General features: G+C 42.1%; 2 protein-coding genes across 3 annotated transcripts; both read left to right on the top strand.

Annotated features, from left to right (window-relative positions):
- The first annotated feature begins 50,143 nt into the window (after positions 1–50,143).
- cntn1a (contactin 1a) lies at positions 50,144–89,938 on the top strand. Its single transcript, XM_085778141.1, has 23 exons — positions 50,144–50,258; positions 53,166–53,204; positions 62,575–62,701; positions 63,550–63,728; positions 64,088–64,183; positions 66,414–66,620; positions 68,558–68,657; positions 69,633–69,808; positions 70,115–70,239; positions 70,736–70,853; positions 71,719–71,866; positions 72,805–72,932; positions 73,638–73,810; positions 75,556–75,679; positions 78,969–79,130; positions 79,433–79,582; positions 80,183–80,253; positions 81,917–82,151; positions 83,248–83,351; positions 84,153–84,342; positions 84,459–84,571; positions 85,436–85,592; positions 87,632–89,938. The coding sequence occupies exons 1-23, from the start codon at positions 50,201–50,203 to the stop codon at positions 87,703–87,705; spliced, it is 3,054 nt and encodes a 1,017-aa protein (XP_085634267.1). The 5' UTR covers positions 50,144–50,200; the 3' UTR covers positions 87,706–89,938.
- Positions 89,939–94,240: 4,302 nt separating this feature from the next.
- On the top strand, positions 94,241–248,828 carry LOC146985272 (PDZ domain-containing RING finger protein 4-like). 2 transcript variants are annotated; one of them, XM_085778139.1, is made up of 9 exons: positions 94,241–94,822; positions 95,791–95,889; positions 221,764–222,017; positions 224,705–224,807; positions 238,603–238,701; positions 242,444–242,506; positions 244,694–244,795; positions 246,242–246,370; positions 247,334–248,828. In XM_085778139.1, exons 1-9 carry the CDS (start codon positions 94,397–94,399, stop codon positions 248,810–248,812), a joined length of 2,754 nt encoding a protein of 917 aa, XP_085634265.1. In that variant the 5' UTR covers positions 94,241–94,396; the 3' UTR covers positions 248,813–248,828. The 2 variants fall into 2 exon arrangements, with proteins under 2 accessions (XP_085634265.1, XP_085634266.1); XM_085778140.1 differs by lacking the exons at positions 94,241–94,822; positions 95,791–95,889 and adding an exon at positions 186,143–186,665.
- The last annotated feature ends 15,757 nt before the right edge of the window (positions 248,829–264,585 follow it).

The following is a 264,585-nucleotide window of genomic DNA, read 5'->3' as shown; positions in this document are numbered from 1 at the left end:
TGGGGAAGGATTGGACATGATTCGTTAAGTTATAAAACATACAATTACACACGCTCTAAATATGATTACGTTACCCAGACTGAGCATGGTTACATGATTGCACACTGACTACATTATGTACTGGCCATAGACATTCACACATAATAACTACATAACTACACTATTGCACACGTACCGGCCATAAACATACTGTACACCTGCACACACAAAGACTATGTGACTACATTATTGCACACGCACCGACCATAGACATACAGCTGGACCCAAACTAAGCATGATTACAGGTGCTCACAAGTTTGTTTGGTGTGTGTGTATGTATCTGCATTGGTACTGGACCAATACCACCTGCTGCACATGCCTGAGTGATATACAGCTGATGTAAACTGTGCCAATTATCCTCCAGAACCTCTGAAAATGAGAAGAGCATCTTAAAATGGATATCCAAATGATCACCAAACGTACACCTACCCCCAAATTCCAGTGAGCAGTGACAGCAGCAGGCTGGGAATGTGGGCTGTGTGAATATGGATGCATTCACCTGCCTCAGTATCTTTAGTGCGAAGCAGCTATAGAAAGACCTTATGGAACACAACAGTTGGGCTCCATCTTTATTTTGGCGTTCACTTGTGGCACTTCCACTTCCATTACAGTCATATTGTCAGGGTAATAGCGAGAGAGCAGCCCGCCATCTGGTGCATTATCACACAGCAATGGTGTCATGAAGTGAGAAAGTCTGGTATCTGCTGTCTTGGAAATGCTCTCTCTCTCTCCCCCTGGCAAGAACTCATCCTTCTGTTCTTTCAGGTACACTGATTCCTTCTCCAGTGTAAACTTCGGTGGGGTTTATTTTTCAGAATATTTTGCAGTTTATAACAGCAGTGGGGAAAGAAAGATTTCTGATTCACATATTTCTGATTTGGAGGTTAATTTTTCTTTTTTCCCCATAATGAAGCCAAGAGACGTTTTGAAGGATGAGGGCTCTGCAGCTAGCTGGAATAATGTCTACATTACTTCAACCAAAACAAATGACTCTCACTCTCTGCAGCAATGAGCTCAAAGACCTGATGACCTTCAGCTACTGGACGATGATTCATCAGTTTGTTTTTGACAGATTACCTTCTTGACTTTACTGCCACCTAGTGATAAGAGGCAATTACACCGCTGATTGAAATAAGCAACAGGCTTTTTTTTTTCTTTTATAAAAAACACATTAAATCTGAAATGCAAAGAACATGATTCAAACTGTCAATAAAATTCATCAATATTTTTTAAAGAATGTATGAAAATATGCTTTATTAGATACTATATTCTATTCAAATCACAATATGCTCAATTGACTTACATTGCAGCCAACTGTTTATATTAAGCCTATGAATTGTTTGGCCTTCTGTTGACATCCCCTGTCCTCTAATACAAAGGCTTCCTCTAAGAGGCTTAGCTATTCAGTTTCATGGCAACAGAATCACATTATTTGTCAGTTGATTGGTGATCATTGCCACCAAACAAGCAGCTGCCCCATTACCCCTCAGTCACCCATCCACCCACCTTTGAGGCTCACTGCTCTCTGACCCCCCCCCTCCCACCACCACTCCCCTAATTCCTCATCCAATCCTCAGCGGAGTCATTCTGTGTCAGCTGTACGTCTGCCACAGCATCCATTATCCATCCCCATTGCCTCTGTCTCCAGCTCCTTGATTTACTGCTGGGCGGAAAGCCTGCTTTGAATTGATCTACAGCTGGTTTTTATGTCTACCTGCAGTCTGCTTTCAATGGATAAAAAGATCATTACATGGTCTCTTTGCCATGTCCTGTTCCTAAACAACCCGGCGGCTTTAAAGCACATCATTTGTATCCCACATGCGCAAAAGTGAGGGATGTGATCTTTCAGTATTTACTGAAGCTTCCCAATAAGACATGATGCAGAATAAAGAATATCAAAGGCAGCAGGTATTACAAAAAAACACCATCATTTACTTTCTGGTATTTTTTTTTAAGTGTGTGCTGAGCTTCAGGGCGTCTGTTCTTTAGATGTAAGTGGCAGAGCCTTTGTGCCTTTATGTAAATCTGCCCTTTTCTGATGCTCAGAGAGCTGGGGAGGATAATTGTGTATGATTACTCTGTGACATTTCCATATGGCTGACGAACGGTTTGCCAACATGCACGCAGAATCACGCACTCACACACACTCACACACATACACGTATCTGTCAAAAGCCAAGCTGTTGGGAGCCTGAATGGTAGGTTTGGTTTATTTGAAAACACCACAGTGGGGGAATCACCTCTTCACCAGTTGTTCTTATCAACCCAAGAAGGCCTTTGGAGATGGAGGGGTGGGGGTGGGGGTGGGGGTGGGGGGGGATCACTGCTCTCCACTCCTCTTGGATGGATGCAATATAAAGTGAGACAGCTTTGTCCTATCGATCTGACACTCTACAGTACCAAACCACCTCCCCCCTTTTTTTTTATCATGATACCACCAGGATTATACCCCTCTCCACACCTAAATACATATTCCCCATGCACCCCCTATCCCACCCCACCCCCACGCCCTTGAGCCCCCATGTGTATTTGAGCTGCATGGGTGGTGCATGGTGGGGGGGGGGGGTTACCTTTGCATGAGCCCCAATGGAGATCACTGGGGCTAAATCACATTTACCCTCCTTCCTTCCTTCCCCCCACTCCTCCTCCTCCTCCTCCTCAATCTCCCTCCTTCTCTGCAGATAGATGAAGGCAGATAGATGACAGTCGCCTATTCTTTCCTCCAGACAGCAGTGTGTTTGCCGTTCCTCTTATCCACCCCAGAGACCGGCCTCGTAACAGTGTTATTCACCAGTGGGATCTATCTCTATTTGCACTGCCATGTTGTACGAGGAACAAAAGTGTTTGTCTGCGGGTTGAATACACCTAGATCTCAGATAAACCGTACACAAAATAATATCCTTTTTGAGGCCTGTATCATGCTGCTCTATTAAGATGTCATGAATTCACTCACTGTTACTGAAATTCCTTTGGCCTTGCTTTTTTCTGACGAGTGACATATTTTTCCAAAACATCACCCTGGGGGGTAGAGATAATGTTTTCTCGTATATTAACAACAACAGTTTGCATCTCAGAGGAAACAATACTTTATGATGAAAAGTCAGAGTAATAACAACAGCGTAGAGGAACAAAAGCAGTAAAACTCAACTTGATATAAAGCAATAACCTTCATGTGAAGTCAGCTTCTGATCACATTCAAAAGAACTTCTTTGATATGTTCTTCCAAATTCATCCAAGGGGGCTAAGTCCTTCAATTAATTCTACCCTGCTCTTTCTCAGAGATTCCTGCATTATTTATGGGGCGCCGCCACAGCAGATTATTATTTGCTGTGTGGTGTTTACATCCAAGATTTAAATCTAATCCCAGGGGATTGAGACGGTCTCATGTTTGGATCGACACATGGCCAAGGCGTTGTAATTAGTAGAGGTGCCCTTTTGATATCTGACTGATGAAACACTGGCCGACAGTTAATGTGCAGACTGTAGACACAGCCAGTTCTCATCTACTCCTTGTGGTGTCTAGTCATTCAGACTGACTTAGATCAACCCTGTGAGATATCAGTCTGAAACTTTGGCTGCAAAAAAAAGAAGAAAAGAAAGGGGGGGAAAAGGAGAAAATCTTGTTTCTTAAGAAGAAATGCCACCCTGGTGATTTTGTTCTTCTTTAGCTAATTACAGATTGGCAATACCACTGATTATACAGTGTAAAATAAATTGATGTCAATAAGCCATCTGGGAATACAGCTTTGTAGCTTTATCAGATTTTGCCCCTTAACAGAAACATTGTGACATCCCTCATGACAAAACACAAGTTGACATAACAAACAAACAAACAAACAAAACAAAAACAAGAATTAAGAAAAAAGTTAAAGCAGAAGTAAGTGGTCCGGTCGTTTTCGCTAATGCTGCGTTCCAGGCAGGCTTTTGAAATCGTAAATTACAGCTTCAAGTCACAACTTCCGACTTTGTAGCGTTCCAGGCAACCCACTCGTGTTTTTCCGACCTGTTTTACCGGTGAAAGTCACTATAATGGCCACTCATAACTTCCGACCGGTGAACTCGTACCAGATCGAACTGGTACCACTTCACGGTCGGAAAAATACGAGTTTCCTTGAACGCACCATAACAGTCCTCGTCGCTACGTCGCCACATTCACGGCGTTCCTTGGCTGCACACACAGCCCTGCATGCCGTTCTCTCTCCTCATTGGATAAAAACTGTAGGATACGATAAATGTTTTCTCCTCGGCTCAGAGCAGAGCAGAGTGACTGAGAGACCCGTGTTTCAGTCCAAACACTCTATGTAAGTGATTGCTGTCGGAAGATATAACTATTTAAGACTTATATTAACACAAATATATCACTTACTTCTGCTTTAAATATCTGTCTAGAATGAAATAATGACAGACAGCAGCTCACTATGACTACATGTTAAAGCAGATATCATCGGCACGGCCGTTTCGGCTAATGCTGTGTTCAAGGCAGGCTTTTGAAACCGTAAGTTACAGCTTCAAGTCACAACTACGACTTGGTAGCGTTCCAGGTAACCCGTAGCTCGTGTTTTTACCGTCCTGTTGTCTGTGAAAGTTCCCTATAACGGCCACTCGTAACTTCCGACCCGTGAACTCGTACCAGATCGAACTGGTATGACTTCACAGGAAGGAAAAACACAAAGTACGAGTTTCCTTGAACGCACCATGAGTTAGCAGCCCCCGCCCTTGTCAGGCATCAATTGGTCCTCGTGCTACGTCACCACATTCACGCGCATCCCTTGGCTGCACACACAGCCCTTCATGCCGTTCTCTCCCCTCATTGGATAACACTTGTATCCCACAAGGAAAATTTTCTCCTCGGGTTACAGCAGAGCAGAGTGACGGAGAGACTCGTGTTTAGGCTGAAATACTTCATGTAAGTGATTGCTGACGGAAAATAGGACTATTTAGGACTTATATTAACAAAAACATTCCACTGATATCTGCTTTAACTTCCATTTCTGCTACTAAAATGCTGTTTTAGAAAGTGATCAGTGAGCCTATCTAGTATGAGAAAAGTCTGCAGTTCTTTATCTCTATATCATTGGTCGTTGGAGGTATTTTAGTGCAAACACTAGTTTTCAGTCCGAACCGCCTGCCATGTCACTGCATGTTAATAACAAAAGCTTTACTAATAATATACTCACTCTAAAAAGCCCTCTATAGAATACATTTTTAGCATCTACATACAGTATGCTAAAAATTAAACGCTTTATTTCTTAATGTGGCCTTCACAGCTGCGCTGCAGTTAGTTAATTATCTCATTTACTGTTACTATGGTTTCTTTTGTGTAGGCTACATGCTAATCACACTCATTTCACTATAATACACAGTGCTCAAAGTTGGCTACAGGCATGAGACGCTTTTCTATGACTTATGGACAACTGTAACTATTTCCTCTGTTCCAGGCCAACAGTTGTACAGTTGGACAGTTTAGTTTTAGAACTTGCACTTCAGTGATTTATTTTGTAAAAAAAAAAAAAAAAAAATTCAAGAGATCTGACAGTGAACTCAACAAGCACGTGTCATGGTGTCCTGCCCAGAGCACATCTGATTGGTTACATTTTTGTTAGGTCCTAAACATCACAGTCCTCTAGGGTGCAACAATAGTACACTGTGATTGACACATTCTGTTGATTCAAAACGCACTGAGTCTCTCTGTTCGTGTGTGTGTGTGTGTGTGTGTGTGTGTGTGTGTGTGTGAGAGAGAGAAAGAGAGAGAGAGAGAGAGAGAGAGCAGCTAACGTTAACTGATATGCTTTACATAACTGATCTGAAGAGCATTCAAATAACTGCTGAATCAGTCATAGAAAGATGCAATAATAACCTCCACCAGTGACATACCCCAGATGTAAAACCACTGTGTTGAAATGTCCTCTGACTAAAGTAATTCAATTAGCCTAAATATCTCTAACAAAATACATGTTGAAAGAGGAATAGAAGATGGTAGGCCTATAGTGATAATATATGACAGCGAGTGCCAGCACTTTCCCACCTATAAGCCCTGATTATACCAGCCTAATGAAAGTAGTGTATTTGCCATAATGGAAGCCAACTCTACTTCCCTGCTGTCAGAGCAGCCAGGAAACAAGAGTGGTTGGGTGCTGCTGGCTGATCAATAGGGGAAATTATCATTCACTGAACCAGTGACATCTGCCCTTATAGGGCCAGTCAAAAGCTGAAGCAAGAAGGTGAGTGCTTGTTGAGGAGCAAATGGGCTCTTTGCACAGCTCCACTACTTCCTGAACTTAATGCTGCTCCTTTGTTTCCTGCCTTTCATTATTGGACAAGCTGATTAATCCAGGCGTGCCTGAGTAGTCACAATGGTCAGACACACCTGGATTAATCCGTTTGTCCAGTAATGTAAGACAGGAAACAAAGGAGCAGCATTAAGTTCAGGAAGTAGTGGAGCTGTGCAAAGAGCCCATTGGGACTGATGACTAGCCTAATTGAAGGTGTGTAGGCACTGGGCAGGTCTGATTGAGTTGAGACTGAAAAACATACAGTACTGCATCAACTGCAGGTGAGGAAAGATCAAGAATGACTGAAGCGCTCAGAAGAAATGGAGGTTGTCATGGCCCTGAGCCTGCCGCCATTAGTGGCTCGGTTTTCAGTCGTTTTGGACTTTGTTTTCTTCAGTTCCTGTTTTATTTTGTAGTTCTGTTCTTGTGCATTTGGTTCAGTGTTACTTCGTGTCTTCCCTCCTCACTCTCCTTGCACACCTGTCCTGTGTTTCACCTCGTCAGCCCTGCCCTGCTCCTCGTATGTCTCCACCAATCAGGTTTCTTTGCCCTCCTGTCTCCTCACCTGTTGCTTGTTGCTTTGATTAGTTCTGTTGTAGTCTTGTGTGTCTTTCAGTTCTTTGTCGGATTATTGTTTGCTGTCATTGTGTTCTGTTCCTGCCTGTGTTTAGTCATTAAAACTTCAGTTTGCAAGTATCTGCCTATGTACGCTCCTGCATTTGGGTCCACCTGCTCCTCACATCCTGACAGAGGTAAATTAAAATTAAAAAAGAACTTAAAGGGACAACGAGGAGTTTTGGAAAAGCGAAGCGTTTTCACACTACATTTATGAGCCTCCGCACGCACTGTGAAATTCTTTGACCGGCGCAAGACAGACTCATGTTTTCATTCATCAAGAATTAAAGCCAGAGGTTCGAAGACGATCACATACCGTCGTAGTTCCGACCATAAACGGCAATTCGGCTGCGTTATTCTCATGACTCGCCACAAAACCGAAAGTAAAGAAACGCTGGTCGGCTCGACCAGCATTTCCGCCACCACTAATAATAACAAAATAACGATAGAGACAAAACGATTTATTTATCGAAAATAGACCCATTAACAAGTGTGGGTAGCGTAGATTCATCCACATTAACGTGAGACTTTTTTATAACCAAATAGAAACTCCTCGTTGTCCCTTTAAATTAAAGACAATCAAGTAGGCTACTTTAAATGGGCTACATTTACTAGGGTTACATTTTTATATTAAAATGTAATACAGTAAGTATTGTCCCTAAGAGAAATGTTGCTCAGCAGCTCTGAGTAGGTGTTTAGGTTCCTTTTCATGAAAGTACATTTACTGTAAGTTGAGTTTCAGCAGCTCTTATCATGACCAGGGCGTTTCCAGCAGCAGAGCTCTGATAGAGTGAAGACTCCCTGCCCAACAACATAAAGCAGACAAACTTAGAGATAGCAGAGTAAGAGTTTAACCACAGCTGAATTGAAAAGTGATGGACAGACAGAGGACTGTTGCCAACTTGTATTGACACTGTGTAAGTTAGTTTGTTTTTATGTTGTTTTTTTGTGCTAATGTTTTAAATAAGTATAAAGTTAGCAATCAATACTATTTCAGTTGCCTGCAGTGATTTATGAGTTGCATAATGTGTTCAAAGTTAGCAGCTTATAGTAGTTACTACAGGCTACACCAGCCTATATAGTGGACTTATAGCATCTCGCAATGCTTCATGGGAAGAAGCCAACCAAAGGTCACTAAGTAATACCATTGTGCTAAAAGAAAGAAAGGAGAAAATGAAAGAGTGGTAGGCTATGTAAAAGTAGTTTTTCATTTAATCAATGAGCTCAGAATATAGTCCTTCTGGATAGTCAGAGGGGAGTGCTACTGTTAGTGAGTGAATGTTTTCAGACACAACCAGTGTAACCTATTTAACAGATTTACATCATTCATATGAGGTAATATGAATGGCACGAACTCCCCATGAAATTACAGGCAGCCTCTGAATAGACATGTAAACAACAGAGAGAAGCTCTGTTTCATGAGAATAATGAAGGAAGGAGTCAACTAACATAATCAACCCTTTTGAGACAGTGGGGGGTATTGTATTAGCAAGGGGATTATTAATCCACATTATAGCTCACTGCCCTAACATCAAAAGCATAAACAGAGCTCAGGGTATCTGCCAGATGTTTTTTTTTTTTAGCATGTTGACATACGAGTATGTATACCGGTAATGTCCCTGGAGGCATACAGATAGGACTATACATGCAATAGATCATCAGTGGTCAGTAATAAATAACAAAAGAAAAGGACAGAAATGGAGAGAAGAAAAATACAAAGGAGGTAGAAGATAAGTAAATACCCCCACACCCACCCAGACACCCTCGGTTCACTAATCTGTCCCCAGTAGCCTACACCAGAAGCAATTCTTTGCAAAGATAAGACCACAGGAATAGCCTATAGAAATAATGACAGAATTATGAGTGCTTTTGTTTCTTATTGCAGTATTTGAAGTAGCCCATTTTAGACCTTATTGATACAGTATGATTGAACTAGTAAATCTGGTCATTACATAATGAAATGACTTTTTTTTTTTTTATAATATAACTTAAATAGATTAGGTAGAGTAAATTATCAAAATTGGGTTAAATTCTTTATATAGGAAAAATGAAATATTGTAGGATAACCATTAACTTTTTTTTTAATGTTTGTCAGGTGCTTGGGGTGGGGGTGGGGGGGATCCGGACATCGCTGTGGGAGCCTGCTCCATGGAACAAGCAGGTCTAGCGCCCCCCTAAGCTGACAATCGTAACCCTTCATCCAGTCTGCGGGGACAGGACCGCGGCTCTGTCAGTTCCTTCCCCCGCTCTGGAGCGCCCGGCAATGCGGTGCTGAGCAGGTGTAAGCATCGTGAAGGACACACGGACAGACGCGTTCGCCCGCCACGGAAGGTAAGGACACGGGGAGCGCTGGGCGGACACACTGAAAACTATGTTTTTTTCCTTCTTCTTATTTTATTTCCAAGGAAGCCGGGCGCTGCATTTTGACAGCTAGGAAATCAGTGTTGTTTACACCAGGCTGAGTGGGATGTGCGGATGGAGAGGAGCTCGTGCAGCCCTCCGCAATGCAGAATTGTTAAGGATTTGGTAGGAAGAAACTGCATTTTGCATTTTTTGTCTCGTAATGACAGATGCAAGGAGATAGGCTACTGTGTGTGCAATGCATGACTTATCGTGGCGTGGTGGGGAAGATGCTGTTCCATGATCTGCAGCACATCCTGGCATGCACTCATCACCTCCCCTTTAAAATATTACTGCACAGAGTAGATGGAATGATTTTGTGATGTCTCAACCCTACGTTGCACATCTGCTTGAAGTATGTGTGAGTATTGCATTCGGCATTAATTAGACCACGCCAGAGGCCGTAGCCTAATAGCGCCACATAGACACACATACACACACCGATGATTCAAACTGCCGCCTGCCTTAAAGCCAAGATTAGGAAGCACCCGACGACTGTAAACACTTTGATCTGGGGTGGGACTAAACGGCTCGTCCTGGTGTTGGTGCTGCGGTTGATTGAGGCGTATGGTTCGGCTCTGTCATCTTTGCTGGCAGATTGAGCCGTAGTGCTTAGTAATGGCTCACCGCTGGGTTATTCTATCAGGATGTGTCAGGTGCTGGAGAAGGTGTCATGGGCGCGTCCTGACACACCAGATCAGGCTTCATTGAAGAGAAACTGTTGATGCCACTTTCAAGCCTCCCAGGGAGATTTCCGGGGGAATCTTCATTTTGTCAATTCGTGATGTAGAATTTTTTTTTTTTTTTTTTTTTTTCTTGGTTGATTTATGAAACAGAGTAAAGGTTGGGTTGATGGTGCAAGTCAAAAAATATAAAAGATCTCAGACAAAGTGCAAAAATATGACACAGGTATTCTAAATGTATAGAGATTTAGTAATAGGGAATTGATAACAGATCAAGCTTAATTTATAACTGCAGTGGCTCACAGTAAATGAGATTTTGTGAAATTTGTCTACAGCTAAAAAGGCATGTGTGTATGTGTGTATATACTCTATCACACAGTGGGTTTCCTGTAGTGGTGCTACTGTAGGCTATATGGAGTGCTTGGCTCTCAGAATATCAATCAAGCCACCAAAACTTTCAACTTCGGCCTAATGAGCTTGTAATAGTGATTCATGATGTGATCAGCACCACCTAACTACACAGGAAATTACATCTCATGGGCCTCTTTGTTTGCTATTTACAATTCCAGAGTTGTTTTGCTCTTGTGAGGAGCAGAGCTTTTTTTTCTTTTTCTTTTTTTTTTTAGAAGGATTGCTGGTCTCAGATTAACACATAATGTCAGTTTGTGAATAATATTTTGTTCCTTTAAGAACTTACTATAAGACTGGTGCTCCTCACACCTGTTACTTCCTATTATTTTTCATCTACCACATGAAGTATTTGTATTTTAAGATGGTCAGTACATGTTTATGCCTCTGGAGACTTTACACTTAACTTGACATGATCTTTTATCTTAGCTTTTTTCTTTTTTTGTAGGTTTTTGATACCCAGTGCCATGTGTCAGATTCCTCACTGTGTTTATCTTGACTGAATCAGAGCCATAAATGGGGCACAAAATGTCAGTGGGATTCCACTGCCGCCTGTCAGGTGGAGCACTTTATGAATCTTGTAAGCCTGACTGCTGTTAATGCATCCAGTGCTGGCCTGTGCACACCCCGAGGACAGACCCTCTCCTTCATGCTAGGTGAATGAATTTACCCTGCTCAGAAGTAGGCTAACCTACTGCATGTAGAGCAGAATCTCGCGTTTAATACGTCTGAATTTAGAGTTTTGAATCTTGTAATATGATGTCCCTTGCCAACATGCTGGCTGAAGCTTTTACATAACGCAGCAGTCTGTAAGATGTAGCTTTACAGTGATGCAATGTGAGGCTACAGCCCCAATTAGTGTCGCACTCAAATGACTCAACATAACCTTACCTGTGCTGTGTCTGGAGCTTCAGTCGCAGACTTCAGTCACTCAGTTATTGAAGAATTGAGGGAGACAGAGTGACCTCACCTGAGGCGACTTTAGATCCTCTCTCCAGCCCTTGCATCTTGACTTCAGTCAGCATGTAACTTTTGAACACGAGAATAGGGTGACAGTGATTGGTCTTTCACATCTGGGGTATGAATTTTTACTGTAGATCTGCTCGGTGCATGAGGAATTTTTGAAAATATATTTAGCAAGACAATGAATTATCCATTTCCTCATCCCCTTGAAACACTACTGTCTTAATTAAAGCAGCTTGCCTTTGGTGCTCAAAGCAGAATCTTGGATGTTTGCCGTCTAAGATTAAGGTAATTTTGGAGTTGTTTTAGGAGATAAGATTTGGTTCCAGATGTCCTTCTAAACAAGGAGGGACACATTCTTGGGCAAGTAGTAGCTGAACAGAGGAGGATAGATTTTGCGTGAGATTTTGAAAAGACTCTAAACTGATTGGCAGCGTTGGCTTCAGGTCTCAGCGGGGCGAGTTTGTTAGACGCTGTTTTGTGCTGTCACACTGAATGCAGTGTCGGTCACGCCGGAGGGGATACGTCCTGTAGACTTGTTTCATTGTTACAGTGAATGCACTAGAAGAGGATATAGCAAGACTAGACAACCTATCCTCAACCTGCCTTTTATTGCTGCACTTGCCTTCACAGTGAGTGTGCCCAAGTCCTGCTGACAAAACATGCGATGCTCTTCCTTGAGATTGCTCAGCAATTTCCACACCGGTGATCAATAGCGAGATCCACTAATGGTACGACAGTGAGGCAGAGACATGACGTCTTCTGTGTTTGCCTGGAGACAGACCACTCCTCTGTTCATGCTTGAGGAGGAGAAAGGGCCTCAGTCCCCATCTGCCGTCCCTGGCTATCCCAATACAGTTTGCACCAGGCCCGCCATTGATTCTCCCTCTGTGCACTGCTCTCTGCCCTCGCTGCGCGCACGTGACCCAGAGCTCCTACAGGGAGAGACGGAGCTAACTGGAGAAATTCTACAGCCACAGTGAACTGTTGTATCCTACATGTTGATGCTCATGTAATTTGTGCAGTGTTAAACTTCACACTGACACTAATGTAAATGTAGTTTTTGTTGAAAATATTATTCAGACATATACCATTTAAATACCTGGGTTTCTGGCATTAGTCTCAGAACTGAAGAAGCCTCTTGGATGAGGGGTGAAATGTCTTCAAGCAAGAAAAGAAGTCCAGTTGCTTTTTACTACAACTCCACAAGAATATTATTCAGACAGTTTTCTTCATATCATTCTGTAAACAATGCAGGAAAGTAACCATTTGAAGATGTCAACTAGCACGTTAGGAAACTGATGCGTATTTTTCTGGATTATTGCTGTTCAATGGATGAAAAATCTAAATCTTTAGTTGCAACATTGATGGAGGTGCCAGCCTTTGCTAGCTGCATCCTGTAAGCATCTTACATTGTTTTATACAGGTAGCAATTCTTCTAAAATCATTCACTTTGCTTTAATGAGGTTTTGTCTGGGCTGATATTGTGGCTATTTGAAACTAATGATCTTGAATCATTGCTCTCACCACCTCAGGAGGCTTGTTACTTTCAATTCCAGATCCCATATGAATAATCATTAAGCCACACTGAGTGTTTTTATGGCTTTCGCTTTAATGCAAGTGTGTCAGTGTGACTCATCCAGCTCTTCTGCAGTCTGAAATGTCTACCTGCCATGTCTATGGCACAGTAACCTGCATAAAAAGGTCTTTTGTTGATCTCCACAAATGCTGCACGTAGCTGAAGTTAAAAAATAGATTTGATATCAACTGCTGGCCTTTTAGTCTATTTATAGCATTAAAGTGGCTAGAGAAAAATCCTTTATACTTTACTGACAAGGTACAAAAAAGTGTGGAAGAAAAGACTCTGTTCAAGATAAAACCTAAAAGCACCTTAGAACATTTAATCTGGTCCCCTTTTCTTTATCAGGGTGATTTTGTGGGTCGATAAAGCGTTGAGCATCCTCAATGACTCATGTGGTTCCTCCAGTTTGTCTATCTGTCCAAGTGATGTCTCATTCAGAATCTGATTACTGCGTTTCCATTAAGATAATTTGGACTGGACAAGCAGGTAGTGTTCGGAAATTGCCTCATATCTCCCAGTGTCATTCATGGGGGAAATTGAATGACTTTGATCAATGTCACGACAGTGTTATCACGCAGTGGGTGAATGTTTTCAGGTTAAGTGTCATTGGCTTGTTGGCGCAATGGAGGATCAGTTCCTCAAAACAACACTAATACTTTAGAGGTCACTGCAGAGCTGGTTAGATGACAAACTCCTTTTGTTTCAACTCTTATTTTGAAACAACATATCTTATTTTGAAACACTTGGATTCAGGCCATCTGCACTTCAAAGATATTGAGCAGATCATTTTCTACTTTATTTAGGAAGAGTTAAATTCTGTAACTAGGTTACATCTGACAAGATTTCCTGTCTTTTCTCTGATTCGTCGCTCAGTTTGCTCTGAGATAATTTTAGAATTTACAATCAGAGAAAATCTTCTGGGATTTATGGACTCAATTAGAAGGAGATTATGAATGTGTGCCCTTCGCCTCTTAATTTCTGTTAACACCATTATCAGCCAATTTTAATTTTTCATGATAATATTTGATTTTCTTCATTACAGTGTCACCACAGGAAATTGTTTGTTTGCTTATTACCAGGACAAACCTCATCCAGCTTTACGAGCATACATTCATTCAGGAGTTATTTGCTCATCAAATGGCTAATTGCATTTTAGTTGTTGTTAGCCAGTACTAAAGAGGTTTGCATTTAATGATGATGAGAAGTAAAAGTGGCAGGACTGCAAGGTTAACAAGTTCAGATGACATTTTACCCTAATTAAGTAGTCACTTTAAAGCATCTTAATGTGAATGGGTCTTAATTAAAGTACTCCTCAAAGTGTCAGATTACCTCTTGTGAATTTGTTTTTTACATTTCACTGAGCAGAAATGCTGTGTTACACACAGTGGACCGATTTCTCACATGGGAGTCTTGAGCCATCTGTTTTTGCACCTTCGTAGGTGCAGTCACATACATTGTTTACAGGGCTTTTGAGAAGCTGGGCAGCCACACAGCACCACACGCTATTTTGGTCCTGTAAGACATCACTTTCAGTTTCCTGCAATCTGAAAATCAGTGGAGTGTGTCTGGTTTATTCCCTGGGATTTCAGACAGAACACTGCAGAACTTCTTCACAAGTAAAACCCTCATCTTTTGATAGTTTTCATGTTGTTCCAAAGCATGCTCTAAAGTCCAGGTTGTAATGAATGAGAGGTTGTTTGTAAAGCGGACACTTCTAACATGGTCAGATGTTGAATAAAGGAAACATTAGAACAGAAATAATCACCATTTACAACCACATGCCCTCTGACATATAGCTATTTATTCCATAATCTACACATAAAGATTGTATTACCACCATATCCTTCACCATTGATATTCCCAGTAATGAGCTACATTGTTTTGGATTTAATCCCGTTTAATCTGTGTTCATCATGGGGGTGGGAACGCTTCCTGTAGTTTCAACCGTTTGAGCTGTTATCTTACAGTGCTGGGGATAAAGAACAAGCCCGATGGCACCGGGAACTATCCAATTAGGTATTAAAGCGTCCTCCTCACTGGGGCAGAGCCACTCTTGGGGCCTTTGAGCAAGGCCTGTTGCTATGGTGCTGGGAGCATGTGGAAGACGAAAATACAACTTCATCTACATGCTAGTTCACCCCACATGCCTCCCATGCATCACCACGTTCCTGTTCATACACTCACCGTTCATGGTGACTGTATTATTGTTGTTTTCATTATATGTTGCCTCGGTGATGATGATTGATGCATGCTGTATGCAGCTGACCGCCCAGCCCTGTTTCAGAGATGCTAAGCTAAAGAGCGTGCTAAACTGGAGTTCTAAACTCTCCACCGGACGTGTGTTGAAATACTGAAAGACAGTGGGATCAAAGGGGATTCTTACACTAATCAAAAACGTCCTTGGTGAGAGGCACTAGTTCTTTAGCTGCCTGACCCCTCGCCCTCTGTGGGAGGGACTGCATGTATGAGAAGTGTAGATAGTGAATTGCAGGCTAATCGCGGAGAGAGCCCAAAGGCGAAGGCCTCCTGGCACGTGAAGTGAATACTGAAGAAGCCAAGCCCTTGGGAAGCCTCATTATACATTTAGGGGCGTCCTGTTTTCCCTTTCTCTGGACAGCTGGACAGCTAAATTGTTTGTGGATCAATAGTTTAGCTTCCTACTGGCTCCACAGAGTGAGTGAAGTGCATTTAAACCCAAGAAATCCCATTACGCTTGGCAAAGATGGGAAGCATAGCACTAGAGGCCTCAGCAAGTGCTATTGCTATGCCCATTATTCATCCTGGCTGTTTACCTGCAGTGCTTCTACTGAGACCACCCATAGCCATGTTGCACTTATGTTATCAAATTATTTTTGATTTCCATTTTCTTTGCCACACAGTTTCTTCCATAAATACAGCATGATACCCCATGATTCCCATTTGATGGTAGTTTTTTGAAGATAATGTTTGAAGAACCATATTTTTTTAAATCACTCTTTGGATGCCGCCATTTCCGGAGCATTACTTTTCCCCTGAGAGATCTCAACTGACAGGATCGATTTGAAAGTTTTAAGGTTGTGTTGTGCTTCCCCTACAGACCGGCTCATTGTATATTAACCTTGCTTATTACGACCACAGCCTGGCTGCAGCCTGTCTGCATGCATTCACTCCTTTATTTAGAATGCCTGTTTTTCAGTCCAGCTCGTTGGCTACGTAACAGGCAGAGAGAGAGAAAAGGGCTAGAGGGAGATGGAAGGGGGTTCGGGGGTATTCTGAGAAACACAGAGGAACAAAACATTTGGAGCTCTCCCTTCATTCCTTAGATCAGTGTAACCAGAAATAAAAGCTGTGGCTGGTGCAGGCTCTGGGCTGTGGGCCGCCGCTGTCCTCTCCTGGCTCTCTTGTTGCGCTGCCTTGTGTGTTAGTGTTTTGCTGGTCAGCCTCCGAGCTGCCGGGCCCTCTGCTGCATCCCTGCATGAAGAGCCCATTGATGTGGGCAACATTAGCATTCGATGTGGGCGAGCACGACAAACAGGTTGGTTTTCCGTTTCACACTAACAAACCTGTTCTCTCTGGATCCTCTCAAAGGGTCTCAAATCAACCCTCTTGTTGCATAGCTAATGAAGGTGGATAAAAGAGGTCAAAGAATGCTTATGTAGCCCTCTTCAGTCCAGGCAGTGTACTCTTTGTACAAAGCCTCGTCCTGCCAACTGACGTGTCAGGCCAGCACTTTTCAGCTGGTGTGACACTGTCACATCTGGCCCGCAAACTCACGAGGTGATGTAACCACCTGCGTCATGTTTTCTGTGAGTTTTCTGTAAGTGTTGGCGAGACAATGCACCAGCACTAATAGCTTCCGACAAACTACCCTAAGACGTCCCCGGACTAAAGTTGTTCTTTTCAGTTGCTGTATCATTATTAAGATCTGAATCCAGCATTCAGAGTGATTCTGGCTGACTTATTCATGAGACTTGTGTGCTAATTATGCTCCGGATTCGTTTCCTTGGCATAGTTTTGTAGCTGCAGGAGCTTCTGTTGCAATCTGCTAATTCATGATGCTGACATTATTCTCACAGTTTAACTTAGCAACAGCAAATTGCCCCCAAGAAGAAGCGGCTAATATTACCCCACGGAAAACAACACATGTGATCTTGGTGTTCTCCATCTCTGTGACTTTAATTATCATGAGTCAGAGTATTAGCTCAGCAGGTTATGTTGATGCCAAGGGAATGAGACAAGGGGGGGAGAAGAGGAAGGAAAGGGGGAGCAGAGGAAGCCAGCTTCCCTAATATTAAAAATGTTTATTTTACCATTGCACATTTCAGCCTAACTGTAGAGTAATACACATGAGCAGTAAACAGGCGCATAATGAAGATGTAAGCAAAGATACCGGCATTGAAATTCTCTTTACTGGCTGTCTAGACTGCGCGAGATGCCGCCGACATTCACAACAAATTCACCACCCGCCTGAAAATTTCTCTCATCATTCCGTGGAGAAAAATAAGCCATGCATGCATATTAATAGAGTATTTCTTCACAGTTCAGTAGGGCATGGTGGTGGACAGCCTCCATACTGTATGTGTGGGCCTTGAGGTGAAATGTGTCAGTAGTATAGCGGTCAGTGTCCCCGGATGGATTATTCATGAGGAAGGTGTAACGGCAGTGAGCAGAGGAAAGGGCATCCAGAGGTGAATCTGACTGGGAGACGGAGCATTGAACCCTTTTTGTTTCCTGAGCTCTTGTCACCCCTCCTCCCCCTTTTTAGCAATACCCTGACTCTTATCTGCAACACACAGTTCCACTCATGCTACACACACAGGGCCACAGTGTGTGGAGGACAGACGGAGTGAAGGGCACAGCGTCACAGTCAGGCAAGTACACACATACCACCCCCTAAACACACTCACAAACCCACACTCATATGCACAATGGCTAGAAAGAGGAGGGGTTGTACTTGTCTTAATTCCCCTGCAACACAGGACGACCAGACAAAGCAAAACACTGGTCCTCTATACATGACTGAAGGGGGATGGAAACAACTGGGTTCATAGAGACTGCTGGAGTATATAATGTGATTCACATTGACCCATGACCAACCAGATTAGGATTGGACTCGTGTACAATGAAATGAAAAGGTTGCAAAAAAGCATTACTGCATCAAATGTATGAAATATCAGACTAAATAATTGATGAATCACATTTTCCACAAGAAATTGACAAAAAATGTAAAAATAAATGTGACTTGGGCCAGAGAGATGGTTATTTTAACATAGCATTATCTTATCTTAACTTGTTCTGACTCTCTGGATCTGTGCAAAATAACCAGAGGAGCCTATATAGCCACAAATGGACTTCAACAATATACTTTGCTTTCCAAAACTCCTCGTTGTCCCTTTAACAAACTGTTTTCATACTACATTTACCATGAGCCTCCGCGTGCACTGTGAAATTCTTGGACCGGCGCAAGACGGACATCTTGCCAAGAATGTTTTCATTCATCAAGAATTAAAGTCGGAGGTTGGAAGACGATCACATACCGTCGTAGTTCCGACCATAAACGGCGATTCGGCGGCGTTATTCTCATGACCCGCCGGGCAACCGAAAGTAAAGAAACGCTGGTCGGCTCGCCCAGCATTTCCACCATTAATTAAAATAATAATAATAATAATAATAATAATACATTTTATTTATAAGCGCTTTTCCAGAAGCTCAAAGACACTTTACATACAATAAATTCAGTTAAGAACACAAGACATATAAATTCAGTTAAAAGCAGCAAAGACAGTATAAAACATAGAAAACAATATAAAAAAAACACAAAAATTATGCATTAAAAGCTGATTTAAAAAGGTGTGTTTTTAACATGGTCTTAGATGTTGGGAGGTGAGTGCAGGTGCGGATGGGTTTGGGGAGTGAGTTCCAGAGGGAGGGGGCAGTGATGGAGAAGGCTCTGTCCCCCCAGGTTCGGTGCTTGGTTCGTGTGGGTAGTGACAGGATGTTTCCTTCGGATGAGCGGAGGTCGCGGGAGGGGGTGTGGTGATGGAGCAGGTCTGTGAGGTAGGGGGGGGCAGGTTATTAAGTGCTTTGTGTGTGAGGAGGATGATTTTGAACTGTATGCGGTGAGTGATGGGCAGCCAGTGCAGGTCACGGAGGACGGGGGTGATGTGATCTCTGGAGCGGGTGTGGGTGAGCAGGCATGCGGCTGAGTTCTGGATGTATTGCAGTTTATTGAGGAGTTTGGATGGTGAACCATAGAGGATGCTGTTGCAATAGTCCAGTCTGGATGTGATGAATGCATGGATGAGGGTTTCTGCAGCAGAGAAGGTGAGTGAGGGGCGGAGACGGGCGATGTTCTTGAGGTGGAAGAAGGCGGTCCTGGTGATGTGGCTGATGTGGAGGTCAAACCTTAGCTTACTGTCGAAGATGATTCCTAGGTTGCAGGTGTGGGATGAGGGAGACAAAGTGCAGTTATCAAAGGTGAGGGAGAAGTTGTGGCTGGCTTTATCTATCTAATAACAAAATAACGATAAAGACAAAACAATATATTTATCGAAAATGGAGCCATTAACAAGTGTGGGTAGCGTAGTTTCATCCACATTAATGTGAGACTTTTTTTTATAACCAAATACAAACTCCTCGTTGTCCCTTAATAATATGGAGATTGCAGTAACATCAGCCATACAGTAATTCTCAGCCAGAAATCAAAGAGCGGTCATGCCCGTCTCTATGATCATGTCTGGAGCCATCTCAGCTGATTTGGACGCTCTTCTGTCTGTCCTTTGATTTTCTCAACAACCACTCATCTTATCAACTTAAACATGGGGTGTGTAGCTATATCCATATAGCACAGCAGAATAAATGCAGTAAAGCACTCAAGCAGAATACTGGAAGTCACTTACCATGGCAATGGTAGATGCTTTGAAGCCTCAAGTGATTCGGGGCCAGCCCTCTTCTAATTTCTAGCAAGGAAGCCAATAAGCCATTCTCTCAAAGTGTCAAAGTGAACATTTCAAAGCAAAACTGAAATCATCTGAAATGTCAGCATTAATTTAATAACATATGTCTTTTTGTCATGTCTTTCAATCCTGAGATTTGATAAATAAACCTGACAGAATGTAGGTGAAAGTGTCCCATGAGTACTGTTAGGGCAGTCGAGCAAAAGCTTCTATTTGAAGCATAACATAGGAAAAGCAGCTTAACCTAGTTTGGCTTTCTGGCTGCTTCTGGAGGGAAGGTGAGCCTGATTGGAAATGCTGTTACCCTTGTAGCTGCATGGATTGTCATCTGAGCTTTGTCCTGAACAGCAGTCGGGCTGTGTGCAAACAGCTGCAAAACAATGAAGAGATCATTCCCTTATGTAAAGTGATAATGTTGTGATGTGAGTTTATCTATCCTTGTATTTAGCCTGGAAGCCCCCATTCAAATACTGAAGACAGAACAACAATCAGTTTCACATAAAAAATAAAGTTCACATTAAACACATACACACAGCGATAAAATAACAAATAACAAAAAAGAGGCATACTGGTCAAATAAAATTACGGGTGTTTTGTATAACAACACGCTTCCTTCAGGGCAGTTTGTAAAAGATCTTCAGAAGTATTAAAAGAAGGAAGTGCCTCTGAGGTAACACTGTTTTTCAGTTCATTCCCTGCTCAGGGTGCATAAAAAGTGAGCAGTTTTACCAAGCTCTGAGTGCACCCTGGGGATATTTACCAGGAGCTGAGTTTAACATCTAGAGCTGTGGTTGCTGGAGATAGAACGCTTAAAGTATTAGCAGTAAATAGCAACATGTGCATTTTTTTTCTCCGCAGTAGAGAGGAGTGTGTGAACATGCACTAGGGTGTCATGATCTGGAGAAGGAGCATGATCATAAATGTCTAAAACAAACAATATTAATAAGCGACATACCTATATTAGATAGATAGATAGATAGATAGATAGATAGATAGATAGATAGATAGATAGATAGATAGATAGATGGAAATTCTTCTGCCAGGATGCTCCAAAGGGGAATGTGCAAGGGAGATAAATAGGATACAAAGGGGAAGTATATGATAAAATGTATCCTACAATGTCTAAAACAATAGAATATATGCTACAAGTATTTAACCTAGACACAGGTTAAAAAGTGTGCTACTTAATTTAAGTGCAATACATAATTTAAAATGATATAATAATAGTGCAAAATACCAAGGGTCCAAAACATAAGTCCATGCCTTTACTTGAAAAGTTTACCACCTTCTCTGTGTAAACAGTGTCACAGCTCTTGTCAATCAGATTTATTTGTCTTTTTAATGTTGTTATACACTGAGTGGAGGATGAGTGATGTCACTTTTGTTTTTGAGGAGAGACATCACAGTGGCTCATACAGTAGTTGCAGAATCACTCTGGTTGCTGGTGGTCTGGCAGGGCGATCTGAGCTCTCATGCATTTCCCTATGTTGTTTAAGTGGGCACCTGTTCTGTGTTATGAGCCATGATCACATGGTGTGACTTGGCCAAGAGGCACCAGATGACTCAGGTCTTTGCCCAGGCTGTTCTCATTGTCAGTCGGCACACACACTGCTTTCCAACGGCCCATCTGACTGTGGCCATGTGCTCTGCAGTAAACACAGGTGACGTGAACACACAGTTCCGGACATGAACGTATATATGGTGGAGGGCCTCGTCCAGGTGACGATTTCATCATTATAAAAGAGGTCAAATAAAGGAGGAACAGCAAATTGGATAATGTGCTCATGTGGATTAATATATCAGAAAATGTAAGCGTGTCCCAGCTGTCATATTCAGGTTTCTGGCTATTTGAATAGTCCACACTGAGTGTTTTAAACAATATAGCTGCTTCTCAAGGAAGGACTGTTTGAATGCCAAATAACAGGGCAATATTATTTTATACTAAAATGTGCCCATTGAGAGAGAGTGTGTAGCCTGCAGTGGCACCAATGGTAGAGGAAGACGTCCTGATGGTAGGCATGAATATGCATGGTGCTGCTTAAAGCACTGGCACAGACTAATACAGTATGGCAGTCAATGAATTCACAGAGCCGGCTTTGTCTCGTCTACTTTCAAGTCTGGAGGAGGTGTCTGTCTGAGCCTCTCGTTTGAACTGTTCAACCCTCAAGTGTCACTATAGAAATCTCAGAAGGACCAATCTCTAATCTTGCTCTGGAAAATTTTATAAATGTAATATAATATGAGGAGCTGTAGTTTGTTGTTAATTACTGTATATTTTCTCTCTCACAACTCCATTACTTATTGATCAGTAAGAGCATGGGATGTTTACATTCTTGCCTTACTTGGAATTATGACATTTCATTTGGGATTCATTGGGTTTGAGTTAATCTAATGAATCATTAAGTATGAAGTTACCAATGTAAACAACTCAGCATGTGTAGATCATTAAAAAGGCCTGTTAATCTGTTCTCCAGACCTCTTTTTCTTCGGTCCACACATACTCCAGACAGGCTGCACTGTTCAGTAGCAGGGGGATTGTTTCCCCCCCCTCGTGTTTCCTAGAATAATCTGTCATCCATCCACATCTGCCTCAGAGAGAAATGTGGAAATATCAGAAGTAAACAAACACAGTATATGCGGGGCTCGCTGTCAATTTCTTAAGCTACAAGCTGCACAACGCTGCCCTTGGCAATAGGGCTGCTGTTGCATCAAAGCTGCAGCAGCGTTGGGAGTTAACAGCCACCAAATCAAATTATCATTCCCAAAGCTTCAGCACATCCAGTCCCTGCATTACTCTGCTGCGTCCGTCTGCATTTCCCCTGCCTCTGTTTTCCTCTGCAGCCCATATGTACAGTAGCTCTGTGGCTTGACGGGATGTGAGGAAAGCCACAGGTTTTCTAAGGAAATTGGCCTGGACTGACTTTACAGAGAAAAATAATAAAATAAAAAAAACATGTGGGATGAGAGAAAATAGAGATAAATAGAATCAGACACATTTTTCTTGACTAAACAGTGCAACCGTCCTACAACACCCCGATTGGCGGGAAACCTGACACATACTTTAATCTCAGCCATCATGTGGGGATTTTCTGTATTCTTTAGTGACGTTTGTGTCATTGCAGTGAATAAACAAGATAAATAAAAACTATGTAAACAGAGAGCCTCTTACAATGGTGAAGTGAGGCAAGGGCTGATGGTAAATGTCCAGGGTGATTTCCTGCTCAGTGAAGGTGAAGGAGAAGGAGAAGCATACTGGCACGAGAACAGGGGAAAACATCTATTATTACAGAAGCTAAAGAGGTTAAATGATGAGTCTGGTGTCGCACTCGAGTTTATTTATTTATTTATCTTATTTAGTTTATTGGTATATCCCTATAGCCAAAAATAAATTGACTAGACAAACTGCACTGGCTGGGTGTTTCTTAATTATCAGCTACATGGAGATGTACTGTAGCCTATTTTGGAGTCGAGGCTGTATTTACAGACTTGGTGCCATAAATACTCACAATAGTGCATCGGCTTCACAGCTGGAAAAAAATAATGATTGCCAAAAACAACTGTGTCCCTGCTTGAAGAAACAATTTTGCATTTTTTGTTTTAAAGTATATATTTGTGACCAGCCTCTAAAATGTATTTTCTCAGTGGGAAGGCGTGATCCTGGGGCTCAGAGCCACAAACAGACTAGTCAGAGAAAAAACACTGTTGGTTCTGGTCTTTGCTAACAAAAAGAAAAATACAGAGGAACATCAGAGTTATCCTTTAAGTGTGACAAGTCAACAACTCTGGGAGCAAAGCCACTTCTGTAATCATCCTAATTACGGTGTCGATTGATTGCTGCTGGGATACCAAGGTATCAGTCGTGTTGACAAATCAATACTGTGCAACTGATCCAACATCTCTGACCAGGAGTTACCTGAGCTGTAATAACAGACTTTGATTAATCTCCTGATGGGTTTTACTCCATTGCTCTGTATTGAAATACAGGAGAGAATTGATTAATAAATGTGGATGAGTGACTGGTGTCTCACTCACATCCACGAAACAGATGCTGCTGTATCTGCAGGGAAAAGCATCCTGTTGGAGTGTGACTGACACTGACTTACATTGTGTCCCAGTGGTCATTATATCCTCATGTGCTGGGAATGTACACTTTCTCTGCCATTTTACAATCACTGTAACTGCTGGTGAAACAGACCACTTCAGTGTTGAGGCAGGGGAACGCTGGGCTCTTCAGCCGACATGCACTTATGGTGTAGTGCACATATATACTACTTATTAGCCCACCCCCACCCACGCACTCAGACTCTAAAGGTACATTGTGTAAGTTCTCCTGTTATCTAATCACGAAAATCGATTATTTCGTTCAAAACTACGTTTTTCATTAATCAGTAATCCCCCCATCAACAAACTGAAGTGTTCCTTTCAGCTCTGAATGAGCCGTTCATATCATTCATATCTCCATGGAGCGGGTAAGCTCGGTGCTGCTGCCATGTGGTGTCGCCATGTTTTTACGTTCAGTGGCAGCGTGACGGTAGGAAACCACGGAAACTCAGCGGAGACACCGGAGCTGTCGGCTCAGGTCGAGGTGGCGTCTGTGAAAAGTCACCGCGGTAACGCAGTGAGGACTGTGAGCAGTCGGAAAAACGGCCGTCGGTAACAAACCAGATGTCATTTTAGTCACAGAAGTCGGTAGAAAGCCGGTAAAACGTGGATCAGGTCAACAATACGACATCGCCATGACAACATATTGTCACGTGTATTGTTTTGCCTCGTGCTGACGGACCACTTGTTTACATAGAGGCTTGTTTATGCCGTTACGTGCAGCGGCTGTCGTCCGTCTGCCATCTAACCGATTTCACGGAATGCAGCATGAAAAATACGACTGAGTTGCTTGCGATATACAACCGCACCGCTAGATGGGAGTAATTCTTACACAATGTACCTTTAAGAAGTTGCCGGGTTTCCCTGAAAAATGCTGAAATTAAACAGTGTGGAGGAGGGGGTTGTTTGAGGACCGAGGTAAATCACACAGATCTGTGTCTGCTAATAGTCCAGACTCCTCCACTCAAATCTCCTCACCTGCAGTTTGTTCAACAGTCGTCTGAGCAGACATGGGTAATGACGACAGAACAGCCCACTGGTGGTGAGATGTTGTTTGGAGCGACTAAAATGAGTGAGTGGGCAGTTTGCTGCTGATGGACGCTGTTCTCTGTGAGTAATGCTTTGACATTCAGTATTGATTAACAGGGCAGCTTGATGTTTGGTGTTCAGTTCCCCACTCTGGGAGGAAGATCCTGTCCGTTTGTATTTGCTCATTATTATTATTTTTTTACCAGGGAGACTCACAGAGGGAACGAGTGTGTCAAAACTCCAGGACAGTGGGAGATATAAACATGGGACCCGAGTCCTGTGCTGTGACCTTGTTTGCTAATTAAGTGTCAGACCTATTTTTCCACTCCAGAAAAAAAAGCTCTTATCTTAGGGCTTAGATTGCCAGAAGGCGATGGGAACACTCATATTGCTACCACTGGCTTGCTCCTCGGGGTCTTTGTCTTTGTGTGTGGGTGTCTATGTGAATAAAAGACATCTATCATTAGATGCTACTGCATGGGTAGCCCTTTCTTATGAATACTGCATAAAGCTGTGAACACAGATGTAACAACACAGTGTAATACTGCAAATATGTCACTGTTGCTGTCACAAGTATTGGCTTCAGTAATCACACAGGCCCAAGACTCAGTGCACAGTCAGTGAACATTTGTCACATGGAAAATTACTCATAGAAGATTCAGGAAATACACTTTTTTACAACAATATTTTGGTATAGGATTCAATATCACTTGCGATTTAGTAATGGCAATAATTAGTCCCTAAAAGTTGACTTTTGCAAGTCTTGTACAGTAAGATGCTGTTTGAAAATATTTTTTATTGCTACATAGGCAACATTAGCAATAAGTCATTTTCTCACCAGTCTAGAAGAAATGCTGTTAGTTCAGCATCAAAGTTCATTCTGTTACGCACCAGATACTCCAGTGGAAAACAACTCCAATGTTAATTCTTGATTTGCTTCATTTGGCTCTGTTCAGGACACCCCCTCACCCACTAATTACAGAATCAGCCATTCTGTAGTGCTGTTGGAAATTTCAAATTCAAATGTATTGTGATTTTATTACTCTACTTCTCTGACCCTCCAGCAGCTCGTCCCCTCCTCTGCCTGAGCAGCAGGATTTTACAATTTGGCATCAAAATGCCTGTCGGGATATTTGAAAACACTGCAAATTAGTTAGAATTGACGTAAACAAAGTAAAGATTGCACTCTAGACGCGGATTAGAGGATGCATAATACATGAAAGATGCGTAAAACATGTCTTCTTGTAAGAAAACATGTATTTTAATCTAATTTCTACAGTACATGCGACAGAGATGATAGTTCTGGATGTCTGGTGCAGAGTGAGTAAATGAGTGAACCTTCTAACTTATTACTACTTCTCTTCTTCTGATGTTACCATGCTAAGCAGCGAGCTCATCACTTCCTGCAATATTACTTTGCAAAAGTGAGTCAGAGGTTGTTGTCTAATCTTTTGTCTTACAAAAGCTGAAGCTCTTGCCAGGAGACCATTATCACAACAACAACCACCCATTCCCGGCAAGAAACTCTCCGGCAAAGGAAATGAACATATAGGCCCTTTAATGGACACATTTCATTTAAATTAGATTTAGATTTTAAATTATTTGAGGTTACCTGAGTGTTCTAGAACAATGAAATGAAGAAGTTGGCCAATCCATTGGTTAGTTAACAAATCAGTTAGTTGACAAAGAAATTAGTCAATAAAGTTTTAATCTGAAACCCTGATAATTGTCATTTTAATGCAATAATGTCTCCACTTTACCTCTTCTTGCTTCTCAGTATTATATTAGTTTGCTAATGAGCTGATCTTTCATTTCCTATCTGGTGATTACATCTATAAATGGTTTCTCTGTGTTGATTATATCACCCACGCTGGGGATTGTGTCCAGATAACCCATTACTCACATAGTCTAACTATTGGAGAGATGGACTAAGAGATTATAGCGTTATTTGCCGTTGCCTTCATATCATATTCAAGGTTCGACATACTGGCCTGTAAAGTTGTTCTCTTGACATATTTCCTCTTGTCTCTTTGCATTTAGTTGCCCACTTTACATTGTATGTGTTTTGCTCAGCAAGCATGAAAATTGCCCTATTTAATGACTTCCTCCCATGCTTCTCAAGATGCATCGCCTCTTGAAGCGCTGAGAAAAACCCTCATTGAGCCTTCATCTAGACGCTCCTGCTGAAGCTCCATAGAAGGTGCTGCTCCAAGTGAACAACAGATTTCACTTTGTGTGTCCCTATTGTAGCTGGTATATTGTTATGTGCTAGAGCTGCAGGGCATAAGTGACTGTTTCTCCAATCCCCAAAAAGAGCAGCATTGTGCATGCAACATATATCAGTCCCTTGAATGCCAGTGTTGACCTATATGTGAAGGCCGAGGTCGAAGGAGGGGCCGACTAGCCGGAGCATAGGGCAGATATCTAGTCTAATGAGGCTTAATGTAGCGGCCAGTGACACGACATGCGTCAGACTGTGGCTCTCACAGATACAGCCAAGAGGAGGACGGGATTTATGCTGCACTTTGGCGAGTTCTTCAAACTGAAGCAGCTGTGTCTGTGTGTTTTCACTGTATTTATTGTTGTGTCATGCGGGCCACTGTCTTCAGGATGAAAATATCACGCATGAATCCCTTCACACATCCATGCACACATTTAATGGAGACTCTGAATCCTCTCTGACACAACAGGGAATATCTCTTTCCTACTCCCCCCTCTCCCTGCTCAATCTTGCTCCTGGCCTCTGTTATTTCACACATAGATGCCTTTTAAATAGACGTCCAGATTGGATAATTCCCAATTCTAAATTGGTGGATCCATTGGCTAATTGGATTCGTAGACATGCGATGTTGGACAGGACAGACAGGGGAAGACAGCAGAAGATGGACGGCCTCCCTGAAGGGGGAAGGGATGGAAGGATGCAGAAAATTCAGTGTGACTCTAAACCTTATTACCTATGCCTTGATGACTCCTCTGATGCAGGAATCAATAAGGTCTGATTGGCTCCAGGGGCACAGGGCCCATACAGGAAGCGGATATCTCCAAACTATCCATTATGGATGAGAGGTGGAGAGTACGGATGGATGAAAGAGGAAGAGAAAGAAAGGAAGACAAGGCCAGAGGAAAGAGATAAGAGGGTTGAAAAAAAAACAGGAGGGAGGGATGAGAAGAAGGGGAAGAAAAAGATGATTCAGAAGATGAGTGGTGGAGTGGAGGAGGAAGAAGTGAAGGTGAAGATAACAGCGGGGCAGTGCGACTTGTAGCTGTTTCTGTTTTGTCTTGTTTTGTTTTTTCGTAGCTCCGCTGGCTCCTGTTGTTCTCTGCATGTGGTTGTAATCTTAATTTCCATCCGTCTATTAGAATTAAATAGTCTGCTTCTTTCCCTCCCACAGTTTGTACTCATGCATGCAATTTGCAAGCGGCCTTGTTTGCATCTTCGCCTTCTTCTTCTTCTCCGTCTCCTTCTTTCCTTCTTCTTTTTCTACTTCTTCAGCAGCATCCCTCCCACGTCTTCCTCCCCACTGTGGCTGCCATGCTTTCTGCCCATTGCCTTCATCACTCTGTAAAATGCACATATGCAACCCCAACCCCCTCCCCTCTCTCTCTCTCTTTCTTTCTCACTCCCTCCTTCACTCTCTTTCCTCCTCCTCCACTGTGCTGTGATGTGAGGTCACAGCTGGGGAGCCCTATGATTTGACAGCTAAGTGTTTGTGTGTTTGTCATGGAGGGGGGCCTCTGTGTCAGTGGGTGTCTGTGGCAGAAGGGGGCAGGATGCCATGACAGTGGTTGCTAACCAGCGCTAGCAGACTTTTTTTCCTGGGGCGTCCTGTTGGAGAAAGATATACAGCTGGCCTCGGCGCTGCCAACTCAACGCCAACGGGACTTTGGCTGCAGGCGCGCGGGGGAACAGAGGTGGGTGGGGCGGGCTCACTGTTTAGCTTGTGCTGATGTGCGGGAGGTGCCAGAGCAGAGGGGAGAGTTTGGAAGTTTGCTTGCATGTGTGCATGTTTGTGTGTTTGTGTGTTTGTGTGTTTTCCAGCACAGCTCAACTCTGCTGGCTGTGGGATTCTGTCCTCCGCAGAGGGAATAGCTCATTATCTGCCTCTCAGAATGAAGCATCCTACCTCAACACTGCAGTGCTGCACACTGGAAGGATGAGCCTACTGAAGCAATGTGTGTGTGTGTGTATATGTGTGTGTGGTATTGACCACATCCCTCTGTTTGTTTAAAGAAAAAGAGGTGATTGGGATTACAGTACTGCCCTACAAAGGCAAAGTGCAGTATCTGTAAAAATGCCAGACTGAGAAAAACATCTTTTTGTGTTTTTTATTGTCAGGTTTAAGCATCAAATTATGAATAACTACCAAGTCTATAATTGATTAGATAAAGGTGGACTGAATTAAATGTATTTTGTAGTTTTGACAATTTTGACCGTTTTATGGCAGATACTGCACTTTGGTCTGGTATTAGCTACAGATACGGCAGTTTGCCTTGGTTTTACTCCAATGGAATTATACGAAGGGAGGGAGTACAGTTCTTTGCAGATACGGCACTTTGCCTTGGTTTCACAGTGCTTTTTTGGATGGACAGGAAAATCAAAAGCCCAATAACTCAATAATTTTAGCAGCACCAATATCTAATTCTACCAGATTGAAGAGAATATGCCACACTTTTGATTGGTCAAAAAGAACATTTTTGAAAAAAATGCAGATACTGCACTTTGCCTTTGTGGTGTCTCTTGCGGTATTTCCTCTTTGTGTGTGTGCATCTTGCAAGTGTTTTTCTTGTCATGTTTATACTTTACTTACTTGAGGCGGTTGCTCTTGCAATTTCAAGGCTGTCATCCATTCAGTAGTCATTGGTTATTTTCACTTTTTTGGTGTAATAAGTTTATCACGTGTGATTTATTTATATCAACACTCAGCTCTGAGGCATTTGTCCCAAACACTCAGTATAGCCTATCGGCATAAATTGTCTGCCTTCATCATCGCATATGCTGTGATAATGTTTTGCCCTATATGTGCATTGTTCATCCATGTATGTTGTGTTTATGAGGCCTTAAGTATGTGAGCGATGCTGGAAACGTAGCTTGTGGTGAGTGTTTTTCCAGCTCAGAAGCAGCTTGACAACTGTAACACCATATGATGCGAGTCACTATGACCTTTATGTAATGACTTCCTATGCATAATTTTCTGTCAGTGGGCTTGTACAATCAACAGCAGCGTGACACGTTTCTCCTAAACCTCACAACTCAGGATCTTTCTCTCTCTCTCTCTGCTGTCATATGAAAACTAACTCTGCATATGCATACATTTTTTCATTAGAGCACTGAGTTGGATGATTTATTCTCAAACAGTCATGCAAACTGAATATTGACCAACTTACTACTGCCCCAAAGCAGAGAACTCAATGATAACCTAAGGTGAAATAACTTTGACTCGTGGGTCCATTAGTGACCCTCAGAACCCATTTTCACCATCAGCACTTGTTTGAGGAATCGGTTTCTACGATGTAACACAAAATCTTCTGACAAGGTTTGACCAGTTTTGGTTGTTTCAAATGAGATATTGAAGAAAAAAAAACACTGACACTTACCACTCTGCACCGATAAGGAATTGGCTTACTTTTGGTTAGTATTTTGGGAATGTTTGCTTATCTGTCCAGGCCAGTGTTGACCAGATCTGATCAAAACACAGATGCAGTTGTGGTGAAGCAGATTTTTCACTGGTAAATGTTGAACAAGTCATAACTGAGGATTAGTTTTAACTTTCACTTTGATCGTTGCTTATTTTGTCAACATCCTTCTCATCTTCTCTAGAAAGCCGAGGTTTCAGTTGGTTAAATAGATGTTGACACACATGGATCACAGCTGGTAAAATGTATTTGTGCTTGAGTGTTATTTTCTCTCCCTCCCATTAATTAATCCAGTTGCACCATACTCATTCTCATACTCATTCACTAGCTGACACACTTAAAAAACACACACACACTTGCAACAAGAGCTGACTGCCTTTCAAGGTTCTCTCATTCTCCCAAATCTCCCAGCACTTCTCATATTAACATGCACACAAAAGCTCTTTTGGGAACTTTGGGTCCAATTGGGTTCCTCTCCTCTGTCACGAGTTGGGTGGCTCATCCTGCCTACATTCTCTTTGAGCAGCTCACTGAGCAGCAATAAAAGACTTCTGGAGAAAGGATCAGATCTGGGCAATCAGGGGCAATTTACTTTGGCTGAAAATCAAGTCTTTGAGGGACTCGCTGTGCCTGTCCTTCTATCCATCAACCATAAACGGCAGCAGTAAAGCCTGGTTAGCATCATGCAAGTTGATTTATTCATGTGGCACACATGAATAAATTCTGATTCACTGACCTGTGTCTTAACCTATAGTAGCCTACATGACAGTTCACTACTTATTGAGAAGGACACACTTGGCCATCTACACATTCAGTTCAATTCAGTTCAATTCAGTTTCATTCAGCTTTCCTTCCCAACTCACCCTCAATTTAAACAAAAAACAAAAAACAAAAATCAGCTGATATGTGGGCTGTCACTGCAGTGTTTTCTGAGCCTGGATTAGTAGTTGGTGGTTAAACCCTCTGTTCTCTGACTCATCCAGTGACACATAAAATCGTACGTCAGATGTCTTTGAAGAGCCTCACATGTAGGAACACCAGCACAAATAACTGAGTGGCACTGTGTCATCTGGGAACCTGAAGCAGCAACCTCATCAGATCATTGTGACCCATAATATGCTGCTGCTATTACTCCACCACAGATAAGCTGCATTCAGGGGACAGGTGTGCAAGAAGCGCTCAATAATGAATATTTAACCCTGACAGAAAGAACACATGTTCAACTTGTAAAGCAACAGACTGATCTGAGTTCAGAGTTTACATAACTGTCGATAAATATCATTGAAATCATTAGTGAGAATACGACCAAGATGTTTGATGTCTGTGTGGAGGAATATAACACTATAGTGAAACACTTTGAGGAAAACTCATTCCCAAACCATTTGACACTTAAAGGACAATTCCGGGCAAATTCAACTCAGGGCTGTATTTTCCTAACATTTTAGGTCTAAAAGAAGGAATCTGAAGATTTTCAGTTTAATTGCTCCTGTTTTGCGGTAGTTGTGTCTGTCCCCGCATCGCCACGGCAGCGGATGTAAGTTCTGCTGCTTAGGCTGTTTACAGCCCTCAAAGCCGCAATTTTTTTCCACAGACAGCGTCAGATGGCTACTCAAACATGCACCGAGAAGTTTATTTACTTCAAGCAAGCCGACATGTTTGTAAAACTAGATCTAATTCGAAGTCTCCCGGAGTCTCGCACGAGACCCAAGTTGACGCTTGGTGTGTTCACCTGCAGTCGGAAAGCTCCCGTTTGTGTCATAAACACAGGAATATCAACTCTTTACTTGCTTCAAGTAAAAAAAACTTAGCGGCGCATGTTTGAGTTGCCATCTGACGCTGTCTGTGGAAAAAAATGTACACTTCAAGCAAGTCAAGAGTTGATATTCCTGTGTTTATGACACAAACGGTAGCTCCGACTGTGCGTAAACACACCGAGCGTGGCAACTTGGGTCTTGTGCGAGACTCCGGGAGACTTTGAATTAGATCTAGTTTTACAAACATGTCGGCTTGCTTGAAGTAAATAAACTTCTCGGTGCATATTTGAGTCGCCATCTGACGCTGTCTGGAAAAAAATTGCGGCTTTGAGGGATGTAAACAGCCTAAGCAGCGGAACTTGCATCCGCTCCCATTCATCGCTGCCGTGGCAATGCGGGGACAGACACAACTACCACAAAACAGGAGCAATTAAAATGAAAATCTTCAGATTCCTTCTTTTAGACCTAAAATTTTAGGAAAATACAGCCCTGAGTTGAATTTGCCTGGAATTGTCCTTTAACCTTACATCAGGTTTAGTGTCATGGTGTCTGCTGCCGTGAAAACACACCTTCAGTCACTGCTACAGCCCAGCACTGTATAGACTAAAAATGACAAGGTCATCGTGTCATGTCTTTATTATCAGCACAGCCGTAAGAAATATACATGAACAGTGAGTTCTACACCTTGACATACAACATTGTTGATCTAAAATGCAGCAGATACAATGTTGCCCCATCCAGTCTTCCACATTTTAGTGATGGTTAGATGAAACCTCTTAAAGCACGTGAACTGGTTCATGAAAGAAGTTAAAGGAGTCATCACCCGGAAATCGCATTTTTCCTTGTTAAAACATGTATACTGGTGTTGGACCTCAGTGGAAACTTGCCTGAAAACCTGGGATTTGAAAGTAGCTGAGTTTTTTCGTTTGGGCTCTTTATTTAAGCCAGAGTAGCTCATGAGGCTGCACACCACAACATTACAAGATTTTGATTCTGCGCCTACGGTGACGTCACCGTGGCGCCTGCTTTCATAAACACACCTCTCTTCCACCACCCCGACTTCTGCCGCGCCGCCATTACGGGTTGTTTTATTTCCCACTGTAGCGCTGTTATTTCGTCACTTTATTAAGTTTTAATAATTTTTCATGCGAGAAAGTAAGGGTTTAGATCCCCAATGTGCGGTTAGTTTATCCAAATGACGGCTGTTTAGAAGTTTTCTCCGCGTTGGGAGAAGTTAGGTGCAGCCAGGTGCAGCCAGCTGCAGCCAGCACCAGAGGAGCGGAGGAGGAGTGACTCCTCAACCCGCCTGCAGCGCTCGTTTACCTGGCCGAACGACATCGTCATGCCGCCGAAAGAAACTATCGTTAATTTATTAAGTTTTAATATTTTTTCATGCGAGAAAGTAAGGGTTTAGATCCCCAATGTGCGGTTAGTTTATCCGAATGACGGCTGTGTAGAAGTTTGCTCCGCGTTGGGAGAAGTGAGGTGCAGCCAGCTGCAGTGAGCACCAGAGGAGAGGAGGAGGAGTGACTCCTCAACCCGCCTGCAGTGCTCGTTTAGCCGGCCGATAACAACGTTGTCGTGCCGCCGGAGGAAAGGGTCGTTAATTTATTAAGTTTTAATATTTGTTCATGCGAGAAAGTAAGGGTTTAGATCCCCAATGTGCGGTTAGTTTATCCAAATGACGGCTTAGAAGTTTGCTTCGCGTTGGGAGAAGTGCAGCCCCAGCGAGGCAGAGGAGCGGAGAGTGACTCGTCAGCAACCCGCCTGCAGCTGCTCGTTAACCGGTCAAACTACGTTGTCATGCCCGCGGAGGAAACGATCGTTAATTAACTTACCCGCAGGTTTGTAGAGGTTTACCGCCGACTGGTTAAATTCTTTTTAGGAGATAAATGTTGGTCTCATTGATGAAATCTAACAATTGTGGCAGTCGTATTCGTTTGTTTGAATGAAAAGTGAAGCTTCACACAGAGCAACAGCAGCTTTGCCCCGGGGCTCTGTAGCCTACGTACAGAAATCACCACATTTGCATCAATAAATACATGTTTTACAATGAACCAATACAATTTTGTTTTATTTTATGAAGTTATAACATGGTTACAGTACACGACAGAGCAGCATGCAGTTTCCAATACAGCCTGCATGTAGCCCACAGGGCCAGCCACGGCTCTGTCCTCCCTGCGTCCAATCAACGCGCGCCTCATTACATATTAATACAATGAACATCCGGACTAGTCAAAACCTCGCGCCTACTCTCACGAGAGAAAGTTGCCATATGAAAAAGTGTCAGAACAAGCTCTATGTTCCAATTTAAAAAAAAAAAAAAATGTTTCCAATAAGTTTTAAGAACTGATTCAAAGCAATTTAAGGGGGATTGGATACATAAAAAACCAGGTGATGACTCCTTTAAGAAAAGATGAATTCCTTGATGCTTCATTTAAACAGAGCGACATCTACCAGCCACAGTGTAAAACAGGCAAATACAGATGTTTTTATACTATCTATACAGTCAGAATACTGGATTTGTAATATGTCACACTACTACAGTATCTACGAGAGAAGTAAAAATCAAGTGCAAGCTCCCAACCAGTCAACAACAATCAGCACTACAAACCCCAAACTATGAAATATAATTTCTCTGAGGTCAGGGAGTCGGGAAGGAAGGCTTCACATATCAGTTATGTCATACATCTAAAGTGATGATGATGAACACTTGGTATGTTCTTGAAAGCAGAGCAGTGTTTGACACACACTCCGAAGACTTAATTTCTCACTGCTACTTTGGGGCATCTCTAGCAAACAATAGAAATCATTTTCAAGATTAATTCTGCTCAAGGCCTTAGATGCATTGATAAAACCCCCTAAAATACCAGTTTAAAAGCAAAAAACCCAAGAGAGTGCTTGCGGGAATACAACAGTCAACTGAGTGTTAGAAGGGAAGAACAAGTGATGTAATGAAAGTAGTAGACCCCCGATTCTCTGTCGAAAGTCTGTTTGAGGGTATGAAATGCTTCATAAGAGCTATAAACAGTGTCATTGAATATGCATTTCTGTTCTTCCTTTCATGCATCCAGTCTGCTCATTATGTTGCTGACATGCAACACCACATCAAATGTGATCACAGGGAGCAGAAACCAGGGCACAGCAGATTTCAGACAGCTAAAAGACTTCTAGCACGTGTTGCCACAGAAAACTCAAGTCACAATGAATGTTGTTTTAAACAGTTGGAGCAAAGGAGTGGGTAGAGTTTGATGATTAACTCATTTGCACAATTAGACGCATGATCAATCAGCTGCTGATCAGAATTTGCAGACAGATCCTCTAAATAGATAATCGGTGGAGGGAATGGTGGGTGGTTTTTAATTTCACTGCTTATGATTACAAATTAAAGCCAGTTTAATATATTGAAAAAAGCCCAGATGGCAATGGATATAGGTCCTCATGCATATCAGAATTTTCCTGTTTATGCTTTCGGTGCATTTTTATAAAACATGCTGTTGTTAGAAGAGAGTAGTTGTGTTTTTTTAATTATTTATTCATTCTATAATGTCGCTCACGTTCTGTAAGCTGGGAGTTGTTGACTTTCCAGTAGTAAAGCAAACCGTATCCATCTGCTACCCCCGTCTGGTAGACATCCAACAACTCCATCTTGCAGAAACAAACGCCAACAGTCACCTGTAAATGCTCACGCTGTTTTTTTATCTGTCTCGGTCAGAGTGATGTTGTTGTGAAACAGCACAAAGTCTTATTCAACCATTCTCAATGTCCTGTAGCTCCGGTAACACAGGCAGAAGGAGGAGGGGAAACGATCCTCCTTTATTCCTGTATGTGGTGGGATTGTGCTGAGTCACATGTATTGGAGAAATCGCTCTGGAAGAGGAAAAAGCCGGAGCTGAATCCGGCCAGACTCGAGCGTTCCTGCTCTCTGTGGCCTGCTCCTCATGCTGTATGCTTCTGAGAGATTTGCGGCGGTTTTGATTAGCGAGCAAACTCATGGATTATGAATAGCAGCCGAGTGTCTGTGAAAAGGAAGGAATAGTCCCTCTTGCCTCCTTCTTTTAGCGTTCTGTGTGTTTGATGTAAATGGAAGCCATTAGTCTGGATTTTGATTCTCGAGTATCATCTGTCGCTCTCTTGACCTGATCTATTTGCTTTAATGATTTGAAGGTTAAGTGAAGGCGTTTGTGAATTCCAGATTTTACTGAGCACATTCAGTACGAATGCAGTCACACTCGACACCACTTGCTCTCCTCGGTCCTTACACAACCGTTTACTTTCTGTAAACACTTATGTAAGCTGAGTGACCCACAAAGTTAATGATACTGAAAGCCTCAGATAAGACTAGTGGATTTTCTTTTTTCTGTTTTTTTTTACTTCCCCAGTCTTTTCTGTGTCATTCCAGACACAATTTAAAACCTTAAGAGTGAATCAAGATCAATTAGGATGCCTTTCTTTTCTTTAAAGCATCAGCGAGACATAAATTGCCCACGAAGATAGATGGTAGGAGAGTATCTGACCTCTGCATGCTTAAACACCATGAAATCCAATAAGTCTAATCAATGTATTGTCCTGTGTTGTGTAGTCTGGGCACAGAGCCTTTTTTTGTTTCTTTTTAGCCTGATCACACAATTAATCATGGTGTCAGATCTGGCTGGGTGGAGTCCAGGCACCCAGACTCTATACCAAATGCTGCTGTACGTGACCATGCAGACCTAGATCATCCTGCAACTCATAAAACATCTGTTGTGTGGGCATTACAAGGCTCTAACTCTCCTAAATGTGTTGTAGTGTCTCCTCTACTAAAACGCTGCAACACTTGCTCAGCATTTTCTCAGTTAATAGAACCCAGAGGCACTTTATGTGAGTTTGTATAATGGTGGCTCCCTCCTGTCCACACAACAGAGCACACACACTTTCACATATAATAATATCTTCCTTTTGCAGTGTGCCTATAGCTCCACTAGAAAGATCCAGGGTCCAGTGTCCTCTTTTCCTGGCTCTTGAATCTGTTCTTTACCTCTCCATGTTCTTTCCTATCCAAAAAGCGGTACTTAGCGGACCCTCATGTCTAAGAAAAAACTCTACTTTCAGTGTCAGGAGCGATTATAGCTGACCAAGAGCGGCTTTTCAAAGGTTGATTTTCCACCAGTCCTTCTATCCATGAGCTGTACTGCTTTTCTGTGCAGGGTCATGTGGGGTGGAGTTAATCCCAGATGACATAGGATGAGGGCAGGGTAAAGCCTGGACAGGTCACCAGACTCTCACAGAGCAGACATCTAGACCAACGACCTCACAGGCTCACATTCACACCTGATTTAGAACTGGCAGTGAAGCTGTTGGGCCTGGCTCTGGACTTGGGAGGGAGTTGGAGAACATGCAAACTCCACAAAGGGATCAAACACAAGAGCTTCTTGCTTTGAGGTGACGGTGCTAACCACTGCATCACCATGACACCTAAAGTTGATTTTATTATTGATATATTACAATTCAAATGATATTAAGAATATACGCTGCCCATCCAAAAATTCACACACTCTAATATTTCATTAGACTGCCTGTAGCTTTGATTACAGCATGCATTTGCTGTGGCATCGTTTCAATTAGCTTCTGCAATGTCACAACATTTATTTCCGTCCAGAGTTGCATTAAATTTTCAGAGATTCTGGGGTGAAGGTCTGGACTCTGGTCACATTGATCATGTTTCTTCCTTGAAGATGATGGTTCCCTACAATCCTTCCAGTTTTTAATAATGTGTTGGACAGTTGTTAATATTTTACTAGTCTCAGCAATCTCCTTTATTTGCTTGATGCCAATAATGTGACCCTTCTGAAACAGATGAACATCTTCTCCACGACCACAGGATGTGTCTTCAGACATGGTTGTTTAAGAAATGAGACTGCATCAGTTAGGGTTAAATCAGTTGTTGCCAGCTGAAACATAATCATCCATGCAGTATTATTATCCAATGGGAGGCTCTTACCTATTAGCTCCAAGTGGTGACTTTTCTTTTGGATGGGCAGTGTATTTGTCAATATTCATTTGAAAAGTGAGTTGAAGATGTGCACGTGGGACATTCTCTCTCGCTCTTTGGTGGATAAACAACGTAATAGAGAAACTGTACCTCAAACACTTCACAGGGCTGATGGTCACAGTCTCTGTCTTTTGACTAGATACAGATACACTGATGTAAATAGGGGCTTTGAGTTCTAAGTTGAAAAAATAAATATTTTGTGTTTCTAAACTGGACATAATTTACAATAGAAGCCTGATATCCTCCTTAGATAGCATTGTTGTAATGTCTTCTTTCGTTAATTAGTGATTGCACAGTGACAGGATAGATTATTCAATTTTTTTTTTACTAATTATGGGCAGATGGTGACTTCAACAACAGGACGCTTTCTGATATTCAGAAAGCACACAAAAAAGTAAGTAGACTTAATCCTACTTCTGTTCAAGGAGAGGAGATAAATAAGAGCTCAACTATTGCGGGCTTTTAAGATAAATAGAGTAGGAGATGAGACTACTGTAGAAAAGATGTAGGAAAATGAGCTGGAGAATGTGCTTAGCACCGGCAGAATTCTATCACTTAAGTGAGCAATCCATATCACAGCAACCGTCCTTCATATCTTATCGGCTCCTCATTGGTCTCCTACAGAGTGTGTTTTCTGCTTCTCAGCAATGAGCTTCTTCTGCAGGAGGAAACAGATTTGACTGCGACAGTAGTGGGGATGATCATGACAGTGCTGATGATGCGTCTGGCCCACCGCCAGGCTAATGATGGGGGTAAAGTCGGCTGGATGGAGGATGGTGTTGAAGTTTAGGGTGCAAGGGGAGGGGAGGGGGTGAATGGAAATGTGTCTGTGTATGTGTTTTCAATTTATATTTTCTGAGGTGGAGTGTTTCTGTATGTGTGTGTGTGGGTGTGCGCGGGACAGGGGGCTTAAAAGATTAAACCCCAGCCTCGCCACAGTGACGGGAGAAGACCCCTCGGTGGAGCGCTCTCACTGCGGGGAGGCTTCTTCAGTGGCGTCCCATTTGCATGGCTCCCTGTCCTGTTCAGGGAATTAGTCTTTTCTTTCCCCCGTCCTCCTCCTCTCTCCTCCTTTTCCACCTTGGGAGAGATTGCTTCAATCCAGCAGCACTGCTCATTGCCGAGGCAGACAATGGAGAGGAGTATTTAGGACACTTGGCAGGGTGTGCATGTTGGAGGGGATGGGGACACGGGCTGCTAAGTAGCTCATCTTGTCACATAGCCACTGGCATGATAGCTCTCCACAGCAAGGTAAGCACAGAGCAGAGTCACAGCACACACTCCATGCCCTGATTGTTTCCCTTTGTGTCTTCGGTTTGTGTGGTGACGGTTTATTAGGTAACTGCCCCCACTTCTTTACCATAATGCAATTAAGCAGGATATTTGTGGCTTATTTTATGATTACATATAAACATTCCCTTTGTTAATATGTGGCCTAATGTTGGATTCACACCCCCTAATCCAATAAGGGGATGAATAATAGATTAATCTTGCCATTGTTTGCCATGTATTGTAGGTAGCCATTGCGGAATAAACGCACTTTATTCCCACTCTTCCCATAAGGCTTTTCTTTGTGCAGTGTGAAAGTTCTGATTGTTTCCCTCACTATCCTTCAGGATGCACTAATTGCTTTATATGGACTCTTCTGCCTTATCTGTATAGCTGTGCCATCGGCATAGAAGCAGCACTCTGTCACATAGTAATTACAGTTATTATTTACAGCAGAGTGTATTGCTGTAAGTGAATGGAGTCCAAGATATGCATCCTGTGAAGCACATCACTGCTCTGCTGTAGAAACCTCTCAGCCAATATCTTTATTGCACAGATGTAGCATGAAGTAATCACGCTGAATGCTCTTTTCTTTATAGAGAGCGTGTCTCCTCTGACCTTTGACTGTACCGAACAATTTATCACACACAATGTAGCATGCTCTCCATACTGGGAAGTGCATATAGATCTAGATGTGTCATGGTTGTTGTGGTTAGCGTAAGAACATTAGAAACTGCAAATACATTTTATATCGTTAGTGTTTTATGTTAATAACAATGGTTACATCCAAGTGCATAAAGGGATAGTTCACCCAAAATTCAAATTTCACTCATTATCTACTCACCCTCATGTCGACTAAGAGCTGTGAGAGTCCTCCGTGCCTTCTCTGAGTTACGGGGTGGGGGGGTCCGCGCAGCAGTATTTGTTCATATAATGGTTGTGAATGGATACCACTTTTCTTCGTCCAAAAAGACACACCAAAAAACATCCAAATACCTCCATAGTGCTCGTCTGTAATGTCCCTCTTGTATTGAAGCCCCGACATGAGAAATTGTTCCGCTGGTCAGTGCAAATCACGCAAGATTTGCACTGACACTGGGAGCTTCCGCTACAAACAAGCTTAAAACAGACTTATTAATTTTTTTTCGGAACAATTTCTCATGTCGGGGCTTCAATACAAGAGGGACATTACAGACGAGCACTATGGAGGTATTTGGATGTTTTTTGGTGTGTCTTTTTGGACGAAGAAAAGTGGTATCCATTTACAACCATTATATGGACCCCCCTGTAACTCAGAGAATAGACGGAGGACTCTGAAAATTCTCACAGCTCTTAGTCGACATGAGGGTGAGTAGATAATGAGTGAAATTTGAATTTTGGGTGAACTATCCCTTTAAGAGGGCACTCTTCTCTTATTCATAGAGATGTATGTGTTTGATAGCATTAATCTTATTTAATTATCTTAACAAAGCTGAGACCATCTTCATGTCACATTCCTGCCAATTCCCGTTCATCTGATTTTTTGCTTCAATATGATTTTTTTGGGCTCCTATGCACCGTATTGAACCATATTTGGTTTAGCTTGCAGTACCATGTGAACACTTAACACATCCTGCAGGTGAGGTGAGGTGAGGAGCAGATGACTGAAGAAGCCTGTCTCCTTTGTATGTTTACAGGTTATAACCCGTTACAGAAAAATGGAAAATCACAGGCTGAAATTATCTCTGCAGAAGCTTAAAGGCTGTACTTACTCATGATAGCAAAATTATCAGCTGTCATTGCCTGTTCTTGGGTTGTCACTCACGGTTCAGCAAGCACATTAGATGTCAGCTTCCTTGTGAAGAAAGTGTGAAATCAAAGACAAAAATTGTTTTAAATAATTAGTTTGCTATTGCACCTCTGCATCAGTTTCTAGACATGATGAGTGGAAGGTAATGTCATACAGCCGTCCAGATTCACTTTTCATGGATTGAATGACTGGTGTCATTGATATTCAGGTCAGCTGAGGTTACTGAGCCTGTGCGGCCCTGGGGGGCATTGTGTTGACTGCAGGGGTCGGGATAAATAGCTTACATTAGCATGGTGGCGTCTATTGGATGAGAGACAGAGAAACAGAGAGAGAGAGAGAAGGAGGGAGGGAGGGGGATTGACACAGTGAACGCGCCATGACTGGATCCTCTGCTGCTGGATTACATCATGAATAGTACTTCATACCGAGTCTGTCTGCTGTCTGGGTTCAGGAGCTACTGAGATGTTGTTACCAGGGAGGGACCAAAAATAACTGCACTTGAAAGCAATCTGTGCGCTACATCGCCCCCAACAAGTGATAACCTGAAATATTAATGCATCACAAACTTGAAATCAAACGATGAATGCAGTTCTACTGAAATTTGCCAAAAAATCTTATGTCTTGCACAGGCTTTTTGTTTAAATGAAAGAAGTGGGAAATAAATTGAGACTGCAGAAGAAATTGCACTCTCTCACAGTGAAAAAGTTTTTTTTCTATAAAGTGCTCAAGTGAACCAGTTCCTGCTTAGCAACAGGGGGCTTGTGCAGCACAAGGTGTAGAGAGCATCTTCTCCTGCTCGTGTTGTGTGTGTCTTGGGATTACTGCTTTATCTGCTGTGTAATGTCTCAAACCTGTGGAATAATTACCTCTATCAGTTTGTTCTTCACCCTCCATTAATAATATCCTCAAATCACACTTAAAAGCCCACCTCTTTTTCTTGGCATTTGATCCGGCATAGTACTAATACTCCATAGTCCCTCAATTTTATTGTATTATACCCACTGTTCTATTATTATTCTGTTGTTATTGTTGTTCTTGTTTTTGCACATAATTGTTAAGCATTGTTAAGCACAAATGGCAGCATTTGTTGTTTTTAAATGTGCTCTAAAATTAAAGCTGGCTTGACTTGACTAATAAGCTTGAATAGCCCATGTCTCCTTTTATTTAACTGAATCATTCTGGTGGTCCTCTGGGAGATGTAAACCTGTGTATCTGCAGCTACACTGCAGTCTTATTTTCCAGCACCTCTGTCAGAGCTGATGCTGAAGAGACACACCGGGCTGTCTACGGCTCCTTTCAAAACCCAAATCAATGATTTGATCATAAATAATTCAGAAGTTAGACCAAGAGTATACCACCACTGCTCTGTGGTGAAATAACACTGATTCAGCATAAAACTGGATCACAGGCTCGCATGTCATCCTGATTTATGTAAAATACAATATGTAGTCATATCAGCTGTCTGATCTCAGCAGATGTGAAGAGGCTTGTGCTGCTTCTATTTCCTGCTTTTCATTTAAGAGAGAATCATGTCAAACTACATTTCTGAAGTGAGCGTTTGAGAGCAAACCTCGTACACCGCTGAGCAGACTCTGTTAGAAAGTAACATGTTAGAAAACTAGAGAAAGTATATGCGACACGGTGGCTGATATCAACTCCTAAAAATAGACCTTGGCAGCAATGTGTCTGGTAAACTGGCTTCAAATGTGCTTACTGTCTGAATTCCTGTTGGAAATATTAAGAGATCAAACCCCCCCCCCCAGCTAGTGGAAGTTGTGTTTTGCTGGAGAGCTGTGAGGCATGTTGTTTGTATACAGTAGTTTCATGCATGTGAATCAGAGGGACAGCAACTCTCAGCAGGCCTTTGGATAACTAACGCTAAAGGGATTGAAGAGTAATGCCCCTTAAACCAGACTAAGTCACTGTGTGCCTCCTACGGATGATGTCAGACGCAATGTCTCACTGTTTCATCTTGATTTAATCTGGATCGATATCCCTCTCCCCGTCTTGCTTGTTTTTCTCACATCACTATTAGGTGGTGTCACTAAATCTTATCTGCTATATCACCCAATGAGTGATTCAGGGTGGAGTTGTCATCAGATTCTTTATTGACACTGGATACCACATCTCATGTCTTGGTCCAAGTGGTGACTCACCAGTAGAGGTGAGACGAGGTGAGATAAATATAGGAAAATAAAAAGAAGAGTTTTGGGGAGATTTAAGAAATACACCATTAAATATGAAGGTCTAGGCAGCTGCAGCAGAGCCGACAGTCAGATGAACTCTCCCCAAAGGTAACAAGATCTGATCTGTCAATATATTTACCAACCATACTGTTATGAGAGTAATATCTATCTTCTCATCTTACTCTTGGGAAGACAGCAAATAAGCATCTCTCCTACAATACAGTAGATCACAATATGTCCACGTATTGAAAATGAGTTGTTTCTACCACTATTACAGAAATAATCCCAACAGAAATTAAATGTGGTAATTGTTATCTTAATTCAGAAAATAAAACAGTTCATGACATTTCATAATGCTACTTTACAAACAGTCAATGATTAAAGATTATTATATAGCCAAGGTCCGCTGTTAACTACAGGTGAGACAGTATTTCACATAAAATGAGAAACCAGCAGCACTCAGGTTGATACTAACATTTATTTTCATTATTGATTATTCTATTTTATCATTGATTCTTCTTTTCACACCCCTGCTCCATTAGCAACCATGGCCAGAGGCATTTTGATTTCAGCTTCTCTCTCCGCCTGTCCCATTACCATCCAACGCAATATCTCAGTAACGTCTTTCGGTTCTTGGACTTGGGTTAAAGGGCGAGGTCACTGTGGTCTTACAAATACATTTGTGGCCTCTTGAATGTGGTATCCCAGGACCACCACGAGGGAATTACTTCTGATATTGCTCAAATATTAACTCCAACTCTGATTGGATTTTGGTCGTCAAAGTCAAAGGTCAAGGTCACAGTGATGTCACGTTCTCGAGAACATGATACACCAGCAACGCCCAGAGGGAATTTCATTATCTGGCACAAACGTCCACTTGGACTTAAGGATGAACTGATTAGAATTTTGTGGTTAGAGGTCAAAGGTCAAGATCATAACCTTTTTCACATTTTCACACAGCTGCCTCACTGGATAGAATGAAGTGATGACATTTTCCACAAACGGCACAAACGTCCACTTGGACTTAAAGGGATAGTTCACCCAAAATTGAAATTGCACTCATTATCTCCTCCCCCTCATGTCGACTAAGGGCTGGGAGAAGTTTCAGAGTCCTCCGTGGCTTCTCTGAGTTACAGGGGGTCTCGGCGTAGCAGTGCATGTCAATATAACGGTTGCAAATGGATACCAACTGTCTTCGTAACAAAAAGACACACCAAAAAACATCCAAATACCTCCATGCTGCTCGTATGTAATGTCCGTCTTGTATTGAAGCCCCGAAATGCGAAATTGTCCCGAAAAAAATTAAATAAGTCTATATTTCAAGCTTGTTTGTAGCGGAAGCTTCTCGAAGCTCCTCTTCCCGGTTCGTCAAATTTGGACAAACTGGGTCTGTCCTCTTCCCAGTTCGTCCAAATTTGACGAACCGGGAAGAGGAGCTTCCGCTACAAACAAGCTTGAAAAACAGACTTATTTGATTTTTTTTAATTTTTCAATCTTGGGTGAACTATCGCTTTAAGGTTGAACTGATTAGAATTTTGTGGTTAGAGGTTAAAGGTCAAGATCATAACATCACCAAACACATTTCTAGCACATTTTCATACAGTTGCCTCACTGGATAAAATGAAGTGATGACATTTTCCTTCACTCTGACATCACATGTTCTGCAAAAAAACACCTGTGGACTTAACTGTAAGGCAGGAAGTGGGAGACTGTGAGTAACCGTGCTGCAGTGATTCTTGTCTTGATTGAGCAATTGTTCTGTGGGAGGATGGTTAAACCCCCTCCCTGTGCTGGAGAGGTTTACTGTAAGTTGCTTGTTTTGTTCCAGCAGCAGTCCAAAATCTAAAGCTATTCACTGAATGGTAGAAAACAGAGGGAGGCAGGAAATCTTCACAGTAACTGGAGGCAGATGTTTGGCATTTACTCAATAAATGACTGGAAGCAACACATTGATTATCAAGACAGATGTAGATAGATTTTCAGACGATCAACTAATCAATAGTGGACTTATTGTTTCAGCTATAACAACACCGCCTGTCTTTAAATATCTTCCTTGAATTCAAACAAAGACGCTGCAGTAGCTGTCACCGTGTTGAAGCAGTGCTCATCTTTCCTTCTCTAACTGATTAAGACCAATCCAGTGTTAACCCCTTCTTGGCTTCCCCCTCGCAGGATTACAGCAAATCTGTTGCTAATGACTGATTGTGGGGCTGCTGATTGTGTTTGTGTGCGTAAAGGGCGATGATGGTGGTGGTGGTACAGTAGGGGGTGGGGTTGTTAGAGCAACGTCTTGTTTTGAAGCTTGCCACGACTCTGACCCCTCCTCCACCCCACCGGCTCCTCTCCTCCCCCCACATTGATGGATCTGCCCCGGCTGATTGGGGAGGACATTTCTGCAAAGTTCCCCCCTCCTTGATTATGCAGCTCGCATCAGGCCGAGCAAGGAAAAGGAGGGGTTTTCACTCACTTTCACTCAGCACATTATGCCCTAAGGGGGGATACACGGACGGGGTCATGATAAAAAGCGCAGATGACAGTATTGGTCATCAGAGTGCAGCGCTAAAAACCTCAAATCTGCCCCCAGCAGCCTCCCCTCCGCTCGCTGTAATATGATTTCTGATTTCAGAGTAATGAGGTTGAGAATTCTAAGGGGAGTAACAGGAGAAAGAAAGAGATTGAAATTCAGCCTGCAAAGCAAAGCAGGAAGGAGAGGGTGAAAAAAAAAAACATAGACAAGAAAAACCACCAAAATCAGACCACAAGCAGTAATAGCCGTGGCAACGTTCAGGGTGTGATTTATGGGGGAGAAGAAATGGCCTTATTGGAGCGCTGTCACGTCCGGGCCTTGTGATTTACTGTGATGACTGGAGCGCTCTCATCACGTGCATTTCAGGCTGCTTAGATAGGACAGGAGAGGCAGGAGGCCCCATTAATACTGATTATAAGAGCATGCTGCCTTTCTGTGTGGTGCCGCTCTGATGGGTTTTTACAGTATATCAATTCAATGACACTTCTTAATGGGATAGATGGTATTGGTTCTTTTCACAATGTGCTGTGACGCTGTAATGAGGCTCCTTGTCGGCTCCCCCCTAATCTCCTAAGTGCATCTAATAAGATCATTTATGATTTATGAGTTCTACAGAAGTTATACTCGGAGTCAAATGTAGCTGTAGAGAGTGACGTGGAGAGACTGAGAGGGGCAGAGTTTTACTTTTAATAAACTTACTTTTTTCATCTCTTTGTCTGAAGACAGCGAGAGATGAATGTCTTTAATAGACGAGCACAGCACCCTAGGTCTCCGTTCCACAGCAGCAGTGTTGTTCCAGATTAAAATGAGTGTTTGCATAGTTTCATTGCTGGTCACAAAAGGCCCCCCGCAGCACACAAACTGCTCCTCTTGAAAGGTGTTGCTAGGATACAGGCCAGCGTGAAAATGAAATCTCCTCTGCACTGCACTTCTCTGCAGCTGTACAGTTTGGACATTATGTCTGACGTATTGTGCGTGTGGTACCGTATAGCTGTACAGTATGTCTGCCCTGTTTTTTTCTTAATCCGGCTTTGTCTGGCTGGCTGGCGCTGTTTGAATGTTTAGTGGTAAACGTGATTTTTTTGTGTTTGAGTCGGGCAAAGCCGAAATATTATGCTATCGTCTATCATCCATTCAGGCTCCATTTGTCTGGAGACCTGTGAGATCTCAATCCTGCTGTCGCACCTCTGAGTCTCTGCCAGCTGACACCTCCGGCTGTGCACAAAGAATCAATAGCATCTGCCTCATGTTCAATTATACTCTAATCAACACACCAGGCCAGCACAACCTGGGAACGAATGGACAGGTTTGCTTCAGCATGAGGTGTTTGGATTTGTTTGTGAGTTTAACAGTGTGCTGGTGAACATGCACTGAAAGATTGACTCATTCTGACGAAAATATCATGCAAATGAGAACAGCTTCTTCTTTTTTTTCTTTTTCAACTCGATGTTGATGATGTTGTTGCTAAGAATTTGCACACTTGGATTGTTACCTGGCTGCAACATGACATATTCCCCATATAATTTTCTCTCAGGCTGTCTTTGGCCTAATACTTTAATTAAATGATTAACTGGGGAATAAATTAGATTTTGAAAATCACTCAAAAGTCCTTGGTCCATCTACAAGACCTTCATCTGGCCACATTAATATTCTGTCACAGTCTTGGTGGCAAAAAATGTTTCAGAATCTCTGCTATTATAGAGTAAACTGAAATTCTAACAGTTTTCTTCCAGACTTGTCTCAGTCGGAGGATCTTTGTCTCTGTGATGCTCTCTGTTCTGTTAAACAGACTTCTCTGAACACATGAAAGATTTTCAGCCTGATCTAATTCGGAATATCAATTAAAATATTCTCCACTATTCTGGAGAAGCGAGCTTTGTGCCCTCTTCTTCTCCTTCTCTCTGTCAGCACAGTGTGTGTCCACACTCCGGCAGCTGGTGCTTTTCATATTGTGTTACTGGGCGTGAGGCTGATAGCCAGTGTGGCCCTGACGATTCCTGGTGTGGCGTTAACATCATGGGAGCAGTGAGTGAGCAGCGCGATCGCCTGCTCAACCAAACCAATGCTCCGGATTTCTTCTGGCAACTGTCCAAATGTCAATCATCAGGTGGCCACCAATCAAGGAGCTTGTGCCCGGGAGGCTGACAGGAAGCAGAGACATGGCTAAGTTGCTGCACTGCTGTGCTTTTGTGGTCCTTGTGTAGGCAGGGATTGGTTGGTTGTGTGCAGTGATGCAGTTGATCAGTTTCCACATGATGTGCACAGAAAAGCTTCTATATTCATTCCATCCACATTGTTTAAGCCTATGTATGAATGTATGTATGCATGTATAAAGCAAATATTCTGCTTGAGTGTGATTAAAGTGAGTTTATGAACAATACATATTGATTTGTTAGATTTAAAGCAGCAGTAAACAGAATATTTGTGTTAATTTAAGTCTTAAATAGATATATCTTCCGACAGCAATCACTTACATAGAGTGTTTGGTCTGAAACACGGGTCTGTCAGTCACTCTGCTCTGCTGTAAGCTGAGGAGAAAACTTTCCTTGTATCCTACAACCTTTATCCAATGAGGAGAGAGAACGGCATAAAGGGCTGTGTGTGCAGCCAAGGGATGTGCGTGAATGTGGTGACGTAGGGACGAGGACCAATAGATCCATGAAGAGGGCGGGGACTGCTAACTCCATCGGCTGACAAGAAGTTAGCCAAAACGACTGGATCGCTTACTTCTGCTTTAACAGTCACTTTTTGCATTTAGTTTAGTAACATCACTCTGTTTCTGCTACAGAAAAGAGCAGTAAGAGTTATTCATAAGGGAGTCAACAGAGAACCCTCAAATAGATTTTTTATTCCTGCAGGTTTATTGAAAGTGGCCGATCTAATACTGTAGATCTTCAGACCTTAATGTATAATGCAAAGAACAGATCATTACCAGAACATTTACAGAGCTTGTCCAAGCTGGAGGAAGAGGACAACAGACTGAAGCTTGATTTTAAACATACATTTGCAAGGATACACTTAAAGGTGTACAGAAATGGCCGTTTGTCCTGTTTGTCGCGCCGAGTTGTCACAAGTTGCCGCACGAGTTTACCCGAGTAAGGAAAACAAATTTGATTGGTCGTTATTGAGCGGGCGGGATATTCAAAGCTTGGGGTGAGACCGAGCTCCGTGTGTGTGTTCGTGTCTCAGACGTTTTGATTGACAGATGACAGATCCAATATCAGTGGCTGATGAATCGTGCGCAGATGTATAATCAGTGCGCCTGCATTATCCAATGCGAAAAAAACATACCACACTTTCATCCTAGATTTAATCAAAAATATAATTTTGCACAACGTTTGGGCTACATCGTCTGATAGATGAGTTATTACACTAATTTTATGACCCAGGAGTGGAATCAAATTCAATTTTCTTATCTGTACAGCCTTAAAACAAATGTGTATTTCTGTTGCAGGTGTACAACTTTTTAGTTCCTTGCTTTGTGAATGCCAATGTTTTATAAGTATATCTCATTTTAAGAAAATGTTTAAAAAAGAAAAATAAGCGCCTATAAAAAAAGAAGGGGAAAAAGAAACAATAGATACACTGTAGACGAGCTTTGCTTGTTTGTTTACTTGTTATTATTACATGTTTCATCATCTTGAATTCTTTGAAATATTGGTGTTGATAGTAGGAGCCAATGCAATTATAACAATAGAAAGGGGCAGGTAGTTTTTCTTCATCCTGCTCCTTTTCATTTATGGTGACTTTAGTGTGCATTATGTAAATATGTGCAACCATGTGAAATATGTTAAACCATGAATGGAATAAAACAAAATTAAACGAAAAGTTTATATATTGTCTATGCATTTTTTTCCTGTCATGTGACAATCTCTTCCTCTTTTCTTATGTGTCTTTCAGGAAATCCAGGCTAATGTCCTGCTAATGTTCCATCAGCTGAGCTTCTAGCTGTAACCCCACCAGGTGGTTCTTACTTGAACATCATGCTGCACCACACGTTGCTCCTCCTCCATCTCCTGGTCCTCTCGCTCTCCCCTGCAGGTCAGTAACACATCGGCTAAATGAATCCACAGAATGTGTGAAGAGAGATTCTGAGGAGCTGTATCACCACTGATGGATGAATAGAAAGCGTTGCATGTCTTTACACGCAGCCTTTTTAATGTGACCGTCAAGCTACTCAGATATCACTGTCGAATGTTTTTATGACCGCACAAGTCATTTCATTTCTCAGTTCAGTGCTTGAAATAAACACATGTAAATCATAAAATTTGCACTCATTTGGCATCTGTGCCACATAAAGTGTGGTAATCGTTTCAGCAGTGGGAGCACTTTGCTCGCCGAGAATTTGCTTCTCAAACATTGGCAGTGAACAGCACTGAGAAATCAAAAGGACGCTGCTCATTTAGCTTGACTCTGTTTTATTTCTATGCCCTTTATCTTCATCAAATGCAACCTTTCAAAAACCCCAGTCTCAAAGATAAACAGTCTGTCTGCGACGTGGCTGCAAAACAGCAACTAAATAGACTGAGGCATTTTCCTCCAACAAGGCAAAAAAAAACAAAAAAACAGGAGGCACACGACTTGCACAGTAACACATTCATCAAAACTGGATTGCAAATGGACTCATGAATGGGAAATGATAAAGACAAGGTGTCAACAAGCTGTTAATGACTAGCTTTCAAAAATATACAACTGTGTATATATATAACGATAGTGCAAATGATGTGTGCCTCAAGGGAAACTACAAATCTGTTTTTATTGACTTCAGTAATGATGTGTTTTAATGTCAGGAGTAAACACAGATGAACTAAATGAACTTGATGAAAGATATAAGGTACAAGTAATCATCATAGATCATACATTATCATGGGACATGCATATTAGGAGGATAATAACCAAAATTGGAAACATTCTTTCAATGATTAGGAGATGCTCTAAATGTCTAACAACACAAATTACTAGTCACATATGGATTATTGTACAGTTGTCTGGTCCAATACCTCACTAGCCAACATCAGAAAACTGCAACTTATACAAAACAAAGCAGCACGTGTTGTACTTCAGGTCGAATATTTGTCAAATGTATGCCAGTCTCGGTTGGCTGGATGTAAAGCACAGATTGTCATATTTGTTGATGGTATTTCTTAGAAATATTATAACAACTAAAATGCCATATATATTTTTTTTTTCATAGAAAACTATCTTTTAGTTCAGACATACATAATTACTCAACTTGACATGCTGCTGGAGGTTATTTTATTTTACCCAGGGCACTTTCTCAATGTACAGTATTAGCTATGAAGGAGTGGAATGCCCTTCCGAATTATGTTATACAACAAAGAAATGTGGTTAGTTTTAAAATGAAACTAAGAGATTATTATTATTTCGATCGTAATTTTGACCATTAGTATACTGTATCTGTAAATTGGGTCTTGGCATCCTTGTTGTGTAGTGATTCAATGTAGGAGCTGGTAATGTATGTTAGGTGTTCGTCTTGGATGTTTTGTTTGTATGTGTATGTATTAAGTATGTGTTCTTCTGTATGTATTTTTGTTTTTATGTATTAAGTATGTGTTGTGTGTTGTTATGAAGATGAAAAGACCCCAGGAAGAATAGCTGCTGTGTGGCAAAAGCTAATGGGGATCTTAATAAACAAAAGAAAACAAAAAGCTGAGGCCAGTTGTAAAAGGAAGAGCTACAAAGATTACATGGGTTGGGCAATTGTGCGCCTGGAGGTCCTCAAGTTTGCAGGTTTTCTTTTCTTTTTTGTGCTCCTGCTGTGCAATCATCTGTGTTGGAAACAAGGGAATGTGGACAGAAAACAGCCGGCCTGAAAATGGCCTGTCTAAAAAAGATACAACCTCCTCTGCTCCCGTACCTGGGGCTTTTCTCACTTGTTTCAGGCTGGATTTCACATGAACCAAAAAAAAGAGGGCTGGGATTGGGAATTTTGGCTTCACATCACATCCTACTCAGACAGGCATTGAGATGGAGGAGATTTATCTTTTTCTTTTCCCTCTTTTTGTTATATGGGAAAGTCCTTGTAGCATTGCAGTTGAGTTCACCAAAAGTTTTGGCAGCACTACAGCGAAAGCTTAGAATATCCTGTTGAAAATGCTCCCGCATACAGAGACAGAATAGGAATAGGGAGATAAACATACATCAACACCCCGCACACGGCTGCACAGTTCACACACACACACACACGCTCTGTGGTTTACAGAGTTCAGCCACACAGGGCTGAACTGTGCCGCTGCTCTATCTAAACAGACAGCAGCCAACCAGCAGACTCAGGTTGTTATTGTGCGTAGAGAACATTGGCTTGACATTTTTGTTTAGCCCCAACTAGAATAAAGTTTGATGGCAAATATGACATTAATATTATGACAGCAGAGCAAAACTCATGCACACAACACCCTGCAACTAAAGGATAGAGTGTACAGTGTGTGATTTGTATGGTTCAGACAGCTCAATGGTAATTCTCAGACAGATAGTATTTAACAAAGTTGTGCATATATGTGTGTAGTGTGTATATATTATGCACATATTTTATACACAAACATAGTTATTCAGATTAACAGTCATTAATCATTGGAGATAACTCTGTTCTCCCCTAAATGCACCATAAATTATTACATCCTCAAGGCCATTCACAAAAGTGTAGTATTTTATTAGAAGGACAAGATGTAGTAGATTTCACAGAGATGGCCATCAGCCAAAGGTAGTCTTTCATTCCAAAAAACTGGCTTTCCAGCCATTCATCACATTCTCAGCAGCAAAAAGGGGATCCTATCAAACACCCTCACCCTGCTGAAGAGACTTTGATGATGGGGTGTAATAGGTTTTGATCAATTTTCTTGTTGTATCCTGTGAGGAGTAAGAGAAATGTACCTGTAGTCGAGAACAGAGGAAGTAACTGAAATGCTGACATAATGTCCTCTGTTACAGATGCATCATTTCACAGGGAGGAACCAGACTTTTACAGAGGTAAGAAACTTCCACCTTACATTCATACACTTTTAAATATCCATCACAGTTAATATAGTTTTTTTGTGTTTGTTTTATACTATCGATATTCATACAATATGAAGTGTTCGATTGGTGGTAAGGTTTCAAGCTTGATGCTGACCAGGATGTTATAGCACACAGTGTTAGTAAGTAAAGGTCAATGGGTCGACAACCTACCGGTATATATTTTTATGAACACATTCATTCTCTTGAAGCACCCTTTAGGAATTCATAGTTCGTTCAAACCGAGACCACAAAATGTGAAAAACAGGATTGCAGTAAAATTCTCTCAGTAAAAGACTGTGTTTGATTTATAGTCTCTATAGCAGAGAAACAAGCTGCACCTATTCACAGGCAGGTTGATGAGGCTGTGGCCTTGGAGTTCAGAGGTGGAAGCAATGATTCATAGTTGAGGCTACACCACTACTGTAGGTCTAGGTGCATTTTGGAAGAATAAGGCCAGTGCGGGTTTTGGTTGCTTATTGCATTTTTGTGTTAAAATTAGAGCTGTCAAAGTCAACGCAATAATGATATGTTGATGCAAATTCCATATAAAACACCTTGTCCTGTTATATTAGCCTTTGGCCCCACTCACACTTTGCCAGCGTTATTGTGAAATCTGTGACCTATCAGATTTTGTGACCACAGAGCCTGCTGCACATTTTCAACATCTGCTTGGTCGACAGTGGACCAGAATAAGATTGTGTGTGTGTGTGTGTGTGTGTGTGTGTGTGTGTGTGTGTGTGTGAGAGAGAGAGAATGGCACAAACTACTCCCAGTCAGGTTGTCATGTTGGTGGTGCATGAAAAGTGACCTGGAACTGTCTCCATCCTGTTTGTTAATTCAGTCCCGGTGGATGAAGGCAGCTGTCTGGAGGACGATGGAAGGAAGTTACAGACTTAAGTTGGTTTGATATCAGAGGACTGTCAGCAGTCAGTCAGTCTGTCTGCTGTATGGATGAGGATGTTCATGGTTTTCTTCTGTTTGTTTCACAGTAAAATTGACTCTGATTATTTCAGTGTCCACCTTGGCTTAATGAATGAATGAATGAGCTGCAGTTGCGAACTAAACCATCTCTGCTAACATTTACCACTCAGATGACGCTGTCATTGTATGGCCTTGGCAAGTAATTATTCATACAGTAGTTGACAGAGTAAAGGTATCCCCTCCCAAATGCATGTATACAATTTCTCTTTCAGGTATAGTACTGTATGTTTTGTTTTTTGTTAAGTATATTTTTTGGGCTTTTTTTGCCTTTTAATTGATAGCACAGTTGAGGGAGAGACAGGTAACGGGGGAGAGGGAGAACAATTCTTGCATGTGACCTTTAACCAGCAAAACATGTGTTGTGTGTTTCATTTGTTCCGGGAAAAAGTCTCTTGTGCAACTTTGCTGTTTATTTATGGAAATCACTATAGGATACAGATTCTCCAGTAAGATTCACCACAAAGCCTTACAGTCCAGGAGAGGGGGCGTCAGCGGATGTTGGAACTATTTTCTGAGAGGGGGGGCCAGATTTTTGAGGGTTGGGTTATTAAAGATCTGATCCAAGTTATTTTATAATAGCATACTGTGTGTATATATATATATAAAAAAATATCCGACAGCGCAGTGAGGAGAACAGCATGTGAGGAAGATGAAGATGAACTAATGAACGATGAGCTTGGTCGCAAATGTGTAAAAATAAACTGAGGGATTTAGAAATAAAGGCCTCCCTCAAATAAAGGCTGTACGTCACACTGAGCTGTCAGATGCAGCCTGACTCCACTATGCCAGATGCCAGGCTGCTGTATGGAGCCAGGCAGGCTGCAGATCATATCAAAAGCATAGCCTACATTTATCTCATATAATGCATAGATCTAAGTCAGACAAACTGAGTTTAAATCAGATTCTTTTTTTTTTTTTTTAAAGCACCCTGCATGCCTAGTTACGACGTCCGTGGGCGTCTGTTGCACAACTTCCTTGTGTCATCTGTTGCATCATTCAAGACAACATGACATTGTGAAATACTCACACAAAAACGCCCTTTTAAATAAAACACAATCCACTTTGCAGGTTCAACAAATGAACAATGCAGTAAAGCTGAAAAATATAGAGATAATATGATATTAAAAGCTTCATGTTCTCCATTATTTAAGCCTTTCTACTCTGACAGTAAACTCAATTGCTGAACTACAATGACAACCAAAGAAAAGAAAGTATATCAGCTCCAGTTGCCCATCTCTGCCCATTCCGGCCCCTGAGGTGGTGAAACTACAATAGTATCCGCTTGTCAAGATTTGTTAAGGGACATGAAGTGACAGACGGCTCCTCCTTTTCCCATGGTCCACAATAGGACAAATGAAAATCTATCTGGAGGTCATGTTTCTCTCCACTGTTGCTATTTCTGGATTTCTGCTACTTGGAAATGTACATTAATGGGGGCAGACCAAGACAGTGCACTGTACTGGGAGAGATGGTCATTAAACCCAGAATTGCGGTTGCTATGCTTCATTGTGGGGTTGATGAGGGAAAATAATGCCCTAAATGGCTGTATGATTGAATCATACACTGAGTCCGTCTCTGTGTGTGTGTGTGTGTCTGTCTGTTCAATGGTAACACAATCCACTCACCACAATCTCTAAAGCTCATTAATTAACGAGTTCTGTCTCTTTCTAAAGATCTGTACTGTATCTGTAGTGTATAAACAACAAGTTGGGGGTTTTACAGTGGGGTTTGTGCCAAACTATTCTTTGGCGGGGCATCACTTTAAGGTTGCCAGGCGACCAGCTGAGACTCAAGGAGATCTTTGTGCCAGGCCAAGTAGTAGTCCAAAAATAGTCCATATTGATCTTTTCATCTAACCACTGGCAAGAACGTGAATAAACGTATCTCCCAAAATGTCCCACTGTTCCTTTTAAGTCAAGTGTCTTGGCGGCAAAAGGGGAATGAAATGCTCCAAGCTCCAGCTCACATCCAATTGGACATTTGCATTATCTCCATAATGTTTGTCCCATGGAGGCAGCTGTCAGCAAGGGGTAAATGGCTAAAGAAGAGTGCTTGCTGATTTGTTGCCTGGGAACAAGCTGCATCCAGACTGAATTGTTGGTGGAAGCAACAGGAATCCTTTTTATTTTATTCATATTTTTATTGTTTCTTCTTTTTTTCCCCTGTTTCATTCACTTTTCTTCTCCTGGGAGCTTCAGTAATGGATGATTTTGACACATTTCCTGCACACCCATGTGGAGTGATACCTCCTGGACATGTTGACATAATCTCGGCTTGTCTCCAGGAATACCACAGCAGCATGTGGCTGATTGTTTGTGATGATGCACACATCCACTAGACTTCAGTGTTGAAGGTCACTCGACGCTGAAACGCGTAAGACTGTGCTGCTCAGGCTTTATAATGTTGAACTCTTTGTCAAACTTGAACACAGATGAAGGCACCGTCATCGGAGGAGGCAGAGTCAATACCACGCTCCTCAAAGGTCAGAACATTGTGTAGGCTGCCTTCCAGCTGGGACACACTGCAGAATCCCTCTTTCTTCTCACAAGCACACACAGCTTATCATTCAGCCCATAGCAATGTTAATATCCATCACCAGTCTGCTCTGACATGCCACCCACTATCTGTCTTTTTAGTACCAGTCAGTCCTGTAGCCTTTAATGCCTGTGAAATGTTTTTAGTTTTCACTGGATTAAACAAGTAAGGAAATGTCAATAGACACCACTTCTCTCAGCTGTTAGAACACATGCTTTACGTAGCACAGAAGTGAATAATGCTGCAGAAGAAATTTCTTTGAACATTTCTGATGTTTTTGAGGTGGTGAAACTTAAATTTGGTTGAATCGGACAATTCAACATCCTTCAGTTCAGGTCATAGTTTCCACTTTAAAACTATTTTACACTCTTGTATAGTGTATTTGGGTTCATGGACGTGTTAAAGGGGAATTGCCGTTTTTTACAATCTGGACCTTATTTCTAGCATAAAATACGATCATTTACTCACCCAGTCATTACAAGTCGTTCCGACGAAATTAGATCCAGCCGAGAGCCGCGTATATCCATATAATGCGAGTCTATCCGACAGCAGCAGAATGCAGCCTCTAAATAACACATTATCTACCACAAAACATGTTAATTTCACCAGTATTTTGTCATGATACACTAGTGCTATTCCCCTCTGAGTCCGGGGTTAGCTGTTATCAACATCCGGGGTCTGTAGGTTGACCTACTGACCTCTGACCTGGATGATGTCATCTCTGAGCACCGCACGGCTTGTTGCTACTGCTAATGCTATGGTTCGTTTCTGTGTGTTTCTGACTTGTCAGAACAAAATGAGCAGCTGGATGAAGTTCAGCTTCCACATGCTTCCTCTCCGCAACCTGGACTCACTAAAGCTCCAGCTAGTTGCGCAAAAAATGGACGCGAATGCTGAAGCGGAATCATTATTATCAGAATGAGCCGGGCAGTGGTCGGAGATGACATCATCCAGGTCAGAGGTCAGTAGGTCAACCTACAGACCACGGATGTTGATAACAGCTAACCCCGGACTCAGAGGGGAATAGCACTAGCGTATCATAGCAAAATATTGGTGAAATGAACGAGTTTCACGGCGGATAATGTGTTATTTAGAGGCTGCATTCCGCTGCCATGTCGACTCGCATTATATGGAGATACGCAGCTCTCGGCTGGAACAACTTGTACACCAAAGTTATCTGGGTGAGTAAATGATAGTATTTTATGCTAGAAATAAAGTCCAGATTATAAAAAATGGCAATTCCCCTTTAAGGTAAAAAAGCTTCTTGTGTTTTTGGGTACATACCCATGATCATCATGCCATCTATAAATGTCTTGTCCCCCACACCTCTTGCACTCATGCAGCCCCTCCTCATGTTTCACAGTTGCCACTGTGCAGTCTCTGTGGTAGTCCTGGCCAGGTCATCGCCTAACATGCTGAACCCCATCTGGTTTCGTCTGACCAAACAATGTGCTGCCAATATTTGTCATTCCTCTTTTCATGTTCTTTGGCGATTCTTGCAGTTTAGTTCTGCTTTGTGAGCGATGGCATCTTGGATGCTTTGCATTGAGGGCGACTTTGTGTAATGTCCTAATGTTGCACTCAGTTTTTTTGTACATGGACTGTGAAGAGAAGACCTCATAAATCCTGTTTGAAAAGCTCTGCTTCAGCCACCGTTTCAGAGAATAATTCAGTTTAATAGTCCTTATGATAACTGGCACCACACTGAGCATGTACTGACATACACAGCCCATACTTCTGCAAATAACTGGTTTGCAGTAAAACATAATAATTACACATTATTTATTTAATACAGAAAATTAAAAACATTAGATTTTTTCTCACTCAAGGGACAATTTGACTGTCATCATGCCTCATTGTGTGACTCAGGGGCTTATGGGTAATTATTGCAACACTGTGCTTGGCGCCTCCAGGAAACAATATGTTATCTGTCCCACTTGGACACTCTCTTGGTCATGCAAACAAAGCATGCTGCAGATGTAGCTAAACCACACAGCTGTGTGCAAGGTTGAATTCATCACAGGATTAAGTTCCTTTGGGAGTTTGAGCAATTATGTGACTATTTAGATGTGAAACAAAAACACATACTAAAAATATTGTATTTACAAAAAGGAAACTGCAGCTTGTGAAGCAGCTGGACAATTGAAAAGAACAACATTTTACAAGAAAGGAATGACAAAGGGACAGATTGCAGTTATGTTCTCTGGTATACTGTTTCAAATTAACAAGTCGCTGTCATGTACCTAAAGTTATATTCAATACCTCAATGAATTATTGATTTCTCTGTAGAAGCTGATGGTGGAGGAGAGCACATGCTTCTATAATATCAGACTGGGTGGTATTTCAGTCTAAACTTTAACTGGCCTTAAGCTGAATGGTGTGTTTGATAATGAAGTCTGCCCTGAGGAAGATCACTTCCAGCAGGCCTTGGAGACAGATAGCCTCTAGACTATATATGTGTGTGTGTGTGTCCTTCTTCCTTTGTGTGTTTGTACATGCATATGGGAGGGGACACCTTTTACATTATTGACTATTGTGCAAATAACTACTTGCCTACTGACCAAGCAAACAGTGTACCCTCAGTCATGCACATTGTAAGCAAAAAAGAAGAAACTGCAGGAGGATTTGATTAAAAAGAGAGAACCCGAGAGACACACAAAGATTAAGAGAGATAATAAAACAGAGAGTGAAAGAGGGATGTGGAATTTAAAAGCTGCACAGAGACTGTCTGTGGTTTGGACAAAATACATCAGTCATGTTTGGAAAGAGGGTTGAAAGAGTTTATGAGAGGGTCCACTGGCAAGCTATGAGAGAGAGAGAGTGATGATTCAAGAATTAGAGAAAAACAAGAGACAAGAGTCCAGTGTAGCGGTGCTAGCAGCGCTCTGAGGCTGTCCTTGTGCACAGCAGGACTTTGAGCTAAATGCAAGTCATCCGACTAACATCCCCACAGTGACAGTACTAACATGCTGATATGCAGAAGACACAATGTTGACCATGTTCACCATCCTAACTCTACATGTTAAAGCAGAAGTAAGCGGAATATTGGTGTTAATATAAGTCTTAAATAGTTATATCTTCCGACAGCAATCACTTATAGAGTGTTTGGTCCGAAACACGGGTCTGTCAGTCACTCTGCTCTGCTGTAAGCCGAGGAGAAAACTTTCCTTGTATCCTACAACCTTTATCCAATGAGGAGAGAGAACGGCATAAAGGGGCAGTCCTCTCTGTGTGTGCAGCCAAGGGATGCGCGTGAATGTGGTGACGTAGGGACGAGGGCGGGGACTGATAACGCCATCGGCTGACAGTAAGTTAGCTAAAACGACCGGATCGCTTACTTCTGCTTTAACCTGCTAACGTTTGCTAAGTAGCTCTAAACACAAAGTAGAGCAGATGCTGATGGGAAGGTCTTTGATGGTACTTGTTGCATTCATACTCTCCTCTTCCTGTAGGAAAAATGACAAACAATCTTAATCCTATTTTTTACTTAGGCAAGGCATCTTTATTTATATAGCGCATTTCATACCAAGGCAACTCAATGTGCTTTACATAAAGACAAAACATTAAAAAAAAGAAGCATAAGACAGAATAAAAACAAACAAAACACTAAAAACAGAGTTAAAAGCAAAGCAAGCACTTATTACAATATCATATCATTATATCAACACAAATTCATGGCAACCCCTCCAACAGGCTACTTGTTGAGACATTTCACCAGAACCCATTGGCATTGTGTTTATCTCTTATTCATGGTGACGCTTGAAAAAAGGGTCAGGGAATCATCCTCAATGTCTGTACGTAGTTTCTTGGCAATCCATCAGATAGCTGTTTAACTATTCCAGTCTCAGGTGAATCGCCATTGTCTGAACAACTAGTTAGGTTAAAGAGGTATGAGAACCTTAGAGGAGAAGAGTGTCTGAAAGGACTGCATGTAGGTTAGAAAGATGAAGAGGGGACAAAGGAAAACCAGAGAGTGAGAAAGTGAGAGGAGACAGAGGGAATGTTCCGGGCATGTGTGTGTCTGCAGGCAGTGGGCCTTATGTGGTCCACTTTAACACTCCCTCCACCATCTGTCACATCCCACATTACAGAGAAAAGATAGGAACAGCACCAGCGCTCATCCCTCCGAGTTAAAGCAGCAGCACTGCTACAGAGCCTTAGTGACTCTCCTCCTCCTCCAGCCCACCCCACATTTATATTTCATATTTACATCTGAAGCACTTTTTGACACCCATGCAGAACAACTTAAGTCCAGCAGTAGAATAGGGTCACTATATTCCCTTTACACCCCCCTGTGTGCCTGTTTCTTTTAGTTCCTCTTTGCTCTTTTCTCCCTTGTTTCTAGAACATAGTTTCTCACTTAATTTTCCTTCCGTCAGCCCCACAATGCCTCATTTATAATATGCTTAATTCCCTTTCAGCCAGCAGTAATGCAGAGTCCTTGGGATTTGCATCAATGTCAAGCACTTGCACACGGTTGGCTGCTGGAGTGTGTGGGAGTGGGTCCTGTCTCCTAACATCTTAATTGCTGCCTCCTGGTTGGCTATACAGTTAGCATGCTACTGTGGCTATAGAGCTGCTTTTATAGTGGTGAGGATTACACAACTTTTAATTCCTTTGCTTCCTGACAGCAGAGGCAGATAGATGTGCAACCGGATCAGTTACGATAAACTTGGTAGTCACTTTTGCAGATTACTGTACACTGATGTCAAGCCCTCACACATTTAACTGCTGGAGTGTTTTTCATGTGATTCTTCCTTTTATTCTTTTAGTATTCTGCAGATTCTTTTTGCTGAATAGTAGTGTGAATACATGCTTCAAGTGGCAGGATATTGTGACTTTTGTACAGGTTTCTAAAGGTTGCTTTCGGTCTGTCAATATGACATTTTCAGAGTGAGTGAATCCTAAGCACCAATGCTGGAAGGATCGAACAGGAACAGGATGCTTCTGTTTGAAAGAGCGAGCTTCTCCCCATTGAGGTGTCAGCTGTGCTCTCTTAGAACTCAAGTGACACAGGGGAATAACACATGTGCACATGCTGTGCATGCACGCCTCACATTTGTATTCCTGCAGTCACCTACACACATTCTTGATCTGAGAGAATAATCAGCATTTGGGAACATTTTGCCTCATTGCTTATTCATAGGTTGGCATTGTGTTTATGTCTTATTCATGCCACAGCGCCTAATTTCTCTCTGTTTTTAATGTGTAATTGAGGCTAATTGTATGTTCGCTTTGACGGTGTTACAGACAGATTGAACCAAGACAGGCATCTTCATGGAGAAGAACCCACCGTCTGGATTTGCATGTGCAACTGTTTCACAGCACTGATAATGACAAAGGAATGAAAGGTCACTGGATTATGCAAAGTCAAGTTAGCATTTCCAGTTCCAGGATTTGTATTTAGCTTGTAATAATATCATATCCACTGGCAACAGATGAAAGTGTCGGCACAGCTCTGTCATAATTAGTGTGATGTTGCGATTTGGAATAAAGCAACGGGGTTGTTATTCCGCGTCAGTGCTTGAAGGAGAGTTTGGGTGCATGCAAGGATCAGATTAGTTAAAGATTTAGGACCAGGAGATGGATGTGTGTGCATTTGTGAAACCGACAAACTGTGCTGCAATGTTAATATATATCACCATGAAGTCACTATGTTTTTAGTTTGTGTTGCATCTGAACTCAGCTATTCTGTTTTTGATGTTTTTGAAACTGCCCCAGAACTGCCAGACAGGTATCAAGCTCAAACACCTTGATGTATCCTGTTTGTAAGCCTGAACCCAGCTTGTTGTTACTTACCTTGGTCTTGTTTGTTTGTTGTCTGCAGACGAAGCCGCAGGTTTTGGGCCGGTGTTTGAGGAGCAGCCAGTGGATACCATCTACCCCGAGGAGTCGCAGGAGGCCAAAATCACCCTGAACTGCCGGGCCCGAGCCAATCCACCTGCTAAATACAAGTAACATATGTTCCCCATAAACCCAGACTCATTACTGCCCACTGTGCTCTGTGTGCCTCCTATGGTTCGCCATCTCTCAGGCTGTTTTTATAGTTGCAGACCCCATAGTTTGAGGGTCTGCCTTTAAATGGCAAGGTCACAAGGATGATTACCTTGACCTTGTGTGTGTGTGTGTGTGTGTGTGTGTGTGTGTGTGTGTTTGACCATGCAGAAACACACCATGGATTTTACTGCGGTCAAACAATCTGCAGAAATAAATTTTGTTAACACAGATGTTTGTGTTTTTCTCAAACCTACAATCATTTAAATGGCAAAATATGGGAACTCCTAGAAAAACCCAATGACAAATAAGATGTTGCGGCAGCTGTGGTATAAACAGCGTGGCCATCATGTCTTCACCTCATTTTGCAGCTCGAAATTACAGCGTTTTACATGATCCATTTCAATTTAGATGTAAATGTATGTAAATGATACTGCTCAGCATCCCCCCAAATCAGTTTCACTGTCAGAGAGCCCAGAATTAGATGTCAGAGGGAAAGGAATTAGCTTTGACCACAGCTGGTATTAAGTATTTAAGAGGGTTCATCCACTGTACTGTCCGTTATGCCTTTCGAAACATGAAATTTATAATTGCCTTTATATAGAACAGCTCCCAGTTTGTGGATATTGGTAAATTCCTTCAGTATGTACAGAGGTGCATTTCAAGAAAACTTACTTGTCAGTGTCCTACTTCATAGCGCTGCATGTAAAATAATCCATTTATTAACAATTTTAATTGTTGTTTTATCACTGATACTGACTGCTTTGAGAATGCACTATTGTACTGACCCCAGTTGTTTTCCCTGTAGGTGGAAGCTGAACAACATGATGATTGATCTGGATGAAGAGGGAAGCCACTACAGCTTAGTAGGAGGCAACTTGGTCATCAAGAACCCCATCAAAACCACACATGAAGGAGACTACACCTGCATGGCCTCCAACATGTTGGGCACAATCATCAGCCGAGTGGGCTCGGTCCAGTTCGGATGTAAGTGATCCCCATCCGAGCCCCCGTTCAGGCTGCACTGCTGAGCAGTACAGTACCATGCAGCCTTAACACAGAACTGCCCTGGAGCTGTGCTTTCATGCTTATTAAGTGCACTGAAATTGCGAGGGCAGCTGGGACAAATCATAAGTGGCGTGGAAAGTGCAATTTGTCAATGGTCTAACTTCATAATGCCACTGTGGCTAATGTGCTTTTCTATTAGAGGCCACAGCTCAGTTCACAATCAAAACTCTACATGATCCCTGAAACTTTAGTTTAGACTTTCTATAATTCAGCCACAGGAGAAATGTTAATAAAAGACAGTAGATGCTGAGTTGATTTTGCTCTGTGTTTTCTCTCAGACCTCGATCTTTTCTCATCAGAGGAGAGGGAGACGGTGAAGGTCAAAGAGGGGCAGGGGGCAGTGCTGCTCTGTGCCCCCCCACCACACCATCCAGGTACAGCATGTGTTGGCTGAATGTGCATCTGCTGAAGTGCTCCACCTACCTTATCTTGTAGCATCCTGAATGAATGAAGGCTTTATTTCAAACATGTGAATGATATATCACACTTGAAGCACTGTTGATACAACACTTTGTTTGAAAAGGAATAGGAAGAAGTATTAGCTTATTAATTCCTACCCCTTCTCCACTTAGTACCAAGTTATCAGACTTCCTGTGTATCCTGTGTGTGTTTTGTTTTAACATACTCTCAACACAAACAAACAACACCACCATAGCTGCTCGTGTCAAAATAAATAACAATTATAACAAAATGTGAGAACCCTAGTGTTAGTCATATCCCTCTTCTTCCCTGTACCTTGTGAATACCATCTGTTTGTACCGCTGTTTGAATTTGCTCATGGTTGGACATTGCCTGAGCCCCATTGCTAGTCTGTTCCACAGTTTCACTCCACATAATGAAATGCAAAAGGTTTTTAAAGTTGTGCGTGCATACAGATGTTTTAGATTCGATTCCCCCCTCAGATTATATCCCCCTTCTCTCATGAAAAAACATGCTTGAATATTTACTGGTAGTAGGTTGTTTGTTGCCCTGTACATGATTGTGCTGTTTGAAAGTGTACCAGATCAGTGAGTTTCAGTATTTTTGATTTTGAAAGTAAGGGATTTGTGTGTCCTCTGTAACCAGTGTTATGAATTATCCTGAGCTCTTTTTTTTAATCATCATTACAATCATAGTCATAAACATGGGACTGATAGACAGGTGGATGGGACAGCGTTACAGAGGTTATGTGGGTTTCCTCTTAGATGCTGCAGCTCACCGCCCTGGAATTCAGGTGAACTGATTGTACATTTCCTTTAAACTAACTAACTAAATTTGTGAGGAGACTGGAATTTCTTGTTATGGCTTGTTATTGAGTTGCTCTTAAAGGTATAATATGTAGGAATTACCCCCATCTAGCGGTGCGGTTGCATATCTGAACGTATTCTTGATGTTGCGTTCACGTGAAATCGGGCAGACGTCAGACAGACAGCAGACGCTGCATGTAACAGGATAAACAAGCGTCTATGTAAACAAGTGGTCCGCCAGCACGAGGCAAAACAATACACGTGACAATATGTTGTCATGGTGATGTCGTATTGTTTACGTGACCCACGTTTTACCGTCTTTCTCTCGTGGAGTAAAATGACATCCGGTTTGTTTGCCGACGGCCGTCTGCCTGACTGCACCTGAATGCAACACCAGTGCCTCCGTCCTTCCTCACACTACAAAGTGGTGACAGTTTTAACAGGCCGAGCCCACAGCTCCGCTGAGTTTCCATGGTTACCTACGGTCACGCTGCTACTGAACGTAAAAAATGGCGATGCAACATGGCCGCCTCGATTCGGTGCGTCGCCCACTTATGTATTTGTAACGACTTGTAACAACTCATTCTATTTGTATGCGGGTGTGATTCGACTTCAGTGAAATACGTATTTATGAAAGCAATATTTGATTTTTGCTAATAAAAAGCCAAATAAGTTACATACTGGGGCTTTAATGTCCTCCAAAGTATAATAATAATGACATCACTGATTCTCAGTTTCAAGTCTTCTCTGTTTGCAACCATCCCCCATGCTGGATTTATTTCCACCTGCTGATTGATTAAAAAAAAGAAAGAATACAAAACATTTTCATCAGCCTCATATTAGTCAACCTTTGTCATCACAAAGGTTGTTTGTTTTCCTCTCTAGCACTGTTCTGTACGTGGGCTTGTTTTATTATTTTTCCTGCTTTTTCATTGCATATGCGTCGAGCGTGCTTGAGAAAACTTTTTGTATTTTGCTGTTATTTAGCCACAGCCCTCGCCCCAGAAAACTGTAAACACATTTTTAATATTCATGATAATGCAAATCTGTTAAGCACAACAGTCTGAAAGCATTGTTCACTCTCTCTCCACAGCATCAAAATTACCTCAACAAGCCAATGTGCTTACGGTCTCTCTCCATTTTGCCTCTCAGCTAAAAGAATTATAAGATTTCATCTGAAAGGTCAATAGATGCTTGAATAATAAATTTCCCTGAGCGCTAAAGAATGGTGCTATTTTTATTTTGTATGTGTGCAGATTATTCAAAGTGAGCCAGCTCACACATCTAATCCCTTCGGCTCTTTCTGGAGCTGTTGCTATGTGTCCAGAGTCTTGATTGACAGGTGGTGTTTTGTCGTGTCTCTTTCCTTTCTCTGCAGCCGAGCTGTCATTCCGATGGATCCTCAATGAATTCCCCACCTTCATCCCGCTGGACAAGAGACGCTTTGTCTCCCAGTCAAATGGCAACCTTTATATCTCCAAGGTGGACTCTTCAGACACTGGCAACTACTCCTGCATTGCATCCAGCCCGTCCATTTCCAAGAGCGTTTTCTCCAACTACATCCCCCTAGTGCCTCAGGCTGAACGTTAGTAGGCTACTTCACTTCCTACCACATATTGTACCAGTATTTCTGACCTTTCCATGTATGATGATCATGTTGAAGCAGTGGTTTGAGGTTTCTCCAGCTTTACAAACTCATTTTATGTGAGCCACAAATTAGCCTAGATTAATTGTTGCGTGATATGACAGATGACAGTGACACTTGGGCTAGAATAACATTAGCTTTGCTCTACAAATATTTGATACAGAAACAATATCCAAGCTGTAACTGTTTTATCAGCAAAATGGGGCAAGAGGATGCAACAGTATCTAGTGTCTGTTTCTTAAAGAGATGAGTTTCAAAGATAAACTGGAAGACAGGAAGTGACTCTGCCTGGTAGCACTAAAATATTACATTGATCTTTTCCTCCTATCCTCAATCATTAACAAACAATGGTGTTAAAGGGATAGTTCAACATTTTGGCAAACTGGCCCATTGCCATAGTTTTAGGAGTAGATTCGTTACCTTTAATTGTCGGTGCGAGCTATTTTTAGAATGGCGGAGCAGAGCCGCAAGCTGCTCAGAGCTACGGAGGCTCATGGGTTTCCTTCATCAAACTCATCAAATACACAATCCAACAACTCCAAAACGCTGTTGTGACCTGCACATTCACCACGCTAAGAGATAATAACGGAACGTTACAAGACAGAGTTGTTTTCGAGGTAAATGCAGAGACTGCTTGCTGAAAAACTGCCTCCGACGGGAACGCGCATCAGTGATTTTGCATGAATTTACCTCTAAAACAACTCTGTCTGGTAACGTTCCGTTATTATCTCATAGCGTAGTGAATGTGCCAGTCACAACTTGTCCACAAGAGCATTTTGGAGTTGTTGGATTGTGTATTTGATGAGTTTGATGAGGGAAACCAAGAAATCCCATTAACCTCCGTAGTGTAGCTCTGAGCAGCTCACGACTCTGCTCCACCCTTCTAAAAATAGCTTGCACCAACAAATAAAGGTAACGAATCTACTCATAAGACTATAGTGATTATGGCAATGGTCCAATTTGCCAAAATGTTGAACTATCCCTTTAAATGTGATAAGGGCATTTTCAGATTCTTTAAATGAGAGTTACAGGGTAAAATTAAAATTAACTGACACTTGCTTTTAGACAGAGACGGCATGTTATGGAGAAGGAACATGAACAGCCCCAGAGATGGAGACTAAAGAAACTAAAGCAATGTGCTTATGTGTGTTAATGCTCTAAATGCAAAATGGACATCTTTTTTTCTCACCAATATCCTTAGGGACTTTCCCAGAATCCATCATATGTTCACTTTCATAGTCATCAAACTTTAAGCCAACTTCACCTGTGGCAAATGCATCTTGAATAGTGCAGCACAACTGGAATGATGTGTTCCACCAGAGAGGTTAGGAACTGAGCCGAGTAGTTGTTTGGGCTCCCTCATGCATATTTGTATTATGAGATGGCTTCTGGGTATGATGTGGCCTGTATTTAACTAGTTTTTGTGTCCGTGTGTGTGTGTGTGGGAGTGAATATCTGAATTTTGCCAAGGCTTTTTATATGCCTCGTGTATGAGTTGCTTGGTTGTGATCTGTTTTTTGCAGCACACTACTGTATGTGTTTGAGCATGTTGATATGTACTTAACTCATGCTGTCAAGTGGGAAACACAGAGAATATGTTCTATCATTGCTCCCATCTCCTGGTTAACCTCAAACCATCAGACAAAGAACATCAGACAAAGAGCTGTTCTGGTAGACGACCTGAAGTGTATTCAACATGATGTTGAAATGTCAAGAAATTCAAGACACACTTGTTTCTTGTAGGAACGAGCTATTCAAAAAGTTGCCTTAAAACCTTTCCAGTATCAGTCCAGATTTTGGAATGACTTTCAGGATTAGCAGCTAGGAGAGTGTTTAGCACCTGAATCATGAATCTGTCCTGTTGTTATTCCTCTCAGGTCCCATCAGAAAATACCCTGCTGACCTCAATGTCAAGTTCCCAGACACCACTGCTCTGGTGGGGCAGAATATCACCCTGGAGTGTTTCGCTTTGGGGAAGTAAGTGAAATCGATAACTCTCCTCTTTTTAAAATGATGAGGGAAGGTCTGCTCTGTTGATGCTGGGGCATAAAGTAATGCAACTGATGCAGCATATTAGTACATACAAACTGACTCCTGATGATTCCAATTTTGAAAAAAAGATTCATTATCGGCCTCTCAGAACACCATACTGGTTGATCCTTCACTGATGTTAAAATGATACACAGCAGCTTAGACTGGTAGAAGCGTCTTTGAACCTGCCTACTCCCTGGGTTGAAAGCATGTCTCAGAATAGTGATGATTTGAGTGCAATGCTGCACTGATATCATGAGTTTAAAGGTATATTGTGTAAGAATTACTCCCATCTAGCGGTGCGGTTGTAGATCGCAAGCAACTCAATCGTATTTTTCATGCTGCATTCACGTGAAATCGGTTAGATGGCAGACGGACGACAGCCGCTGCAGGTAACGGCTTAAAAACAAGCCTCTATGTAAACAAGTGGTCCGTCAGCACGAGGCAAAACAATACACGTGACAATATGTTGTCATGGCGATGTGGTATTGTTTACCTGACCCACGTTTTTACCGACTTTCTCTCGACTTATGTGACTAAAATGACATCTGGTTTGTTACCGACGGCCGTTTTTCCGACAGTCCTCACTGCGTTACCGCGGTGACTTTTCACAGACGCCACCTCGACCTGAGCCGACAGCTCCGGTGTCTCCACTGAGTTTCCGTGGTTTCCTAAAAACATGGTGACACCACATGGCAGCCAGCACCGAGCTTACCCGCTCCATGTAGATATGGATGATATGAACGGCTCATTCAGAGCTGAAAGGAACACTTCAGTTTGTTGATGGGGGGATTACTGATTAATGAAAAACATACTTTTGAACCAAATAATCGATTTTCATGAATAGATAACAGGAGAAGTTACACAATGTCCCTTTAAGCTTGATGTCATACCATATTTCTCTCCCTCTGCTCCTCTCAGCCCCGTCCCTGAGATCCACTGGAAGAAGTTGGACGGAGAGATGTCACCCAATCACGAGATGGCCGGGTCTCACCTGCACCTGTACAACGTCCAGCCTGAAGACAGCGGCACCTACCGCTGTGAGGCAGTCAACTCCAGAGGAAAGGACTACCACACCGCACGTGTTTCTGTGGAAGGTAACGAGTTTATCACGACGGCCTCGCTCTCCTAAAACATTTCAGTGAATACTCACGGTAGCTTTACAGAAAGTCTTTATCAGCTTCGTTAATTCTCTGCGAGGCACAATGAGGGATAGATTCACCGCTCTATTCTTATCACTACCTAGCACACTTTCTCAGGTCTTTCTTTTTTTAGAACTGACACTTACCTTTAATGCCTCAAGTATCACCCCCATATCAGCTCTAGGGTTATTCACTATAGCTTTGTAGTTTTCTCAAATATTTTCCTGTAAACACTTTAACTGTGATTCTTCTCATTTGCAGCTAATCCTGAGTGGGTGGAGCACATCACCAGCACAGAGAAAGACCTAGGCAGCGAGTACACTATGTCTTGTGTAGCCAGTGGCAAACCTAAACCACGCATCAGCTGGTTGAAAAATGGAGAACCGGTAATCTTCAAACTCAACAAGTCTTTATATCCTCCTCTAACTTGAACAACTTCACTAACTGTGGCTGTATATTAGTGGGAGCTCAGTTTGCTGTAGCATCCCGGGGTTGTTACCGTAGCACAGCAGTGACAGGAAGCTGGCACTGCTGGTGCACATCATGTCAGGGGAAAGTATCTGTTGTTGTTGAGTGGGAGCCAGCCAGCACGGGTTGTGTAACCCTCCATAGAAACAACTGTCATTGGCTCTAAAAAAAAAAAAAATACCCAGGAGAGTTGCAGCTAATGACGGCAGAGTGGGGGAGGTTGTTTGATACATGCTGCTGGATACATCATTATGTATTAATGAAATCTCCTCCCAGTCAAATGAACTGATTGTCATCTATACCTCTGTGGATGTCAACAATCAACAGTTAATCCTGTGCTTGTTAATCTAATTGAACTGTATGAAAATGATGAAATGTGGAGCGATGATATTAAAACGATGTCATTTTCCACAGCTTGACAGGAGAGAGATGAGGTTCAGCAGCCTGACGTTCGATGATTCAGGGATGTATCAGTGCATAGCAGAGAATCACCACGGAGTCATCTATGCCAATGCAGAGTTGCGTGTGTTTGGTGAGTCAAACTTTGGCTGCAGCGACAGCACAAATGGCTTCATCAGAGATTTAAAGGTCATTTGCTGGAGCTCATTAGGCTATATGCAGCGCTATGACGGATTTAATCAAGAAAAAAACACTTTTATACTGATGAAAAAAACACTTTTTTTCTCTTTTTCTTCCTTTTTTTCCCCTTTTAATAATTTTATAATTGTTGTTTTTTTATTTATCTATTTATTTATTTACTTTTTTCCATTCCATTACTCTCTTGATATAGGTGTCATGTCATTATTACTGTTATTATGATCATCATGATTAATGAAATTTAATGAAAAAACATCTGATACAAGATATAGATCCTCTACCATCAGACTCAAAATAATAACAACATCCAGAATTTAAACACAAATATACCAACCCATACATAATATCACTTAAATATAACAGAATAATCAAAAAAAAATCTTCCACATTACCTCAAAGAAAAACTACAAAAGAAGAGAAACAAAAAAAAAATAATTCATACCCTCGCTTTGTAATTATATAAAAAGTCCTTATTTAACCAACAGTGATCAAGTCTATTTATGTTAATTAGCAACATAATGTATTATTCTTGTGAGTATTGTAGTATTAATCAGTATATGTACACATGAGAGGGTATGTTTTTGTGTATGTGCATGTATGATATAAAGAAAAAAACACACATGCATGAAATGATCCTCTGAAAATGACTAATGGTCATTAAAAGTAGCACGCACAATATGTTATTATCAGTCCACTACTCACTTTTATGAATTGAAAATGTGTCATAAATGTATGCATGCCTGCAGTTAATGCATATTCTACTGCGTTTGTGATGAATAATCCATACTGTCCCTCTTCAGCCTGCGCTCCCACGTTTGAACACAACCCAGTGAAGAGAGTCCTGGCAGCTAAAAACGGCCGGGTGGTGATCGCATGTCGACCCAAAGCTGCCCCGAAGCCAGACTTCTCCTGGAGCAAAGACACAGAGCTGCTGTCCAACTCCAGCAGGTGAGCGGCCTGCACCTTTTCCCTTTGTCCTCCGATCTGCAAATATACAGCGGCCGGTCTTCATCTTCTCATTGGTTCCTCATGGGGGGGTTAGTTATTTTTTGTAGTTTTTAATGCAAATGTCAAACTTAGTCTGTGAGACACATCTGGGTCACATTAGCACAATCTTGGATATCATAATCTGAGAATGTAATGTCTCAGTACCAGCCAGACGCTTGGAATATTATAGCGATTTAGTGGATCAAAATAAGCTGTGGATATCCTATATACTGAACGCCAGCACGATCTGGGTTTTTTTTTTTTTTGTCAGTGATGGGTGTGCACTGCTTCGCCGTCTCTCACTGGTTGACATTAAGCTCATCAGCCTGGTCAGACTGGATGTGTACACCCCCCACCTTGCATTCCTCTCTCTGACACACAAAAAAAAAAGAAGCCTCATCTGGAAGCTCTGAGACCCCAGAACTCGTCCCCCCAGCCTACACACACTCCCATTCACCACAGAGAGGAGGAGCAGCAGCCAAATTATCATGCAGCATATGCCTCCTCGTTCTCTCTCCGCGGCTGCCGTCTGCGTGAGAGAGGGTGTGGAGCGGTGACGGGGCGGCTTGGCACGATGCTGTTTGTCATGCACGAAAATGAAATATGCAGAGAAAATGAATCAAACATTGTTGCCTTTTGCCTTTAGCACAATTTAACGTTGCTTCTTGCAAAGTACGGTCAAGTTCACTCACTGTTTCTCAGAGAGCCTGTATAGTATAGTGTAGTGTAGTATATCCATTAGGGTACTGGCAGACATTCAGAGCGCTTTCATCATTTTTCATCATCACCCACACATATCAATGGAATAACATTCCCTGGACTTTTGACCTTCATATTGTGCTGAATATTTTATACCATAGCTCTTTCTCCTCAGTGTGTGAATTCTTTTCTCTCCTCAGGGTGTTCATCTGGGAGGATGGGAGCCTGGAGATCCTCAACGTGACGCGAGCAGATGAGGGCAGGTATACCTGCTTCGCCGAGAATGACCGGGGCAAAGCCAACAGCACAGGGTCTCTGTCGGTTACAGGCAAGTTCCAGCAAATGAACAACGCTCAACTAATTATCATCTTTATGCCTCTTTTTTTCTTCTCTAATGCTTCCAGGACAGTTGGTGTTGCTTTGACTGATGTCAGCCTGGCTGGCAATCATTCCTGTCACTCCCTCGTCCCACCAAACCTTCCTGACCTCCAAATGTCTACGGTTGTTGAATTATGTCCATGTGAGCAGAGTGACAGTATACAGGCTATTGGTACTGGAGATACTCAGTGTTCACCCCAAGGGCAAAGGCGAGATGGGATTTCTTTAGATCAGATGTGATAAGACAAGGGCTGAGTCTTCACCACTGTTCAGTGAAAAACGAGGACTTGATTTATAACCATGTAGAGATGGTTAGATTGAAGAGAAAATAATTACATTGGTTAGGATGGTTCTTTTTTTTTTTCTAGCTGTGCAATTTTAGCTGTCAAACATTTTAGTGGAATTAAAGCTCTTTTCTGCCCTCTCCTGGACATTTCACTGAACAGCAGAGATCTCTAAACCATGTCACTGCTCCAGATTCCCCTTTTTTTTCATTCCACCCTCTTTGCCTGTAACTTTCCTCCATTGAATCCAATTTCCTGATAATAACCCAGGGCTGATGTATTCAGAGAGAGCGGACCGGTCATCGACAGGCATCAACAATCAATCATCAACACTGATCTCCTCAACATCCTGTGTTGTTTCTTTCCCCCAGAGTCCACAAAGATCACCTTGGCGCCGGCTAATGCTGATGTTAAAGTGGGTGAGAACGCCTGGATGCAGTGCGCCGCGTCACATGACTCTACTCTGGACATCACCTTCATCTGGTCCCTGGACGGCAGAGTCCTCGACCTACACAAGGATAGCCTACATTATGAACGCACCCTGGTAAGACGCTGTAATATAAGTTGATGGGGATTTTTTATGTTTTTTTATTGCAAAATTGATTAATTCAGTTTCAACATATAACCTTTACAATCAATCAATCAATCAATCAATCAATCAATCAATCAATCAATCAATCAATAGGAAACACCCATGTCAGTTCTGTAGGCTACTTTCTCTCTAACATTCATTTTTTCAGCTGACGTTTTTAAAGAGAAATTAAAGGGATAGTTCACCCAAAATTTCACTCATTATCTACTCACCCTCATGTGGACTAAGGGCTGGGGGAAGTTTCAGAGTCCTCCGTGGCTTCTCTGAGTTACAGGGGGTCTCGGCAGTGCATGTCCATATAACGGTTGCAAATGGATACCAACTGTCTTCGTAACAAAAAGACACACCAAAAAACATCCAAATACCTCCATAGTGCTCGTATGTAATGTCCGTCTTGTATTGAAGCCCCGAAATGCGAAATTGTCCCGAAAAAAAAAACAAGTCTATATTTCAAGCTTGTTTGTAGCGGAAGCTCCTCTTCCCGGTTCGTCAAATTTGGACGAACCAGGGTCTGTCCTCTTCCCAGTTCGTCCAAATTTGACGAACCGGGAAGAGGAGCTTCCAGAAGCTTCCGCTACAAACAAGCTTGAGATATAGACTCATTTCATTTTTTTCGGGACAATTTTGCATTTCGGGCTTCAATACAAGACGGACATTACATATGAGCAGCATGGAGGTATTTGGATGTTTTTTGGTGTGTCTTTTTGTTACGAAGACAGTTGGTATCCATTTGCAACCGGTATGTGGACATGCACTGCTACGCCGAGACCCCCTGTAACTCAGAGAAGCCACGGAGGACTCTGAAACTTCTCCCAGCCCTTAGTCGACATGAGGGTGAGTAGATAATGAGTGAAGTTTCAATTTTGGGTGAACTATCCCTTTAACATTAGTAATCAGAGTTTTGTATAGTAACACCATCTTTTCCCTGACTGAAAATCCTCAGATTTAGCCTGGAGTTCATCCATGTCACATCATATTTGAGGTTGGACTGATGTCGGCAGCATTTTCACTGGAATACCTGAAATGGAAAAGTACTGCCTGTCTTATATGAATATGACTCTAAAAGCCATTTCCCTCTCTAAGTGGAATAGTGCATTGTGTATCAGCTGAATAGCAATTTTGACCAACATTCATTATTGTCAACATGACCTACTCTCTCTCTTAGTGCAGCTCTAACCATAAGCCCGTGGTTAGCATTTCTCATTTGTCACTCTGCCCGCTAGGCAAACGCCACAGTATGATTATGATTGATGATATCCCATTTTTTGTGTACAAGGAGGATTTTCCCCTCGTAAAGATGGGGTCCAGTTCCACCTCATACTGGCTGTGTGGTATTAACAAAACCAAAGCAGTCATGCATTTAAAGCAAATTAAAGTAGATGTCTGTGGCTTTTACCTTTTCACAGTGAGACCGCAGTCTGAAGCAAACACTGTGGCATTTCTTGACGGGGGGAAGAGGTGACGGCCCTTTAGCTGAAGCTGCACGTCCGTTTTACCTAATTGGTTGATATTTCAGTCCCTCTGCTCTTGCAGGTGACTGAAATAATTATCTGCTCATTCCCAGATGAGTTTCAGGCTGAGTGAGAACACGATCATTTCCTTTGACGGGCAGGAGCAGCAGGAGCACTTTGCCTCATGATGAATCACGTTTTGTTCACTCCTAAATGAGCTGTTGTCTGCTTTGTTGTTTTATGCAGAACGGGAGCTCGAACGGCGAGCTGCTGATTAAAACCGTCCAGCTCAGGCACGCCGGCCGCTACAGCTGCACCGCACAGACCCCGGTTGACAACATCACGGCCTCGGCCAACCTCGTTGTCAGGGGTGAGTCACGACTGGTGTAATTATGAATATTCATATAGTCATGTCCAAAATATCTGAAAAGCCCACACACTATTCTGCCTGAAATTAACTTTTTTAGTTTAGAGGTTTCTGTTTTTTGGTCTCCTACAGTAACTGGTTTAAAGTCTGCAGGATGGCGGTGATGTCACTAACCAGGATTAAGTATTTGTGTCAAAATGTGAGGAGAGTTGATGGTTTTTGGGAACAGTAACTCAAATCTGATGAAATGGCAAAGAAATAGATCCCTTGTCTGGTGCTGAATTCTAAAATATAAAAAATAAAATATTGAAAAATAATTACCATTCATTTCAATCATTAAACAATCTAGAGAAATACTTTATAAATTTGAAGTTTTCAGGGAAGAAGTTTTTAATTCTGTTGACTCCATTTAACTGAACAGGAAAAGAATATCACAGTTCACCAGACACATATTTCTAAATTACTCATTAAAACTTTCTACAGCTGTCATTGTCAGAACACGAATACACAACTGGAGAGTGCATGTGTGTGTGAAAAGAGACAGAGAGAGACAGAGAGAGACAGCACAAGTGCTGCATGTTCTCAGCGTTACCAGACCGTAGCCTGTTTTGCCGGATAATCTGTCAACCTGAAGACTTCATGTGAAAGAGAGGGAGGGAACGAGAAAGAGGGAAAGCTGGGAGGAAGTGAGATGTGTCCTTATGCAGAGGCACACAGACAACACTAACTATCTGCCACCACCACACTGAAAAGAAGATGCATTCAGACACTAAAACTGTCTCCAGCATCTCCAAGAAGAGTGAAAAAGTCAACTCAAGCACCTATGTGGCCTCTAGATCACATAGTTAGGCTCAGTGCTGGCACATTGCAAATGAGTTCATAGTTATTAAAAACATCCAGTTGGCTAACTAAGAAGATAAACTGTGCACCTTTTGTTTCAGAGTCCTAATAACAAGCTGTTGTTGTGGTTGCATTATTAAACACAGCACTAGACCTAATTAAACCGAACAGAACAAGCGATGCTTCTGTACCATTAACAAGTGTTGTGAATAGAGTGTCAACTCCCACTTGCCTTCATTATAACAGAATAAAGCAGCATGTTTTTATAGAGTTAAAGGGATAGTTCACGAGTTAAAGGGATAGTTCACCCAAAATTCAAATTTCACTCATTATCTACTTACCCTCATGTCAACTAAGAGCTGTGAGAATTTTCAGAGTCCTTCGTCCCTTCTCTGAGTTACGGGGGGGTCCGCACAGCAGTATTTGTCCATATAATGGTTGTCAATGGATACCAACTTTCTTCGTCCAAAAAGACACACCAAAAAACATCCAAATACCTCCATACTGCTCGTCTGTAATGTCCCTCTTGTATTGAAGCCCCGACATGAGAAATTGTTCCGCCGACCAGTGCAAATCACGCGAGATTTGCACTGACACAGGAAGAGCAGTGAACTGAGACACTGGGAGCTTCTGCTACAAACAAGCTTCAAATATTGACTTTTATAGATATAGATAAAATATAGATTTTTTTCGGAACAATTTCTCATGTCGAGGCTTCAATACAAGAGGGACATTACAGACGAGCAGTATGGAGGTATTTGGATGTTTTTTGGTGTGTCTTTTTGGACAAAGAAAGTTGGTATCCATTGACAACTATTATATGGACAAATACTGCTGCGCGGACCCCCCCGTAACTCAGAGAAGGAACGGAGGACTCTGAAACTTCTCACAGCTCTTAGTTGACATGAGGGTGAGTAGATAATTTGAATTTTGGGTGAACTATCCCTTTAAGAGAGCATCACTGCTACTTATTGATTGTGTAATGCATGGTGATCAGAGTTTGGCGACTAGCACGTTTTCTCAACACATCATTTCGTTACAGATTTCAACACTCAGCCATATACAGAATCACGCACAAAATGAACCCTGCCACACTTCCGTGGTATTCTGTCTGTCGTTACTGTATTTCACCCCCTGGATGATTCACCGGGCTTTGTTTTCACCCTCCACTTCCCGATGAGTGAGAGCTTGCCTTACAGCCCTCCCCTCGGGTTCTTGCAACAGGCCCAGCGTTGGCGGACAAAGGCTCTCTTCAGATAGGAAACCAAGAAGTCTAGCAGTGATCTGGCTGCCAGTGATCCCTGCTGTGCCCTGGGTGTGCTGCCACCGCCGCTGCTTTCAGAGCAGCTGCTGACAGACGGCCAGGTGAACGGCACAGCGGCTGACTGTGACGTCTCCCCGAGTGGAACCAAAACACAGACACACAGGCCCTAATGGAGTGCCAAATGCCAGCAGTCCGGAGCGCAGCAAGGGAGAGATGAAAGACGAGCATTTATCACAGCAGATGAGGAAGCAGATCTGCTTCAGGAGATTGTCCAAGCTAAAAAACACAGCTCTGCACCTGTAGCTTGTTATTAGTGGGGGATTTGAGATAGAGAGAGGAGTTGTTTTCATTTGATGGGTGTGTGTGTGTTTTTGTAGCGTAACGTTACAGCGCTGCCTGGAACAAGTGTTGAAATGTGGCCATGTTAACTCAACTGTCTGTGAATTACCAGAACTATTCATAAACTTTATTAAATTCGGTTTCTGGGATACAGTGTGTCATCGATGCTTATCAGTTCAAATACACACTCTGACACAATATTTTGCAGGCTTAAAAAAGTCAGTGCAATGATTCATCCCTACATTGAATTATGATAAACTAGATTTCCCTCCCTCTCTCTCTTTTAGAGGACAGACCCAGCTTAAGGGCTGTCCAGATTTGGCGCTCTAATCGCATAACTCGTCTCTGCTCATATTCATGACTTGGAAAAAGTAAATCCTGGCTGATTTCAGATGCTGTGGGTTGGGAGGCTAACACTGACACAGTCTGGGTTTTCTATTAGACCATTTTTATGTTTCAAAGCAAGAATCAGGAGGAGCAGGAGGACCAAGAGAAATACTGTATTCAAAAGCTTTTGCTTAAGCTTCACTTCATATGTGTCAATGGCTCTAAGCTCTAACGCCTTAATCCGTCAGTCTCCTGAAAAGACACGACCAAGAGAAAACGGAAGGGCTTTGATGTATCTGTGTTTCATATGTATCAAGGAAAAGAAGAAATAAAAAAAAAAAGTTAAATGACTCAGGACTTTTGACAAGAATTACCGCATGAGTCTGAAGGACGAAGGAGGTCACTGTCTGCCTGAGGGACAAGTCAAACTGCACAGCTCTGCAGCCACACCTTCGCTCAGCCATCAAACAACACCTTTAACTCGTCTCTTGTTCCTTTCTTTCTTTCTTTCTTTTCCCCCAGGTCCCCCCGGCCCTCCTGGTGGGGTGCGACTGATAGACAAAACTGACAAGAGTGTAACGTTGCAGTGGAGCCGTGGAGCAGACAACCACAGCCCCATCTCCAAATATACTGTCCAGTACAGGGACTCCTTCTCAAAGGACGTCTGGAAAAACGCCACTACATGTGAGTACTACGCCATACCAGTTGGTCAAATAAACACTGTTACCGTAATGCTGAGCCGACTCTGGTGATATAATAATTCGGGACATGCCACATAGTGATATTGTCGGCCTACATGGTAGTTAATGTCTCGTAAAAAATGCCTTAATTGTAACGTAGCCGTGCCTCAGACACTTAAATATAGGAATGGGATCCCGAAACGGAACTTCATTATTGTTTTAAGGATATTTCTGTTAAATTGCAGGACAGGACAGGACAGTACAACCTGCACTGCATAATGTTGACATGTGTGCATTTCTGTCTAGCTCCTGCAGATGTAGAGGGCAATGCTGAGACAGCCACAGTGGTGGATTTATTCCCCTGGACAGAATATGAGTTCAGGGTGATTTCCACCAACACTCTCGGGACAGGAGAGCCAAGCAGCCCGTCACCTAAAGACAAAACCCTGGCAGCAGGTAAGACTGTGTCCTGACTGCAGGCTGAGCCAGAGTACATAAGATTTATAGGTTATGGAGTCAGAGTAACTTTAAAGGTCATGGAAATGCAGCGCTACAGTCCAGTTTTCCATTCTGATATTTATTCATCATTTTATTATAGCACTGTTTACTTATGTTAAGTATTGCTGTAGGAATGAGTCAGCATAAATCCCATCATGCTATGCTTCCTACAGCAGAAACATGCTGCCAAACTCACCACACAAACCTCTACAAATGAGCACTTTGCAGAAACTGTATACTGAAATTCAATTATAAAATGGAAATCACAGGCCTACAGTGACCTCGCTTAAAAAAATAATCATCATTTGAGAGTGAGCTATTAGACTCGAAGCAAAACAAGAGAAGTTTTGCCACTCTGTTTCCCCCGGTGGCAGGGTTCCCACATGGACATTAAGGTGTTGCGTTTGGCTCCGGAGAAGACATTGATATTGTATTTGCAGAGGAAGGATGTTTCAGTAGTGCTGCCAGGGATCGCTTGCAGCCTGTGTGGGTTGGCGTTGTTTGTGTGGGTTTTTTAGCATGTGGGCTCTGAGTTTTGTTCTTGCCGTCTCATTGTAGTTCCTGTGGTGGCGCCCTCGGACGTCGGCGGGGGCGGAGGAACCAGCAGAGAACTGACCATCACATGGACGGTAGGTTTGGACTTTCCACTGGACATGGGGTTGACAAGTTTACAAGTTCATGTAAAAACAGTCGGCTGCTTTTACATGCCACCCACATTAAGTAACCTGTCAATACAAATAACAAAGTGGTTCAGGTAAATTATTCAAGCAAATTAAAATGTAGGTAACACTTTATTTGATGCCTATCTCTATAACGCATTATAACCATACTTATAATGAGTTATAATGCAGTTATAGCACTGTATACAGTAACTATAGTTATAAACACTCATAAATGATCATAATGCTCAATAACAATAATAATAACACACTATAAAGCATTTTACCATGACTTATAATATTATAATATGTTATATTATATATGTTATAATCGCTGACAATGCCCACATCGATAATGCATTATAAATATAGTTATAATGTGTTATAATTGGCTTGTGAACGTGTATAACTATCATTATAAACACTCATAAATGATCATAAGGCTTTATAACAATAAGCATAACACATTATAGAGCATTATAACTCTATTATAATACTTGACCTCATAAGCCATTATAAAATGCTATATGATGTCTTATGCTCATTGTTATAAAGTCTTATGATAATTTATGAGTGTTTATAATGATAGTTATACACATTTATGCGACAATTATAACACATAACTATATTACAGTAATAATGCATTATCGACGTTGGCATTGTCAGCGAGTTACTAACAATTATAACGTATTGTAATACCTGACCCTATAAGTCATGATAAAATGCTTTATAGTGTGTTATGATTATTGTTATAAAGCATTATGATCATTATGAGTGTTTATAACTATAGTTATACAGTGCTATACCTGCATTATAACTCATAAGTATGGTTATAATGCGTTATAGAGATGGGCTTCAAATAAAGTATTACCAAAGTGTAAGTACAGAGAAACCACTCGTTGCAGAATTCAAGTTAGTGCAATGCAAGTCTAATTTGAATAGACTTTGATAGGAAGGCAGTGCTGAGAGTTTTGGAGGAGGTGCAGTGTGGTACTGAACAAGAGCAAATTAATAATGTGGATGAGAACGGTCCAACCTGAGTACAGCACACCACAGAACGTGTAGAGGAAGTGAAGAAGAAGCAGCACTGGGCAAAACAAAACAAACACTACCAACAGAAATCAATCACTGAGCTGAATTATCATCCTCCGTTCCCCTGCTGCAGCTGTTGATAAATTAACTCTCATGTGTAAATTGCCCTTTGCTCAGCTGAGGCATGGCCGTTCAATTCCAGAGCAGCTGGAGGATGAGGCGATGTGTTTAGGGGTTAGCGATGCAGGCTTGTCTTGCTGGACATATGGTGCGATGATAAAGCAAGGGTGCCAGCAGAGGAAATGAGGCATAAGGACAGATTAAGAGGGACGACCAAGCAACCGGTCACAAGTCTTTATAAATCACTGTGTTCCGTCATGTTCCTGTGCAACATGTAAACATCATTTGGTTACTCGAGTTAACCCTTTCTGAATACCGCTATTAATCCTCCTACACTGGACAAGCATAAGTGGATGATTCAATAATATGACATGATGTATGGTGTGAAATGTGACAGGATTGAGACTTTAATTCCAGGCTTGAATGATGTATTGGGAAAGTAATTAACAGTAACTTCCTGTTTGTTTTCTTTGGCCAACAGCCTGTACAGCCACAGTATTACTATGGTCCAGATTTTGGATATATTGTGGCCTTCAAACCTCAAGACAAATTTGAGTGGAAGAGGGTGATAGTATCCAACCCACAGGCCAACCGCTATGTCCACAAAGAGTCGTCCATCCGTCCCTCAACGGAGTTTGAAGTCAAAGTTAAAGCGTTTAACACTGAAGGAGAGGGACCCTACAGCCTGACAGCCATCATTTACTCAGCACAGGATGGTAAGCACTCACAGCTCCTACTCAACACTGAAGCACGGGTGTGGGAATGTGCCAAACTGATCTCAGAGCAGTGTCACAGATCGACCCGGTCCTCTTTTCACAGCATCTCAGGCAACAGGGGAATCCTTCAATATGCCGACACTCTGCTATTTCAGTCTGTCAGTGACAGCTACTTATCAGCACCAGTGTTTTCAGTGGAGTAGGACCCATTTAATAGGAGTTCTCATGTATAGTTGTGAGGAATTTTAATACCCCTTGAAAGTCAACCCATCTTCTCCTGTCTCTCTTTCCTTGCGGGGGGATTATCATGATCTACGTAGCATGAACCATAAAGCTGATAATTCGCCCAAGGATGCAAAGCATTTAGCCTTGTTATTAACTTTCACTGACAGACAGTTGAGATAACCACTGGCAACCCAGACACGATAGGTTACAGAGATTCCCCCATTGTCATGGTAACGCACTCTGGGAAAAATGCATGCTGCAGTGTAGAGTCTGTGTTTTTCGAGCCAACTTTTAAAACGTCTCTCCCTCTGTCACTGGGGTGTACGTCGGCGGGGCGACCGTTTGTAACTGTAACTGCATGCTTGTTGTGCAGCATTGTTTTTCGACATCACTCTGTGTTTAACACAGTGACAGTATGTGATGGGCTGTTGGTTCAAGGCCCAGTGGGACAATTTAACATTCAAGGACAGATTCCTGGCAGAGGCCACTTACACACACTGACTGGACCATAAGTCACACAGAAGTGTGCGATAGCCTAGTGAAGGAACGAGGGCCAAGAGGGATGTCTCTCACTTTTTTTGTGTTGCCTCTACAATGATTAATTCACTTTACTAAAACGATGCATAAGCACCACTGAGTGAAAAATGGCATTAGTAAAGCCGATGGACTCAAATCAGGAAGCGATAGATGGTTTATGGTCAGGGTAATGGATCCATTAGTTTGTGTGGTGCATATTCACACGCATTAAATATGCTGCGTTGGAGTTTTGTGAATGCAATGTAGAAATTAGCGCTGAAGGGCATGTCCTTGAAACGGTTCTCCTACTGCGCTGTAACCTATTTATCACAGTGTGTGCTGTGTCTCCCCTCAGCTCCATCTGAAGCTCCTGCAAGTGTTGACGGAAAAGCTCTCTCCGCCACAGAGGCCATCGTGTGGTGGTTGCCCCTCACAGAGAGCAATATTGATGGATACCAGGTCAGCAGAAAGTTAAACTGTGGCATGCTGGGGAAAAAACACAAGATAAACTATGGTTCAGGTCATGTAGCATCTAAAAACCTGTTTTTGTAGCACTGAATACTGCACATACTGTAGAGGTTTTGCACCTGCTAGTTTCTATGAATTTGCTTTTTTAAATCCATTTTGGTTTTTCTTTTTAATTTTTTAAACCTTCCCTTGTGCTGCCCTACAAAGGCAAAGTGCAATATCTGCATTTTTTCAAAAAAAATTTGAGCAATCAAAAGTGTGGCATATTCTCTTTAATCTGGTAGAATTTGATATTGGTACTGCTAAAATTTCCAGAGTTATTGGGCTTTTTATTTTGCTGTCCATCCAAAAAAGCACTGTGAAACCAAGGCAAAGTGCCGTATCTGCAAAGAGTATTGTTCTCCCTACATTCTATAATTTACTCTATATTTCCCTTGGAGTAAAACCAAGGCAAAGTGCCGAATCTGTAGCTAATACCAAGCCAAGGTGCAGTATCTGCACCAAAACCAAGGCAAAAGTGCAGTATCTGCCATAAAACGTTCAAAATTGGTCAGAAAGACAAACTACAAAATACATTTAATTCAGTCCACCTTTACCTAATCAATGATAGACTTGGTAGTTATTCATAATTTGATGCTTAAACCTGACAATGAAAAACAGAAAAAGCTGTTTTTCTCAGTTCGGCAGATACCGCACTTTGCCTTTGTAGGGCAGTATAAATCGGTGCACACAAGTGCTGTGAAACAAGATTTTCGATCCTTCCCATCTCACCTTTGTGCCTCTGTGTCTCAGGTGAAGTACTGGAGGAATCAGGAAGACGGTGAGGGTGGGGCTCAGAAGGTGGTGGTGCCCGGCAAGGAGAACCACACCAGGCTGGAGGCTATGAAGCCAGACTCCCATTACCTCATTGAGGTCCGGGGCTACAACTCTGCAGGATACGGGCCGCCCAGCAAGCACCTCCGGGTCCACACCAAGAAACCTCGTATGTAATGTCTGAAGCAGTTTAGTAACAACCAGCAGGGTGTGCATGGAAAACAGTCTCTTTGGTAAAATTGTATGAATTGTTTTTCCCTCACGGTTTTTTGTGTCTTTTACCAGCTCCAAGTCGCCCTCCTAAAATAATAAGTAAAAAATTTAAGGGCCAGTCAGTATCTATTGCCTGGGAACGTGTGGAGCCGCTGGCTAGTGAGTCATCAGTAGATGGGTACAAAGTGAGTAAAGTTCAACATTTACAGGTGTATCACAATAAACTAGAATATCATGGAAAAGTCAATTTCCAGTAGTTCAAGTAAAATAGTCCCAACCAAGTATTGAGTGCATATAGATCGACATGGACATAAAATATGTTTGTAATATTACATTTTTTTGAGACGCTGAATTTTAGGTCTTCCTTAAATGTAAGCCATAATCGGTAACACTTTACTTGAATAGGTATTCATAAGATTGACATAACACTGTCATAACCATGAGATAACAGCTGTCATAAACATCAATGAATACTTATGACAGCTGTCGTTAAGTGTCATTCGGTAAGTTATGTCACTTTTGATGCAAAGTTGACATTGTTTGAGATGTTCTGACAACTTGACATAAAGACAATTTAAACTGTCATAGCAGACCTAATTGCCAAACTTTTAAAATTATGTCAAGTTCTCATAACAAGGACATCTCAAATAATGTCAACTTTGCATCAAAAGTGACATAACTTACCGAATGACACTTAACGACAGCTGTCATAAGTATTCATTGATATTTATGACAGCTGTTATGTCATGGTTATGACAGTGTTATGTCACTCTTATGAATACCTATTCAAGTAAAGTGTTAGGGTTATCCTATCATTACAATTAAACAAATGAGAATAAATGATATGGAATTTTCATTCTGTGTGTAATGTATCTATATAATGTATTAGTTTCATATTTTGAATTGAATTACTGACATAAATAAACTTTTCCATGATATTCCAATCATGTATTGAGCTGCACCTGTACTTTGGTGTGGATTGTAACCTGAGGTGAAATAGCAGCTGCTGGGAACGTCACATTCATACCTCTATGTGCATGTGTGTGTAGGTGCTGTACAGGCAGCAGGGCCACTCCACGGGAATCCTGTACACAACAAGTAAACTCTCCATGAACCTTCCCCTGCACACAGATGGGAGCTATGTGGTGGAGGTCCGGGCGCACTCAGAAGGAGGAGACGGCGCCGTGGCGCGAATCCACATCGCAGGTAACAAACACACGCCTCAGTGTGAACTTGTCCCCTTCATTCACCCTCCTGAATGATTTATGGTACAGTGGGAACATCATGACCCGTGGTTGTCAGCAAATCTGATTCATGTTTAATTAATAAAGATTTGAATTTGAGCTTCTTTCCTGATATTATTACAGATTACTTTAGAGGATGAGGAGGTAATGCATGTTAGTTGAAGCCCAAGGGATCTTGCATTTTAAACAGTACAAATTACAGCCTATTTTAATCATTTTTTGTGGCTCTAGTTTAAGTTGTAACCTTGCTGCATGAAATGATATAAAAATCTAACATAACAATTGGCAAATTAATTTTTTGATTATTGCATTTTTATTTTGGTTTTTCTGAGTTGTATGATGAGAAATTACATCATCAGTTTAATTTGCCAGTTAATTATATATACAATATATACACACGGTATAGTGTGTATACGTATATAAGACAACACAAATCTAATCTTTGGAGGTAAGTTAAAAGTCAGGTGTTGGGTGTTTATTTTCGATTTTCTGCACAACACATTCCCTTGTGATGTAATGTGACAAAGGCTGTAATTTAGAAGAATGAGCCTTCATTTCCATGCATTGGTGTTTACTGTTAGATGAGCACGTAAATGAAATCTAATGACTCAGAATAATCACTTGTGAAAGAATATTATACCACATTCACCCAAGTTTAGTTTCACATCGGTGGAATAAAAATAAAGAAAGTCCTCAGTTATCTAATCACACATTTTAAATCCATGGTGCTGAGGTGACACGCTGTGACTGGTCTGCTATTTGCTAGTAGGATTATTCCAGGTCCAAAGTTGGCGGTAGGTTATCATTTGTCACAGTTAGAGGGTTCTCATGGGCCCAGGCAGAGCTGTCAGTTCAGGTTTCATACCTTAGATTGCAGGGCTAAAGATGGGAAACTTAACGGTTCATGACTAAAGCCTTGATAGCCCAGCGACTGGATCCTCTGGCTGGCTGATGGACTGACAGGCCGGCTGACTGGATAGAGGAGACCTTAAGCCTCTGTAATTGATCTTGATGAGTAGAGGAAACCCCTCCTGTGGTTTTCCTTATCCCTTATCGTTCACTCCAGACCTGACAGCTTGATTTCACAGAACCTGGGAATTTAAGCCGTGGAGGATTTCAGATGCAGGGCATTGACAAATGGAGGGGCATTTGAGGTGATCTCCACCCAGATGGGGTGTAATATCAAACTTCACACACCAAATATGGTCTTTAGTTTGATGGATGAGAGCTGGAAACTCATGGGACATTGCTTTTTTTTTCTTTTTTTTTCAAATTAGCTGCAAATTTGAGTTGAGTGAATTGTAAACATGCTTTTATTTGAAGAAATGAACATTGATCACAGATATTCAACATACAACATTTGTCTTATTTTCTTTCCCCCCACCCATCCCCATCGTGCTGCCAATATGAAAAATAAATTTAATTAATTAATTAAATAATAATAAAAAACTGGTGAGTGAGAAGCACACCTAAAATGTTATACGAAGAAAGTTACAGGTATAAAAATATACACAAGATTAAAATAATACTGTAATACAAAATAAATAAATAAATATAAAGAAAAATAAATGAAATAAAAAATAAAAAGCAAATAAAAACAAATCAATAAGAGAAAAAGTGGACAGTACAAATAGGCTATTTGGCTTTTTTTTTATTTTTAATTTTTAATCTTGTGGGAGAACTGCAAGTTTCTCAAAATAAGATAATAGAGGGGCCCACGCTTCATAGAATTTTTGGGTCGACCCTCTAACGCAATACTTTATCTTTTCCAACTTAAGGAATAGAATCAGGTCCTTCATCCAGGAGGAGGCTTTGGGTGGATGTGCTGATTTCCACTCTAACAGGATTTTTCTCCGGGCAAGGACAGTTGAAAAAGAAATCACATTTTTAATTTTATTTGTCATTAATGAACCCTCCCCCGGAACTCCAAATATAGCCATTTCAGCATTAGAGTTTGAGTGAATTGTGAATAAAAAGGTTCCATGTGTGCTTGTCTCTCAGGTGGAGGTGTGATGACCCAGTCTCTCAGTGTCCTGTCTCTGCTCCTGGTGGCTCTCCTCTGCCTCAACCTCTGAATGTAGCGCCATCTTTGTCTTCCCGTGAAGAAGACTGACTGGTTGATAAGGACTTTGGGACTTTCCACAATCTTTTAGGTTCCACCCTGTAACCCGGGACGTCGTATTCCAACTCTTCCCCTCTGGAATATGTCTGTGGCAAAAAGACAGGAATGGAAAAAAAATATTCGAAATGGACAAAGACATCCCTTATTTATCCACAAAAAGCCTCTTTGGAGGAGTGTCAAAGGAGTTCTGTCAACTTTTTAAATATGCCTTATATAAATGACTGCACTTACCTTTTACAGTGACTTGTTTTAAAATGGATCATGACTGAAAGTGTGAACGTTAACGCGTCGCACAGGTTGGCTGTTTACTTGCTGTTTTTAAAATGTAGGCTTCATTTGATCTGTGACATTTTGAAAAAAAAATCTAACCTACAGTGCATTCCATAGTTTAAGGTAAACGAGTAGCTGTGAAGGATAAGTGTATGAGTTTATAAAAATGTCTTTATTGTCTTTCTTTACTTGCAGTTCAGTGGCATTTTCTTATGTTTTCTAAATAAAGCACATCCTCTGTTAAACAGATACAGTCAAAGCAAACCTCAACCTCTCACATAAACTGATTTTATAACAAGCATCATTGAGGAGAGAGCAATTTATGTCATGCTGAAATAATATATCCAATAACTAATATTGTTTTCCTATCTAATATACTATGGATGTTATGAAGAAAAAAATGATTGGTTTCACCTGCAATCCAAGTCATAACCTGAGCTCTGTTAATAATAGGGTACCACTTTAAAATTGTGTGCATGTTGACATTGATACAAAAGTGGGTTTGACAGGTATTTGGGAGTTTAGGCTCATGGATCCATGTCTGCTGAATGTAAAGCAAAGCAGGCGAGCCGAGCAGGAAGTGAACATATCAAACATGCAGTTATAAACATAGCAACGCAGCAAACATGCAACAGTGGTTACAGTATTTCGATGGCTTGTATTTGTACATCCGTGCGGTGATCCAGGCTTCGCTACAACATCTGGGCCACTGCTGGAGCTGATGCAGAAACCTGCTCCATGTTAGTGAGTACTTTTGTTTTGACTGTATCATTAGGACCTCAGTGGTACCAGCTGGTGCTTTGTAAAGAATGTTGGCATTTTATTTTTTTTTCTGTGTGAACATGTTTCATTTCATCGTTTTATGGCTTTGTGTGAGAGTCACTATTATTAACAGTAACAGTGAACGGTAGCGACGCTCATGCCCTCCAATAATTGTGCAATGTTTGATTCATCTGTGGCTACTTTATATTTTCTAATACGACAACTTGGCTAGCTCCTATAACAGTAATCTAGTACATTTCATTTTTTTTCATGATCTTGTATTAACAGAAGATAAGCAAAGCCATCCATGTTGGCGGTATAAGAGCCCATCCAAAGCTCAAGACGTTGTTTCCACTGCATTATTTTTGTCCTTTTTATTAACATGTGATCAGAGATATATAAACATTATCAACTGCTGCCATTTTTTTGTTTATGATTATTATATTTGTATGTCTTGACCCACCTCTGGTTGGACAGTTTAAAAGTTTATTTCCCTCAACAACGAATGCTGCGTTTTGAATTCCTCCGATTGACTTCTTGAGTGACTGACACTGGCCATGCTTCTACATTGTCACGATATCAACATCCACCACAAAGTGCTTTTGCCAGTTTTCCTTCATGCGACAAATCATAGAAGAGTTGCCAAATGCATGAACGCCTTGAACTCTGACATTTTGGCCCGAAAGCAGTGGCTCTACATTCTAACATGCATGACATTGGAGACAAAGTGTACATTACTTTGCAACAAATCAGTATCATAGCAACTCCTCAACCTCTGTGCTTCATATCAAATACATTCCATTACTGAGTGACATCCCTATATGTCAGAGACAGTATAGACCTAAAGCCTAATAATGTGCATTAGCTGTTTCGCTTCATTAAGCCAGTCATCTCATAGAAAGTCTTGGGAAGAGTTTTTAGAGAGAAATTCTTAGACTGACTAAAGGAATCTCACTCATTAGAGTTCAGAAATGGTCCTGCAGTCTCGTGCACACGGTGGTTTGGGATTTGGTGGCATCACTGGTGGCAGTGCAGTGGCGACATGTTTGGCTCAGTTCACTGCTTCGCTGGACGTGAGCGGCACATGTGAGGGCTGAAACTGGAACCTCTCATTGGCTGGACAAGGAACAATAAAAGTGTAGTTAACTATTAAATTGCTCTTGTTTTTCTTTTGTCTGTTTCACAGTCTCTCTGATGTGAGTCTTTGGGAAATGATCAACATTTTGAGTTTACTGAAGAACTTGTGCGTGTGGAGTGTGAGAGTCTGGGAGCAGTGGTGAGTCAGCTTTACAGTTCAGAGGTGGAAGAACTTAAGTCAGTATCACAACATGAGTTCTTTACAAGAACAAAGTTATTGCACACAGCTAACAAATGTGAAATGTAGGGGAGACTGGGGACAGTTGCAACGTCAGGATTCTTCCATTCAAATTAATATTGTGATTGATGTGTCATATGTACTGTAACTATCTTTATATGATATGACTAATTAGCTGACAAATGTATGTTTAATCTGTAAAAGTTTGGTGAGCCTAGTCCAAATAGTCTCTGAGTAACTGAGAAAAATGTAAGAAGTGTTGCAACTGTGCCCCGTCTCCCCTATTTGTCAGTGTTGGAAAGCAGGTGGACCCAAATGCAGGAGTTACACAGGCAGATACTTGCAAACTTAAGTCTTTAATTTCTCACGACAGGCAGGAGAACGAAACACCATGACAAACACAATAATGGAGTCCAAAAAACAAGAGTCCAAAACAACAGAAAACCAAGCCACTAAACGGCGGCAGGCTCAGGGCCATGACAGTATTTTAGTTTGGGATTTCAAATGTAGTTTTTACAACTTGACAACCCCCAAATTGTCAGACCAGACAGACTAATCTGTCTTTAAAAAGGATTCAATAAATACCTGAATAATTCATGAAACTGTTAAACTGCTCTAGGTAAAGAAACTTTGTTTGAAAGTATAACCATCTGTATTTTATAAGACCCAAATATACTGCATACAGTATGTACAATATTAAACTATAGGCTATTAAATAAAGTAAAAGTCTTCCTCTGAAATGTTGTAGAATAAAAGTATAAAGTATTATGGAAATACTGAAGTGCAGGTACCTTTAGAACTTCACTAGAAGTAAATGTCCATAATTACATTTCACCTCTGACAGTTAAAAATGATTTTTTTTTTTTTTTCATTTAAAAACCTTCAGTTTGTTTAGGAGTAAACATTCAACTTGGGTTTTTCAAACATGTTTGAGTATTAGTGGCTAATATAAGCACACTGTATGCTGCCCATAGATTTACAGTCATCTTTATGTCTGTTGTTAATGTTCAAGAAATGAAACTTTGTAAGTGCAATAAAGGAACATCTGGGCCCTCGCACACAAGAGGAAAACAACCTCACCATTAAGTTCCACTGAGTAGCTGTTCTGGAGCTTTTGGTCGTATCACATAATCTTCATCTACAGGAAGAGTCATAGAACCGTAGATCTCAAAATCTGTTTTTCTTCTAGTGCTCTAACAGCTTCTGTTTCATGTTGGATTTCAAAGCTGAGGTCACCTCTTGACCTTGGAAACAGCAGACGAGAAACTAATCTCACCACAGAGTCCGTGTAGTAGCTGTTTTAGAGCTTGTGATATCACATGATGATGATCATTATTCATGAATGTCCTATTTAAGCAGAAACCAAGGATCCACAGAGATCCCTGTTTAAAGTTGGAGCCCAGAGTGAGTCAGTCTGAGTTCACCAGTGACTGAATCATGAATGAATGGAGTCCAGAAGGGATTACACGAGCCCAGTCTGAAGCTGATGTTACTTCAAGATGAAAGCTGAGACCACAACAGAATATTTTCTCTTCTGGCTGTCCAGTTAGTTTCACTTTAAAAACTTGCACTGAGCAAATGTGTCAGTCAGTTTAAAGCAGGGTTATCAAATGAAGACAGATCCTCCACTGGGGTTGGACAGCTGGAGGCCTCAGGTGCTCTCCACAGCTGTGATAAAGTGCTGACACTCCTGAGGTGGATTTGAGTAAAAAAAAAAAAACACTTGTGTCCTTCGTCATTGCAGCCTTGGGATTTAAGTGGAACTTCAAACCGGTTATATTTGAAATATTCATAATAGTGTTTCAGCTCTCACATTTCAAACAAGAGAAACTAGAGCATCATTGATGATTTATGACTTCCTTTTATTATCAACTCGCCTGGATCCCCCCCCCCCCCCCCTTGACTTCTTAGAGAAAGCTATTCTTTACTGAAGCTATAGTACCTAATATATCAGAGATACTGTTTCAATCTGTTCTCCATTACAGATAAGGCCATGGACTCGGTCACTGTCTGGTTTTTCCAGGCAGAAACAGCTGTTGGAGTTTTGTCTCCTCCTATCAGGTATCCAGCTGATGAAAAGTAGATTGATATCAGTCCTCTTTGTGGATTAGGTCGGACCAAATGAATCAGATCTGAGATTGTTATTGAGCTTTACGTCACCTCTATACCGTTTCTTGCAGGGGTCTTTACGGTTATTCGCTGAAATCAGCTCACAGGGAGAACAAAAGACAGAGATAACTGTTTTTTTTTTTTGTCCTCTGATAGTATGATTTCGCTCCCGATTCAGTGGCTTATCAGTCTGAGCATATGGCCTGTGGCGATACTGTAGGTCTGGTCCCATGCAGGTGGCTGACGAACACTTTCTCCAAAAAACACTGATGGCCCATTGTTAGCTGGAGTCAGTCTGCTTTCTCCTAGATCACATCCTCCTGACTATCCAGCTGTAAAATGTTTGATTTCAACCAATTCAATACCACATCATACAGCAATATTAGAGCAACTATTTCATTTCCAGTGATTGACAGGGGAAAGAAACACATTCTTCTGACCCCCAAGTGCACGTGTTTTGTGCAGACAGGTGTGCAGTCCCCCAGACAGATTGTGGTATTGTCTTTGTAAATCTACACCTGTTCTTCGACAGCTCAGACAACACAAAACATACTTGAAAGTGGTGCACAGTGGACTAGAACCAGACTGCTTTGCTGAGAGACCTGAAACGTGACGCCCCTCCCAGAGATGCCTGCAGTATGTCATGCTGTGTCAGCCGGTAAGACTGCCCCGGACTCACGCAGGAAGGCTTTTTAAGTGAAGGTCTCCATGCACATATTGTGTTACAGCCGGGGGTTTAGCCTCTGAAAGAGCAGCGACCCTTTGAGACGAGTTTCGCTGACAAATCATCGCTGTGCAAAACGCAGGCGCAATTATTTTAATAGGGTTAAGAGGAGGTGCAATAAAACCCACTGATAATGCCAGTCCTGATGTGGACCATTGAAGGTTTTTTAATTGGATCTGCTGCCAAGTGAGCCATCTGTGTGTGAGGGAGTGAGCGACCTCTGCTGGAGAGGATTTACACCACATGGCAATCACACAGTATATAGACTGAAGTATTTGTTTATTTATATATGTATTGATTTTATGTTTTATAAAGCCTTGTAGATTTCGTTTATGAAAATTGATGCCTTGTGGAAAAAAGAAAGAAAGAATGTAATACATGTTACTATTGACAGCCTATATAAGCATTTGAAATTTACAATAAAGTTTGTTGGGAAAGAAAAAAAAGAGATAAAGTAATAATATATTAATAAGGAAATAAGTGAACAGCAAAAATGTATACACAAAAAAGTAACATCTCATAAGCAACGCAGTTTACATGAGCGAAAAAGAGTAGGAAGAAGTATAAATTTATCTAATCCTACCCCTATAATTACATTGTACAGGTACATTGTGTAAGAATTACTCCCATCTAGCGTCGCGGTTGTATATCGCAAGCAACTCAATCGTATTTTTCATGCTGCATTCACGTGAAATTGGGCAGACGGCAGACAGCCGTTGCACATAATGGCATAAACAAGCCTCTGTAAACAAGTGGTCCGTCAGTATGAGGCAAAACAATACACGTGACAATATGTTGTCATGACTTCTGTGACTGAAATTACATCTGGTTTGTTACTGACGGCCGTCTGCCCGACTGCACGTGAATGCAGCATCAGTGTTACGCTCCATTCCTCCACAGACGCCACCTCGACCTGAACGTAAAAACATGGCGACAGGACATGGCAGCCAGCACCGAGCTTACCGGCTCCATATGAACGGCTAATTCAGAGCTTACTGGAACACTTCAGTTTGTTGATGGGGGTGATTACTGATTAATTAAAAACATACTTTTGAACGAAATAATCGATTTTCGTGAATAGATAACAGGAGAAGTTACACAATGTCCCTTTAAGTAAAACTTGGGGGGGCGGGGGGTCAATCATGTTGTATGGTGACAAGTGTGAAGTTGATTGGACTCGAAATTCAAAATGATGTTGTGTGTGAGCAGAATAAAAAGCTTCAGAGGCACAGTGACCCTGCAGAAGTGAGTCAGCAGGCTGAAGTTCAGTACACACACACACACACACACACACACACACACACACACCTCAGCCTCAGCGGGAGCTGCGCACACCGCTCCAACTTTCTCTGCGCTCACGCTCTCATGTGTCCAGACTTGTGCAACAACTTTGTCCCAACTCATTGTGCTGCTGCTGCTGCTGCTGCGTAGAAAAAAGTTCTCTGCGCAAAAAAAAAAAAAACTATGTGCGCTGATTGCTCAACTTCTTGCGAGGAGGAGAAACCAATCTGCCAAGTTTTCAACTCTGGCGAAGGGATGATGGCGTCGTCGTCGCACACGAAGCCGGGTACGGGTCATCGTGTCGCGGGTGTTTGTCAGAAAGGATGCGGGCTGCTGTTGTCCGGTGGTGAGGACGGAGACAAAGGGGAGCACTGCTGCGTGGACGCGCTCCGCACCGTCACCGACGAGCTGGAGGAAAGACGCGCAACTTTGGAGCATGAAGCCCGGATGGCGAGACTGAGGTGGAACCGGAGGGAGCAGGTCCTGCTGGCCCAGGTGTCCACTCTGCAGAGCGAGGCTCAGCTCGCTGCTCTCCAGTACCAGAGGAGACTGCACCAGTACATGCTGCACATCAGCAGCATCGCAGAGCAGGTCATTGGGTACTGCAAGGTGAGCAGAGAGACACTACAGGCAAAAACACTGTTTTTTCATGCACTGATCAATTTTGAAATTTTTGGCTATTTTTCTTCCTTAACATGTAGCCTATTCTTTCAGAAAAGTCAGAATAAATGGTAGAGAATCCACATTAAGGTGGTTATTTTACATCATTTTGTCTCTTTTGTTGGTAGATTTCTCCTAAATTTGCCAAAAGTTAACATGCTACTGTGACATGTGCTGTGCTTGTTGTCTGACCCATGTCATGTCAGGTGTCATTGTAAAGCTCCTGAACAGGCTTCAAAAATTGTAATCTCTTCTGTATCCACAACCAATCGTAAAAGTATGATTTACAATGGAGGCCGTTTTCTCAAAATGAGTTTTTCCTCATACTCTGGGCCCGAAATCTCCACTTCAGCAGACACCAAACCTTCCAGTTTTATTCCTGTCTATATTCTGAAGGTTTTTACAGAGGGGATTGTTGATATTCACAGCCTGATTTATACAACGTTTTATTCCTACGGGGCGGAATTTGATTTTTTTTTTTTTTTTAGGGCTGGTGACAGTATTTTCTCATTTACAAAGTGATAAAAAGAGATATCCACAATCCCCTCCGTAAAAACTTCTGACTCTAATATGTCAACAAAATAAAACAAGAATTTTGAAAGGAGCTTTATCCATTTTTCAGATTTCGGTTCTGGAAATGTATGCTAATCAGCGCATATTTCATTTGATATTGCCTCATTTACATATTTTATATATATTTTACAAACATACAATTTGACAAAACTTGTAATACAAAAAATATTTGTCTTAATGTGAGTGATAAACTTGGGAAGTTTCATGGTGATATCTGTTAATTAAAATGTTTACCCTATGCACCTGTAGTGTCTCCCCTTAACTTTGTATTGTCTATCAAAGCAAAACATGACAGACTTAGAAACCTGACTCTCTTATTCATTCTCTGCTGATTTTTTTTTTAGGGTGATCTGAAAACAACTGCTGACCTGCAGAGCCACACATCACAGGGAGCAACACCGTGTGTAGATGGAGAATCACAGCAACAAGTCACAGCACCTGAGGTAAGAGAAACAGACTGGTACCTCTCCAGTCTGTAGCCCTCGCTGCTGAAACACTGACATTTATGTCTCATTCAGAAATATCCGAGAACACAAGTTTGACTTTTTCCTCTGAAAACTCTCCAAAGGCAGCAGCGCTTATGCTTTTTGATGTGTGCGCCCTCACTGACACACTTCTGTGTTGTTGATATTAGGATTTAGGGTGAGTGTCTTAAAAGCACTGCAGAGCCAGGATTGAGGTTTTTCCTTTTACTTGTTTCACCTGCTGCTTTGGCTCATGGCTTTAACCTCGCTGACACACATTTCACTGAGTAAATGTTGACCCGAGGGATCACAGAGAATGCTACAGAGTGGTTTCAATCTCTGAACTGAAGACCAGACTGCTTATACGAGTTAATCTCTCCTCACATCCTGTTTGTTATATTGTGAGGTTTTTGTGTCTTTGGGCCAAAGTGTGTGTTTGTTGAGAAAGAAATGAGGTGGAGCATCATATAGTTGTCACTCTCTCTGAGCTCTGTGGAGAGATGCTTAAAGGATGGTCTTTGATCTTTTCTCTGTGTACCAGCTGATCTAGTGTCAGTGTCTGTGTGGGTCACCGTTTTGGAAAGTTTGCAGCCAGAACAACTTGTTGCATGTCACGTAGAATTACTTCATCATGACAGAGAGGGAAGAAAGCCAAGGATATTCCAGCTCCAACAAGTTGTTGAGTGCAAGGCGAGTGATTTAATGGCACTTTCAGTGACGGTTTGAGTGCTGTGTATGAAGTACAGCTTATGAAATACAGAAACAAAAAGCGAGTGAGTGGAAATGGGCACATTGCACGTATCTGTTACACACATGGTAGAGTGGTGCTTCAACAAGTTATTTCTGTCATCAATCTGACAGTTAGTTTCTCCATTGATTAACTGGATATTAAGATTACGGTAAAAAAAAAGAAAAATGTGTTGATCAGTTTCCACAGTCCTGTCATTATGTCATTTTTTTAAATTTAATTTTATTGAAGTTGCATGTGATCTGCTGGAACTAGGGCATTTAAAGGGATAGTTCACCCAAAATTGAAATTTCACTCATTATCTACTCACCCTCATGTGGACTAAGGGCTGGGAGAAGTTTCAGAGTTATTCGTGGCTTCTCTGAGTTAGGGGGTCTCGACGTAGCAGTGCATGTCCATATAACGGTTGCAATTGGATACCAACTGTCTTCGTAACAAAAAGACACCCCAAAAAACATCAACTCCATACTTGCTCGTAAAAAAATTCTCGTCTTGTAGTGAAGCCCCGAAATGCGAAATTGTCTCGAAAAAAATGACACTAAAAGTCAAGTTGATATTCTGTGTTTATGTAGTGGAAGCTTACTGCGGAAGCACTGCAACTTCGGCTCGCGAGATCCGACGCTGTCTGTGGAAAAAATTGCGGCTTTGAGGCTGGAACAGCCTAAACAGGGAACTTACGTCCAAATTGTTGACGAACCGGGGAAGAGGAGCTTCCGCTACAAACAAGCTTGAAATATAGACTTATTTAATTTTTTTCGGGACATTGAAGTTGCATTTTGGGGCTTTAAATACAAATTGACATTACATTACGAGCAGCATGTGGAGGTATTTGGAGATGTTTTTTGGTGTCTTTTTGTTACGACGTAGCAGTTGGTATCCATTTGCAAATGGATACAACTGTCTTGACATGCACTGCCTCCATGCTGCCGAGACCCCCTGTAACTCAGAGAAGCCACGGATAACTCTGAAACTTCTCCCAGCCCTTAGTCCACATGAGGGTGAGTAGATAATGAGTGAAATTTCAATTTTGGGTGAACTATCCCTTTAATGTTTTTCCTTTTTAAAAATTACACAAAATATCAGTGTCAAACAGTATTCTGGGGATTGATAGGTTATTGCAGCTCTGTTGAAGAACAGAATATTCTCACCCCTGGTGTTAACTGCTCAGATCAAATGTTAATCACTGCCTGAGCTTTTGCATAATGTGTTTTCTTAACGCAGCTGGCAATTTTCTAGTAATTGCTTTCACCCTCATCCGTGTCAAACTGTAATTGATAGGCTAAACTATATGGACATGGTTTCTAACTGGCCCCGTGTCTTTGCTGCAGGAAATAATTTGTTAAACCTCCAAAAGTCTCTGCCAGATGTAATAAAAGCTCTTGTTTTGGTAAGCTCACAAGGTATCCTAAAAGTTTGTGTTGTTAACCCTCTGGCCAGAGAGTGCGTGTTGTGTTTGGGTTGCTGGTGAGGGTGGCTGGGTTTAATCGTGGTAATGGTCACATGAAGTATCTCTCTAATTGCCTGCAACATGCTGTGAGTGCAACAGACTCACTTTTGATTAATGTGGAAAACTGTTGACTCTCCTCCGCCAGTGTTGGGCAGCGACACAGCTTCTATTTTCAGCTCCCCCCCCCCCCTCATCTAAAAACTCCTCTCTAATGCGTCTTTAATAGTTTTCTCACTGTGTGTTTTTTGCTTTGGCTTTTCCAAATGGATTTTCCAATACTTGAAAGAGCAGGGTTGCAGTTCATCAAAGTTTTACAGTGAAGTGGAAATCCACTTTGTAGAGAAAGCGATGGGGTTTTTGGTCTGCATTGACAATAGAGCTGGATGGCGAGTAAACATTTCAGTGGATGGAAAGCAAATCTAATTGACCCTAAAGCCAGTTTTGTGTCTGATATTATTTCTCTGAAGCTCTCTGTGCGAGCAATGGGCGTTTGCAGTCCTATCAATTCTCAAAGAATCAATTTCTTTAAAATTTTTCAATAACGATAAAATAAGAACTTAATCATTTGTATGATTCCTTGATTTCAGACATTGGTGACTAAATCAGGCGAATGAGACGACTGAAATCACAACTATGGCTGACAGATTTCAGCTTGAACTAATGAATTCAATTTGGCCTAAACTTTGAGAATGAAAGTCTCCAACTAACTGAGGGAATTTATAAAATGGGATTTACATTTGTGATGTAACGTAAAAAAAAGCTGAAGTCGTAGAACATCAGCAGCCTCATGTTTGAAGTAGTAGAAGATATCACATTCAGTGTGATAAGGAAATACTATTTCCCCCCCTAACTTTAGACGTTAGATTTATGCTGAATTGTTCCCTTTTTCACTTGATGCGTTTGGCAAATGTAAAACTTTCCTAATGGGTTCACTGAGTGACAGGACAGAGTTGCCCTAGCTTTGTGTTCAGTGTAAAAAAACTTGCTTTGTCTGCTCTGTGGAGGACGCTGGTGAAGTCTGTGGATGCTCTGGTGTATATGCTCATCAAGTTGCAGGAAGAATGCTGTTTTGCATGATATGTTGCTCTTTGGTTTGTCGTTCCTGCTTATTTTCACCAAATATACACTTTATATACATTCAACGACTCATCTGGAACAGTGTCAAACCTTTGTCCATGGATTGTTTTATCCAGTTGACGATTCAGATGTCATGAAAGACCATTGTGCTTGGGAACAAGCGGTAGGGTTGGAAGACAGATTGCATGCAGGCAAACACACAGTTTAATCCATTCCATACAGCTGATGTTGCATTTTTGTTTTTTTGAAGAAGGAAAGAAAAATGTCAGGATCCTTCAGCCTGATTGGATCACTGTTCACGGATTGTGTCATGGTCAAAATTGTCTTTATTAAAAATGTAATGCCAGTGGCTTGTGAACAATGACAGTATTGTAAAAAACAACAACATAAAGCATCTGATTCCACTGTTGAAGCGGTCCCAGTTGTTCTTCTTTGCCAATCCTATTGGTTGCCGTAGGAAACGGCTCAGAGCTCGCCCTTGTGTTTGTAAAGAGAGAGACAGGAAAAACTATTGTGGGATGGGACGGAGCTGGACTGCCATAAAGACTGACTGATGGCGAGTCGCAACATATTTTTCCATGCACTGTACCTCCGAGATGTACTGATCTAGATCCAGCTGATTGTGTGTTCACTGGCCTGACAGTGAATGCAGACGGGGATTGTGGGTGAGTCAGCCAGTTCTGCTATTGAGAATGGATAATGGAAGCAAAACACAGCGCTGAAATGGCAATAGGATTAGTCACCATCGCGAAAAATACATACCCTCTTCTTCGTCTGCCCGTGTAATTTGCTCCGTGTGTTTGTTTAAACCCAGATGAATGCAGAAATAAAACCCACGGTTGAGGTAGAACAGTCCCACACATCTTCTCTCTGGAAGCCAACATCCCCCAAATCTACACTGCAGCTGGGACTCAGCGAAACTGTGGAAACCATAGGAAATATTTTCATGTAGCTGAGAATGGACAAGTCTTTACATCATCTGTCACTAAAGCTGTTGACAGCCAGAACCGCACAGTGGAGTGAAAATCCTTCTTTTTTCACCCCATGCTATAGCAGTGACACCTCAGGGGCTACGGGCAAAAACCCCGAGGCCTTTTCACCTGTCTGTGAGCAGGAGTACAGTCCCTCCAGCTCCTTCTCCGCTTTTTTTTTTTTTTTTGAGATCAAGAGAAAAGAAAGGAGGGAAGAGGGAGGGACGGAGAGTGGAGAGTACACAACTTGAGTATCGGTGTCATCAAAATCCAATCTTGCATGACAGGCGGGGACGAAAGCAGGCCAGTTTGTTTGCTTCCATAACAAAAGATGACAAGAAAAGATTGCTTCGCGACAAGAGAAAAGATAGATTTATGACCTCCTGCCTTTTATGTCTGTTGATTTGATTTTTCTTGCCCAGACTGAGCCCCGCAACCAAATGATGCCTATCGATGTTACTGTAGGGCCTGGTCTGGTTGAATTGAATTGGAAAAAAGTATCTAATTTTAATACCTGAGAAATAGGGGGGGAAAAAAACATTTCTTTGTGTTGCCATAAACAGAGAGAGACAAATGTATAATGGTCACATCAGTCGGGCGCACAGTTGTGCACGCCCTTTTACTGCTCGTCTAGACAGTTTTATAGTCTCTCTCTGTGCTCAAACTCTCCAAAGCACTTGGAAAATGGAAGAGAAACGCTTGTTTTCGGGGGGAAAATGGCACAAAAGTTGTCGGTTTACAGCTCACTGTCTGTTTCCCTCAGAAGAGGAAAATGGGACTGGGTAGATATGAAAATTGAGTCGATCAAACGGCTCCTTTCAGCCGCCGTGTGGTTAGTGTGGTGGTGTAAATAGCAGGTTGTCACGTTCTGTGTTCCCGACTCTCCTTGGAGGTGTTTTCTGTACCTGTTCTGCTCTGTTTGGGACGTCATTTAATCTGAATTTACATGGCAGCTGTTTATCCTGCGCCTGTGAGAGAGGGACCGCCCTGCTTACCATTTCCTATTTCCTCTCCAATTCGACACACACACACACACACACACGCACACTCAGACACACCAGGCTGCTAAAACAAACTTCAGCCTGCATTAATTTAGATTTATCAGTTAAGATAAATTAGATTTAAACACTTTAATTATTTACTGCCTCCTTAGCAGCATTTAGGCTTCTTGTGTAACGTCTTACTCCTTATCTCCATGCATATTTATAGGAATTTCATTAGCTGAAGGAATTTGCAATATTTTCATAGGTGCTGGTTTGGCAAACAACCTGTTTTTCCAAAGCCCTTGGCAAGTTGCTGTGTTAGTTAATAAGGCCGATATTGAGATTAGGATACTCTAGATTCCAAGGTTGTGGATTTGGACCAAACCGTGAGCTGCGGCTGTAGAATACATCATGCCTCCTTTTTTGTGGGTTTTGTCCTTTTTGCTCTGTGTGCGTGTGTGTCTGTTTGTGTGTTGTGCGTGTTTGCATGAGTTTACTTAAGCTGCCCGGGTCTGTTGTTTTAGCACGAGGTGTGAAAAAGAAAACTGTTCTACTAAAGACCTCCGTGCTTGTAAAAAAAATATGCGCCTCCCTGCTGAAAGGCCCCTTTTTAAAAAGTCAATGGGATGTTTGTTAGTTTGCTCTGCAGGATGTTGGAGAGTGAATCAGAGCGACTTTGATGACAAATTCTATTCAGAATGAGATGCATTGAAAACATCTGCAAACTGAAATAGACAGGCAGCTCATGGCAGCGGCTTTGTGTGCTTGAAGTTACCGGTCTATGAGTTACTCCTCGTTAATGTTAATGAAATCTAATACAGCAATTAATCCTTTCTTTGTGAAAGTCACAGTAATGGTCACTTTTGTTTGGTGCGTCTTGTATTTTTCGCTTGTTGTGTCAAACCCACAGTCAATTTATTGTAGTACATCATAGAGCTGAAGCAATTAGCAGATAATTCACAATCAATCAAGTTTTTTTTCCAGGTATTACTGCCTTAACTTAAACTTAAAACTTAAAAGACCTTTATTGTCCTTATGGAAATTTGTGCTGCACAGCAGCTCCACAATCCCCACAATCCCGCTCAACACATATCATACTTAGACAAATCATATTAAAAGAAACATCATACGTATAAATAGAATTAAAAGTCAAGGTGTATGCAAGAGTCCAGGGATCCTGTAATGATGCTTTTTCTTTATGTTTCTTACATTGTAATCGCAGTACTTTTTTTCTAAATATGTACTTACTAAATAAATGATCAGCAGATTTATTGCAAAAATTAAGAGTAATAATCAGTTGCTGCCACAGCACAGAACATAAATTGTAATCCTGACAATCAATAAATAGCAGTGTCTGCTGTATGTTAAAGAGATAGTTCAACATTTTGGCAAATTGGCCTGTTGCCATAATCCCTATAGTCATAGCAGTAGGTTCGTTACCTTTAATTGTCGGTGGAAGCTATTTTTAGAACGGTGGAGCAGAGCCATGAGCTGCTCAGAGCTACATGTAAGCTACGGAGGCTAATGGAATTTCTTTGTTTTCCCTCATCAAATTCATCAAATACACAATCCAACAACTCCAAAACGCTCTGGTGGACAAGTCGTGTCCTGCACATTCACGACGCTATGAGATAATAATAACAGAACGTTACGAGACAGAGTTGTATTTGAGGTAAATTCATGCAAAACTGCTGATGCACGTTGCGTTCAGGGACAGTTTTTCAGCAAGCAGGCTATGCATTTGCCTTGAAAACAACTCTGTCTCGTAACGTTCCATTATCATCTCATAGCGTGGTGAATGTGCAGGTCACAACTCCACAAGAGCGTCTTGGAGTTGTTGGATTGTGTATTTGATGAGTTTCATGAGTTCAAACCAAGAAATTCCATTAGCCTCCGTAGCGTAGCTCTGAGCAGCTCACTGCTCTGCTCCGCCGTTCTAAAAATAGCTTGCACCGACATTTAAAAGTAACAAACCTACTCCTAAAACTACAGGGATTATGGCAATGGGCCAATTTGCCAAAATATTTAACTATCCCTTTAAGGCTCCAGTGAAGCTTTCTTATGTGTTTGCACTTGACAAACTTTGGGTACACTGCTATCATAAACTCCAAGAATCTTGGACTTTTCCCTGAGTTGGTGGTACTGTCTGAGCTCTATCTGCAGACTGCTGCTGTGCTGTGTTTTTTTTAAGGAACAAGGTTTGAGTGTAGCAGATGTTGATTGCAGCTCGGTCCTGTCCTCTGGCTCTGCTCTCAGGTGTACTGCAGGAAACATTCAGTGACTGGAGCGATTCATCATTTCAGTCACCCAGGAGGAGAACGCTCGGCTTTATTCACACCTTAATGACTTGGAGCCTGCTGCGCTCTCCCGCCTCTCCACAGTACAAACGGATTCAACACCCAACATCTGGAAAAGAACCCACTGTCAAAGAGGCTGTAAACTCAAAGGACCAATAGAAACTGATGAACTTTGCAGGTCACTTCCAACTAAGTGTGGTACCTTTTAACTTGCTGTGCATTTTTACTCGGGCATAAACATAGAATCATACATGTGTGCACAGACAGAAACTGGTCTGGCAGCACATATGCACTGTTCTAACACACAGACACACTCCTATGTACAGCTGGCACAGATGATGCTGTACACCCTCCAGTCCTGTTATAATTGATGTAGTGGAAAGCTCCACACACAAGAACTCTCTCGTGCAACCGAGCTCTTTCTTCTGTCTCTTAGTGCGATGAGAAAATGTCTTGTTTTGAAGCTGATTCACCAGCTAAATGTCTGTGGTCAGATCTAAACCCAGTCGCCCCCTCTGTTCCCATCTTTACCACCACTGGGGGGGATTCAGTTAGTCAGTGACCTGATGCCTTTTGAACTCACACGGACCCACTGATTTCCCCTAGTCTCCATAAACATGTGGCTTCGCCTACAGCTGTTGCAGGGAGATTACAGTGAAAGCCCCGAGTCAGCAAATACACACGTGTAGCAGCTGCATTTACACACACATACACATATGCAAATGCAAACAGCAGCGGCCACTCCATCATCAGGCCTCTCTGAGCAGCTTGTAATGAGTGTGTAAAGAGATAAAGTTGTGGTGAGACCTTTGTGGGACAAGCTGCTCTCCTCTCAAGATGAATCAAATGGACAATGTCATGAAACTACATCTGATTATTCTGTAACTTAATGAGTTTAATGAGAATCATTAGTAGTTAGATGAGACATAGAGTAAGTTTGCATTTTAAAGCACCATAGTCGGCATGGGAATATGAGGTAAACCAAGTCTCCCATACATTACAAAGGACTGCAGCAGCTTGTAAAGGTAGGCTAGGAATTCCCCCCATCTAGCGGTGCGGTTGCATATCGGAACGTATTCTTGATGTTGCATTCACGTGAAATGGGGCAGACGTCAGACAGACAACAGACGCTGCATGTAACAGGATAAACAAGCGTCTATGTAAACAAGTGGTCCGCCAGCACGAGGCAAAACAATACAGGCGTGACAATATGTTGTCATGGTGATGTCGTATTGTTTACCTGACCCACGTTTTACCGTCTTTCTCTCATGGAGTAAAATGACATCCGGTTGGTTTGCCGACGGCCGTCTGCCTGACTGCACCTGAATGCAACACCAGTGCCTCCGTCCTTCCTCACACTACACAGTGGTGACAGTTTTAACAGGCGCTACCTGGAAAACTTTCTCCCTGAGCCGACAGCTCCGCTGAGTTTCCGTGGTTACCTACGGTCACGCTGCCACTCAACGTAAAAAATGGCGATGCAACATGGCCGCCTCGGTTCGGTGCGCCCCCCCTTATGTATTTGTAACAACTTGTAACAACTCATTCTAAGGTACGAGAAAGCTTTCATTTGTATGCGGGTGTGATTCGACTTCAGTGAAATACGTATTTATGAAAGCAATATTTGATTTTTGCTAATAAAAAGCCAAATAAGTTACATACTGGGGCTTTAAATAATTATGTTGGTATCAGCATTTGTTTCTTAGAAGATAAGTGAGCAATCATTATGTCTGACTGATGCCTTCAATTGCTGTGTCTCCAATTGGACATTTGAGTCAGTTCTCTTGCATGTAGTCCACTGTGTACTCTGTGTAACAGGCTTGTGTTGGCCTAAATCAAACACCACCACGGTGTGTTCACTGAAATCACTTCATTTCCTGTGTGTGCCCCTTGTGTCATACTACGTGGAAAGAAACATCCATCTTCGGTCGCTGTTTGGAAATAAGTTGGCGTTTCTTGCACTTCTATGAGAGTGAGAAATTTCAATTTTATGCTCAGTATTTTGACTGCTTTTAACTCACCATCCGGTTTGTAAATGGAGTAATGGTCTTATTCAGAACAATAGAGGATTGGTATTTGCATGCATCATCCACCAGTTGCAAAAAGGTTAAACTAATAAGCTATATGAGCTCTTATGATGATGACGACATGTTACTGTTTTTCTTGAAATCGAGTAAACTGGTTAACTCAGTTCAGGAGCAGGGCCATGTACCCGTCAACTCCTCCTGCCTCTTGTTTGTCTCAGATTTCTCAACCTTCCCCTTCCCTTTCTCAAAGCACCTTCTATCCACATCCCTTTCTCTGATCATCCCTACTCTCATCCCTCCATCTTTCCCTCCATTCTCCTATCCCTCTCTATTCAACCAGTGCACACCTTCCATGTCTTATTCTTGGAGGCATGTACTGTAAGCAGCTCAGGTGGAACCACGCAGAGACTGAACCTCCACTCTGACTCTCCCTCCGCCAGTCTTCATCACGGTCTCCCACACATCAACCTTCCTTCACCTTCACCCCTCTGTACAATATCCAGTCACCCATTCTCAACACTAGTGAACAACATATTACTAGAATAATATCTATGTTTTGTTTTTTCTAACTTATTGAAAAAAAACATACTCTTTATTATTCCTTTTCCTTTTTTGTTTTGAATATGCAGTCAATACCTTGGGTCACCTTGATCTGACCACTACACAGTTGCACTTGTCCACTGCTGAAACAAAGCTGTACTGTTTGGATGTCCACTGTCAGTTAAACCTGAGCCAATAAAAACCCCAGGCCTTGCCCTGTTGAATCCATCACCAATGATGGATGTTTTAAAAGGCCTCTGTGGATCTTGTGGGCTACACAGGATGACCTTTGTCAGAGAAGACTGTGACATTACCTTTGGCCTTTCAGTGGAGGTGCAGCATTATCAAAGCGTCGTGCTGCAGACTGTATTTTACCGCACATTCATCTGCAAACTGAATTAAGGCTTTCCTCCGCCTTTGTCGACAGGAGGATTAGGGCTTAATTACATCTGGGTAAAGGCTGCCATCTAGTCAGAGAAACAACTGTGTGGTGGGAGAGACCGGCACAGTACATTAGGGAGGTGTTGAGGAGAGGGATAAGCCTGTGTAATATGCCAGGTGTGTCCAGAGTATTAGGCAACACTGGCATGGTACTATGTGCCTGCCAAGACGAGGGATCAAAACAAACCTACCCCTTTGAATCCTGTCTCTCATTTCATCCTAAAGGCCAACACTCGGCTGCGTCGTTGAGTGGAAGAAAACAGTAGGGCATTTTGTCTTCAATCCACACACAGCAGAATGTAGGCAAACAACTACACACACACACACACACAGGCAGTCTGGTTTACGTTCAATGGTATCGAGCCAGTTTTGGTTTCAATTTTTATTAGTATTCCTATTAAACAGGACAGTGAAAAGAGACGGGAAAGCAGGGGAATGACACGCAGTAAGGATAATCATGGTCAGGATCCGAACTGGCGATCACTGCTTCAGGCAAAGCCAACATGGGATGTGCTCAAACCACTTGACCACCTCCTTGTGTCCCTTTTTTATTATTTTGGAAAAGTCAGATCTCCATATGAAGAACTTTCACAGAGGTAGTTATTCTTTCTACCAAAGACTCTTCTGAAACCCGACTGGCAGATGATACGTGGACAGATCAAATCAAAGTTGTCACTGTGCCTATGTATGACTGGAAATAACTGAGAAAATGTGTTTTTGAGATTTGGGAGAACATGCTCTTGCATTTATGCACGATTTCAAATAAAGGGATGAAGATAATTCAAATGGAAATCTGCTCGCACAAAGACTGGAAACAGGAGAAACCGGCTAGCAGGCCTCCTCTTCCAGACACACCATGAATATTAAAGTGTTGTGTTGTTTCTAACTCAAAGACTTAACTCATCCCATTATTAAAAAATACAACACTTTGTGAGCAGCAACATTGGAAGCTCAGCAAGCAGCATTAGGCCTTTACTCCTCCTCATCACCTTGAATTAGTTAGCTGCTACCTGCATTAGTCAGAGAGTGGTGTTTGCCAGGATTTGACCTCTTGGGAACTAGTTAGTGACAGGCTCGGTGTATTAGTCGAGGCAGTTTAATTCCATTCCAATCACCGCATTCATGTTATTGCTGGGATTGAGACGGGAAGCGCTGATGGATGTGTTTTTAATTAGCTGAATGAGCTCGCTGAGAAATTGAGCATGAATATTCATTACGATCACTGTTGTCCTACAGATAGTGCTTAGTTTTAATCATAATAATTTAGGCATCTTGAATGGAAAGCAATTGTTTGAAGTGGACTTATTAAATGTTCTTTTTCTCCAGTAACATGGATAATTGAAATCTTAAACATCATGCAGTTGTTTCAGCTGGGGACTGCATTAGCTGCAGTATTATGGCCTCAATGATCAACATGTCGGATTGTTGATGGGACTATTCACTTGATGTGAGGAGAAGACGGATGATTACAACTCTCTTTGGAAACTTAAGTGCATATAGGGAAAACACTCCAGTCACAAACTGTCATGAACTGCTCTTTCAGGGGGACGAGTTAAAGGGATAGTTCACCCAAAATTCCAATTTCACTCATTATCTACTCACCCTCATGTCATGTCATGGCATACATATTATTTTCCATTATTTTGCAGCCATGAATGTAAGGCATGCACACAACAGCGTCTGTAGAATTACAATAATCCACTTTCCTGATTCTTAAAGCAGAAGTAAGCGGAATGTTTGTGTTAATATAAGTCTTAAAGGGATAGTTCACCCAAAATTCAAATTTGACTCATTATCTACTCATCCTCATGTCGACTAAGAGCTGTGAGAATTTTCAGAGTCCTCCGTGTCTTCTCGGAGTTACGGGGGGGTCCGTGCAGCAGTATTTGTCCATATAATGGTTGTGAATGGATACCACTTTTCTTCGTCCAAAAAGACACACCAAAAAACATCCAAATACCTCCATAGTGCTCATCTGTAATGTCCCTCTTGTATTGAAGCCCCAACATGAGAAATTGTTCCGCTGGTCAGTGCAAATCACGCGAGATTTGCACTGACACAGGAAGAGCAGTGAACTGAGACACTGGGAGCTTCCGCTACAAACAAGCTTAAAATATAGACTTATTTCATTTTTTTCGGAACAATTTCTCATGTTGGGGCTTCAATACAAGAGGGACATTACAGACGAGCAGCATGGAGGTATTTGGATGTTTTTTGGTGTGTCTTTTTGAACGAAGAAAAGTGGTATCCATTCCCAACCATTATATGGACAAATACTGCTGCGTGGACCCCCCCGTAACTCAGAGAAGGCACGGAGGACTCTGAAAATTCTCACAGCTCTTAGTTGACATGAGGCTGAGTAGATAATGAGTGAAATTTTAATTTTGGGTGAACTATCCCTTTAAAATGAACGCGTTCTCCCTTCAAGCCCTAATGATGACATCTGTCATAGAAGTCAATGTTAAATTTGAACATAGACTGTTTCATATCATCTGCTGATGAGGATCAGATCATGTTGAACGTTCCACAAGTTACTGAGGCTGAGATTGTTTTGTAAATTACTGTAGCTGCATCATTAGACAGCAGCAGGACCAGTCCGATGATCCCCAATGTCCCTGATGATGAGTCCCAACAGTATTCAATTGAATGCCATGTCTCAGAGTTGGACTTCCTCATTTGTTGTTGCTCTTTCATAATAAACTGGCACAAACAGTGTCTTTGGGGTGTAAAAACTGCCTGCAGTGTTTCCAACACAGCTCATTTGTCGCTAGATTTATAGTCGCCACCAATCATACCGACTTCTTGGACCAATCTTGGCTACTTGGGAGAGAGTCATCATCAGCAGTGCTCTCTCTTGTGTCTCCTCTGTTCGGTGAGTGGCAGAGCAGCTGGTTGTTACCCAGGCTGTGCCCAGATGGACGATATGTGTTTGGTGATTTTCTCTCATATGATGTCTTGGTTATAAAATCGGGATTTGAGCAGCAGGCGAGCAGCGGCTTGGGAAGTTAACATGTATTCTTAATAGAGAACATATCATTTCAAACTGTTCCACTGTCAGACAACAGAAAGATAAAAACAATGTAAATGAAGGCAGCACAGAGTAGGAAAGAAGCAAACAGTTGAAAACACAAGTAACAGTGCAATGAAATGTCAGTTATTTACAGTAGGTTTCTTCTCAAGTCAAGTTTTTCAATAGATTATCCCAATATATTTTTATATCTTCTTCTTTTAAAGGGACATTGTGTATGAATTACTCCCATCTAGCGTTGCAGTTGTATATCGCAAGCAACTCAATCGTATTTTTCATGCTGCATTCACGTGAAATTGGGCAGACGGCAAACGGACGACAGCCGCTGCACGTAACGGCATAAACAAGCCTCTATGTAAACAAGTGGTCCATCAGCACGAGGCAAAACAATACACGTGACAATATGTTGTCATGGCGATGTCGTATTGTTTACCTGACCCACGTTTTACCAGCTTTCTCTGGACTTCTGTGACTAAAATGACATCTGGTTTGTTACCGACGGCAGTCTGCCCGATTGCACGTGAATGCAGCATCAGTGTAACGCTCCATTCCTCCTCACTGCGTTACCGTGGTGACTTTTCACAGACGCCACCTCCACCTGAGCCGACAGCTCCGGTGTCTCCGCTGAGTTTCCGTGGTTTCCTACCGTCACGCTGCCACTGAACGTAAAAACATGGAGACACCACATGGCAGCAGCACCGAGCTTACCGTCTCCATGGAGATATGAATGATATGAACGGCTAATTCAGAGCTGAAAGGAACACTTCACTTTGTTGATGGGGGGGATTACTGATTAATGAAAAACAGACTTTTGAACCAAATAATCGATTTTCGTGAATAGATAACAGGAGAAGTTACACAATGTCGCTTTAACAGGTAGAAAATATCATAGGGCGTCGAGGATACAATGAGTATTCCTCCTCATGGTTCCTCAAACAGTCAGGAGCAACAATGACTCTTCCAAATGGTGCATAGCTCTAAGAAAACTTTCCACAACATCCATTCCTTCCTTGTATGTTGCAATGACAATTTTCAAATTCATGTTTGGAAACAAGCAAAAGCAGCAGAGAGAGTAGATGGAGCGTAAATGAGGAGTAGTCTTGAAATACTGAAGACTCGCTCCCCATCAGCACCACATTTGGTGATGAAGTGTCTTGGAAACACTGGACTGTGAATATCACACACTTGTTCATCAGTAAGGGAGCACATGAGGGTGTGTTAAACTGAAATGTGTGTTTTGAGTTAGCATTCGCAGTGTGTGTTCACAGGGCAGTGCACATACCTCGGTGTTTCCCTGCTTCATTTCCTGCTAATTGATGTCCGCCATGTAGAACAGGAGGCCGATTGCAATCTGTGTGTTTCTGCCTGCGTGTGTGTGTAACTACCACCATGTGAGCCAGATCTGTTGGGCCACAGTACAGCTGGTGGTGTTGAGTCAGCATGTTGAGGTCACAGCGCTGGTGTTGGTACCAGACCTCCATGTGGTTGTGCCAACAGAGACCAACACCAATCTCTCACAACATCTCCTCAATCCCCACGCTCCCTAATTTGGATTTGGCTCGGCTGCAGCTTCCCCACATTGAAAGCATCATGTGTTTCTCATTAACTTGTGTTTATTTGGCAGATTACAGTAGGTAGAATCCACACAAAGCTGCAACAGTGGTGAGTGTCTCCTGTGACTTTGCACCTCAGACCAGACTCAAAGCTGCAGCTGCACGCGTGGAGGAAGAGTAACAGCTGTGTGTGGCCAGCAGATGGCAGAAAGAACACACGCGTGCAGGTCCTGATTTATTTTCAGCCCGCTTGCAGATGTTGGCAGAGCTCTTGATGTGTGGTTATTTAACTAATTAGGGTGGATGGGAATAGATTGCTTCATGAGAACTTGTTTAGATGTTTGGCTGTACATCTGTCAGCTGTGTGTGTGTCTGATTCTCATGAATGAGGCTCTGTTCTATCGCTCTTCAGTGAGTCATAGGGATTTGTATTTTTGGTCATTTTTAGAATTCAAAAATATATCTTTTTAACTGATATATTTAAAATGCTATTTACAAGGTTGTATGTAGTTCAACTGTTTCTGTTTATGAAACAGTTTCCAATCACAGTCCACTCTTTTGATTGTTTTGGACGTTTCCACAATGCTGCATGCTCCTTCAGCTCTGTGGTCACTGAACAAGCTCAGTCTGCTAATAGGCACTGTGTGATATGGTTGAAAGCTCCAGACCATGTAAGTGGACTTTTGAGTTGAGACAGTTTGTCAAATCCTGTTTCCAAGAGCCAGAATGATCTGTCCCTGCTTTTTTGTGTGTGTTTGTGTTTTTTTTGGTGCTTCTAAACATTACGGTTGAATTTTGTCTGAGCTGAAGGATTTTCTTTCTCATGCTGGTTTTAATAAACTCATTGTTTACTCTCAACTGGAAACACTTTAAGATGCATGACAAAGACACACAGAAAAAGCTGTCTCTTTTTGAAGTAAGTGATGCATTGTCAGTAAAAAGGTGAAGAGAAACTGTACATGCACACATAAACAAACCTGTGTGTGTGTGTGCACAAGCACATGTTGATGAAATGTACTCTCCATAGGAAACCGTCTCTTCCACCACTTGAAAGGATTCTGTGGTGATGTGCTGCTCTGCTCTCCATCCCTCACCTTCTTCCCCTGTATGACTCATCTAAGCTTCACACTCTGTCCAATGCATGTGCATGATGTGGATCATATAGAGGCTCACATAGCAGTATAGTCTCAAGTCTTTTATGTTTTATATATATATACATGTGTCTGTGTGTGTGTGAGCAGACTAGCTCCTATGTAAGCTTGTAACTTTTCTAAGAAACTAAATTACAAATGATCGATAGAAAACGTTTAGTTTCATGTTTAGTTGTTTAACTTTAGGCTTGTAGCAGCCTGATTGACCTCCTGGGAGAAGCAAGACAAACCCTCCTGTTGTTCTCCCCATTAGCCTGCACCAGTTGTTGATTAAGTTTCAATAGACTCTCACTAGTTGGTGTCTTCCGCTTAGCCTGCTAATGAATGCCAGGGACGATTTGGCTGCGATTGTCTTCCCTCATCACTGCAAATGACCACTGAGTGCTGCTGCTCTGTGAAATCAATAGCCTTGGACTATCAGAGTCTCAAACACTCGCAGATTACTGATGAGAGTGATTTTAGGTGTTTAGCTGTGAATGTGTGTGTGTGTGTGTGTGTGTGTTGGCTCTGCATGTGTGGGGGAGAGGGCGTGAGGGAGGGAAATGAAGAAAGACAGATAATGGGGTTTTGTGTGCACATGAAAGAAAGCGGAATAATGATTTTTATGTATTTTTCTGCATGCCTATTGTTTACATGTATAATGGTTTCCTCCAAGAGAAGGCTTTGGCTCCTCGTTAAAAAATCTCCTTCTCGACAAATGATAGAAATTTTCCTCTTCCCAACAGAGCGCGGGTCAAAATCGATGTCAGCTAGGAGTCTGTGGCTAATCAAAGTGAGTAGTTGCCCCCCTGTTGCAGATAGCAGCTTTACTCCTTATTGTTTTTAAGGCCGTGTAATTGGCTCGAGCTGATAGAAGTTGGAAAGGAAGGCGAGACAATGCGTTTCTTTGTCCATAATTCAGCGCTGCTTTTGTGGTACATAAAAATCCAGCAGGCCGGCAGCAGATGAGGATGTCAGTGGAGAGAAACCGACTTTATTTCTCACCCTCATTCAGTGTATGATATTGAGTGATACTATAATTTGCTATTCTCTTTGTCTTGAGTCAGCTGCTTGTGGATGGAGAAGTTGCCGTGCCTTGTGAGGCAGAGGCAACGTGATTCATCACTTTGGGTAGCGCGCTCATAGAATTTTTATTCCGGTTTCGCCCCGCTATCTCTCTTTTTCCCCCTGCATTATACAAAGCCGTGTTATTTCACCGATCTTTCCATCTTATCAATGCGTGTGTTTGTACACAAAAAAAAGGTCATAAATCAGACCTGCATTTGCACTCTGCATAATGTATCTGGTGTTTGGATGAGGAAATGTGGGTGATCTTATGAATAATACAAGCTGCTCAGTCTTTGATGCCAGTGCAGATAATAATAAAGCAGGCTTCTATCAACGTGGGCCAACCAGGAGAGCCAGAGAGCCCGGTACATTAGCTGTGGACGGCTGGTGATAAATCAGGCATTCACAGAGAGGATTGCCTGGCACGGGGAGCTCCCTCCGGAGGTTCTCGCGGAGCTGTGCCATACGGTGAGGCAAGACATTCAGAATGCCCTCCTTACCCCGGTACCACAGGTCTCCAGGGTGGCTTTTAATCGCCACAAATGGGCAGTAGATAACAACTGGCCGTATTTCACGTTCAGTCCGATAGTTACGGCCTCCTGTAGCTTTTACGACGAGGAGATGTCAGGTTCCTGGCATAATTGGTTCTTCTATGGGGATTTTATGAGTCTGTTTACTCTGCGAGGAGTACTTGTCTCTGGGATGCGATGCTCTCCTAAGGGCCCGATGGGTTTTGCCTGGGTTGATATACTTTCAGCTTAGGGGGGGGAGGGTGTCTAATGATCAGATACTGTATCGCCTACTGATTGATGGGCCTAGGGCTAAAGCCAGGGGGTGGTTGGAGCTATCGGAGCCCAAATCTGACCATCTTCATTCACACGCTCAGACTGGGAGACAATAGAGTGGGAGACTCGCCTCTGTCACCGTGCTGATGGATGGCTGCTGTCTAGGCCAATCCAGGGCTATTTTTCATACATTTCCATACCACGGTAGGGGTGTGGGGGAGGGGCTTCCTTCACTCCCTTGGAAGTGAATCAACCCTGGTTGAGTGAAGTGTAAGTAACCTCTTTTCTTGTCTTTAACCACACACAAGCTTGTAGTTTGTTCTGGCAGAGCACATGTTTCTGCCACAATACAAATGTCGTACAACCCACGGCGATGTACATGTACGTACACACTGTCTTGGGTGCGTTGTAATAATTTATAGGCTCAGTTTTGACCTGCTGCGCAAGGAAACATCTTCAACAGATGAGACACCATTAAACATAATCTGCGTCTGCGGTGAAAATTGCGACATGTCTTTTAAGCCAATGAGCCATGGCAGAATTAGCTTTGTGTTTCCCCGTTTGAAGTTTAAGTGTGATGATGTGATAAGAGCTCGTCTTCAAATGTAGATAGAACCATGACTCCCACACATTAAGTCTCAGAAGTGAGCCAAGTTATTATCTCGTGTTTCCTTTAATCTCCTTCCTTACTGTCAGTTAGAGTGTTCCAGCTCCAGATGAAGCACCGCGGCCCACAGCTGGTCACATGATCCAACTAGAGGCTCGTCATCTACAGTGTGACTCAATGGCTGCAGTGGTGGTGAGACAACTGTGGCCTGGTCTGAAACCAACCTATAAGCAGATGATCACAGACACAGAGATAATACTAAAGAGATAATGAAAATGTTTGAAATTCTCTTCCATAAACAGAAGAGTTCAGAGACAGTATTCACTACAGCTCCATGGGATGACACTTTCTCAGTCTGTGCTTTTGTTTGTATGAAATTGCGAATCAGATATTGTCTAAATTCAAATTTTGCAGAGAAAGAAATGGCAAATGTCCAGCTGTGTTCTCTAATTTCATGTGTTGGGAACTGACTCATCATTTACTGGGGGCAGAAAAGTATCTGTCAACCAGCCTGTGATTGCAAAGGACAGCCAAACCCACATAATAACTTTTATACCACAACTGATGTTGTTTCATCAGAGACAGTTGTGAGTTGTCAAATGTGTTGTCAGTTTGTAAGAAATGTTCAGAAAGTCCTCGGACATTTTTGGATGTCTTTTTGCTATCTAATGTGAAAAACAATACTGACATCCAGAAATGCCTAATTTTGTGTGTAATAAAGAGACACAATTCAAATGCAGAAACTTTAAAGTCAGAGCTCCAGCACAGACAGGAAAAGTAATAGACAACACCAACATCACAGTCTAAAGACTGACAGTCTGGATTCTCTTATATTACCTTACATTCATGGTTTTAATGAAAGGATTAACTTCCTGGATGCCTGGATCTTAAACTATAGAGAAACACACCATAGCGCTTTGTGTTTGCTTTGTGAGCAGTGCTAGCATGGTTGTCCTGTGTAGGTCATCACACTGCATTAGCTATTTTGTGTTTTTGACCAGTTCTTTGGAGAGAAGGAAACATTAACTGGTTAAAATCATTTTTAGTTTATTAGCTTAACTAGCTAACCGAAGAGTGGAACAAACTTAAAGGGACAACGAGGAGTTTCTATTTGGTTATAAAAAAGTCTCACGTTAAAGGACAATTCCAGGCTAATTCAACTCAGGGGTGTATTTTCCTATCATTTTAGGTCTAAAATAATGAATCTGAAGATTTTCAGTTTAATTGCTCCTGTTTTGCGGTAGTTGTGTCTGTCCCCGCATCGCCACGGCAGCAATGAATGGGAGTGGATGTAAGTTCCGCTGTTTAGGCTGTTTCCAGCCCTCAAAGCCGCAATTTTTTTCCACAGACAGCGTCAGATGGCTACTCAAACATGCACCGAGAAGTTTATTTACTTCAAGCAAGCCGACATGTTTGTAAAACTAGATCTAATTCAAAGTCTCTCGGAGTCTCACGCGAGACCCAGTTGCCGTGCTCGGTGTGTTCACATGCAGTGGGAAAAGCTACCGTTTGTGTCATAAACACAGGAATATCAACTCTTGACTTGCTTCAAGTAAAAAAAACTTCTCGGCGCATCTTTGAGTAGCCATCTGACGCTGTCTGTGGAAAAAAATGTACACTTCAAGCAAGTAAAGAGTTGATATTCCTGTGTTTATGACACAAGCGGTAGCTCCTACTGCGCCTGAATACACCAGCACTGCAACTTCGGGCTCGCGCGAGACTCCTGGAGACTTTGAATTAGATCTAGTTTTACAAACATGTCGGCATGCTTGAAGTAAATAAACTTCTGGGTGCATGTTTGAGTCGCCATCTGACGCTGTCTGTGGAAAAAAATTGCGGCTTTGAGGGCTGGAAACAGCCTAAACAGCGGAACTTACATCCACTCCCATTCATCGCTGCCGTGGCGATGCGGGGACAGACGCAACTACCGCAAAACAGGAGCGATTTAACTGAAAATCTTCAGATTCATTCTTTTAGACCTAAAATGATAGGAAAATACCCTCCCGAGTTGAATTCGCCTGGAATTGTCCTTTAATGTGGATGAATCTACGTTACCCACACTTGTTAAAGGTTGAATATGTAGAATATTTATTAAAAGCTATATTTTTTCAAAAATAATACATCCATGGGGCCTTTAGAGGGGTACAGAATGAAAGTATTGCTTTTCCATAAAAAATTTTTTTTTAGTCTGAATTATTATTTTTAATATTTTTGACGGGCTCGACAATGACTTTCTGTCAACGTTCTGTTTACATTCCTACCTGCCTGTAGCCGACATGTGGCTCAACTCTCCGCTGTTTTCCTGCCTCCTCCCGGTCGGATGCGTTTGTTTCCAACCAAGCCTTTTTAATAATCAATCGGTGGATCAATGGATTATCATATACTTGTTAGGATGGGTGTATTTGTGTAGTCTTATCTGTCATAAACACGTTTATCGTCGCGGACTTTCGGTGCCACGGAGCTCCTTTTTTTTTTTTTTTTTCCAACTTGACGAGAGCAGTGACAGCGGAGGCTCTGAGCAGCAGCGGTGTGGAAGGCAGAGAGCCTCCACTGTCCCTGCAACAAGCTACAAGTCATTTATTATGCTGTTAATGACGGTAAAAATGAAACATAAGGTAAATATCCTGCTTAGCTCTCCTCCTCTGCTGTCCTCTGATCAGAGCGGAGTCCCTAGCAACGGCCCGTTTTACCTAGCAACGGTCTGGCAATCGACTGCTGGAATTCTTTTTCTGTTGTTTTTCTTGTAATTCTACATAGTCAACCTTTAATTTTCGATAAATATATCGTTTTGTCTCTATGGTTATTTTGTTATTATTAGTGGTGGCGGAAATGCTGGTCGAGCCGACCAGCGTTTCTTTACTTTCGGTTTCGTGGCGAGTCATAAGAATAACGCTGCCGAGTCGCCGTTTATGGTCGGAACTACGACGGTATGTGATCATCTTCGAACCTCTGACTTTCATTCTTGATGAATGAAAACATGAGTCTGTCTTGCGCCGGTCAAAGAATTTCACGGTGCGCGTGGAGGCTCATATATGTAGTGTGAAAACACTTTGCTTTTCCAAAACTCCTCGTTGTCCCTTTAAGCCTGTCACAAGCAGGCATAAGGCAAGGTGACACACCCAGTTGTGCCTTGTAGCTTTATTCATGTGTCACAGAATTAACAACAGTTATTTTCCTCTACTTCTCCTCAAGTGACAGCTTATCCGATTCCTACCTGACCACTGCGGCAGTAGGCGTCTTTCCCACTTTCTGTTACAAAGAACCAACTGATTGCAATGCGGTTGCAGCTTCTGGTGGGCCAACCCAAAGCTGACCTAACCGAGATGTTTGATGAGTTATGGTAGTTATTATATGTTTATGTGTGCTCTTTTCTCTTGAACTACTCAGTGTGCTTTTAAATTGCCTCTCAGAGATAAATACAGTTATTTGAATTGAATTAAATTGAGAGCTTGGAAAATACAACACATCAGAAAATATCTGCCATGGTGGTCTTATAATAGATCCATGATATCTGCCTGGGCAGCCAATGCTTGTCAGATGTTATGAATAGGAGGTTGAGATGATGTACTGACACTGATGACAGTTAGAGTATGTTTGCTGTCTGGGAAAGGGAAGAGAGAAAAACAAAGAAGTGTCTGCCAAAAAACACAAGAAAGTTTTTTGATTTGTTTGCAATGTAAGCCACTTCAGCTGTAAAAGCGTATGTAGCTTGAAATAGTGAACAAGAATGTACATTCTTGTTATCTTATCATGAGTTTGTTATCATGTTTCTTACTCTCCACTGTATTCTAGATTAAAAAAAGAGCAAATATTATAAAAATTCAATGGTATTGATTTTCGCATAATGAACCTAGCTGTTTTCTTTTTGAGGACAGATTTCTGCCACCGGCGTATTTGTTTTTCTTACACAGAAAATTTCACATAATCTTGCTTTTATATCCACTGTGATTCAACTACCAGACTGATTACCAAAAGGATCAGTTCTAGTCACAAGGTCAGGCCCTGAAGCAGACAGGTTGCCCCCCCCCCCCCCTCTGCCCTCTGACCACCTCTAAATGTCTACATGTGCAGACGTAAAGAGGGTTGTTGGTTGAATACTCATTTGCAGTCGTTTTTAAACTTGTTGTTTTTCCTCAGCGAGACTTCTGCAAAACACGCCGCTGCTCTGCCCTCTCATCTCCAGCATGGTAGTGCTTTGGTAACTGCACAGTCCCACAACACTGCATTCATTATTTATGATGATAAATATCCATGATGTTGGAAGAGAGGAGTGCATGTGTGTTTGAGTTTATCTGTTGGTTCGTTTGTGTGTGTGTGTGTGTGTGTGTGTGCACAAGGGGATGTTCTTGGCTTGTCAAATGTGATCACCAGAGACTCTGGCTGATGCCACAAATGTGTGTGTGTGTGTATGTTGTGGCACACACAATAACAGTGTAAAAATGAGCCACAGCACTCAAACAGCAGTCACCTTATTGTCATCTCGTTTCCTCACACCCATTCTCAGCACGACACCATCAAACTGATATACTCTCTGGTGCTCGGTAACACACAGTCTTCATGTGATCAGTGGCATGTGCATATGATACTTTCATGAGTGTGTGTGTGTGTGTGAATATGTGCCTGATTGTGTCTGTGTGTGTGGTCACATGCTGTGCTGTGGCGCCGCTGCACCTGTTTCATGTGTCTTAACGCGCTCATCATTTCATGAAGCCTTACAGGTCCCACCGCCCCAGACATAAACACACACACACACACAGGCTCACACCCACTCACACACACACACACACCTTGATGAATAATTAAGAAGGCAGCCATGTAGATAAGAGGCCAGTGTACCTGAAGGAGCGTCTCACCCACAGCTTTCATGTCGAACACGCGCGGATTAAACGTTCTTTGTCTCTTCAGTCGTACGTTCGGCTTCAAGTCTGTCAGTCGTGTCAAGGTTCGGGGAAAGTGACATGTTTTTTTTTTCATTTGCACATACACACACATATATATATATATATATATATATATATATATATACACACACACACACTGCACCCCGTCACAACACAATATTTGACAGTCAAATGGCAGGGGATTTAAATCTAAATAAGTTCAGATGATGTGATTGACTACATACCATGCATTGATCAGCTGTAGGAAGAAAGCAGGAAATGATTGGTTCTGTTACACTACAGTTAATTTAGGTTTATTTGCCCGAGAATTGATATTTCCTTTGTCAGCCCAGGGCAATGGAGATGAACTTCTCTTTCTTAAAGCCCCAGTATGTAACTTATTTGGCTTTTTATTAGCAAAAATCAAATATTGCTTTCATAAATACGTATTTCACTGAAGTTGAATCACACCCACATACAAATGAAAGCTTTCTGGTACCTTAGAATGAGTTGTTACAAGTCGTTACAAATGCATAAGTGGGCGACGCACTGAACCGAGGCGGCCATGTTGCATCGCCAATTTTTTACGTTGAGTGGCAGCGTGACCGTAGGTAACCACGGAAACTCAGCGGAGCTGTCGGCTCGGGGAGAAAGTTTTCCAGGTAGCGCCTGTTAAAACTGTCACCACTGTGTAGTGTGAGGAAGGACGGAGACACTGATGTTGCATTCAGGTGCAGTCAGGCAGACGGCCGTCGGCAAACCAACCGGATGTCATTTTACTCGACGAGAGAAAGACGGTAAAACGTGGGTCGGGTAAACAATACCACATCACCATGACAACATATTGTCACGCCTGTATTGTTTTGCCTTGTGCTGGCGGACCACTTGTTTACATAGACGCTTGTTTATCCTGTTACATGCAGCGTCTGTTGTCTGTCTGATGTCTGCCCGATTTCACGTGAATGCAACATCAAGAATACGTTCCGATATGCAACCGCACCACTAGATGGGGGGAATTCCTACACATTATACCTTTAAGAAATACTCTCTGTTGACACTGGTTTATTTCAGTTGTCTTGTCTTTTATGGAAATACTAATGATGTTGCATTAAAGGGAAAGTTGTTTTTTTTTTTAAGTGGGGTTGTATGAGGTACGAATGGCCCCTAAGTATAATATCTGCAGTAGACAGCTCTCTGCTCTCCACCATTTAGCCATACATGTAGGCGATAAACAGAACCAACCCAAACTAACAGCTTATTTTTGCTGCCTACAAGAATCTGTAACTAACCAACTCACTCAGTATTCCTCCACGCATTGTATCACCACCATTCCACGCACTGCTTAAGAGTCTGAGCTAAACAGCTGATAGGCCTGCCATAGGGGCCATTTTTACCTCATCCAACTCTACTTCAAAAACTGTATTTAAGCTAGCCTAAAGAAACAATAGATAGAATATCTGTAGGACAGGATATTGCTCAAGTTCCATTCGTAACTTGTCTGAACCAGCCCTTCAACTTTTCATTTTCATTAAATCAAAATGCTATTTCCCCAAATCCCATACCATAAAATGCATAATTACGATAACTAATAAATACAAAGCGGCTGTGCTGAGGCAGCAAACATTTCAAAGGAAATATCAGTGTGTTTGCATATCTAGTTGTAGCATGTCGTCAGTGTGTAATTGAGGATGCTGTTATCATGGCAGTCAGAGCACTGAGAGCCATTAACAGACCAGTCTTTTATGACATTCTGTATTATGAATGCCTTGTGCGTGCAGTTTCACCAGAGGCCATAAACATCGGCCCAGTCAGCAAACTCCTCTCATTAAGAGACATTTAAATGTAATTATTTATTGATGCCTCTTATGATCTATTGTCCTGGCTGCACCGGTGTGGGTTTTTATTTTTCATGTCATGAGGCCTGGTCGCTGAGATTGCCCAGGTTAACAGCTGTCTTTATTGTTGAGCAGCTAATTAATGTGTCCTTTTGGTAATCTGAGAGAGGGAGAGTAGACGGGTGTTGGGAATAAAAAACAACTTTTACAATTTTTTTTTTTAATAAGCACTGAGCAACAAACTTCAGTCGCTAATTGAAAAACTTCCCACACTGTGAAGCTCATTGTTTTGAGAATGTTTGTTGTGTTTATCCTTGTAACCTCCAACAGAAAGACTAAGCTAATGAGAAATGATGATCACATGTCTTGAACTGGTGAAGTATGGCTTCTCTCAGTAAGTTGTGAAGGTTTTAAGAAATCAACACATATTTGACTAGTGTACCTACATTCATAATAAACAGATGATTTCATGGACCATGTAAAGTTTTATTGGCCGTTTTATGAGAGACTTTGATAGAGTGCCCATGAAACTCTCCCGTTTGACATTTGCTTACAGCCGGGATGATAAAGCTGTTGAACCGACACATTTTATGAAAGACATTTTTGCTCACTTAAGGTTTTATTAGACTACAGAAAGTCAGAGACTGACTTACACATCCACACAGGGCTGTGAACTGGAGCTGAGGAAGTCATTAAGAGTTCAAGAGCTGTCAAGAGGATAAATTAGACCGTTTTTCTGAGAAGAAGAGCTTACATCCTCACAGAAACATCAATCCCTGTCATGCCAAAACTTACCGCTGACATTTCAGCTGGCATTGCCGCCATGTTTGGACTAAGACGTTCTAGCTGGAAAACAACATGTTTGCAGATGGTTCATTGAGATTGATGTTTATGGGTTCACTGAAGGTAATGGTGTTAAGTGAAGTTCAAGACTTCAGTAAAATAAGCAAAACAGTCCAAACTAAAACAATCAAGTAGGGGTGGGAGAAAAAATCGATTCACATAAATAGACCATTTCTATGTTTATAAACATTGATGACGTATGTTGTGGGCGGGGCTTCACTGGTGGCAGAACGTGACAGCTGATCTGGTGTCAACAGTGGAAAGCCGGCATCAAGAGCGATCAAATCAGAGGAAGATGGATCATACAGAGGCCTTCTCTGATTATTTTAATGTTTTGTCAACAGAAAACAGGTTGTCATACCTGAGTAGGCTAAGTTAACGATTAGCAACGGAGTGTGCTGTGTGTTACGGACCGACGTAGGCTACTGCCTAGGGACACAAAACGCTGCGTGGGCGATCATCAACAAGTCCATCAACTACGGTATGACAGCAAACTGTAGCCTACTTGTATGGCTGTATATTACAGTTATTTAACGGATCCATGTCTGTTATTTCTGTATTAGTCAGACCGTTGTTAGGCTATATATCACAGACCGTTGCTAGGGACACCGCTCATGACCCGATGTGTGTAAAAATGAATGAATGAATGTCAAAATAAATGAATAAGAGGATGAACGTGTACACGTGTTAACGTTTACACTGAATGAAACAGTAAATGTTTAATAAAAATCCCTAAACGATGCACGCAATATCTACATATATTTTATACACTGACTGATAAGAGTATTTTTTCCGTCGAAAAAAGTTGTAAAGGACGGGTCGTCTTATATTCGGGGTCTAGATATTGTAGCCTACATGTGCAAATCAGCGGGTGACACCAAACAACGTCTGCCCAAGCAAGTCAGAGCTTTTCTTTCTCTCACACTCACACACCAGTGACAGCCGCATCTGAGGGGACGCGCGTGTGTTGCCGCTTCTCCACTACACAGTTACAGCTCGGCTCTACTCAACTCGGTTTAGGTCCTAGTTTAAATCACAGCTGAGTTATTTATAGTTCCTCCTCAGCAGTCGTTGTATCACCCCAATTTCCACCGGGTCCATCAGCGCGGCGGTCACCGCTGATCACTTCTCTAATCAGCATTTCACCGGTCTCGCCGCGGCACGGCTCTCTTTTTTCTCTCCTTTCGTCAGCTCCAAACTCACTGTTCTGCACCGCGATTACGAAAATTAAATAAAATGCACCCTCTAATGTGGGCTCATCATCACAGCTTAGGGTCGTGCTGCAGCCAAGCAGCTGCGCTGCTTTTTAAAGTTGAGCTGTATGTCAGGACCTATGGTCAGGACGTGTATTTGTTGCTTACTTCCGGTATTTTTCTGCCACCAGTACGTCACTGTGACGTCGACGCCGAAGTGGTCTATATCGCAATATCTTTTTTGACGATTTTTAAATAGATCTTTTTTTTTTTCAAAAATCTTTTTTTTTTGGGGGGGGGGGTTTAAAATATTGTGCAATGTGCATTTGTTGGTCTTTTTTACATACAGAGAGTACAGGTTTTGAAAAGGGTTTAAGTTCACTTTATAATGGAGTATGTTAATTTATAGGCTCCTACAGTATTTGTGTGCATAAATGTTAAAAATGCAGACTAAAAATCGAGAGAATCTGCAATATCGTAGAATCGCAATTTAAATCAAACCGCCATCCAAAAAATCGTAGAAGAATCGAATCGGGAGAAAAGCCCTACAATCAAGAATCTCCAGTCATGTCAGGGACTCTCTAATATTGGCACTGCAGAGATTTGATATACAGTAATTGCTAGCATCAGTGTGCTAACACCATGGTGATGTAAAACATAGATGTTTACTGTGTTCACCATTGTAATTTGGTGTGCTAACAAACTGATAGTTGCTACTTTGCACTAAACACCAAGTATGTATAGCTGAGACTGGTGGGAATGTTGCAAAATTTAAATTTAGACCTGATGACAGTGCTCGATGAGAAGTGAAGGTATCATCAAGGCTTTTTACAAGTCATCCTTTTGGAAACATGGTGTTAAGTTCATCCAGTAGTTGACAGGGCAGTTCATACGAGACCACAGATGCCAACCTCACAGAGCTACTAGAGGAGAAATCAGAAGATCTGAAAAGTTGTTAGGATTAGTCCCGTGGGAACCAGGAATGTCTGAACTACATTTGCATCCACCCAATACTTTCAGTCTGAACATCAGTGGTGGATCGACTGTCATCCCTCGAGCCACAAACAACCACGCATCAGGAAATAAAACACTTGAATAAAAATAGAGAAGACAAAGATGAAAAGGATTTCACAATTCCTGTGAGTGTAGTCTTTCTCCCATACATAAAGCGTCTAATTTCGGTATCAGCAGTGGTAATTGTGGCCAATTTCAGCTGCTAGCAGCAGAAGCCTCCTGCTGTTCCTTAAGGTGCTGGAGAGTTAGATCAGCAAAGACCAAACGGCAAATTCCTGTTGGATGTAAAAAAAAAAAATTAGATAAGATCCTGCAGGGAAATGCATGTGTGGCTTTCCGTCGCCACTTCTAACAGCTCGCGGTGTCTCCAGATATGTGACCACGCCATGTTATCACAGGAGAATCAGGCACAGGTAATCAGAAACACAGTGGGGAAGGTAGAATCTCTAAGTGTAAATGCTCAGTGGCAGATGGTGAAATGTGTTGAGGAAAGTGCATATTTCAGATAAATAATGCTTGGTCTTGCACAAGGAGCATTTTAAGGTCACATTGCTCCTCGAGTGGATTTCAGACACAAAGCACAAAAGAAGCGAGGTGCAGGGAGTGTGGAGGAAATGTGAGATTATAGGTGCTTCTATTCAGTATGTCATGTTAGCCGCCAACTGTAGTAAGTCTATTTTTAGTCTCCTTCAGCTCATTATTGCTACGCTGTCTCTGCCAAGGTTAAATAAGCTATCAAATCAATCAAAAAGCTATCTATCAACTAACAAATGGCAGAAAAGAATACACTCAACCTGCTCAGAGACCTGTAATTTCTCAAAGGAGCTCCTCCATATACCGGCTATATATTACACAAACAATTTCTTATCTGACGTTAAGCATGAATAGATGTGGTGTTGGGGGCCCTCGTCGAAGATCAGAAGGGGTCCAGCTGATTATAGGCCCATCCAGAGGGATTGGCCTGCCTCGGCAGATAAAAGAGGTTGGCAGCGCAGAGACAGGCTCCATCCATCAGACACAGAGGTGGCACGTCAGCCACTTTTACACAGCACTGCAGGCTGACGGATGACTCTGCTGCTGTCATGAAGACATCTGAGGGGCTGTCATTACCAACGTTCCCTTGTAGCCAACTGGGAGGGCAGGGGAAGGGGGGGGGGGGGCAGCGGCTAATCAAAATCAATGAGAGCGGGTGGCCAGAGAGAAGCTGGGCAGACAGGCGCCGGAGTTAACCTTGATACGCCCGGAAGTTACTCCAAAGTTTGCAGCCAGAGTTGTACTTGCCCACTGGGATTTTTTCAATATAAACATAGCAAGTTTGCACAGGAAAATTTTATTCTAATATCCCTGATAATTGTATAAAATGCAGAACAGAGAAGGGAACCCTATTTCACTGTATTTGGAAGTGCAAACACTTACAAGAATTTTGAAAAAAAAAAAACTGACACAATCTCCACCATAATACATAAAAAGATCCCTGCATGCCCAGAGATCTGTATCCTCGGCCTGAGACCTAAAACACTGGCCCTGAAAACACACGAGTATAAGCTGCTAAACCTTTGTTTATTACAGGTGAAACGTCTTATAGCCAGACACTGGAAAAGTGTTCATTGTCCTTCTTTGAATATGTGGATTAATGAACTTTCTTCTTGCTTAGCGATGGAAAGACTCACATATAATCAAACAAAAAAGCCACATTTTTCATGACATATGGAACTCATTTATCATATTTTTGGAATCAAGACCTGACTTACTAACTCCTTAAATTGTACTCCTTTCAAGTAAGACGATACCCTTTTAATTTTAATGTAATTTAATTTATGTTGGTTTTGTATTATTATACGATTTTGTTGTCTTTTTAATGTTGCATACAGAAATACTATCCTTTTCCTTTAAAAAACAAAACACATGTATAGATATATTTTGAATATACTGCATGTATGTTTCGCTCTATTTTTTTTTTTTTTTTCAATTTTTCCATCTTTCTCTCACTTTTGCCTATTTATTTCAATTGATTATGTAGAAGACAGGCAGATGTACTGTATATTGTTTTTGTGTTTCTGTTTTTCATTTTTCAAAGGAAATGTCATTTTTCTTGCTGTTTAACTGATGGCTCCAGTTCAGGGTTGGGGGGAAGGAGGGAAATTGTGTAAAATCTATAAAGATATGTGTTAAAAAAAAAAAAAAGTTTGTACAGGAGAAAAAAAAAATCCTCCTCCTTATACTACTTAAGAATCATGCAAGTGGATTATTGTAATTTTACAGATGCTGTTGTGTGCATGCCGTACATTCATGGCTGCAAAATAATGGAAAATGATATGTATGCAATGTTGGAATTCTTTTTAATTAGACAATCAGTGGCAGCGTGTGTCCATTTACCATCTGTGGAGTGTGTGGATCATTACCTTACCGTGCCAGGTTCTGTCATAAGTCTGAATGGAGACGAAGCCATACAAAATTCCATCTCGTGGGCTAGTCTAAATGCACTTCCTAATTGAGATGGATCTGTTTTTAATGACCGGCATCATTTGGTTGACGGCTCAAGTGATATTATACAGCGAGAGAGAGAGAGAGAGGGGAGAACATGCAGCACTAATAAGGATGCTGTGGCCAAAGGTTACCGTTAAAGCTCATATTTGTATTTCATTTGATTTCTGCGGCCCAGGTTTTTTTTTTTTTCTTCTTCTTTTTAATGGGGGTGGCAGTAATTGCGAGCCCTAATGGAGGTTCACTCTCCTGCTAGTTGGCTCGGCAGCTGGAACTCGCAGCTCATTTATAGAGCGAAGGGAGGACAAGGGTATTTGTAGCTGGGAAGCCATGACATCAGGAGCTAATGTTACCGTACAGTGTTTGACAGAGAGCTAACCCTTCTGACTATCGACGGAGTGAAAAGCCCAGGAGTATTGCTCCTGCTCATTTAGGGGCAGCGCTCCATTTGAGGATTAAAAGATAAACATAATTAATCCTCTTTGGGTTCGATAAATTGCAAAATTAATGTTGATAGTATCTCACCCAGTGTGAGGCCACAACAATCACCATCATTGCCGAGTCTGAGCTGCTGCAAGATCAATGTGTTGTTAAGAGTTTCTTGCAAAAACATTTCGAAATAGATTTGCCTTTTCTTTTTTTTTTTTTGTAATTGTGACCTGCAGAAAAATGGTAAAGTTACAACATATGGCTGCGCTCTGACCGATGGACCAGAGCATGGAGTATGTCACAGGGCCTCATGTACCACAAGAGATATGGGAGTGTGACGGCTGCAGATCATTAGGATCCCACGGCTGGGAGAATAGCCTTCAGTCAAACATTTATCTCTGATTGTAGACACCGCCGCCGAAAAGTCTTTGTTCGCCCTCAGTACTGCTGATGGAAGTTATTCCTTTTTCATGTCCTCTAAAATCAATGTAAAGAATGATTCTGTCAAGCCTTCTCCATCTCCTTCCATGGCAGAAAAAAAGGGGGAAATAAAGGACAACTCTGTATCACCTTGCCATTTTTAAAATGATCCAATTTTCCTTGAAAACATTCCGCTTTGGCCTCATTTCAGATGCACATACTACCCCGTCACTTAATTTCCTCACTGTCAGATCTTTCTCCTCTCACGTGCAAACTCTGCCTAATTTAGTTCTGTTATCAGGAGTCTGGGGCTTAACCTGAGATAGCGAACAGACGGTGCTTGGCCATCGTTTCAGCAGACCCCGATGTGTACGAGGATACCCCTCCTCTTACCGCGCTGACAGAAGTGTCACAAGGAAACGTTAGATTTAATTTAAGACGGGATCGTATTATTTTGAAGTCCTTGGAGAAATAACACTTGTCTACAATGGAAATGTCATTGGCTTGCCCTTTATGTTTATGGATGGGATGCCATGTTGTGAAGGTCCGTAACAGGGATACTTGGAGTTATTAGATGGGGGAGACTGCAAATAACAAGTGCATTGTCCTCCAGAGGGTACACGGGAAATATGTGCATCATTATTTAGTTTGAATGGTCCTTTAAACTATTTTTGACAGTGCACTTTAAAGGACAGAAATCAATATGTATCTAAATTGTTACTGTATTCAATATATTTTCTTTTATTACATGGACTGAGCTTTGTTCCTGTACTCTTTACACTCCTATTTCCAGCACTTGAACTGAACGTACTGTACCAACATCACAGGTTGACAAGACTGCGTTAAGGAAGGTCAGTAGCAAACAATAAAAACTGTGTCCTCCTTATTGATTTTAATGACAGGACACTGTCACAAAGTGGCAGAGCAGGTTTATTGATACATCCTGTGATGAAGGTGAACTTGGCTCAACTTTCGAGCACGGCTGTAAAACTTGCAAAGTCATTATTGGACCAGCATTGACAATAGTTTACGTTTGACTGAAATAATAATCATTTCACTTCATTTCAATATGGTGTGGTTAATGGATTTGTTTGTAGAGACGTAGGAGAAGATAACATTGTTGTTCCTGTGATTGGAATTTATGTTCAGCATCACTACAGCACAGATCTTATAATTCCTGCAATCAAATTTGTGTTTAAAGAGACAATGTCATCAACTGGAATATTAAGCATTGTACATTTAACAGCAAAACAGACAATATTGGATCATTGGAAATTGTCAGTAACTCAACACGTTTTAGGTTGAGTTGAGCAGTAAACTCATTTTGTTAAAGGGACAATGAGGAGTTTTGGAAAAGCGAAGTGTTTTCACACTACATTTATGAGCCTCCGCGCACCGTGAAATTCTTTGACCGGCACAAGACAGACTCATGTTTCATTCATTAATAATTAAAGTCAGAGGTTCAAAGACGATCACATACCGTCGTAGTTCCGACCATAAACGGGGATTCGGCGGCGTTATTCTCATGACTCGCCACAAAACCGAAAGTAAAGAAACGCTGGTCGGCTCGACCAGAGACAAAATTATATATTTATCGAAAATGGGCCCATTAACAAGTGTGAGTAACGTAGATTCATCCACATTAACGTGAGACTTTTTTATAACCAAATAGAAACTCCTCGTTGTCCCTTTAAGAATTTTAGACTTTAGACATTTATTGTCCCTCTAGGGAAATTCTTTTTCACATGAGCATTTCTTCACATTTCGTTTCACCAGACACATAACACACACAAATTACAACACATTGCCACTCATTTTTACACTCTGGCCAGGTTATCTTGGCCTCTTGCTAAGGGTCACTATGACGGCCGGTATAGGCTTCTGCCGAAGCGAGCCCTTCTGCACCTCAGTGCCCTGTAACTTCGTCCTGAGGGGAGGGGGATGAGTTAAGTGTTGAGTGGGTGTGTGATGTCCTGTTCTATAGAAATGCGTGTGATGGACCTGTTGTGTAAATCTTATAGGTTTGGTGTAGGGAGCCCAATTATTTTGGAAGCTCTGGTAGTTATGCGTGTGAGTTTGGCTTTGTTTTTGACAGATAACGAATAACATGTTATCATTTTCTTCTTGAGCAGTTAATTCTGAGGCTAAGGTTTGTGTTTTTGGGACATTTTTTGCCTTTATTTTGACAGGAAAGAGAGAGACAGGAAAGCAGAAAGAGAGACTGGGGTGATGACAGGCAGTAAAGATCATCTGGGTCAGGAGTAGAACTAGCGATCACTACTTCGGGCATTACATGGGATGTGCTCTAACCACTCGACCAGCGAGCACCCTGAGGCCCAGGTGTATTAACTGCCCATGTGTTGCTGCATTGAAGGTCGACTTTGTTGAGCCATTGTTGGACTGAGGAAGAACCCACACCTGTCTGTCTACTTGTCTTCTCTTCAGCAAACTACTGGAACAAGAACATCTTAGATGGACGCTGCTCCAGCTTCCTGCACATGGAGCCTGTGCTTGAGTTAAAGCAGAACTAAGTGATATATTTTTGTTAATATAAGTCTTAAATAGTTATATCTTCCGACAGCAATCACTTACATAGAGTGTTTGGACCGAAACACGGGTCTGTCAGTCACTCTGCTCTGCTCTGAGCCGAGGAGAAAACATTTATCGTATCCTACAGTTTTTATCCAGTGAGGAGAGAGAACGGCATGCAGGGCTGTGTGTGCAGCCAAGGGACGCCGTGAATGTGGTGACGTAGGGACGAGGACTGTTATGGTGCGTTCAAGGCAACTCGTAACTCGTGTTTTTCCGACCTGTGAAGTCGTACCAGTTCGATCTGGTACGAGTTCACGGGTCGGAAGTTACAGTACGAGTGGCCGTTATAGTGACTTTCACAGGTAAAACAGGTCGGAAAAACACGAGTGGGTTGCCTGGAATGCTACAAAATCGTAAGTTGTGACTTGAAGCTGTAATTTACGGTTTCAAAAGCCTGCCTGGAACGCAGCATTAGCCGAAACGACCGGATCGCTTACTTCTGCTTTAACTGCTGATATCATCACTACTTTTCTCTTCTCTCTCTCTCCACACGTCTAGTCTCTAGAGTCTATAGTCATTAGATGGTAATGAAGAGACAATTCACTTGAGAAATTTCTGGTCTGTGGTTTCAAACATGTTTTATATCTCACAGCAACATGTAGCCTACATGATGTAGGTTGAGTCAATGTGAATCTGAAGGAAAGGAAACCTGTTTGCTGAACAGATGGCAAGATGAGTCCATTAAACATTAGTTGCATGGCACAAATTGTACAATTCACATTTGCTTTGGAACGCATTTCTTTTTAGCAGGTCATCACCAATGAAGCAGGGATTTGGAGGGAGCTCTGGTGGAAACGATTTATTAGACCATCACAGCTGCCTTGTTACAGAAGTGCCGGAGTATCAGGTTTTGTAGCGTAAAATTGCTCATCGAAGTAATACACAACAGTTGCATCCAAGGGGACTTATTTGTGTGGCTGGTCATTGTTTCCTGGTGCGGTGATGCCAAACTATCAGTGCATTTCTGGCAGAAAACAACAAAAATCCCCCCCAATAGCCTTTTACTGATACCTTCTCACAGTCTATAATAATAATAATATCTAAACAATCTCTTCATGCAAAATTGCCAAATTTGCATTCACGGTTCACCTGCCTGTTATTCATTTAATTTCAAATCTCATTTTCATGAGTGGGGAGGCCAGCTTTGAGGGTGGGTATCATTAGATATAAATTAGATTGCTGTGGGTTGCCATGGGTTGCCATGGAGGAGACCTGTCTGTGGGGTTACCAGGCAGGCGAAGCAGTGTGTGATGGTGCCGGGTGGGAGGAGTGGGTGGATGAGCGGGAAGGTTAGAAGATATGGAGTTGATTGCTTTGGGTTGCCATGGTGGAGGAGACTAATACAAGCAATATCCAGCTGGTTTTCCTTGGCTGCAGACAGTACTCCATGAATAGAAGGGTGATGAGGATTTTAAAAGGAGGATTAGAGTGGCTTCATTTTCCAGTAGTGCAAAGCCATCTGCTAGCAGTTAACAAGAGCTCCTTTCATCTGTTTTTGTTTGCCTCCTTGATTTTTTCATTTGACCCCCTGATAGGTGTGCATTTGTGTCGTAATTTATCCTGCTAAATGAGATTATCTCCTGGTCTCTAATTTTCTCCTTTTTTGATTATCTCTCTATTGTTATCCTCTGTCACATACTCAACTTCTTGCTGTTTCTCACCCCCCCACCTCCAGCATGCCTGTTCCCTCTGCTGCTTCGTGTTTACCTGCGGTGCTCTTCTCTCTGATTGTCTCTCCCAGCGGTTGATGAGAGTGTTGATTGGCTGGCGGTGGTCCCTGGGGTGGGGTCAGGAGATCTGGCACTGAGCCGTCCCATCGCTACTGTGTCACAGTAGCCAGCAATCAGGCAAGCAGGATGAGACGGTGCCTCAGCTCTGTAGTGGCTTACTACTCTTTAAAGGGATACGCCAACATTTTTTTTTCCGTGTCTTGCCTCACTCCCGAGTCCATGACAAGCAGATAGACAACATCCTTTCGACTATACGTGCAGTATCAAGGGAGATAGAGCCCGTATTGCCTGTAATTAGCTAAGTGTATAGGTAGTGTTAGCCTGCCTCCACCTAAATTCATCAGAGAAACTCTTCAGCAACTCTAAACAGAAACCGACGGGCCAATCTTCGTCTCAGAGCTGACAAAACTCTCCGGTAAGGCATCTTGAGCAGTCAAATGCCGGTAACGGGACCAGATTGGCCAAAACGGAGGGTTCAAGCAAAGACGCTTTATTTTGGTTCAAGCTAGCTACATCGAGGGTAGGTTAGCTTCCTATTTCAAAGTAAAAGCACAAATTCTATCATCATGGTTTTCTGTATGTAAAGTAAAAGTAACCAGAAGTGCGTTGGTCACAACGGCTAGAGTAGCGCCGAATTTGTCCGAACAAAATTGTAAACAGCTGGTATTTAGACAAATTAACGACACACTGCTGATCTAAACGGCTACTTTCTTGCCTAAAAATGTTTGAAATGTCGATAAAGTGATATATTTACAGAGTTTAGAGCTAAAATGAAATCAGCTTCTGATTTCGGCTCGGGTAGGAGGCAGGCTAACACTACCTATACACTTCCAGCTTTTGAGCTAAGCTAATTACGGGCGATACGGCTCTATCTCCCTTGTTACTGCACGCACAGTCAAAAGGATGGTGTCTATCTGCTGGTCATGGACTCAGGAGTGAGGCAAGACACGAAAAAAAATGTTGGCGTATCCCTTTAAGAACCCACAAATACACACACACACATGCACAAACACACATGCACAAACACACACACAGTCTTTCATTACTGTGCTGCTCAAATACACAGAGAAAAAAGAAGGATTGAGGTGAAAAGACGGGACAAGGAGTGAAAAGTCAGACACAGCGAGACAGGCAGAAAAAGAAATCGTAAACAAGCACTTCAGTAGAACGTAATAACACAGAAAAGATAGAGTTTGACAGTGTGGAGAAAAGAGAATAGTTTAAAATGAGAAACATAAAAGGAAATGGAGAGTGTGTGCGGAGTGCAGGAATATGAAATATCACCCCGTCCTTTGAATAATATCCTACCTCACTGATGTCCAGTGAGATAATAGCTGCCAGGCAGGCGCAACAAAACACAGATGATAGTGTCTCATGTCACAGCTGCGTAATTAAGCGATATCACTGACAGATATGCATATAATAATATTACTAATGCCATCAAAGGCTGAGGCTTCATTTCCCCCGGTGCACACACAGAGGAAGAGAAACAAACCTCAGCCGTCCGTTTGATTTCCTCTCCTCTCCTCTGATCAGCTGCAGTCTCATCACAGAAAAAGGAGGAGAGATAGAACTCTTTATTATCCATCATACTGAGCACACAGTGACACGGAGGGAAGGACACACACACACACACAGGGTTACCTTCTAGTGCTCAGTTAATTGAAGTTAATCAGAGGCAGTGTTTCCGCATGTCGCAGTTGTTGCCGGGGTGGATTGGTCTTTGTTCCCTGCAAACACCTTTTAAGGTTCTTAATTAACCGTCCTGACACTCTGACATGGGTCCTCTCCTCCAGATCGGCCTTGACAGTTAATTACAGTCTGAGGGAGGCAAGTGTCTGGGAGGAGGTGGTACCGCACCGGCATCGACCCGATCTGATAACACGCCCGCAAAAGTATGGAGGATAAGAAAGAGGGGGAAAAAAAGTGTAGCAGCCAGCAATGTTGTTTGTTCTCTCCCTCTTTGATGAACTGTGGAGAAGTCTTACAAGCAGAATATGAGAATATGTCTTCACACAGTTCAATATCCTGCAGCAGCACGACTCTTCATCATTGTTTTCTCTTACAGTATTTGGGATTTTGAAGTAAAAGGCACTGTCTGCTGGGTCAAAGGCAAATCTGGATTCATCATGCTTATTTTTCTTGATTGGTTGTTGGCGTTGAGTTTGACTCAGCATGTCATGACTCGATCAGTGATACGCTTGTTGGACCATCACGGATCACAGATTCAAGCAGAAAGTTTCTGCATGCCAACATTTTGAGGATTTCTTTGTCCCGTTTGAATGAATATGATCAGACAACATGGGAGTCGGTTTTCACATCCACTTTGACCAATCGAAATAGATAATGAATATGCAGAACTACAGTTTCCTCTTAGCTTTATTGTCCCTGTTTCTTGCTCTGAAATATGAGATATCTGCATTGGAAGACTTTTGTTTTATATTTTTCAGAGAGAGAGGAATAAAGCTCAGAGCTGTAGACATGTGCCCACACTGGCCTGAGATGAAATCCTGCAGGAGCCTCTCTTCTTTCTTTTGCCTCTTCTATAAGCTTCTCCTCCCACAGTTCTTTGCCGTCGTACAGTACAGTTTTCCCCTGGGGAACTTCTGGGATGTTACAGAATTCCCTGAGGTTCATTCCAGGAAGCAAAGTCAGGGAATGTAAAATAGGCTCTCTACAGAAGTTGGAAAATAGCAGGTAATTCAATAAATGGGTCACTCTATACTGCACAGTATGTACTATACAGTATATTGTCTTATTTAGCTTGACGTACAGTAGGACTTATTAAAGGACTGTCTGTCAGTTTTCATCCAGAAGATGCTGTAAAACCAGCGGGTTTCTGTTTCTTTTCCTGTCACATAGTTTTATTTCTTTATTCTATTTTACTGTGACGCCAGTTTTATTTTCGGTTGGTGGCTTTCAAGGCTATAAACTAGAACATTTACGTCCTTTAGACTGCAGAAATTGCTGAATTTTTCACCTTTGACGACATTAAATGTTTTGTATGCAGATCGGTGTCTAGTTTGAAATCACACTCCTATAATTGTAGTTCATTTATAGCGCTCTACAACAATGATAGGGTGACCTTCAGGAGCTAATGTCATTATAGGACATTAGCTGCTTAATGTCACCACCACATTTATCTTTAATTGTGACTCTTATTCGTGTAATTGGGTCTGTCTGTGTATGAAGCCGTCTGGTTTGTTCTCCAGGTCGGCATGTCGGGGGATCTTTTTCTTTTGCGGTCCATAACAAAATGTACACAATGCAAACAAAGACCTATAGAACACTATTGTACTAAGTGCTGCCATGTACAGCTAGATTGCTGCAATTAAAAAATAATAAAAACAAGTCTTTTGGATGAATTGATTATTTTTATACCCACTTTAAGCTTGTGTCACATTTATAGTGATGTGTTTTTATACTATAGCGTCTGAGCAGTGCTCCACAGCGGGGCTCTGTTAATGAAAAACCAGACATTTAATCCCCTTTGAGACTTTTCTGAGACGGAAGCAACCAAGAAATATTCTAATCATTAGGCCATGAAAGTGTCCCGACTTACATTCAGAGTCATAGACTTGTACATTTAGGGCCCATTGGGATGCATTGATGTCTACAAGAATAAAAAACAAACCGTCTTTGTTTTGTTTTGTTTTTTTCCCAAAAGAATAAAGAATAAAGTGTTGGACCTGAATGAGTCGCAGCTGAGTGAGGAATCTGTCTCTAATCCTCTCATACAGTTTATTCTGTGCATGTTGTTAAAAAGTGCGTTGTATGCTTTATAAAGCACGGACGCCATGTTTTATTACCACTCGTTGGATCTGCAGGTCAGCAAATAGACCTAATGGTGCAAAAAATCAACATAAAGCAGGCACCATATGCAGTGTCCTGCGCCCGGATGTTTATGAGCCCTGTGCTGAGGATACAGTAAATCACCTCTTATAATCAGGGCCATTGCCATTGGTCGTGTATAAGATGAGTTATATGAGTTATATTCCTCATATCGCTTTGCTGTCATCCCCTTCATTCAGGCCCCCCCTCCACAAACCAGCACAAGGCTATCAGCGGCGACCTTGCCACCGCAGCCAGGCTCCAGGTGGAAGTGATAGATACTCACTCTCCATGACAGCCGGCTCTTTTTGTATAAGAAAAGCCATATTGATTCATGAGCCAATAAATATACACACAAGCGGTTTTGCCTCAGCTATTCCTCCCCCTCTGGTTTGGTACTTCCTCTTCTCTCTTGTGTTGTTTTTTTTTTTTCTTCTGTTTTGTCCACACAGTGAGAAAGCCATCAGTAAAAGTTCCCGTTACTTATCGGAGCATCAGCGGCGTGCCAGGCTTGATGGCAGAGACAAAGAAGGGTCAGTGGGAGGCGGTGCATCGGGCCACCGGGTGCAGGGGTCTTATTATAGTCTGCTCTATCAGTGGCCGCCAATCAGTGGGCTTCCAGACCACCCACAGACAGAACGGCCTCAGCCTTGTGTTTCAGAGATAACCAGAGAACCGGGGCTCCTCCGTCCTGAAGGCTCCCTCTGCTCCATGGATTAAATATCGATCATAACAATCCTGAAAATTGAGTTATTACTCTCTCTGTGTGTCGTTGTAGAGGTGTGAAGGATGGTCACTTCACATTTGTATGAAACCGATAGCTGTTTGACCTGTAGGCCACCTGACTTCACTTAGCTTAGCTTTAAGACTGTCTTATATTTATGTGTAGGTCATGGCAAAGTAGTTATATGCACGTAGGAAGTTTGTGAACAATCTGACCTACCAGCCAAAACCCAAAATCGTGATACAAGTGGAAGTGAGACATGGTGAGACTCTAATAGGAAAACAGGAAGCAGGAAAGTGTTTGGTGAAGGTGAATGATCCACTAATGAGAGAATGCAGACTCACATTCAGCACCTCTGAGGGTGATTTCACACAGGCAGTGTTTAGATCGACCCACTTGAGCTTTGGGCGGTGCGGGTGGGTCAGTGTGAAGGTGTGGTCTCGATGTGGCTTCAGTCGAACTCTGGCATTCAGCATGGTTTGTCTGTTATGTGAAAGTGGCCACACCTCGTTCCACACCAACTACCTGGTATACGCCACCAGTTTGAGCTAAAAAGGCTCCTGCTCTTCATTCTCAAAATCTAATATTTGCTGAGAGTGGTAAGTACAGAATGAAATGACCAGCGCTACAAATAACCTACTTGTGTACAGCATTACTGTACGTGGGTCTCCATTGTTAAAGTTCAGCGTTACTTCTCAGAGTTTAATTTTTACAATCCTGAGTCATGTAAACATGAAGTAGTGTCTTGTTTTGACCAGAATCCGGAAATCATCAAAATATTAAAGAGAGAAATAATAAATCAACATGTTTTTGCGCAAGAGGTTGCTCAGTTTCAGTTCTGTAAGCTGCATGTACCTTCTTGAAGTATATTTTGCTATTTGCTAAGTTTATCTGTGGACTTATTTGTTCAAGAGAATGTTAAATTAATGTTAATCTACGTGAGAATATTGTAAACTGCACAGTCTGATGGCTTGTGTCAGTGTTAGTCAGTGTTACATGCAAAGAGACACTTCTTTAGGCCTGTTTGGTCCCAGGCACCTCACCAGTTAGTACAAGTATGGACACATATTACATTACCATAGCAACCAATAGGCTTACAGTTGGTTAGCCATGCAAGAGAATGAAATTTAGGGTGTACAGCCGCAGCTCAACATCAAATCTGACAATCAAATCAAGTGAATTAGGTGGGGACAAGGTTTTCATTGTCCATGTTTTTTTTGTTTTTTTTTAATATCATAAATCTTGATTTGGAATATTTTACACAATTTATAGTGCCGATGCCTTATAACCAAACCGAAAGATGGAAAATTGGATTTTCCAGTGGAATGTGCATTGGGCTTGCATAACTGGTTAGTATACAATCTCTTTCTGAAATGGCAGGTGGAGTTTCAGGGAGCTTTAATAGCACCATGGTCCCAGACACTCTATTGATTTCTAGAGCATTTCTCATCAAATAATAAAATACACTTGGCGTGTCATACATTACATTTCACGTGTCCTTATAGTGACCTTTGATTGCTAACACGATAGCTGAGAGTGGCTGTACCTGAATGTCACATTGATTAGGGATTGGATGCTGTTGCTTAGCATGTTTTGCTCAATGCGCCGTCCTGGTGAAATAAGGCAGTGCCACTGACAGGGGCAGCCATCCGTCATGATTAGTGCGCTTGCAGTTTCATGGTAAAAGGATGGAAGCATGTTAAGCTAAAATATGTTCTTGGCCGATTCGTAACCTGCTGGGGCAGCTGAGTGAGAAATATCACAGGTGTCATTTCCTTCAACCTTGAGCCAGCTCGTCGGTGATGGAAATGTGCCTGACGGGGCCAAATATGTTTCTCTAATTTGTGATTTGTCAGTGTGTACTGCTCATGATTTGTTGTTATTGAAGGTACAGTGGCACTTTTCACTGAGCAGCCAATCAGATTTCGCTGTTAGGTTGTGTATATATTAATACAAATGCAGTGTTTGTTTAATTATTGCATAAATTCTTGTTTTATTGGACCTGCTACATGTATATACATTAGGCTATGAATTCTAACTAACCATTCATCTTTTTATTAGAAACCAAAAAAAGAGTAGTGTTTCCTACAATGGGATTGTTCACCAGTTTATCCTAATGTTATCACTTCACATTATCTTAACTGGGTGACTGTAACGCTCCACGTCTGTGATAGTTTCAAAATCAAATTATGGCTTAACTGCAGCTAACCTCAACACAACAGGAGCATATCCAATCACATTTGTGTGAAAAATGAGACAGGCCATATTTTCAATTACATTTCAGCATAAAGGGATTGTTAATCCTGTCTCCTGTGCTGCCAGAAGCCGTTAATGAATTTGCTTATCCTCCCAGATACTGGTGGTGCGCCTTTGCTCTGCTTGGGGAAGAAAAATAGAAAGCAGTCTTTTTCTTTGTCCTCCTCTCACAATACTGTGTCTGACTGTAATGGATGCAAATCTATTCACAGCAAGGTTAAACAGTTTGTTTTGCTGAAGCTGCTGCTCTGTTTATGTACAAAGTTGTATCAGATGATCTCATATGCTAAAGCCCCGAGCCATTATTTGCAGAATCCTGTAGTCTCCTCTGCCGCCTTTGTCTGCTTGGAGATTTATTGGATTGAAGGTATTTTCTCATTCAGAAATACATTTTACACCAACGACGGAGCAGAGCTGGGGCAGCTCAAAGAGTTTTTCTGCACACCTATTTGGAGGATGCAGAATATGGTTGCACGCTTGAGTGAAATAAACAGGTATTTGCAGTATTGATGAGTTTAGAAACTTCCCCAAAACTTAAATGTATTTAGCTGAGGCCTGTGATGGCAAGAAGCCCTGAAAACGTACACCTGAAAGCCAGTAAACTATTGGGTTCCCATTTTTTTCCCCCAAAATAAATGACAAAATAATAGTTGGTCCAGAACATAGTGAAAAGTACACAATGAAAATGTAATAAAAATACAATGTTCTGAGGGGTCTGTTTGGACCGGCCAACAAATAAGTTCTATAAATACAATGTGCTTTATTCCACCATGACTCAAACTCTTCAAGGACAATAAAGTGTGTGTGTGTGTGTGTGTGTGTGTGTGTCTGTGTGTCTGTGTGTGTGTTTGTCTTTAATTTGAGTCAGAGCCAGCTGACACACAGACTGTTTGGATGGACCAGGTCTGCTTCACATTAGGAAGCAGGTCTGGTCCATCTAAGGTCTGAGGGAGTCAAGAGTTAGCTTGATGATGGATGGTGTATTAATCCTCTCAGTCCCTTTCTATTGTCACTGTGCATTACACAAATTAGGGTAAACAAATGGACAACCCCCCTCCGGTCTAGCACCTCCCACACACACACACACACACACACACACATTCACACGTTATCCCCGCGTCACGTCGCTCTGCCCGTGCTAATATCGCTAATAGGCTTGATGTGTTTGTGTTACCTTGTTGTTACCTTGATGGTGAGCTAAGTTCCATTGAATTAACTCAGTTGGATCCACAGATGCATTACATCAGCACATCTGGCTTACATCACCAGCCCTTCACATGTCTCCTCAATGACAAATGGGATTTTTATCACAGGCTCTGTCCCCTCTATACTTTTTTTTCCTCCCTTTGTTCCTCTCTTTCTCTGCTACGTGAGAACGACTCATTGTAAAGTCTGAGATCAATGGATGAGATGACTCGTGTGTAAAGGTTTCACATCGTGGGCGTTCTTTCCCAGTCTGGTGTGCGCCTGGTGTGGGCGTATGTATGTGCTGGTTGCGCGTCCGAGATGTTTTGTTGAACGTGCACGCATCATGCATGTGCATCTTGACACATATATATACACACACACACACACACACACACACGTGCACGTAGGGGTGACACGGTCACCGTCATTAGACCTTCACAGGCATCTGCTCATGCCTTCGACGTGATGTGATCCTTCACCTTCTACATGACAGTTGGCCATTTAGCACTAAATTTATGCCGCCCATGCCCTTTATCAATGCATTCTGAGGAGGGAGGGGGTGAGGGGGTGAGGGGGGGGCGGGCAGATAGAGGGCGTCACTCAGTGTCCTAGCTTTGATTTGTGTTACTGCTTTTACTCAACCAGACACTGTAATGACACGTTGGGCTTTTGAGGAGCTCTGATGGATGCCTAAGTAATGCAGTTGCTACGTATGTGTGTGTACATTAGACAACATCTGAACACTGCCTGGTAGGGGAACTCTCACACAATAAACCTAAGAGACATGTTGATTACCATTTTAGATAAATGCAAATTGAAGTTGAGCGGTGCAGTCAGATAAATCTCTGCAGTCTTACAGACATGTTAAGATTCATCACTCTTTATTTTTTGGAAGTAAAGAATAGCCTACAGTATAACTGTTGAGTTGTTGATATTTGAGCGATTCACGTGTGTTATACTGTAACAATATTTGGCTTTTTTCTTTGATTTTCTTTTTGTAAGTGCTATCAACAAGATCTATAGAGACATTGCGCAGAGCCAGATGTTTTACATTTGAATAATAAACTTATAAGTGCTCACGTGGACAAATTTTTATGGCATCACTGACCTTGAATGTATATGGAGTTGTTATTTATCAGGGGCATATGTTGACCCCGGGCATATTTTTGATAAGCAACTGTGGGACAGCCTTTAAAGAGGAGCTATGCCGGATTTCTACTTTAACTATGCTACATATTTAACTTAATTTAAAAAGGTTCAGAGTAATTGTGGTTTAATAAATGACTTGTAACTTGTTACAGGGAGAATGAAGGCTCCCTGCCTTCCACATAGCGTCTCTTGGCTGAAAACCAACCTTGCAAAATCAGAGACAGTCTCGTAACCCGTAATTTCTTATTTATGACAGATTAAACTACACAAATCTACACATCATATCATCATAATGATATGTAACGTTATCTAACGCTCCACTGATTGCTTTCCCGCAGGCATCATTGAAAACAAATGCACATGGCCGGGAGGAGGGTTTGCAAAACAGAGGAAAAGCAACCAGACTTGCATACAGTAGTTCCCCCTTTAAAGAGAACATCAACCATCTGCAAAAAAGTTAGAAAGCCTTTACCACAGTGGCCATGTGTTGTGTTCATTCCCCCTCTCTCTGCCGAACATGCCTGTCACTCTCACTGTTGCAATCCAGTTAAGGGCAAAAACTTCAACAAACTTAAAACTGACCCAAAAATATATCCTCTAAACTTCAGGGCAAAGTTTGATATCATGGGGGATGTGCTTTATTTGCTTTCTTGTGGAGAGGCAGATGAGAAGATTGATGCCTCTCTCAAGTCTGTGAGTAAAACATGAAGCTGCTGCCAGGAGGCGATTAGTGTTGCTTTGCATAAAGACTTGGAGCAGGAGAAAAATGCCGGACTGGCTCACTCCAATTTCAAAAATACACCTGCAAACACCTCTAAGGCACACACTGATTAACATAATGTAGCGCCAAGCTGGATGTTTCCCTCTGCTTCCAGTCTTTATGGTAAGGAAAGCTAATTGCCTCTCAGCTTTACAGCATCTCCATAGAGACGAGAGACGTTCTACACCGATCTTCTCATTTAGCTCTCAGAGAGGAAGTGATTTTCCCAAAATGTAAGAAGTAAGTGGAAAATAATATGCTGGAAGGACAGTTTGATAAAGTTTACAGACTTACGCGAAAGCAAACACTGCATGTTCAATACTATAACACTATAAGTTAGAAATCTGTATTTACAGTACACAGGGTATCCGCGGAGTCCTGAAAAGGTGATAAATCAATTTTGGGAAAATTAAGACCCTTAAAAAGTATTAAAGTCTTTTCACGACTTTATAAAGTCTTTCATTTTTAAGGTTTTTTTTCTGAATTAGCTGTACAAGAGTTTGAGTCCTAAAAAACATTGTAAAAGTGTGTGAATTTATTCATTTTATTAAAAAGCAAAGATGAACCGGTACATAAAAAAAGAAAAGAAGATTGTTGTTTTTGTTTTTTGAGTGGAGCAGTGTTTTTTTGTTTTGTTTTTTGATAAACTTTGCCTTTGATTTATTATCCTAGCCTATTTTGAATTATGTTGTATAGTGGTCTATAGTCTTTATAACAAACTAAAGCTGTTACGTTAAAAGTGTCACTGTAATGGTCATGTAAATGGTTACAGCTTGAAGTGGCGGTGAGGTATTAAAGGGATAGTTACCCAAAATTGAAATTTCACTCATTATCTACTCACCCTCATGTGGACTAAGGGCAGGGAAAAGTTTCAGAGTCCTCCGTGGCTTCTCTGAGTTACACCAAAAAACATCCAAATACCTCCATGCTGCTCGTATGTAATGTCCGTCTTGTATTGAAGCCCTGACATGAGAAATTGTCCCGAAAAAAATAAAATAAGTCTATATTTCAAGCTTGCTTTGTAGCGGAAGCTTCTCGAAGCTCCTCTTCCCGGTTCGTCAAATTTGGACGAACTGGGAGAGGCCAGAGCCTGGTTCGTCCAAATTTGTAGACAATTTCAATTTTGGGTGAACTGTCCCTTTAAAAAATATTGAGAAGGTCTTGAAAAAGTCTTAAAAAGGTAGTAAAATGAACTTCAAGATTCCTGTATATACCCTGTTACACAATGACTGATGCATAAAGTTGCTAGAGGACATACTGGATGTTGAGCTGGGCTCAGCTTTTTTAGCTGGACGACACTGCATCTTTGCATTGGCAGCCCACAGCACTGAGAATCTGAACAGAGGCACAGGATCACCTCATGTGGTTGCTCATTCCTGCTGAGAGTATATATATCTACCTGTGCAGTGGTTAACTGAGGTGAGACACGTCTCATGAAACGATGACAGGCGGTTATACTTGTGGATGAGTTTGCTTGAATTCGTTTTGCGTCTTTGGGAATTAAAACCTGATCACTATTCAGGGAAAGTGTTGCTTTGATGGGATTCCGAGGTGGAAGAAGTAAAAGGAAAACAAACACCCGGTGAGGACTTATTTTGTTATGGTTGCTGCGTGAGGCCTGCAGAGGCATTCAAAGCACCGCGTTATGCAGGACGCCGTCAATTTCTGAACAGACACTTTTTAAATTTCCCAGGTGGCAGGAGACGCATACAAACACAGAAGTAGAAGAAGCTGTGAATAATGTACTAGACTGCTTACTCAGAGAGGGTCACCTTTCTGGTTTGATGCTGTTTGAAATTGTTTCTTCAGTGAACTTGAAAGGCTCTGCAGGTCCAGGCTCGCCTAAGTTGCACAAAGCTACGGTGCCACATTAACCTCTGTGTTATTTTTGACAGACAGTTTGCAATCTCCAGATTTCATGCTCAACCGGGTTCCTCTTTTTTGTATGTCCCAGTTTTCTGTTATGCCAAAGCAGAATCTCATTCATAAAGTGTATTTATTTCCAAAACGACATTTGCTCAAACAGACTTATCAAGGTGATTGTCTGTGGGAGATATTCAGGCACATCCTGTCCTCCTGTGTTTTTGTTTGTAGCATAAATTAATTCCTTAAGTATGAGCTTTATAATGCAATGATAATGTGTTCTAATTAACCAAACCACATAAAAGCTGTGCTCATATGCTAATTAGCTCCATCTTGTCTCTTATGCCGCATAAAACAGATGAAATTGAAATGATTTTTCACATGCATTTTTCATGAAGTTTTGTTTGTTAACTCCCCCCAGTTTATGACATCGAGGTATCATGTTTTCTATTTTGCATCAAAGTTTCAGCTGGCTCGTGTTGCAGAATCACACTTGACTTTCAGAGGCGGACTTTAAAGGTTGAGCAGGTTAATGTCACGTAAACCCGCCCTGCCTTTTGGTTTCCTCCTCCGTCTGTTTGGAGCCCTCTTCACCTCTCGTCTGAGGGAGAGAAAGTGTGGATGGTAATAGAGACTGACTATCATTGCAGGCTAATGCTGCCATTACCCAACCTCTGATAGATGAAGCCATTGGAGGGTGTTATCAGAGCCAGCTGTGAGGTATGCATAATACATGGGTAGTAACCCCGGCCGGCACCGGGCGGAGGCACACACACGGAATTACACACGCGTGTGGCGCGCACACACACTGTGATCACAGACACCCTCCAAACAGAACAGTCAGCCATACGTAACGGAAACGCAAAGATATGGTCAACAGGTTGTTTGAGCAAATGCCACTGATGGAACATACGGAACTAAATGTGACACCACTGACATATTTTTGAGATTCACATGGAGCCGTTTGGTGTATGGTACTATTTTCTGTGTTACAGTTTTTCTCGATTGCTAAGACACATTTCTCAAAAGCTCCTCTCCTTTTCTCTAAACTGTGAACACAAACCCCGATTTTCAAGCTACATTCACAAAACCTCAGACTCTTCTTGCAAAACCAAACTTTCACCTCTATACAGTTTAATCTGTGCTCAAAACTGAACTATGTTGTCAAATCGTGCCCCGAGTCAATCAAAATTAAAAACACTACTGAGCAGTCACTAAACACTACATAGAAAAATAGAAAACACAATGCTCAGGACATGAAGCTGTAGAAATAAATGTTTATTGTTCACTGTAGGCTAAATGCATGTTGCAAAACAAAAAACCTGTACATTTACACGTAGCACTTGTACAGTACAGAAACAAACATAAATCTTGTGCATTTAGCACTTGTATACAGTAAGCCTACGTAAAAAATAAAGTACAAAAATATAGAAATGAGAAGTGCATTACTCAGCCACAGCATCATTTCTCTGTACTGGGTCAGGACACAGGACTTCATCCTGAACTCGCTCATATTTGTTCCCTCACATCATTAACTAATTAATTATCAATTTTGAGTTGTTGTTAGGGGTGGGCGATATGGCAAAAATATCATATCACGATTTTTTTAAAATGAAGTCACGATTTCGATTTCATCACGATCTTAAATCGAAAAACGAAAATCAGACAATTTAGGCCAAAGAACCTTTCTGAACAGATTTTAATCTAAATAGTTGCCGTTTTGCCAACATGTGCAAACAACATAGTAAAAGGTAAACAACAACACTCTGATAAAGTGGACTCTTGCAACATAAAAGGTAGCTTTCAATAAACATGAAAGTAAAATATTAATGAAGACATTACTCTTTGTTTTATACAACACAGTCATTTTAACAGGATTTTAAGTATCAAAACACTAAATAGCTGATTAAAAAGGGTCAAATAAAAACACAAACTAAAGTAACTGTTGTTATCTCTTTTAGCAAACTTTGCAAATGTCCTTTGTTTGTGCTTTGCAGCATAGAACTGCAGTTTATAGAATGTGCCCCAGACGATCCTACGATCTCTGCACTTTGGCAGATCGTCTACACGCTCTAATCCTTCACGATCTAATATCGCCATATCGCCCACCCCTAGTTGTTGTGTTCAACCGGTGAAACCCGTGCTTTAATTGTGTTTGACTTTTGCCACCTGTGCTCAGCATTATGCAACACAGGTGCATCACAATGAAAATGTGTTGGCAAGTTGTGTCTAAACAGGTGAAAAGTGCTGATGGTTTTACCAAAAGAGTGACTAGTTCAATCAGTGGGTTCAGGCAACTGAGCATTTGGTTCAGACAATACTGTAGAGTTTAGTGCTTTAGCAATTGAGAAAAACTGTAAAAACAAAGAGGGTGAATACAAGACCCATTTAGTGAGACATGGGCTGACTATTCCTCTGCTAAAATTTCAAAACACAAAGCAGTGAGCTAACCTCCTGAAGAGGAAAAACATAATTGAGGAGAGAAATTGTTAATAAGCATGGCAGCGAACAACACAGAATATGTAGGTGTGAAATGACTGAGCTTGACAGTGTTGTGTCTGCTCTGCTTTATTTAAACCAGGACCAGAAGGAAGGTCTGCTTGTCGACATTATTATCTAAATTGCATTGGATCACTGGAGAATGAACACGTTTTGACTGTTCGAACGAATGTCTGCCTTCTGTTGTGATGCACTAATGGGAGGTGAGAATTAAGAACTGAAGAAATGATCGTGCCACTGGCTGTCTCATGGCTCATTTTTTTAAAAGAAGCACATTCAAAAGACATTGGTGAGGAGAAGCTGGACTACTGAAGCAGCTTTGGCTCAGCCACACAGGTGTTTTCACTTAATGTGCCAAATTAGCCCTCTTCTGTGGACGGTGCTTCACTGACACATTTCTTTGTTGTTCTTATTGGTTAATGGAGTGTGTTGCCTTCATGTAATTACATCATAGCTCCGCCCCCACACAGTCTAATTAGACAGAAAAGTGAAAACACCTGTGTGGATGTTGTGTCTCCCTTCAGATTATCAGTAATATCAGGTTTTGGACACAACGGTACATTTGAATCTATTGATTCATTCCTGGTCATGGAATCTATGAAAGAAAAATCTAAAAAATATTGCATTGTGGGATCATAGCACAAGGTAGTTTTTGTGGCATAGTGGGAATGTTTGAGATCATAGTGTATGCATTTTGCCTTTGGGCCACTGTTGGAATTGTGTACCTTCGTCTTGTGTTAGCTGTCTTGTGTCGTAAATCAACTGTAGAATACACTAAAAACATTTTTTTTCATCCAATTTGTTTTTCTTCTCTTGGTTACATTGTTAGGCTTCCTTATCCATGGAAATGTTGGTTTTAATATTTTTGGTGTGGCCCCCCTGGGCCTTTTTTGTCAGTGTACCCCTTGATTTGAATTTCACCTTGTTAGCATTCTGCTACCATCTAGGGTCGGTTTCTTAAATCAGCTGTAAAACACACTAAAAACAATTATTTATCATCCTATTTGTTTCTCATCTCTTGTATGAGTCAGTATGTTGTTAGGCTTCCTTATCCACGAAAAGGTTGGTTTTCCACTTATGATTTCTGTTTTAACTCTAATGATTGTTTTTTATCGTTATAACCAGGTCAAAAGCGAACCTAATACCACAAATATCATCATTTTAACCAGAGCATTTTAGAATTTTGTGAGAACATTTTGTTTTGTTTTGTTTAAATAGAGTTTCCAGACAAAGTCAAAAAGCCTTGATGCAGGGGCGTCGCGTGGCGTAGTGGTTAGAGCGGCCGCCCCATGTATAGAGGCACAGTCCTCGCTGCAGTCGGCCCTGGTTTGAGTCCCGTGTCGGGCGCCATTTACTGCATGTCATTCCCCCTCTTTCTGCCTCCCCGTTTCCTGTCTGTCTCAACTGTACTATCCATAAAGGCATAAATGCCCCCCCCCCCAAAAAAAAAGCTTTGATGCAATTCATTTATGTGGCACTTTATTGCATTAAAAACCTAAAGACGGGTCTCTGGCGACCCTAACACAAGAGGAAGGTTACAGTGCACATTACATCTTAGTGGTTCACTTGAATAAAACAGTAAGTATAGTTGCTGATATGAATAATACCTACTGATAGTGGTGACTGAGCTGTGCATCTGATGCTATGTTTTACAGTTCAAAAATACAATACACAATCACTGTTCCTGAATCGCGGTACTTCAGAATTATCTGCTGTCTAGTAGTTATGTTGTCAGCTTGCGCAAAACAATACTCATCAATTTGTGGTGAACTTAGTGGAGGGACAGATCAGAGCGCCATGTAAGTGTATGTTGTTTAACGTTGGCATTAGCAGGCCTGTGTTCTCTGAGTGCCTCTGTATTGTATTGACCAACATACGTAGCCTGTACGCCAATATCAATCTATACCTGTAAGGCTAAAATTGTCCAAAATGATCAGCCATAATAACATGTCTGTCACTCACCGGTGATAATGATGTACCAATACAGCGTCACAACCACAGTATTGTTGCTGTATTTCCACATTTTATTTTCCCTTCAGCTTTCTACCTACAGGGCCAACCCAATAAAACCGGTTTTAATACGAGGTGATGCAGCATCTTGTTTGAATGTGCCAGCAGGAAAAAATTAGTGAGGGAATTATTAAGTCGGCATGTAGTATTTTAATATGCCTTGTTGATATACCTCAAAGAATTCAACCATGAAGGCAGTAAAGTGGTCCTACCTGTTATTGGCTGCTTGTCCCTGATAAAGTGACCAGACACTCAGGAAAATTAGGAGCTGCTTTGCTTTGATGGGCCGCTCCAGGAATTATCTGCACCTTTACCAACACTCGACCATCACACCACTTGCTGTTACATATTCATGTGCGCACAAGTACATACAAATGACAAACATACTGTACACAACCGGGAAGGATTTTATTTTCTGACTGATATGTTGTGTGACTCAGGCTCAGCCAATTAAATATTTTTGTAGAGAAAAAAAATCAGTGAGGTGTCTTCTTTTTTTTAAAATAAGAAACTCACATTATCAGTCAAAATTTCAGAATTTCCTCAGTGTAAAAAATTTACACACTCAGTTTTCTATCTCCACATTCTGAGTACCCCCCACTGAGAGCTCTCAACCTCCAATTCTGCTTCTAAAGGCTGAAGTGGTGAACTGGGAAGAGTGATATTCAAATCAAAGCTGCCTGAGCGTGATATGGAAATGAGGTCTAGTCACTGACAGGAATTCATAACCAGGCTGACGTATCACACACGCACTGATATCTAGTCAATCTTGCAGAATGTGAACACATGGGCAACAGGATGATTAGGAATAGTTAATCAAGTGTAACAATATGCCCGCAGTACTGTAATTGCATGTGTTGACTTATGTGTATGGGAAACACTGATGCCATTTGCTTTTCTTCTCATTTCGGCTATGTTGATTCTGAAAATAAGCCTGTCCACCAGAAATGAAATAGTGTTGCTTATCCAGTGTGAAAAATTACCACCAAATTTATTGGAAATCAAAAACTTCCATTCAATTCAGTGCTTTGTATAGATGCTTATCAGTCATGTGACGTTCTTGTTGTGAGTGTCATCTTGGGTACTGTACCAACTGGCGACCGAGGCACAGCTATGATCATTAGACTGTATGGCCTTTGATGAAGGATGTCTATAACCACAGACTAACTCTACATTATCCCGCTTATTACACGTCTTATGAGTGAAATTATTAATTTCAGATGTAATGTTGATCAAAATACGACTTTTATCGATTTATAAATTGCATCATTTGGCGAATCTGGATGTCCAGTCACTTCTCTGCTCACCCTCCTTGGTCGTGTGCATTTGTTTTCAATGAAGCCTTTAATCAATCAGCGGATCGATAGATTATCATATACATTTTTTTACAATGTTTGTATTTGTGTAGTAGTATGTCATAAACAAGAGATTAACGTTACGGTTTACAGGACGCGTTTGTGTTGCGGACTCGCGGATGTGGAAGCAGCCTCCACTCTCCCTGTAACAAGTTACAAGTCATTTACCTAACATCACAATTAGCCTGAAGCTGTTTAATGATGGTAAAAAAAAAGAAAAGAAACATAAGGTAAATATCCTGCATAGTTTCTCTTTTCTGTGCTCCGCTGATCAGAGCGGTGTCCCTAGCACTGTGTGTTTTACTTAGCAATGGTCTGTTAAACAGGAATAACAGACTGTAAAATGCTAAATCAGAATGTAAATAAATATCAGTAACATCAATGAATTATCGGAATGCAACATTCAATGGAGCCGTGTAATAAAAAAAGGTTTATCCACTCTTTTAGTGAGATTTGATGTCACAGCCCATAGACTGCCTTTGGAAGTCGGTATCCAAGATGGCGCTGTGACCGGCTGCGACCGCTGTGTGACGTCACGTGATATCTATAAGACTCCTTTGCAGCTGTGAGTCTTCTTGCTCTCCAAGCTTTGCACAACTGGATCTGGACAGTTCATCCTTTCATCCTAGCAGATCCTCTCGAGCTCCACTAGCCTCTCTAGACTGTTGCAGACTTTCACTGGGCGGCTCAGGGACTTCTGCAACATCATCTTGGTCTTGGCTTGTTTGCTCCTGTCTGAGGTCATGTGCTCTCTGGAGGAAGTTTTGTCCAAGCAGCACTCTGGATTTGGCTGCAGTCATCCTTCCCTCCACTCTAACCAGTTCATTTGTCCATGAGAAGAGAAGAATCTCTATAGCACAATGCTACCACCACCGTGCTTCATCTTAGCAACACTTCTCCACTGCACCCTTGTTCAGCAGGGATGGTGTTAAAAATTCTGCTCAGTGAGAATTTCATCTCATTACTGTATATCTGGTATGAAAATACATTGTATTTTCATTATCATTCTAATATAAACATGTGCAATAAACACATTGCAGAGAAACGGGACATGGTGAATTAAAGAATGCATCATTCACACACTGTGTTTTCAAGATACAGCATCTTAGCCAAATGAAGTGGAAAACTACTACCATCCTTTGGTGTTAGGCTGCACAGGCGGTGATGGAGAACAGTGAGTGAGTGAACTTTTGAACTGCGTTGACAACAACACTCTGTGGGCGTCAACACAGCCTTTGTGATGATCAGTAAGATTTTTTGGGGCATTTTTGCCCGTAATGTGATGGACATGACATGACATATGACAGATAAGACAGTTGGAGCGTGAGAGAGGGGCTGACGCAGTAAAGCCCTCACCCCCTAAAGAGTACATATTTTCACTGTTGTAAAAACTCAACGCTAACACTCCACCCCTCCTGGCCATGTGCATTTGTTTTCAACAAAGCTGGCGAGAAGGCAATCCATGGAGCCATGTCTATCGAGGTGGGTAATGCTGACAAGAGCTTACGGATTTCCGGGCATGTTTGTGTCAAAGCAGTCCATGTTTCTCACACAGCGTGATCTCGGACACGGGGTCGGGGGTGTTGATCTTACAAGGTTGGTTTTCGGCCTAGAGTCACAATGTGGAGCCTCCATTGTCCCCAAGCAAGTTATTTAATCATCACAACTTCTCTGAAGCTGTTAAAGTGCAAATCTTGCATACCATAGTTCCTCTTTAAAGCAGAAGTAAGCGGAATATTTGTGTTAATATAAGGCTTAAATAGTTATATCTTCCGACAGCAATCACTTATATAGAGTGTTTGGTCTGAAACACGGGTCTGTCAGTCACTCTGCTCTGCTGTAAGCTGAGGAGAAAACTTTCCTTGTACCCTACAACCTTTATCCAATGAGGAGAGAGAACGGCATAAAGGGGCGGTCCTCTCTGTGTGTGCAGCCACGGGATGCGCGTGAATGTGGTGACGTAGGGACGAGGGCGGGGACTGCTAACTCCATCTGCTGACAGGAAGTTAGCCAAAACAACCGGATTGCTTACTTCTGCTTTAAACATGTATAAAAGCTCAGCAGCGTTACCTGCTGAAAAGGGAGGAGGACGGAGGAGACATGACCTTTGTATGTATTCAGTTCAACGCAGCATCACTACATGCACACCTCAATTTTTGTTTCTGTGTCTCATATCGTCATCATAATATTGAACACCATTATTGCACGTTGTAAATTTTCCTCACATCGTGCAAGCCTACATCAGATCAGACAGACTCTTTCCCCGTGCTCTGTGGCCTGTAAATGCCGTCCTGCAAACTCCAAGTGGGCCATCTTATAGCTTTTACTCAAAGTAGCTTCCATCTGGCCACTCTTCCATAAAGGTCTGATTGATGGAGTGCTGCTGATGGTCATCCGTCCGACAGGTTCTCCCATCTCAGCAGAGGACTTGAGGAGCTCTGTTAGTGACTGATGTGCTCGTGGGAACACTCAAAGCTGCAGAAATGCTCACCTGATCTATGCCTTGCCACGGTTTTATCGCTGAAGTCTACAGAGAGTTCCTCGGACCTCATGGCTTGGTTTTTTGGTTCTGACATGCACAGCCTGCTGCACGACCTTTAGATACACAGTTGTGTGCTCTTAATGGAGATGGTTGCAATTAAAATTAAAATATCAAAAGAAACATTTTCACTTGATCCATGCAGGTTTAAATCTACAATATTATAAAGATCGGAATATATTCCAAATTATAAAAAAAATATATATATATATAAATAATATTCCAAAGCTCTCCTGAAACTTTAGCAATATTTTTCTTTGCAAGTAGTCTCCCTCAAAGTACCAGACTTTTTATTATGCATTTGAACTGTAACCTTCAGATGGCTGATTGGACGCTTTTCCTGCAGCTGGTGTTGTAGCTCAAAGGCTGTTAGGCTGGGCAGCAACAATACTCACCTTCCAGTCTTTCCTCTTTTTCTTAATAGGTCAATGGTACCTTGATACCAACTGCTCACCTACAAAGATATGTGAACATTGGATCACTGCTGTGGATATAAACCTGAGCTGTGTCTCATTTTTTGTGGTTGTGTGTGAAATTCTGTTAAAAACTGTACAAACGATTGTGTTTCTAATGGAAACTCGTGTCTTTCTCTGAAATGCACAAAAGGAAATGGAAGAGGGCAGCGGCAGAGACTGTGAAAGGTGATAAGAACTAGAAAACAAATGAGCCAACAAAGTCACAGTCTTACACAGACATAGTGGTCTCTGTGATGTTCCATTGTCTCCATAGCAGCTTGATTGATGCTGCTTGTTACATGGACTATCGTGTCCTGTTAGTATTAGAGGGATAGTTCACCCAAAATTCGAATTTCACTCATTATCTACTCACCCTCATGTCGACTAAGGGCTGGGAGAAGTTTCAGAGTCCTCCGTGGCTTCACTGAGTTACAGCGGGGCTCCGTGCAGCACTGCATGTCCATATGACGGTTGCGAACGGAGCTCTCTTTTCTTCGTCCAAAAAGACACACCAAAAAACATCCAAATACCTCCATAGTGCTCGTCTGTAATGTCCCTCTTGTATTGAAGCCCCAACATGAGAAATTGTTCCGAAAAAAATTAAATGTATATTTTAAGCTTGTTTGTAGCGTAAGCTCACAGTGTTTTGGACGGACCAGCAAGAGCAGTGCTGGGAACTTCCGCTACAAACAAGCTTAAAACATACTTAATTAATTTTTTTCGGAACAATTTCTCATGTTTGGGCTTCAATACAAGAGGGACATTACAGACGAGCACTATGGAGGTATTTGGATGTTTTTTGGTGTGTCTTTTTGGACGAAGAAAAGAGAGCTCCATTCGCAACCGTCATATGGACATGCAGTGCTGCACGGAGAATTAGAATTTTGGGTGAACTATCCCTTTAAATGGTAAAACTATGTTGAGTAGAGTCTACTAACTTTAACAACAGTTACCATACAGATTAGTATGCTTTTTACAATGTGGAGCCGGGACTTCACATTTATCTCTGTGGTGCATGCCAACATGGAAGATGACTTTACAGTTGAGTATTGGAAACCTTATCTCATCATCCAAGAGAGCTGTTTGTCAATCTCAGACCAGACTGTTCTTATCTGTGGTTCCCCGATGCTGAAACGAACTAACAAATCAAAGCAGGGACCAACCTCACCTCTTCCCTTTCTAAAACCCTAACATGTTCAACCAGCACTCACCATGCACTTATGGTGCACTCGATTAATATACAGTAATCTCCTTGCACTTAGCATATGTGGTACTTAAAGGTGCAGTGTGTAAAATGGGGGGTAAAACCGTGATATCTAACGTTCAGATTCTAGACTCCAGCGCTCACTCGCTCGCTCAGAGTTCTTATTGTACTATCTGTTTTACTTCATCTGTCAATATTGTGTCTGATTCTATGTCTGTCTTGTTTACCTGTGTCTTGTCTAATTGTAATGAAATCTTTGTAAACACAGCGGGTGAAAATTAGCTATTTGCTAACTCCGGTACATTTATGTTGGGCTTTTTCCTTTCTCTTTTCCTTAAAAAGAGAAAAGAGCTGATGTTATTAATGTACATTGTCCTTTTTAGATAAATCAATTAAATTGAAATAATTAAATGTATATATAAAAGAATAATTATAAGGCTACGAAAACCAAACAAATGTTATTTTATAGCGATTATACACTTATACAAATATTTTCATGGGTAGTATATTCAGATTTTGCCAATAAACCCTGCCCGTTTTGACATACTGGACCTTTAATATTTACACTGAGGTTTTTTCCTATTTCATTGAAGCTTACTGATGTCCTTCACCTGCAGGTTGCTTTGGAAAAAAAGTGTCGGCCAAATGACTAAATAACTGCCAGCTTCAAGACTTACTGCACATTCATAAAGAAACATGAAGACTTCGACTCTTACCTTTTGTGATAAAGAATAGCTCCCAGAAATGTGTACTCAATGCACCAAAAGCCTTACTAACCCAATCTGTGATTCACTTCCTCGTCTGCGTTCCCTCGTCTGGAAGCGTAAGTGTAGATGAATGTTTGAACAGCACTGAGAGTGTCTTCACTGACAGTAATGCCCAGCGTCGTGAGGAGTTTTACCTCGAGCGAATGGTAGTAACTGTAACATCGGGTTTCAGCAGGACTCAAAGGGTGAATTTCTCATCGTTATTGCCCATTGTGAAAATGAGTCTCTCGCTGAAGCCTGGCACATTTAGGTTCATTCAGGGAAAGCATTCAACAGTGAAACGGCGCAGCAGACTGAAGAAGACAGATCTATAGAGGGAAATGCCATCTGAAATGTTGAAATGTTCTTCTCCAGACGAGTGAGAGGGAGAGAGAGAGGGAGATTGACAGGGAAAGAATAAAGGTATACAAAGGTTTTGTTTGAGCATTCTAACTGCTGTCTGGGATTCTTGCATCACTTGCCCCCCGAGAGACCAGGGTCATGCTTCACTAGATAAGAAGGTCATGTGTAGTTGAAGTTAACCCTGCGGTGAAGTGGTCCAGATGGACTGGCCTTAAAACTCCTCTTTACCTTGTGTATCAATTAGCTGGCATCAACACTTCAGTGACCACCCTAAAGACAAGTCTGATGGAGGATTTATAGAACCTCCGTCCTCACCGATTGAGTCCTGACGTCTGCTCAACAAATCTAATGTCCTTTTCTTTTTCTTTTAATGGGTTAACAGCTGGGCTGCACCTAACGATTGGTGTTGTCAAATAATCTGTCACTTATAATTTTTGCTTAATTGCTTAGTCTATAAAATGTCAGAGGAAGACTGGGGCCACACTGTGAATAATGCCTTTCACATTTCCAAGAGGTCAAACTAATTGCGTGAGATTTTTCCAACCAAAAATACCTCCAAAGTAGATGTTAAAGGGACAATGAGGAGTTTCTATTTGGTTATAAAAAAGTCTCACGTTAATGTGGATGAATCTACGTTCCCCACACTTGTTAATGGGCCCATTTTCGATAAATATATCGTTTTGTCTCTATCGTTATTTTGTTGTTATTAGTGGTGGAAATGCTGGGCGAGCCGACCAGCGTTTCCTTACTTTCGGTTTCGTGGCGAGTTATGAGAATAACGCCGCCGAATCGGCGCCGTTTATGGTCGGAACTACGACGGTATGTGATCGTCTTCAAACCTCTGACTTTAATTCTTGATGAATGAAAACATGAGTCTGTCTTGCGCCGGTCAAAGAATTTCACGGTGCACGCGGAAGCTCATAAATGTAGTGTGAAAACGCTTCGCTTTTCGTTGTCCCTTTAAGCATTTTATTAAATTACTTATTATTACTAATTATTTTATTTGGGCACTCATTTATGTGGATTAATCAACAATCTTTGTAGTGCTCTATAAGAGACATCTGTATTGACTTTTTGCGAGAGCATTTGAAGAGTTAAAATTGGAAGCAAACAGTAGAATCTACCACATCTTGGTTGTTGTTCCAGCTTGTATCTGTGTGAATCAAATGTATTTTGTTGGTTTAGAAATTAAAGGTCTGTGGACATCAGAATTCAAGAGGAGTGCGCGATCATCTACAAATGATCAGATATTCAATAGATCTACAGCTTCTTTATTGAGCTCACAAATTTTATTTACAGCCGTAATATACAGCTCTGCATGTTATTGATCAGGGAATATGACAGAATGGCTGCAAAATGGTCGTCAAGAGGACCCATTCACCGTGGAAGGTCACCAGGTGGGGGGAAAATGACCCAGAATGGCTGCAGCCTGTAATCATCTGTATTAATTCTGTGTGAGCTGTTACCAGAGAAAACACATCTGTCCAAAGTGACTTATTGATTTCATAAGCCTGCCAGTAAAGCCAGTGGTGCTGCTGGAGCAGCAACAAGCTGGAGGTCCCGTGACCGAGACGAGCCGTCGTCTAGAAGAAAAGGACCCGAGCAGTAGCGTGAAACCTTTCAACGATTCTCAATCCCCTAATGCTCCAAGGAAATCCAATTTCACATGGCTGTAATTGAAATTTATTTTGTCACCACAATGGCGAGTCGACATCATTTATTGAGCTCTGTCTTTCCTGTGCCTGGGGATAAGTCTCACACCTCTACAGCATTAAAGCTCTAACTTGTGTTCATAAATGGTCAAACAAAAAAACGGTCTTATCGTGAATTATTCATATTTTAGAATAAAGGAGCCATGATAAAACTCGTAGAGGTTTTTGGATCTTGAACTGGAAACATAATCTTTACTTGATAGTCATATATTGTTGTGGAAACCAAAGGCAAAAGGTTCAAAGCCCAGTTAGTGAAGACACCCAACGCGCATTGCCAGAGTAACAGTACAATGCCACCCATACATAATGTATCGACTACTCTCAGGATAGAAGGACCATTTCCCCCAGTATAACAAAAAGTGTTTCTGAACATGATTACCAACCATAACTTTAATACAACCATCAGTCCAACTTGATAAATCAACATTAGCCTCTCCACTGCTGCCTCACTCTGTACGGACCCTGGAGTGTGATGTAAAGGCAGCCATAGAATCGCCCTTCATACCTCTCAGCCGTGCTGGGGAAGGGAGAGCATGAAGAGGTCCATTACCTCTACACCGTCCCTTCCCCTCCTCCACTCCCCCCCTTCTCCCGGCTCGGAGACGCACCAGTAGGAATAACATGGGGAAAGCTGACGAGCGTTCAGCCGCGCTAAAACCAGACTCACAGGGCTGCGTTTGAATTATGCTGCAGATTAAAAAGTGACTGAATCATATTTGGAGTGCAGGGTGGTTAAGCAAAGGCGATCAATCAAATTAGGGGTGAGACATATTTCAGAGGGGTTATTACATATTCTAATATGGCCATTTCCAATCAGTAATTGGATGACTTCGTTAGCAAGCATAGCGTGAGGGAAAGGACTCGTGAAAGCAATCTTATTTGTGTATATGGATGTGTTTGTGCATCTGTGTGTGTGTGTACTTGTATTATCCAGCTTATTAAAATTGTTTAGACCCTGTTAACCTCATGACAGCTTTTGCACGTTACAATTTAAATTTCAGATTCTGTTTTCATCCCCACCCATTTATAATTAGAGCATCTTTTTGAGCCCAAGAACAGCGTTTGCTCAGAGTGGTCTTTTTCCTCTGACTAATTGAGAGAGTTACTGTTCCACTGTGCATTTGCTGAAAATGGTGGAAAAGCATGTGGGTACTTGACAGGTGGGCTCATAATGTGTGGCCTCTGGGGGGTTAGAGAGACATGTGAAGTTGTTGCTGTAATTGCTCATGCAGCGAGGTGGCCTTCCCCCCTTTGTCTGCTCGGCTCTATCAAAGACAGTGGAGGAGCTTCTTTGTCTGTGGTGATGACTTGATGGTGAAGTCATTGTGCTTCTTCTGTACATGAGGTTTAGTGCACAGAGAAACGCCTCCAGCAGCACCTGTTGTTGTTGTTGTTGTTGTTGTTGTCCTGTCAATTCCTTGAATTGATACATTTCTTTAATGGGATAGTTCACCCAAAATTGAAATTTCCGTGGCTTCTCTGAGTTACGGGGGGGTCCGCGCAGCAGTATTTGTCCATATAATGGTTGTCAATGGATACCAACTTTCTTCGTCCAAAAAGACACACCAAAAAACATCCAAATACCTCCATACTGCTCGTCTGTAATGTCCCTCTTGTATTGAACCCCCGACATGAGAAATTGTTCCGCCGGTCAGTGCACCGACACAGGAAGAGCAGTGAACTGAGACACTGGGAGCTTCCGCTACAAACAAGCTTAAAATATAGACTTATTTAATTTTTTTCGGAACAATTTCTCATGTTGGGGCTTCAATACAAGAGGGACATTACAGACGAGCAGTATGGAGGTATTTTGATGTTTTTTGGTGTGTCTTTTTGGACGAAGAAAAGTGGTATCCATTCACAACCATTATATGGACAAATACTGCTGCGCGGACCCCCCCCCGTAACTCAGAGAAGGGACGGAGGAGTCTGAAAATTCTCACAGCTCTTAGTTGACAAGAGGGTGAGTAGATAATGAGTGAAATTTGAATTTTGGGTGAACTATCCCTTTAAAAGAAAGTTTCGAAAGGTCGTCGGCGTCTCTGTGAAAGGAAAAAAAAATCATAATATATATGAGTTTGCTCATGTTGCTCAGTTGGTTTCATTGTGAATAACATTTGCATCGCTCTGCATGTGTTTTGAGTGTCTGGTTGTTTGTTTGTGCGTGATTTATGTTGACGTGCATGTTGCATAGCGTGAATGCATGTGTGCGGTGCCTCGGCTGTAACATCTGGCACTAGTGTGATTGGTGTGGCGAGCCCTCAGGCCTTTTCACAGGTGATAGATGACGCCTATCACAACCTGTCAGCAGGGACGCAGCCAGCCAACTAGCCAACCAACCAGCAGCCTGCCCTCCTTTATCTTCACCCCCAGTTTTTTACTGCACCGAGATGGAGAGATGGAGGCAGCACAGAGAGCGACTCATTGCCTTTTATGAATACAAAGATGCACGTGGTCGTTGTGCAACATTAAGACCCCGACATCACATTAAAAACCCTTTGTTCTCGAGTAGGACGTCAGAAAATTACGACGTGTATAAGTTAAGGAAATCATTCCAGATATTTAGAAAGTCATTGGTTTTCGGCAGCGGGCCGAGCGGGTTTTCGTTCTTCCTGAAGCTGCGACATGTAAATCAGCATCACAGTGAATGTGAATGAGGAATCCACATAAAGAACAGTCTCCCAGTCCCTGCCGTAGATGAGGTGTTTCATTGGTGTCCAGGAACAGGCTGTGTTTTAGCACAGTCAGAAAAGCTGCCAACCAGCTCGTCTCCTGCTTCTATAGCCTGAGATAGTCAAACCCCATCTGCTCTGCTGCTTTCTCCCTTTCATTTCTTCACTCTACAGTTATCAGAGATGCTGGTGAAACAGGACAGGATTCAAGCTGCTTTGTGTCATCATCTTCCTGCTTTTGATGTCACTCGCTGCAAAATCTCTAGATGTTTTGATTGTGATGATGATTCCTTATAATATGGAGTTGTAGCTGGAGAACATAGCTGCCATCTACAACATAAATGCCTGGCAGCTCTTGTCAAATGTAACTACTATACGTGTGTGTGAGAGGGCTAAGTGTTACAGGTCTCCTTGATTTTCACTGCTAAGTGATTTATTAAAGGGATAGTTCACCCAAAATTGAAATTTCACTCATTATACTCACCCTCATGTCGACTAAGGGCTGGGAGAAGTTTCAGAGTTATCCGTGGCTTCTCAGAGTTACAGGGGGTCTCGGCGTAGCAGTGCATGTCAATATAACAGTTGCAAATGGATACCAACTGTCTTCGTAACAAAAAGACACACCAAAAAACATCCAAATACCTCCATGCTGCTCGTATGTAATGTCCGTCTTGTATTGAAGCCCCGAAATGCGAAATTGTCCCGAAAAAAAATTAATAAGTCTATATTTCAAGCTTGTTTTGTAGTGGAAGCTTCTCGAAGCTCCCGAAACCAGGATGATCCGCTACTATTTCATTTTTTTGTTACTCAGAGAAGCCACGGATAACTCTGAAACGTCTCCCAGCCCTTAGTCGACATGAGGGTGAGTAGATAATGAAATTTCAATTTTGGGTGAACTATCCCTTTAAAAGCAAATACACCACCAAGCAGGATGAAAAAAATACTCATTAATCTAATATTTGAGTTTAAATTAGTCGTCTCCGCTCTTGCGACTGCACGGCAACAGCCTCCTGTTCAGCAGCCCCGTCTCTCATTGCTTTACATTAACACTTGAATGAAATAATGTCAACATGGCCACTTAAAGGTGCAAATATCATTACACAGTCCGATAATGTGCAACACATGCATCACATGTGTCAACAAGTGAAACCCGAAGCAGAGTGATGAATCGTTTCTACACTGGAGCCATGTGGTGGCGGCGTATCTTTACACTCACACACCCTGTCCACACTTCCACCCTTTAATTACAACTGTTAATTTGTATGTAGCTTAGTATGTAACTACTTATTACATCTCATTAGAAGTGGTGGTGGGTTAACTTGTCCTGCTTTGGTCTTCTGCAGCTGACAGCTACAGCTTACAGTGTCTCTCTCCACCAGAAGAGAACAGCTGGAGATTTGCAGTGTGATGTCAATCCCTCGAAAGCAAAACTAAGGATGTTTATATACTGTGGAAAAAGTTGTTAAAGGGACAACGAGGAGTTTGTATTTGGATTATAAAAGACTCTCATATTAATGTGGATGAATCTACGTTACCCACACTTGTTAACGGCTCCATTTTCGATAAATATATCGTTTTGTCTTTATCGTTATTTTGTTATTATTATTAGTGGTGGAAATGCTGGGCGAGTTTCCTGGGCGCTGCCTGGCGGCGGGTCATGGGAATAACGCCGCCGGATCGCCGTTTATGGTCGGAACTACGATGATATTTGATCATCTTTGAACCTCCAACTCCACACCAACTTTCATTCTTGTTCAGTGAAAACATTCTTGGCAAATGTTTTCACTTTTTCCGTCCAAGAATTTCACCGTGTGCGCGGAGGCTCATGGGAAATGTAGTGTGAAAACACTTCGCTTTCCAAAATTCCGCGTTGTCACATCATCACACTCCAAATCAATAAAAAAAAATCCACCTGCTAAATATATACCCAGAATATTAATCTAATTTTGCTATGTAATAAAAATCTTTCAAATGAAGAGAATTTCTTGTGGAGTTCCAGTCACAAGTAGCAGGTGAACACCATCTGGATGTGTAAACTCCAGCGCACAGAGGCCAGTTTTCAGCTACACGCACACACACGGTGTAGAACATCCACATTGCTAAAGCTCGCGCATGTTAATGGATTAACCAGGGAGCCCTGGATGAGGTCTGACAAAGTGCCGGCTCAGGGCCGGAGTGGCTTTCCTTGTGCCTGATAATAATTGATGGATGACTTTGGTGCAGGACGCTGACAGCCTGGTTGCCTGGCCTTTACCCTCTGCCAGCTCAACCCTTACATGTGTGAAATAGCCAATTACTCGGACGCCTATTGAAAGTAATAGGCTGATGAGGAAATGGCTACTGTGGGACGTCGGCGGGGAGGCGGGGGGGTGGGGGGTCTTGTAGAGGAAGGAAGAATAAGATAAAGTTCTAGCGGGAGCAGCTGCCACCGTCCCAGCTGGGCCCTGCTGAGCACTGTACATGGTGGAGAAGATTGGGTCACTTAGGTGTTTTCTCCCTCTAACCACGGTGTTCCCATGCTGTATTGACTTAAAGTTTATGATCCATGATACTGTCATGTTATACAGGAGCTAATTTACAGATATAAATCCTCCTTTTAGAGGCTGTTAAATGGATAATGGAAACAGCTGCAGCCATACATTCTCAGGGAAGCATTAAACACCATTTTTTTGCCGTGGAATGGAAAGTGGTGCGCTGCGTGGCGAGCTAACGCTAGCCAGCCATAGGATATTGACAGAACGATCCATCTTTATAAAAGACAGTGAACAATTCCAATCTATTTTCTGGAATCACATTATCAGAAGCAATATATGACGGCATCTAAATATATACAGGAGATGTATATCTGAGGAGAGAGAGAGGGAGGAGGGGGGTGAGGGTGGTCATTCCACAGTAAAGCATCCTCGATAGAAAGGCGAGCAGTCTCTCTTCATAATTGGACAGGTTATTTTTACACAATGCTGACGTCTTGGGCTGCTTGCTGACACGTGTAGCCATATTTCTCTCAAATATTCCCTCTAATTCTCTTTCACTGTCTCTCCTCGCCACCTCCATCTCCCTTTCCCCGCACGCTCTCTGCCCTCCCTGCATCTCCATCTCCTCCCCCCATTCATCCCTACACACTCTCTTTCATTTACTTTTACTCTCTCTCTGTCTTCCCTTTGGTTCACCCTCATCTATTGTTTCTCCTCGGCAGCGTTTCTTTTTATTCTGGAGCTATTCAAACAAAGCGTAATTGACTGATGTTTTGGAGCATCTTCCTCTGAAAAGAGACACTGATTGGACACGGCTTGTTCTCCATGTAACCAAAGCCATTCACTTTGTGCTAATTCAATTCCAGCTAGACTCCCACCCTGATCTATTGGTACTTCAATGGGAGGCAAAACAAAATTGAATCTGGACATGGGTGTAATGCAACTTTTCCTTAGATTATAGTTTACTTGCCTTGCAATTAATTCGCCATCAGACAAACTCATTACTGGGAATATCTCAGCATCCCAATTTTCCTCTTGTTTCTCTTCATCTCATTATCTCTCGGGTCTTAATGAGGCAGACTCAGATGTGCTTTCAACAAAATAAGCTTTTTTAACTTCATTTCCCATGCGCGCAAACTCCTCAAGGCATTTCAAGTCTAATCCAATCATGCCAATATGAGCTCAGTTAGCTCCACTTAAGATTTCAAAGAGGACCCTCGCCTGCCCTTGGCGTACGTCTGACACGTGGGTGTATCGGGCCCTCCCCTGCCTCATACCAGCCAATGGTGATGGATGACTTGTGATACATCACTGGAGCTGGAGGTGCAGTGATGTATGGGCTGGTGGACCTCTTTGTGCTTGGGTGGTGGACCTGATTGTCAAGTGCTGCTTTCAGGAAGCGGCCTGTTCACACGGCAAAGTAAAATGGGAGTTTTAAAGAAATGAGCACTGATGCATCAACCTAAAGCTAAAGCTATAAGAACATTCATGAGATTAATTTTATAACTGGATTAATGGTAAATGAAGACAGACATTGACTCTGTTACGTTGCCATACTCTAGGTTTCTTTTTTTTTTGTGATCAACTTTTTATTTATTTATTTATTACTGCATTTGCTTTGGTGCTAAAGTCACCAAACAGGGCATACAAATCAATATTAAACATACACACAGCAAAACAACAACCAAGAACCAATCATACAGAACACGACAGGGACACAAAATAAAGATAAAAACCAACAAACGAATAAACAAAACAAAAACAAACAAACAGAGAGCAGCAAGGGAAAGCTTTGTGGGTAGAGGTAAGGGTAATCATGTACATGTAGGCTACATATCCTCAATTCTCCATGATAATGTTATCTTGACTGTGGAACCAAAAGTGTTTTGATCATTTCTCTTCCCTTTTCCAATACTACATTCATCTGTTTGGCACCATGTATTCTTGCAACTGAAATCTCCAAGTTCAAGTTCAAGATATCCACAACCGATGTGAGCCGTTGTGGGATGTTTAGTATATCGTGTTGCTTCCATCTGATGGCTACCATTCTTTTAGCTGCAGTGATGCCAGCTAGGAGGATGCGGCGGTTGGAAACTGAAAGATGACAGTCGGAGTCGTCATTTAACAAAATCAAAGTTGGTGTAAAAGGGAGAGTTTTACCGATAACAGAGGAAAACAGAGATATAACTGATCGCCAAAAGGGGTTGATTTCAGTACAGTCCCACATTATGTGAAAGTAAGTGTTGTAGGTTTCTAAATAGTTGTTTTGAAGCTGAGATAGATAGATATAATGATGGACCCTACATGCATGTTATGATGCGTGCACGTGCACACGGTATGAGGTCTATATAGATTTAACAACAGTGTTGTGGATTTTATTTAATCAAATAAATGACTTGGCCTTTTGTATGGGAAAAGTAAAGAAATCAAGAATACTAGTCAAGACCACAGCTGTGACGTGCATGTGAACAACAGCCTGCAGGTCGATGTTGTGTGTAACAGTCAGAATCACGGGGCGTCATGTGGGGCAGTGGGTTGAGCAGGCACCTCATATGCAGAGGCTACAGTCCTTGCTGCAGTCGGCCCCGGTTCGAATCCCAAATCGGGCAACCCTTTAATGCATGTCATTCCCCCACTCTTTGCCTCAGCATTTTCTGTCTCTCTCAACTATCCTATCAATTAAAGGCAAAAGCCCGAAAAAACAAACAAACATACAAACCAATCAGAATCACATTAGACAGCAGGAGAGGAGCTGTTAGTCCATGGTGGTGCTGAAATGACTACAACATCATTTATCTTGCAAACTCAAAAGTGGAATCCAACTTGATATAAGCCTTACCACCAGGGATGTGAAGTGTCTTCTATTCTCTCAGGTAGTGTTAAGTTCGGCCCAGTTGAACTTTGGGCCAGAGTGCGGTGCGTTTGGGTCAGCGTGAACACAACTCGGGTGCGCACCGAAGTGGCTGCACTGAGACCAGACCGCCCCTGGTCCATTTGTTATGTGAACAGTCCGCTCCAACTGTAGGGTGTACAGTCGGAAGTCATGTAAACATGAAGTACCTTGCGTCTTTTTCCGGTCAGTTGTCATGGAAACATGACACTCCACCATTGGTGCGGTGTTTGGACCAGAGTGAAAACAAACGTATGTAGGCTACTAGCTGAAAAATGAAACAATGTAACATTTTCGCATTTGGTGTGCACCCAATTGGTCCGCACCAATATGTGTGTAAACATCCTAATCAGTCGCATATGACCATTTATTTTTTCAGGGGCATAGCACGTGTTGCATTGTCTAAACCTACATTGCTGCTTCACTATTTTCATAGTGGCTGTAAAGCTCCCATGGGCCAAGAGGAGGGGTGGGCACCCTGTGCACTTGTGATAAATGGGGGGAAATGGCTATAGCAACCAAAACTGACCAACGTTTTGACCTGGCAGTCTATGGGCAGTCAAGTAGCTGTTTTGTTGGTGCTTTGGTGTTGCCCTCATTTTCATCCTTGGTTGTTGACTCTGGGTTTGGAAATGTTAGCATGCTAAACTAAAACAGTGAACACAGTAAACATCACATTACATCTGTGTCTGCTGAAGTTATTTTAATATGACCTTTGCCTGACTGGTAGGATGGATCTCTGCATTTTTGGTTTTGGTAGCCGTTCCTATTTGTTTGTCGTAGTGTATAACAAGAAGTGACAGTGTACTTGGATGAATTCTGTTTACAGTCGACCACCACTTTGTGATATCAAGACTAATATCAGTAGTGTGATAGCCAAGTAAACAAACATGGTGCAGTACATTAGCTGAATCATTATTTAACTGGCCAGAGCACTGTACATCATGATGGCTTGTGATGGCTTGTAGGCCTGCCGGCAGAGATGGGCTGGGTCGCATATCTATTACTGATGGTGTGATTGACACGGGCAATGGGGCCTGGGATTGGAGATGGCTGTGCAGAGTATTGGTGTGAGGGAGAGTTGTGTTCCCTTCATTAGACGGGCCGGGGGAATGCCCTGTTGACCCAACACTGACCCCTCCAACACAATTACGAACCACAGGCCTGGCGCCAGTTATTGATGCCCATCACTGACATGAGCAGCTGCACAGGGTTACGGTCTCACTCACTAATGTGAGCCGCAGTGTGTCAGACCCACTGAACTATGGAAACGCACATTAAAAAGGAAAACAGGCGTATGCATCCTGTGTGACTCATTGATTTGGATTCTGTTTCCAAATGCTTTTGTAAAATGGACACACAGTTTACAAATGAAAGTTCAAAATGTTGTAAAACCAGACATTACTGGATGTGTGAGGACAATAACAAAATCAATATGGAATCATTAAAAACTGATAACAGTAGATGAGTCAGTATTTGTTTTTGTTTTCTCGGCAGTAATTTGAACAAGGTTATTCATTAGTCATTAAGGTTATTGAAGAGGTGTCAGTTTAATTCTATAAAATAAACATATCTGGGGATGAGTAGTACCATAAAACAAAGCAAATTCTTAGATATGTCAAGAGTGCAAGCGATAAAGATCAAGTGATTAAAAATGAACCCAAATTAACCTTTGTGGATTTTGGGAAAGCCTGGTGTTGATACGCCAATATACTTGTGTTTACAGGTGTAATCCTGAGCTGAAGGTGACGTCAGTGAATGGTTCTTGTTTGACCAAAAGTACAAAACCTGCATATTTGAGTTTTTCATATGACCAGTTGATTTTGAATGGAATTGGCCACGTTTCCCAGATTCATTAAGAAGCTCCTTCTTAGCCGAACCCCTGTTAAGAACCTTCTTAAGTCCTTAAGAACAATTGAATCTGGGAAACGGCGCCATTGTTGTTATTGATTATCTACTGCATCTCTAATACAGGTTTTGCATTTATTCCACATTCAGTATGGTCAGTAGTGTTTTGTTTCCAAACATCATTTATATCAACAAATTCAGCATGGCATTTAACATTTGTGGCACGTGCTCTTTCGTGGACACCCAAAGCTGCAATATTCAAGTTAAAATAACACTGAAAAGCAGAAAATCCTCCAATTTGAAAAGCTTAAAGCAGTGAATACCTTTCTTTTGATGACTAATTAATCAAAGCTTGAACTTTCTTGATCATGTTCAAAAGCGGAGGTTCCTTTGGGAATTGGATCGCTCTGCACCTTGAGAAGAGCAGCGGAGGATATTGCAGGATGATTGGAACTAACACCTGTGATACGGCACGACGATTCTCTAAAACACAAAGAGAAAAAAAAATGCTATTTGCTGGATCTCGCATCTCTGATATGAGCCTCTCTCTCTCCACTGGTTATAAGTGTGTGTGTGTGTGTGTGTGTGTGTTGCAGCGCTGCTCCACCATACCGCGTTGTTGTGTTTGTGATGTAATATCCTGGGCTGCGAGTGCGGTGTGTTAGAGGGAGGGGGAAAAAAACAACCTGCTGCTTTTGGTTATCTTCTCATTTTTCCCTCAGCAAGTTGGCAATAAGCCAACATTCAGCGTATCGATTTTTTCCACCTCCTCTTGTAAAATGAAACCTGAAATAGTCCCCCCCCCCTCCCATTCCTTCCTTTCTCACTTTGCAGGTTGTAGCTTTCGACAAACTTCGCAGCCTGTGATTTATATAATGCTTCTCTTTTTGCGCCTTGGGAAAACAGAGGGTCTATTTTCACTGTGCCTTCTTGTTTTTATGTTGTTGTATCTTTGGCTCGCTGCCATTCTACCTGCCTGAGATTGCACGCTGGCACTAACGCTGCATATCTTATGGCCCTTGATCCCAAATTGACCTGAGGAATCTCTATTTTCTCCCTCTCAGGCGTAATGGTGGGGAGGGAGGTCCCCGTTAACAAGCCTTTGTCCCTGCTCAGTGATGGAGGGAGCGCGCGGCTCTGGGAAAGTGGCCTGTGTGATTAGTAAATTGTGGTTAATTAGATGGATGGAAGGGGTCACCAGCAGTGAAAAAGTCAAGGGAACCACTGAGTGATGGGGGTGTCAGCTGATGCTAATAAAAGGAGAGTGCTCAGAATAGCATGGAGTAGTAGCCTTTAATAGATGGTCATTAGGAGCTATTAAAAATATCCAGACAAAGGCGAAACTGTGCTTAGCTGTCAGTTAAACAAAAACCACTCATGGCCCTTATAGTGAACGCTGAGGAGCCGACCGATCCGTCAACTCCTCAGCGCCAATAAGAGGAGTCAATGAAGTGGACAACTACATCTAATAATACCTATGTGATGTGTTGGAAATGTTAATGTGAGAGGAGGAGAAAGCAGCACCACTGACTGATGTTCAGCTCAGACAGACACGGTCGCCGGTGTTTTCATGCATGGGGCAGGCGGCGGTCTAATTCATCCAATCAAAAGAAAGATTGGTAGGAGGTTATGCAGAAAGACAGGAGGCTGATGATACAGGATGGAGATGAATCACAAATATGATCCAAGGTGAAGAGATCGGTATCATGGAGAGCATGCAGTGCAGCTATCTCCACTATCACACAGCTGCTCTTATCTGACTTTGATTCATGTTTAGTTGTTGAAACATACAGTCAGTGGTGAAAAGGAAGAAAAAAAAAGGATTTGGCACTAGTTTATCTCCTAACAATGGACCACAGTGTGAGTGATGACGTCTCAGTCTCCCTGACTTTATTCTAGACAACTCAAGGAGACTCCTGGTGCGGTGTGTGTTGTGTGCTGCTTCCTGCTGTTTTGAGGAGTTCGTCCTCTGTCTGGGTTGTGGATCGACTCCCTGTGTTTTCTATGGCTGACCTCCCTGCACTAGGACCGGGCAATTAGTCCACAAAATGGCTGACTGTAAATCTCTTGTGGGAAAGGGGTTTGGCAGGGCCACTCCGAGGTGAGGTCCACAACGAGGAATTAAACACACAGTATTAGCTAACAGCAGTTTTATGATGTGAGGAGCCGAACAGGGTGAGGAAGGGGGCAAGGATGCGCCTCCGCACAATCAGGGTGTTGGAGCCGTTTAATGTGCTGCCGTGGTGGTGTCCCTCAGGATCAGGGTCTCTGTGTTGTAAACAGAGACTGTAATGAGGTTCATCACACGGCACAGAGCTGGGTGAGATTTACTGAGCCAAGGTGAGATAACAGGTAAAAAAACTAACAAAAAAACACATGAAGTATTTAGATTTAATGTGAAAATACAGTGTGGAATGGATATTACATCTGACAACATCTAAGTTTATTTCACTTTACACAGACACACACACACACACACACACACACACACACACACACACACACACACACACACACACAAACAGGATCATTGAGGTTATTCACTGTGGTGTAGTAAGATAAAGAGATAACACCCACATTTGTTTTCAATGCTTTGATTCAAGTGAGCTAGGCGAGAATAAGATATTTAATATTGTGCAAGATGATTTTTTTATTGCCACATTTCAACAAAAGAGTTGTTTAAAGAACTTCTTCAAATATACAGAGTCAAAGTCCTGATTTAATTCACTTCTCTAACTCAATGCAGGCCTCATTCTGCAGTTCTTCTTATCTTTCTTAAAAGAAAGACACAAATCCACCCACTACAGAACGGGCAGTTAGAAGTTCAAACTTGAAGGTCAGGATTGTTTCAGCTTCTTGTACTTTGTGAAAACAGCGCCTATGAAACTTAATAGCATTATACTGAATGATACAAACTTTAATATTAACACATTTTTAATAGCTGAAATTTCTGCTGCCTAAAACATCAGCATCATCTGTCCCACTCTTATCACTGTCGGTTTTCTGTTGGGAGGTGATGTTTAAAGGGATAGTTCACCCAAAATTCAAATTTCACTAATTTTCTACTCACCCTCATGTCGACTAAGGGCTGGGAGAAGTTTCCTCCGTGGCTTCTCTGAGTTACAGGGGGGCTCGGCGCAGCACTGCATGTCCATATGACGGTAGCGAACGGAGCTCACTTTTTTTCTTCCAAAAAGACACACCAAAAAACATCAAAATACCTATACTGCTCGTCTGTAATGTCCCTCTTGTATTGAAGCCCCGACATGAGAAAAATTAAATAAGTCTATATTGTAAGCTTGTTTGTAGCGGAAGCTCCCAGTGTCTCAGTTCAGTGTCAGTGTCAGGCAGAGCCGTCATATGGACATGCAGTGCTGCGCTGAGCCCCCCTGTAACTCCAAAAAGGCACGGATGGCTCTGAAACTTCTCCCAACCCTTAGTCGACATGAGGGTGAGTAGAAAATTTGTGAAATTTGAATTTAGGGTGAACTATCCCTTTAACCCACTGATGATTTGGGGGCGAATGGGAAATGTTGTTTGTTATAGGGGAAATATGCAAATTTGGTCCCTTTTTTTGGCTGTTTTGCTAACCCTCCTCCCGGCCATGTGCATTTGTTTTTAATGAAGCTGGTGAGAAAGCAATCCATGGGGCTAATAGGGATAATGTTATTTAGGATATATGACGCATATATTTGTGTTGTCTCAACTGTCATAAACAAGAGATTACAGGTTATGGACGTGACAAGAGCTGGGACACTTGGTTGGTTTTCTGCCAAGAGATGCTCGGTGGAAGGCAAAGAGCCTCTATTCTCTCTGTAACAAGTTACAAATCATTTATTTAGCCATCACAATTACAAAGCTGTAAAAATGTAGCATAGTTAAGATAAAAATCCTGCAAGAGGCCAGAAATATTGAATACACACAGTCTCAGATATTTGTTTTAAATCACCATTCTTATCTAAAGTTTAAACCAAACAGGGGTGAACCACATCACAAGGTCATTTTTAGTTATTTATATCAGTTGGATTTTGAATGAAGTTGACTTGCTTTGTGAGTACATCCAGTATCAGTTTCACTTGGGTTCAAACAGAATCAGCTTTACTGATCAGACAGACTTGGTTCTGTGGAAACTCCTGGAGCTTTAAGCCAACCCCACTCATGACTCTCAATATGCGTAATGCTGCAGATTTGGTGTGGATTTCTTTTTAGAGGTGAGGATATAATTCGTTTTTAGTTTAGTTTAGTGTGTTTCGGTCTTGTAAAAACAAGTACAATAGACAAATATAAAAGTATAGATACAAAACAAAACACAACAAAGCAATACAATGCATACAATCAATGTTATGGAGCTTCCAATAGGAAATAAATCTTACCTAATCTTAAAAAAAAGAAAGATCTTACAAATGCAGCTTGAACACAGTTGGAGTGGCACATGTAACAAGAACTCTCAGATTCTGTCTCTTGTTACAGTCACAGTCACTCTCCTGTCAATCACTTGGACACTGTCAGGAGGTTTTCTGACTATTTCAGTTTTTTTCTAACATTATTCAGTGATCATAGTTCTATGTTGTTCTCTGCTCGTCTCTGTCTGCAGAGAGTAGTTGGTAGATCCAACAGCCCAAACATGAACCAACAGAAAACTCCTGTGAGTTCAACAGGGCTTATTGGCATTTATGAGGTTCTACCAGCGCATATGGATGGACTGATGAGAAACATTTATGTTACAAAACAAATCATGACCTCAATGAGACAGTCTAATTCTGCACCGCTTAATTTAAATGAACTCTCTGCCCTCTGTAATATGTTAATGTACAGTTCTTGAATAAAATATGAAGTAAAAATTTTGAAATTCAAATCATGCACTAATGATCAACATGCTGCATATACACTATATATAGTATATATAGGAACAGTGTATTTCCACAGGAACCCTTGAAAATGAAACTGGAAATGGAGTGGAAATGCGTAATGTCCCCCGAAAGAGGACTCAGGGGTCTCTCAGGACATTCACAGGGCAAAATCTAAGATGGTGGTGGTTTCTAAGAATCGCATGGTTTGCTGTGAGCTTATTGAGGAGGGGGTTAGAGGGGGGGACGGAGAGCTCGCTGACAAATAGTGTTGCCTCTTTCCTCATAACCATTGGCTGATTTGTGAATATTGCCCCCCTTTAGTTTAATCTGCCGTGTGCTGTGAGGCGGAAACTATTCCCACAAGGCTTCCAGGAGGGGTTGTTAATTTATCTCCGGTGTATTAACACCGTCTTGGCAGGAGAGCGACCCCGACACTCTCCTCACCAAAGTAAACAGGGGGAATGTTGACCTGTGTTGACCCAAAACCTTGAAACTGTCTCTATTAAATGACGAGCCAGGCTCCGAGGGCATGTTTGGCTTTTTTTTGTTACATTTTTTTTATTTTTTATGAGTACCCCCTCCACACATTTCCTTGGTCCAGAAAGACGTGTTGTGTAGTGATACAGTCACTTATATCCCCTTATGTGTCGCTGCGGGCGTGCGCTGATGGGGTCAGCCTTGTAGGTTGAACACAGCTAGATCTGATCTGAGAACGCGCTGAGCCGGTTCCTACGGGCTGTGCGCCGCCGGCTTCACATTCAGGATCACAGCAGATTTGTTAGGTTGGTGAGGAGGACGCCCTGCAGCAGCTCGAGGTCCATCAAGCATAACAAAAGACAAATCAATAAAACACCACATCCAAGATGTATAATTTCATTAGATGGCTGCTACAAAGAAATACAGCCTCATATGTTTATGCAGTAGGTTTCTTTTTCCTGCGGTCTAGATTTAGAGCCGTGATTTTATTGCTTGTTGGCCGTGGGTTTGCGTGTCCTGATCGATGCTTTGTGTCTGCACGCTGTTCTGATGTTTCAGCTATTGTTGTAACCAAATGTGTAACGGCAAATCATCTCCATAGATTTTGTTTAGATATGAAACTACTGGAAATGTCCAGCTTGTTGTTATTGTTGTTGTTCTAGTTGAATGCTGAAGTCCAGTGTGTGTGTGTGTGATCTGAGGGGAGGGCAGGGGAGGGGAGGGGGGGTTTACCTGGCTGTACCTTCTGTAGAAATAGAAAGGACCCCATTTTCACAATGGATCTCTGCAGAAGTGTTCTTTGTCATAAGCTCTGTCAAACAGCCCGGGTTGCCATGGTGACGTGACCAGGTTCAGAAAAAAAACCCATCGTGGGGGGAAATGCCTGCGGACCCCAACACTTTATCATCTGACATTCAATAATTTGGTGTTGATTATAACTGGAAAATCAATGGCCGTCCCCGGGGACATGAAGCGGCGGAGAACGACAGTCGGAGACAGTGAGGAGTCAGCTGTGATATTTAATTTGTTCCTGTGTTGTGCGTTCAAGTGTTCAAATCAACAGGGATGTTCATGTTTTGCTTTTTACCTTCCACTGCAAATGCCAAAAGTTTCAACTTGATGATCTCATTGTGAATCTTATAGCTATGTGACATATTTGGTTTCATTTGATCTAATTAGACTTAAAGGGATAGTTTAACATTTTGGCAAATTGGCCCATTGCCATAATCGCTATAGTCATAGCAGTAGGTTCGTTACCTTTAATTGTCGGTGTAAGCTATTTTTAGAACGGCGGAGCAGAGTGGCAGGCTGCTCAGAGCTACGCTATGGAAGCTAAAGGAATTTCTTGGTTTCCCTCATCAAACTCATCAAATACAAAATTCAAAAACTCCAAAACGCTTTTGTGGACAAGTTGTGACCTGCACAATCACCACGCTATGAGATAATAACGGAACGCTACGAAACAGAGCAGTTTTCGAGGTAAATACAGGGTAAATACAGAGACTGCTTGCTGAAAAACTGTCCCTGAACGCAACTCGCATCAGCGGTTTTGCATGAATTTACCTCTAAAACTGTCTCGTAATGTTCTGTTATTATCTCATAGTGTGGTGATTGTGCAGCTCACAACTTGTCCACGACAGTGTTTTGGAGTTGTTGGATTGTGTATTTGATGAGTTTGATGAGGGAAACCAAGAAATTCCTTTAGCTTCCATAGCATAGCTCTGAGCAGCCTGCCGCTCTGCTCCGCCGTTCTAAAAATAGCTTACACCGACAATTAAAGGTAACGAACCTACTGCTATGACTATAGCGATTATGGCAATGGGCCAATTTGCCAAAATGTTGAACTATCCCTTTAAGACTTTCAGACATTGCTCTGTTGTGATTTTCCTTATTTTAGTATCTGGTAAATGCTTCTAATGAACAACATCATTGTCCTCAAACACATGGATCCCAATGAGTCACTACAATGGAGGGCGACATCCAGGAGTGTGTGTCTGTCTGCGTGCTCACCGTTAGCATATAAAATGACAGGGTCGGGGAAAGTACATCTCTTTTGTATTGATTCATTTTCTGTTAATCCATGAAGCGTTTAGTCAGTGAAAAAACATTGTGTAAATGGAGGTCCACAGTTTATGAGGTGTTAAACAGAGTAAAGCAGCTTAACTCAGACAATAAAACCAAAAATTATTTGGCAATTTAAGCCACTAAAATAGTGGAAATTCTTTGTTGGTTCAGCTCTGTTTTTCAGACTGAAATATCACAACAGCCTTTACAGAGACTGCTATGAAATGATGTTGACATTCCTGGTGCCCAGAGGACGAATCCTAATGATGATTATGGTTCCTAAAAATCTTCATTTATCCATTGAAATGGCTGAATAAGATATCACATGATTTTTTTATTTTCTTCACTGCTTTGGTTTATAACCAAATACCTGAAAATACCGGCAGTCCCAATTCACTTCAGCTGCACTTTTGATTTGTGATAATAAGCAAATGATACAGTTTATTTTGCTGTAAAAATGATATTCTCTAAAAATCAGCATGGCTGTAGCTGAAGTTATCATTTCTGTTCATCAAATAATCATTTTATTTTTCTTGATTCCATATTCAGCTGGAAGCATGATGGTCTGCTGCTGACTGAATGGTTATTAGAGCACTTGCATGTTTTCTCCAGGTGATATTTCTACATTCCTTATTCGTCTCTTTGCTACAGAAACTCCACACTCACATTATCCACAGGTTATGTATGAGAAGAGCTTCTGTGATAACCACACGTGTAATTAAAGGTGGTTTTTGTGGTGCAGAACGGATGTAAACTCTATTGTTCTGTGGGACATGAAGCTGTATTTGTCATAGCCAACACTGAAACAATTCCAGTCGGACACTATCTGATCCAGTCCCCTAAATTGGAGTGCCAACACACCAGCATGCAGCACAGCATGTTAAATCACACACACATCTCCCTCTCTCCCCTCTCTTTCCTTTTGGTTGTCGTCTGCTCTTGTTTTCTTATCAGGAAGGGAAGAAAATAAGATTCCTGCCCCCTGGGTATCATCATAATTCCAGACTAATCTGTGCGCTGAAAAACAAGCGTGTGATCCATCTGCAGGTCTGTTATTACCACCGGATCTGTAGCCATTCTCATTCTGGAGCATTGCAGTTTAGGGGACGGTTTTAAGCTGATCCTCGGGCGAACCAAAGACTTTCTTCCAACCGGCACGGCAAGGAATAGAAGTCACTGGAAAAGAAATGGGATTAAAAAAAAAGAAAGAAAAAGGAATATAGGAAATGGAGGTGTGTTTGTGCACTCACTAGTCCAGCTGAAGCGCTTGGAAGAGCACAATGAACAAGCCCATCACGGCACAAATTATAGAGCACATGAAGGTGCTGGTGAAGGCCTGCTGCTGCTGCACTGATGTAGAGCAAACACAAATTACTATGCTGCTGCCAAAGTCTAACTAGATTGAAATATACTTTGTTTTCCAATGTTTCTAAATCTCATTATCTTTGCTTCGCTGCTTTGGAACAACAGGGAAAATTACATCAGCTGATTTTTTACACAACCTTAATGCCAAGGTCACACTACAGGTGCAACGAAAGATTGTGCTGTCATTTAAAAACTACAGATTGACAATAAATTGGCAAAGAGTTCAGAAGAAAAAAAAACCTGTATCATTTTCCTGTGTTAAATCTTTTCCATCAGCTTTTTATGATTCAATCTTGCTGCCAGAAGCTCACACACATATATATTTATTTATTTGCACTTTGATAGTTGCCATGAAAATGTAGCTTAAATCAAGCTGTAGAGGTACTCGAGAGGCAGACATGGACACAAGTCCTCAGTGACCCGCAGATTGAAATTAAATGCACCACACACACGTATCTACTTGGAGGTTTGCATTTATAGTATTTCTACCACTTGGAGGCAAAGGACAAACACGACTTCCTGCATATTTCAAACTTCTTTTACAAGCAGGTGCCACACAGTCGGTTTCTCATTATCAGTCTTAAAAAGCTGTCTGAGCCCTGAATGGAAAGAAGGCAGAACTTTTACTGCCCAGAAAAAAAACAGAACAACAAAAAAAATGCTCAAAAGAACCCCTCAAAGTTGTTAAGTGTGTCAAGTTTCTCACTCTGGAGTCTGGCGACCACTTCCATGGGGTAGAGCCGGCCATCCACCAATCAGAGGGTCAGGGTCCCTCTATTGGGTACACCCTACTAGTACCGGGTTGGATTTCCTTTTGAGCTCGGAACAGCATCAGTGCAAGGTGCTGAAAATGTTCCTCACAAGTTTGGTCCATATATTGACCTGAGAGCATCATCCAGCTGCTGCAGATCTGTCAGCTGCACATCTCAGACGTGAATCTCTGTTCCACCACCTCCAAAAGGATTGGACTGAGATCTGGTGTCTGTGGAGACTGTTTGAGTCCAGTGAACTCATCGTCATGTTCAAGAGTCCACTTTGAGATGATTTAAGCTTTGCTAGATGGAGCTTTGTCTCGTTGGAAGTAGCCAGTCAGAAGATGGTACACTGTGGTCACAAAGGGGTGAACACAGTCAACACTCAGGTCGGCTTTGGCGTTTAAATTATGGTCATTTGACACCAAGGGCAAATGAGCCAAAAGAAAATATCCCCCACATCATTACACCATCACCTGAACTGCGGATTTATTGTTTTATGTTAAACCAAATTTTGGTTAAACTGTGGCGGCTGGTGTGATCGTCTGCAGCTGTAGCTCATCCGTATCAAGGTCCCACATCTTGAGCCTTCAGAGATCTTTTTCTGCAGACCTCAGTTGAAATGAGTGGTTATTTGAGTTGTTGAGTTGTTATCTGTTGTCTTTCTATCAGCTCCAGTCTGACCTCTGGACTCGACAAGACACCCAGAGACCAGTAGTTCACTGGATATTTTCTCTTTTAATCACAACTCCCTGTGAACTGTAGACATAGTGTGAGAAATGATTCATTCTGGTGCTCAGTTTGAACTTCAGCACATCATCTTTCTTGACCATGTCTACATGAAACACGTTGATCGGCCCATTATATATATCTGTGTAATTGTGTGTTGAACAGGTGTAACTGCAGCGCATCCCAATAACATCTCAAATATTTGATTTGTTATCATTAAAAATAGTGATTAGTGCTTCTGTACTGATGCACAATGAAGATGTTTGCTTACTCTCTTGTGCAGTATTTTCCCGTGGGCAGGACAGTTTCATCAACACATGCAAGTCGTGACTTTGTCTCAATGTGATATTGGGAAAAACCTCGAGGACGCGGCCATTGTGCTGCTGGAATGAGGTGACCTGTGTGGCTGACATAGCCTCAAAAGGCCTGGGATGGGACACAATGAGAGGTTACAGGTTTTGTTTATGCTGGAATCAGCATAAGACTTGAATAGACGGAGCAGAACAGGTTGAGGCGCGGAGTCTAACCTGTTTGCCCTCTGAGCTGATTGTCTCTATAGATTTACTTCCTCTCTTCAGGAGCACAAAACTCTCATCCACAATCAAAAGTGTATTGACTGCGTATCGACAAGTACTCAGGCGGCAGTGGGCAGAGTCTTAAATCAATGACCTGCCTGTTGTACATGTTTGCTGCTTGTTGTCAGTGCAATTTGCCACCTTGAGCTTCTGTGACGAATTGATTTAAACACATTTGTTTTCTTTTTAAAAATGCATGTCTCGAATATAAAAACATAAAATATTAAAACTATTTTGTGTCGCCAATTCCGCTTTTGATTATTGAAACTCGTGGATACAGAAAAGACAATCATCTGAGGTTATCTCAAATCTGCATCACGTGATTTGATGGAATACTTGTTCATTGACAAGACCAAAAACATTTTTCTCTGACACCCCGCACCCAGCTTCTGCAACACTGCTGCCCTCCTTGAAACATAGAAATACAATATTACATTTCCTATCTTGGCAGGTCTATCTGAGACTCAGAAGCACCTGGGAACTATAAATTTATCACAATATGTCCTTGATCATTATGTCGGATACTATAATAAAAATGGGTGGCGCCCAGCACACAGAGAGCTTGTATCTGGCCACAAACATCATTTAACACCCCGGGCAAACAAGAGCAGGCAGCGCTGTGGACCTCAGACATGTCTCTGATAGATCTACAGATAACACCACGCATGCTTCACAGCTGAGCTTTGTTTATGCTCCATATCACTTGATGACGAGGGTGGAGGGAGAAAGTTTATAACGTTTTCACCCCTGTTCCTCCAGAGCTGCAGGGAGACCGATGCAGCAGTAAGTGCAGGAAGTCCTGAGGGCGTCGTGCTGCCCGGCTGGTGTCGGGGTCATGCTGTCATGGGGTTGTGAGTGTTTTCCAAGCGGCAGTTAGCGGCAGGCCACACACTCTGCAGCTTTGTGTTGAGTGAATATGAAAGCAGACAGGAGCATCCAGCAGAGAAGGTAGAGGGAGGGAGTTTGCCTTTCACTCTCCCCCTCCATCCCATCACCCCATCTCCTCCTGCAGCTTAAAGCGTCAAACTGACTGTTTCCTCTCTGAAAAGGTCACTAGTCTTACATGTGTTAAAGTGCTGTAGCACTTTTGTTTTTTTTTTAACTCATTTTGCAGCAGGTTCACACATGATGGACATTTTGACGTGCTGGAGGAACTGGGACTAGCACACTGCACATGAACTTTCCTGGCAGAGAGCAGCCAATAAAATGACTGATGTATGGTGCTTTATATGGCATATAGGTGCATAGGCAAAAAGGGAAGAAATACAGTAATCTTTTGTTTGTTCATATATTTTATTTTATTGTTAAAGGTACATTGTGTAAGAATTACTCCCATCTAGCGTTGCGGTTGTATATCGCAAGCAACTCAGTCGTATTTTTCATGCTGCATTCACGTGAAATTGGGCAGACGGCAGATGGACGACAGCCGCTGCACGTAACGGCATAAACAAGCCTCTATGTAAACAAGTGGTCCGTCAGCACGAGGCAAAACAACACACGTGACAATATGTTGTCTGCCGTCTGCCCGTCTGCAGGTGAATGCAGCATCAGTGTAACGCTCCATCCCTCCTCACTGCGTTACCGCGGTGACTTTTCACAGACGCCACCTCCACCTGAGCCGACAGCTCCGGTGTCTCCGCTGAGTTTCCGTGGTTTCCTACCGTCACGCTGCCACTGAACGTAAAAACATGGCGACACCACATGGCAGCAGCACCGAGCTTACCGTCTCCATGGAGATATGAATGATATGAACGGCTCATTCAGAGCTGAAAGGAACACTTCACTTTGTTGATGGGGGGATTACTGATTAATGAAAAACAGACTTTTGAACGAAATAATCGATTTTCGTGAATAGATAACAGGAGAAGTTACACAATGTCCCTTTAATGGAGATGTGATGGTTCCTCTCTTTGTGTGATATCTCTACCATATTCATTATGTCGTGTTATATTTACTGGCAACATGACTATATTGAGGACATCTCTCGGGGAGTTGAGAATTTGATTGCGCTCCAGTGACTGAAAGGAAATTAATATAGCTGAGTTTCATTATGTAAATATTGTAAATCATTTAGTGTGTAATTATTAAGGTAATTAATTGGCTCAACCTGGGATTCACAGGACTAAGGTGAAGTCATACACTGAGTGTTAGATGATAAAGATTTAATGTTGAAAGATTGTGATCGTATGAGATTGCTGCATTATGGGATATCTTGCCCTGTGATGATTTGGCTTTTATCATTTTCTCTCTAAAACATGTTCCTTGTGAAACTTAATGAAAGTGTAATGCAATGCAGAAGTGTTGCAGTACGTTTTAAGAATCTCTTGATGGATAATATCAAATCCTCAAATGTGCTTTATCACACTGATGTAAGAACACTGTAAACCCATGTTACCATGTAACAGTTCTGCTTATTGATCTGAAACATTGTCCAATAACACCCAGGAGATTAAAGGCACAGTAATCATGGTGTGTCATCATATTGCCTCATCCTAATTTGAGTCACGCGCATTAAACCAAGATTTTAAAAAAAATCTCCCATCTCAGATACAGTAGGTTTGGGCAGCAGTGGCAGCGCAGCAGCTTCACACAGACAGATATCACACCTTGATCCTACTCACTCTTTGATTTTACTATTCAGCTTTCTTCAACAGTCTTAACCGAACGCTCGGCACATGTCACCTTCTCAGCAGCTCCCAGGTCAGGTAGAGAAAAGAAGCAGCAGCTTCCTGTCTGATGTGCACTTTGTTTAATCTTCAGGCACACAGGGGGCCATCAGGGTTAACCAGGCTTCATGTAGGACGTCTGTGTTGTGGCGTGTTCATGTCAGCTGCTGCTTTCTGTAGAAGTGGAGGGGAAAACTCACCAGGGCTGATGTGACATCCCAGTGAAGAGGCTCATTAGCAACGGAGCAAACATTCACTTTGGAAGAGTGTCAAGCAAAATGTCAAAACATACCATGACGTTTTCTTTCTTTCTTTCTTTCTTTCTTTCTTTCTTTCTTTCTTTCTTTCTTTCTTTCTTTCTTTCTTTCTTTCTTTCTTTCTTTCTTTCTTTCTTTCTTTCTTTCTTTCTTTCCTCATAGCGTGGTGAATGTGCAGGTCACAACTTGTCCACCAGAGCATTTTGGAGTTGTTGGATTATGTATTTGATGAGTTTGATGAGGGAAACCTAGAAATCCCATTAGCCTCCATAGCATAGCTCTGAGAAGCTAGCAGCTCTGCTCCGCCGTTCTAAAAATAGCTTGCACCGACAATTAAAGGTAACAAACCTACTCCTAAAACCAAAGGGATTATGACAATGGGCCAATTTGCCAAAATCTTAAACTATCCCTTTAAGTTACTAATATTAGCTAACAGATTTTAGTGAGGTAGATACTGTACCTTAATATATTCACACTATTGACTAAGAAATTGACACCCAGAAATATGAATTTAAACAGCTGTTGAGACTGGCCAGTATGTTGGCAACCTCACATGTGTTATCATGCTGTGTTATTTTTATCCATGGTCATGTTCCCACATGAATTAAAGATTGAAGCCTTTTTAATAATTTATTGTCATTGAAAGAGATGTTTTGGTCGGCCCCCCCACAGTCCGGCCACGTCGGCTCTCAAGCGCCCACCTGTGTGTTCGCATGTGTGTGCAATACGCCGAGTCCTCGTCAAAGCTGTCATCTCAGGAGCTGGCTGTGTGACGATGATTCATTCATAAAAGGGCCTCATTTAATTACTCCCAAATCAGGTCACATGGGATACCCAGGAGGAGCGGCTGCTCTACGACGGCCGTCCCATCACAAACCACTCTTCAATCCCCACGGCTCTCCATTCACGTGAACAGGATTTCAATCTTTACAAGCTTCAAGCGCTCACACCAAAGAGATTTGCATCCACCTGGTGCGTCGGGGCCGGCCTAATAAACCTGTTTATGTATTAAACACTGCGGGGACACTTGATATTCCTGACAGACACCGCCACAGACGAGTAATCACAGCAATAACCGCTTCTTATTAAATCTGCAGCTCTTTTTAAGATGCGCTCTTGTTTGTTGTCAAGGTTACCATAGGCTGTTAAAATACATCTCTCACTAGTCCGGGATGATCTACTGTACGCTGCTCCGTCCAGACCGAAGCTTTCTGTCGATTAGATTTCATCTCGTATTTGCAAAAATGTTTAAATATCAGCCTGAGCGTGGTCTCCTGTCACCGGAGCTGCTAATAAAGGCTCTTCCTCCTGACAATAGCAGTGACTGGCAGCCGCAAATGTCTGGAAAAGTTGCTGCCAGAATGGAAGAAGGAAAAACACACAAAGTCGAAGGCATTCAGTGGCAAAGCATATCAGTCTGTTGACCCAGTAGCAGTGAAATATTGAAGTGATCCAACTTTTGTGCTGTGGTGAGTGACAGTTGGCGGTGTTTATCCCTGGGCAAGAAATCGATCCAAATCAGTTTGTGGGTACTGAGTGTTATTTCACATTCTACAGTGGCTGCATTCAGATCAGTTTTGATTTTATTGCTCGTTTTGCAGCCTGTTCTCTGTGTATAGTAGTATATGTGACCAGGCAGACAGAGATAAACTCTGTGTGTGTCGGAGCATTATGTGGACATGTGTGGACTGGGCTGCCGCTGCTGCATTACACACTTGGCTGAAGGTTATAGCTCCAGGTTTGAGGTGAGCTCAAATATCAGTTTGTCAGAAATGCAATTGGAAGAAAGCTGAAAATACACCCATCATGGTGAGGACAAATCGCTTCTCTATGCCCCGGCGATGCGAGGCCCATTAACTGAGAGAACGAAGGCGATGGAGGGGCCCGCGTTTCTACCCGAGCAGGCAAAGGGCAGACTGGATGATAAACAACCGCTGGACAGTAGGAAAGGACGGCGGGGAAGTCGAAAGGACAAGAGGAGGACGGAGAATCAGTGGTCGTCAACATGAAATACAGACTTGATACACAATGGCTACTTTCATTTTCCATATACAGTAAATGTTAAAACAGTAAATCACATTGAGCAAGTTGCACATATTCTTAAAGGGATAGTTCACCCAAACGGTTTCAAATGGATCTTCGTAAGAAAAAAGACACACCTAAAAACATCCAAATACCTCCATGCTGCTCGTATGTAATGTCCGTCTTGTATTGAAGCCCCGAAATGTGAAATTGTCCCGAAAGAAATTAAATAAGTCTATTAGTCTTGTTTGTAGCGGAAGCTCCTTTTCCCGGTTTGTCAAATTTGGACGAACCGGGGTCTGTCCTCTTCCCAGTTCGTCCAAATTTGACGAACCGGGAAGAGGAGTTTCGAGAAGCTTCCGCTACAAAACAAGCTTGAAATATAGACTTATTTAATTTTTTTCGGGACAATTTCGCATTTCGGGGCTTCAATACAAGACGGACATTACATACGAGCAGCATAGAGGTATTTGGATGTTTTTTGGTGTGTCTTTTTGTTACGAAGACAGTTGGTATCCATTTGCAACCGTTATATGGACATGCACTGCTACGCCGAAACCCCCTGTAACTCAGAGAAGCCACGGAGGACTCTGAAACTTCTCCCAGCCCTTAGTCGACATGAGGGTGAGTAGATTATGAGTGCAATTTCAATTTTGGGTGAACTATCCCTTTAACACTGGTCATAACTTTTACATAAAGCATCCAGCAGGGACGGGGCAGAGAGACAAATTGTACGTCCAGTGAAGCTTCACCTTGTCACAAAGTGAATGGTTTCACTAACTGTTAACTATAATGTGCCGATGTCGCCCTCAGGTCGCATCTGAAATGCAGTCTCAGGTAAATTCACCCCGTCACAAAGTAAAACCCGTGACCATAAAGCACCTCGGGAGAGCTTTTATCAGCCTTAATGCTCTCTTCAAAGAGCATCCTTCACTCTGCATGTCCCACCGAGAGCTACTGCTTGACCGCAGGCATAGGCTACTGTATCAGTCTCGCTTCACAGATGATGAGAAAGACCATTTGGGTGACCGATGAACATCTTAACCTTTAGGGGTCAGCGAGCGCAACATCACAGAGCGATGGTCCCTCAGACCTGAACCCTGGGTATATTCTTTAGGTGTTCTAATATTAGATACTGTCAGCAGATTCTCAATTTAATATTTGTCTGTCTGTGCCGAGGGGACGTTGTGTGTTGACCCTGAGTGTTTTTACATTTCGCATCTGTGCTGACTAGAGACAGACAGGCAGCACCGCTCGCCTCGCGTCCAAGCACTTCATAGCTTTCGGTCCTTGATATACAATTTCAGAGGACTGCCTGACTCACATTTTTTTCACAGTCCATTTTACCGCAAGCAAACATAGCACCCCTGTTCATCAAATGCAGTATTATAACCCCACTCCCTAGTCTCCCAACAAGACCCTTTGATGTCAAATTGACACTTTAGTGAACAGCACTTCATGGATTTGATATTGCCTGGCAACTGCAGAAAAAACCCACTCCTCTTGGCTTTCCTCGGGAGGAGCAGCGGATGACAGCGAGGACGGTTTTGGGTGCCGGAGACGAAGGGGAAGGATGGAGGATGTATTAACCATAATGGTGCTGTATGATGTAGGTCTCTGTTTGGCTTGCCTCCAGGCAGCGGAGCAAAATTAAAGCCCACAAAATCGGATTATGGAGTCCCCGGGGGTGGGATGCCCAGTAGCCAGCTGATGAGCGCTCATCTACTCTTAGTTGTATTCTGCGCAGAGAGCCCCGCTGTTGGCTCGGAGGCCAATTTATTAACAATTATTGCTCGTTAGTGTGGCTTCCTGCTAGCGAAAGGGGGCTTCTTGACTGAGACAATAGCCAAGGTCTATTGTGTTGTAATTATCGCAGTTTGAGGAAAGGCAGTGGTTGATATATCGTCTCTGAAGTCCCTGGCTTTGTTGATTGCCAATTTGCTGTGAAGACGGCCCATTACCAGTGACACCTGTAGTGCCTGCTGAGTTATAAAAATGTAATTGTTTTTTTTTTTCTCTTGTATTAAACCACTTCTCATCCCAAGCAGTCAGTTCATATTTCACCTTTAAGATAGTTAGACACTGCAGAGTGGAGGTCCATTATGTGCTCCTGAAATGCTATAGATTTGTATTAGGTTGATGTAGAAAGACGAGCTCACTCTCATCTCTTCATAATAAGTGAGTAGAACTGCAGCTAATGATCGTTATCACTTGAACTGCAGGTTATTTTCTCAGTGGTGATTGATTTATCGTTTAGTTAATGAATTGTAAGAAAAAAAAAGAAAAATGCCTGAAACAATGCCAAAGATTATGTCATCAAATATACTCTTTTGTCCAACCAACTAAAGATATTTGGTTCATTAAAAACACAACACAGAAGAGCATTAGACCAGATGCTAAAAAACTACACTGCAAAAACTCAAAATCTTACCAAGAATATTTGTCTTATTTCTAGTCAAAATGTCATATCTAGTCAAAACAAATCTCATTAAAAAGTAGCTTGTTTTTGACACTTTTTACTTCTTTCGAGCATATTTTCACTTGAAATACTGTAAGTAGAAAAATCTGATAGTGGATCAAGTTTTTCTTCCTTATTACAAGCACAGAAAACCTGCTTTAACTGGGAGAGTTTTCTACTTATTTCAAGTGAAAATGTGTTTATCTCAAAACAAGTTAATTTGTAGGTGATATTTTAGGAGAAAAGAGATTAGTTTTGACTAGAAATTAGACATTTTGACAAGAAATACGACAAATATTCTTGGAAAGATTTTGAGTTTTTGCAGTGTACCAAACTAGACAAAAAATCAAAAACAAAAAAACATCAATTATAGTAATATTGGAAATAGAAATAGAAACATAGGGCAGTAACTTAATAAACTTCTTAATAATCTGACTTATTTAGTAGTGGTATATCAGTCATACAATCATCATTAATCTTCCTTCCAGACTATATTCAATCAAACTTGTGGACATATTGCGTATGCTGAAATAGAGTAGGCTGAAGCTTTTAAGCTTGTACTGAACCTGCCTACCCTTTAATCCTACTCACATATTAACTATTTACATTTCAAAATTGCCAAAAAAAAAAAAAAACAGAAAACAAGAAAGATGCCAAACTGTTTATCAAGGTCAAAACATAGATATCACAATAGATATCATACTATCATAGTACCCCCATAATCCATCAACCTTTTTAAGATATAAAAATAAAGTTTAGTCAATAAAATTTTCAAAAATAGTGATAAATGCCTAAGTTGAAATCTTTAAGTTGCTTGTTTTGTCTGTCTAGTGGTTCTGAACTCAAAGTATATGAAACATAGAAAAGCAGGAATTTGTCTTTGGGACCAGAAAATGTGACAGTTAGACATAGTAATTGGTATTTTTTAATTATCTTAGATTGACGAATTGATTATTCATTACTTCAGTGGGTGATTTTAATAGTTCCAGCTTAACCAGTTTGACTGATGATGTTGTTCAGAAATAAGCAGCACATGGCAACAACAACCTCCACCCATGAAGCACAGAAGCCCTCAGTGTCAGTCAACAGCCTCAGCTGCAGGTACAGCAGGTTTAGCCATCGGCTGTAGAAGCCCTCGGTCCGCAGCAGTCAGCCCTGCCCAAGCTCATCACAGGAACAGGAGCTGCTCGCACAAAGAAGCCTATTGTATAACTGTGCCTCACTTTTAATGAAGCAGCGCTCCGGCTCTGTCACACTCCTCCCTCTCCTCCAGTCCCCTCCCCTTCCTCCGCCTCACTCATGAATATCACAGTTGCTCTCTCCCTCATTATTCATGATCTGGTATCAGCGTATAGTCATGTGCGCCATGCAGGGCTGAGGAGGGGAAGAAAAGAAAGGGGGGAGTGTCTCAGTCAGCCAGTGAGTCTCAACTCCGGCGTGCCAGTGTGTGTGCATGTGTGTGAGTCTGTGAAATAGAGAGAGCGGTGTGGAGAGGAGAGGAGAGGAGAGGAGAGAGAGAGAGAGGAGACAACACGGGCTGATGCTGAAACAGCGGCTGCCAGTTGAACCACTGCTGCCACAGCGTTCACATCTGAAACCTTCATCAGTGAGAGTCAGCTGGAGCTCTGTGTTCTTGTTCCTCTGACTGTCTGAATGTGTGAATGGGATGCCATGAAAAGAGATGCTTGCTCTATGGAGTGACTGATGAGAAGCGGAGCAGCGGTGTGGAGGGTTGACCCCCTGTGTCCGTGCCACCACCACTACCACTACTCGGGGAGAATTGGACGCCTGGCGTTTCCACGACTACTATAATGGGCTGCAATCTGTGCACTTTACAGAAGCGAGAGGAACACTACAAGCTGCTGTATGAGATTGCACAGGTGAGCAGTTGTGTGCATGTGTGTGATTGATTATGCGTGTTGTGCTGAGAGCAGCTCCCGGCTGCTGCTGCTGCTGTTGTTGCTGTCGTTGCCTGTTTTTGGAAAGATGTTCCAAAACAAGACAGGAGCCTCGCTGCGGGGTGTTTTATGGAGGAGATGGGAGAAGATATGAGTGAGTGAATTAAGACACAAAATGAAAGTGAAGCGACAAATTGGAGAAACTCGCCAGCAGATGTGTTTTGAGTAATGAGCAGTTGCTTAGAGAGCATCTTGCGTGCAGCCCATTCATCCTGCTGAAGGGACTGTGCTGAGGGAGCAAGTTTTTTTTTTTTTCTTTTTAATAGAAAACAAGCCTCTGAGCAGATGACAAGCATGGTAGCCATATGGACACATGGTACTGTAGTCTGGATCGGTGCTAATTCGTTGTGTGTCCTTGAATGATGATCAAAACGTGTCATCGAACACACCGTGGTCATTAAAAGTTTTCTCTCTCTGTGCTGTGACTTTGACAGACTTCAGCGGTGTGTTGGTGGATTCTTTTTTTTTTCTTCCCTTCACGGAAACACTTAATGATATTGATCTCAGCACACAAACACAATTTTAGTTTCTGCAGCTCCTTCACAGCTCCAGACTCAGTCATGCTTTGCGAGACCGCTGACGCAACTGCAGGGAAATGTTGTGTTTTCATGAGAGATCCATGACCTGCTTCTTTTTTTATACATGGAGTCAATTCATTGGATGTTTAGCAGGTGAACTGAACACGGGGTCTTAGTTAACAACAATAGACTGAGATAAACAAGTATTCACCTAAGCACCTCCAGTCTCCCTCGCCGCTCTCTTCCTGTGACAGGCTAATGACTTGTGAGGCTCAGTGTCTCGTGGAAGTGGAGTAGTGCTCAACCCCCACATACACACACACATATACACACACACTTCGGATAGCGCCTGTCTTCACACCACTGTGATCACAGCCTCATTAGCTGTTTTATACAACCATCCTGTGCATTAATTAGACGTGGAATGTCTCTCTCTGCCCATGTGAAGCGACGGGGGGAGGTAAACCTGCCGGGGTTAACCATCAGCCCCGTGAGCTACTCACTTCACTTGAGACGCTCTCTCTGAAACTCTGGTGCTGGTCCGATTTAAAAAACAGCTTGAATGACCACAGAGAGAGACAGAGAGAGAGAGAGAGCTGTGCTGCAGCTGCATGGCTCAGGCTGCATCCACTAATGGTCTGTTTTAATATTAGCAAACAAACAGGGGTTGTTAAGAGCCCATGACGGATGAGTAGGTAGCCGCTGCAGCCTCGGGAGGACCATAAAAATAGTGCTGTCTCGGTGCTTATCTCGGCTCGTGGCTCTCTTCTTCGCACCAGTTGTTAAGAAACAGCGTAGACTTCTTTTTTTTCCGTGTGGTGCAGCAGAGGGGATCAGTATCCACCATGTGGGCTATACGGTCTCCAGGGCACACTCGCCCCGTTGACAGCAGCTCTCTGCCTCGTCTGTAGTGTCCACCCACTGATACTGTGAGCCGGTTCAGGCAGGAGATGCAACATCAGCACCTAGTTTCTGATCACCGCTGTGGGAGGCGAGGCGGGAGGATATAGAGCATAGAGGATAAAGACCGGGGTGGGAATAGAGAGTAAGCTGTTAAAGATGCAGTTGGTGGAGAAAGTGCTTGGAAAGGGAAAGAGAAGGGGGGGTCGAGAGGGGAATTAAGGGAAGGACAGCAGCATTAACCCTCTTGTTGTCCTTCTGTTCCCTTCCTCCATCCTTCCTTCTTTCTTTCTTTTCTCCCTTCCTTCTTTCCACAATATTTTTTCTATTCCTTCCTTCCTTCTTTCCCTTTCCCTTTTCTGCTTCCTTCCTTGACCTAATCTGTTCCTTCCCTTCATTTTTTTCCCTTCCTTTTCCCCTTCCTTTCGTCCTTCCTTCCTTTGTTCCCTTCGTCCTTACTTCTTCCTTCCTCTTTTGATCTAATTGGCCCAATCTGTTGCCTCCCTTCATCCCTTTTCCCTTCCTTCTTTCCACAATCCTTTTTCCCTTCCTTCCTTCCTTCCTTCCTTCCTTCGTGCCTCCTGCCTTCCTTCCTTCCTTCCTTCCCTTCGTCCTTCCTGGCTGCCTTCCTTCCTTCCTTCCTTTTTTTCCTTCCTTCCTTCCTTCCTTCTTTCCCTTCGTCCTTCCTGCCTTCCTTCCTTTCTTCCTTCCTTCCTTCCTTCCTTCCTTCCTTCCTTCCTTCCTTCCTTCCTTCCTTCCTTCCTTCCTTCCTTCCTTCCTTCCTTCCTTCCTTCCTTCCTTCCTTCCTTCCTTCCTTCCTGCCTTCCTTCCTTCCTTCCTGCCTTCCTTCCTTCCTTCCTTCCTTCCTTCCTTCCTTCCTTCCTTCCTTCCTTCCTTCCTTCCTTCCTTCTTTCCCTTCGTCCTTCCTTCTTTGACCCAGGAGGACAACAGGAGGGTTAATACAAGCAGAGGACAAGAGAGGGAAAGGAGACATGGGCTTTTTTGGCTTTGACAGGTAGTGAAAAAAAACTACCACCTCATCTCACAGACATCCATGCAGACTCTCAAACACGTCCTCCGAGACCAAAGAAAAGCAGCACACCCTCAACAGTGCAGTAAATATGTAAAAACAACACTGGTGGAGGGAGGGAGACAGACAGACAGAAAGAGGGGGAAAGAGAGTCTCCTCCAGAAAGTGGCGCTTTTCTCCCTGCAGCTACACAAGTGTGTCACCGTGTCTTTGTGGTCAGGAGAAGTGTGTTGTGACAGCGGGACCGCTCACCGCTCAGAACACCACCAGCTTAATCCTCTCTCTCTCTCTCTCTCTCACACACACACACATACACACACACACACATATCGTCTCATCTGTCTGCTCGCTCAGCTCCTCCTCTCTCAGTTCTTTATTTTGTCTTTTTTGTGGTGCCCGTCTGAAACGCACACGCCTCGACATATTACACACACGCCCGCCGCTGATTATGCAGAGTCGATGAGTGTGTGTGTGTATGCAAATGAGGCAGAAGTGGTTTGGTATAGTGCCACAGCGTGACTGAGCGGCCTTGCAGCAGGTTGATTCGGGGAGCAGGAGTCAGTCACAGTGGTGGCTTAGACACCTTCCTCCCCTTCCCTTCACACCCAGAAACAATTTTGACACTCTGTCCCTCTGGCTGACCCCGGTAGCTGTGGGAGATTTATGACTATAGCTGGCTCCCTCGCTCTCTCTCTCCTCTCCCCCCTTCCTCTCTGTTCTCACGGCTGCGGGTGTTCTGTATGGAAATGTGGCCACCCTTTCTCAGCTGACCTGCGAAGCTCGTCGCAAAGGCCTGACATTCTTTTTTATTTATTGAATCAGCTTTCTTGCCCGGACAAGAGGACAGACACGCACAACCACATCTTACTGCAGCTGTGCCATTTTTCCTCACTTTCCAAAGTCCTACTTTATTTATTTTATTTTAATGTTTATTTAACAGGGACGATACATAAACACATTGCCACAAAGAATGAAAAATGTGATGCATACAAGACGTCTAGCTTCAGCTAATTTGCAGTCTTTGTCCCTGGTCAGGCTAAAGAAGGATAAAAGGTACTGAATACAATAAGTGCAATAATACAAATACAGTGAATAATACAGTGAATAGGTATCATGAATAAATAAACACAGCTACAAAATTTAGATTAAGAAATTGCACAAATTAAGTACATTAAACATTAGTAAAATGCTGTATTGACAGTGACTTGAGAGAAGGTAATGTTCACATTTCTGCTGCTGCTTAAAGCCAATGTTTAGCTTTAGCACTAAACATCTTTAATTCTGTTTGGGATTTGATTTCTGGTGGTAAAGAATTCCATAGGTGTGTACCCAGCACTGAAAGGGATGATGGACCGAATGTTGTCCTGCATCTTCGAATTTTACAGTTTTGCTTGCTCATGCTCCTTGTCATTGTCCCACAGTTGTCTGATTTAGTAAAAATCTGTGACATCGCTTGTGGTACTTTTCCTCACTTTTCTTTTCTTTGTCTTTCTCTCTCTTTTCTTGATTCCTCTGATCTCTCATCATCCATGATTACACTTGTTTCAGTCTTTGCTCCAGGCTGCTCTCTGCTGGATTCTCCACTCTGGTTAACCTTGCAATGATTGTCCTCTGTGCCAAGGAGAAGCAGTAGTAGTAGCAGTATCTTTACCTAATCCGTGGTCAACAAGGATGAAGCCTCGTTGAACTTTCTGACCTGAAGTTCAGCAGCTCTCGCACCGCGGTCAGCCAGACTCTTTACAGCTTCTCCACCAGGCTGCAAGTGATTTTTTTTTTTTTGTGTGTGCAGACAATAACAGACTGTAGTTGATTCATTCTGTGATCTGGCAGCGCTTTTTAATTCCCATTGTGTCCGCGAGCCCCCTCGTGAGTGTCACACATTGTTTGTGCACCGCTGAAACCCAGTGATGTGTGGCTTTTTTGGGCTAATTAGCAGGGTTGGCAGATGTTGATGAGGGAAGCGACGCAGCGTATAGCTCAGAGTCATGCGGGTAGGATGAGATTTTTGCAGCCGGCAAGTGTGCCGATGCATTGATGGCCATGCAGCGATGTCTTCTGATACAATGGTTTTTGTATTCAAATTACAATCGCAGCAAAAGCTTGTCAGCGCTCGGCAGTTAGCGACGACCTTAAGCCGCCGCTCGGCTAACGGTAGCAGACAGCCGCTCTAAATGTTGCTGGGTAATGAATTTCATCCTTCACAGTGCAGAGTGTAGAGCCTCCATATTTCATTATCCTGTTTCGTAATTTTCCAATGAACCAGGCTTTCTTTTTTGTAGCCAGAAGTTTTTAAAGTGGCATAGCCATTTTTATAAGTTTTATTAGACAGAAGCAGACTCTCTCTCTGTCTCTCTGCTGCGTTTGAGAAATAAATGGAAAGCGGCTTCTTGGCTCAATGAGGCACAGCACTCCCTGATAACTTGCTGATGCATATGAATGAGAATGAAGCACCCACACAGCTCATGCACACACACACACACACACACACATACAGTATATGTCTACAGGAAACAAAAACATAGTGAATATGCTAACTAGAAAAACCAGAAAGCTGTGTTCATGAATTTTGGGGTGTGACGGAGCTCATGAGGCCACCTGTAATGGAAGCTGGGAGTTTAGCCATGTCATGTTGAGCATGTGTCAGCAGGTTGACAGGACGGGACAGACACATGTGAAATGAAGTGAATCTGGAATTCATTTGTTCCCGGAGTGAGGGAGATTCCCAGGAGTTTTTGTCGTCCTGCTGTGGTCTTTTCTGTTTGGAGCACCAGATGTGAAAACCTGTGGACCACAGACGGTCCAGGGAGGACACAGCTGACTTGCTGCTGTTTCTGGGACACCACTGGCCATGTGTGTAATGGATACGCATTCAATAAAAAGGTTGAGCAGCTATCACAAGGAGCAGGCGCTCTGAGAAAAGAGCTGGCAAACTGCACCGGGCTTCATGGATCATCACATGCAGAAAGCCTGCGCCACATTCCAGGCCACATTTGTGTAAGCAGGGGCATTAGTCTTGCATGTAGCGTGTAGAGTTGCAAAGTGGGAGAAGAAGTATTTTAGTCCACCAGAGCTTTGGAAGTTAAAGTTTATTTTCTGCTCAGAAGATGTTATTTGACTCTTGGTTGGACCAGAACAAGTACATGACAGTGTTGAAAATATGGATTTTAGGCTACTGACAAAAAGTTACTTTTTGTGGTTTCATTCTGACTCATCGGGAAGTTTATTTCACTAGAATAAAAAGTGTGAGACACAAAATCCTATAAAACTATGATGGTGGAGTTCCTCAAGGAAGCATTCTGGGCCTTGAGATGGGAACTGTTGCTTTATAAATAAAAAGGACTTGACTTGTTGTTTTGCTTTCATTTGTAAAGTGTTCCTCTCAACATTGTTTTGTGAAACACTTAAACCTGAATCTTTGCATTTGGGCATTGCAAAATACAAATTCAGCAGTTAATATCAGTTCACATTTAGATTTAATGTTTTTGATACTAACCCTACACCCTAGAAGTTCACGTATAGCCCTAATGGTCGTCTTCTGGGACTTATTAGTTAGTCCACTGTCAAAAAGTTGATTATAAACTTTTGCCTAATTTTTCTGGTGTCAAAGGACTCCTGCAGAATAAGTGATACATTGACTAATTTGAAAATATTCTGCACACTCCTTAGTAATGAGAATGAGTTGCAGGCCTAAATGGAAAATTACATCAGAGGAAATACTTTTGAGACCATCAGACCTCCCACTTCATGTATTGATGTGCATATGACGGCTTTGATGGTACATTAAGGCTGCTGAACCGTACTCTCAGCCCCCACCACATCTTCAGCACCACGTCCAGACAGCCACCTACAAATGTTCTCATCCATCTTCTTGTCCCATTATGTTTTTTTTGAAGGATGTCCCTCAACCATTGAAATTGATAGCAGTAAAGAAAGAGGTGGAGGAGAAAGGGTGGGGGGGAAAAAACACGCAGCTTGATTGATCTCGTGTCCACCCAGGAAAGATTAGTATGAAATATAATCCTGGTTTTCTGCACTGTTTTTTTTCTCCAAGCAACACAAAGGTCCAGACTGCAGAAAGCTCTCATTAGGTACGTGGACAGACAGATGGATAGATACATACACTCACAAATTCTCTCTGTGCCACTGTAATCGAAAGAACCATATTTCTGAGTCAGCTCCGTTCCCATCATCATTTCCAATGCTCTTTCTCTGCTTCTAAGCAGACGCCTGATCTGTCAGCCAACCATGTTTGATTACAGTACAAATGGACGTCTGTGAGCTTGGCTGCTGCCTGTCTCTGGATTTCCAGTGGCTGAAATTGAGATCTGAGTTTGCTGAGATGATCTTTTTCAATTTTGACTGTTTACAAGAAGCTGTGTATTCCTGTTTACTCTATAGCTCCCATCTCCTCTTCTGAGGCACTTGCCATACTCCTCAGGTTGGAGGTGCAGGTTGTTGCATAACCGCTGTACTCTGACCGTATAATTGGAGATTTCATAGTGAAATTCGCACATTCAGGCACTTGACTGCTTCTGTAATGGATTGCAGTAGTTTGTATTTAAATGCTGTTGTTTTAGATAAGGCAGAAACAAAGAAGGAAGTAAAGATGGGATCATACGTTTTGGCTCAGACGTGTACTGTTCTCCACAGATACAAATGATGCCACATTTGCCACAAGACATGAAGTCAATGGGTTTTATCAGCCAGTTCACTAAATCTCACCATGGAGGAGAAGAGGGGATTTAAGAGGGAGCTGATGAATTGACCTTTTCCTTTTCATCTGTTTCTTATCTCAGTAAGAACCGAGCTGACCTTTTCAGCCACATATCAATTGAACAGCCCCCCCCCCCACCACCCTCCTCGTTTCCTTACACCTTCCCAACCCAACCTGAGCAGAGCTCTTCAAAATTACTTTTATCTCCCGTATGTGCTTCCGTCTGTACTGATTTCTCTCAGCTCAGCTATCGCCAAGGAGGAGCCGCACAAACAAACCATGACATATACCGTTTTCCCTAAGGAACCGAAGCTTGTTCATCACGGAACAAATTTCTCCAGAGCTCACTGCTATAGGTGTCAGACGGGGGAAGTAAACTTGTTTGGCTGTTTGCTGTTCTATGTGATAGGAGGTGATGGTCTTATGTACTACGTGCACAGAAACAACAAGAAACCAATTATAGAAGCAAACAAAGTCCTGGAGGTCATTATACTCACTCACCTTCCTTTTTTCTCACTTGCACCGCCTCATTAATTCATTGGGATAAAAGTAATCTCAGTGTGGGTATAAGTCTCACTGTGGTGAATGAGGATGACATCAGCGTGGTGTCATCCATGAGTAATACTGAGCCTCGTCTCAGTGCATGTTTTACTTCGGCGAGATCAAACGCCGTCAACTTCAATCAGACCGGAGGAAACGCGGAGAAAATGAACTACATGGCTGAGTATCTCACCGCCATTCCCTAGTGAACCTGAGCATCTATTTAATGAATTGAACGTGTTGGATGACTTGTATGTTTGTGTTTGTGTGTGAAGAGCTAGCCAACAACATTACTTCATCTTGTGGGATATGAAATGTCCTCGACTTTTTGTTTGTTACCATTATATCTGCAAGTTAACTGAGGCATATTTTTCTGCTCTATTATCATTAACCGTGACTTGTTGTCCTCAGTGTAACTTAAAACATGACTTTATGCATTTGAAAGCAGTTCTGACCCCCTTTACTCACATGCAACTCTGGTGTGAGTTTGCACGACTGTTTATGGAAATATGCAGAATTATTTGTGTCCTTGTCTAAATTGCTTTGTCTCTGTGCCTGATTTCTGCATGTGTGTGTGTCTGTGTATGTGTGTGTGTCATGTGTGGAGTGCAAACAGTCCCAACAGCTTGTGCTTTTCTCTACAAACACTGATGAAAACAAAGAACTATGGGATACACACATGAGGCTGTGCATCTGCATCCAGGGCGCCTCTTAGCTGATTATCTGTGTTTAAGCAGACAGAAGGGCCCTCATTAATTTATTGGCATTCATGAGAACGCATCTTCCCCTCTACTCCCAGTTAGTGGGGAAAGAACGGTAGGAAGGAAGGAAGGAAGGAGGGAGGGGATTTTTGTGAGGAAAAATATAACAATTATGGAAAAATAATGGACCTGTGTAATTCAAAGACCTTGAAAACTTATTTTTCCCAGGAAGCTTTTACTGGCTAATGTGATCCTGAGTGACGCTAGAACTGTTCTGGTTATGTCAGATTGGGGATTTCTGTGTTTGTTGTTCATCTCAGTGATTTGAGGAGGGTCAGGGCACTGATGGGGGGGAAATAAATTAGAAATTATAACGAGCCATGAATTAAAAATAGTATTTTGACAGTTGTGGGATTATTTTTCGTTTGCCGATGTCCCAAAAGTCTGTCTTATCTCTATGCAGCTTACTGACTTCCTTCAATTATTTTCTGACGGGCTCATATTAGATAAGACCCTCCCCCTTGGCATTCCACAACCAATTAAGAGGCAGCGTTGAGTGAGATACATGAAAAGAGTACTGCGCTAAGCTACCAGTTACCCTTCATTAAATGAAGCCGCAACCCCCAGAGAAATGCGCTAACCTAAGCTGGACCTCATGCTAAGTCAGTGCTGTATCAGTGATCAATATCTGTCAGTCACGCGGTTCACAAAATGTTCAGTTCTATTGTTTATTAGATAAGTGTGTTATTGTTGATCTCACTGCCACAAAACAGAGAAGAAAAATCCTAGAGTTTCAGCTACAAGTGTGTGGATGTTCATCTATTACTTACCACCACCTACTGATTCTTAGTTGTATTTATTCAGATCCCAGCAAAAAGTACTTGAGCTTCACAGACACTTGGGAAAATGCATCTTGTCTGGATGCTTCAACACTATAAAAGATCCTTTCCTCTGAAAATCTATTGGATTCAGGAAACAGCAATGTTACCGCTACAAAATGTAGCTTATGCAATGCTACAGCCCAACAACTGAACAAATGGTTAACCTTCAGGGAGGCGCTGCTGACCAAAGACACTGTCCAAGTACAGCAGACGTTTTCATACTTCACCTTTAAATTGTAGCTCTTTTAGTCATGAACGTTTAAAGTTACAGAGAAAAAAATCAGATCTTTCCTTTAATGTGTCAGAAAGTGCTCAATTCTCAAACATTGACAGCTTGGCTTAAGGTATTTGTGTGATATCAGTATCACAATACTAGTTTCTCCCCGTATGACAATATAAGCAAAATATCATGTACAACATCACACTGACATTCAGTGCAGTGTCCCACTGTTATTTATGATGCGTGAAACAAAAGCCTCAGTGACCCATTTAGATTTTAATTACTGGTTCATTTGGACGACATTGTGTCGAATGGGAAAATACTATGTTCTTATCATCCCACTGTGATCAAATATTGCATTATTGAATAAAGCCCAAGTCCAAGCTAGCTTCACCAAACAACCTGGAAAGATCAACAAAAAGAAATCCTATTTCTTACTTCTGAGTGGCAGAGACAATATACATTGTCTTCATTTATTCATGAATCAGAGATGTAGGGATGTGTGTTTTCACACGCTGCTGCAGGATGGTGACAAAAACAAGCTCCCTCTCCTCGCTGCTGGTGAAATGAGAGAGGACCTGACAGAATACACAAGCTCCTTCTTATCAGTACCACACAATGTGTTCACCGTCCAGTCCCCCCCCCCACACACACACACCCCTCCCTCAGCCGTGAGATATCAGCTCTGACATCGCCGCTGACATTTGGAGAAATAGGATGGTGTCAGGGCAGGGGCTGGCTGCGTGATCCATAGCTGATAAAAACAGGTGACAAAGCCTGGAGGTCTGCTGGAAGATGCTTTCCCTGACCCCCCCCCCCCCCCCCCACTCCCCCCCCTTTCACTCTTTGTCTGTCTGTTACTCTCCCGCTCTCCTTCCTCTCATGTCGCTCTCACTTTTATACTTTAACCTCTGCCTGGGCCCCTCGGAAGGTGTGGATAGTCTTTGACAGGTGTGTGTGTGCACAGATGTAATGCACGACTGTGTGAGAGGATGAATGATGCTGGCAATAGGTCAGGAGATCAGTGTGTGTGTGTGTCTTTTGGGGTGGAGGAGGGAGGGAGGGTGGGTGTGAGGGTGACACAAAGCCCCCCCCTGGGTGAAGCCACCACGCTGGGCGTCACTCCACAGGTCAGCGGCCGACCCCCTGCAGCTCCCATAATAAGCCGGGCCTGACAGCCGTTTGATGGGGAGGGCGACACACGCTCACACCTCCCTGCTCCGTAGCCCACATGGCCGGGCCCTGGGGAGGGAAGCCATAAGAGGCTCCATGAATGCGGCCGCTGCAGTTAGTCACTATCTGAGGGCTCGGATCCAAACTCAAAACACAAGGAAACATTTATCGGTAGTCGTAGTTCAGTATAAGGACTCGGAGCCTTATAGCTGTGGGTTAGTTTTTCCTTTAAAGCTGTACAGAAAAGAAAATTGAATTTGAGCCCACTGTGGGTCCTAACATTAGTGTAATATCTCATCTATCAGATGATGTGGGCCAAACTTTGTGCAAAATTCTATTTTCAAGTAAATCCGGGATTAAAGTGTGGTATGTTTTTATCGCATTGGATATTGCAGACGCACGGATTATACGTCAGCCTGCTCACGATTCATCAGCCAGTGATATTGGATCCGTCATCCATCAATCAAACATCTGAAACACACACACACAGAGCTCGATCTCGCCCCAAACATTGAATATCCCGCCCGCTCAATAGTGACCAATAAAATTTGTTTTCCTTACTCAGGTAAACTTGTACGGCAACTCATGACAACTCGGCGCGACAAACAGGACAAACGGCCATTTCTGAACACCTTTTAAAGGTACATTGTGTAGGAATTACTCCCATCTAGTGTTGCGGTTGTATATCGCAATCAACTCAATCATATTTTTCATGCTGCATTCACGTGAAATTGGGCAGACGGCAGACGGACGACAGCCACTGCACGTAACGGCATAAACAAGCCTCTATGTAAACAAGTGGTCCGTCTTTCTCTCGACTTCTGTGACTAAAATGTCATCTGGTTTGTTAGCAACGGCCGTCTGCCCGACTGCAGGTGAATGCAGCATCAGTGTAACGCTCCATTCCTCCTCACTGCGTTACCGTGGTGACTTTTCACAGACGCCACCTCCACCTGAGCCGACAGCTCCGGTGTCTCCGCTGAGTTTCCGTGGTTTCCTATCGTCACGCTGCCACTGAACGTAAAAACATGGCGACACCACATGGCAGCAGCACCGAGCTTACCCGCTCCATGTAGATATGAATGATATGAACGGCTGAAAGGAACACTTCAGTTTGTTGATGGGGGGGATTACTGATTAATGAAAAACATACTTTTGAACCAAATAATCGATTCTCGTGAATAGACAACAGGAGAAGTTACACAATGTCCCTTTAAATAAAGCTTCCGTCTGTGTTTTCAGATTACAATTCAGCTAAGTGTTTAAGTCCACTTCTGGCGAGCGGAGCCTGTGGCTTTGTTGTTGCTGCCGCTGTCACACTGACACACTGACACAGTTTCAAAGGCCTTGCTTTTAATGAGCTGCATCTGCAATGAGAGCCTCACAATGGCTTTAAAAAAAAAACTCTGTGAATGAAATCAATGCCTCATCAATGTACGGCGGGATCCATTTGACACATGAGTGTAAATGTAATTTAATTGGATTATAAAGTCTATTTAAAAGTCTGGTCGGATTAGAAATCCAAGTAAACGGGCGATGGGTTAATTGATTTGCAAGGAATGTTTTTTTTTTTATTTCTCGGAGGAGCCAGTGTGTACCAGTTGTGTTTGTTGCAGCAGAAAAAAAATTCAACCACATCTCTCTCTTTTTTTTTTTACATATCAGTACGAGTACGTGAGAGAATGGGAAAAAAAATATTTTGCAACACAACACATTGTTGTGAAACAGCAGCAAGCAGCAGAAGTTCACAGTAGGAAGTAGATGCGATCTTGGCGAGGTTGGAACGGCGACCGTGCTTTCTCCCCCGCAGCACTGCAGTCAACCCGGCACCTCCTACACAACCCAGATCCTCACAGTCAGGCCTCCTTCCTCGCAGCCGCAACACTCGCAGGCAGATTGACACACTGAGGAGGGGGGGGCCACCTGCCTTATTCAGCTCCCTGCTCTGCACAAACACACAGTTACATTCTGAGATTTAGTGGGTAAAAGCTTGTGTTGCACTTGACTCATTATGAGGGATTTTTTACTTTCACCATGAAGTCTTGTTCTGCGCTTGTGTGTAAATCCAAATTTACAATTTGGGCTGAAGTCTCAAGGTTAATACTTGGAGAATGTTTCTTACTCTCGAACCAGATGGGTTTGACTCGGTAGCAGTTTTACAGACCCCACACTGTGGTGCTACTGTTTTTGTCTTTGGGCAAAACTGAGGGATGAGCTGCTGACGGATCCAACTCCTCCTGGACACTCCAATCTAAGGCAACCAAATTATTGATTTGTTGTTCATTTGGCCTTGCAGTGTACCCTCCACCATGTAAAGATATGAGGAAGTGCATAGTGCACATCCTGTCTCAAGTGAGGAGTGATGTTGGGTCTGTTTAGAAGTGAGTCTAGGATGAGGTCGACTGCACAGGACTGTTGAAGTGAAGAGAAAACTGAAAAGTGAAATTCAATTTGGCTGAATTCCTCCGATGGGTGGTCTGGCTCCACCATAGTGACTGGATAAGGAATTTGGATTTCCAAACTGGGCTTCAAAAGGCCCCCCAGCTCACTTGCATGGAACTAGGAACTGGTTACGGTGGTTTAGGCATGTGACCCGGGCGCCCCCTGAAAGCTGTTTCTGTGGAAGTATTCCAGGCACGTCCATCTGGGCGGGGGACAGCGGCCGCGCTCGGAACATGTTACAAGTTGTTTATATCCTGTGTAACACTTTGAGCTCTGGAACTACAGGACCAGACAGATGTCCCCTCACCGTGACGCAGACCGGGGAGCAGTGGAGACTGGATGCATGTATGCTGACCAGTGATGGGAATAACTGTGTTACAAAATAACGGCACTACTTTTTTCAGAAACGATTAATCAAAAAAGTAACTGTTTCCCCCGTTATAACAGCAAACTGTTACTGACAATAAAATCTGCCGTTACTTGACTCAAGAAGTCCCGTCAAAAAATAAAATACACTGGTTAAAGCAGTGGTTCCCAACCTTTTTTGGCTCGTGACCCCATTTTGACATCACAAATTTCTGGCGACCCTGCGATCATGTGCAGTCATGTGATCTCGGCCATCAATCAAGATGCACCAGCTCAGATATTTTTATATGCTGCATTTTATTTGAACTCGATTTTTATTAGTATAGAACACAGTTGTCTAAGATTGTGTGTGGTGTTTTTAATCATAATTTTAAAAAGAATAATAATTAGTTAAAAATACTTTTAACAGTAACTTTTTTTTTTCAATTAGACATTTCAGGCGACCCCTTATGAATTCCAGGCGACCCCACGTGGGGTCCCGACCCCAAGGTTGACAAACACTGGGATAAAGTCTATGTTATATATACACATTTTTTTCAGTTCATCAACTATTTGGAACTAACCAACTCACTCAGTATTCCTCCGCACAGGAATACTGAGCTGGTTCGTTCCAGATAAACGGGAGGTTGGGGGGAGGGGGGGGGGGGGGGGGGCGGGTAATTTGATATATTTGTAAAGTAACGCAATAGTTACTTTTTCAGGTACTTTTTGGGAGAAAGTAACTAGTAACTATAACTAATTACTTTTTTAAAGTAACGTGCCCAACACTGAGATGACATAGTACTATACTTTACTATACCGTGTAGACTCGTGTGTGTGTGTGTGTGTGAGAGAGTGAGAGAGAGTGAGAGAGAGACAGTAACTGGATAATGTCAGGGGAGAGCAGAGTGGTTGTCCATTAGTGTCAGTGGCTCATCACCAGCTCGTGAGTGTCATCGGTCCATGTCAGTTTCTCCCCGTCACTTGTCAAATGTGAAGTGGGAGTGGCTGCTGTCATCACACAGACGGGCTGAGATGCGCTCCCTAAAAACTAAATGAATATATAACAGACAGCGACTGTTCAGAGCCGGGAGAGAGCGCTCTGAATTCTCAAAGCTTCAAGCTCAGCAGCAGATGATGCTTTATTTACTGTAACCATAAACAAGGTTGGCGATAGTATGCAATTATATACAGTGTATACGCAGTTCCACAAAAGGTCTCGATATTGACTTCCACTTTATTCGTAGTAACAGTTAAACAAAGCGAATTTGATTTGAAAACGGTGTTTTCCTCAGAGGCGTGCCCCAGAACTGAGGCAGCCTGAGGGAATAGCGCACAAGTAATCAATACAGGAATGTCTGTTTTTAGACACTGAGTGCTTTTTAGACTGTTTGTGAATTAATCAATAGAGAATCTGTTTTGAGATAGACAGAAAAGGGGATGGGTAACCTCCTCCACCTGAGGGCTTCTGTTCATCAGGGAACTGATAGACTGCTGTTTTAAAAAACAGGACAAGGAGCAAAGAGACAGCTCCGACTTGACATTTGTGTGTTTGTGTGTTTGTGTGTTGTATAGTCTTATGCAAGTGTGTGTGTGTGCGTCTTTGCACAGCAAAACATCATATCATTCTTTTTTTCCGCTCTCCACTAGATTTCCCTCCTCTCGGGAGGGAGTTGTATTTCAGGAAACACAGAGTCTGGAAATATCCCAGTTGCTTGGGGAAAATCTATCACACTTACTTGTTCTTTGTGCAGGAATGAATTTGGCAGTCACACAACTGAGGGAGTTCCATTTTCCTCTCTGTCTTTGTCTGACAAGTCTGCAGCCCACACCTCAGTGACAGCCCCAGGTGAATCTAAAATATATAGGTTCTTCTCATGCCTGAAAATGGCCACTCAAAGCTGAAGCCTGCAGCCAAGTCCTTTTGTTTTGTACATAAAACCTCACTGAATACAGATGTGATTTACCGAGAGCGATCAAAGCAACAAAAATATATTTATACTGAACACAGGCTTTAATATTAATACACAGTGCGGTGTCTGGGATAAAGCTGGAATTTATGCTCAACATGCAGGTCACTCTGGCTGTAAATAAAAGCCGGCGGTGGGGCCTGTGTTCATGTTTAACTGTTTTATTGAACAAGCCTGGGATGAATTGTGATGGCCAACCATCTGTATAACTGGAACACGTTGCTCGTACTCGAGGTGACTTTAGAGAGGGAGGATGAGGACTGGGGAGCTCTGCAAATCCTGGATGGAGCATGTCTTAGAAAACTTGCTAAAGCAGCATATTTGCTAATGAATACTGTATCTGCTGCTTAAACAGGTGGGTTCATTTGCAAGTCAATTACAGTCACTTCCTCTGTTTAATATATTAACTTGTATGTTCTAAAAAACATTATCTGAAAGACAGACCGTAAGTGGCTCTTTGCTGTTTTCCATTAGTTAGCTAATACAAGCTGCATGTTAATCCAGGACAGTTCCTTTTTTGCCAAAATATGTTAGATTACAGCTACAATACCAGTCTCTACTATTAAATAAGAGCCACAGATCATGAGTTTACACATGATACTGTAGATGAGCCAAACATAAATTGTTGAAAAAAAAGCTATTTGATACAGCAAACAAAAGTTGGGTTGGTATCTGACTCAAGCTGGGCTTCACATTTTGACTGATATCAAGGATTTTTTAAACTGTGACAACAATCTTTGAGGTAGCTACTTTATGTGAGTAGAGAGCATAAATTTAGCCACAGCTCAACTATGGAGGCAGCAGGTTTACACAACTCTCATATGGGTCAACTGAACTCTCTGTGGGGAGTTGGTGTTGCTTGTAAAATTGTTACTATCTTTATAGATATAATGTGTACTTTTCAAGTACAAACCTAATCCACTGTGTGTGCAAGTCAGTGCAGTTGACCACATTTACAACAGACGGATAAATGAAAAACAGATCCATAACAAACAAAAAATAGCCATAGGCCTACTCGATTTAGGTGTTGTGGTCCTGGTTTAGAGTTTACTGACTCTAGAAATAAACAGAACATAATAAATGCATGTTAATGTTTAAAGGGACAACAAGGAGTTTCGGAAAGCGAAGTGTTTTCACACCAAATTTCCCATGAGCCTCAAAAACATTTGCCAAGAATGTTTTCATTGATCAAGAATGAAAGTCAGAGGTTCGAAGACGATCACATACCATCGTAGTTCCGACCATAAACGGCGATTCGGCTGCGTTATTCCCGCCGGGCAGCGTCCGCGAAACCAAAAGTAGGAAATGCCTGGCGAGCCCACCACTAAATAATAATAACAAAATAACAATAAAGACAAAACGATATATTTATCAAAAATGGACCCATTAACATGTGTGGGTAACATAGATTCATCCACATTAATATGAGACTTTTTTATAACCAAATACAAACTCCTCATTGTCCCTTTAATGTCTATGTTTTCCTGCAAGTCAAATGACCTGCTTATCCCCAACATTTTGTGTGATTTAAAGTGTTTAAACAGTTGGAGCAGGGGTAGGAGGCGGGGGTGGGGGGGCATGGACCCTATTTCAGCACCCGCTGAGCAGCTCCCCTCCTGCGTTAAATGTTGCTGCTTAGCAGAAAATTAAATGCGTGAGCCAGTGAGATGGGAAACCCCAAAGTGCCAGATGTGCGCAGGCTTTAACAGGTTGCCCTACTGCTGCTTGGGACCAATTAGCATTTGTCATGACCAACTTTCTCATCGCCACCAGTTCCTATGTTTTGAACACAGATTTCGCTTTCATCTGCAATATGGTTCATATTTTATTAGCTCCACTAATTGTCTCCATCCACAGGCTTCCTCCGCCTGTTTCCAAGTCATAGAATTGTTATCAGAAAATCACAGCGGAACAGACGCTTTGCTCCCAAGCAGTTGCACTCATCTAATTATAAAACACTAGGTAAATGTTGAGCAGATGCCCTCCGCCAATACTCTCCCCCCCTCCACCCGCCCCTTCCCTCTTGCTGCCTTCCAATTGAGAGAGCCATTTGGTCTCATTCTAGTGTTACATTGGCTCCACATGGAGTGACGATCCTTGCCAAACGGCTGCCATGGTATAAATGAACCTAATCGCTCGCCAACTCCACACACCGTCCGGTAGATGAGAACAAAAGAAGAACTTCCACTTCAGCTAAAGCGGAGTGCCGCACCCCGCTGTGGAGCCTGACGTCTCTGCCTGCCTTCCTCCGCTCCGGTCGTGCGGCTTCGGAGCCTGAGTCTGCGATTAGTGCGATGGCGTCGGAGGATGTGCCATCACCTTCTCATGACTAATAGCTTCAGTGTCCTTGCACCTTACACTTGGCAGGGCTTTGCCACAATTAGGCATCTGTTAGTGGAGGGAGAAAGATAAGGAGCATAGACAATGGAGAGGAGAGGGGGGGAGAGGCATTTACCCGTTAATGTAGAAACCTGTGACCTGGATGTTGAAGTAAACCACGCAGTCGCCAGAAACAGCCTCCAGTGCCTCAAGTGGCCTCGTCCTTTGATATGGTTATTGAATTTCCTATGATCACATTTAATTTGAATAATATTTTGCCTGCATTGTTTTGTTATGTGGCTTAAAGCAGAAGTAAGCGATCCGGTCGTTTTGGCTAACTTCTTGTCAGCAGATGGAGTTAGCAGTCCCCGCCCTCGTCCCCCTACGTCACCACATTCACGCGCATCCCTTGGCTGCACACACAGAGAGGACCGCCCCTTTATGCCGTTCTCTCTACTCATTGGATAAAGGTTGTAGGATACAAGGAAAGTTTTCTCCTTGGCTTACAGCAGAGCAGAGTGACTGACAGACCCGTGTTTCAGACCAAACACTTTTTGTAAGTGATTGCCATCGGAAGATATAACTATTTAAGACTTATATTAACACAAACATTCCGCTTACTCCTGCTTTAAGTGATATTTGAGTGTTTTCAAGAATTGACCATTTTATTTAGAACTGATTCCATCTCACCTCTCCTGCCAAATTAATTTGACACGGTTGTCATTTGTTGTAGTTTGCACATTTGTTCAAACATTCATGATGAGCAGCAGCGCTATAGCACTGCCTCCATGTACCTGGACCATCGACAAGAGAATGAACTTTAAAGTGGAGCCAGAATTGGCTTCCAGGGCCATTGAGGTTTTGCAGAGAACAATAGAACAATAGAAATAAAAGCAAGAACCAACAAAGATGGCTCCATGATGCCATTCACCAAGTTCCTGTGGTGGAAAAGTGTGATTTTTGGACAGCACACTGTCCAGTGTTCACATTCTTCCCCTGGCTTCATTACCCCTCATACCACGTATACTCTGTGCTGGGGAGGCAGAGCAGCTGTCATTTCTGTCTGGCAGGAGTGTCTGTCCTCTCCACCACAGCCACAAGTGACCTGTTCCTGCATCCAAGCCAGGACAGATGACAGCCCCGCTGCAGCCTGTTTGGTCCAGGTGTGGGCTCTGGGTATAATCTTCACTGGGATCCAAACCATGGCTGTGATTGCACTTAATAGCCAATTAAATTTTAATCTTAGCCTCACAGTTGTGGCGATAAAGCCTCGTAAAAAATGGAAGGTAGGATGCGTTGGTTGCTGCTTTGTGTGTGTGAGAGCACAGAGCATCGGTTACACAGTCAGACTATAAATCTGCCTCGGAATTAACCAGTGAGCAGAGGCTGATTGCTGTAGCGGTCCCTTCGCACTCTAAGGAATGAGAATAAATGAGCGGACGCTGGCATGAACAATCCTTTATTACAGCCATTAGCCAGAGGAGCGCCAGCCTTATGAAACCGGGGACACCAAACACGCCACGCGGTTGTCGCATACGTGGCCTACTTATGGTTCCCGTGACACCGTGAGGGCCCCCACCATCACCACCACCTCGCACGCATACCATTACCACATTACCGGCCTCCCCTCGGTCTCCTTTTTTTTTTTACACAATCAGTGGATGCAACAGTCATCTGCAAACTCCTTGTAATGTCAAAATATTTCTGAAGTGCCAGCTAATAAGCGCGGCTCTGGAGTGCCTCCACCAGCTCAATATGTTCATCAACACATTTTTTTTCTTCTTTTTCCGGAGAAACTCAATAGAAGAAAAAGATGAATTAATCAGGAAGTTTGCTGTGTATTGCCTGTAAATCATTCCCCTCATTCCTGGATGCGCTCTTTGAACAACAGCAGCACCAGGTGTCCTTAATCAAGATTGGTTTGTTTGCTTGTTTTTTGCATACATTACAATTGCCAGGTGGGCTACTTTTCCATTAATGTATTCTCCATCAAGTGCAACGTAATGTTACAGCTCATTTACTGTGCAAAGCTTCAGGTCATATAAACATGTTTTGACAGGTGTTTCATTACTCTCACAACAGACTGGCTGACACTGTTGGTATTTCTATCAGGGGTTACCTAATCCCCGCTGATACACAGCGCAGGGTCTCGCTGGGCCGTCTTTTGCTTTCTCCTGTTGCACTGAAAAGGTGTGGACAGCAGTTGTCCCGCAGCGCCGTTTAATTGATTATAAATACTGATTAGCACTTGTCTCTTGGAGCTGAAGCTTCCTCACAGTGTTTACATGCACTGTTTCCTAACGGCGGCTGAAATGTAGTGAACTTGACCGACCCAGCTCCAAAAATTGATTCCAAAAAAGAGAGAGGTAGAGACTCTGTAAGCTTTATATCAAACCTTAGGAAAGCTACAAAATGACAAGGTTGGTATCATGATGGAGTAACCGTGGTGATGAGGAACTATGCACCCATTAGCCAATCAGCAATAAACCAGTCTAGAATTGATTGATAAAACAAAACAGTTTTCTTCCCACCAAAGTAACCAAAATCAAATGTTCTCCAAATCTTTACCAGTCAGATTTCTGCAATTTGACACTTCTTCCACTGCCAAATGTTCTAGTTTGTTACACTACACAAATTCAGCCTGATTTTCGCCCGACAGACACGTCACGTCAGACAAACATTCACTGTCGTTGAGGGCCGGGACCAACAAACGTGTGTCTTTACCTCGTATACTGTAGTGTGACATAATCAAAGATCGGCGGTCAGGTGATAAAAACTGAAAATCTGGCATGTTAGAATTTTTTCTACATTTTACGCCCAGTGTGACATATCCTACAACGTGCAACGGTGAAGATCACACGCCTCTGTGCCCACTAAGGCTGTCCCGACTACCATACTTAGATAATCGAATATTCGCAGACATAAAAGTGATCAAAATCGAAGCTTCGACGGCCGGGGGAGGGGCATAATGAATGTATGGCAAACAAACACTGCATGTCTACAAAACCTATCAGGCAGGTTTCCAGGATGCCGAGTAGCCTATTCATTTCAATTTAACTATTGCTGTTGAGAGCCGGTGAGAAAAAGGATTGACAACCGCTTGTTCCGCCTCCCCGACGACCTCTGAACTCATGTGTGTCATGATGACCACACACGAGGACTGGTCAGGGTGAAACTTGTAGTGTGGTCACTCTCCGAACCAAGACACAGCAAGAATTCACAGCACTATGATCATCTAATCTGACTATGGTGAACGACAAAAAAAAATCATGTATTGTAACCATGGCTTTTAGCTAACACACCGATCTGACTTGCTTGCCATGACCTGTTGCGCTTGTATAGCAGGAGGGTGAACACTGATTTAGCAGAAAGTCATGTCGTGCAAAAGAGAAAAAAAAGCATTATTATAATTATGCATTATAATACATTACATTTACATGCACCTAACTAGAATGAACAGTATGTGTGAATGTGAGCCTGAGGGGGTCCCATCAGGCTCGAGCCGGGTTGGAGCTCATATTTTTTTTATGTGATGATGGAAGCTGAAATTAAATCCTGAAGTGTCCTCATCCAAACATGTATAATTTTTTTGAAAATAACCATAAACATACTGCAACATCTTATGCAACTTTTCTCCAGTGAGCCATAAATTTGAATCTTAATCTTCTGCAAAGTATTAACTAGGCCAGTCTCAGGGTTTCAGGTCCTTCCTTCCCATCCTGTTGATGTATACATGCACTGTATTTTTCATTAAGCATACAGTAGCTCTTCTGAGTGTCATTTCTGTTCCAACTGTGTAATCAGGACACAGTGTGAAGCACCGGATCTCATCCAATTTCCTCTCACTTCCCTTTGTTTATTGACTCGGGGACCTGACGAGGAGTGAGACTCGAGTGGGATGAGAGAAAAAAACCACATAGATCCACTCTCCTAGCCTCTCGCTGGCACTTTTGCTGTGCCATGAACGGCACCGTGGGGAGCCTTGGAGGAGATTGATTACACTTGTGATCACTCTTCGAAGATAATGTCCTTCCTTTTAATCATGCATTGTGCCTCTGCTCTTTACAAGGATAAGATTATCATCAGCAACTTCATCACTGTCTCATCGTAAATGCTGCCCTAATTGGACGGCTCTGCCTTTCATTGGAAGTTTTGATCTTATTTACTGCTGCGTGTCCTTCAGCTGCTGGCACTTCAGGGATCCTCTGCCTTTTTTTTTTCTTTTTATCTGTCGTCTGGTCTGGAGAGCTGTCATCCCTTTCACACAGAGAAGTCAAATGTGTCGTCTTCACTGTGTCACTGTGCTTTTTGCTTCTTTTGTTTTTTTATACAGTTGGAATGTAGATTCAGCAGCCACATGAATATAATTAGCCTACTCCACTTCTAAAAGTGCTCTTTGTAAAATCACAGAGTTGTCAGTATTTGCAGTATGTTAGCCTGATCCCTGCGGTGTTGAGCTTTGCAGAGTGCTCTGAAGTCAATAACCTCAATATTTACTCATTGTTCACTGGAGAGGGAGAGACCTTGTAATCCTGTGACTTCATAAAGCTGACATTTCATCACATAGGCCTACACACACACACAAAAGAAAAAAAGTTTACCTTCCACATCCCACATCGCCACTCAGCAATGATTCCTCTGAAACGTTTTGCATGTTTGAGTTAGGATTTGAAGATGAGTATGCTGCATAGAAGCTTTAATAAGAGTCCAGCCCTCTCAGCCTCGGGCTATCATCAGTAACACGGGGCCTTTTGTTCGCTTTGACGTCTGCAGAATTGACCAAACCTGCTCGCTGAGGCGGCCTTGATTTCACCCGTCTGCTCTCTTGTCATGTCCCTTTGTGATGGTTGCCGTTTGTGATGGAACACTAATTACTCTGCCTCGGAGGAAAGTGTTAAAAACAGCAGCCTCAGGCGCAAGATACCTGCAAGCAGGCACATTACGTGCAAAACTGTAGCTTTTTATTTGCTCTCCATTCTCGTCTCACTTTCTTTCCTTGCCCTTTTCGTCCCTCCCTTCTCTCCTTGACACCCCACCTGAACTGGCTCAGAGTTAATGGCCTAACAGGCAGATCAGTGGCAAACCACAGGGGTCCTCACCGACCTTTCAAACCCTCCTAGTTCATTATTTGGACTGTCAAACCTCCACGTGCCACTGTGTGACCTCCACTCTCATTCCCAAACCACTGACCATGCAACAGACCCACAGACAAAGAGCCAGTCGGAGAGTCGGGCATGACGCCTTTGTTGTGATCACGAGTGTGTCTAGAATTATGTAAATAGTGCTTATCCGGTGTTAATTGCCTCTGCAGCCAGGATGAGCATATTAATGTGAAGGAAACAATTTGCCACTTTCAAAGTCTCCCCAGGCCACCGTGAATAAGACCGAGCCTGGTATTCAGTGGCATCACTGGTGCCATCTGCTTCCTGTGTCATCTCATCTGCAACTCTAAAACTTTATGGGAAATAGCAGATAATAAAGGATACATGTGGTTCATCACAGTTTGGGTGTTATTTTTCTAGTCTTTCTGTTATTTGTCTCTTTAATGAGAATATTGTACTTCCAAGTTTACTGCCGGGATCTGGGAATGTGTCGATAGTGTAAGCACACACAGTCTGTGTCTGTGTACTAAGGGATCATTACTGGCATGTCAGGTCCTACCACGTTCTGTTTCATCTCAGAATTACATGGTCAAAGGGCAATTAAGTCACACATTTTGGGAAAAGCACAGGCTTCCTTGCTTTTATTTAGTTTAATACAGGACAGTGTACATTGATCAATTGTATAGAGCAACGACAAGATGGTTTAGCTTCAACAGTTAATTTCCATCTGTAGTCCCAACATAAAATTCACAAAGATCACAATAAAATACAGGAGGAGCTTTGAACATAGGACGACGTAGGTGAACACACAGGTAAACACAGCATAGAGGCAGTACACACATGATTTGCACAGGTGGTCACATGCATGGAGACAATACTGATAATGCAGACATTTCTTCATTTAAAATGGAAGAACACACAAAACACTATGGGCCAGTAGCAGCTTTTGGCATAAAGTGCGAGGCAAGAATATGATTAAAGTGCTAGTTTTCTTGTGCTGGTTTTCTTATTTGGGGTAGATACATAAAGTGCAGAGTGCTCATCAATGTAGCCTACATGATTAAAGTGCTAGTTTTCTTGGATAATGTGCTGGTTTTCTTATTTGAGGTAGCCTAGGTAAAGTGCAGCAAGATGAGTAAGAAAATAATGATAGTAATAAAGCTAACAGTCAACTACAGCTAACAGCAGTAGCAAGCAAGTAGCTTAGCTTAGCATAAAGGAAACTGTCTGGCTCTACTGAAGCAAATTTAATAGCCCTACTAGCTTCTCTGTAGCTCACCTATTAACATGTCTGTGCAGAAAGCAGTGTAAAAACAATAGTATGCAAGTGGCTGAACTACCAGGCACTTGCCATAAATAGCTTCATATGAGAAATGATATCAATATTCTCAAAAGCAATCGCCATGTTTTCTCAAAATAGCTTGTTTACAACTGGCCTGAGTATTTTTTATTGTCACACAAGAAGACAAAAGACATGGGCAGCAGACAAGCAGACAAAGTGAGGGAAGGGCCGTGGTTGTATATTTTCTGTGTTTTGCTGGGTATTTTGTGCATTTTTAATGTCAAAATTCCTCCTTCTAGACACCTTCATGTGTCATCCCTCCTTTCTGGCTCACTGTCAGCACATAAAGAGGTGTTCCATGACAGCACCCACTTTATTTTCTTCAGTCAGCATATGGATGGCACCATTACTCCTTACAACCTCTTTTCACGCCAGCCAAGCCATTTTGCTGATCTGCGCAGCACGTAGCATCATCCAGCTACCTCTCCCCCTTCTCCCGCTCCTCTGCCGTCTCCCCCCAAACCAATTACCAGTTATCACCAAGGAGGAGGCCGTTCATCCATTAGTTATTCATCCACCCAAGTGCCGCTTTTACTCTAATTCGATTTCTGCCACCATTTTACATTAAAACTCACTCCAAGATGGAAAGATCTTAAAGTTAAGCACAGAGATTAACTGAGCATCTCTAAATCTCTTTAACAAATATACCCTGCATGTACCATTAACCTTGAACAAGCTGATTAACTTTGCTCTGCGCTTCTCTCACCAGTCCCAAATTGTATTTAGAATCCACCGCAGAATTTCATAATCCAGCCAAAATAGAATAGTACAATTATCTGGTGTTCAGCTGTAATGTGTTAGTGATGAAGATGGAATGCCATATTGATCTAATTTCATGGGAAAGTGATCATAAACAGAACAAGAGGATGGCGTGGATATTATTACCCCCACATCTGACAAACAGGGACGAGCCCGGTGAGAAATCACATGAAACGTTTACTCAACAATCATTCATATGCAGCACTGTAAGAACTGTGCATGCATGTGTGTTTCTATACCCACCTTATCTGTGTAGTGGTTGATTGCCCATTTATCGCTGAACTTGGGAAAGCTGTTTCAGGTTGCAGCAGCAGCAGCAGCAGCAGCAGCATTTCATTAATGCAACAACAGTGACCCACAATGGGTGTTGGGGAAAGTTACTTGATAAAACGCGATCAATTACTCATTGAAAAACTAATTACATCACATTAGTAACAACTGAATGGTAAAAGTAATTAGTAACATTGCTCGTTACCTCCCTTTCATTACTCAACTCAGCAAACATTAAAGGGTTGCACCCCACCCCCACCCTACACACATACACACATACACACACACATCTGCCTGTCACAGGTTCTGCATTTCACATGTGTAGAAATAGAAAATGACGCATCATAATTTAACAGGCAGCCACCTACGTTTTGGACGTATCTACTGACTGGTGACAGCTTCATGTAGAATTCCAGTCGCAGCGCAAAGCTGCTCAGCACACCATCCAACACTGAACCAGGTTGTTCCTATCCTGAGTGCAGGCTAACTTAACAAACCAGTTAATGAGGAAAACATGTAAATTCAACAGCTGTGGGGTTACTGGGAGTTGCATTTCTGCTCTTGGGTCTGCATGTTCCAAACAGCTCTCTTCAGTAAACACACTGAAACCAAACAGCAAAGTCTGTCCAAACTGTTGAGCTAACATTTTTATTTTGTTTTTGTTTAACCTTTATCTTACCAGGTTGTCCCTTGAGTTTGGATCTCTTTTGCGAGGGACATCTGGCCAAGAGGCTGAACTAGTGCGATGACAATTATAAAAGCAATATAACTATATTATATCATTCAAGAATAGCAGGTGCACATTTCTCGGTAACACTTTATAAATAAGTACACGCTATTAAGCATTAGTTTAGCAGTAATAAATACTGAATTCTTCATTTATAACACATGAATACTCATTAGTATGTAGTTTATAAATACAGTAAGTGCTTATCAATTATGAGTAAAACATTTTTAACTGTTTAAATGAGTATTAAAGCAGAAGTAAGCGATCCGGTCGTTTTGGCTAACTTCCTGTCAGCAGATGGAGTTAGCAGTCCCCGCCCTCGTCCCTACGTCAACACATTCACGCGCATCCCTTGGCTGCACACACAGAGAGGACCGCCCCTTTATGCCCAGGGTTCCTACGCAAGTATGGAAAGTATGGAAAAGTATGGAATTTGATTTTATACATTTCCAGGTCTGGAAAAGTATGGAAAATGGAAACTATTATATGGAAATATATTTTTCTTAATACTTCTCTGGGTTTGGTCTCATCTGAAGTTATTTGGGTTAATTATTTTGTATGCGCTATTGTACCTAGCTACAATCTCCAGGAAATTATTTGGTTACATAATGGCATACACATTCAGAATAATGAAAACAAATGATAAATTGCATGCTTTTTTTATATTATGCACATCTATTTACTCAAATATCACAAATAATATGAATATTTTAACGAGAAGTCTGGAAATTAGGGTCTGGAAAAAGTATGGAATTTGGAAGTTTCAAATGTGTAGGAACCCAGTATGCCGTTCTCTCTCCTCATTGGATAAAGGTTGTAGGATACAAGTTAAGTTTTCTCCTCGGCTTACAGCAGAGCAGAGTGACTGACAGACCCGTGTTTCAGACCAAACACTCTATGTAAGTGATTGCTGTCAGAAGATAGAACTATTTAAGACTTATATTAACACAAACATTCCGCTTACTTCTGCTTTAATGTGTTATAAATGATGAGTTCAGTATTGATGCTTAATGCTTAATAGTGTGAACTTATTATAAAGTGTTACCCATTTCTCTAAGTTTATGTTTTATAAGAGCCTTGAATTCACCCAAGAAAATGAGACCAGAAAGTTGTAGAGAGTTCTGAACGTGGTTCAGTCATTCAATGCTGTTACTGTACACCGTATAGCTACATATTTCTGACAGCGGTTATTATATAAGTGTAAGTCTTATTTAGTGCCCACACCACAGCAGGAAGGGACAGTAAAGGGGGAAGTGGCAGGGACAATGGATATAAATGGTGACACTACAAAAGCCCTGCATGAGCTGGATGCCCCTCCACCTACTACTGCTACTTCACAGGTTTGACATTGAGCTCTGGGTAAAGCTCTTCTCTCCCCGCGTCCCTTTTTATAACAGTTGTCCTTGCGCTGAGCGATTATGCCGAGAGATTGGATAATAAATGCATGTAACAAGGCAGACGATGAATTTTAGGGGCGGACTGAAAAAGAGGTGATACACTTTGAAGGAGTTGCGCAATAAAGGGAGTACTCCACACAAGATTGGTGCTCAGAGAGGAAAATAGGCAGAATTCATCAAATGTTCCGCAGGCATAAAACCTCTGCAGCGGTGTGTAGGGCCTTTAATGTGAAAAATAGCCCAGGGGCCTTGCGCGGTGTGTTTTATGTGGTTGGAGGGGTTAAAGGAGGCCTATACATGGGTTCATGTAGAGATGTTGAAGGGATTGTCAGATTTCCCCAGTGGCATCCGCTCTCTCTCTCACCCTCCTGCTCTCTCTCTCGGTATCCTGTCACCGGAGTATTGCTTGAGTCACTCAGACAGTAGCGCTGACTGTCTGGGAGTGATTTATGCAGTCATAAGGGCTGTAGTGTAGCGGACCTTGGCCCGTATTTTATCCTGTCACTTATTATTGAAATGAGACATTTGGGCGTTAAAAGGACCCCATATCCTACCAGCGTTTGGAATTACCTCAGGGAGTGTTTAATTCCACTTCTCCACTTGAATGTTTGCCTTCTCACTTGTATATGGTTTTTTATTTATGAAAATGCAAATTGAATTTCACATGTTGAAAGGTGGAATCGCGACGCGTAGATGATGTTGGAGCTGCAGCGTGGCGGCTGCCGATCATTTCCATGGAGCTGTAGAGCAGGCGGAGTGCAGCGGCGCTCCTGTCTCACTGTCAATCGCTCTGCTGTTGCTACTGTCTCTGGGTCCTGGATGTCAAAGTCAAGTTCATTCTTTGTGTGAACAACAGTCCGGATTAAGGCTTAAGGAATGAAGCATACGATTCCCAATGGTGCTTTGGTGGCCTATGGAACATGAAATGCAGTGTAGCCAGTCAGGGACCAAATCATCCTCTTATCTCTGTGCTGTATCTCTGTCATACTGATAAAAACAGACATTTCTGCCAAAACCTAAAACTTCCCAGAAGCATTTTTAGTCTGAAACATCATCTGCAGTGAAATCATTGGAAAAATTGAGACATTTTAGAATCATTTTCTTCATTGTCAGGAATTAGATGACAGTTTGAAGTGCAGCAGGCTGTCAATGATAGCACTATGGCTCAGAATAAAGATTAGAAACTGGTACCTCTTTAAGGGTAGCAAAATCAAGAGTCTTCAAAGTTTCAACCTCAGTGAATCAGTGTATAAATTGTAGCTTTACAGTGCAACTTCTTTGACATTGATGATTTATAATTACTGGGAGTCGGAACACCGGGCATACTTAAATCGAGGAAATGGGAAGTCGGACTAATGGACGCAAAAATATTTCATTTCATTTTGGTTTATTCCATTCATGGTATACATTCTTCACAAGGTTGCACAAAATTACATAATGTAGACATTGTCACCATGAATGAAAAGAAATATAGAAATGTGTGTGGTCGGAGAAATGGGAAGTCGGACTATTGGGAACAAAAATATAGAAATGTATGGTCGGAGAAATGGGTAGTCGGAGAAATGGGAAGTCGGAGAAATACGAAATACGTTGCACTTCCAGGTGAATTTCAATTTTAATCACACATTACACTATATTTATTTTTAATAGGCCTATTTTACACATCCTAAATATTAATGACTTTTCCAAAACTTTACAGAGGATTTTATTTTTCAATAACTTTTCAAGGACCTAGAAATTGCATTTTCAATTTCCATAACTTTTCCATTGTTTTCATGACCGTACGAACCCTGATTGATGATTTATCGGAGAGAGAAACTTTAGAATGGTAAAATACTACTTTTCTCTTCACACAAAGCCTGATTATGTCTCATCGTGTTAGAAAATATTTTCAATTCTGTGTGCACTCAGTGACAGTTCACCAGTAGCAGTTATCCCTTCTCTATCTAACAGACCACAGCTCTTGTAGCCATGATTCCTCCACCAAGTCCGGCCCTGTCATCATCTTCAGTCTCCTCCAGTCTCTGTATGAGCTGACTGGATCCTATCGCTGCTTTTTTTTCCCCCAAAAAAAGATGAGAGGATGGAGCAGGCGTGTAATCGACGGCTGTGAGCGCTCCACTCCTGAGGCTAGGTGACCTACATGTTGCACCTTCTCCATCTGCCTGCATACACTTAACACCCCACAGGCTGCCACTCAAAGCAGCAGGTGACGACACACAGGAGACGTAGACGGTGTGCCACAGAAGGCTTGACTGGTACAGAGGTGCAGATGTTAAGCACAACAACCCAAGGTTAAGCACACACTGGTTAAATATCATCACTGATGCTCTTTCTGCAGCTCCCTCTGCTGAAAGCCTTGTTTACTTGTCACCGTAGCTGAAGTAGAAACGATGACCTCGCTTCATTCACATCACCACATTCCCAGCTCACTTAGGATGTGAGTAAACACCAGCGCTCTATCCTTGTGAAGCAGCATAAACTGAATGAAATCAAAAACAACAACATTTCATTAAGATTCAAACTGCTGCATGCAAGTCATAAAGCAATGTGTGCAGTTAAAAAGCATAAAAGAATCTAATGGACTATTAGAGTCTACTTGCCTGAGGCTGTCTTTTCTCTTTGCAGAAGAGGTGCATCAATCACTATCAGTAATCCCCTGCAAGCTGCCAGCAGTGTCTTTGCCTCCTGCCACAGACGCGCTCCCTCAGCGGACGCAGCATCACATGTGGCTGTAGCTGACATCTTAACAGATAAACTGGCCCCACTTTACTACCACTGTCACTACACTCTGCCCTCGGTCCGTGGAGATATTGATGGGAGGCAGCAGTCGATGAGACAAAAGCAGTGACAGAGGAGACGCCTGAGGAGTCCGGCTAAGCCGCCGCATGTTCGCACTTTCTTTGCTTGTCCTCATATACCTGGAGGATAAACGATAAGATGGGACACAGATGAGAGAACTTTCAAAGATTGTGCTTTTTTTTGCCGTAGGCTCGCGAGTTGTAAAAGCAGCGACTTCTCGCACAAGTTTTCAAGTTAAGTCTGTTTGTTTGCTGGAAATGGCTCACAACAGCTTAAAGTGACGTGAGATATTTACCGAAGTGGAGAGTTAATGCACTCAGCTGCATCACAAGAACACAATTTCTGAATGTCTTTGTCAATACGGGATTCTGCCACAGAGAAAATGAAGGGGGGGAAAAAGGAGGAGGTTTCATCCTTTCGTCACACTCCACTAAGCAGGTTTACTGCGTTTGTTGTGAGAAAGCTGGTGGTTGTCACAGGGGCTTTGAATGAAAACACATTTCTCCTCTGGCTACAGCTGCAGCATATCCATGTGCAAACAGTCAGCAGATGCGTCTTGGTCCAGCTACTCCATACCAGCGCCCCATTTCCTTCCAACTTCACATTTACCTGATCGTCTCCTGGCCCAATTGTCTAACAAATGATCTCTCATGAATAATCAGCATTGTTTAGTTCCAGACCAATAAGATAATTCATGTTGACTCAGTGCATATGGAGCCGTTTTGGCCATGAAGTGTGTGCCGAGCTGCCTTGGACTCTGCAAACACTGCAGCTGCTAAATAATTTGTTGCAAACAGATTTTGTTTACCAGCATGTGTTTATGAGTGAATATGTATTTGCATACTTTGCATGCACACTTGAAGAGGATAGTTTATGCTAGGATAACTACACTGAAATATGTGCGATCAAACTTTGAGAGGCCACAGCTTGTTCTGAGTCGAGGCAGGGAAATTATGTTTAATTTTGTCAGGTTTAAGGCTACTTAGGAAGCTCGCCAATTAAAAAAAAAAAAAACTCATTAAAATTTCACTGTAAAGTCACCATCACGCCAGTTTATAATGCACTTTGCTAAGTGTAAAGCTGTTGCAAGACATCTCAAGAACTGGGCTGAAGGCAGATCTTCAGAGGAAGCTTCAGCCAGGCTTACGGAAACCCTTCCCATCTGTCAGACCACACAAGTAGCTGAAGCAGTGTGTTTAGCTGGATAGGCATCAGCCAAAGGGACACAAAAGGGATGGCAACGTCCCCCATGTGGGAGCTAAGGCTACTTAATATTCCTGTGTTGATTGGGAATTAATTGTTCCATCTGGCTCTCATGAAAACTGGTGATGAGAATGGAAAAAACAACACTCCCTCCTCTTTTCCTGACGTCTCTCCTCTTGTTTCATTATGGTCATGGTGGAGCATTGCTACAGCAAAGCGCTGAGGCTCAGAGGAGGAGGAGGAGGAGGAGCTGGTGCTGGACAAGGCTGTACCAGAGGGAGAGCTGGGAAATTTGATCATTTTTCTCCAGGACTGTCATACACCATAGGCTGCCTCATTTGTCTGCTGCAACTCCTTTGTCTCCACCAGGCTCCCTGCTCCAGGATTAGACAGGCAGGGAAATAACAGAGAAAGAGAGAGAGGTTGGGGGATACAAAGAAAGAGTTAAAGGTTCCTATATGCGCTAATTATTACACTGCTCCATGTTTCTTTAATTCACTGCTTAAAGTCTAATATACACGCTGCGGTGTGGAATAACTGCTGACTGGCCAAAAAAAAACAATGAAAGCAGGTGTGAGGGAAGGAGGGATGAGGGAAGCTGCAAATTGCCCCGCAGTTCCACAGGAGTGGTGTTGACCCAGTTTATCTCCCACTCAGGTGATTAATGCACCATCACTACAAACAAAGGTCACATCAGGAGGCAGGGGAGCAGGGCCAGAGAACAACAGGAGCTCAGGGAGTTATATATGGCTACTGTTATGGCTGAGAAAATAAGTAGTTTGTTGTTTTGTAGGGCATCACTCAGTCTCTGGAGGCACAAACACACACACAGAGGAATGAAGCAGAAATGAGAATAACACACTATTACTGGGCAATAACATGATTAGATTATAAATTTGTAATATTTTCCTGTAGCGGCTAATGATGTTATCTAGGTGGAAATTTCTTATATTAGAAGAATAAATTAAAAGGGCCATCCACAGATGTCAAATCAATTTACTTAATAGTCGTTCAGTGTCTTCTGTGGCACTTCTTGGGGGAGCTTTACACAGATAGAAAATAACCCCCCTTGATGATGTCATCAGGATGGGTAGGGGGTATCTAAGAGGCTATTACAGGAAGTCTAAGCTGCAGTATTTTTGGAATTTGGAATCCTCTGCCTCTGCTCCTTGTGAGAAAGCAAACATAGTACAGTAGTACAGGAGTTAGAGCACCTGCTGTTAAACCAACATGCAGGCCCATTCATGTTCTTGTCTTTATCTTTCATTTCTCTACATGATGCAGAAGGAAAATAAACTATAAGAAATTATAAATTTCTGACTTTTTTTTGGTAACACTTTATTTGACGCCAAACACACTATTACCATACTTATGAGTAATAATGCAGTTATAGCACTGTATAGCTATAGTTCTAAACACTCATAAATGATCATAATGCTTTATAACAACAATCATAACACACTATAAGGCATTTTATTATGACTTATAAGGTCATATGTTATAATTGTTAGCAACTCGCTGACATTGCCCACATCAATAATGCATTATAAATATAGTTATAATGTGTTATAATTGGCTTATAAACGTGTATAACTATCATTATAAACACTCATGACTCACTTATGAGTGTTTATAACTATAGTTATACAGTGCTATAACTGCATTATAACTCATTATAACTATGGTTATAATGCGTTATAGAAATAGGCGTCAAGTAAGTGTTTCCCTTTTTTTTTTTTTTAAACAAACATTGGTCTTCTTTTACTGGAAGGTTTAAACATTTTCTGGTCTTTAAAATGATTTCAAATTTCACTCATTATCTACTCACCCTCATGTCTCGAGGTTATCTCGAGTCCTTTGTGCCTTCTCGGAGTTACAGCAGGGCTCCGTCCAGCACTGCATGTCCATATGACGGTTGCGAACGGAGCTCACTTTTCTTCGTCCAAAAAGACACACCAAAAACCATCCAAATACCTCCACACAGCTCATCTGTAATGTCCCTCTTGTATTGAAGCCGTCAACATCAAACGCCTGAAAAAAATTAAATAAGTCTATATTTTAAGCTTGTTTGTAGCGGAAGCTCCCAGCACAGCTCTTCCTGGTCCGTCCAAATCGATTTGCGCCGGCGTCAGTGCAAATCGTGCAAGATTTTGGGTGAACTATCCCTTTAAGACTGAGTGTGTGAAATAACCAATGCGCTCACAACTTACAGGGATCCTGTGATGAGGGGACATTGAATCAGTGACAAAGATAAGTCTTTATGAGAGCTTCATGTCAGCATGGGCAGACATCACACACCAGTTGTGTACAGTTTGGCTCAAGTGGGGACAAGGAGTGTTACATAGACATGTTTACATTCATGCTGAGCCTACTTTATGCCATTGGGGCCTCTCTGTAGTTTACTGCAGCTCAAGATATGGCATGAGTCATGAGTCATTTTCTCCAAATACACAGTGTCACACTGTCTGTTATGTGAGAGGGAACATGCAACAATGAAGAAGCAGTGATGAAACATCTGGGGTGGATATAAGTTCTGTCTTTAATGTTCATTTAGAGGCTCTGCAGACACAGAGTTACTTGAGACTGTCAACTGCTCATGAATTTAGGTCATTTTGTTAGAAGCAGGCTATGTTTTATTTTTCTACCTCTGTTGCATTTTAAAAAGGTTATGATTCAAGCCCTGAGACACTGCTGTTTCCCGTTTCATTTGCTGTATTTTTCCACAGCTGAGAGACATGTGATTATAAATGCTCCCTTTTGCTCTTCCAGTTATCATTTTAACTCGTTTCAGTTTGCCATGTGAGAAAAGCCATTTTTAAATAAAACTGCAAGTGTAATTATGCAGCGTCTGCCTCCTCTTCTTTCTTCCTTTCTCTCTTTCTTTCTACAGTTATCTAAATTATAATCTGCAGTTTCAGCCTCTATGCTGAAGCACATTCTAAGGTATTCCTCAGCCATGGTTTCACTTCCAGAGAGAGTAATGGTGCTAAATGAAGCAATGATTTTCTTCATATGTGCCAGCTGTAGTGTAAGTGGTTTTCAATCTGCCTGAAAACCCAGTTCATTTTGTGGAGATGAAATTGAAGATGGACTGAGTGAACAGGGGCCGCCTGGGCTTTGATGTAACATTCTGATAATGTTGCATCAAACTCTCTCTCTCTAATTTTGTGTTTATGTTTTCCAGTGTTGTATTCATAAAAGATTCTTTTTGATCATCAGAAGAAATTCATGGGATGATAATGTACAATTTAAATTTCTATCTGAATGCATCTACTCTAAGCACGACTGCAGAGCTGTAATGTTGTGGGAAATGGCCTTGGAGTTTATGAGGATTTAAATGTTTTCTGCAGCACTAAGAGATGGAATTAATTTCACTTAAGTTTAAAGTATTTAGGTTGCTGAGATTCACATGCATATCACAGACCCAGAACATCTTCTGGTATTTAGTAAGAGTAAATGTAATATTGGCTGTATCTCGGTTTCCCTGCGGCTTTTTTGTTGGCTTTTAGTCTAGTTATTTAAAGAGTAATCATATTTAACTCTGGTTTATCTGATTCGCTCAGGTTATGTCGGTCTCCACAGCAGGTCTGCCTACATGAATCATTACTAAAACAAGTAGATTTCCTCATACAAACTATTATATATGTTTCCCTGTCCCTCCTCAGGTGAATGGAAAGGAGTTGTCCAAGTCCAGCCATGAGGAGACTGTGGAGGCCTTTCGCGCTGCCAGGGACCCCGTCGTGGTGCAGGTCATCAGGCGGACCCCCAGCGGCCGCCCCCATGGCCCCCCTCAGGAAATCCATGTGGTGGATGTGTGCACTCAGACCGACATCACCTTTGAACACATCATGGCGCTGGCAAAGCTGCGGCCTTCGACCCCTCCCGTGCCTGACGTCTGTCCCTTCCTGCTCTCTGACAGGTGAGTACAGAGGGACAGAAACTCTTACGATACAAACCCTCTTGCCAAAATGGTAGAGATATTCAAACCAAGGTATGACAAAAGGGTTCCCATGTTTTACGAAAAACATCATCTTTGCTGTGCAGTTTATATGTCAGATAGTCTAAAGCAACATATTCGAGTACCACCCTTTGTCATTGAACCTTAGATGGAGCTTTATCAATTCTCCAGTTTAAAAGAATACATTTTCTAGCACAAAAAGCAAGTGTCTGATAAAGTTTTCTTTTACATTTGTCAGCGATGGACAGGTCAGCTATACAGTACCAAGTAGTAGATGTAAGGGGTTGATATTTCTGTTAATGAGTAAAATCTTATTAATTTCCTGCCCAATGACCCACCAAAACTGCTGTACTTTTCTACAGTGCCACAAACAGTGTGTAAGACTAGGAAAGATATTTTTAAACAGGACTGATGTAATTTAATCAATTTTCATTTCATTTGAAATCATTACAAATTATTTCAGTTCGGTGCCACAAAGCGTGTCGCAGAGTTTGTTGTTGTGTCTTTGTTTTGACTTTGGCTGCGACTGATGGTAATTACGAAGGAGAGAGGGAGAAAAAATGAGTGGGAGGTGTTATTGAGCTATGAAGCAGAAATATCAGTGTTTGCAGAATTAGCATTAGCATTACAAGTATGCAAGACGCCTGTAAAATATAAATGAACGATCGAAGAACAGAAAGGACGCCGACCATTAATACAGAGTGACTGCACTTTGCGTCTTAATATGCAGCACCGAGCATTCGTTTTAATTTATCACTAATTATGAAAAATCAGAGGATGCATTTATGCAATTAATAAAAGTCACACTCTCAAGTGACTTTGAATACACAAACATTCAGATGTGTCGGGTCACAGCAATTGTTATTCCTCCATCACTTGAACACAGCACAGACGGAGCCACATGGGAGAGAGTTTATGGCTGAGTGGCAGATGTAAAAAAAAACAACAAAAAAAACACACTGTACAAATAAATCAATATGAACGATTGAGTGTATCTCTCACATGCCTCCTATATGCTGAGATAGACATGCACAGAAACATAACTCAGATGCAAGATAAAATGTGTTTGTTGAGTTCACAGGTCTATAAATTTAGAAGAGATTACTTATATGCAAAATAGCGCAAAACAACACATGTGGTACAAGCGCTACTCTAATCCCATCACGAATCGATGGTGGGTAGAAAAAGCATCTCAGAGACATGGTAAAAAACAAATATATACCAAAAAATATTGAGAGCTTCAAGTATCAACAAGAGGTTTTTTTTCTGGAAAACAACAAAAGAAACGGGATTCATTATTTTCTCCTCTGCCGTTTTCATTTCTATTCCGTTGATCTCAAAGGAGAAGTAAACTGAAGAAGAAAAGTTTATCATAAAGGAAGATCAGGATTTCTCCTCTAGGGAATGAAACAATAGCAGAGAGCGGAGCTGGCAAGTCAGGACTATGTTGGTGAACCAAGTGTATTGAGTACAGTAGATAATTCATTCAAACAATGATAAACATCCTGTGTTGTTTGATTATCTGTTGTCATGTGTCACTGGAGACTTGTTTAGTCATTCAGGGATGGAATTTCCCTCGAATTGCTCATCATTACAAACATCATTGAAAATGTGGATTATTGTCAGTGGTGTAAAATGCTGTACATAACCTGATCTAAATCATTACCGCATGTATATATATATCTCACAGTATCACCGTACGATTCCCCACGGGGCCTTCTTGCCATAATTGGAGCTGCTTGGTTTATCCATTTTGGCTCATGGAAGGTTTACAAGGTGATTAAAGCAAATAGGCCCATAAAAAAACTAGGCAACACAGTACAACGTGTGTTTTCAGGCTACTTACAACCCCAGGCCCAAGCCAAATGTGATCAATGTTTCCAATAAAACTCCCATTTTCTCCTCTTCATCTGAGATCAGGTGCACAATCCAATATACAACCGATTTTATAGATATAACACAAGTTTGTCGCTCATACTTTTGACTGCTAGACTGTAAAAATCTGTAATTGTGTTCTTTGCACCCACTGCCAAATGTTGCTTTATGTGTAACATTAAGGCATCAACGTATAAAGCATTGTGACATTTACTTGTCTGGTTTTGTGACTGGAATATTGTTTGGAGACAGTTTTTACAGTGCTGGGTAATCTTAAGAGTCAGACAGCCCCTGAACACATCACTCAACATGTTTAACAGAGCGTCTTTTTGAAGTTTTTGTCCACAGTGATTATCTTGTGTGGCACCAAAGCTGCTCATCTTGTTAGACCCTCACAATGCCGTTTTGTTCAGTGACTGAGGGAAACATAGTAGAATTACACCGTACAGTGTGGGGGGTTTTGTCTGTCAAGAGCAAGAAGCAAATTATGTGGATATGCTGTTATTTAAAAAGGAGGCTGTACTTTTATCACACACACTCCAGCAGGGAGCGGAAGCCCTTGACAAATCCTTTATTCTTCAGATTCCCACAAAGACAAAGGCGAGGGAATCCTGTCACTTCGAAGTATTGAACACGTTTAAAAGAAAATGAAGGAGAAGGATCTTGCTCACGCCCAGTTCTCCACCTCTCCCTGCTTCTCTGCCTCCCTCCCTGTCTGTCCTCCTCCTCCCTCTCTGTCTGTCCTCCTCCTCTCTCTCCGTCTCCCCTGACAGCTGTCATTCTCTCCATACAATGGAGCAGGATTACTACGAGGGGACAGACTACCCCTCCCCTCTTCCCGCCGAGGGAGAAAGGACGGAGGAGTTCGAGTACGAGGTAAGAGTCACATGACATCAGTGATGACTTCTCAGCCTGACAGATGTATTATTATTGACACATTTTAGTTAATTGCTGATATATTGTATTAGTGCGTATGTTGGCAGACATGTGAGGAGAAATTGCAGTACACAAGCACTAACAATAGAAAATATTTAGTGTCGCCATAGCAGCAATCAAGTGTTTAGCTGCCAGAGAGAACTGATGGCATGCAGAGAGTTAGTGGAGTAAACTGACATCTGTCCATTAAGCATCAAGTGAGAGATAATTAGCTCTGTTTAGGTTAAAGACTTGAATGCTGAGTCATGTTTGTTCAGTGGTGGACAGTAACCGAGTAAATTTACTTGAGTACTCTACTTAAGTACATATCCAGAGGATTTGTACTTTACTTGAGTATTAGATTTCTTTGGTACTTATTACTCTTACTTGAATACATTTCCAAGACAAATAGTTTTTACTTTTACTCAAGTTAATTTCTAGAAAGGCTGAAAAGTACTCGTTACTTTCAGGTCTGCTCTTTTTTTTTTTTTTTTTAAATACTATTGGACACAAGCTGTGTTTGTCAAAGAAGGAAAGCAAGCACATCAGTGCAGCTGGTTTCAAAGAGTTCATTCTCAGAAACAAGAGTTAAAAGCTGCTTAAATTCATTTAGAAAAAATTATAGTAATTCATTGATGTGAAAAATAAGAAATTTACTCTTACTCTTACTTTTACTTAAAGTAGATTTAAAAGCATGTACTTTTGGATACTTAAGTACCTTTAGAAGCAAGTACTTTTTTACTCTTACTCGAGTAACATGTCGACTGAGCTACTTTTACTTGTAACGGAGTAAATTTTGACCAGTAGTATTTGTACTCTTACTCAAGTACTGGGGTGGAGTACTCTGTCCATCTCTGCGTTTGTTTGTTATCTGAGCAGGTACAGATGTAACTTTGGACCAAGCAGTGAATTCTTGGAGTTCTGATGTCACTATGAGAATGAAAGATGTTTAAAGGTCCAGTGTGTAATAATTGGCAAGGGCAAAATCTGAATATACTACCCATGACTATATTTGTTTAAGTATACAATCGCTGGTTTTCATAGCCTTATAATTCTTCTTTTATACAGTATACTGTATATAGCAGGGTCTTTTTTTTTTCAACATTTTTTTTTTCACAAAATCAAAATCATTGCTACAAATCCACAATTGCAAACAAATAAATACGACACGAAATAAACCAAACCTTAAAGAAGGACAAAAAATACGAAAAAAAAGCAGCAACATCAACCACAAACACAGTAGCAATAACAACATTAACAACAACAACAATAAACAACAGAAACACAATAAAGGTGAAGAAGCAGTAGGAAAACAGCAGACGTATCGTAAAATGGTTTCAATCTTCACCTCATCGCTCCATGTTGTCCCTTTAAGTCTTTACTGCAGTAAGGAAGCAGCGACAATTTCACTGGTTTCGACTGGTTTCAAGTTTGGTTTCCCAAATCCAGACAAAAATCTATAAAATACTAAAATGCCCCTGTTTTAAACATTTACTATCTTAACTTTTTTTCACCAAAGTTAAATGATTGAAATATGAGGGCGCTGCGATGGCTCATCTGGTAGAACATGCACCATGACGGCTTAGATCCAAGTGTAGTGGGCACGGGTTTGAATCCAACCTGCGGCCCATTGCTGTGTGTCATCACCCTGACTTTCCTGCCTCTGTCCTATCAGAATAAAAGAAAAATGCCCTCCAAAAATATATATATATAAATATGTTTGTAAGAGCCAATATTGCATTTATCTTTACTTGTGTTTGTTTTGTTGTAATTTTGGAGGTTATTTAAACAAAGGGATGAGCAAGAACAGGTGTTGCTGAATGAGGCACACAATTCTTTGACCCTGTCGTGTCGTGCAGTGCAAGTTAGACATTGTTTTGCTAAGAATTTGAATTTTGTTTAGTTTAAAAAACAGAAATAAATCCTTTTGTTTATCAGTGGAATCTAATTTCATTGCACCCAATGAATTCATATTGATCAGCAACCGTGAGTTTCTTTCTATTTGGGTATGGGAAGAGGAAGGTCACTCTAATCATTCTCAGTCCTATATATTTTCTATCTTGTATAAAAACAAACAATGCACCATGGAGCTGAATTCAACACTAATTGGTCTGTATGTGACAGTGAATTCAGACTGTTGCTGGTCTATGAGTCAGAGGTGATGATGTCGGTGGTTCTTTGTGACAGAACCTGTTAGTATGAAGCTGAAGAGACGAGTGGTCTTCTCTGAGGAGCTGCGCAAGGTTTACTCCTTCTTTTGAAAGGCACCGTGCTGCATTATTGCCACTCAGTAGTTCTGCTAAATGCTTAAATAATTGTCCTCCATCATGATGAAAAGGTCTCTGCTGCATGAATGAGGGCATACAGCATGCAGCACACTCGAAAAAAAAAAATGCAGTACAGTGACACCCATCTGTACAAACACAAACACACAGCTAACCCCTGCAACAAATACTGTAGATGCACTCTGAACACTCAGCACTCTGTATTTAATGACGCTTACCAATTGGTGGAAGGGCACAAACACTAATTGACTCTACATGCAGATCCCAGGGGGACGGCGCTGACAGATGATCAGCCACATTGCACAAAAATCCCTTTTACTTCCCCTGACGACAACGACACGCCTCCATGTTTTTCCTGACAAAAAGAGAAAACTAGAGAAAAGCTCCAGACACTGTTACCTGATATTCGCTAATTGTTTTCACAACTCTGGAAGAAAACGCTAGCAAATTGCTCCAGTCTAAGCTCGATCTAACCCAATTAAAGAGAGGTGTGTTCGTGTATATGTGTGTGTGTGTGTGTGTGTGTGTGTGGCAGGTTCTGGTGGAGTTAAAAGAAGAAAAAAAAAGGGTAAAAACACATTTCTTTGTTTCTCTCCCGGGGTGTTAGTAAGCAGCTGGAGAGGTGGTGTTTCTGAGGCTGTTGATCTCTTGACACATACAGATATACTGTACATACAGACACACTGATTCAACTGTGACGAGGAGGAGAGATAAACAGATTCTGTCTCCGATCTCGGCTTTGCTTCGATATTCTATATTTCTGAGTCAATGAAGTGCGAGCATATTGCCGGCGAGCGCTGTGAGAGAGGTCTGATGTACGATGATGGCTCACCCCCCCCCCCCCTATTGTCTTATTTGTTTCATTTGAATTTGCTCTGAATGCTTCCACCCACTGAGCTTTAGCCGTTTCTTCACGTCCTAAAGAGATTTGTGCACCCACTTGGATCACGGAGGCTGCGGTGTCAAATCGGAATAAATATAATGTATGAAAGCCTCTCTTTATGCCTCATTGCTATTAACAAATCCTATTATACTCTGTATGCTTTGTAGCCTGCGCATTTTTTTTTTATTTCATGCTCAGGGGGTTAGATACTCACTAATGCAGCCCCACTTACTGTATGTCAACTGAAAACCATGTGGGGGGTGAGGGGGGGGGGTTGTAGGTAAAAGCTGAAAAGCCACTTTCAGGCTCGACCTGATCCCTCACTCCCTGCTGAAAAATAGAAACTAGAAGGAAAGACGTTTCTTTAAATTGCCTTTGTTAGATTAAAAAGCACAGTGGGGAGCAGTACGCCATCACCTCTCAGAGAAACCATCTAAATCTAATTCACCTCTCTGATACGCCGGGACATTGATGTTTCTGTTGATATAATTAAAGGGATGGTTCAACATTTTGGCAAATTGCCCCATTGCCATAATCCCTATAGTTTTAGGAGTAGGTTTGTTACCTTTAATTGTCGGTGCAATCTGTTTTTAGAACGGCGGAGCAGAGCTGTGAGCTGCTCAGAGATACGCTACGGAGGCTAATGGGATTTTTTGGTTTCCCTCATCAAACTCATCAAATACACAATCCAACAACTCCAAAACACTCTAGTGGACAAATTGTGACCTGCACATTCACCACACTATAAGAGACGGAGTTGTTTTGGAGGTAACTAACCTACTGCTATGACTATAGATACTTATCAGTAAGGTGACGTCACGGTGCGTTCCACCTGGCCGCCGCCATGCTGGGTACCGAACACTGAGTTAACCTCTATTCAGCTCAGTGCAGCCACATCCTCTCTGACCAGAAATGACTGCTGCCTGATGTAGTTTGGATATGGATATTTCTCATTTTGATGGCCTTGCCTTGAAAGCACACACCATTTCTGCTCAGACGATCTTTGACAGCGCGTTGCGCCGCTCTCTCTCTCCCGTTAACAGTTAATCTAGCTCACCCAGCGGACCTCTCTCTCTCCTCGTCTCTCTCTCTCTCTCTCGCTCGCTCTGTCTCTCCTCCAAATACACGAAAAGCCAAATCAAATCAGAAATGCATAGCCCACTTCTTTTTAACTCACAGACATTTATTTTCATAAAGTAATAAAATATCTGGACATTTTGCCACCGTTAACATTGAGACAAAAGGCTGCAGGAATGGAAGAAGAATTCGGCAAATCATCTTATCACGCAAAAAGTCACAACAAACAGGTTTTGCACAATGGTTTGCACAGATAAGTCTTAAAATATGTGCAACACCTTCTCATCACAATCCACACCAACTACTCAGTAACGTTATCAGCTGTTATTAAAACCCAACTCATCAGGACGCGATGACCACCACTCACATTAAACAAACCGTTAACAATTAATAATCCACACTCAAACCGAGGCAACAATAGTGTTAACTGTACTCAACAAGCTGTTATTACAAGGTTTACAACAGATATGACAGACAACCTGGGCCGTGTGTGTGCGATAAGAAAGGGGGGAGGGAGGGAGGGAGGAAAAGTAGGTAAAAACCTGCTAGCTGCTAGCTGTTAGCTACCGTAGCTCAGGCGTCGGTCTCCCGTCAGGTAAAAGCTGCCGTTTATTCCTCAAATGAAGCTCATTAAGTTGTTGAGGCTCTCCGGTACAGTTATCCATCACTGCAGTTGAATTAGCCGCTAAACTGCTGGACGCTAAAACCGAGGGGGCGTCTGTGTGTTTACAATTCACGAAAGCAACGTGAACGTACGTGCCGCTCACACTCAGTAGAGTGAGGCAGCCTCCCTTGGCGTACATGTCTCCCAAGCTGTTTAATGACGGTAAAAAATGAAACAGAAAGTAAATATCCTGCATAGTTTCTCTTTTCTGTGCTGCGCTGATCAGAGTGGCGTCCCTACTTAGCAACGATCTGTTAAACAGGAATAACAGACTGTTAAATGCAAAATCAAGATGTAAATAAATATCAGAAATATCAATAAATTATCGGAATACGACATTCAATAGTGCCATGTAATAAAAAAAGGTTTATCCACTATTTTTGTGAGATTTGATGTCACAGCCATGGATGTATTAGGTCACAGCCCATAGACTGCCTTTGGAAGTCGGTACCCAAGATGGCGCTGTGACCGGCTGCGAACGCTGTGTGACGTCACGTGATATCTATCTATAGGGATTATAGCAATGGGACAATTTGCCAAAATGTTGAACTATCCCTTTAACATGTGAGAGTCCTGGAGTACAGCGAGGAGGAAGGATGCCAGAGAGATACATACCACATATTCACACTGTATGTTGTTGTGTTTGTTAGAGTGTGTTTGGGTGAATGTGAGAAGTCGGTCTGAATTTTGAGTTTCATGTTTTTGGACTTGGTAGATAAACAGCCACAGGACACACAGCAGCACACACACTGCTCATCTCCATCCAATCAAGCCGAGCCTCACAGTTATCAGCTTGTGTGGACTCACCCCTGTTTTCAGTCGAACATCAAAAGACTCTTTCCAGAGTTTGCACATTCATTTACTTCCACTTTACATCACTGATAGCTCGTTTACATCCAGAAAGCTGCCGTCATCATTTTAAAAATGGATTAAGTGAGTATGTTGTCAAATGTATCACTGGTAACCCACAACTGTTGTTTTGGCAGCATTTTGCTCATTATTTTGCCTGGTGTTGAAACAAGTCAAGTGCCTGCAGTGGCATGTGTGTGTTACTTCACCTAGCCTCCATGTGAGCCATGAAATAGACCTGAAGCAGGCTGGTTGAGTAAGCAGCGTAGCTATTTTTTTTTTTTTTTTTTTTTTTTCATGCCTTTATTAGATAGGACAGTTGAGAGTGTGACAGGAAATGGGAGCCAGAGAGGGGGAATGACACGCAGGATAGGACCGTCCGACGCGGGATTCGAGCCGGGGCCGCCTGCAGCGAGGACTATAGCCTCAACACATGGGGCGGGTGCTCTACCAACTGAGCTAAACACCACCCCAGCAGCGTAGCTATTTGATGCCAAAACACTGCAAAGCTGTTTATGAGACTCACAGACAGATGTAATTACTTAATTTTTCATTCAGACAGATGCAGGGTGAACAGAGAAAGCACAAGACACACACCACAACAGTGCAGGTAGTAGTAGTAGTAGTAATGGAATATAAACATGTGCATATTGATTGATGATGCATATGTTGCAAAAGATAAACCGTGTGGGTTTTTTTTTTTCTGTTTGTTGTTTGTTGTTTTTGTGGTACCTGCAGCCCCACTGTGACACTGGACTGATCTCATTCAAATGAAAATGTTTCATGCGAGGCTGAAGTCGGTGTGAATGCAGCCTGTCTGTTTTAATTCAGTCTCGCTGCTGTTATTAAACCCCGTTTCCAGCCACAGCAGCTCTCAGTGAGACAGGTCTGATAAAGCCCACTCCTCACTACATGGCCAGCACCAAATGTCAGACTAAGTTAGTGAGTAGCTTGGTGAGTGTAATGGGGAATTTAATAGCTAAAGAACAAGATATGTAAAGGTTTATATGTTTTTCCTCTCTCGGTTGTCCTAAAAAATGATCAATGTTTGAGTAACCAGGTTGTTGAAAGCAAATGTCACTGAGAAAGGATTTCTGTAACTAGAAGTAAAATAGCCTATTAAAGAAACCCACTTAATGCAGCTAGATTCATACTGGCAAAACCACTATTTTTGTGATGTGTGCATATAATGTATAAACTTATCTTGGTTTTTACAAGCGCACATGCTCATGAAAGACTGCAGACAGGGAGTCCTATCTATCTGTAGCAGGATGAAAGAAAAGCACCACATTTGCATCCAAAGTAATTAAAGCCGAGTCAGTCTGACTAAAACGAAAACTCACCCTGAAATAAAGAATAGTAGCTTCTACACTTCTGTAAAGGTCGATTTCCACAGATGAACGCTCGACTATCTGTGAAAGTCAGTCGCATTCTCAGTTTAAGGCTCTCACTGCAGTATCTCACACACTTACACCAGCTTTGATTGAGAATACGTTCAGGGGCTGAGGGTGGAGAAATGGGATTGGTGGCCAGTTTTACAGTGGCCGAGTTACTGCGGCTGATGAAAACCTGGTCTCCAGTTTGTGATTTTTCCCCCACTAACTATAAATTCTGGTTTGTACCTATTCCAATCAACATTTTCCATCGCATCTCCTTCTCTGTTCAGCTACAATTTCACAAAATCTTTTAGTTAACTGCATCACAAAGAAGGGAAGGGGGTTATAGGCCTATTGCAGCGAATTGATTGATTAATTGTGATGTTTCATTCTGAGGGAAAACATCTCTGCAACTCCTAATATTGAGTCTAATCAATCCTGGATTCGGCACAAGCATCTCTGTCTCCGTCTCCTCTGATGTCTGCCTGGTTTGGATGAATGAAACAAACAGGCCGTGCCTCAAAGCTACAATTTCACACTTAAAAACATACATTTCCCATGATTCCCTGATGTGTATATGTCTCCAGCACCATGTTGGTAACCATTCCTTTGACAAGTTTAGGGATGAGTTCTGAAGCCACCCATGCATTTGTGACTGCCTTTTCAATTACTCGTAATCAAAGGTGTTATAATTATGACAGCATCCGATGCGCTTTGATGGTGGGAGCCAATCTTCCTCCTAATCACGCAATCACCGCCATTAATTCACTGTCAGCCCATCTCGTCCCCTCGTATCGCGCTGCACTGTCCTGCCCGAGAGGCAGAGAGCTCGCCTGGAAAATCGAGAAAAAACGATCAAAAAAAGGCAAGAGGAGGGACAGACATCAGAGAATGTGTGTCTGATGCATGAGGAGACACCGTCCTTTTACAGAGGCATCTGACCATGAGAGGACACAGTCGTCTTAAGGGGAGACACTACAGGTGAATAGGGTAAAACATTTTAAATAACAGATATCACCATGAAACTTCCCAAGTTTATCACTTACATTAAGACAAATATTTTTTGTATTACAATTTCTGTCAAATTGTATGTTTAAATATGGAAATGAGGCAATATCTAATGAAATGCTAATGTGCATACATTTCCAGAACCCAAATCTGAAAAATGGATAAAGTCACTTTCAAAATTCTTGTTTTATTTTGTTGACATATTAGAGGCAGAAGTTTTTACAGAGGGGATTTTGGATATCTCTTTTTATCACTTTGTAAATGAGAAAATACTGTCACCAGCCCTAAAAAATCCAATTTTGCCATGTTTTTAGGAATAAAATGTTGTATAAATCAGGCTCTGAATGATGTATCAACAATCCCCTCTGTACAAACCTTCAGAATATAGACAGGAATAAAACTGGAAGGTTTGGTGTCTGTAAGTGCTGCCGAAGTTGAGATTTCAGGTTCATAGTCTGAGGAAAAACTAATTTTGAGAAAATGGCCTTTAATGACTTGTACTGTAAAATTCCATAGATTGTTAATGTAAATCATACTTTTACGATTGGTTGCAGATCCAAAGGAAATGACCGTTTTTGGGGCCGACATCATTGTTCAGGAGAGAGAGCAGTGATGACACCTGACATGACATGGGTCAGATAACAAGCACAGCACAGTAGCTGTTAACTTTTGGCAAATTTAGGAGAAATCTACCAACAAAAGAGACAAATTGAAGTACAATAACCACCTTAATGTGGATGTTCTACCATTTCGTTTGACTTTTCTGAGAGAATAAATGTTAAGGAAGAAAAATAGCTCAAAATCTCAAAATTGATCAGTGCATGTCTCGCCACAAGAAACCAAGCTACACAGTGAGGACAAAAGGGTCACACACTGCACATCAAACGCACACGTATGCAGTTTTTGACATTTCATCTAACATGCAGTAATTGCAGCAATCTATTCTCTCTGATCATTTAGCCATGGGTGTCCTGCACTTTATACCTAGCTATTAATTAGTCAGGAGTAACTTCAGGCTTGTTTCTCGGAGCTAAATAAGGATGATGTAGAACCTGCTCACACCTCTGCTCTGCTTCAGCACTAGCGATTAATTTGTGTGGTGTATTTTTAGATAAATGTCTGCAAGACACTTGTTTGTGACTTCCCACAGATATCCCACAACTTCTCATATCATATTAGCATGCAAGATGTTGCACCGTCTTCCTAGCTCCCATTACCTCCATGAGTGCTCTGTTGAATCAGGAGACGTGCCGCTATAATAACATCGCCGGCAACAATAACAGAAGTAGCTCATTAGTAACATTTTTAACATAGTTAATGATGGATTTATGCATCCGACTCCGTTCAGGTAGTCGGCACCAAAGCGTCTTCCTGCTTTTTCCTCGTCACATCCTCGCATATCAGTCGAGGGTTTGAAGTTGTCATCGCTTCTGAGACAGACAATTAAAGATCTGAGCTCCCCGTCAGGTGGAGGCTGTCGAGAAAGATAAAACGACAAAGCTCAGATGGTGTCGCTTCTCTTCGGCTCTGTTTAAAAAGAAAATCTGTGCCAACATGTGCTCTGTTCGCTGTACTTGTGAGTCTAAGTATGGGGTTTGTGCAGGGATGCAGGCATTCTTCTTATAGGAGTGTGAATGGGAGTGTGTGTAGCCCAGCAGCAACAGCACATCCCAAAGTCCAAAAGGTATCTGTCAATGTGAGTTAAAGGAGAATTCCGGTCATTTTTGACCCCTAAATCATTGTCCTGATGGTCACTCAGTGTTGGGGGGAGCAAAAAACACGACTAAAATTGATGCAGGCAAACCGGAGTTACACCATGGCTAGACGGCGCTAGGGATAGTGACAACAACGCTAAACTATGGGGGCAATTTTTTCAACCACACTCAAAAAACAATCAAATATCTATGGTTCATGACTGGAATCCTTATGACACACCACTGAACTCATATAGTGTACAGTATAAACAGTATAAACTTTGTGGCGTGGGAATCAAGTGGGTCACTTAACAAGGACTGAACCCAAATGAAAAAAGACTGGAGCACTCGATAAAAATGCAGATATATTTAATAAAGGTGCACAACAACTAACGTTTCGACGACAGTGTGCGTCTTCATCAGAGTAGGCAGAACTGAGGATGACAGTGCTGGTTAAATAGTAGTAACCTGAGGTTCATTCATCTCATTGGTTCAGAGTCAGCCAATCATGTTCTCGCACTCAACAGACAAGGTGTGGGCCAATACAAGGTAACAAGGGCAAATCAGGCCCGCCCACAAGGAATAATAAACACAAAAATGACTTGAAACAACCAGATTGGCTGACTCTGCACCAATGAGATGAATTAACCTCATGTTACTACTATTTAGCCAGCACTGTCATCCTCAGTTCTGCTTACTCTGATGAAGACGCACACTGGCGTCGAAACGTTAGTTGTTCTGCACCTTTATATATCTGCATTTTTATCAAGTGCTCCAGTCGTTTTTCATTTGGGTTCAGTCCTTGTGAAGTGACCCACTTGACTCCCACGCCTCTATTATCTGTCCTGGTCTGAGAGCACCGATACTGGTTTGCCTGAAGTGCAAGAGCACCCCTCCTTTTAGTATAAACGTTGTGTTTTTGCATGTAGTCACTCACCTTAGATAGCCTAACTCTGAAACATCCTGGAAAGACGTTACTATCCGATTGTAGAGCGCCTGCTCTCCCCGCCACAGAAACAAACGCTTTTTCCTTGTTGTGATGATTTCTTTACTAAAATAAACGGTCGGGGATATTTTGGACATTACCACTGCACTGCTCGACCGTTTAAAGGGACAACGAGGAGTTTTGGAAAAGCGAAGCGTTTTCACACTACATTTATGAGCCTCCGTGCGCACCGTGAAATTCTTTGACCGGCGCAAGACGGACTCATGTTTTCATTCATCAAGAATTAAAGTCAGAGGTTCAAAGACGATCAGATACCGTCATAGTCCCGACCATAAACGGCGATTCGGCGGCGTTATTCTCATGACTCGCCGTGAAACCGAAAGTAAGGAAATGCTGGTCGGCTCGCCCAGCATTTCCACCACCACTAATAATAACAAAATAACGATAGAGACAAAAACGATATATTTATCGAAAATGGGCCCATTAACAAGTGTGGGTAGCGTAGATTCATCCACATTAATATGAGACTTTTTTATTGTCACAGAATTTTTTGTTCTGCCGATGGAGAAACTCCTCGTTGTCCCTTTATTTTTTGGACTTTTTGGACTTTGCTCCCCCCAACACTGGGTGACCATCAGGAAAACGATTTAGGGGTCAAAAATGACTGGAATTCTCCTTTAAAAGCAAAGTTAGAGAAGTGTAAAAGGAAATGAGGGGATGAGGAGAATGAGGGAAAAAAAGGGAATTGAGCCTAAAGGTGTGTGTATGTGTAAATTGGACGGAGGGTGCTGTCATAAACAGTTTAGAAGCTGTAGCCAGAGGCAGCAGGTGGCGGCTCTCTGGCAGCGCTGGTATTGCCCTCCTCCTCCTCCTCCCACTCTTCCCCTCCTCTCATCCCACCACCACCGCGGTCAGACCTCACCCCCCCTCTACCCTCACCCCACCTCCTCCTTCCTCTCCCCCCGGCCCCGCCACATCTGACACGTGTAACCAGCCAACCCACACTTGTCACATAGGAAATGAATCTGTTTCTGTGCAAGACCCCTCTGAGCCCCACCAGAGCCCTCGCCGCTGCCTCATTTCTTCCCTCCACTCAACCACCTCACTCCTGCTGCTGAGAGTTGTGTGTTTCTGCTCTAATGAAGACCTTGGGAGGAGAGGCCATTTCACACTTGATTCCCTCCAACACCCTTGATATGTTTCAGCGTTCGGAGGCCCTGTGCTGTGTGCTGTTTGGTGTTTGGCTGCGTCTCCGTGGTGGGAGGCTTGGAGCATTTTATGTGAAAATGTGGAAATTAGAAGGTGTGTTTGGTCGATTTTGATTTTAAATGAGAGGGGGAATGTGACACTCAATCAAATCTTACTTCTTGTGTTTTTTATAAATATGAACTTAAATGACAAGTTCGCGAAGACACCGGGGTATTAAGCGGCATTCCGAGAGGCTCGTGGGAAATTTGGCGACCACTGATTTGTAAGTCAATAGTTTGCTTATCTCTCCCCACGGGAAGATGAGGAATACTTTAGTGCTGCAGCAAACATGTATATCTGGTAGCACTGGCATAATTACAGTTTATTTATAGTCTAACGTTCTATAACTTGGCAACAACTTGAAAGAAAAAACACTTGAGGTCCTCTGACAGTCATCAAAGCTCCACCGATCAGGCTGTGCAGGCTGAGAATGCCTTTCATGATCAAACACTTTGAGACTCAAAAACCTCACAAGAGCTGGCAATTCAAACTCCAAAACAAGTTGGGTTTTTGTGAGGGAACTTTAAAAACATTTGTTTTTTTGATCTTCAATGAGGGAGATCCCTGTGTTTGTGCAGCCATTGTCATGTATCAACACTTTAGTTTTATGGAAATCTATAGAATTTATTTGGCGTCTCAGATCAGTGTCTGTTTTCTTTTTTAAAGGTTACACAGTGTTTCTGAATCAAAGTCAACAAAGGCACATAAAACCGTACTGTGGGCAAAACACTATCACCATGACTTCATTTAGGCCAGACACTGTCTAGGACTTCTCCTCCAGGTCGGATTTACTGTACTTGTTCTGAAAAATGGAAAACTGACCTTTTACTAATCCACTGATCAGCCTCCATCTCCTTAAGAAGTCTATGTGATGTGATCAAAGACCCCAGACCCCAACTCTGTGGCGTCGACCCCTGTCAGTGTTAATAAATGAAATTAATATGTTCTGAACCTCCCATAATCCCAGTAATGACGATGTCTGTCTGTCGACTGGAATACGTCACCATCTATAGGATGAACTGAACATTCCTCGTCCCCAGAACAACAATAACTTTGGTTGCCACCAAGAAGTTGACATTTGTGGATCAAAGTCATCCAACTGGACATTATTATTATCTGATTTTTATTTTTATTTAGGGACAGCACTTAGATTAATCATTTAATAAAAGAAAAAAAACAAAAAGATGGGTGCAGCGCAAAGCTAATTTCCATCTGTAGTCCATAAAACATAAAATACACACAATGTTTTGTACAATCCTAAACTCATCACATAATATACACCACCCTATGTGTATGTATTTTTAAAAAGATAATTACGTGCAAATAGCATCAAAACTGCACTGAAAAGATCTGTATGAAAGTTAAAATGTGATAGTAAGTGCCTGTTAAACATGCATGTGCTATCTAAGCTTCAACAAACAACATCAATTAACACAAAAACTAGAAAAGGGTAAAAACAACAAGTACAGGACTAGAATCATAAACAATTGGTGCCTTCATTCATATTGGCTCCCTCAGTGCCTGCAGCTATAATCATATGCCCATTAGCCACACTGTGTTTGGTGCACATTAACAAATCTTAGTATCCTAATGCTAAAGATGTTGAACCTGGCTAATGTTGCAACTCATAAATATAGTGGCATAAGGCTCAAAGCAGCATTGTGTTTACCATGCATGACTGTGGACTCTTAATCTTAGTCCTGTTTTTCCTCCTTTATCCACACAGGAAGTGGAATTGTGTCGAATCAACAGCCAAGAGAAGTTGGGGTTAACTCTGTGCTACAGGACGGATGAAGAGGACGACGTGTCCATCTACATCAGTGAGGTGAGAAGATAACCTGCTCCTCTAACTCCTCTTTCCTCTTCCTCTAAACTTAAGGAAACTTAAGTTTTGCAGCCGAGAACTCGATAAACATTGAATCATCTCTCTTTTATCTTTTCCCACTCTGCCTTGCTCCTGGAGACACGGAAAGAAATATGCATCATACATGTATCCTGCTCTATCATCCTCTCTTGCTAGTTCCCTTTTTTTTTAACCAACCACCAGAGCTACTAGCTAGAGATTGAAAATATTAATGCTCTTGGGTCAAAAGGTACATTAAATACATATTCTATAGAGTCTTTGATGTTTTCCATTTACATATCATACATTCCCATAGAAACAGTCAGTCATCTTGGCTAGATCAGTGTGCCTGAGTTAAATACGACCCAAAATTAAAACTATATTTTTGTGACTAAATCAATTGTGACATTTAATATTCATTTTCCATTTTCCATGATTTGCTTTAGTATTCATCTGAGTAAGGCAGGTTTCTCTACTGGGTGTAGTAATTTTAATATTAAACTCTTTTATCAACAACAAATGACATTATTGAACAGTTTGGCAATGTTCTAACTGCATGATTACACTTTCAGCTGCCAACCTGGAATGACTTCCAAGACAGAAAAAACAAAAAAAACAAAAGACAAGAGTGATTTCAGATCTTGTTGTTCACCTGCTACTTCCAGTACAGCAGACATCAACAAGCATGTTAACCCACTTGTTGGTGTAGCATAGAAAGTATCGCTCTCCATTCTGCTCAACTTTATCTCCAATTCGTTTGAAGTTGACTAGGACCCTGCAAGGTGCTCGCTCTGAGAGCTGAGTGGAATATAAATCACTGAGGTCTGTGGCTCCTGGCAGCATCCTTAAGTGTTGGCGCTGGTGTCGGGCTAAGAGGAGCACGCTGCATGTAGATGAGGGGGCTGAATGTCACTGTATACAGGTTGTTATGTGCCCAAATAACATTCTACTGTGTTGCATAAGAAGTGAGAACAAATTAATGGGAAGTTTGCAACAACTCAAGGTCATTTTGAAATTAGCTATATTTCCTAAATTTGCAGCTCCTGTTGATTAGTGACATTGTTTCCATTCTGTGTTGTATAGATTGATTTGCCTTTGTTTTAATTGCCTCTCACAGTACAGTGTGACTAACCCTATTTCTGTTCGGGTGGACAGGGGCAGGAGCAGATCCTATTATTCATAGGGCAGGGTCTACCTCAGGTTGCCAGTCTGCAGCAGAACTACTCATTTACAGTTTGCACACCACCTCTTTGTTTTATTCAGATCCATTTTCTCCTGACAGATTAATGGAGCAAACTCCATTCTGAAAGTGAGACTCAAACCCTCGTGTTCTGTGGCAAAACTGCAGCTTCGCCCCTAACAATAGGTGCGTTTCCATTACCCCTTGAAATGCGCAAAACCTAAATATCGAAATTAAAAACTGGTAATGGAAACACCTACATTTCGAAAAAACTCTCAACTATCGCAAAAAAGTTTTTACGCTCTCATGAGGTGGTTTTTGAGACGTATCGATACAAACGTGTATCGCAAAAGTGTAATGGAAACACTTTTTTCGCTTTTCTACACGTCACCGGCGTCAGCGGAGTTGTGTGTGTCCACGCTGTGGTGGTTTGTAACTTGAGGGGACAAATGAACCACATGTTTTATTGTAATGCATTGCTGACCTGGGCATGTTTCTCATTAAATTAGAAAACCCTTTCCTATCATTCCCCTTTTCCGTGCATGGTTGAAGGAGATTGGCTCGCATCCACGCTCCCACTCCCTCCTGCGCCGACATGTCACCTTAAGCCACATAAACCAGTACGGGTGTGTGGACACAACCACCTATATTGTTGTCAGCGCAGTTTAAAAAGCCGTTCTTTCTGCAGTCAGGTTAAAGCGCACATCCGCCGTGTTGGTAAACAAATAATCCCTCTATATCAATTGAGGCAACCATGCTTGAGCAGCTTGGGTTGGAGGTGGTGTGAGTGCGGGCCAGCGGGGACAGCGGAGGGGGCATTAGAGCTTCAGCACGGTACAACTGGCCCGTGTGAGTGCGCCCTTTCAGCAATCAAGCGCTGTTTTTGTCTTTGTTAAAAACAATAACAGCAACAGCTGTAGGCAGCTGAGATCGCTGTGCCGTCACCATAGAAACGCAAGACGCATTACGGCTCATTCGCAAAATACCTTTCAATGGAAACACCCGCAAATAGCAATTGCACTTTTTCGAAGTTTCAGAAATATCGCTTTTATTTTGCGAAAACCTGTAATGGAAACGCAGCTAGTGATGCCTTTGTCAATTAAAGGGATAGTTCACCCTAAATTGAAATTTCACTCATTATCTACTCACCCTCATGTCGACTAAGGGCTGGGAGAAGTTTCAGAGTCCTCCATGGCTTCTCTGAGTTACAGGGGGTCTCGGCATAGCAGTGAATTACCATATAACGGTTGCAAATGGATACCAACTGTCTTCGTAACAAAAAGACACACCAAAAAACATCCAAATGCCTCCATGCTGCTCGTATGTAATGTCCGTCTTGTATTGAAGCCCCGAAATGCGAAATCGCCCCGAAAAAAATTAAATAAGTCTATATTTCAAACTTGTTTTGTAGCGGAAGCTTCTGGAAGCTCCTCTTCCCGGTTCGTCAAATTTGGACGAACTGGGAAGAGGACGGACAATGGTTCATCCAAATTTGACGAACCGGGAAGAGGAGCTTCCAGAAGCTTCCGCTACAAAACAAGTTTGAAATATAGACTTATTTAATTTTTTTCGGGACAATTTCGCATTTCGGGGCTTCAATACAAGACGGACATTACATACGAGCAGCATGGAGGCATTTGGATGTTTTTTGGTGTGTCTTTTTGTTACAGAAGACAGTTGGTATCCATTTGCAACCGTTATATGGGCATGCACTGCTACGCCGAGACCCCCTGTAACTCAGAGAAGCCACAGATAACTCTGAAACTTCTCCCAGCTCTTAGTCGACATGAAATTTCAATTTTGGGTGAACTATCCCTTTAACTGATCCCTATAGTTCGCTTTATATCAACTTTCAGTTGTAGATTTGTGTTTATGGTGTGCGTGCTCCCCCACTCCCCGACATAATTGCAGAGGTATTACCCTCAGTTTCCCCTCCGGTCCTGCTGCCCCCCATTCCTGTCTAGTGACCTCCCTCCCAGTTTAATGAGTGGTCCTCTGTGTGGGAGTGTGGACTATCATGAAGATGGAGTGCCGCGGCATCTCAGCATCTCCAGAGGTCCCACCTGATAGGAGAGAGCGAAACGAATGGCCCAAGACACCGATTGATTGGCCAATGAAAGAGTGTTCAGCCCCCTTGTTCACAAACATTAGTTATGGGAGGAGCAGGTGCATCATGTATTGAGGATGAGTGATAGGCTGCAGTTGCTATATACAGAGGCTTGTGCTCCATCAAGCTGCCAGGTTATCACAACTGAGGTGTGTACAATAGACACTTAAATGATAAAGGTGAAAACTCAGTTTGTTTTGGCTTCTTCTCAGGACAAATGGTTTTGAAAACTGACTGGGCAACCAAGGAAAAATCATCATCTATGGTCGTTCCATGGCTGCACACCTAGCGTATGCTGCATACACTGTTTATAAAAGTCTAGACATGTTTTGCTGGCTGATGTCACAATGAGTTACAGCATTTTTCAGGCTCTTCTTGATTCTCTGTAATTACAGTCAGGTTTTATAGAGGCATTTTTGCTCCCTCTACCTTCACAGATCTGTCCGAACAGCATCGCTGCCAGAGACGGACGCATCCGGGAGGGGGATCGCATTCTGCAGGTACACCCTCCCTCTCTCTCTCGTTTGATTCAATATAAAAAAGTCTCCTTTTGTTTTGTCGCGCACAACCACTGTCTCCCAGCAGGAGAGCCCATTCATTTTTAATGGCAGCACATTAAAGGGGGAACTCGCCCCCGCTGTGACTGTTAGAGGGGGAGAAGTGCACCCCCTGGCTGTTTTAGTCACCGACTCAGCACCAATAGCGGTTTTTTAAGAGTTCTGGTTGAGGATGGTGCCTCACCTCCTGTGGCATAGCTGAAAGGCTCTGACTGTTATTGGCCCCTGGCTTCATCTTCAGCCCTGAGCTCTGGAGGAGTTCTGCACCCAACAAGGAGCAGTGTTGGTCAGGCCCCGGGGCTGGACAGTGTTGCTCCTATGGGTTACATGGGTGATTATTGTTTTTGTGGGATTGAGTTAGTTAGAGCCCCCACTTTCAATGTTAAAGCTGCACAAATGGGTTTGTTTCAACCACACAGAGGCAGTGAAACACATTGAAAATAACAAAAATGACAAATGACATTGTCTCGTTGTTATACTGTCATGATAAACCATCGGTATTGACAGTGGGGTTTGTTGGTCTAACATCTTTCAGATGGCATGTAGTTAATGTATTGATAATATGAAATGTATTTTTAATGGAGCCTTAAAGGGATAGTTCAACATTTTGGCAAATTGGCCCATTGCCATAATCCCTATAGTCTTAGTAGGTTCGTTACCTTTAATGGGCTTTATGCACAGCTCCACAACTTCCTGAAATAAGCCAGCTCGTTTATTTCCTGTCTTACATTATTGGACCAACTGATTAATCCAGGTGTGTCTGACCTCACAACAATGGTCAGGCACACCTGGATTAATTAGTTGGTCCAATAATGTAAGACAGGAAATAAACGAGCTGGCTTATTTCAGGAAGTTGTGGAGCTGTGCATGAAGCCAATTGTCGGTGTAAGATGTTTTTAGAACGGCGGAGCAGAGCCGTGAGCTGCTCAGAGCTACGCTACGGAGGCTAATGTGATTTCTTGGTTTCCCTCATCAAACTCATCAAATACACAATCCAACAACTCCAAAACGCTCTGGTGGACAAGTTGTGAATGGAACGTTACTAGACAGAGCTGTTTTCAAGGTAAATTCATGCAAAACCGCTGATGTGTGTTCCCGTCGGGGGCAGTTTTTCAGCAAGCAGTCTCATTTGCCTCAAAATCAACTCTGTCTCATAACGTTCTGTTATTATCTCATATCGTGGTGAATGTGCAGGTCACAATTTGTCCACGAGAGCGTTTTGGAGTTGTTGGATTGTGTTTTTGATGAGTTTGATGAGGGAAACCAAGAAATCCCATTAGCCTCCATAGCGTAGCTCTCAGCAGCTCGCGGCTCTGCTCCGCCGTTCTAAAAACAGCTTGCACCGTCAATTAAAGGTAACGAAGACTATATGGATTATGGCAGTGGACCAATTTGCCAAAATGTTGAACTGTCTCTTTAAAGCTGACACAGGGAGACTGCAACAGAATGCTGATAATGAATTACCCACAACAGCATGAATAGCAGATAAAAGTAAACAGAGTTGTTTTCTATGCAGAAAACAAGGTTTGGTGTGAACATCAGTGCACTGTGGGGGAGAGGAACCAGGAATAAACTCAAGTAAATACTCTGCAAACAGTTATTAGATGTGGGGGGCAGATGTATAAGCACTGTTGGTAGACACCGGCAGACAATTAGACCATGTGTTGTGTGACTGATTTACAGCGGCAGAGGGTGTGTGTGTGTGTGTGTGTGTGTGTGTTTGTGAGGAAAACCAGTACTCTGGCACCATTATCCACCAGTGACAGGGCCATTAGTCTGCCCGCAAAAAGATGGACGCCCCCTGTCAGTGGCCGGTTAATTGTACAGCTAGATGTATGTACGCTGCCGGATACTTTGGTGAACACAACAGCTCGGTCGGCCCACGGCCACTGTCCCATTCATATTCACCACTGGGTCCTGCTTCATATTAGGGAGCAGCTCAGAGTGTTTACAATGTCCACTGAAAAACAGCATTATTGTGCAGTTCCACTTTTATTGTAGTGCTTTGTTTTTCTCAAGGGCTTTTGCACCGAGGAAGATAAAGCTGACCCAACTCTTATGTGTTTGCATGTGTTGAGATGTTTGCATGTGTTTGTGTTTTTGGTAATTGTGTTTGTCTATCATCAACAGATTAATGGCCAAGATGTACAAGACCGAGAAGAAGCCATGGCTGCACTCTCCAATGACAAGTGTAGGAGCATTGTCCTGCTGGTTGCCAGACCTGAGCTGCAGGTTAGAAACTACCACACACATAACATCTTTCAACCACTTTAAACAATCTTCTGCGGGCCTAACTTGGTTAAAGCCCCAGTATGTAACTTATTTGTTTTGTTTATTAGCAAAAATCAAATATTGCTTTCATAAATACGTATTTCACTGAAGTTGAATCACACCCTCATACAAATGAAAGCTTTCTCGTACCTTAGAATGAGTTGTTACAAGTCGTTACAAATACATAAGTGGGCCACGCACCGAACCGAGGCGGCCATGTTGCATCGCCATTTTTTACATTCAGTGGCAGCGTGACCGTAGGTAACCACGGAAACTCAGCGGAGCTGTGGGCTCGGGGAGAAAGTTTTCCAGGTAGCGCCTGTTAAAACTGTCACCACTGTGTAGTGTGAGGAAGGACGGAAGCACTGATGTTGCATTCAGGTGCAGTCAGGCAGACGGCCGTTGGCAAACCAACCGGATGTCATTTTACTCCACGAGAGAAAGACGGTAAAACGTGGGTCAGGTAAACAATACGACATCACCATGACAACATATTGTCACGCCTGTATTGTTTTGCCTCGTGCTGGCAGACCACTTGTTTACATAGACGCTTGTTTATCCTGTTACATGCAGTGTCTGTTGTCTGTCTGACGTCTGCCCGATTTCACGTGAATGCAACATCAAGAATACGTTCAGATATGCAACCGCACCGCTAGATGGGGGGAATTCCTACACATTATACCTTTAAAGGAAGCACACAAGTTTAAAACAAAATTACAGCCTTGATGTTTGACCATTTACAGTGTGTTTGCTCAGAGTAAAAGTCAGGGGTAGCCAACGCTCTCCCCTCCCTATCACCACAACCACTCCTAGTGGAAGACACCACAGAGACACCTCATCATGTTTTATTTTTATGTAGCTCCACTGTAATTGACTTCCAACACTAAGCCATAAAAGCTAATGGCATGCTAATGTGGAGTGAGTTCAGACCCGGGGCCGATGGCGAATAAGCGGAAGCTACTCTGCCGCAGTGCAGATGAGCCAGGAGCGATAGTGGACTCTTTGTAATTAAATGTGTCTCTACGTAGTAAATCTGAAGTCTTCAGATATGGATCCCATTTGGCTTACATCAAGCAGACAAACAGATGATGGATGGTGTGCAGTAAATAGGTCAAAGGTGGCAGTCTTATGTCCATTAAATTGTATTGGCTTGATTTTGAGATTAGAATGCATGTTTTAAAGATGAGGGGTGGTGTTTTGTTAAGAGCTAGCTGGCAGTTGCTTTTTGTTTTCCAAACCATGCTGGGTGTTTTATTTTATTTTTTATTTTTTTCCCCCCAGAAAATCCCATTAGGGACATCCAACTGTTTATTTTCAGACACTGTGTCGCCACAAGCCTGTAGGCCCTGACAAATAACACTCACCTCTTTCCCTCTATATGCTCTCTCCTCCTTCATTCACCCTTAGCTGGAGGAGGCCTGGCTGGATGATGAGCACAGCGAGTTCCTGGAGCAGCTGAAGATGGAAATGCTGGAGGAGCAGCAGAGGGAGGAGATGGAATTAGCTGCCTTACAGGAGGAGCAGGAGAATGAACAGGTCAGACAGCAATATAACATATACTCAACAAAAAAAAAAAAGAATTAGTGAGTCTGTGTGAGAGCTTTAGGTTTAAGGAGCTCTGGAAGGTCTAGTTAGTTTTTATTTGCTCTGTTTAATAAGAATAAACAAAACTTGAGTCAAAAAGCAAAAGGAATCCATCCAACCGCTGTGTTGTGAACATCGTACCATCACACTGACCAATAATTGCTTTGACAGTATTAGGCCATTACTCACAGTCAATATTAGCCTTTTCCTTGAAATCACTACACATCTAGCCGGTGGCAGAGATGAAATCAAACTCTTCATTGACTTTCCTCACGAAAACTGAGTGAAAACAAGCTTTGCCCTTTGAAATGTGAATACAAAATGATGATTATGAATATTTATGGCGGGGGACCGTTGAACCATTTAAATTCCAAACATTAGTAATCATAATTTAAAATTCTGTTTTGTTGGAAGGAAGCATACAACAAAAATCCATATAAATGGGACTTCAAAGACGCCGCGGAGAGGAAACAATCCCTGAAGTAACAGAGCTGTGTAACAGAGCAGCAGCATATGTAGTCCTTCAGGAGGCTGCACTTCATGAACTTCCTTAGATAGTTGCGGTAACCTTTTTGTTGCCTCTTTGTCCTCATTCCATAACGAGGACAGTAAAAATACATCACGTAATTACGTTACACACAGTTCTACAGTTTTGTTTATTATCCTGTTTGCAAATGCTGTATGATTAACTAGCTAAAACATATTTACAAGCACGGCTGCAAACCGCAGATAAGTTAAAATACATATACATAATTCATGTTAATAATGAGGAATAATAATAAAAGAGGAATCAAGAACAGTCTCCCGGTAAGTGCCACGCATTCATATGCTGATAAAAAAATTTAAATTTACAATTGTGCCATGTATTTACATACCAGTATTTCAAGTTGGTTTTGTTTGCCTGACTCATTTCAGAGACTAGAAGATGATAAGCCCACCTGCTCCACGCTCCCTCATCATAAAGACGGTGTGCTGACTATAAAAGACAGGATGGAGAGCTCCGAGCATAACGTCCTGGCACACATCCAGAGACGTCTGTCCCAGTGCCTGAGAGACAGTCGGGACCCGCGCTGTCCCGCCGGCTCCACGCGGCTGGAGGACAGGGACGACGAGGACGAGGAGGAGGGGGAGGGCGACCGTTTCCAGCAGCTCTTGGAGCTCAAGTGTCAAATCCGCAACAGCGGCGAGTACGACCTGTTCTACAGCCGCCGCAGCACTATCGAGTGCAGCGTGGGGGAGCAGGGCGGCATGCAACACGAGCTGCGGATGCTCAACGAGGAGCTGCGCAGCATCGAGCTGGAGTGCCAGAACATCATGCAGGCCCACAAGCTCCGCAAGGGCCAGCAGTCTCCGTCCACGGGCGGCTCGGCCCCCTTCACCAAAAACCAAAGCCTCCAGCGCGGCGGCGAGCACATGAGGGGGAAGCTGGCGGACATTAACGAGAGGCTGGAGAAATCAGACAAAGACAGCTCCAGCGCCTATAACACGGCAGAGAGCTCACGCAGCACGCCTCTGGCCATGGACCGCTCACCGGAGCACTCGCTCCAGAGGATGGTGAGTCTGACCAACCAGAGGAACCTCTGCAGCAGCCTCGCCAACGGTCACTCTCTCAGCCTGAGCCCCATCCCATCGTGCCGCGTTCCGGTCCCGGGGAAAAGCAGCAGCCCCGACCACAGCAATCCCTCCGAGTCGGACCAGACGCCTCACGCCGAGGAGGAGGAGGGCAGAGGGACGCTAAAGACGCACGCCTGCCAGATTCCTTACTTCTCTCCGTCCCACAGTTCCCAGCAGAGGCAGGCCAACATCCCAGCTCACGCCCGCCACTACCAGAGCTACATGCAGCTGATCCAGCAGCGCTCGGCCGTGGAGTACGCGCAGAGCCAGCTCAGCCTGCTCAGCGTTTGCAAAGAGCCTCAGACGGCCATTAACGAGCCCAAGATGGAGTGGAAGGTCAAGATCCGCAGCGACGGCACGCGCTACATCACTAAGAGGCCTGTGAGAGACAAGATCCTGAGGGAGCGAGCCCTGAAGATTAAGGAAGAGCGCAGCGGGGGGATGACCACGGATGACGACGCGATGAGCGAAATGAAGATGGGGAGGTACTGGAGCAAAGAGGAGAGGAAGCAGCACCTGGTCAGGGCAAAAGAACAGAGGAAAAGACGAGAGTTCATGCAGCGGAGCCGGCTGGAGAGCCTGAAGGAGAATCCTCAGAGCAGCAGCGAGGGTCGCAAGGAAGTCAGCATCATAGAGCTCAGCCACAAGAAGATGATGAAGAAACGCAACAAGAAGATCCTGGACAACTGGATGACCATCCAGGAGCTGATGACTCATGGTACCAAGGCCCCCGAGGGAGCCAAGGTGAACAATGCCTTCCTATCAGTCACTACTGTATAAAAAACAAAAACCCACACACATTCTACCCCATGCGGTATTAATATACTTGCCTCGTTCAATGTGGCGTTTTTATGAGGACAATAGGAATATTTTTCACACTTTGTAACCCAAAAAGCATTTTGTAAAGAATTTATCAGTGGTGTCATGGCATTTTCTTCTCGTTTTTTCCAGGATTGTTTTTTTTTTCACATCACTCTGCGGGAAAAACATTTTTCTATGAAATTATGACTATATAATTATTTTATTACTTCACACTAAACATGTTTATCTTTTCAAGCTTTTCAAGTCTATTTTCATATTTATGTTGTAACCATATAACTCAAGATAGTTGTATGAACATCTTAAGAAAACGTATTTGGGTTTGTGTATTATGTACACTTGGCAGGTGGAAAGACGCAGTGAGTCCATGGATCAGATCAATTGATCCTTTTAAAACTGAAATCAATAAGTCTCAGTGCACAAACATGGCCCGAGTCAAACCACGCAAATGTCACACAATTATGATCACATCAATGTTTGTTTGTGTTTTAATTGAGTTGAATAAATATCACACATTCCAGCAACACAACTGTTTCACTTGCAACTGCAAGTATGTTCAGTCCCCAGATCCTATACTGAATTTGAAATAAATTGTAATTCGGAACGCTCTTACATTGGTGAAATATTTTCATGCACAAACTTGTCATGCAATTATGATAATGTTGTTCATGTATTTCAACAACTACAGATTTGTCTTATTGTTACTGCTATTAAATACAAAATACTGCAACAACAAAATGTATTCCAGCTCTAAGAGGTTTTAGATTACTGAACATGAGCATGTTTTTGTCATCAAAATTTTACAGTGATATGTCATATGTTCTCTCTGGTGTTTGTGAACCTGAGCTTCTTCTCCAGTGAAGCTGCAAACAAACAAGGGATCGAGCTGCTACACCAACAGGTCAATGGAAAAATGACTGAGTCAACTGTGTCATTTTATTCACAATTCCTTTTTTTTTTTTTTTTTTTTTTACTAAATCCCAGAATCCATAGGTCCTGACTCATTGCCAGTGTTGCGTCCTTGTGTGTCTGGTTTGCAGCTTTCTTTTATTATTACTTTTTCTACATATCAACAGATGGACCTGCTAATAGCTTTTACATGCCAGTATTTTTGACATAGTTTTTACATCCACCTTTACTCAGCACAGCCTTAACAGCAGAAACTGAATCAGTGACACATTGATGTGCCAACCTGATTCATACACAAACTCTACAGTACACTCTGTCTCTGTATATCTCTGTGCAGCAGAGAGGTATTATCCAGCCTTATTCATTCATTGTGTTTTTTGTTTTTTGTAACTGGAAGCATTTATACATATTGTAAAATTGTTACTGAATTAAGTTTGCAGTCACAAACTGGTGTTAGGATGATTGCCACTGAGCAGGACTCAGAACACAGCACACTAGGTCATGGAGAAACTAAACTGGTGAAATGAATGGGTTGCCATTTATCAACAGACGTTATAGTTCAGTTACATGTACAGTATACTAATTCCAAATGCCTCATTTTTAACTGAAATATTGTACATTTAAATTTTAAACCGACCCCTGTATTTGTTTGGAGTAAATGTCTGATGGTCTAATTTCGAGTAATGCGTAGTTGGCACATTTGTAGCCAGGTAAACTGTGTGATAATGGTGAACTTTGCAAAAGAAATGAAAATAAATTATTGGTTTTTGGTATAATATGGCACTGCATCATGTTTTCTTTTTAAATTATTATTATTATTATTACTCAAACACTGGTGTAAGATTGAAAACCTGCTGTTACTTTGCAGATCGTGCCAGGCACTTCAAGTGTGTAGTGTGGAAATTTGGCTGTTGAATACAGATGGACCAACGTGATACTAAACTCAGCGTGGCTCCTGTGCACTTTCTACTTTTTGCTAGTGATTTTTTACACATTTATTTTTAAGTTTCACTTTCCTATGAAGTGCTTTGGTGTGAACTGTGTGAAAGTGGGCAACTACAGTGCGTGCTGTTCTTTCAGTCTGATCAGGCTGGTGCTGAGGGACAATGGATAAAGAACAGAGAGAGTGTTGTGAAGAAACATTTCATATTGGACAAGTAAACAATGCGGAAATAAAACAGGAACAGTTCTATATAGCAAGGTAAAGACCAGTAACCTCAGATGTCTCAAGAGACTCTGCCCTCAGTGAAAGTGATAAGTTATTAAACACAAGGAGATTTCAATTAAAATCAACTTCCACATGAATGGCTTTGTGTTCATTAAAATGTACCAACCACTTAATCATTTCTTTGGCCTTGTCATATGCAGGGGGAGAGCTACTGAGATCCTCTGGTCTCTGTGTTATCTTAAGTCGGTGTGATCGCCTGTAGCTGAAATTGGACTGTCACAGATACAGTGCTGCCTGGAGACTGTTCTGTACTTCTGTGTTTCCATTTTACTCAAAAGGAATCTGGTAAATTATAAGAAGGATAAACTCATCCCGGTATCACTTGTCAAATGTTTTTCTTTTTAAGCCGAGATGGTTCGTGGTTGTTCATCTGCATTATGTCTATGTTTTAGTTGCCAAGCGCTTTCTTGTATTTCCACTGCCTGGTTTTCTTTTGTTTCCTATTCCCAAACACTTGATGTGTGCAAACTGGCCTGTGGTGAACAGCGTCCAAGTCCTTACAAAACAAAACGGCCATTGTTCACTCTGAATGCACGTCTTAAACCCAGTGTTTTCTAAAGCCACAGCGGTCCATGCTGTGGGACCTTGAGGTCGTACTCTGTGGTCATCGTCCTCTCATACAACAACTGAGAATTAACTTCAAAGTTAGGATTGGAAAATAGGACTCCTGTCGTGTCGCCCCTCGAGCTCATTTGCTCTCACCTCATTTGTTCATTCTTTTCAGTTTGTATAGACAAAGACCATTAAAATGCCAATGAAAAGCCACCGAAGAAGAAGCTGTGAGGGTTGTACCAACCGATGCCAGAACTAGCCCGAGTGCTTGCCGGCTAATTAACTTCATCCCTGAGCCCCTGAAAGACCTAGTCAGGTGTAATTAAAATCGAGCCTGTGATAGCCATGGCATTTGTCAGAGCTACCCAGCAGTTCAAATACCAGTACTGACAGAAATGTCAAACAGATAGCAATGGCTCATCTCCTCACTGCTACACTCTTTCTCTCTCTCTTTCTCTTTCTCTCTCACTCACACAACCATCACCTCTGTTATGAATGTTTGCTGATAACCTTTAGGATTCCTCCAACACCAAAAACTACAAATTCTCTCTCATTATTCATCCAAGGAGGCCGGTATTTATTGACATACAGATCCACTTGACACGTGATAGTGCAATCTACTTCAGTGGCCTCTCTCCCTGCTAATCTCAGAGGCGTGTAACAAACTGGTAATTGCGTCGGATCACGAGTCTCTCGATGTCACTCTAGAAACCGATGGCAGCTTTGATCTTTGATATGGTAACCGCTGTGTTGTTGTAATTGGCCCTATCATGCCAGATGTAGCGGTGTGTATGCCGGTGCTATACGGACAGACTGCTATACTGCTGAGCCAGCTGTTCTGAATTGATATGCCTTAATCAAGCAGAGGACAATAGTGAATGTGCTGATGGGGGATAATGGCGCATGAAATCACTTAACACCTCCTGTGAAATTCTTAACATACACGGTGAGGTGTTTTTAATGTAGTCTGTTGAAATGGCATGACATATGTCAGAACGCCAAGATCAGTGTCAAAGATTTCCATTCAGCCTGAGTGGGGCACATGAATGTCAACCAAACCGGATAAAACTAAACCAGACAGGTTTTTTTTAATGCATATCTTCATTGATTTTTGAGCTTCATTGATATTTTGTTAGATATTTCAAGTCATAAAACCTTCAAGTCTTCCCTCCCTCCCCCCAACCCTGAACTTGGAGCCATCAGTTTAAGAAAACAACTACTACTACTACTTTGATCCTTTGGAAAATGAAAATGAAAAACAAAAACACAAAAAATAATATGTGCAGCATGTCATCTAGTAAAAGTGGATACATAATCAGCTGAAATAAATAGGCAAGAGTGAGAGAGAAAAAACGCGAAAAAAGAAAGAAGATTATGCATACTGTATGTAAAAATAAGAAAAAGAGAATATTTATATGAAACATTAAAAAGAAAACAGAAGCAAATAATAAAACATAACCAACATAAATAAAATCTAGTTAAAAGGGTAAGTTCGAAGGAACGAGTTTTAAGGAGTTAAGAAATCAGGTCTTGATTCCAAAAATATGATAAATTAATTCTATATGTCATGAAAAAATGTGTCTTTTTTGTTGTATATGTGAGTCACTAAACTAGACAAGTTGACTAAATGGTGAAAAACACATAGGTAGCTATTATCTCCAAGGGAATAATAAAAAAATAAGTTGTTTAAGTTTTTGAAATATCACAAAAGTGGAGGGCCAACCGACTAACCGGCAGTCTGACAGTGCCATCTATTCACCTGGGAGAAAGGACAACGATAAAAATCTGCTGGTGTGTTTTTCTTGGGCGTGACATTTAAACTAAAATGTTAAATACAGTAAATGCTCAGCGGTGATATTTGTGCGCAGATATTCTTCACGTGAACTATGAACTTTGGAGACTGACGCCGGGCGACAGAGCAGCAGACAGTGGCGGCGCATGCTGATCACTTCAGACCGCAGAGGGATGCTTCGTAGAAAACATTCACTAATGCACACAGTAGTTGGTGCAGAAAAAACTCTCATACAAGCTGCATGTTCCGTTCTGAATAAATAAACAAGGCAGTTGTTGCACATGGAGTTCATTTCCAGCATCACAACAGCGTGCATAAAACCTTGTTTATAGCCAAATGTTTGCAGCCAACTGTGAATAAATTACCAAAGTTACACAAGTTAATAGTTTTAGGGATTAGATGATAAGTCTAATCTTCTGTTCTATTTACTTCATCTTAGCTCTGTGTATTCAAACTCTCTGCTGGATACGTGTGCATGTCATTATTGGCAGAGATCTTTTATTGCTTCTGTGTACCATTTGGACTTTTTTTTTTTCACACCCTTGTTTTATGTGTCATTAGTTGTTTCATTTTCACCCCAACCAAATACATTAGGGGACCTATTAAGAAAAAACCTGTGAATATTTCAGAGCATAATTAGAGCTCTAATTACAATTCATTATTCATAAAACCAAACTGCAATGCATACAGCACAGGTCTCAAACATCTACTATTTGCATTGCAATTAGAAAATGTATAATACTCCCTAAAACATACTGTAATGTCATTAGCCCTAATCGGAGATATGCTAGTATATTATTCATAGACACATATTGCAGATTTTATTAGACGGGTAATATTGGCTGGTATAACATTCAGCTCACATCATTACTCAAATTATACAACTGGTTTACCCCAGTGTTTAGAAGCAAAGATGATGCCGGGCTTCTAGCTGCTTTTACTTCTATAGCTTTAAAAAAAAAAAAACATACTAAGCAGTTCTTAGATGCACATATTTGCTTCAAAATATATTTTTTAAAAACTTCTGCCCAAGCAATTCCTCCCCGGTCTGACGTAACCCACCCTGGTGCCTTCACTAACCTTTGAAGGAGGAATATGATTGACATGTGTGGCCGACCATGCACAACTCTACGTTGTATACAAATGTGAAACTTGCCCCTTTGCACATTCATCATCTCTATGAATTCCATTATCATTCCTGTAAAGTTTCTGGTCTTGTTTCTTATTCATGAGCTGTGGGTCAGAGTCCGTATCCAACAGAAATTACTGGTACGATTCTGTCTGTGATTACCTCGCCGGGCTGGAGAATTAATAAATAATGTGTGGCAGTCTATGCGCAGGGTCTGTTTCACATTTATTACACAATGTAAACATTGATCCCCTCCCCCCCTCTCTTCTTCCATGTCGCTTCAGCGTCAGAGAGGGCTCTTCCATTAGTCATGGTGTTTCACATTCATATGTATTACACTAGTCAGTCTTTATTTGTATGGTGTCTAATCACGACAGAAGTTATCTCAGAGCCCTGTACATATAGAGCAGGTCAGATCTCTATGTAATATTAATCACTGAGACACGACAATTCCCAACGTGAGGAGGCACTACATTGGCAAGAAAAAATCCTGTAGGAGGAAGAAATGTTGATCAAGTGGCAGAAACTTAAAGCACAGTCCTGTCATGAAGTCATTTCATACCCACACTTGTCTTGTCATGTTGATTTAATTGGCTCCCGGTGTGCATCCTAATGAAAATGTAGCATGTAGAGTATCGTATCGCTGCACTTCTGCCACTGGAAGGGCTGACACACTGCACCATCAAGCAGCAAGAGATTTTTTTTACCTTCTCTGTTGCATTCTGGGTAGTGGGACACCTGCACTGTGAGTAATGAGAATCTTGCCAGGAGGCCTGGCTGCTCAGAGCTCAGCATCCTCGCTGCTTCCAGCTCTTGCCACAGGTGAGTCGGGTGGGGGAACGATCCACGGAGCATCTGCAGAGAGAGAGCCAGTGAGTAATGACCTCAGTGAGTGGAATGTAGTACGTCGCTTCTTCTGGATCACTGACACACCGCAAATGAGTTAATTTAAAGTTGCACAGCTCCCCAAATGACAGCAAGAGGAAGAAAAAAAAAGCCTTGTATCCCTCAGGCTCATAACATGATGGTGATAAATTGCACACAGAGCATTGATTCTTACAAACATAACAAGTGTGCGATCATTTGTTTACGATCATTTCACTGTCACATTTACGGGAAGTGTTGAGCTCTTATCTGCTGTCGCCCTAATTTGTGATCATGAGTTAATTTCTACAGAGAATAGACATCACACCCAGTGCAGCTTGATTTGAATGTTTTTGTGATTAAGAATACATTGTCTTCAGAGGAGGCCATTACAGCCCAACATTACTTCCTAGATACCTGCACTAATCTGTCAGTGATAGCCTTTGTATGATTTTCTAATGTGGAAATGGTATAATCTGGCACTGTCTTTAGAGATGAAATGGTGCATATCATAGCTGAATGGTGCCTTTTCACAATTCAAGGGATACGCCAAATTTTTTTTTTTCGTGTCTTGCCTCACTCCTGAGTCCATGGCAAGCAGATAGACACCATCCTTTCGACTGTGCGTGCAGTAACAAGGGAGATACGGGCAGAGCTCGTATCGCCCATAATTAGCTTAGCTCAAACGCTGGAAGTGCATAGGTAGTGTTAGCCTGCCTCCACCTAAAGTCATCAGAGAAACTCTTCAGCAACTCTAAACAGAAACCGGTGGGCCGATCTTCGTCTCAGAGCTGACAAAACTCTCCGGTAAGGCATCTTGAGCGGTCAAATGCCGGTAACGGGACCAGATCGGTCAAAATGGAGGGTTCAAGCTAAGACGCTTTATTTTGGTTCAAGCTAGCTACATCGAGGGTAGGTTAGCTTCCTATTTCAAAGTAAAAGCACAAATTCTATCGTCAAGGTTTTCTGTATGTAAAGGGCAACGGGTGTTTTATTTTGTGAAAGTAACCAGAAGTGTGTTGGTCACAACGGCTAGCTTGAGTAGCGCCAAATTTGTCCGAACAAAATTGTAAACAGCTGGTATTTAGACAAATTAACGACACACTGCTGATCTAAACGGCTACTTTCTCGCCTAAAAATGTTTGAAATGTCGATAAAGTGATATGTTTAAAGAGTTTAGAGCTAAAATGAAATCAGCTTCTGGCTCGGGTAGGAGGCAGGCTAACACTACCCATACACTTCCAGCGTTTGAGCTAAGCTAATTACGGGTGATATCTCCCTTGTTACTGCACGCACAGTCGAAAGGATGGTGTCTGTCTGCTTGTCATGGACTCGGGAGTGAGGCAAGACAAGAAAAAAAAAAGACGGCGTTTACCTTTAACAACTGAAATGTTGTTGTGCAACTTCAAGCGTCCGTCAGTGCACAAACCTTTCTCCTGCATTACATTATGCATTTACAATTTTATCAATTTTTATTTCCAATCCTTTGAAGTATCATGGGTGAGCACACACAGGGGAAAGGATGGCCTCGGCCCCTGTTGATGATAAGCTGCTCTGCCTTTGAAGTGAGCCGGGCCAGGTGTGCTGCTGCTGTCCGAGGGAAGTTGGTGAACAACGGAGGGATTAAGTGAACGCAAAAAAAGGGAGGCTGATGCAGTTGACTGCACAGCGGAGACTTTCTCACAGTCACTGACCTTGAGACTGGAGTGCACCATTATACTTTATTACAGTAGGTTACGGAAGTCTGTGCAGGATTTATGATTCATGGCTCCTGATTTCATAGTGCTTTGCAGCCCATTTGACAGTGCTGAGTTTTCTAATGAAAAAGGAAGACTATGACGGAGGAGTGGCTATAGTCACTGAGGTTGACCGCTTTTGTTTCAAATTGCCTTTGGTATCAAAAAGTAAAGTTAGACATGACTTGTGCTAGTTAGCACCACTAGCTTGCAGTGGCACACATACAATGGCAGAATGGGCCAGACTGCCATATCACAGCATGCTGTAATTATACCCCTGTCCTCTCCTGGCCCGCTTAAAAAAAAAAAAATTATCCAGCTATCAAGATATTCCCTGCTATATTTAAGCAAAGGTCACATTTAGAGCTCGACATACATCACAGATAGGCTGCTGTTAGTGGGTTTAATATCAAACCCTGTACCCAAAGTACAGATCCAAAAGTGGAGCAATAGAGTAGAGTACTCATTGGAAGAAACATGATGCTCCCAATTTCAAATAGACTATATATCACTGTCATCCTGGTGCTTTTCTGTTGAATATCTTTATAAAGTTTTGTCTCCTATGGATTAGGTTTTTTTTTTCTTTTTAAGTTGGACTTGGTTGAGTTGTCATTTTGTGTAATCATTCTACAGTGTTGCTATGAAAATGAGTTAGCCTTGTGAAGAGATTTAAAGTTTTGGATTAAGTATGTAAATCTGTGAATCATAGCTGTTGGTGAATTTTGCAGTGGTTCCGTTTTTTTTTCTCTTTTCTTTTCTTTTCTCAGAGAATAATTATCTAGGATACCCTTGAGCTCATAACTCCTCAGGTGTGCCCTCTCCTCTTTAGGCACCGGGCTATATGAGCATACAGAGAACAAAGACATCTCATAAAGTATGTAAAGTTATGAGCAGCCACTGCTGTGCTGCAGAGTAATCAATTAAAATTGCTTACGGAGAGCAGTATTAGTCATGTTTTGAAGAGAGTGGTGTACACAGCCATTACAAAGTGGGGTATTTTCATTACCTTAAGTGCATGTGAATTTGTTTAGGACAGCAGTTTCAGGAAACTGGAAACATGTATTATTTGCCAATATGAGCATCTGAGAGGATAAATCGGGCACTGCTCGGCCATCTTTGACTGGTAATTTGGTCTGTAACTGTGACTAATAGCCTAATTTCCTCACCAAATAAGAACGCAGTCACAGATAACAATCTGTTGTCCTTGTAAGTCTCATATTTAGACTGAGAGTTGGTTTCATTACGACTCCATTCTTCAGCCTGACGCTGTGTTTGGTTTGCTGCTGTCTGTGAGATGAAGATTTAATTTTGTCCTAATGAATTGGTTTTTTAGTTAGTTTTTTTTATATAAATGACAGAGTCTGCAGTAGACGGTGTGCAGTTGGCTTTTCTTTTTTGCAAAGACAGTTTGCTTATTAAATTGGTTACTTTGATTATGCTCAATTCCTGGAGGCAAGGAGAGTGATGGAGTAGACTTGCCTACAATGCAGAGCTGCTACTTTTTTTTTCTGGGCGAAGAGGACACTTCAAGAGAAATGAAGGCTGTGTTCAATTAACCAACATTTTAGGCTGTTTGTTGTGTTACAAGGAAATATTTTGCTGTCATTAGTCCTGCTATAGGTAATCTTCTCAAATGTGTGTTTTATTTAAACATATTAAACAGACATTTAACTAATGCATGAAAAATAGGTGAACACGAGCACGTACGCATTATGAAGCAGCTGGGCTCTCTACAACAGTAGCCTATCTGCAATTACTGCATGACCTGCTAAAGGTCATTGTATGTATTCAATAGATAGATAAAGTTTAATACATCACAGGAAGTGATTTAGAATACATAAAACTGAAGGCACTAGCTATATGAGACACTTTGATACAATCTGACTTCTACAGATGGTCATGTCACCAGCTTCCGCCCACGAAGACTGGCTCAACTGTCTCTCCAACCACACAAACAGATTTGCACAAGAACAACACTAGAATATCACTTGACAAAATTTGACTTATGGGCAGCAGGGATTGAGGCTGAAACTGACTGTTGTAGCTGAAGGAGTATTTTCTTTTCTCTGTTTACCCCATGATGTATAAGGCTATAGCCTACTGTATAAACTAGCCTATAGGTTCTTCTAATCTTATACATCCATGTTTTACCCCTGTTGCTGTGAGTTTCCTTTTCGCTGACACAGAAAATCATTTGAGGCACAATATAAAAAGCTGAAAGGCAGCTTGGAGCTCTCATGCTGCGTTCAAGACAACTCAGAACCCAGATTTTTCCGTGTGACCTATTGAAATCGGACGCCACTTCAGATCGGAGCTCCCACTCGGGTCAGGAGGTGCGTCTGTTTTACATCGGAAATCGGAGTTTTCAACTGCGAACTTCGGAGTTCCGAGTCGCCTTGAACGCAGCATCAGCCCTACACCTTTGCAGCATTCGGTGCACGTGGCACGCCCCTGTCCGGCTAACCTGTCTCCAGACACCACAGGTAAGCTAGCACACACACACACACACACACACACACACACACACACACACACACACACACACACACACACACACACACACACACACACCTAAACACACTACACTTATTTATTTATTTTATTTAACAAGTATACATATACAGAACCAACAAGGTATTCTATTGAAGCAGAAAGGCAAATCAAAAAACAAAGCATTGTAGGCCTATAATAACAGATCATTACAAAAATATAGGTCAGGTTAAAGGAAAGGTAAATAAATAAGCCAAAGATGGGTACAAAAGGGACAAGGAATAAAAAATAAAATACACAGATAAAATAAAACGGCAAACAAAACAACATAAAGAGGGTCAGTGGCTTCAGGGAGTTCCGGCTCTAGCATGGATGCTGTTTTATCCTCTTGTTTTAGCTATACTGGTTCTATATGTCTTATCTATAGGCTGTACAGTAACCATGGTGCTGCTGCTGTTTCTGCTGCGTTGATTTTGCTTAGTTTCTGCTGTGCTGGAGCCTACTTGTGTGTGTGAATGTGCTTTGCTTTGGTGGACCTGATTATGCTTTGCGGCGCTTGATTTATTTACTGCTTTTATTTACTGAACATTTCATTTTCTTGAGCTGCTTTGCTGGACTTGACGCTGCACTGTGTTAACCCTCTCTCACCATCTGTCCATCTCTCCCTGACCAAGATGTGAACACTGGAAACTTCAAAGGAGTGACCTTTCTCCTTTAAATGCAGGTGCACTGCTGAGTCCTGTCCTTATAAGAGCTTGTTCTCCCGTGCTGGGCCATGCGCTTGTGGAGTGGCTGTTTGGTTTCTCCTATAGGTCACACAGCACTCCTCGCTGCATTGGACCTTTTGCTGTTTTGTCCTTGGGATGAACTCATTTTTGCCGGAGAGTGTGAAAAGTGGAAAAAGTTTTTCTGATGGTCCTGTCAGATATGGGACGACAATGTGTTTGTTTGTTGTTCTGTTCCCCACTGGTGGATGTTTGAGGTTTTTCCTTATGCAGCTTGGTTGACTTGATGAAGGCCCAGTTGGGATAGCTGCATGATTCAAGTGATTTCTTGATGTGTCAAGTTAAGTCAGCTTTATTTATAGTCTAGAGCACATTTAAAAGCAACAAATGTGACCAAAGTGCTTTACAATTATGTGCAAAACAAGAACAACGATGACAAAAGAATGTAGAAAGAGAGAAAAAGACAGGGAGGAAGAACATTTAAAAACAGGTAGAATAAAATAAAAATCAGAGGATGATACCGTTGGATGCTGGACTGATTCCATGTGTGTATGTTCCTTCTCCCTTCCTTCTTCTTTGAAGAGGATGCTCTCTGCTCGGTGCTTCAAGGTCCCGGTGACTCCTAGTTTGTGTTCCAGTGGATGATGGGAGTCAGACACACTATTGGTCAGTGTGTGTGTGTGGATTTTTCTGTGTACTTCAGTTTTGAAGCTGCTGTCCTCCTCAGTAAGTACGACACAGTCTGGAAATGGTAACCTGCTGACCCTGGTGTACTGGATGTTGCAGTCCACAGAGTTGATGTGTTCTGTTTCACATACTCATACTTCACACTTCATCACTTTCACATACTGAAACCAATGGTTAGGTGGGTGTTCCTCTTGTATTCCCTCTCCATGTAAAGATTGGCTACAACAGGAGACACTAGGACCCATGGCACATCCATGCTTTTGTCTGGTGACTTTATTTCTGTATGCTTTATCGCATAGTTTTGATTTGTTTGTTCCTTTTGCTGAAACTAATTTTGTTTTGATTGCAGCTTGTTTTGTATTTTCGGGGGTTTGTTAAGCTCCTGATTTACTCACTGATGTGTTTTCTTTATTTTGCCCTGCATGATGTGCCACTGCTGGACTCTGGGCTCACTGTGGCGCTGATAAGGCCTGTATGCCGTTTTCCATACTGGTGCAAGTGTAGCCTACTGTGTGAGTTGGGAATTATTTCATTTCATTTTTAGTATTTAGGTTTCTGTACTGAAAAAATATCATAATTTTTTCTTTATTTCTGTTAAAATCTGTCAAATTATTGAATGGAACCATATCTTCTGCCTCTAGTATAGCAGACCTGTGTACCTTTTGATTTCAGAGTATTAAGTTGAAAGAGTAATTTTCTTACATCTTTCTGTTCCTTTTCCCTACGTACTTTCCTGTGGTGCTGTTTATTTTTGGTTAATTATTTGATTTCAATTATATGCACTCCCTCACCACACTAAGAAAACAGAGCCTAGGATGTACTATAGACTTTGTATTCTGTTCTGTGGATATTCATGTAAAGGCTGTATTGCATACTGCATATGTCTTAGATACAAACATTTTATACTCATAGACCTGTAAATGTCAAACTGTGCTACAATTTATCGATTTTAACCTCTGCTGTTATCACAAAACGAACACAACCCCCAAAGTATCAGGAGTGGACTATCAGCAGCATCATGCTGTTCTTTTGTATGTGGTATCCACAGTGGTAAATTAATTTAATCAGGAACCAGGTGGCTTCATTGTAATATTTTCAATATTTTCAGCCTCAAAGAACAACAACTGTTCACAAGTGGCAAGTGGCTCCAACGACTGTCGTTATAACACAATAGGGCACTAACGAAGTCGAAACCAACCTTCCATCAAAGGCAGTCATTTAAACGACTGTCGTTGGCACTTGGAGCACAAATGGGAACCAGTGACATCATCACCCTTGTGAACGCCCACACAAGAGGTTAAATAGTGAGTCTCCACACCAGATAGTTGGACCAGTCCCAGCCTGGTCAGATGCGTACATGAACTGATGAAGCCTCTTGGATGAGAGGTGAAACGTCTTCCTAGACAAATAACTAAGTCCAGTTGCCTTCGATTTAACCTCCTTTGAAATACTATGACCTGGGCAAATGAGAATATGCACCGGCTTATTGCAGAACAATTTGGGTTGGCTACCCTAAGAATGGTGCGGGAACATGAAAGGTTGGCTCGGAAAATTGCAGATTACAGGAACCACCTACGGTTCAGTCTGAGATGCAGACAACAAAGGCTTACACCAACTAGCCTACGCTTGAATTCCACTATGAGAGGGCATAGAGTGGAGAAAATCATGGAAAAGGCTCAAAACCAACTCCTTAACGAACGAATAAGACAGGTCAATTTCACTATCGAGGGGCTAAAAGTGAAAACTGACCACTCACTGCTTAAACTGAAAAAAACATTTACCTAGCTCCATCATGGAGAAAGTTGTGGATTTCACCCAAAAGGCACAACGATCACAACATAACAAAAGCAAAGAGAGACAAACCAAGAAATTCCGCAATTTACAATCTCGACGTGTTGACAATAACACAGAAATACTCACATGGGGGCAAAAAACTGACCATTCAGCGCAGAAAGAAACACAAAACAGATGGGTTAAGAATTTGTCTGACAGAGAACTCACCCAGCCTGAGAAAGAGGTCCTAGCCAAAGGCTTGAATTTTGCCATGACACCGAAAGAGCTACCTATAGTGGATTTGATTACAGCTACAGAATCTGCTATAAGGAAAAACAACTTAACCGGAACTGAGGCAGATCAGCTAAGGTTAAAAGTGTCAGCGGCGGTGGCCGAGGCTAAGGTCCCCCCCTCTAACCTCACTTTTGAGGAGAGGAAAGCAGTGACGGCTCTGAGCAAAGACCAAAACATTACAATCCTCCCAGCAGACAAGGGTAGATGCACAGTTGTGCTCAATACAACTGACTACCAGGCTAAGATATCTACACTACTCAGCGACTCTAACACTTATGAAACTCTGAAACGAGACCCGACCAGTGGCTATAAAAAGAAGGTGATAGAATGTCTACAACAATTACAAAAAGAAGGGGTCATTGACAAAACACAATACTACAGGCTTTACCCCCAGGACTCAACCCCATGCCTATATGGACTCCCCAAAATCCATAAAGAAGGGTCCCCGCTCAGGCCCATTGTCAGCAGCATAAACTCGGTCACTTACAACATAGCCAAACACATTGCTAATATCTTGGCTCCTTTGGTGGGAAACACCCCACACCACATCCAAAACTCTATAGACTTTGTGGATAAAGTCCGGGACATAAAAATGGAACCAGATGACACTATGGTATCCTATGATGTGACTTCGCTTTTTACCTGTATCCCAACTATGGAGGCTTCGGCCACAGTAAGAGAACGACTCTCACAAGACAACTCCCTGCAAAACCGAACAAAACTCAAACCTGAACATATTTGCCAGCTTCTGGATTTGTGCCTGAACACCACATACTTCCAGTTCAACGGCAAATTTTACAGGCAAAAACACGGCTGTGCCATGGGTTCACCAGTATCCCCTATTGTGGCAAACCTGTACATGGAGGAGGTAGAGAAAAAGGCTCTAAACTCCTTTGAAGGAACAACACCGAGCCACTGGTTCAGGTATGTGGACGACACATGGGTTAAAATCAAAACCAAAGAGGTGCAAGCTTTTACCGAACACATTAACTCAGTGGACAAAAACATCAAGTTCACCAGAGAGGATGTCAAGGACAATAGTCTGCCTTTCTTAGATTGTGACGTCCATATGAAAAAGGACAGGAGCCTCCACATTGGGGTATACAGAAAACCCACACATACAGACCAATATCTACTTTTCGACTCTCACCACCCTCTGGAACATAAGCTTGGGGTTATCAGAACTTTACAACACAGAGCTGATAACGTGCCCACCAGCTCACAGGCCCAAGGGGCAGAACACAAGCACCTGAGAGGCGCCCTCACAACTTGTGGTTACCCTAGCTGGACCTTTGTGAAAACTGCAGCTGCTTCCAGAAAGAAAACCAGCAAAGTGGTTGAGAAAGAAAGACAAAACAAGAGAAACAACATAGTCATTCCATATGTGTCTGGAGTATCAGAAAAACTCAGGAGGATCTTTAACAAACACCGTATCCCTGTGTATTTCAAACCCAGCAACACACTCAGACAGAGATTGGTACATCCCAAGGACAGAACACCACACACCCACAAAAGCAATCTGGTGTATGCAGTCCAATGCAACGAGGAATGCAAA

The sequence above is a fragment of the Trachurus japonicus genome, chromosome 6 (assembly GCF_045865225.1).
Source record: "Trachurus japonicus isolate A0001 chromosome 6, Traja_1.0".
Lineage (NCBI taxonomy): Eukaryota > Metazoa > Chordata > Actinopteri > Carangiformes > Carangidae > Trachurus > Trachurus japonicus.
The sequence above is the reverse complement of the archived record's forward strand: the minus strand, read 5'-3'. Positions and strand labels throughout refer to the sequence as shown.

Bases quoted from the DNA above. Each gene is read 5' to 3' on its own strand.
- LOC146985272 (XM_085778139.1), top strand. From the start codon at position 94,397: ATGTGCGCTGATTGCTCAACTTCTTGCGAGGAGGAGAAACCAATCTGC. The intron at 222,018-224,704 runs GTGAGTACAGAG...CTCCCCTGACAG, and splicing joins CCCTTCCTGCTCTCTGACAG to CTGTCATTCTCTCCATACAA. The intron at 244,796-246,241 runs GTTAGAAACTAC...ATTCACCCTTAG, and splicing joins TTGCCAGACCTGAGCTGCAG to CTGGAGGAGGCCTGGCTGGA.
- cntn1a (XM_085778141.1), top strand. From the start codon at position 50,201: ATGCTGCACCACACGTTGCTCCTCCTCCATCTCCTGGTCCTCTCGCTC. The intron at 66,621-68,557 runs GTTAGTAGGCTA...TATTCCTCTCAG, and splicing joins CCTAGTGCCTCAGGCTGAAC to GTCCCATCAGAAAATACCCT. The intron at 84,343-84,458 runs GTATGTAATGTC...GTCTTTTACCAG, and splicing joins GGTCCACACCAAGAAACCTC to CTCCAAGTCGCCCTCCTAAA.